The following is a 288,358-nucleotide window of genomic DNA, read 5'->3' on the forward strand; positions in this document are numbered from 1 at the left end:
AAAGAATGTTTGCATGAGGCTGAAGCGTGCAGGAAGTAACTCATACAGTGCTGGTGTTGGTGTTTGAAGCTGACTGGTGGGGTGGGGGATAGCGAGAAAGGATGGGGAGCCACCTGGCTTCTCGAAAGTAGAACATTGACTTGGTTAATCAGTTACTACAATCAAATTCTGTAGGCAAAAATGTCTGGGCCATTTTATGTGTGGCAAAGATTTGTGTAACCAGGATTAATGTGCATCCTTTAGTCATTTAGTGGAAAAGGGTCTCTTTCAAAATCCCCGCAGGTGACACTCCCATAACTGACAAACAGAAATCTAATTCATTTCACGACCCTGTACAGTCATAATGTTCAGGTTACAGGTGGCTTGATAAGAAATGGATTCTTCTTTGTATCTGTTAAGGTAAACACCTAAACATGAGAGTATTTAGTAACTAAATAGTAGTAAATTTATTAAAATATAATAAAGGGACAATTTCCAAATTGTGATCTGATATACTTATAAATTTGACTGCAATTTTTCCACGTATATTGAGCAAATAATTAACTGTAAACCAGTAAAGCTGAATTTATATCACATAGTTATTCTCCTATATTGTTCTTAGCGCTTGGATTTACTTAAGTAACTGGATACAGTTGAAACAAACTAGATGGGACAAATGGCTGATACAGATAGTTTTTATTGTCCTCTACTGCAATGCACAGAGGAAATAGAGGAGCTCTTCAGAGCTTAAATTGTCAATGTTATAAGTGATAAAGCAGCTCCAGAAACATTATAGAAACATAAAATAAGTAATTTGTAGTTGTAAATTTTAACATCTCAAAATTGCTGTTTGGTGGAGTTTTAAGTGATTAAAGCAGGTTGTGTTAAAAATTTTTTTTACAGCCACCACCAAAACAGGATAACTAAGGATGGATTTATAATGAGTTTGTTGGCAAGTGATTGAAACTCAGTCTGGTTTCTGAATGGAAAGAAACAGTCACCACAAGTTGACAAGCTTTGAGTTTACACTGCCATAGCTTGGCAGTATACAGCCCTAGATTCCAAAAAGCTGGGACACTGACTGAGTTGCAGATTTGATAAATTTTCTATTCACAAAAGAACATTTTAAAAACACATGAAAAATTAAGCATTTTACTACTTTATTCAAAGTATTCTGTCATTGTCTCTCTTTTCTAGTATCATTAGTTGCTCAACAGTCAAGGGTCTTATCATGTATGCAGTTTAACATTGTCTTGCTTAAATATGCAAGAAGAAATTGTTTGGATGGGAGCGTTTGTTGCTCTAAGACCTTGATGTTGCCGTTCCAGATATGCAAGTTGCCTTTTTCATATAATGTCCCTTCATACCATCAGAGATGCAAGTTTTTGAGCTGAACCCTAATAGAAGCTGGATGATCTTCTGCTATTAGTTCAGAAGACAAGGCATATGACAAGGATGCAACCTGCATTTATAGAAGTGAACAGTGTTCACAGACAGTGATTTCCTCAAGTATTTCTGAGTCCATGCAGTGATATCAAAGACAGAATCATACCTGTTTTTACCTGCTTTACCGTCTGCACCCAAAGATTACAGCAATCCAACAATGATTCCGAGTCATGCCATATTCTCACAGGGATGCCAGATTCTCATATTTAAATGAATCTGATTCTCTTTTGATTATCTCACTGTTTATAATGGGGTATTGAAGGCTTTCACAAATGTATGTTGAGGAAATGTATTCTGAAAATGTTCCACAATGTAGACTTTTGATGGATTTGGTAGATGTATTTTTTCGCAGATTGCCAAATCTATACCTATCTTTTCAAGTTTTGGAGTGTTTTGTAACACACACACACCCACACACACACACACACACACATACACACACAGACAAAAAAAAATGTGAATGTAATCTTTTCATTTTTTATTACACTGACAGCTGATATCTGATGAATCTCAGTTCCATCATTGATCCTTGCTCTGCTCTTACAGCTTGACTGGAATCTATCTGTACCTTAAAAACATTTTTGGACACATTTAACAATCACATCTGTTTTTATTTCACAGCTGATGGTGCATATAAGTGTGATGATGAGAAAATAGTCCAGAAAATTGGCAAGACAAGATCGTGTCAAAAACATTTCTGCAGCACTTCAAGCAAAGAAGATTCCAAAGAGGGAAAAAAACAAAACAAAAAAAAAACATTTCGATCTGACTTATCAATTACTAAAGTAAAACATTTTAGGAGTCTGGTCTTCATCTAATTGCTAACCAATATGCCAGTAGTCACTATAAGTGTCCTGTGCCTTTGTGGAGATCATAGGACCTTACAGAAGAGAAAAACATAAGCAGGACACCAATCAGGCCTTTACGGTAGAGTGGCCAGACAGAGACCATCAGTCAGTAAAAGGCACATGACAGCCTGCTGGGAATTTGCTAAAAGGCACCTGAATGACTCTTGGATCACAAGAAGCATCATCCTTTGGGTTCAGTGGTTCAAAGTCTCGTGTGGATCTGAATTATATAATGGAAATCCCATGTTTTGTTATCCAGGATCAAGTCATCAGTTTTACTTTTGTGCCAGTTTGTTGAAGCAGCATTGAACCGAGTCATCCTGATCCAGATGCAAAATTTTCAAGATTCGTAAACCAAAAAAGTTAACTTGGACTCTAACCATAGTGTATACTTTAAATCCAGGCCTCTTTAAGTCTTTATTGTTTGCTTTTTAATAGAATAAAAAGTTACTGCCAAAAAGAAAAATGTTGCCTTCTAATGTTTTTTTCTTTTAACACTCAGGTGCCTTATCTTATTTTTTTATTATTATTATAAACAGCTATTTGGGGGATTATTTTACAAAAATATAATCTTACTTTACTTAATGTCATCTAAATCTGCTTTATTACTACAACTGTCTAACACAATGAAAAGAAAATGTAAATAAATATGGCTTACTGTGGTATTTGAATATTATAACATTATTGTTTTATTCTTATTTTTCTTTCTTTGTTTAATCCCAGGTATCTCAATCCTGATAAAAAGTTTTGAACATACTCAAAGTTTGATCTCTATTAAGACAAAGACTGGATTATGAAATGCAATCAGAGTTCACAATATTATTTATTTTGTCTCTTTTTTTATTTTGTTTTGTTTAAACAACCTATTTTCACGATTTGATCCCCTTCAGATTATTTCAGACCAGCTAGTCTGTTGGAAGAATGACTAAACTGTGTTGCCACAACTTCCACCATTACGTGCAGAGAATCTGATGTATTGAACATCATTAATTAATTCCTGCAGTCAAACACAGTGATGGCAGCATCATTCTTTGGGAAAGATCTGTGATAGGAGCTGGAAAACCATTTATAATGGAGAAATCAGTGCAGAAATATACAGAACATAATGAGTGCTCAGGGTCACATGACCCAGTAGAAACTTGGAAGAATATTGATTTCTTCCATCCAGTCGGGTTTAGCTTCAATGTTCCTGCCAAAGAAGATTGAGACTCTTCCAAGCTTGGAGCTTAGAGTGTCATTCCCAAACATACTTGAGGTTGAGATTTTTGTCAAAGGTGCTTTAGAAAAACAACAGGAAGATTGAATATTTGGAGATTTTTTGTATTTCCTTTGTTATGGATAACAGAATATAATGGGCTTTCTTTTCATTATACAGTTGCAAGTACAATAAAATTGTGGATAGTCATGTATATATTAAGAAGGAAATAATACGCGCAAAGTCACAAAAACTGAGGCAAAAAAATAATCACAACTTCAAAGTTTTTAAAAACTTCTATATAAACATTTCTTTAATGCAATCCTTTGCGGTCTAAATTATCTCCAGCTTGATTAAAAGTCCAAATATTTCATTTGAAATTCATCAAAAAGGCTGTAAAAAGGGGAAATTTGAAGATTAAAATCATTTCAAATGAATATGTCAGGCTGTCATCATTTACTTTCCTGACATATTAAATAAGAGTAAGTTACCCGTCTGAATTATTCTCTTCTGTAGGCAGCATTTACATAAAATACGAATGTCATGTCGCTGAAGATGTATTGCATGATTTTCTTTTTCTGAATAGGGGATTTTACATGAGTCACACAAGAATATAAAAGACATGTTAACCCACATGCTGGGTTACTACTCAACGGAAGAGAGAAAAAGAGAAATGCAGAGGGTGGAGAGAAGACTAACGAGTGAAGCGCTGAGCAAAGTGAGCACTTGTAAGAGGAAGTGTTGTCGATGTGGAGACAGGTCAGTAGCCACATATCTACCATTATTATAAACACATTCACACCCAGACTTCCTGACCATATATGTCGGCTTAGATTTGTATCTTGATTCTATAAACCAGAGTTGACATGGCAGCACCTGTTACATCCTGTTATTGCTCACTTTGTTTCTGATGAGATGTGAATTTTTAAGATGGTTCTGGCTTCCACTCACCTAAACCTTTTTTTAGTCTTTTTTATCTTGTCCAGGTGAATAGTCTAATTTCTCTTGCTATGTACAATTTAGAGGGTAACAAATTAGTCAGGCTAACAGTAAACTTTCTGCTTAGACCAAACAAAGTTACGGCAGATGTTGGACTGAAAAGCAGGCACAAGGATGGTATCTTGTTTAAAAGAAAACATCAGTAAGAGTCAAATTTCACAGTCAGATTGCCCAGACTGTATATTTGTTTCCTAATTATTGATTAAATTGTGTTGAAAATTTAGATTTTTATCAGAAATGATTGAATTGTCAGCATGGATTTTGCCTTTCCCAAAGCTTTCTTTTAAATCTAGATTTAAGCAGAGTTAAAAATCTCCTTTTGCACACCTATGTTGTAAATCTTCAGTCAAAAAGAAAAAAAAAGTTCACAAACAAAATTTAGTATCTGATCAAACTTAAAAAGAATATTTTTAAGAAAATGAAAGGTTATTTTCTTTACAATCCATCCTCTTAAAAATTTGCTTAGTTTAAATTTTGATTATCACAATGTCTCAGCAATGAACAGCCCTGCTGTTTCTAAAATGAATGAATGAATGAATGAATGAATGAAGTACAGACATACAAATGATCTCAAAGCAAACCACTGATGTGTGCTTCTGTCACCCCCTGCAGGACAACCTCAATACCATCAGTGATGGAGCTGAAGCAGCCTTCCAGTACAGTCCTAGGTTGAAGTTAATGCTAATCGTGATAGGGGTTGCTTCATATCTGACACCTAACATGTTAGCATTAGCTTTGATTTGGGAGATCTCACATTAAAATGAGCTGGAGACCACAGGTACCACTAATATCAACACAGGCAAGAAGGAGTCATAGTGCAACTGAGGGATGTGACGTGTGGCTGTTAATTAATGAGATTAATCATGTGATTAATTTCTAATGAGTGAAACTCACATTTCAACTCACTTCCCATTCTGCAGCTTCATTCCACTATATTCTGGTCTTTAAAGGAGTGCTGTCTTGTTGATTTTTTCTGGTTTTAGATTGAAAACTATTTACATGAGTGCACACTTGATTTTAGAGCAATTTTTTTTTAGATATTTCACAGAGAGCACTGAGTGCAATCATCCTGGAGGAGAATGAAACCATTTTCCCCAAAGCTGTGGCCTCTTTTTGTTTGGCCTTTTCTAAAACTTGTTAACAGTGTTGGTTCACAGTTGCTTCATCTGGATGCCACTTCCCTATAATTACATAATTAATGCTAAAGAAAACAAACAACATCGCTTCATAGTTGGGCTTGCTTTCATTGGATTGATGCCCTCCATCAATCAAGGGATTGTTAATTGATTTTTGCATATGAGGTCCCCAGTGTTCATCATCATTGTTTCTCAAGTCTTACAAAATCTCTTGTGTGACTAATAGACAAGACATGAATTCCTGTCCATCCAGTTGGTGTTGGATTCAGTTTCCCTCTATCTCAATATTTTATCTGACCCTTTTTATAACATGTAGGACACCAAATGTTTACAACACACCTTCTTCAAACAATGCATTGAAGTGAAACAGAAGATGTAAGAGGGAAACAAAAAGGTTTGTTTCTGCTAACTGACTGCTCTATTATTCCTGCTCACTCATGTGTGCTCTGGTTCGATTTACATAAGCAGAGTCTTGTTATTTAATAGCCACATTGTGTGTATCATAATCTGCCTATTGGAGATAAAATAACTAAAACAGAGATCACTGTATCACTGCAGCAATTGGGGCCTAAAAAGATAAAAGACAACTAAATCCAACTTTAACTTTACCCAGTCTGTTGTGGATCAAACTAAAACATATAAAGGAGATTTGTTGGATTTTTCTGTTTTATTTTGTATTGTTTTAACTTGCTGAGAAATGGCTCAAAAAGATTAGGTCAGATTGTTTTTCTGCTGTTACCTGAACATATCTTCTGTTTGGGATGTAGTGGAACAAATTGCATGAAAGAAAATAAAATCAATCAAACTTATCTGGAGCTTTTGTATCTGAAGTTTGTTTTAAGAGAGCCAGTCACTTCAGCATCTGCGTCTTCTGTGCAGTGCATGTCGAGATCTAAATGAATTATTGATATGTGAGACAGTGCCACCGCTTTGAACACATGCAAGCCAGTCTTTCCAGGACAGAAACGCAGACATTTCTGTGCTGTTCACCCATTATTTGTGCTGCTTTAGTCTTGTGACAGAAGTCCTACGTAATCTTTTAAACCACTGTGTCATTAGTTCAGACTCACAGAAAATTAAAGGATTACAGCCTTGACTACTTACATGGAGAATAAACTGAACTTTAAAGAAAATCCACCCATCCCAACCTATTTATACAACAACGACTTCATGCATTCATCATAGTGAAATAAAATCCATAATAAAACCTCAAGCTCAAAATTTCTTTGCCAGCTTTTGGAAATGTATTGACATTTACATGCACTAATCTGAGAAAGTGTGTGTATTCCAAATAAAGTCAGTGCATTAACAGAGATAATCAGTGGTGGAATGCTACACAAGAAGGCCTATTCTTTTGGGTAAGAACAAATACAAGGGAATTTTAGTATAATTAATGTACTGCTGCATCTATATCATACTTAGTCCTTCATTATATTGATTCGACACTTTTGTTCTTGGTTCCTTTTGCCTTTCAAATTCTTTAACTTTAGGTATTTTCAGTAATAAACTGAATAATGTGGTATTATTTTATGGATGCATAACAGTCTTGAGCTTTCAAGATATATGACACTACAGCTAAATAAACTGGAAACTACTCTCTTTTGAACATATGGAAAGATGTTGTTTGTTGCAGACAACATTATAATGTCTTAATCTTTTATAATTAGATGCATTACTGTAGCTTACCAGAATAGTACAAAAAAAAAAAAAAAAAAAAGCAACCAACACATCATTGCAACACTAAAATCAGTGAAATAGAAAACCCATCATTTTTTCATTTTTAATAGTAAAACACTAAAAGGAAACATTTTCTTGCAGAATGCACTCTTTAACCTTTGATATCTTGGTAAATTTTCCTGATACTTATATTAAGTATTGATATTATTATACATGTTGTAATTTCTGTCTTTTTGTTTGCAATTACCTCAAACTACACAATGCAGCAGCCATATTTGTTCACAATAAAAATAATAAAAGTGTTCTAAGAATGAATCTGATAAGATTTACAGTATTTCTTTGTTTCTGTAAACCCCAACCAAACATATAAGCTTGGGTAGAAGGCAAACATTAAAATTAACTGCAGTTCTGATAAAATAATGATGAGAAATAATCATTTATAGGTGTGAAGGTTTGAAGGAGGACAAAAAAAATTCTTCCTCACATAAAACAACTTATGCTTTTTGTCAGGTCTATTTTATTTATGTATGATTTCACAGTTTATCCTTAAAACTTTTGGCTAAAATGACATGTTAACAAGATTAAAGCATATTATACAAACTGAGTTTGGCATTTTGTATTCAAAGTTTAAGGAGGTTTCAAACAGCTGTGATGAAAAATAAGTCACAGACTTTGCGAGGATAAGACTATTGTGTCAGTTTTCCTAAATACATACAAGAGGCTTCTTGATTTTATTATGTTAATTGCAAGAAACTGACCAACAGATGTGCCCACCCACTCTCCCACGCATGAGCCTGTATATAGGCGGACCGGTCAGTCAGCTGATGACTACAACACTCCACACAACATCTCCTCGGTACCAGGGTTTCGTCACACGAATGATTTTCTAACCCACTACCCGCAATGTGGAAAATTTCATCCAACTGCAGGAGGAGGACTCGCAACTTGGTGGAATTTCTCCCAGGAATGTGTCCTCCGCGCGCACCTGGAGCCACCGGAGACATGCAGAGGCAACAGATTTCACACATTTCCCCCTCTCTTGCATGATAGTCAGCCGCGGTGTACCTGCGATTTTATTCCTGTGATGGGGAGAAGCGCACTGAGCTGCGCTGCCGTGATCCTGCTGGCCGTCGTTTGCTCGTGTCGTGCCGCCACGCTGGAGTCCATCCACTGGAGCAGCTCCAATGCAAAGTAAGGAGACATCCGAGATGATGGGACCTTTGTGCGTTAACTGTCACCTAACCCAGATAGTAAAAGAGAAACAATTACTTGTTGCAAACCAAGAAGTAAAGTTTTGATGTATAAATCTGAAACCCTGTAGTTTAATAACAGCTTTGATAAAGGTTTGATCATGTAAGTTTATAACATTCAGTAGCTGCATCCTCTTGACTGCAGATTTACTGCCCTTTTTAAGTCATTTAAAATTTAGCAGTTAATCAATATTTTATTTGATCTATATGTTGGAAAATAGTAATTGCAAAGCCCCGAGGCCCAGTTCCATCTACAAATTGGTTGTTTGACAGTGGGTTTATAGTACTGGTGGAATTCTGGTGGGATTTTTGCTCAAAAATGGCTCATGACAAACTTGTTACTCCTCCTGAAAACGTAAATGATTTCTTTTTAAGCGCTGCTCTAATCAACATGCAATTTTATCCATAAAGAAACTCCCTTTGGGTTTGGATCTATAAAGAATATTTAAATAAAATTTTTGACTTCTAAAAATTGATTTTCCTAGTAATATGTGAAGATTTAAAGGCCTTCTGCTGTTGATGTTGCTAATTAAAATACTGACACTGTGTTATTTATTAGTTCAAGCAAAGAGCTGTGTGATGATGCTTCAGTGTATTTTAAAGGCAATTTATTCCGTAAAATGATTGTCTCCTATCGCTTTCTTACACATAGATTTACTCCTGGTCAGGGTTTAGTGCTCTACCCTCAGATAGGGGACAAGATGGACATTGTGTGTCCTCGAGCTGATGCCTCCACCAGTGGGACAGAGGAGTTCTACAAAGTCTACCTGGTCTCCCGAAGTCAGTTGGAGAGCTGCACCGTAGACAAGATGGACACACCTTTGCTGAACTGTGACAAGCCTTACCAAGACGTAAAGTTCACATTCAAGTTTCAGGAGTTCAGCCCTAACCTCTGGGGTTTGGAGTTCCTCAAGGGGAGGGATTATTATATCACCAGTAAGTTACCTGCACAGAAGAATCTGCATGTCTTGGTGCATATGACATGCACAGCTGTAAAAAAATCTACATTTACACCTGTGCAACACTAAAATTGCATGCTACTCATTTCTACAGGTGGAATGAGTTTAAATCAGTGCAAGTAACAGTTTCCTCTGCATTTCCTTAAAAAAAAATCTGGGAAAAGTGGAAGCCATCATTGCCAGCTCCCTCTCAATTTGTCAGTTTAGATCAGAATCAAAAAAATGTGGCCTCGTTATTGGACCGCTGTCGGTTAAACCAGCATCTTAGTGGCAAGTGATGCATGAGATAGAGAGCAAGTCTGACCATGTAGCCTCGCCCACCTCACCACGGTCTGACAGCACACTTCGCTCTAGCAGGCCAGTGTGATTCCAAGGGCTTACATGCCCCAAATCACACAAGGCTTTTACAGCATCAGGCAGATTTGATGGGAGCTTTCAATGCAACGTGGCTTGTGGCTTGTACCCTGTGAAATGTTATCTGACCTAAATGCTGCTAACAAGTCCGCATGTGTATGAGTGACAGGGGTGAATCAGAGTTCCTGGGGAGGGGGTGGGGTGGGGAGTGTTGAATGTAAAACTGGGTTTTCGAATGTAAGTTTAGTTTCTGTTATGAGTCGTTTCTTAAAAAGGCTGACATATGTTTTATTTATTTAATTTTGAATTGCCAAGGTTGGACGTAGAGCTGAAAATCATTTTCTAGTTCATTAGTTAATCGATTCAATGAGACTGTTGTCTCAGATTAAAAGATGCAACCTGCTGAAAGTGATGCAGTCTAATATAAGAGATTTGCAAAAAATCTCATCTTCATGGAGGCTGCTATATGTGTTACTGAATGTGTTGGATATTATTTTAGACATCTTGGGGGGGTTGCATTAATTGTTGCAACCAAGTGTAGAAACAGTAACAAAATCATAACAAAACAATACATTGCTTTATAATGCTTATGTCATAATAGTGATTTGTCTCCTCTGTCTGTTTATCAGCCACATCCACAGGCTCTTTGAAAGGTCTGGATAACACCAGTGGAGGGACATGTAGGACCAAATCCATGAAGCTGGTGCTGAGAGTTGGCCAGAGTAAGCAAATAGTCTTTCTATTTGAGGATCAAGCCAGTGGATGAAAGATGATGCATGGACACAGCTTGCCAAAAACACGTTAAAATTGCAATAAATAAATAAATAAATAAATAAACAAATAAAAATTTATGTGTAATGCAATGATATCTCATCTCTTTGAATTAAGTGGTCAGATAATCTCATCATCCAGTCATTTTGCCCATGAGAGATTGCCATCATGAATTACTATTTCTCAAATCCCTGATTCAAACCACCAGCAGCTTAATGCCACCAGTATTATCCTGCATTTGATCATTAGAAATGGCAGTCAATGCTCTTTTTTCCCCCTTCATATTAACATCAGAATGGCCAATAGTGCAGTTTTATCATTTTGCACGTCTATCAGATATTTGAAATTTTAATAAACCGTGCATACATATTCCTTCTTACTTTAAATGCCTTAAGCTAAACCATTGTAATGTAATATTCATGCACGAACATATGTTTGCATTTCTTATTTCAATCAAAAGTTTACAAAATTGGATAATAATTGATCACAGATGCAACCTTATATGTAAAAAAAAATGTATTAGCATATTCATATGGTTCATTAGTATGCAATTAGTTCTACATAGTTAGATAAAAAAAGAACAGATGCAGCATTTCTGTATGTGTTTCTATCTAAGGCCTGAAATGTAGTTTTTTAACCTCAAACTGTGAAGTGTTATTTCTATAAATTATTCATTTATTGAGCGTTAAGCACGTCTGAGTACTTAATGCTAGAGATGAAAAATCAGCATTTTGTGTGTTTCTAAGGCTGATCATAACAAAAAATATGGAGCTGTTTTCCTGTCATGTTTACAAACATTACAGGCATAAACAAATCTCCTAAGGCAAAAGAAAATGTGGATAAGTTTGATTTGGTTAAAATCTTGTTTTAATCTCTACATATATTAAAGTCATGTCAATCTGGAAGTCATTGCTGTTATAACAGATTTTTTTTAAAGTCCATTCATGCAAAATGTGTGCTAAGGAAATTTATATTGAGGCCAGTGGTAAATTAATGATAACGCTCTGAACTGAAGCAAATCTTAAGACTCCAGTGTAAAATGAGCAAATAGGATGGCTACCACTGAAATGTTGATTAATGTGTGCTGTCCATGAATCAATAATTTAAATTACAGGAGAACATTTCATTTTGTTTTTTTGCTGTCTGTTGAAATGTCATAATATAGATTTTTGCTTGTATTTGGTTATGTAGATGCTTAGCACCACATACTGGGGCAAACATCCAATCACACTCACTAGAGTAACCAGTTAACCTAACATGCATGTCTTTGGATGGTGGAAGCAAGCCGGAGTACCCACACGTACTCGGCGAGAACATGCAAACTTCACACACAAAGGCCACTGTCTGACCAACCCCAAAAAATAAATGAATAAAAAATAAATAAATAAATAATTAAAAAAAAAAAAAAAGCAACTCAAAGCAAACCAAAGATTGGTATCTTATAGTATTGTAAGATATCACAAGTGTCCATCCAAGTTTAAGGAAAAGTCCAAGACTCTTTGATTAACTCTCAGATGTAAGTCAGTTTGGATAAAAGCGTCTGCCAAATGACTGTAGAATAGAATAAAATAGAATTTTATTACTGGTCAAAAAAATCCACTAATGTCTACTGTTGTCTGGCCTATGAGTGCAGTCCTGTATCAAATTACTCTGCACTGTTTGAGGGTATTTAATGGGTACTTATTGGCGACTGCTAGTTTTTACTGAGGATGCTGTATTTGAGGCTACAAGAGTGTGAACACTTCACTTTTTCTTTACACAAATGGAGGTTTATTTACTTAAGTTTTTACAATTAGGACCTTAAACTGATTCTTATAAATTGCTGATAAAAAGAGACAAATGTGGACTGCAGTGTGGACTGAGTTTCACAGTCCAGTCAAAAGTAATAAACTAAAAAGTCATGCTTTTGAGAAAGTTTAGTCCAACTTAGCAAGATACAGTGTGATGTCATCCTTTCATGTTGTTGTAGTTACAGGCTTGTTTCTAAACTAGTTCTGAATACACAGCTGTTCCCAGAGCAGTCAGGGTAACTCACTAGAAGTGGCAATAGAAAAATTACTTGTTTTAGCAGGTGCATTCATTCTTCGAAAGCTAGTTTTCGCTACATTTGGTGTAACTACTGGAGCTCGTTTTAACTTGATCCTACCAACATAACCAGCGGACCTCAAATGACTTACTTTTTGTTACAATTGTGCTTTATTCTATTACCGTGGCAAGTTTTTTCCCAATGATTTACCTTATGTAATTCTTTTCTGTTTCTGTTTTAATTAGAGCTTTTAGAAATACCAGTGTATCTGAGTCTTCAGGGAGTCCAGCCAAAAACTTCTTTTTCTGCCCATACATTTTGAGTAGATTGAACAATGAGGTCATGTTTGCATCAGTTGCAGTAACAGTGGCTTCACAAAATATGCAACCTAAGTTAATACTTGCTATGGCGATTGTTTCATCCTACTGTTTCATTATCTAGTCATTACTGCTGGCCTGCCAGAATATCAGGCAAAATGAGAGTTTCATAACATTTTGAGCCTTTAATTAATTATTTTCTGAGGCAGGTTGCACCGAGTTACTTTGGAAAACAGCTGATTCTCATAAGAATCCACCTGGCTAGGCTCTGAAACTACATGTATATGGCTGAAACACAAAAACTTGAAAAAAATCAGAATCATATTCTGGCATCTACTAATGGGTTTTAGTGACTGCTGTTTGCTGACTGGTTTTACGTGATCCCCCTTGGTTAATCTGAGTGATGACTTTGATAGACAGGTGGTTTATCCAATCGCCCGCAAAGTATTTTTAAGCACATGCTTTATCCAGATTTTCCAAGATAGACAGTCTCTGTGGATTGTTTCTGTGGAGTAGAAGTTTAAAGTGCCATGAAAAGGAAAATACTGATGTAACGCAGGAGTACTCCAGCATACAGTAAGTTACATCCCAGCACTTTTTGCTTTCCTTCATCATTACATTGCCCTCAGAATCAAAGCAGCCTCTAGACGCTCTCATATGTTGTAATTATGTTAGACTTGATGATGCTCCTGCTGCACTACTATGGAAAATATGTAAAAATGGTGGTGTGTATGTCTGAAAATTCCCTTTGGAGAAACCCCAGGGAAAACACAGCAATTTGGTGCATTCAGTTACATGTTGTGCTTGAGTAGGTGGCGACAACAAATGTATTTTCCAGTTAAGAAAAATGAAAGCCATGGTTGTGGTTGAAACAAGAAGTTTTTGCATTAAAGAAAAAAAAAGTTTCCTCTGGTTCTTCTCTGATGATACATTTTTACCTGAATGACTGTTGATGTAAAATGAATTCTACAGAAAGTGGTTCTTTTGTTTTCATTCTGAGGGACTGAAGCGAAACTAACTATGTTTAATGAGTCATATTATGACATAAGTCCACCTACATAAATAAATTGAGGAGTTGCGTGCTGGTACTAATAATCATATGTTGTATTTTATATTCCAGATGCTTCAGATGCACCTTCAACACTTCAAGAGTCTCCGACCAGATTCCCACCCACACCACCAAAGTCCAAGGCCAAGGACGCCTCCACAAAAGAAAGAAATATAAAAAGTAAACCTGGCACAAAGACAAAAATATGGAGAGATTGAGAGATTGTATTTTACAAGTGGAGCAAATTTGGGATCTTTAGAACTGAATTACAATAATTTAACTTTTGCCTATTTACTTGTCAACATTTATGTTCAGTCCAGTCAGGTAAAGAGATTTCCTTTAAATTAATTGTATTTTCTTCAGAAGTAGTAGGCAGTTTTTATTGAACAGAAAAAAACAAAACATGGAAGATTTGACAGATTTAGTTTGTAGAGGCGTACGATTTTATATTAAACTAACAAGTTTTTCCATCACATTTATGACTGAGGTCAGGCTAAACATGAGAAACGCCTTCAGTATTTGATGTCATGAAAAAAACCTTTAGAATAATATTTGATATCAGTTATACTGACTTTTTTATTGTTCTACAAAAAAGTTACAACATGTAAAATTAAATGAAAATTTCCGTCCTTCCTTGAAATATTGAAAGGAATTTGTTTATGATTACATTTGAAAAAAAAAATCTTTAACCAGGTTGTTTTAATATCTCTGTACTATAAACAGCTTCCTATGAGAAAAACTGTATCCAGATAAATTAGTTTGACTGGACAATTCTATACGTGGACACTTAAGTTAAGGGCTCAACATCTGGCATGTTCGAATCTTCTGTCATTTGTTTTCTGACACTGAAGGAAAAGAATTAAACAATAAAAACACATTTTCAATGTGCATTAAAAATTATACAAAAAGTATGTTTAAGTTGAATTAATCTGGTGAAAGTATTGTAAGTAAATTGTAATATATTACTTTAAAAAATATATTTGTTGATTTCAGCTCATGCATGATAATGTTTGTGAACATGTTGCATCTAACTACCATTTTTTTGTCATTTAATGAATCTGCAAACAGAATTAAAATTATGGGCAAAAATTTAAGTACAAAATCTACCCAAACTTACATTGATATTGAATTAAGAAAATACTCAAACTTCCAGTTATCAGATACCAGAGGAAGGCCTTAGACTGATTATCCAGATGCGTTTTCTTTCCATTTTTACCTATACTGTGTTTTTTTTTTTAATCTCTATGTGACATATCTCAGCATGCTTCTTCATCTGAGATTCTCTCTTGTTTTTTCCCATCTCTCCTCATCATGACAGACGTGGGCTCTGACACTGGACAAACAAACCCCAGCAGCAGCTCTCAACCAGGACTCTTCGTGTGGGTCATCACTGGTTGTGCGATCCTCCTTCTGGTAATCATAATTCTGGCGGCAGTGCTGTGGAGGTGCCATCAGCGCCGCTGTGTCCCTGACAGGCAACAGCAGTCTGCCTCCATGTCCCTCAACACTTTGGCTGTCTCGAAGCGGGACAGCATAAGCAGCGACAACAACGGCTCAGACCGCAGCGATGTCTTACCTCTGCGGGCCTCTGACAGCATGATCTGCCGTCACTATGAGCGCGTGAGCGGCGAATATGGGCCCCCTGTGTACATAGTTCAGGAGATAATGCCTCAGAGCCCTACCAACATCTACTACAAAGTCTAATGCTTGCTGCTTTACTGAACTGGTGGCAATCATTAATTCCAACTGCTGAGGAAAAACTCTTAAGCCTACAAGTCAAAATGAAGTCAAAGCTTCCACGGCTGCACCTGTCAACACCTGTGAAGAAATGTTAGAAGCTATGTTGCACTGTCCCTGAACTTTGAACAGACAGACGCCTGTCTTGTTGTGTAGTCACACTGCAGAAAGTGGATAAAATGTTGTTGAAGCGTTTCGTTTTCTTGAGTGAAGAGACAATCTGAGAGGAAGCTGATGTCGTATCAGATCACTCAGTAGATGTGCTCAGTTTGTTTCGTAAGATATTCTTGGGAGAGGGCAAAACATTTATTTTGAAGAAAATCTGTTTCTTGCTGTTGCCATATGTGTGTACAACAATTTGGATTTTGTTTAACATGTTGATGAATAGGGGGAGAAAAGGATAATCTTGCATCCCAATGCACTAAATTTACAAGTGTGCCACCGGTGGATTGTGGAAACTTTGTCTCAAAAGCTATGAAGTTAAATGAAAATCATGATAAGCTGGCTTTTATTGCAGTAAAACAGTGCTGAGGGATCCACAAACAGCTTCTCCAATCCATTCACCTCCTACTTTAAAAACTAATTAAGAACAGTGATAAGTAACCAGATGAATAACAGTGTTTCAGTTGTTTCAATTTATTGGAAATCATTGTCTTCTCCTTCTGCATTGCAAAAACCAAGATGTGTAACAGGAGGAAACATGAGGGACAGACAGAAAATGAATGAAAGTTAATGCAGAAATGAAAGTTTGAATCATAAATTAAAGGACATGCCCTCGATGTTCCTTGTGGTTGCAAAATTAATAAGCAGCACAGTGCATGATGAATTCAAGGAATCATAGGGTACAGCAGCACAACATACTAATCTTTTATGAGACCATCATCTGGTTCTGCTAAGCAATTACAACCACTGCACAGTATTGAAAAGATATTTTAGATCTTTGTTTTGTTGTGTATGTTAGCTGTAGCTCATGCTAAAGTAATTCTAAACTCAAGCCACTTCTCTGAATGTTGCTTTTAGAGGGTTAAATTAAATACTTCAAATTACTCTGGTTTATTTTCCCCACACCTCTAATTGTGCCTAATTGTTGGCAGGTTTATGTTATGCTGCAGTAAATAAATAAACACACAAACAAATAAATAAATGGGACTACTGTGTTCCTTAGACCAAAACCAGACTTTTAAAATACATGTAAATATTTTGTCAGATAATGCGATTGGACGATTGAATCACTCCTGTATGTATACACCCAGCTAGACTCAAATACGTCTTGGTGCTTCACACATTCATTCAAAGTTCTATCTTTTTGCATCTTTTGACAAAAACAGTAAAGCATATGTCTGCATTACAGACCCCCAACAGCTGGACTCATTAATATTTTCTGGTTCTTTTGTCAGACTGCTAAATGCGCTGGAGATTGAGATTGAGAAACAACCCATTAAGGCTACAGGTTTTGATTCTAGCATAGCCTCATCTGGCAAAATCACACTCTCAAGTAGCTTAAAGACAACATCTGTGCAGTGAATTTGGTTATGCTTGCATGTACGACGATCTCCCACAGAGCAAGTTAAAAGCAACTGAATATTTTGAACATTTTCACACACAGTGCAACTTCAGACATACTTTGATGAATAACTCTACTTTCCTCCCATGCATGTATGGATGGACAAGGACAGTGGTCCAATTAAATGGCCAGGGCAATCCAGGTCTAACCACAGCTGATCTATGCATGTGACCACATGTGAGGAAAGCGACTGTCATTTTGCTGTCAGGTGCTTCAAGCTATTTTGAATGGACAGAACTTATTAACAAAAACTATGGTGAATGTAGTATATTTAAAAATAAAAGTTACCTGGAATAACTTCTATCTCTCTAAACAGTGTTAAAGGCACTAAACAAATACTAGCATGATATGCAGAGAAGCTGAGCAAACAAACAAACAGAAAAAACCTCTTCTACTCTCTTACTGAAGACTTGCAGTTTTTCCTTGGCAAGTAAACACATTTGTGCAGTCTACCTACAAGCTCTCAAACTATCAAGAAAGGTAACAAAAATCTATTTAAAAAAGAAAAATCTCAACATTTAATTATCTCTGAGTCTCTCCTGTGGTGCCTTGTGAGGCACCCATGGGTGAACATGTTTCATGCTCTTTCAGCCACATCATGCTGCACATTTTCAACCTGTCAACTTCCATGAGCTTCCTCTCCACCAGGGACACTGTTGCCTCTGACAGCAAGATGCCAGACGAGGGGGGTCTTCAGCACATGTGCTGTGTGCTGAAGATTTCACAACCGCTCTCCAAAAAACTAAAGTTGACTTGCTTTTTTAAATGAAATGTTTGGTGATGGTTTCTTTTTTACAACTTTTGCAGTAAAACATGGGTTAGATGATGTTCACCACATTGCACTTCTCTTTTTTTTTGAGGGGGGCCCGAGAGATACACTGTAATAAAGAGTTGCCACTGAAAGGCATGAGCAGCCTCATTCTTATCCTGCAGCAAATGTAATTTCCCCTCTGGCAAGAGATGTATTAAATGAATAGAAAATGTGTCATAGATAACTTCATTACTACTTTCTATAATTGACTTCTTTATTAGACCCATGGTGTTGCAGGCCATCTAAACCACTTATACAGTTTTCAACTTATTCTTTCCTGACTATACAATAAACTGCCCTCGATCGCATACTTTTAAGCTTGTCATACATTCTGTCTATCTACAATAAGAAAAAAACAGCATAACACAAATTGGCTTCTGACTCTGAATGCCTGCAGAGTGTGTTAGTTGTCTGTGTGCATGTGTGTGTTGTTCCACCCCCTCGCTTGAAGTGATATGAGCTCTTCTGAGAAGTTTTTGTCCTATGTGAAGCCTCACATCTGAATGGGCTGTGGCCGGGCGAGGTGAGTTCAGTTGACCTGGGGGTCATGCTGAGACAATGGTTCACAGGCTTCTATAGGAAGAACAAAACAGAGACCCCTGGGCTCATGGCCCCTTATGAGGGTGGGGCCTAGATGTGGTGGGTCATTTTAGGAAAAAAAGGGACAGAAGTGGTGTTGCATCAGTGGGGATATTTTGGATATCAAGTACAGGCTTGAATAGTCCAAGTGTTGCCAGCATGGTGTGTTGGGTAGTCTGTTTAATCAGAGGTCTCTGCTTTGTGTTATAGTGAAGAAATATAGAATAGTCTCATGTCTATACATGCTACTGCTGGTCTGTGTGAGAAATTTTCTTGCCCCTGTATCCAAATTAACATAAAGTATCATGAAAAGTGTCTTGAAATGCTTTTGAATTTGATACCTGCTTTGCTGAATGAGTCTTTTACATCACTTTTACAGAGAGCTTGAAGCAGAGGGGGAGGTCGAAGAAGGAGAGCTGTAAGCTTTTATCTGACCCCATGGGACGATGTGAAGTCTACAACCTCCCTGTGTCCACCCACCCCCCACCTCACTTCCATATGCAGAGGAACTACTGGCTTTATGTGGGGGGTTGGGGGTCATGACTGAGTGCTCCCACTCCCACAGTGTGCCCAGAAGAGTGAAGAAGAGCAGCTATTCTGGTGTCAGGGGGAGATGTTGTCCAGTTATTGGTCAGTCGGACGAGGGAAGATTAAAGCAGAGATATAACAAGCGCCTCTTGATTAATTAGACTGAAAATCTCTCTCTGTAAAAACTGTCTGACCAAATGCGGCTCACAAAACATCAGAATGCATGAAGTAAGTGGAAATGTTCAGCCTATCATAGGCCGCTATGCCTGACCTCTTCCATCTAATTTCTTCAATGTTTGCATCTGCAAAATAAGCCAATTTCAAACAACAGAAGCACCAACAATGGGGAAGTGAGTGCTTCCTCTTACAGTTGAAAATCATTGTGCCATTACAGTACAGTATTTAGTTTGCTAGTTCCCTCTGCTGGCCAGCTCATATACTGTATCACACTCAGATGTTTGCAATAGTTTGCATAATTCAACACATTTGAGCAGAGAAAACCTGGAGCTGCAGATGGCGTATTCTTCAGCATTTCTGCACCAGAACTATTCTAAATATGAGTGGGATGCTAAATAACAATGAGCTGCTTTACTCACTTTGCATTTGGGTAAAAGCCTGCCAATGCATTTCATCAGACTTCCATTATATTCTCCACTTCCCTGTGGTTCAGTCTAAAGAGGGACAAGTGGAATGAATTTGGATTCATGTGGAAGGGATCATCCTTGGTTTCTTTGTTATTAAACTACATTGTAACCAGTGTACATGAAAAGCACTTCTTTTGTCATTTATTTGACTGTGTTTACACATTTATGTTACGAACAAAGAAAACATTGAAGAGGGTTTTTTTTAAAACTTATTCTTAAAGCTTCAGGAGGGTCTCATTTTGAGCTTGTCTTGATAGAAGAAGGAATCAAGCAGGTAGGCCAACTCTGAAAATAAATATAAGTAATAACAATAAAAAGATATAAAAAGCAAAGGGAAGTTTAACTCTTTGGGTCTTGAGACTTTTTAAATTGAAAGCAAAAGAAGGCTTAGAGGGGAATTTTCTCTTTGGTGGACTTTCTGATAATTCACAGACATTTAAAATGTAATTAGAGATGCAAAATGCATTTTTTTCATGCAACAACAGGAATAAGGAAATATAGTGTTTAACAAAATACTGAAAAAATATTTAAGTATATAATTTTAGTCATTTCACATAAAGATTGTCCACCATTCACCACCAAAGTTAGAGACTTTCTTGCATTTTGAGCTCAGAATTGCTGGAAAGTAAATATAACTGAGCTGTAGGACTTAAAGTGCTTGTATTATTCTCAAATAAATAAATAAAAAAATATAAATAATATTAACAGGTAAAATCATCCCTAAAATGTAATCTGTTGTTGCAGTAAAACTAAACTTTTACTCATCTCTATCATAAACATGTAAGAAAAGAGAAATAGAAAAGACTAAGAAAAAAAACAAGGCTAGTAGCTCATTTAAAACACATTCAACACTAACTTAATTTCTGTAAATGAAGCGAAAGGAGAACAATTTTCTATAAAACAATTTATAAAGATCACAGATGCCGTTAATAAAAAATGTGACGTGTGAAATGTGAAAAGCTGTGGAGTGTTGAGGCTTGATGCTACATCCTGTCTGAGGGCTCAGAATATGTTGCATTAATCGACTGCTTCTGTTGTGGTTTAATTGTTAAATCTCTAAAACATCCAGCTGGTTCGTTTTAAATCTGAGAACAAAGGAAAACCAGAGAATGAGCACATTGTACATTCAGCACAGACATTTTATGAACCCAAACTTTAAATTGGGGATTTTAAAAAAAAGAGAAATAAAAATGCACAAAAAAGACATTTGTTGTTTTCATTTAGTGAGCTTTACTTTGATCTGTTTTTAAGGTTAAACTCAAAAATATTAGGTCTACAGACAACATGCCAACTGCTTCTTAACTTAGTATAAAACAAACAAAAACAACAACAAAAAAAACTACCCCCCCCTCCAAAACGAAAACAAAACAACCCAGTTTTGATCAGCTCTAAATAATTTATCTGTACTATTTTTAATGTTTAGCTATAAAAAACTCAATTAAGATTACAAATGAGATTTTCAGCTGGTTTCAAGAATTTATTTAATTTATATATATATATATAAAATAGTATATACAGAACTTTGATTTGAAAATAATTATACTTATAATTTATATGCAAACCTGCTTCTTGTTGTGTCATTATAAATAGTTTTATAGTAAAAAGTAATCAGTTTTCCCCAGTGAAGTAAACTTAAGTAAAGTTAAGTAAACTGCTTTTATATCCATAATAATCCATTTTACCATAACAAAGATGTAGAAGAAATTGTTTTTCATCATTTTCTCTAAACCAATTTTGTAATAAATAACTGTTACTTTTTATCATTTGATTTGTTTTCATGTGCTTAAAGTATTATTTTAGTTAGAATTGTACCATCAGTTTATCGGCTGAAGATATTAACACAGAAAAATACAAATAATTAGGATGGAATAATTCACTGATTCTTCTGAGCTGAATAAAATGTATGTAACTATAAACATCTTTTATTTCAGGAAAAATGGAGAAAACATATAAGTATAACTTTGAATTATTTTCTTTGTATCAAATTCGACAAATACTGAAGTAATTTATAAGCTGCAGGTAAGTGTGCAAAACTAGCACATTGTGTGCCAATTATAAGTAGTTGTGGAGCAGCAACAGGTTAATTAAATGTTTCTTTTCCTAATCACACAGGAAGCAGCTAAAAGAATAAAATGCTATTTTTAGTTTCATCATTCGGCGTCATTTACTTCGCTCGGAGTAAGTAATCTGTCCACATTATAAATCTTTCCGTTCTCCTATTAAACTTAAACCATAGAATTGAATGTGCGGTTTGCTTTCTGTCATGCGGGCATGTAATTTTCTAATAAAGGATGTGACTACCCGTGTCCCTCTCCCTCCTCCAGAGAAGGTGGAGGCTCTTTGGTTGGAAATGTGGGTCGGAAGTCCCGTAGTTTATGTATGCTAATAGGGTAGTTGGGGGTTGTAGCTAGATATTTACGTTCGGTGGGAGCCGCCCTTCATTCACCCACATGGTTACCAACTGGTCGCCTTCGCGCCACTTTCTTAACGCTGTAATCATTTTTAAGAAGCATCTCTGGGCTACAAATGGTCTCAATACCGACTCGGGGTTCACTTTATGTTTTGTTTTTGCCTGCCGGGATAAAAGTTTTCGGTTGGGTTACGTATTTATTGGTCTTTTTTGTCGGTGTGAGACTACACGGCAGCCCAAGCAAGTGAGCGAAGATGGTGGATTTCGGCTGGTGAGTGTCTACCGAGCGCATGTTTATCGGCAAGGAAGTCGGAATCGGGCTGATGTTTTACTCTTTGTTTAGATAAGTTACATCCCTTGTTTTGTGTATTATGTTCGTCTCTATGCGTATCGTCGTGCTGCTTGCGATTTCTAAACATTACAACATAAATGATATGTTGGCGATGAAAACAGTGTAACGTGAGGCGCATGGCAGCCCCCTCAGCTCCACCATTGAGGGAATGAGGGAGATTTGAAATGCTGTACGGAGCTTTCTCCGCTGCGCTCCAGCATGTAGTTCCACATAATCTGGCCTCGTTGGAACTGATTGTGTCCACGCACGATACTCTTAATATTTGTTAAATAAGTTTGAAAATTTAGCCAGTTTGATGCTCGGTGTCGAGTGCAGTGGTGTGTGAGTTAAAGTGCCCCCCAGAACAAAGCAGCAGCACATGGGGCAGCTGTAGGCCCCGCGCTTTAGATCAGCTAGCTTAGCTTAGCCACACAAACTTTAGACATCGGTATTAAAACCGAAAATCACGCAATTTAAGTGTACTTTGAGGAAAAAAATATGATCAATCTAGCAGGGCGCACGTGCTCTTTATGCTTTAAACGTGTGCTTGCTAGTTGCTGGCTAATGGCTAATCGATGGCGAACTTAATTTCAGTTTTATTACTGTTTGTAAGATGTAAAGAAATAAGTATTTTGTCTTTACTGATGACCCCTTCACTTACATGCACAATTTCCAATGGTAAACAGGACAACTGTGATAACGTGGTCTACCATGTTTTCATAAAGTCGATACTAGCTAGCAGCAGGTAGGCTACCTACTCAATCAGCACAGCACACCGCTGCTGTTTGCTGTTAGCCACTGCTGCTCACACACTGGTGGTAGCCTTGTTTGCTAAGACGTCCGAATCTGCGACCCGTTGATCTCCCTATATAAAAACTACAGAAAGTTAATTTTCACGATGTTTGACTACATTCGAGTTGGGATTGACTTGCTTTGAGTAGTTTCTGCTAAGGGTTGGCGCACTTCGAGGCGCCATGTTAAAAGAGGTGGGGGAGGGGTAAACAACACCGTTCCGTGCGCAAGCGCTGCCGTGCTGCAGCGAACGCGGGCCGCAGGTTGTGCTCATTCATGTTTTCAGTGACCTCGTGCGCCTATGGCACACCACAACGTCGTAAAAAACGTTATCTCACACGGTTAATTGTTGATGAAAAAACTGTGGGAATGCAAAGGGTTGAAGGTGGAAAATATTAGATCTGCGCATTGAAACTATTCACAAGAAATCCCGTAACACGTGCGCGCATCAGCCTGCACATTTTTTACTTGTTGCATTTTTGAAGAAAGTGGTGTGTAATGGTTTTACTGACCCCTCAATTATCTTCTGTTTTTCAGATCCACCAAGAGGTGCAGGTTCCCAGGATAAAAGTCTCAAATCGTGGAGCAGTGGGACCATCTTCCTTGTGGTGTTAGAAGGCTATGATGCCATTATCGGTCTGTGTATTGTCAAAGTGCTTACAGTGCAGGTAGTACTGTGTAATACCTACTGCAGTGGAGGCACTTACAGCAATATCCTGACAATGATGAGCTGACGCTTTGATGTTACATGTCATTTGAAGTACTGTCTTTGTGCTAAGGTGCATCTAGTGCAGATAGTGAAATAGACTAGCACCTACTGCCCTAAGTGCTCCTTCTGGCATAAGGGGCTGTGATATGCACCACCAGACCATTCTTAATTTCTAATTGGGCTCAAACATCTCGCAGTTCTCTGCTAGTTTTGCATAGTTGCACTACAAGAATACATGAGTTGTGCAAATCTATGCAAAACTGATGGTGGCCTGCTTGCTCTCCACCTGTTTAGATTTCTTTGGTTTTGGGGGTGTTGCATCAAACAACTTTATTTGAATAATACACCATAAACATGGCTTTAAAAAAAGTGGAAAACATGAAAAAAAAACAAAAAACAAAAAAAAATAGCATTTGCCAGTTCCCATGAGCGAAACTGAGTTCAGTAGTACTAAAGTGCTTATAGTGCAGGTAGTGTTTTTCCTATCTACTGCAATGTGAGCACTTGAAGTACTTCTAACTGTGTCTCCTGCAGGCAGAGTTGAACAGTCAAAGACAAATCTGTTATTCGTGGCCTGTTTAGTTTTGCTGGTTTGCATTCAGCTTTAACAGGTGTTCGCTGTGCAAATCCATGCAAAACTGACTAGGTTTACGAGTTGTGTTCTGCCAAGGAGAACCGCTTTTCATCATGTGAAGGGACGTCTGGAGGTGTCCTGTCCTGTGCAGGTGGGGATTAGTAGCAATGCTGTACCATTGGAGGTATTGCACTTGTCCCGGCCTGTAAAGATGCAGGAGATGAAGCTAATTGGAATCTTCTGAATGTTAAAAATCTGTTTACACAACTGTTTTTCTCTTTTCCCTGTGCTGCTTTGGTCTATTTAAACGCAGTGTGATATTACTGTTTTGTAAGATTTTTTTTTTTAAAAAATAAAAAATTGAAAATATTCTCCTGTGTGATTTTATTATATGCAGTTGTATTATTGTATGTTTAATATTTCCAATTAAACATGAGATTAAATCGATTCAGATCAGATTGGTGTATGTCATATTAAAATGCTTAAATGTGTAAAAATGGTCTGTAATGCATAATGTACAATTTATGCAAAAAATTGGTGCTGCGAATTGAGTTGCAGTATATTAAAGCCTACGTGGGTAGTTTGTGGCCAAATCACACCAAGTGATATATTTTTGTCCAAGTTGGCTGTAAGAGAGGGTTTTTAAAAATTTTGTATGGCGCGCTTTGTGCCACATCCTTGCATCATCTGAAATATGTAAAATGGTGAAGTTGGTGAAGTCATGCATGTCAATATTTAGCTACAGAATAAGATTTTATCGTTAACTTGCGGTATGAACCCCCCCCCCCCCCCCTATGTATTTTTTGCCAGGAAGTGGACACACCAGAATAATTTCTTTTATTAGGGTTTTATATTCAGCTACACATAATTGAAGTGAAATTTAGAATTATTTTGGTTCACTGAATAACAAGTATTTGCCAGAAGAAAAAAAAAACAGTATAGATTTTTGTACACCACTTGGAAGTAATAGATCTGGAGGTACGGATGAATTTGCAGCACACGATGATCTCTGAAGTTTAGGTCTGTCCGCTAGATGGCGCTGGTCGGCTGCCCTCCTGAAGAGGATCCAGCCGCCTACTGCAGGTAACATCACGGTACCGCCTTTGCTGTCGGTCCAGCCAACTTGGGACAGCATGAGGCATTCATACAAAGGAGTCACACCGCTGCAACTTTGTATTTGCTCCAGGATTTAAAGGTTTATCCGGACAGAAACACAAACTCCACATGAACCACGCCGGTTTCTGAAACCTGAAATGTGGACTCATCCGATACTTGCTGTCGCCTAGAAGGACGAGCCCCCAACTTCTAAGAAGGCTTCATATTATCAATTTCTTTCTTAGGATCATTGTACCGGGATTTAATTAAAATGCACGTGCTATGGACGGGCTGCGTTGTCCTACTTGTTTTTGGCGGATCTGGACTCGGGAACCCAAACAAATGCGACGAAGCGCGCAAAGTTTTTCAACTCAGGCAAATCGGACCAAATCATTTATTGCCTATAAGTCCCAGACCAGGTATGTGGAGCAGATATATCTGCACAGAAGCGGACAGGTGTGCATGTTTTTTCGTCATTTAACTTTCAGTGCAATGCAGATTGACAGAACTTCAGCAAATATCCTTTATCAACTGCAATGTGACGCTTTTCCAGTCTTTTTAAGTACTAATTATAAAACAATTATATTAGAGAAAAATCACTTAAACTTTTAAGGGCATTTTTGGGTTCATATCCAACTTGGAGCAATATGTCTATACTGTATGCTGTTGAACAGTCTGTATGGGATTAATTACATGATTAACGGCGCATAGGTCACTGTGAGTCATGCTGTTTTAACCCCATGACACCTTGATCTACAGCTGCTGGGATTACTTGTTGATTGAGAGGAAAAAGAAATTCTCCTCCCTCCATTGGGTGTTTACTGAGGATAAGTGGCTTGTATGGGATAAACAGGAATTACTTTGTGTGAAGTTAGGTAAACTAGGTCTTACTTAACTTTCTGAACCCCACCCCTGGCAATTCAGTGCAAGATCTGAGGGGAATTAAGGGTGTGGATATTTATGCGGGCTGTCAGTGATAGTCTGGGTTGCTGCTGCTTCTCCTATTGGAAGTTTAATGGTGTCCTGCCACAAACTATAGCCTATAAACGCTCAGTAACCCTCTTCACCATCATTGCTGATGAATTCAATTGACAGAAAACCCTCAAATACCTCCTAAACCTCCAACTAACCCCCATAACACCATCACTCCTCTTGCCACTTACGTGAGCCTGCGTGTGGCTGTGCAGTTTTAAGTATGAGAGTTGTTTCATGACAGCAATATGAAATTTCTGTGATGAACTGTGGAAAGTGTGTTTGTGTGTCGGGGTGGGGTGGGTCTCCTGTGGTTAAAGAGTTGATAAGTTCCTGTAAAAATACTTGCATCTGTCTAAATGTTCACCACCAGTCATCTTTCTGGCAACCTTACAGCTAAAACTTTAGATTTATCTGGATATCAGGAAGATATAAATAATTTCCTTAATGGATTCAGATTAATATGCTGTAGCACATGTGAAATGGGAGATAGTGGGAGGTGAGGATGATGTTGAGTGTGATCTTTGCTTGTCTATGATTGCTGTGTGAAAACTAGCCCCCAGTAATTCCAGGAGCTGCAGAGATGTTTCCATTTTTTACACTGCCAGTCTGATAAGGAGTATCAAACAACCTTCAGTGTGGGTCAAAACACAGCAAGACAGGGATGTATTGCCTAAACCCAAACTGCTCCTGTCTGCAGTGTGGGACGTGGAAATAGGTCTGGGTTGAGTTTGGGTTAAAAAAAGCAAGACCTGGGGCACTTTCATGTTTTGTTATCTGGAAGACTTTGAATTCCAACATGTGTGCCATTGCCTGCTCGGCTCTTTGCTCACTCTTAAACCTCGCCGGGAGCTGATAGCGTCTCTGGCAGCAGTCTGCACACTCTGCCTGGGCATGTCCGAGAGGCTCCTGCAGAGTCTTGGGTCTCCTTTAAGATGTTTTTTATTGTCCCATATGCAGATCACTTACATGTGCTTGTAGGGGACAATTCAAGTCTGATCGAGACGATAACTCTTTGATTCAACATCTTCCTTCAGATTCCAGATGCTTTGATTTTCTTGCTCCACTTGTGCGTTGCTAGGCAAACAGCAGTGGTGTTTGTCCTTACCTGGTGTTTTTGTAAATGTCTTCAATGAATATGGCTGTGAGACTTTTCATATAACATAATTAACTGATGATGCTTAATACAGATTTCCTGATTACAGCTAATCATTTTAGCTATTTATGTACTGTTTACTCAGCTGTGCCTCTGTGATGACCCACTGAGATAGCAACTGAAACATTTGTATGATGTATTTGACGTCACTAATATTGATGTCAGTGGCTTTAATTGAATTGTCTCAATACTTATTTTGTTTTTTCAGACATTTATATATCCTACAAGACTGATTGTAATCCCCTTTCAGCTTGTTTATTTGGTATAGACCTGCAAAATTCAATGTTATTCTTTTATTACCTCTTACCTCTCATGACTGCTGTTGTGATTCCTCGTTTTTTCACACCCCTGGCTAGTTGCTGTTGGCTGCTGGCAGATTTATTTGTGTTTTAAAGGTGAAAGTGGATAACCTCTAAAACAGCATGCCTAATCTCAGTGTGTGACTTTCATGTTTTAGCATTAGATAAAAGACACAGAGTTAAGTGTTTGTTTAAGAACATACTTTTTATGGGAGTATTTTGAAAGTACAAAATAAATTTTAAGTTCCCAACATTTAATCTGTGGCTCTTAGGTTCAGACCTTCAGGTGTGCACATCCAGGAACCTGACGTGCTGCACCAAAAAGATGGAGGAGAGGTACCAGGTGGCAGCCCGGAGAGACATCCAGAACCTCTTACAGATGTCCAGTTCCAGCCTCAAGTTTCTCATATCACGCAACGTGGCTGCTTTTCAAGGTAATTGCATAGCATGTGATTAGTCACTGCTGCTGTAACTTTATAAACATGACTGAGTGCAAATATTTATCCTGTTGATGAGTAGCGTATGTGCAGATGTTTGTGTGTAATTCCAAGCTTGAGTGTCCATCAAGTAGTTGGGGTTTGTGTGGGTGTTGTTATAACGGTGGATGAGTCAGTATGTGTGAGTTTCTGTGTGTGTAAACCTTGACATTAGAGAAAACAGAGCTGTGTCTGTGTGAGTAGATCTCCTACCTTCTGATCATCAGATTAGATATGCTAGCTGTTCCTGTTGGAGGAACAGCAGTTAGATGATCTCCCTTTCTGTGTAAGGTGTCCCTCTATACTGTATTATAAAATGTCTATAATTCTCATATTTAGAAATGTGGAAAGCATTGACACGTTTTAAACTCACTGAAGTGGACATCCTTGCTTGTGTTAGTATTGTTTTCCATTCCTCACCATCCTTTCACTCAGCAATGACTTGCAGGTAGTGACTTGCCTCTGTCTGTGTGTTCTACCTGCACAGCGTGAGCTGTTTCTTTCACTCTAGCTGATAACTGTCATATGATGGCTGAAATGGGTGGGCAACAGATACAGAGGTTATGACTTGAACGTGCAGTCTCAGACGTGTCATTAAGCCAATTCACTTTAACGATGGCTCTCAGTTTAAAAACGGGCTCTTATCCTCCCCCGAAACTCAAATGATTTATAAGAGAGTCTTGCATGATCACAGTGTTTCAGTTGCGGTTTGCAGGGGTAATGCCCTGTTTTTTGTCTTCAGATGTTTCATTTGCCTGTTTAGGCGTTGAACTTGAAAAAATGTACCTACCGTTTTACCATTTCTGAAGTTTATGATGCATGACACGTCTAAAATGCTGGTAAAACTTAGTCCGAAACATTTCCGATACTATAAAAATGTCAGGCTGGTGTTATTTTTATCAAGATCTTTACTCAGTCTGTGACACTTATCTCCAAGCCTAAGCTTTTTTTAAGGATAGGACTAAAAATGAGTGGGAAAATGTCCAAAGAAATACTTTAAAAGACATTAAAAATACCTGGAGAACTATTGTTCAAGACCAGTTGTAAAGATTAGAACAAAGTCTGGCTTCTTGGATGAAAAATATAAAGAAATGAAGGATGGCTCAAGACTTTTTTCTCATTACTGTAACAGTTTTTGGTAATGAAGGTTTTGATCAAACATGGCAGTAAGTCAAACTTGGCTGCAGGAGCTGGTAGCTGTTTGAAAACACACTCGATGAGCAGTGCTCACATGGTTTCTTCTGTGGAACGACAGCCAGTACTCACTCCTGCCAAACCAAACAGAGTTCCCTGTCAACATCAGCCCCCGTCAGTCAACAAATACAGGGGGCCGTTTCCAAAATCCAGCATACATGATACAAGTAGCAACAGACCGTCAGTTATTTGGAGTCACAGCTGCAGCATCACTGCTCTGAATATTACATTTATTAAACTGCAATGTTATGCTATTAAGCTGATTTCTTCATTTCTTTGTAAAGGCAAATGATACAAAGCTGTGTGATCATTGCTGTTGGTCTGTTTGCTTGTCTTGATTTCTTATCTCCAACCTCCCCTACACCGTGTCCGTTCATCCTAGAAGCAGCTCAGTTGGCTGAATGAAACGTTGCCATTGTAGATTTCAGCAGACCACAGATATGTATAATCTAAATGTTTCTCTTAAGAGCCTAGTCAGGACCCTTTTGCCTCACACGGCAACACACAGGATGTCTTGTTTATGCATTCTTTTCAATGTGCAGGATGGTGAGGCTCCGTATTTTAAGTCAATCTGTAATTTTTCTAAACCTCACTAGGTTGTTTTAATTCCTAAACCTAACAAAGCTAAAGCAATGGTTCAGGTAAGCAGGAATAACAACAATGAACACTGTACAGAAATAGTGGAGGAACTATAAAAATGTCTTGATATTGAGGGAAAAAAAAACAAACAATAAAAAAAACATTAAAATAAACGTCCAAAACAGGATATTTAATCACTCCAGGCTACAAAAAAATTAAGAAAGAGGCAAACGCATCATATGAACTCCATAACAAATGTTTGTTTGCATGTGTGATGCATAGAAAATGGAGCCTGATCCATAACATAACCGATGGTCAGAAACTTATTAAAAACTTTTAATGACTCAAATCTTATTTTATAGATATAAATAAAGGAGCTGATAATCATAGTTGGAAAATTCCAACTATCAGGTACAGAAGTTGATATTTCAATTGAACTGCAGAAAGTGACAATTTCTCTCTTCCTGCTGAACACTGGTTTCTTTCTGTTGAGGGAAATTTGTACTGATGGAAGTTGATACTTGTTCAAATGTTTAGTCAGACCCATTGGCTTGCATTAACAAATGTCTGTCACACACACACACCCCCACACACATCCATGCCACCCACGTGGCATTGTTCTGTTTGGCAGTAGATGCTTTAAGAGCCTTTGTCACATGGAGAAAACTCACTGTGGCACAATATGTATGGGAAGCACGGAGGGACGGAAATGTCTGGGAAGTTCTTAGATCCTAACACAGTGGAAAAGGGAGCGTTTTTGTCTGTCATGTGCAGACAAAAGAATCAATCAAGAATCAAGCCGAGCATTTAATCGGTTGTTCAAATCTTGGGAGTGTTCAATGATGCTGAACTGATATGAGTGAAGTGTTTCTTATTCACCTTGTGTGACAGATTCTATTAGGAGATTTTAGCAGAGGAAGACAAGGACCATGAACCTTTACATGAAATAAAATACAGTTTAATTTCCTCAACAATTGAAGCATCACTGTTACTTGTTTACAAAGTCTTTTCTGGTGTAAAGGGGTAAAACAAACAGGAAATGTTGGCCTTTTACTGGATGGGTGTGGGGTATTCCAGAAATACAAGTCCCATAGATTTAGTCTTGTAATGATTGGCAGCCCGCACTGTAATTTGAGAGACATCAGAAAACAAGTAGAACGTTATAATGCATTACAACCACAGAAAGGAGGAAGAATGAGTTAAGAGAGGGGTCGGCTAATGCGATCATTTGTCTTGTGCAAAGCCTTCAATTAGGCCTCTTTATATGATGCAACTGATGGGGGGCGGGGAATTAGAAGAATGTAGCAGGATATCGATCTTAAACTCTCAGGAGACATAAAAAATAAAATTAACCCATTAAAAGCTTTTGAAATGTTTCTTTTCTCAGGAGACGTGGCACTCATATTTTTAAGGGGTCCCAGTTAAAATCTTTAATAGTGACTTTTACTTAAGAAAGCGCATGATACTTTAACAAAGTGAGTGTTTTATATTGTGAAAACGGGCCCTTGCTTATGAGCTTTTCTTGAAATCAGAAATGGTTCATTACATTTTCCCATTTTTCTGAAATGTGTGCTGTAGCATATCAGTGTCTCATCCTTAAATGAACCTGACTGCCGATTTTCAGGTCATTTCACTACCAAAGGATAACTAGGCAACTGGAATAGAAAAAGTAGATAAAAACTAAGTCGATCACGTACTGTCAGCAGACATTCTTTGATCTTTCTAGCACATTGCTTTTTTCCCTCCAGCTCCTGGTCTGTCAGGAAGTCTCTCAGGACTTCTTGTTTTCATTCAGCAGTTGTGAGGTTCCTGCACTTTGTCCACACAACGCACAAATATGCAGCCTGCTGAGCAGGGCTTCAGGGGAGAACTTTTTATAAAAAAAAAAAAAAAAAAAAAAAAACGGGCAGGTTTGTCTCACATCCATGGCAACCAACCTGTGCGATCCCAGCGCCCCGTCGGGCAGGAGTCAAATAAAAGTCAAACAGAATGCACTATGAATCAGTTGTTGGGATGCCTGAGAGAAATGTCTGAGGGCGGCAGCTCAAATCAGAGCTCAACGCTCTCTGAGAAGGGCAGATTAAAGTAATGCCCTCCTCTGGGAGCAGTGTTGATTTGAACAACAGTTTTTTTTGGGTTGAGAAAAGCCAGTATTGGCATTAATTGTTTTATCAACACACAAAAGGCAGAATGGAAAAATTTATATCCTGTACCTGTTTAATTCATGTCTGAAGTTTCCTCAGATGATGAGAGCCAATATGTACAGGTATGTTTAATAATTTAAATCTCCAGATACAAAATGTTAATTTGTTCTTTTAGGTGCTGATTATAGGATCTGAGTCAGATTAGCTAAGTTAATGATTTGGATTCACACATATGTAAACATCAGAGTGGTGTCGACCACATCCAAAGGCTTATCCATGGTAGCATGTGGTATCAGTATGCATCCATTTCACCCCATGCAAGAGTGAAGGATTTTGGTTATCCCTCAGAGAGGATGAATGCTGATTGGTTGAAAGTTATCTTGATCTGGAAGGGGCCAACAACAACAGATTTTTATCACAAAGAGGATAAAGCACCAAAAAGAATAAGAGAGAAGAAATAAAGGTGGTAGTTTTCTTTTTAAAAATATTAGTTTCAATCTCAGTTTCAATCTCACAAAGCAGATCTTTGTCCACAATGACTTTTGCATTTTTTTTACAGCAGAACAAAGCTAAAGGACCCACCACAGCATACCAATACACAACAGTAGCTCACACCTCAGATTGCCTTACATATTTCTGAGACCTCCCCCAAGCAGCAGCAACATACTAAGCTTGCATTAGTGAACACCGAGCAGTAGCATAGCGGTGGACTTGCTCTATCTTTTAATAAAAACAGTGTCAATATCTAAATTATTACAAGTGAATGAAAAAAAAAAACACATGTTGCCTGATTGTACACTTACAGTATTTAATATGGAAAAAAGCAGAAGTTTTTGCAAATAAAAACACAACAACTGATGTGTTAACATCTCTTAATTCACCTTGAAGCTTCCCCCTCTGTAGCAAATGACTTCTTCAGGAACAGGTTGAGACTGGCTATTATAAATACTGTTGCTTGAATGTCTCTGGCATGGAGCTGTTGTAACCATTAACACTCTGTGGCTTGTGGTCTTCCTTCCAGTCAGTGTGTCATTTTGGTTTTGAAACTGGGAAGAAAAAAGTTAAAGCCATCATGAGACACAGAAATCCAGCAAACACAGGCAGTAAGTGTTGGCTTTTTAAAATGGCATTTCTTCTAATTGCAAGCTTCTGTTTTGCCAGGAGCTCAAGTGGTGCAGATAAATGCAAGATTAAACAGGCTGGGCTGACTGCTGGCATCACTCAAGTGGAAACCTGTTGTTCTCAGAATTTGCTATTTACACTCTTAAATGCTAACTGTGTTTCTGTTTACCAGCTTTTAAATTATCCACTGCACATCTTTTACTCTTTGCATTGTGAAAAGAACATAATGGAGGTGGTCTCACAGTTCAAGTGAGAGAACAGTCTTTTTTTCAGATTGGTGCTCAACAAAGGGGGATGCAAAGTCTTTTTAAATGCTGCTGGCGAGACAAATAATGTAATTATTTAGGGCAGAGTTTCTGTTTTAGTGGATAAATTTAGTTTAAATTCAGTTAAGTCAGTACTTGGTTGGCTAACTCACATGTAAACCACAACATACTAGTTTTGAGGCCAGAGAAAAGCTATTTACAATGTGGTTGAACAGATAAAATGAATCATGCAACAGTGATTTCAACATAACCTTTTCCTCCTATTGTGCTAGCCTCTAAGACAGTTCCAACACTGAAACAATTATTCTTTTAATCTGTAAGAAAAACTGGAACTCGTTGGTATTGTGTAACAGAGAAATATTCAATTGTACAATACATACTATTGTATTTAATATATTTGAAGGAAATATGGAGAGACAGTGTAATTTTGGATTGCTTTCTTAGGACAATCACATCCATGGATCAGCCCCAACATGTGTGGGAATAAATTGTACTGATCACCCTTTGGCAAGACAATGCTTTCTTATGAAACCTTTGGTCCTGATGCACAATAAGCTCAAGCCCTGATCCTAACCCCATACACAGAGGACAGAGAGGATCTACCACACAGGACCATCTCATGTGAAAGCCCTACAGCAACTATGATCTGCTTCAGATGCAGTCCTACTCTGTCATGCTTTCTTATTCTATCCCTGATCATTTCCATATTTTCATTTTCTTTTTCCATCAGATTTTAGCTGTACTGTCAGAGCATATTTCAGTTAAAAACTTGATCTCCTCCTAATGAGCTTCTGCTGTTCATTTTCCTTGTTGATCCTGACGACAGCTAAACATAAATTTATGTGGCTTGCCTGAACATTGAAATCATCCCAAAAAATATATTTTCATCCCAGAAATTACCAGAACCATGGACTTAGGCCACCTCCTCCCATCAGATCAGGGTTGGACTGTTGAGTCTCAAGCTGAAATGTATGAAGCAAGTGCAGTACAAAATATCTCTTACACATTTGCCTTTAGTTTGTAAAAGACTTGTAAAAGTCATTCATGTCACTATCAAATCTGTGCAATTCTCTTGCAGTTAGGGTCTTCAACCTCTCCTGGTATACTTTAGAGGCAAGTTAGAAAGCAACCCTTGGGTGCTTCAGTCTTCCTTTAGATATCTATTTCGGAAAACAACTTTTCATTATTAATAAAGGGCCATTTTAAGAATAAAAGTAATTCCTTATAGCCTCATTTTACTAATTTATTGTTGCCTTAGAGATGAAATGTTTGAATGAGATATTGCCTCATTGCAAATATGACTGTCTTCTTTTTTAATGATGGAAATCAAGACTACTTGAGTTAGATTATTAAGAAACATATCTATTACATCCTTTTGGCTGAGGAGATTTCCATTGTGTTTAACTGAAGACATAAGCAAGTTTACTTTAAATGCTGTTGTACTTTAAAATGCTTCTGTGTTAAATATGCAAAATACACATTTTTGTCTAAAGCTGAGTAGTTACTTCAGACACAATATTTTTCCTCTTTTTTAATCTTTACTATTCTTATGTGAATATCAGGGTGCTCTGTATGGCATATTGTTCAAAGAAGTGCTTTAAAGGCAGTGTTAAAGCAGACGTTAGCCTTAACTAACTACGCCTTTGCAATCTACATTTCTCCAGGAGTTTCGGGTTCTAAACAGTCATTTCTAACCAAAGACAGAGATTGTGCTGTGACCAGCCCTGAGCAGCTGTGGATTACTGACTTCAACATAGTGTTCAGTTCCAGTAAAATTTCTATGTTGGTCACAAATTGGCTGCTTTCCTCACTCAGGGAAAATATGCAGCTTTTTATAGGACTCTGCATTTTAGGATCCTTTGTCTTGGAATGTGTTATGAAAGAATTCTTAATGCTGCTGTAAAGAAAATAAAGACATCAGCTTTATATTTCTGGTCTGCACAGCGATGGTAGTGCACCTAAATATCATGACAGTTATATGTAGGTCCTCTTTATTCTTTTTTCCCATGTTCTAGGGACAAATTTGCAAGGGCTGTAAAGTTTCGGTGTCAGTTGGCTTTTTGTTGAGATTTTTCTGTGACCTGACTTGTGAACTTTAACTCATCCTGTAAAATAACTCAGTATCTGCTGGATTTGTGCACATGGTTCTGATTCCTAGATAGTATGCAACTGTTTTTATGTCCTGACGTTTTCTTTTAGTGCCACCAGAAGGTTTACATTTTTGATGATGTGTGAAGTGTCTCCGCACACAGAGGGATGAGTTGCTGGGAAACAAGGTGCCCAAAATTCCCGCCTCGATTATCCTTTAGCTTTTTATGTCAAGGTGAAACTGTACTCCACACAGGCAAACTACTCCTTTTTGTCAATAATTGAAAAGCTATGAATGCATCATCCATCCATCCATCCATCCATCCATCCATCCATCCATCCATCCATCCATCCATCCATCCATCCATCCATCCATCCATCCATCCATCCATCCATCCATCCATCCATCCATCCCCATTTATTCCAATGCAGGGTTGTAGTCAATGTACCTAAAACTGATTCCAGTTGCGACTTACCTTGCAACATGGATGCCTGATGAATACTTACAGGAGTAGTGTTCTGATTTTTTTCTTCTTCTTAAAGATTTCTTTAGCAAATTCTCACAGCTGGCCTTCAGATCTGTTTTGACCTGTTCTCTGCTCCATTGTGTGGGACCTTTCATTTAGCAAACTCTTTATTTGCCAGGTCTACAACCGTCTCTTCTTTGTCAGTCCTACCAGAGAAGCTTTTGTGTGTGTGTGTGTGCATGTTAGCCATTGCAGGGGCCTCTCTTCTCGATTCCCACAGAATTTGAGCTTGGCTTTGTGATTTAGGGCTGGACAGTTGATCCAGGGGAGGACAGAGGGTGAAAAAGAATGTGAAGAAGAATGACCAACTGAAGGAGAGAAAGTTGGGAGGATGCCAGTTTCTATTGAAAGTCTTTGCACAGTGTTTGAAGTCAGAAGATGAGGATTTAGAGGAAGGCAGGATTATTCAGAGTCAATACCCTTCAACAGTTAAGGCGTTGGGCCACTGCAAAGACACAATGTCAGACTAGTTGTGGCTGTTTTTCCCTCTGTCATCTGTTGCAGCTCCTGTGTCAGACATGCTAGTTAGCTAATCCTCTTACTACTCTCGCTACCTACAAAAAGTGTTGGACACTTAAGGAAATGCACTTGTGGGCTTTCTGGCTGAGCTTGATGATGAAAAAGGCTTAAGACTGGAAAGAGAATGGGGAAAATGAGAAGATGAAACCAGTCTTAAATCTGACAGTTAAATGTGGAGTGACATGCAGCTAAACCTGAAGATCTGGAAACTGTAAAATGGCCTAACGGTCTCTGAGGATAACTAAATCTGCCAACCAGAATCTGTAATGCTCAATAATTGCTAACAATTCTTCTTGTTTGGTTAATCCAGTCAAAGCGAGTGTAAGTCTTTGACATGATGTGATGGATTTTTTGGTCTGTAAAGCGCAACTTTCTGGAGTTTTAGCTACTAAAAATGGCATTGACCTCCTTGAAAACTACACTTTTCTTTTCTTTTCTTTTCTTTTCTTTTCTTTTCTTTTCTTTTCTTTTCTTTTCTTTCTCAATGGATATGATTTAAGATAAATGGATACTCTAGCTGTTTGAGCCTGTTGCTGGTTGCCTAATAGCTTTACATGTGACTAATAGTTATGAAAGTAACAGCCCCTCATGGTACTCTTAACTAAAAAGACAGTAACTGAATTATAGATGTGCACCATGTGAACATAAGTTTGCGTTAAATTTTGTTTTGTTCCAAGATTTTGACCTATATGGTCCTTTTCTTTCTAGAGGTGGACAAATTAACAACTGGGGTTAGCATAGGACCCGATAATTACTATTTTTTTTGGATGATCAAGATTTCTTTTTTTGAACTCATTCATGATAAAATAATTTAAAAATGTGTTTTTTTTAGTTCTCATGCAGCTGCCTAACGGTGGTCCAAACTCATCCCCTTTTTCGGCCCTATCTTTGTCCCACCCTCAGACATTGCTGAGGATTAGAATTAGGATGTAAAAACACAGAAGGTTATTTAGTGTACCGACTGACAAGACAATGAGAAGAGTTAGTGGAGCTTTGAATTATGGTCAGGCATCTTCACTCTGTTCTCGTGTCCAAATGACATTTCTCCACAAGTGCTGTGGTTTGTTCAGGCAAACTTAAGCTGTGATTCTGTGTTTTTTTTAAAAGATTATCATTTTTTCCTGCCAATCCTTCCAGATAAGCTATACTTATTCAGTCTTTTCTAGTTGTATTATGGACTTTAATATGTGCTAACTGAGGCCTGTCAAATCTGAGATGTAGCTCTTATTTATTTATTTATTTATTTTTTTTTTCAGATTTTCCCAAGCATTTGATAGTTTGACCTTGGATTTATCTTGCTGGAATGTCTACTCCTGGGAAAATTTGGAATGTTTTTGAAAGTTTTCTTGTTCTCAACAATCTTTCTTGCCTTAGTATAATAGACTCCAAATTGTTTGGAAATTAACTTAAAACCCTTCCCAGAGATGAACAGCAACAATGGCTTGTCGTTAACATTTTGTTGACACACACCTGAATACTTCAGACCGCGGTATTGACAGCAGTTCTGCTTTTATAGAGGTGCTCATGCCTGGACATGATCAATAAACAGAATGCAATTGATTAGCAGCACCTGGTTCTTTCTTAGCAGCTATAAAAGCAGCAAGTTTGTGTCACACACACTGCTTCTGCATTGCAGCTTATTTTCAGTTAAATAAATGGTGACATAGTGTAATATACCATGGGTAGTTGTTTATCCAAGGTTGTGTTTAGCAAATTTGAAGACTTTGTAAGATGATTTTTTATTATGCTTTGATAAGTCAAACTATAAAATTGGAAGTAGGTATACACTTTTTTTTTGCATGTTTACACCGGTCAACCCCTTGATTCTTCTGCTTTGTATTGTTGGTTTAGTTGCAGACATTTAAACCACAGAAAGTAAAAGCATGAAAATAAACTGCTGTCTGACATTGTCTTTTTTCATAAATAACTTTATAATCTGCATCCTCTGACATCCCACAGAAATCCTCGTACACTGTTGGAAACTTATTCCTGATTCTCTCTCACTGTCTGTGTGTGTTCAGTATACACCTGCTCAGGATATCCATTTCATTTGACACACTTTCTTTAATCCTGGACTATTAATACATCCTGTAAGTGGACATCAGCGGGCACACACGCTTGCCAGCACGACACACGCTGACTGTCTCCGTCTCACATTTTTGTCTGTGTCCATTTAAACACACCCATGTTTTCATCACGCACTGCACTGCAGCCACTCGCTGCATAGAGATGAACCCTAAAAATACACACACTTGTCAGTACTTTACAGTGTCTCCTGTGTGCCTGTTTGAAATGGAGATTTATGGCTGCTGGCTGTTGTCTTAAGGCCATTTTCAAGATTAGATGGTTTGGCTCTCTGCTCAACAGGAAGTCTGTGACAGATTTGCACCATTTTTTAATATAGATTTACATGGTGTTGAACAGTGTGAAGACCAGCACAGTAATATTTCAGTTGGATGTTTATAAGAGAACTGACTGTACAGCTAAAAAACAGTGTAGTGTACAGCAAAGGCTGAGCAGATTCTCAGAATTTTCCACCCATGTTACTTTAATTTGGTGATATGTTAAGTGAAGTGTTTGGGCTCCTTTTCTGGAAGCAGCCCTCAAGTTAAACCAGGAATCTTTCAATAACCTGGATATCCAGTTTAAGGCTAAGCCTGGCATGAATTAGTACTGTACTCAGAATAATAGCTGAGATGTCAGCACAAAAAGCTGCAGTTTAAATCAAAACTTTGTGATATTTTTCCTTTTTCTTTTAGTTGCAGCTCTAGGATTGGCTTCTTTGCATTGTGATTTTCTGTTTCACTGTTGTTGCATAGACAAATCACTTCTGTCAGTCAGCTGGAAGGAAGTAGTTCTAAGTAAGGAAGGAGTCTCCAGGGATTAGGCTGTAGTCGTCTGGGCGATGAAATCCTAAACACAGCAACACACCAAGCCTACTGTCTGCTCCCACTCTCTTCCTCCCATCCTGTCCTTTTCTGCCATATGGGAGATATAATGGCATAATTGGTATGCTTATCATTAGTACTCTGGCATGAGTGACAAATGAATGTTGTTTTTCTGCTGGAAGTCAGTGTCTGATGGCCTGTTCAGCCGATAAAACTGATTAATTAATCTATTTCAGTTACGATTACTTCCTTGGAGATATTGCTTTGCTCCACGCCTAAAAGAAAAAAAAAAACAAACTAAAAAAAACCCCTCACATTTTTCATTAAATGATAGTTTTTGCACATGGATTTGCAACAGTGTACGGCTAAGCCCATAAACATTTAACAACAAAGTCAGGTGAGTCATGTCTGATGATTTTCGTGGTTGTTGGAAAATAGCTTGCAAGGTAGGCTGTTTGACATATTTAGCACGCAACAGTAGATTATATGTGACTGTTTTGCTGACACTTCATCAGACATAGTCTGTGTAGTTTGCCTTAAGTGACAGAAACATCAGTGTCCAAGTCCAAGTTATCAAACCATCTTGCAGGGTAATGTCTGGGTGGGTCGTTGCCGAAGCCCAGGAAAAGGTCGATGATGCAGTAGCACAATGACTCTTAACTTCAAAGTAACTCCGCTACAGAATGACTTCAAAGATAAAGCATTTTTGCTGCGGTCCATTTACAGCCCTGAAAAATATCTCAGAAGACATGATCTGGAATGATCTCAGGAGATCAGCACAGACATGATGAGAGTTGTCATGGTTCATGGTAGGGCTGGGCGATATGGCCTAAAAATAAAATCTCTGATTTTTTTCATAACCAAATCTGATTTCCGATTTTAATCGATTTTTTTTCTTTTCTTTTACAAAACATAAATAAACTTATTAAAAACATTTATTTGTTTATATAGACGAATGCCAGCAAAAATAAAGCATACAATGTCATAGCTTTTCCACCATATAAACGACTTCATATCTTACATAGAAGTATGCGACACAATGCATCCGTGATCTCTTTCCATCTGGATCCTTATCATACAGGATCCACTGCAGAAATAATTCCCTTGATGAAGGTTGTAATTTAACTAGGGTTTGCAGCATTTCTCCCTGCAGCTATACACACAGCTAAATCCCAGGCGTGAGTGAAGGGTCACTTCACTGAAAATCTGTCAGATAAACACTGTTCTGGTGTGAAGGGAGGGCTAAGTGGAAAATTCAATTTATCGATTTTATCGATTAATTGCCCAGCCCTAGTTCACGGTCTTATTTCTTGTGTGTTGGGCTTTGGTCTGTTTCTTGGTTTGTGTTCTTGGTTTTGATCTGGGTTTATAGTTTGTTGTTTTCAGGTTTTATTTCTGGTGATCATGGTTTATGGTTTTGGTTTGTCATGTTCTGTTTTGATCTTGGTTTCTAGTTTTGGTTTTTGTGTCTAGTTTTCTGTTAGGATCATCGTTTGTGTCATGTTTTAGTTTTTGTCTTGAGTTTTGGTTTATAGTTCTGGGGTCTGTCACGTTTAGTTCAGTTTTCTTGTTTTCCCTCTTGTGTTACTGTGGTTTCTGTTTCTGGCTTGTTAGTTCACCTGGTCTAATTACTCATTCACTTCACCTGTTCCTTGTTACTCTCTGTGCATATATATCCCATGGTTTTCAGTTTACCTTTGTCAGGTCCTTGTATGGTTTATCTCTGTTGTGTTTGGTTAACGCTCTTTCATGTGTGGTTCCTTGTCCTAGATTTTGGAAATAAACCCTTTTACCGGCACCGATTCTGACTCTTGCCTGATTCTGCCTGCATTTGCATCCTCACCTCTGCCGCCATTCTTGACAGAGAATATAGCTGAGCTGACGCAGCTCTGTGCAAGAAACCAAAGTCACTTCTGACTCCTGTGCAGATTGAAACTGCCTTGAAATTTTTGTTCACAGTGGAGATCTGACTAATTATTAAATGAAAGATTCACTTTAACTCCATGCACTTAAAAGATGGTCGGCTGTTTTCTGCACCACTTTGTTTCATAAGTGTTGGTGTTTTGTTTGCTCCAGTATAATAGGAAGCACATGCTAGAAAGCTGAAATCTTTTAGATTTAATTAATACAAAACAGTTTGCAATGCTGAGACCACATCGTTTAGAATAAATGCAAGAAGAATTCAATATGAAAATCACAAGCAGGAGGCAGCACAGCCCAAGTGCCTCTTGGTGATTTCCCCCCACAGTTGTTATTCATTTACAGTGGTCATAGCAATCCAGTTCTGTAGATGTTTTTGTCCAAAAATGAGTTTTTTTGGAAATATTCCTACAGATTGGTGTAGCATCATGCAGCCAGCAGCTGTGATTTAATTCTGGTGTGGTTGTAAACGTCTTTGACATGTTAAGTTAACAATAAAATCTGAAGTGTTGGTTTTTGATTGACAACTTACATAAGCTTGTTGCAGCCTCTTGTGTTTTCCAAAAGCTTGAAAAGCACCATAACATTTTCTGTTTTTGGGAAATCCTGTATAAGAAAAATGCATAATTTGTGCTATCCTTATCAAATTTTACATAGGACTGGGTAAGACATCAAGCTGTAGAGAGATTGCATTTCCAACTGAGCTACACCTACTACAATTTGTATGCATCTTTTTTAGTGTGTGCACACATCTGCAACCTGGTCCCAGTTATATTTAGAGTGTTACCTTTCAAATGAGACCAAAATTAAGCCTTTACTGCATGTGGTTTTACTGCAGCTCTGAATGCCTTAAATTGACATTTTAGGCAAGTTTTCCCCATATGTGAAGGTGTTAATAGCTGTGTAAAAACACAAAATACTTCAATTGTTTTATGTGACAGAGTTTAACATTGTTAGCTGAAGATCAGATCCCATTTTAATACCATTTTACTGCAGAAAATCAGGTAGTTCCATCTATTTTATTGCTTGTATGAAGTGAAGTTAAGAGTGACGTGACTTTGCTTTTGCAGTTAGTGAGGTGAAATTACAGGGCTTCATAGAGCTTTCAACCTACTGTTCCTTATTGTCTCTTAATACATTTAATGTAATTATCCAGTTCAATAGAGTAATCCTGTTGGCTCTTTCACTGGCATCTAACAGCTCCCTGAGGCCAGCCACAGAAAACCCTCAGCAGCCTCACACAGAGCCACCTTTGAAGCTAATAAAAGCTTTCTTATGATATAATTATTTTCACTAGCTTTTTAACTGTGGCTGCTTGCCCCCTGTCTGTGTGCACACTGAAAAAACATCTTTACAAGTCAACATGTGTTAAACCCTCTACGTGTTGGGCGTGTATGAAGGGATGTTTGACCTCTACACACCACACACTTACATAGCCACACAGTCATGTTTTCATCAGTTTACTGTGTCTTACATTCATTTTCTCAAAACATAGCCTAATAATAACTGCAGACAGGTCCACAATGTGACTGAGTAAAGATTCATGGCCTCATAGCTTGAGAAGTAAAAGCACACATACATAGATACACACACTTCCCTAGGAGAAGCACTTGTGCCCCGTTTTATTGACCCTCTCTGCGTCTTTTCCTGAACGGCATATTAAAGGCTATGTTCACAGCAGAGCTTCGTGCTCTTTGAAGTGTTCAAAAGCTGCAACAGATCTTCAAATATTGACTTTTAAGCCTTTTGGAGGAAAGAGAGAGTGGAGAAGGAGAGAGCGGAGAGAGAGAGAGAGAGATGGGGAAGAATGAGGCTCATACAGAGACAGACACAGAGAGAAATCACTGTTTCAGGTGGGCGTTGTCAGATTTATGAAATGAGGGCTGAGTTTTCTTTGGCTGCATTTGTGTTTGTTAAATGCTAATGTATGAAGCGAGAAGCATGTTTATTGATGCAGAGGAGGAAGAACATAGAGATAAGGGTTGATGGCAAGCTGAGTCTGACTCCATGCAATCAAAATAGATCCAGTCTTTTCCTTTCCTTTCCTCTTACACAGACTATAACCAAAGAAATCAAAGCACCATACCCCTAATTTTGATCCCTTCTGAGAAACCCTGAGCCAGAGCAAACCTCTGTAACACCTCTGAGTAGGGGACTATGTTCAGCATTAAACAATGCCTCCATTATTTAAACCAAAGACAGAAAGAAAAAGAAAACATCGGAAGACATTTTTTTTCCTCATTGTTTTTTATTCCATCTGCCGGTCAGAGTGGTCAGTCTTGCCAAAATGTAAAGGTGGCAGAAGATTGAAACTTATATAGGGAATAATTTTGATTTAAGATAACAGATTGGACTTCTTTTCCTCTTGTCCCACACTCCTGGTGCATGCTTTTGCACGTCCCAACGCATACAAACACATGTAATGTGAAAGTCCCAGTTTTCCCTCTGTGCTTTGTAAATCAGAGCAGGCAGGTACGCTGAGCTCACACACGTACACCAAGTAACACTTCATGCTTCAGCTTAATCTCCTGCAAAATCAGGGCGGTCTTCCAGGAAATGCATGTGTTTTTATGTATTTTGGTACAATCTAATTCATTTGCGTTATCTAGTTTCTTGTTTTTCTTCTGTTTTTCTATGTTTGTTTGCTTTCTGAGCAGTCAGCCTGGTCCTCTGCTGCACATATTATGACACTTTCTCTTGCTAAAACCTGTAAAGATCTGTGTGGAACTGTTATCATGTAGCTCCCTTCCAGTCACCTCAAACTATCATGCTTGTGTAAAAATGTGTCAAGTCCATGCCAGAAAAGCAAAATTTAAAACTCTTATCAAAACACTGGCAGTCCTGCCCCAAGTACATTTTTGGCATATAAGTGCTGAAAGTTGTAAAATTGTAACTGCTTTTTGCAGGGATTACAGGCAGTTTTATATCCAGCAGCTCCCCCCCCGCCTTTCTTTCTTTTTAAAAGGGTAACTCATTTAGAACAGACCAGCCTTCAGTCTACAGCCTGAGAGGATGGGAACTCGTGCTGCAAGATAGACAGACATAATTTATTCCGAGTTAAATCTAAAGCAAGTTTGCACACATGTTCAGGCTGAAGCACATGTGGCAACACTTTCTTTAATAAGCCGATCATTTCTGATTTATTACATAGATTTATTTGATTCCAACTTTTGATTAATGTTCTAGCTTAGAGTAACCTTAAGTCTTACAGTCAGGGTACAGCAGGTCAGATGAACATGCAAAAAGCACACGCTTCAGTTTATGCACCAATTTGGTGATACAGGCCCCTCCTTGTGTTACTGGAACTGCTCTGACTAGCAGAGGCCTGGACATCTGAAGACCTCTTACAGTGTCCTGTGGTATCAGGCGCTGAGGCCTTAGCATATGATACTTTAAGTCCTTTAAGCTTCTTTTCATTGCCTGCAGATTGTTAGTTTTAAATCACTGTTTTTTGTTCTGCGAAACCACTTTTGAATAATTTTTGTGTTGTGACTGCTGAAAGGCCACAACATTGAGGGAAAGCCGTTGTCAGGAAGTGGCAATTGTGGTCTGTAACAATGTTCAGAGACATGGGTGTGTCTGACCATTCACATGAATGCCAGAATGTAAGAACATGGCCCAGATCATCACTCTGACTCAGCTGGCTTCTCTTCTTTTTATGTTGCGTTCTGCTGCCAGCTTGTTTCCAGATAACCGTCACACCTGTGCACCCAACCACGCACATGAAGGTAAATAAAAACAAGATCAGACAACTTTTTTCCATTTCATTATGGTACAGGTTAGACATGTTTATTCAAAAGAAGTTTTGTGGTTATCCAAGGTTATCATAACTGCTCTGACTAGTCTGTGGGTGTGTGTAGGGATAAGACAAGATGTTATTGATATCAGTGTAATTAATTCTGCCTATTGTACTAGTTCTTTATAGATTCCCTTATCAATTCTTGACTTAATTTTGCTATGAGGAAACAAGTCAAGGAATATCTGGTTCCTGAATGCATCCTCATAACAGTGTTTACCCTACAGTTATATTAGGGCGGCTTCCTACCTGTCTGTAGACCTTTCCTTTAGCACAGGTTGATACTTTATCATTTTATTAAACAACTAAACAGTATTATGATATTCCTCTTATTTACAAGATTGTATGTCATTTCTCCTGCACTGCTCTGTATTGCGCATAACTGTTTCAACACTTCATTCAGAATAGATTTTATTAACAATGTGCCTGACTATAGCCTCCTGAAGTCTCCATGAAGCACATATATACATTTGTGGTCACAGGTAGGCTAATTGCTAAATTAATGGGTGGCTAAAAGAGAAAGAATAGATTTCACCTGCATATCAGAGACCTCCAGCGAGCAATCTGCTCATGTAAGGAGCATGCATCAGAGTAGCCATTACACACATAGAGTTGTTTGCCCATTCAGAGCCACCATAGTAAAAATGATAGCACAAATATGGCAGTTGGCATGTATGTGGACCGACGGGTAGTAGATATAAATAGTTCATTCTAAGTGAATAAAAACATAGCAGTTATTTTAGTAAAATAATTACATACCAGTAGAAACACAATTTTTAATGATGTATTACACTTTTCTGTCATTGACCTTTGACTGTGTTTCATGCTGCACTGTTAAGGTTTTCAGCGCTTTCTGTTTGGGTGGGTTGGATGCCCGAGCCAGACTTTGCTTGCTGTGTTTGGTTGTCCATAACCTTGCTGTCCTTGTTCGGTAGTAACCACTAGATACAAAGTTAATCAGATCCTTATACTAACCCAGTTTGCTGCTTCCTTGTCTCCTGACTGTTCACATGGTCTAATGTTTCCCACCCCTTGATTTATTCCAACATGACAGCTGGTTTTAATGTTGTGGCTGGTTAGTGTATTTGGGAGATATATAAATTGGTTCAACTCAAGCTGTTCTTTCCTATAAATTTTAAGTGACTTGCACCTTTCTTCAAATATCCCCTCTGTTAATCTCATCTGGAGAAAAGTTTAGTGAGGAATTTGAAGCTAAGACATGTCTTGAATGTAAGAGAAAAGATAGTTTAGTCAGTCAGTGTTTGACCTTTTCTATCTTTAGCCACCACAAACATGTCTGCTGAAACCTTGTCATCAGACTTCATCCTGGAACAATAAAAAAGTGTGGGTGTATTAACACACCACAAAGACTACGTAGTTTCCAGTTTACCAAAGTGACTTCGCCACTCTGGAAGTCATTGACTTTCATTGTGTGTTTTTTTGCTTTCGGATGAGCTGAACCCACAGCGTCACTGAGTCATCCTCTCTAGACGGAGAATGGCCTTTTCTGCAGCCTATCAGATGTCACTGGGCTCCTCTGTTGTGGACACAGCCATTCACAGAGGATGAATCACATTAATAAAAGCCATCTTTGCGTTGCTCAGCAGCTTGGCAGAGGTCAGCTGGTGGCATTTGAGAGCTTGAAACCTGAAAGCACGGCTAGCTTCAAACAAAGTAGCTCACGTTGATGTGTTCCCTTCACGCATTATAGTTCACTTTTATAGATGCATCTCAGCAAAGTGCATTTACCATGTCATCCATGCCTCTGCTTATTTTGAGTGAGTGTGAAATAGCAGAAGCTTTAGGTCTTTTGTCTGTATTCGAAGTGTCTTAAACTACAAAGGCTTGTCTTATTTCTCATCCTGCTGACTGATTCTTTTCTTCAGTGACATGTCTATGAATACAAAAATACACATGCACATTGCCAGCACAAATGCCTGTTAAGCCCTTTTGTAGCAGTGCTTTGGGGTTTTGCAGATACAGCACAACTAGTGTTATATGGAATGCAGAAAAAGTCACAGGATAAATCATTCCCACTGTCAGCATAGACAGGTGATTCTGTGCTACCACACATCTTGACCTTGACATAAAAATATTATATTTCCCTGAATGGACTGTATTTGAAGTCATATTCAGGGATTTGTAGGTTACATCTAACCTACAAAGGTTACATCCACCACAGATAATCAGGAAAATCTAAAAAGAAAAGAACAAGATTAGAGTTTTTGGTGAAACCAGTTTGCAACTTCAGATTTTAAGAATAACTTTGTCGTTGGTTCCAGTCTGTTTACACTTGTTGAAAATGTCGCCCTCTTGTGGTCAAAGCAACACACAGCACTCTTAAAACTGGCTGAAAAAGCAATCACATTTTTTCATCCATGCCTCTGCAGTTCATGCTTTGTGCTGTTTTCGTGTATTTCACATTAGTGAAAAGTAAACATTCTACATCTGCATATTTTTGTCACTCTTTTACTTTGCGTCAAAATATCACTGTCATTCAGACACATGGAGAGAGATGGAGAATATTTTTTTCTACTTTAAAGCCGACTGCCAGATACTCTGATCTCAAGTGTAACTCGTCACTCTGTTAACTGCTCCTGTCACAGTTAACTAAATCATCCTACATTAAAGGAAATGAGGAGTGCTGCAATTATAAGAGAAAGGAAGAAAATGGGATCAAATTTAGAAGCCTTTTAGACATGGAGAGGAGCCCATCTATGCTGGAATTGACTTGAAGGGGCTTTGTGACTGGTGAATAATAGCCAATATGTGGAACTGTTTATATATTAAAATTTCTTTAGGATGTTAGTAGATTAGTAGTGTGATGGTTTGCATACTTTGACTTCTTATAATGCACAGGATCATGAAAGCTACTTGTTTTCTTTCATTTCTTCAGCTCTAATTAGAATGGCTCTTCAATCAAATTATATAATTTTAAATAAGATTCTGATAAAATATGATAAAACACCTGAAAACAACAGAAATACTCTTCTGTATACTTCTTTCATTCTCTTTTTGTTTTTCTTAATGCCATTTTTGCATTGATGGTTTCTTTCTGTTTTATTGTAGTTATTATTAGGGTCCGAGCCATACAAAGTATGGCGGGGCCCTATTGTTCCTGAAATGTTTATTATTCTCCTTCTCCTCCTCCTCCTCCTCCTAAGCATTTCCACGCCAAATTTCACCCCCTAAACACCCATGAAAAGTTGTGAAACTTGGCACACACGTCAAGCCCGGCGAAAATCGGATATTATAAGGTCCGCATACTATTCAATGCAAAATTGGCTCAACAGCGCCACCTAGAGTCACCAAAAATCACCACATGAATGGGAACCAGGACGTCTACTTCAACGTAGGAAGACGAAACTCGGCACACACGTGTACCACCCCGTGTTGACCAAAAAACTCAATGTAACACCTGTCGCCATGGCAACAGGGCGCCCGCCATCTTGGCGTGTGCGGCCATTTTTTTGCCATTTTTTCCACTTTACACACATCGTATTTGAACTAACTAGTCTGAGGGGATTCGTGCGACTGACTCCAAACTTGGTGGGAAGCTTCCTGACAAGTTGGGGACCAAACGCTCCTCAAATCTTTCTAATAGCAGAAAGCATGTTACCGTGGCAACAGACGGAAAAACGCCTTCTCGCCATGAAACACGGTTTGCTCATATCTCCACAGAAATACATGGGATCTCCACCAAACTTCACAGTATTCATACGTGTGACACCCCAAGTCCAGCAAAGAAGTCAATCAAACACCTGTTGCCATGGCAACGGGGTGGCCGCCATCTTGGATCTCATTGCCATTTGAACGAACTAGTCTGAGGGGAATGGTCCGACCGACTCCAAACTCGGTGGGGACCTTCCTGACAAGTTGGGGACCAAACGCTCCTCACATCTTTCTAATAGCAGAAAGCGTGTTACCGTGGCAACCGACGGAAAATGACCTCGCCAAGAAACACGGTTTGCTCATATCTCCATAGAAAGAGATGGGATCTGCACCAAAGTTCACAGTATTCATACGTGTGACACCCCAAGTCCAGCAAAGTAGTCAATCAAACACCTGTTGCCATGGCAACTGGGTGCCCGCCATCTTGGATTTCACTGCCATTTCAACGAACTAGTCTGAGGGGATTCGTGCGACAGACTCCAAACTTGGTGGGAACGTTACTGACAAGTTGGGGAACAAACGCTATTCTAATCTTTCTCATAGGAAAAAGCCTGTAACCGTGGCAACCGACAGAAAAAGCCTCCTCGCCATGAAACACGGTTTGCTCATATCTCCACAGGAATCAATGGTAACTGCACCAAACTTGAAAGGATTCATACACGTTCCATCCTTCACGCATTACACCACCTGTTGTCATGGCAACATAGCATGTTAGCTAGCAAATTAGCATGCTAGCAAAAAATGATAACTTGGTATTTCAACGTTTCAGATTCTCAGCTGCATGTTTTACCATGTCACCTACCATGTTACCAGGCTACCTACCATGCTAGGAAGACGTGTATGAGACAGGTGGCGGGGTCCAGGCCGCTCGGACCCGATGGATGCCGCTTGCGGCTTTAATTTTTTATTATTATTGTTATTCATGTAATTTCACACCAAATGATAGGGAAAAGTTCAATGGTATTTCATGTTTCATGTTCTCCGTGTAGATGGAAATTCCCTTTGTACTGCTATCTGAACTTCCATCTTATGCTGTGTAATGTAATTTTAAATCTCTCACTTTTGTGCACAAATAAATTTAAACTTAAAGTTACTAGATCTTGTTTGCAGCTTAAAATTGACATGATGGCAGTAAAAGCTTTTGCCCTTGGCCCAAATATATTTCCAGGTACATTTTAACAGCATATTAAATCCCATTTTGAAGCATCTTATATAAGAATTAAACATGTTTTCTGACAATCAAAACATGCAGTCCTACTGGATCCAAATTAAATTCTGAATCTAAAGCAGTTTAACTGTGGCGTCTCTGGCAATTTAAATGGTTGTTCTTTAAAAGTGTAACAAACGGAGTGTTTTTCATCAAGCTGGCTCAGCCTCCTTCTCTCACCAGAATGACAGATATGCTCACTCTCTTATCAGCCAGGTCATTGACACTGAAACTACACAAAAGCTAAACAGGGAACACTGGTGCAGCCACATCTGATTTTAAAAGACAGAAACACGTCCAGATACTATTTAAAATCTATTAAATGTAAGAACTGTAAGACGAGAATCTTTTAGGTCATTCAATAATTCAAGTAGTCATTAGACCTCGAGGTGTAAGATATATAAAATCATATAATCGTCCTCCATGCTTTTCATTTCCATTATAAATCTTCTACATAATTTTAAATTTTTTTATTTTTACCTTTCTTCGTGGTATTTCTATCCTCAGGCTTACCCAGAGGCCTTGCTGCTGGTCAAGGCCTTCAAGTAAGAGCTGCTGCTTCGCTTCATCTTTGTTTAAAGATAACATGAGTAATGCAGTTTGGGAATTTTTTTGTGTTGGGACACTATTCGCTTCATATTTAAAGTCTCTTTAACATTTTATTAGTTGTTTATTGTTTTTGTTTCCCTTTTAATTTCCTAATACTTCACAGATTAAAAAAAAAATCTTGCTATACATCCATTTATGGAGGAATAACTACTAAGTGACTTGATGTTTTCAGAAGCATATTAAGAAAATAATGACAGATAAACCTTTGGTTTACTGCACAGATATTTGTTATGAGTTTTGACAGATGGGATTTGATGATCTGTTGTGGTACCACACCTGGAACACACGGTAATCCCTGAGGGACCCTTCATATTGCTCCCTGCTCTGCTACATATCCCAGAGGGCCATAATAATAATAATAATCTTAAACTGTATTCCTCTGATTCTCTGCTCAACTGTATGGTTGTATTCTTTTTTATCACCACATACGGACACACTTTCACAGCTGCTCCTCTGATCTGTGCAGCTCTTTATGCATTCCCTCTCTGGTGTTCGCTCTGTTCTCTGACCACAGAGCTTTTTTGTGTAGGAGGTGCAGCTTTCTTTTCTTCATTCGCACATAAACACGCTTCTTTTAGTCTCAGATCTTGTTAGACATAACACATCCACACAAGATCACAGAGAACCTGAGATAAGATTCAGTTCCTGGCACCTCAGGGTTCAATGCTCCCACTTGAGACATTTTGCCTGCAGGCATGCCATACCCCTCTGTGTTCCCCCTCACAGCCGCCCTCAACGGGGAGCTTTCGGTCAATCTTTCCACATGGGTGCATATTATACAGCATTGGACTGTCTAAGCCCTCATCACATTGGCTGCCCCCTCTCAGACTCTCAGCCCCCTGGGCAGCTCCAAGCGTTCACCCTGACTATTTCCCCACAACTCATGATAAGCACATGATGTGAGAACTGCCATGGCTCAGGTATTAGCTGAGACAAACACTGAAAAAAGAGAGACAAAGGGATAAAGGCGAGCTTGTTGTGCAAGTTGTGCTAGGATTATTCCTTCATGTCTGACTAAATAAGTAGACCTAGCTAATCTTGTTTTCTCATATCATGCTCATAGAAGTTCTGCAAAAAATCTTTTGTGAGATGTTCAGTAGTTAAAAATTATTATTGTAAATCTTTCAGGCATTCATACATTTCAATAATACACTTAAATACTGTTTTTGGCCCTCCAAAAATATTTATTGACTAATATATTTTATATTTTTCAGCAACTGTCACGAGCTGTCTGTGAAGGGTCTTCCTGTAGCACAGCAGCCATGGCTTCTTAAATGCTGAAATGCTTCTCAAAGGGGTGTATTGTCTTCCCTCAGAGTAAAACTTGCATGTGGAATAATGCAGTCAGGTCAGGAAGAGGAAATTCCGTAAATGCGTCATCTTTGATAAATGTGGTGCTTAGCCAATGAAGTGCTTGCGAAAAGAACGATGGAGCACCGCCCCAACCCATCATCCACAGTACCCAAAAACAGTACCCATCATCCACCCTGCTGGAACTTAACTTGGGTTTTTTTTAGTGATCCAGCATAGAAAATGGCTTCCTGGTGGCTTCATGCTAACATTCTTATAAACTTTTCAAATACTGAAATAATGACAAAATAAAAAATATTTGCCAAATAAGTGTGTAATCAATTTGTTGGACAATATCCTGATTTCTTTTTTAAACCTCAATTTACAATCTTCTCATCATTCGGCAACATCTTCTTTCTCCCTTAACATTTATTCTCCCTTATTAAAGTCTCTTAACCTCTGCCTCTGGACGTTAATGTCATTTAGCTTTGATGTATGTGGTTCATTCACACTGCACACACTGTAGCTCTGGTAATATTTTATCACAGCTGTCTCTACTCTAATTTAACCTCCTTTCTTGTTACTTTTCTTTGTCAGCACAACTTTTGATTAGAGAACAAATTGCTTCACTGCATGAAGTCTCCTCTCTTCCTGGAAAGACACAGGGAGCTACAGCTCCTGCTGGGAAGCCTGGGGTTCTCTTCTCTTCTCTTCTCTTCTCTTCTCTTCTCTTCTCTTCTCTTCTCTTCTCTTCTCTTCTCTTCTCTTCTCTTCTCTTCTCTGCATTTTTCATCTTTTTTTATTTTACTTTTCCTCATTCTCAGGTTCTCATTAGACAGCAAAGTCAACCTGATGCTGAAAATGATGATGTTTTGAAATAACGTGCAGCCCCTCTCTAATCCTTTGTCTCTGTCTTGATTTCTGTCTTCCTGCAGAGACCTTTGAGGTGCTGTTGAGGCAGGCTGAGAATCACACTAATGCCATCCTCCAGCTGTCTTACCAGAACCTGGCTGATCAGGCTACAGGCTCAGTGAGGGAACTCTTTACCGACTTCGGTCTCTTCCTGCTGGGCTCTGAACTCAATGTTGATGAGTTTGTGCAGCGGTTCTTTGACTCCCTCTTCCCAGTGGTCTACAATCACCTTATAAACCCAGGTCTCGGCGACATATCAGTGGGCTATGCTGAGTGTGTGAGGTCGTTACGTCGTGACGTCAGACCTTTTGGTGTGGTGCCAGGCCTCCTCAGTGATCAGATTGCCCGCTCTGGGGTCACTGGGAAGCTTCTACTTCAGGCGCTGCACCTCGGCATTGAGGTCATCAATACCACAGACCACTTACAGCTCAGCCGTGAGTGCAGACGGGCCCTACTCAAGATGCAGTACTGTCCTCATTGCCAGGTATGGATGCATTTTCCTAAGTGTGTGTATTGATCAGAATTAATGAAATGTTTTACTGGCAGCACTGACCCCACAGTCATTCTCTCCACAGGGATTGACCCATTCCAAGCCCTGCATGGGTTACTGCCTCAACGTAATGCGGGGGTGTTTGGCGAGCATGGCGGAGATTGACCCCCACTGGAGGGAGTTTGTTAGCTCACTGGAGGGCCTGTCGGCGAGGATGCACGGAGCACAGGATTTGGAGCAAGTGCTACAGGGAGTTCACATGCTGCTTCATGATGCTGTCGGACATGCTCAGAAAAATGGACCTCGCCTCTCTGCACAGGTTTAGACGTATTGTTTCAGATGATAGATTTTCAACTATCATGTGGCTCTATAGGAGGTGAAATCCAGGTCACCTGTACATCTGATTTATTAAAATTTTTTTTTGTTTATTTGACAGGGAAGTTGTACATTAAAAGACACTACTGTAAATGTACTTGAGTTATCCAAATGGCTATTTTACATCTGCAGTCCCTGAACTGTAGTGTAAATAAAGGAAAAAGCATTGCAATAGTAGTCCTGGGGCAATTTTTAGTCTCAACTATGCTACTACAGCTGTTTGCTCCATGTCAGAGAGGTATGCAGTGTAAAAATAATTATACATTTCTTGAAATGTTGTATGTTTAACACAAAAATAGATGAGTCAGACCAGAGAGGGGCCTAACCTGCCCAGAAAATCGTCCATGTGGGCTGCAGTAAAGAATTCACAGAGTATTTAAACCTCCAGACCATATACAGAGCAAACAACTACTTCTGAACCTATTTATTTTTTATAGGAGGTCTGTATCCATCATCATCATCCATAAAGGTTCAACCGTAAAATTTTATTCTCTCATGTGAATGTCCCAGGATATTTGCTGAGCTACACTGACTTTGTTTTTCTAAATGAGGCACTACAGCTCCATCTAGTGGATGAGTTGAGAATTTGCTCTGTTATGGACTGCATGTGGAGTACAGTCAGGAACTGGAGATGATAGGCTTGGCTGACTTTAGAATAAACATCTGCCACTCAGCCCTCTGAAACAAGGACTGTTTGTCAGGCACCAGTAAAGATTTGCAAGTTCTTAAAATGCATGTTCCTCTTTCAGTGTTTAGACTTCAATTTGTGTCTTTCTTATTGGATATTAGGTTCACGAGCTGTGTGGCCAACCAAGCAGGAAGCCTGTCAGCATCCAGCACAGCAACAGAGAATCCATCCCGCTTAAAGCTCCCATCAGACTGTCAGGAGACTCACTCGCTATCAGGAGAAAGTAAGTCGGAGAAAGATGTACACTTGGAGAGAACTGTTTTTTTTCTGATTTTTTTTTTTTTTTTTCTTTTTTTTGGTTGTTAGACGTATAATTAATACACAACATGCTTCATTGAGCTACTAATGAAGTGTGTTCCTGCATGTGGCTCTTCAGGGACTTTATGGACAGTCTGCGTCTCCACCGCACATTCTACGGTGGCCTGGCGGATCAGTTGTGTGTGAGTGAGCTTGCATCGGGTGACGGTCTGTCCTGCTGGAATGGGACCAACACTGTAAAAAGGTTTGTTTTAAATCCCTTCCTGTGGATGTAGTTTTCCTAAAATACCTTTCTTTGGCCTACCCATTGTGGAATGAAAGCTGCTCTGGAACAATATGGACTAAAAATCTTGATTTTTATCTCTTTTAAAAGCCATTGTAACATTATAAACTTCAAATTTTTTAAATCTAGTCTTTTAGCGGAAAAAAATTTAATAATATGGATGAATGGCAAATCAAATACAAACAACGTCAAGGAGCCACTGCTTAAAAAGCTTTTTAAAGCCTTTAAAACTCTAGACTTATTCTCCTGTTTTGTATGCAGAAATCCACATATGCTAAGGATTATTCCCTTTTTTAACATCAGCTGAATGTTTTCTGAGGTCTTATTAAAATGTCTGTGACATGCTTTGACAAAAATACTCAGTCAGAAATTCCTGTGTCTTCCAATAATATACATTTCTATTCAGAGTGACTCCACCCTTTTCTTCATCAGGATCTCCCTCTTTTGAGCTCTGTTCCCTCACAGTTTCCTTGTGGAGCATAGAGCTGGCGGGATACTTACCAATGGTGCATTCAATAACAAATTGGAAATCAGAGTTTTGAACTTCCAGCTGGTAAAAAAAAAATAAAATAAAGAATGTCAATTAGAAGTCAGATTTTCTTTTCAGCATTTAAAACATAAAATAAAATACTATTGGAGCATTATTAGCTTATTTATTATTAACATTTAAGTGAATCGAATATATAACTAATGGTGAGATTTTGAGGTTAATAACAAAGCAAAAAACAAGGCAAGGCAAGGCAGTTTATTTGTATAGCACATTTCATGTACAGGACAATTCAAAGTGCTTTACATAAAACCAAGATATTACAGATATTTAGAATAGTAAAAGGCATCAACACATAATCAACACATAATCACAATAAAATAATAAATTACATTAAAATGATTAAAAGCAAGATAAGTTAAAAAAAGTTACCGTGCAGATTTCATGCATAGGCACATGAGAAAAGAAATGTTTTTAACCTGGATTTAAAAGTGTCTACATTTGGGGAAAGTTTAATCTCCACTGGCAGTTTGTTCCATTTGTTTGCAGCATAACAGCTAAATGCTGCTTCTCCATGTTTAGTCTGGACTCTGGCCTGGACTAGTTGACCAGAGTCTTTGGACCTAAGAGCTCTGCTAGGTTTATATTCTCTGAACATATCACAGATGTATTCTGGGTCTAAACCATTCTGGGATTTGTAAACAAGCAGAAGGGTTTTAAAATCTATTCTGTGACTGACTGGAAGCCAGTGTAAAGATTTCAAAACTGGTGTGATGTGTTCAGATCTCTTAGTCCTGGTTAAAACTCTAGCAGCAGCGTTCTGGATGAGCTGCAGATGTTTAATGCTCTTTTTAGGAAGTACTGCTAAAAGACCATTACAGTAATCCAGCCTACTGGAGATGAATGCATGGATGAGTTTCTCTTGGTCTTTCTGGGAAACTAAACTTTTAATTCTGTTGATGTTTCTGAGCTGGTAAAAAGCTGTCTTAGTGACAGCTTTGATGTGGCTGCTGAAAGTCAGGTCTGAGTCTATCAACACTCCCAGGTTACGAACTTGGTTGGTGATTTTAAGAGCCCGAGTCTCCAGGTGTTTGCCAATGCTGACCCTCTTCTCTTTGCTACCAAACAGAATAATCTCAGTTTTGTCTTCATTTAATTGTAGAAAATTCTCCCTCATCCAGGTGTTTATTTGCTCCAGACACTGACACATTAAGTCTATTGGACTGCAGTCATCTGGTGACAGAGACACAAAGTTGTGTATCATCTGCGTAACTTTGATAACTAATGCTATAGTTCTGTAATATTTTACCCAAAGGGAGCATATACAAGTTGAACAGAAGAGGTCCAAGGACTGACCCCTGGGGGACTCCACAAGTCATGGCCACTCGCTCGGATTCATAGCTGCCGATCGTAACAAAATAACTCTGGCTTTCTAAATAGGACCTGAACCAGTTAAGGACCGCTCCAGAAAGTCCAACCCAGTTTTCCAGCCTATGCAACAGGATTCTGTGATCTACAGTATCAAACGCAGCACTGAGATCCAACAGAACCAGGACTGATACTCGACCAGAATCGGTATTCAACCTAATGTCATTTAACACTTTGACCAGAGCTGTTTCAGTGCTGTGATGAGGTCGGAAGCCGGACTGAAATTTATCAAGATTTCCACTTTCATTTAAAAAGTCATGAAGCTGGTGAAATACAACTTTTTCAATAATCTTGGAAATAAAAGAGAGGTTAGAGACAGGTCTATCATTGTCCATTATAGAGGCATCTAGAGTCCTTTTCTTTAGGAGTGGCTTAATAGCAGCTATCTTTAGTGACTTGGGAAAAATGCCTGATGCCAGTGAGCTGTTAACTATCAGTAGGAGATCACTTTCTACTGAGGTAAAAACTGTTTTTAAAAAGTCGGATGGTATCATGTCCAGAGTGCATGTTGTTGATTTCAAATGCCAAACTGTTTCTTGTAGAACTTTTAAATTCACCATTTTAAATTGCGACATGACATCAGAATTATTTCCGGGTTTTAGGCACAGACTAATTTTCTTGTTTGACTGTGTGGAATTAATATTTTGCCTAATTGCTTTAATTTTTTGGCTAAAAAAGTTTGCAAATTGGTTGCATTTCTCAGTGGAAAGGAGCTCAGGGCTTATCTGTTTAGGAGGATTTGTAAGTTTTTCAATCATAGCAAACAGAGTGCGAGAATTGTTGACATTCCTGTTAATCATTTCAGATAAATGCAGCTCTCTGGCCTTGTACAGCTCATTGTTATAGTTACGCAGGCTTTGTTTGTACAACTCATAGTGAATTTGAAGTTTATTTTTCCGCCATTTCCGCTCAGTTTTTCTGCATTCTCTTTTTAGGCTGGTAACCACAGTGGTGTTTCGCCATGGTGTTTTCTGTTTGCTCAAGTTGCTCTTGATTCTTATCGGTGCAACAGCATCCATTACATTCAAGAATGATCCAGGAGTCCATCAACTGACTCTGCACTGGTTGTTGGTAACATAGCTATGGCCTCCACAAACTTAGCACTTGTTCTTTCATTAATGTACCTCTTCCTAACGGAGAAGCAGGTTGGTTGAACATTCTGAGTGATCAGTAAATCAAACAAAATACAAAAATGGTCAGACAAGGCCAAGTCAGTGACCGCTACAGAAAAAATTTCCACACCCTTTGAAATAACCAGGTCCAGAATGTGACCTCGAATGTGGGTCGGTTCTTTTACATGTTGCCACAAACCAAACATGTCCAATATGGAACAAAATTCCTTGACATTACCATCCGTCATGTTATCTATGTGAATGTTAAAATCCCCAGTTAAGATGAAATGGTTAAAATCAGTAGAGATAACCGACAATAATTCAGAAAATTCATCAATAAAATTTGCACAATGTCCTGGACGTCTGTAGATGATTAGAAATAGGATTTTAGGAATGCCCCTTAAAATAAAACTAAGATATTCAAAAGAAGTAAAATCACCAAATGAAATTTCTTTACACTGGAATGAATCTTTAAATAAGGCAGCTTCTCCTCCCCCTTTCCTTCCGTTTCGACATTTATTCATAAAACTAAAATGAGGGGGTGCTGTTTCATTAAGAACTGTAGCACTTGTGTCTTCTGTTAACCATGTTTCTGTCAGAAAAAGAAAATCTAAACTGTGAGAAATGATGAAGTCATTAACTAACAGTGACTTGTTGGACAGAGATCTAACATTTAGTACAGCTAGTTTTATGAAGTTTACACTGGTCTCTGTTGTATTCTGAGTTATACAAGGTACAGTTAACAGATTAGATCGATTCACCCCACAAACTGACCGTGTTCGATTCCTTATTTTACTAACTAACACAGGAACCCTACTGGGTCCAGGCTTGATCTCAGAACAGCTGTCAGTAGTAGCAAAACTACAGCAAGGACCCTGAACGCATCATGGCATGTTATCTTTGTTGTGAATTCTGCTGCTCTGTGAACCTCCTACACATCCTCCCGTGCCCTGATCTGCCAGGACAGATGATCTAAGAGGAGGATGAGGAGGGGGAGTGGGGGGAGCCCTGTATTTCTTGGTAGATGGTGGTCGCTGGGGTTCAGACCTGGATAGAGACATCCTTTTAAGACCTTGGGTGATGTGGAGAAGAGGGAGAGAGAGAGATAGAGAACAAGACCCTTTAAGCTTTCCACTTTCAAGGATCAGCCAGTTCAGCGAGATCTGAAGTTTAGGCAGAGGTGGCAAGAAAAGAGCCTGGATAACTTGTGAAGTAACTTTATCCAGAGAATCTGAAAGACTCAGTGAATGACACATTTTCAGATCTAAGGAGCCTAAAACAAAATACCGGGGTTGTGTTTTTTTCTTTGAGGTTTTGCATTGGTGGGGATTTCAGAAACCCTCTCAAGCACAGAAAGGAGTCTTTTTTCCCTCCTCCATAACATGGGCGGCTGTAGCTCAGAAGGAAGAGCAGTTATCTTTCAACGGGAAAGTCGCTGGATTGATTCCAGGCTTTTCCTGACTACATGTCGAAGTCTCCTTGGGCAGTTGCCTCCCGATGTGCCTATCGGGGTATGAGTGTGCATGTGAATGGGTGGTAGTGTAAAGTGCTTTGAGTGGTCAAGCTGACTGGAAAAGTGCTATATAAGTACAAGTCCATTTACCATTTAACATGTCCCCTTTAAACCTCTGACAAGCATGTTGTCTTAATTCTTCACTGATAACTTCTGGCAATATGCAGATGTCCCAGAAATCTTAATTCAGAGACAGACCTAGCTTACATTAGCCACGAACTTGCTTCAGTAAAGCACCTATTGAAATCACTTGTAAATAAGTAAAGAAAAACATTTGACTACAAAACTCTCCTAGATAAGGATTATTTTTGTATTTTAACTATACTGGAAGCCAATTTAACCATTATAACTTTGCTGTTAAGATGTGGATTCAAGTCACAGTGACTGTATAGTTACTGTTCAAAAAAAGTAACTATATGATTTGTCTTTTGAAGTTTCTAGACTGACCTCATCGCCCACATTTTTCCAAACTTCCCTGTATTCTGCATTAAAAACATTAGGACTAATATTAAGGCAGAGGTAACACCAATTGCCCTTTTCTTCAAAAAACTCTCACTGTGCTCTCCTGACACAAATTGACCATTTATATACCATTGGATGCTAGTAAATGCACCCACTAACACATACAAACACACAGCCTCCACAAACAAGATGACACTGATGCAGAATTCATGTATCAGCGATTAGTGCCCATAGACATAGATCTTGGATATTGATGGTTGTGAACTGGAGCAGACGCACTCTGGCCTCTTTCACGGTATCAGTCAGCGGCCTTGTCTCCATTACATCACAGCTCTCGATCTTACACATGCTGTCATCACTCAAGGACCCCTTCATATATCCTCAGTCTGTGGTTGTTCCTCTTAACTGTCAGCTGCTGTCAGCACAGCAGAGACAGCATGTGAACCGTTGAGGTTGAAGTTGACAGCTCAGGTTAGACGGTCCATTGTAAAGGATGACAGCCGTGTTGAGATTGTTTCACAGCGGTGTGTGAAGGTTGGAAAGATGAGTGTTGAGAGGAAGTCCTTTCACAGCTTTTTTAGCAACTGGACAGATTCTCTGATTTCTTAAGAACATGTGGATGATGTTACTCACCAAAAATGTATACAGGCTATCAAAGTTAAGTTCATTTCTGGCACTGACAATTTACTCTTTTTCCCTCTTGCTATTTCCTACTGTAGGTCTTACATTTCTATGACAAAGGAGGCAGCTATCTCAGAGAAAAGAGATGTTTCTTTTGGTGCTGGAGAAAGAAGCAGGGCAGCAGGCTGTCTATCATCTCTGGCAGCAGCCTCAGGGAAATATTTATGGTCTGTGGGCATCTCTCAGCTGTTTAAGCTTCCTGTCTCTATTCCACATTCACACTTATTGATAGGGGATCTTTCACCTCAGAGCCACTTAAAATCATTTCAATTCAATCATTACTGGATATGTAGAGGATATCACAGAGAAATTAAGCGATATTAAGAAACATGACTCAGACTGAAAAAGCTGTACGCCTGAAGCTTCTTGCAGGCTTCTTGGAAATCTGCAATCCTGTACTGCTTTCTATTAGCCTAGAACTATAGATGAGCAGCTGGAAGGCAACACAGACCGGGACAAAAGCAATAAATAACCTCCTGCCTGAGGGTCATAACCCAACATCCACCAGGAGAGGGGGGAATAAAACTCACTGTTGGATGGTGGCTGATTTACCGAAGCTTACTGAGGCCTCAGAGACCTTAAACGATTGCTTCAGTTGATGTGTGGTCGGGTGTGTGAGAAACTGTACACTGGAGCGTGCACATGCACCTTTTATATCAGCTCTTTGTTCTGGGCTTGCACAGATTGTTTTATGGTTTTAAAGAAGCAGTGAGTTGTACCAGAGCTTTGTCTTTTTTATTAATAATAAAAAAGGGCAAGCAGAAAAAACATGATGCAGGATCCTCAGATTTAAGGGAGATTTAATGTATGTCCTCATCCGGGTGCCTGGTAAACAAAAAGATAAGGAACAATCAGATAAGATCATAGAGTAAGAACACAAGCGGCTTTCATTTCAATCTCTCTGTGAATGTGGATGATGGGGCCTCCCTTTAGGGGAGAACTGTTAAACATATTTTTTCCTCTCTCGTCTGGGTTTTCCTTGCTTACACACTCATATTGGGAGGAAAAAAGATTGGACAAGAAATATTATCATTTGTATTATGAGACAATTAATTAGTCCTGAAATGATCCTCCATTGAGTCTTTGCATGGAGCTGAGACAATGTGCATGTTTGTGAGATGGTATTTTAGCCACAGTGAGAATGCAAAATAATGCCAAGAAACACAATAAATATATACATTTTACAATTCGCACATAGCAAACAGTCTCAGATATTTTGCTTGCTTTGCTCCAGGATACAATCAAATATTTTTAAGAAGTTGGTCTGTTTGCCGAATGTTGCTTTGAAAGCGTTAGGAAGATTTGCTGTGTTGTTTAGCTGTTATTTTACACAACATTCATTATAGACAAGTTAAACTTGGCGGTTGTGGGAGTTGTGCTTTAGCATCATGTTTTATTCCTTTTTCACTTTATTTTTCATCCTTCTTTTTTGTTCTTTCTTTTTGAGATATTTCCATTTTTTTTTTATCCCAAATATGTATTGTTCAATATATTTATTATTTCTGCTGGGTTGGATGGCTGTATGAAGATTACGGTGGTTTATTGTTGTGTTTTGTATTGATATTATTAAGGCAGCTATTCTAACAGCACTGGAGTCTAAGAGAAATTTTCCTATGGGGACAATAAAGTGTATCATATCCTATTATATCGTAAATAAAATGGAACTTATTGTAAATTGATGCTAGGAGGCAGAATTCCTCAGCTTATTGGATTTAGACAGCAATGCAGGCTTTAAGACTTTGTGAATTTAAACTTAAAAATCCTTTATTCATTTTGAGGCATTTTCAGGGGAATGGAAATGAGTTGTTAACACAACATAATGAACTATTACCTTTTAAAGGCCTAGTCTAGTGACAGCTAGTGGCAAAATTGCAGGTAACAACGATGTAAAGGACATATTTTGTTTGTTCTTTCAGAGCTCCTGTAGTAGCATGGCAGTAAAATGTGATGAAAGACAAATAAAATTAAATGCAATCCTTCATTTTTTTTTTTAGTTTTTAATATTACATTGTGATCCACTGGAACTAATGCTAATAGGTGTGTTATTTAGGCAAGGCAAGTTTATTTGTATAGTAAATATCATGCAAAAATCAACTCAAACTCATTTAGACATACTACTAATAATAAACAGAATAAAAACACATTTATCATAGAATCATCATTTATCATCATGTTTTTGCTTCACTTGCTCTCAAATGTAAGTCGCTTTGGATAAAAGCGTCTGCTAAATGACTGTAGAATAGAATAGAATAGAACTACTGATTCTCTTTAAACTCTGGCCCTTTTCCAGGTTTTCTCAAATCCTGATGGTACTATCTAGCTCTATAGATATCCCACCATGTTTATCAGCTTGTTGCCAACGTCATATCTCTGCTGGGTAGGTGGTGTTTGTGAAAATTTAAATCTTTTTTTGCTCGAACCAGCTGCAGGCCATGAAACCAATTAGCTGAGAGCTGATAAAAACTCACTGGAGCTGAAGGTGAAATGTAGTGCTAGATGGTATTTTTGCAGGGTTATCACCACGAGTGACCTCATTTACACATAAGCAGTCATGTTATTCTCTGTTGAAAAATTGCTGCTTCAAATATGAAATATATTGTGTATAAACATTCTTTTTTTTTTTTTTTTTTTTTTTAAATAATCTGAAAAACTGTATTCTGGACTGTGGCAATCCAGTATGTTGGGATGGGGGCTTGGAGGAGATTGGCTTAAAGAGAGATCAGGGAATTCTTTAGATTTATAACACTGAACAGCATGGGATAAAATAAATAAATGAATAAAACATCCATCATATAGTTAAGAGACACTGTCCTCAACTGGGCACAAAGGTTAACACATTCCTATATATACACTACTGTTCAAAAGTTTGGGGTCACTTCCCTATTGAATTCCATGGCAAAGTGACCCCAAACTTTTGAACAGTAGTGTATATACTATATATGGCTGGTTACCACGAGCTACCAGCTCTTCATAAGCACACAAACACACACACATGCACAGAGTTGTGGTAGCACTTACCAGTCACTACCTATTGTAGGAAATGCATAACAAAGGCAAACAGGAAATTTGAAAAGTTATTGCAAACTTGAACAAGGTAGCAAATCTACTTTAGAAAGAATTTTGTTGTAAAAATGTCTTTTATGTTCTTTCCACCAGTGGATAAAACAACCATGTTTTCAGAAGTGATGCAAAAACAGCCACAGTTTCAATAAGTTACAGTGTGATAGTTTATTCATGATTACCTCGTCTGATGAAGGCTCACTTTAATTCCTCTCCACATGGAGCCTGTCTCACGGTTGCTAACACACACCAAAAGTGCAGGATGTTTTCAAAGTTATTTTTAATGGGAGTACAACCATTTTCCTTTTAGAATTTTAATGATAAAAAGGCAACTGACCTTGCATGCTGTTGTAATTTACCACGCAGTGATGAATACGTAGAAATGAATGCCCACAGTAGATATCAAAAGGATGCTTGAGGACAGGCGGGCAGATTTGAGCGTGGCCTTTTTGTTTAATAGGCCACCCTTTATGCTCGAGGAACTGTCTAAGTGCTGACCTTCGACCTTTCTCGTGTCTCTGGTGCTCTGGTTAATCCTTTGGAGGTTAATCACATGGTAATAAGAGCCCTGGAGTTGTACAGCAGGCCTCCACTCAGTGTGTGGTCAGTTAATACAGGAACCAGTTGATTCTGTAAATGTATGTCTATGCATCTCTGTTCATTTCTGTTTCCTTTGGTTTTTCCCTCTTCATCAACCAGCATAACTCTTTACTCCATATTTTGTTATTTGGCTTATTTTTACTCCTAGTCATTAGATGTGAAGCTCGGGGGGTTTGCCCTGGCTTAACTGAAGTGACAGTATTTAAGCTCTGTTAAAAGGAATCAACTGAGGAAGCATCAAGAGCTTAGGTTTGCCCAGCCTGCTCAGGAAACACACATCCTCATTTTATGAAAAATTCACATGGTATTCACATCAAAAGACTTGCTGAATGATGAAATATGACAAGGTCAATATACAACCTTTCACTGTGTTACCATAGACTGAGTATAAAAGGTGGCCATAGACTCTAGGTCCAATGAATAAAGACTCTTTAAAACCTGCATTAACCAGCAGAAGGTGTTCCCTGTGGTTGCAAAAGCTTCTAAAAAAAAACACATCTTCCTTTTTAGTCTTATGGTCTTAGTAAAAAAAAATTTAAGTCTTCTTCAAAACAGTACAATCATTTGGTTTTAATTATGCTCCCACTTGGGGCTCATTGTCAGAAATCACCTCTCACATACTCCCATGTATCCTTTACGTTGTCATCATTGTAAGTCAATACATCTATGAGGGGGCAGTTCATTTCTGAGTTCCGATGTCTGTTTAAATGGCAAACATGGTGATGATCAGTGAGATAATAATAATGCACATTCTGAGAAAGAGATGTAAAAAGAGGCAGTGCAATAGTTGATGGTGGTCTGTGTGCTTATTAAATATATTGTGGACCCTGCTTCTTTGTTCCTTTTGCTGGTTGCATGTGAGCTATGCTGCCTGAGGAATTGCTCTGTTTGCTCTATTGGGGTATGCATTACAAAGGTTCTCACAAAATACTTTAAAATACACACAAAATGAACGCAGAAGACAGATAGAAGGCACCATCCGTATATTGAGCATAAATTAGCCTTTAGAATAAACAATAAAGTAGGTTTTGCTTTGGGGTGAGATTACCTTGTGACTGAATAGTCTAGTCTAGGGATTAAATTCTCAGAAATAACCTCCTATTGACTTTAACTGAGAATTTTTAATGTCTTTTAAAAATGCCTTGAGGTTAAGGAAAGATGGAAAGAACAATTTGTAAGGACTAGACATCCATACTGCAATGAGACTCCGACCATACTTACACAATGCTTTTAGATGTGCTCCACACAAAACTCTAGAAGTACTCCATCTGGTGCCATTTTACAAAACTGTTTCTCAATGCCTGGTTTACAAATGTATATTAGCTTATTAATACAGATTATTAAATATTGCTGTAATAATTAGGGTTATAATAAATGTTAAAAAAACAAAACAAACGTGAATATTTTGTAACAACTACTCACAGTCACCTGTATGAATGATTCCTCGTGCTTCCTGTTAGATCAGTCTTTTGGTTTTTATGTGTGGTGTAGAACAACTGAAATGATGCTCCATGCAAGGCTTCAAAAGAAAAAGCAGTACGTCTGAGCAGCTACTTCCTCCTTCTATAAACAAAATTCAGATTCTAGCTAAATATTCCAGCACATTCATGTTCTTGTTAATCTAATTTCTGTTGAGCATGAATTAGTGACCCTTACAGCTGCACAACCCATAAATTTAATCACTGAACTATAGCATGTATGCTAAAGTTACATTTTGTAGCTCTCTTAACACTTCCCATCACCCTGATGGTCCATGATCTCTTAATTTTGTTTTAGCATGATTTGGACCAGAAATCCACTTCACAAAACATGCAAAAAGACAAATATGCCCCCTTTTTTTTTCTTTTTTTGCATTGAAACTTTATAACAATTTTTTAAAATATCTACACATTTGTTGTCAAGTATTAACAAATATAGTAAAAAATGGGATGTTTTTCTTGTGTAGTGCTTTATGTTTGTTAGTTTTTTATTTACTTTATTAATCTAGTTTGTAATCTAATATGTAGAAAAGGAAAGGGTTACAACTTCATCTGTTTCCATACACTGAGTCTCATGAGGTCATAGGAAGAAAAACTAAATGTTTCTAGTTCAGAAAAAAACCTGGCATTTCATATCAGTTTTGACCTAAATTAGCAGCTCTATGAAGCGTTTCAACAAACGTTTAAAGCCTCATGTTAAACTCGTACTACATGTCCATAGAATAAATAGCTAGATGTACAGCCTCAGATAATCAAAATATCACAGCTGGTTATGTTTGTTCAGTGCAGATAAAATGCCTACTTTTCATCCATTAATAAATAAACCTGCTGGCAAAGCTGTGGTTTCACATTCAGTAAAATGACTGTGGTCATTACAGTCATAAATCCTAACAGTTGGGCTACAGGCATTCTCATGAGATGTTGTATTTTTGTTTGACCAGTAGGTGGAGCTCTGCACTTTGGATTACAAACGAAGAACAGAAATATGCCAGATTGCTGATTACTCCACGGCTCACCTGCATCAGTTTTGATGATGTATGCCGTGCAGCGGAGGCTCTTATCCATGTTGTTTCTGACAGTGACAGAAAACAAAATTTGAATGATAAACAGACACACTGGTACACACCAGGTCTCGCTGCCTCCTTCCCCATTTCTTTGTAGTGATGAACTGACCCAGTTTTGAACGGCAGGAATAACCCTTTCAACATGCAACCTGAAATATATTATGCATAACTCACATGCAAGAAAATAAGAATCTGTGAAAAAATAGAAAACTATACAAAAAACAAAACAATAACTTAACAGTATTAAACATGGTTAATAGTCCTCACTACCTCACACACTACCAGCAATTTGTAAAGGTGTATTGCAAACAGAAGAATAAAAAACACAAAACCGTTCTTCAACAAATTTACACATCCTGAAATGAAACAAAAGACAGAAGGATGGAGATGGGTGGGCTAATTGAACAGTTCTGATTGAGAGGGAAGGGAGAAAGATGAGAGGCAGAGGAAGAGGAGAGCGGACGTTCTTGAAAAGCTTTGTATTGCGACAGCTGGCTACTGCAGATAACCACAAAACCACTGGAGCACTTGAGGTCTGGGTGCTGCATGGCTAGAGTTCCACTCCAACATGACCTTATATCCTGCCTGGGTTTAGACGCAGGGGTTCGGTCAGAGTGCCACATCCTGACGATTATCCCAAGTGACAGAATCAAGAACTCTGTCTGGCTGACTAAATTGAGTTCATAAGTCCCTCTTGTATCAGCGCGTGGATGTGTGAGTGTGTGCATGGGCATGTGCGTTTGCCTGCTTTAGCCCCCCGTTCTCGAATTATGCATGATTGCTCTGAACAGATAAATTTTCAATCTTGCTCGCTGCACAAGAGAGATTTCATTTATTTGTGCTCAGATATTATCCTTGATGTTGCTACAGTAACTGCCAGTGAGACTGCTGTGCAGAAGAGGCAGTGAATTCAGAGCTTGCTGGTGGCAGGTGGTGCATTTATATCTGTGCCCGTCTGTCTAGTCCCATTCATTTTTCAGAGTCCACTCCCTTTTGCTTCTTGAGCACTGATTTTTTTTTTTCCCCTCTCCTCTGTCACCTGAAGTTGGACGTCTGCCTCCAGCATCTGGAGCAGATTGTGACACTGCAGTGTGCCAGGTAGCAGGACATTAACAGCCGAGGCCTTGTTGTCCACTGATGAGCTGTCACAGAAGCACACACCCTCACCCGTGATTGTGATACCAGCCTGCTTCTGTCTGAGCACACAGGCTGGGTCCCCTCGGAGCACTCCTCCTTTGTAGCTCGGGCATAAATCAGTGGCCAATGAAAAACAAGGACTAAGGAATTGGAAGAAAATGTGAAGTTAATGCCCATGAAGGGAGATTAAGTATCATGCCTACGGTAAGAGAACCCTCCATATGAGCTGGATCTATTTGTTCTGTTGGAAAAGACAGTTTAAAAATTAAAGAGGCTGGAAAAAAAGGGGAAGCTTGTGATTTTAATGGCAAGGACACAGCTATATTGGCTTGATGGCAAAAGCTGTTTCTTACAGCTTTTATCGAGAATAATTTCAGCTCTACAAATCAGTTAACAACAAACAAAGCAATTTAAGTTGCAGACCTGTACAATCAAACTCCTGAAATTTCTTTTATTGGATTTTTTTGTGTACATGGTTGCCATAGTGCAAATTTTTCTCTGTTACTGGGACATTTTAACACTGGGATGGATAAAGAATGAAAGCTAAAGCCTAATGTTGAAATCAGCACTTACCCCCTGTAGCTATTAGTGCGTCTGCACATGGGTTAGACTCATGTGCTGTCTTATCAGTTGCTTCTTAATTTTGACATGGACTTTATGACTACACATTGCTCATGTCTGTGTTGAGTGATGCCCTAGAAGAGACTTAATTTCTCTCTTAAAGGAGTGTGACTGGAAAGAGAGACTCTGATATCTGTGTATCATTGTCTTGGTTTATCTCACGGCTGCAGGCTTTTGACAGTGCATGTGGTACCTTCTGTTCCTTTGATTTTTTTCTCCCCCCCTCATTTGTTAACTAAACATGCTTCCATTTACTGCCACAAAGTGAAAAATGTAGTAGTCATTAAGTATTAATTACCTGTGCAATTTGTTACTGTGCTTCTTTATGCACTTTTAGCCTGAAGAACTTTCTGAATGCAAAGGTAGCTCTCATTTGAAATATTGAAAGTTTCAGAAGGCAGCTTTTCTCCTCTTTAGTATTTGATTATTTATTACTTCACTACAAAGTTACAATCACTGAATCTTACCCTGATCATTCATACATTTTTGTAACAGGATACTCAACAGTATTATTTCCTTTTCAAGGAAGAAGCATGGCAGTTATTATAGGTCTTTCCTGCCTTTTATCAGGGAATTTGTACCCACAGAAGAATCAGCACCTCTTTAAAAGTGAAAACTTCCTTTTAACTCCCAACCTAAGCTGAAAGCTATGTGTGAATATGTTCTCATTAATCTCACCTCCTACAGTAAAAGGTTTGAGTCTGGTGGCTCCTAGAAAATTAATCTAAATAGCTCTTTCATTTCTTTGACATAGACACAAGTGTCTCCAACAACAATGTGGCACACCACGGGATGCCCTGAGACCACACTTTGCTCTCTTATCAGTGTCCCTGTAATGTTGTCCTGCAGTTTCTAGGGAAACCAAGCTGGCCTTATTTAAAAAAAAAAAAAAAAAAGTTTCACCTTCTCTGAGTCTGCCCTTTACCTGACAGCCAAGATAAACGAGCCAAGTCCTGGGAGGAAGGCAACACAAACATGCATCTCTGCTCAGTGGCCCGTGCTCATTGGCTCTCTGCTGGAAGCCCTTATTTACCTTAATGTTGGGGGGAGGTGAGAATGGGGGAGGCTTGAGGTGGAGTAGCTGGTGGAAGGCGTGTGTGACTGTGGGAGGAGAAAGATGTTGTGATTACTCACAATATCTCCCATAAACAACCTTGAACCATGCTGCAATAAAAAGAAGAAAAAGAAGCAACCAACTCTTTCTGGCCCCCATAATGTACATGGGCCAGATGATGTCATATGTCACCTTCAGCTAATGAAGGTGATGATGACATGCATGAGAGCCGCATACGTTCACCATCTGCTCGGCTCTGCTCAATGCTGCAAAGAGCAGTCGAGGCACGTCTGTGGCACGGTACGAGCATCCCGTGATGCGGGTGAGAGACCGCCGCCTGCATCCAGATGACTGACTGTGAATTTAATCATACCCTCACACCCCAAAGCTACTCAAGTGACAAGTCTCTGAGGTCACATTTTTTTCTATTACCTGTACAATCAGGATGGGTTGACTGATATCTTTACCTCAAGTGGAAAAATCACATTGAAATGTTGGCAAACATCACCTGTTAGGTGCTCAACATGTGCTGATGTTGATTTAATCAGGGATGCAGGAATTATCCTGCATGGCTGTATTTGCATATGTTGTTTCCCTGTAATTTCTTGCTTGTTTGAATAAGATTAGTGGTGCAGTAGGACACAGTAAATAAGGAAACTTATGATCCACCAGAAATGAATCACTTATCCTTAAAAGCATAAAATGACTACAAGTTTTCCAACATGTATATATTTTGGTTAATTCCCGCTGTGGTATAAGTTGTGGCAGTAACTGCACTCCTTACATCTCAATAATTTATGCTGTGAGATGTTTAAAGAAATATTAGTCTCAATCGAGGAAGAAAACCAGCACATTTGAAGAAGGGAAGTTTGGAATTATTATTATTCTTTTTTTTTGTTTGTTTGTTTGAAAAAAGTACCTGCTTATAATGTTTAAAAGGACTCGAGTGGGTGGCTAATAACAGCAAAACTCTGAATGCAGCTGATCAGCCAAGTTACTAAATATCTTTTTAAGACAGTAACTTTTACTCAGTTTTCAGTATTGTCATTTTACGATCCAACAGATGTGCTTCTTCTCTTAACTTCTGTAAAGTTTGTCATTTTAAATATGTAAGACATTAAATTAAAAGTTTTTTGAAAGATTCTCATTTTAAATTGCCAGTAGCAATAAACAGAAGCTTTGCAGAGTTTATGACTGGGTTATCTTTCTTAAATCTGTTTCTCTTCATCACCTTAGTTTGCATCAGTGAACATTAATTCTTTCTTTATTTTCTTGCTAATTTTGGTGGAGTTAGAATTGTTTTTTGGATTGATTACATAGGGAAGGCAAAGCCTCTCTGTTGTGCCTGCAGGTTATGAAGTTTTGATTGACAGGTGCTTGACTCCAGCTGTTGAGCAGAGTGTAAAAAAAAGGCGAACGTTGGTGACTGGAGATGATCTTTAGATAACATCAGATGGCCTTTGAGAGCAGCTGAAATTAGTCTCCATGGGGCTACTCTCCTCCCCTTGTCATGTCTTGACACTTTTCTTCTTCTCTCCTCCTTCTCTGTCTCCTTTCTTTTTTTCTGCGTCTGCTGAGTGGAGTTTCTGCGAGTTGGCAGCCTGTATCTGATCCTGAGGTAATTTACTGGCAGCGATAAGGAAGTGGTGCGCAGTCTTTCGATATAGTCCTTTCTGACAAGGCAATCTGAAGCCCAGAGAGGCCAAATTGGAGGAAAATGTTTGTTGTGGAAAGAACAGGACATGTGTGGTTTTTATTGTTACATATGAAAAAGGACTACTGCTTTAATTTTGTTATGTATGTATTCATTTAATTCTTCTATTGTGGAAATAACAGCAGATTTATAGTTGCAGCAGAAAATGAAGGGTAGTGTGGTCTATTTTCTGGTTTGTTAATGATTTTGCAGGCCTCGGGTATTGAATCAATTGAAAGCTTATTTGCATATTGTTGGTTTTCCATTTAATCCTGCCTTATAATTTTGCTGTTGACTTGTGAGAAAGACAGACTTTGATTTGTTTGCCTTTGACCAAACAAATTTGCTTCAGCTTACATGTGCGTTTCATATACGACAGTGTGCGTGGAGGGCAAGAACAATGTATTGAGCCTAGTTTTGCCCATCTCTCCTCCCACCCCCTCCTCTTTCTGTCATGCAGACAGGCCAGGCAGACCAGGGTCATTGCCTCAGGGGTGTCTTAGAGAAATGCTCCTCTGCTGTGGGCGAGTAGAAATATGAAAGAGACCCTAAATCAAGACACAGAGCCCCATGAATCATGTCAGCTGCAGAGCTGAAGAAGAAGGATGGGACCATCTGTAGCAGCATATGAATGGCTAACTGACTCACAGTGCTGTTGACACAAGCTGAAGAAGTGTGAAGAGGTTGTGAAGATTAGCACTGGCTCTTGCTGCATAGCCTGCTTCAGTCAAAAATGAGCAAACCCAAATATGCCGCATGCTCCATTCGTCACTCTGACGTTTTTACAGAATTGCACTGGGGAGCATTTTTGTGTGTTATAAAATAAGATGAATTCTCATTACAACACATCCATAACACCTGAACTTAAGTCATGTGAAACACTTGCTGGCTTCTTCTTGTGTGCTTGTGTGTTTGTGTGTTTTTTGCCACTCTGCTAAAGGGTTTTTCATTGTGTTGAGTGAGATGCATAAGATGCTCTGCAAAATGATGTAGAGAGCCCCCCTAACAACACCACTGTTACACTTCTAAATGCTTGTTTTATGAGAGATGGGTTGCATTTCTGGGCTGGTTCAAAACTGGAATATTGAGCAATCAGGCAATTAGTTAACCAAAAGGAGACTGCTTTCAGCTTTTCAGATGTGCAAACTTGCTGCTTGAAATTGTCATATTGACAACAGAAGATTTTTGGTTTTATACACAAACTATTTGATCAGTTTACATTCAGGGAGGTCCAGTTAATTACATGAAGAACTAATCAGCAGCTAAATCAAAATTGTAAATATAAATTATCTGCTGTTGCAGTTTTTTGTGTTTTATTGTGAAGCAATTTGTGATTTGGTGCTATATTCTTACTTTACTTACATATTATATAGACACAACTAACAGCAACTTTGTAAGCTTTTACTAACATGGCACATCTAGAACTACTCTGGATTTAGTTTGTTGTACTTTTCTGACAAATTTAGACATGTGATTGCAGATTCTGTTTCATTAACTATAGTATCACTGGCTCCTCACTTTGATGCTATTATTTACTCACCATAGATGTCAAAATGTCTCAAATTTTTAATATAAGATTTGTTGAGTTTCAGCTTATAATTAAGCTCAAAGATTCAATTTAGCATTAAAAATTTGTGACATAAAGACCCCCACCCCCCAATCTAAATGTATTTAATTTGTTTACTGTCAAAGACATGTCATGCAATGCTTTTCTATCTTCACTCTCACTTTAAAAATGTAAATAACATTAATTTGATGCAACGAAGTCAGCACAAAATTAGAAATAAAATGATTTTTCTGTGCTATTTAATATCAAAGTATTGAATTTCAGTAATTATTCTAGCATGTAATATAATCATAATGAAACATAAAAGAGCAGTTTTATTTTCAGGACTTTAAATTATGTTATAACAACATAACTAAGCATTATATTGACTTTGGATTTATGTCTGAGAAATCAAACTGCACAGACCATAAAAATCACAAACATTTAAGTGTTACTTTACAGCTTTTTATGACGTGAATTGAATTAGACCAGTGGTTCTTAAACTTTTTATGTCACATACCACCTCTGAAGATATTAGGCTCTCTAAGTACCACCTTTATGACTGACAATAAAATACAGTAGAAAAGACCTGCCCTTTTCCATCAGGCACACTTCAGACAGAGCTAGGTTAGTTGCACACAGAAAAATTATTTATTAATGAGTGGAAGCAGCTATCATTATAGAAGGCGTTTATCATCAGAATTGGCAGTAAAACTTTAACACACAACTCAAGGGTAATACTTCATCAAAGTTCTTATAACCCTGAGGGCTTTGAGGCCATGTTGGTGGTTTGAATACTTTTGATTTTGCCTTTAAATACCACATTAAATATGTTTAGCACACTATGTTTGCCATCTTGTATTCAGTACAACTATTTTTTCACTTTAACATGTATTAACACCACATTTTCTGCTTCGAAAATGACTAAAAATGATGAATGTATCAAAAATACAAAAGCAACATCTGTACATCATCTATCAGTGTCAAAAAAACTTAACATTTTTAAATCTGCACTTTCAAGTGAGGTTGACAGCATTGCTGACCTAGATATTTTTGCTATGGCAATGTGAAATTGTTACATAATCTAATCATGCTGGTATGAGCATGGACCTCTGAAGGATAATGTCTCCGCCTACTTACACAAAGTATCTCCCATCTATTATTCAAGTTGGACCACATGGTGTTTTTTTATTTAATGTATACATTCTAGTGCAGAGACATTATATGTTCTACAAAGATCTAACATGGATAATATGTTATAGGTGAAATCCTACAGGCGTGTTATAATAACGTTAGATATTTGAAGCTTTACTAATGTAAGCAATTTATTTAATCACTGATTATAAAAAAAAAAAAAAACTAAATATAATGCAAATTGTGCAACAGAAAACCGTGTGAAATTCTTAAACTGCAAAAGCTGTAGATTTATGTTTGTGAGATGCTGCACAGTACTATAACTTTTTCTGTACTTGTTTTGAGAAATCTTTTTTAAGTGTAAGCCTGAATATTGTCTTTGTTTTCTCAGAACGTTAATTAGACAATATTTAGACTATTTACTATAAGACTCCTTACAATAAGAAAAGATTAAAAAGACTGTCCAGTAAATTGCCATATTTGAAAATATCTTATTCAATCTTTTAAGGCGTATTTTTTGAAGCTGTTAGTAATATTTTCATGGTTTCTGTTGCATCACCCATAGTCTAAGTTTCCACTTAATAGTCACCTGATTCCTAGTAGCTTATTTATCTTTAAATAAATTTCCAGTGACTTTCTAAGATCCTCAAATGTCTTTGATTATAATTTGAGCCTTTATAGCACTGTCTTTTGTATGTCTTCTGTAACCCCTATGATTTTTGCCTCCTATGTTATTTAGCGTTGAGCATGGGTTTACACACCAGTTAGTCCTCTGGTAATTAATAAGGTATCTAATCAAATCTTACAGCATAGAAGAGTGAGATAGGTTTCCCTATTAACTTAAACTAATTACTTAATTTAAAGGCAAAATGCTGTTGAAATTAAATTATTGTTCAGGGTCCAGCTTGCAACATGAGAATTAATTGTGTTTGTATAGCAAATTGTTTCGCCCTTCATTGTAAAGGCAAACTTGAGGTGTTCTTTAGGTATTTAAACTGCACTGACACTAAGCTGTCAGAAAATAACCCTGTTGCAAGCAGTGATAAGTTGGTGTTTGAGAAAGGTCTGAATCTTAAATACACAGCAGTTAGGATGTTTTGTTAAAGAATAGTAAAACCACAGATCATCACAAAATGTAAAAGTTTGTTATTTAAAACATCCACAAAACTAGAGGAAAAAAAATGTCCATGCTGATGCCATAAAATTGTATTTGTAGATGTGGGATTTAAGCTCATGAACAGGAAGTGTTGTTATGTGTTTCTTGTGCTTTAACTAAAAGGTTGTGGTGGTGGATAAATTATTGGTGATCCTCAGAGAGTGCACAGTAGCCTATTAGTTCAAGGCAGCATATCATTGCTTGTGCTAATAAGGATCAGCCTTATTTGTGTTCTCCAACTGAATAAACATGTAACTTTAATCTTTCTCACTAAATGACTAAAACTGTGAAAACACATCATCCAAAACCACTTGGGGTGTTTGAATGTTTTGTTTGTGCACAAAGCCGTGCACAAACTTTTTTTTGCAGTTATGCTTGTTTTCTTTGGTGTTCAGGCTCATCACTCCTCTTCCATCTTAAAATGAACAAATGTGTTGTTTAAATCTGTTTCTCTAAACAATGAAAGCACTGCAGCTGTGAGCTGCAGGCTGGTTTGTTGAATATTTGCCTAATTAAAAAAGAACTGAGTCCCGTTGACTGATTTAGCATTAAACGGACTTAGCTTGAGTGATGGGTGTAATTGTGATGGACCTTGGGGCAGTCGTTTTAAGCGGGGTAAGAAGTGGTATTAGTTGAATTATTCTCCTTTGATTGGGTGCACAGAGACAAGTGTTAGGTGATCCTGTGTGGAATAAACTTAGATAAGCCCATTAGAGGATGAAGACAGAATCTTTGTCTGATCAGTCACCTATAAAAAATGGACTGTCTAAAGAAAGATTGTTTCGTGAAATGATTTGTAATGTAAGAAATGCTACATGTTATCTAATCTCATTCTCAGCTCTGGACATTTTTCTGTCTAGCCAGATAGCACCAAATCTATCAGTTTCCATTTTATTAACTACATCAGGCTAAACCTAATGCAGTTTGAAACTATAAATCCTTTTTAATTAAGCTTATAAATCAGAGGTGTTGCGGTAAATAAAAGGCTGGGTAAACCATACCTCACCAGACTTACTCTGGTTTCAGTCATGAGGAACGTGACAAATGGAAATCGAGCTTTCGGTCTAAGTCTAAAAGGCAATCTCTAATCAAATGCATCATGTGTGGTCTTATAGGTTGCTGTTTGAAATGTAGTAAAACAGCAAATAACATAATATTAACTGAAGAGTTTGACTTGCATTCATGGGAAAAATGTGTAAAAGCTTGAATATTTTTGGATGTATTTTGACAAACATTTGATCCTCTTATTTTAAACAGTGTCTGCTGACAGATGATAAACTCAAATGAAAGATAACATAGTCATGACTCACACCTTCAAATCCACCAAGGTGCTAATGATCAGAAGCTACTTTGGGACTGACACATTTCCTATTAAAATATTTTCTTTCATATGGGAGAAATCTTGATGTGGCAATGTGTTTGTAAACTGTTTTGTGTTGATTTTCCACATAAATTTGCAGTAATTGCAGTGCATTCGTATAAAGTATCTACTGCCCTATATGCTATTTTATTACTATCTGAGCATAAACCATGTATCTTAAGTCTCATCTTCACAATGTTCTTTTCACTCCCATCCTACCCAGTAACGGATGAACTAACCATGCCATTTGTACTTGATCCTGCGGTGTCTTGCATGCAGGATGGTGGACAAATTTAGTACTCCAGCCCTCCTCCTCCTTACAGGTGGGGAATCGAGAGTGTGAAACATTTGATTATAATGCAGTGACCAATTATAGTGGAACTTCATCACTTATTAACATGTAAAAGAGTTATGGACACACTCTCTGCCCCTGTATGACTAAAACATTTGAAGTGCCATGGCTGTATTTAAAGATGCAAATGAGTGAAGGAAAGCAGTCACTTAACTTTTTTTTTAACTTTTGTAAAATCATAGTGTTTTACATTGTGGATAACATAACTATTTGTTATGTTCTGAGACCTTTGAACTATTTTAGATGTAACATTTTAATTGTAGTATTGTAGATTTTAAGCACCTGCTTGCAACCGGAAAAAAAGCCAGTCCATGTTAGAGTTTGCCAGTAAACGGGCTCATTAGAAGAACCTCATACAAACAGTGAGACTGTGATGTGGAAATGGCATGGTTTGCTGCATCTTCTACATTAAGAATGTGTTGTTTTTTTTAAATTAATTGATTTTTTTTAGCTTTGTCCTTGAGTCTACATGCTTTGCTCATGCTTTGTTGCACCTGTGCTGTGAACATAGAAGATAGAATTCCGATGTCAGAGTTGTTGTGATTTTCTGTCCTTTAGATTGGGTCAGATAACTCTGTTCTCCTTATCAATGTGTAAAATGTGTTCTGCAGAAGAATTCTTGTCCTTCCGTAACATAGACAGCTTATGGCTCTGTATAGATGGAATGAATTCCTGTCAAGGAAAAAAAGAACAATAAAATGCAGCTATTATTTGGTACTCCAGATCTCTTCTCACCAAGGGATTGAGGAGTTTGCTTTTTTATTTTAACATTAATTCTGCATAATATCAAAGAATGCTTATGAACTATGGAAGGTCATCTGTTCAAAAGATTTAACTAAACTTCAATGGGATTTTTTTCATTTGAATAACACACTGACAAAATCAAAGAATGGCTAAAAAACATGAATGGGATGGCCAAGTCACAGCCCAGATTTGAATCCTATTTAAATATTGTGAGGGAATGTGAGATGGAAAATAATTTTTAGGGATTTGCATTTTAATTTGACCATTTGCTACTACTCTATACTTCTAGTCCAAAGAAATTCAGAGGCAAAAGTTGCACATTTTACTCTACTTTATATGTTTAACCAGTTTTAGTTACTAGTTTAAAGATTTAGTTTAGCAATGCGAAACAGAATCATTAAAGGACTCATATGTTTCAGATTTACAGAATATTTAATTCAGTTTTCAGTGTTAACTGAGAGAATATTGCTATTGTTAATATTAGCTCTCATACTAGCTGGTTAGCTTTAGACTTACTGGACAGGAATATGGGGAGTAAGGAAAGGGTAAATGCTGTTAACATGTGGCCACATTTGCTTTTTGAACAGGTTTCAACATTTTCAGTAGGTTCGGATACAAAGGGCCTACTCCATAGTTTGTAGTCTTCTATAGTACAAATTAATAAGCGTACATAAAAACTAGTTTTCTGTAATCACATGTTAATCTTCCATTCAGTATGAAATTTATTCACATTGTTTTATGGAGCTGACACAGACACTAAGTTTGTCCTGTTTGGGATTTTGGTTCATTAGCAGTCATGTTTTTCTGAAAATCTGTCATTCCTTGTAGAAAATTGGGTCAAGAATGGATAAGGGAATTGAAAAAAAACTCAACAAGCAACATTGTTAATTGGCATCAATAAAGTCCTATCAATTCCTATCTTTATTAATGAGGCTATTGTGCATCTTATTGGTTAACTTAACAAGTCACACAAATTGACATGAAGCCAGAGCACATCATCAGGGGCATTTTTTTTTTTTTTTCTTTTTTTACATTAGACCAGGATGTGAAGACATTCACTGATGTTGATGTTTGGGCCTCCTTTAAAATATTCCTAGATCCAGGCTGTGATCCGGATCACCCCCAAAATTTAATCACTTGTTCCTCTTTCCATTTCGGAAATTTCCTGAGAATTTCACCAAAACCTGTCATTACGTTTTGAGTTATGTTTCTAACAGACAGACAGACGCTGCTGAAAACATAACTTCTGCCTTGGTGGAGGTAAAAGTGCAGTAAAAGAATAAAATCAGATTAAAAAAAAGTTAAAGATTAATTAGCTTTTTAAAACTTATTTTAATCTAATAATTAGTTTTTTTTATGCATGCAGTTTAAGAAACAATGAATGAATCTTGAATCTTGACTCTTATACTAACGTTAAAAGTTGTTCATCAACCAATAATAAAGAATCTTAGTACAGATTGGACACCATTATTGTCACAGTTAAAATGTGTATTATCTACATGTTAACATCACTTGCAAATCTAAATTTCTGTAGTTGCAGTCTATTTGGTTTTGTAGTAGAGTGAGTGAGATCTTATTTATTTAGCATTCTTTGTTAATGTGCAGAAGCAACAGCTGTCTTGGTGAAAACATGAATATTTAGTTTCCAAGAAGAGAGAAAATGAGTACGCAGAGAATTTAGGAATGAAATTGTGATGGGGAGCCTGGTCTCATTGCATTAACAGGTGCGCTGTAATGTGATATATAACAGTGAGAGTGTTAATGTTCACTGAGAGCTTAAAAAAAGCTGTATCAGAAGATGAGAGGTGATTTAACAGCCATTACATGCATTTACCTGTTTATGAGCTCATGCTATGCTTTCCACTCACACTCTCCATCTCGTCTACTAAGGCTGCAGTTCTTTGCTTTCCAAGGACTGTCATTCTTGTAAATTTGTTGACGTACAGGCTTTTTTAATCTGAAGAAGCCCTGAACACAACTCAAATCATTCTGACGAGCATTTTGCAGCAGCCCTTCTCCTTGAAGCTTTTGAGGGCTGTTGAAGGTTTAAGAGCTGCTTTGCCATCAGCAGCAGTTTTTCCTTCAGCCCTTTTGCCCGCTATTACATCCAGTAAAAAGAAAAATGGGACAGAGAGCAAATACCCACAGACATTTGGTGATTAGCTTGTTGGTATTTTGGTCGTCTTTGCCAGAGTGTTGTTTACTGCTGCAGATCTGCAGTGTTTTCTCAGCGGTGTAGTGGCACTGTGGTGAATCCACCTGTCTGTAGACGGGGAGACAGCAGATGTGACTACTTGTTTCTGCCAGCTGTTTTAAAGCAATCCGATTTAAGTAGAAAAGCCTTGAAACAAAGTGGAATTTGGAGTTTTAATCTGGGCCTCTGTCTGTGTGGGAGTCGAGCATCATGAAGAGTTAAAGCGCTGCAATTTTCTGCAGATTTGGCTGGTATTTCTCTGCCCATTTATTTTATTAAGTCTCACATTTTAACATAGGTTCACACATGACAGCTTATTAGAGAAATATCAAATGCAGCAACATTATGAGGTAAAAGCTTTTTGGAGGCATTTTCAGGCAAACACCTGACTTCAGATATTGTCCCTTTTTTCTAATGAGTCGGACAAATTAGGTCTTTCATGACAGGATGAATGAACAGAGTAGCCAGTAATTCTGATCAAGTGCGTGGCATCACAGCGAGATGAATCTCAAAACACCTGAGACTGATTCCTTAAGAATTTGTTGTCATCCCTCCCAAGATTTCTTCAGGTATTTGTTTCTTATAGTCATTATACCATTTTAGGTTTTGTTTTTGTCTGCTGGCAGTTTCGCTGATGTCTTTAAGGGTTTTATGTGATCGTACTTGATGTGACCTCAATTTCTGATTGACATGATTAGTTACAGAATTTGGTTTATTGAGGGGTGTCAGATTTCTCCTTTCTGTTTCACAAAAGTAACATTAAAGGAATGGATCAAACATAATAAAACAGATTTAATTCTTCTTACTCTCAGTTGCAGAGTTTCTTAGTTTACAGCACAGAGCAACATCATGAAGGTTTCGTTTGTCTAATACTGATATCTCTGATACTGATATAATCTCTGGGTTTGTTTCTTTAGTTGCAGTGAGCAGAAGGTTTTCAGGGCTGATGGCTTTGATAGATGTGCGCTGCTTTAGGGGAGAAGACATCTGAGGCTAGCTTTAGCTTCAGCTGCTTAATGTTTAACAACAAGATTCTACCATCACTGTCAGCTTATAGAAGAAAACATGAGCAGAAGTCAGGCTGACCAGTCACCTGGGGCCAGGAGCATAAAACAATGCGTACACACAAAAACATTTATACACCTGTTCTTGCGCACAAATAGATTTTTTTTATAAAGAGATTTTGTGGTGGGAATTTATAAAACTGCACTACCCGTTTTTGATTTTTTGCACTTTGTGTAGTGACTGCATCCCTCAATGGTTTAAAAATGGTTGTGGAAATCTCATTCATGCAAATAGTTTAATAATGATTGAGAGTTGTAAAACGAGGGGGTACATGCACATGGCTTTATAAATTTGGAGAAAAGAATGTATCTTCACATTTTTGCCTTTGTGCATACACATATTGTCTTAAACTGGCCTCAGGTGTGTTTAGCTACTGTAGCTCTGATGCACAGCTTTTAGAAAGTCTTGTTTTGAATAATAAACTTGTAAATATGTCATATTTTAATTTTTACTGTGCCTCCCCTCAGTAGTTGCTAATTGTTTTAAATATTAGGAGTGTTCATACAAGTTTATATCATTAGCTTTCAAGATGTACTGATGTCACCAAATGCGACAGATGAGTGTGTAATGCTTGCAGAGGGTTAATTAGTGTTGTAAGGATCTGTCAGGTGCCATGAAACTGTATTTAAAAGTGTTACTGTGCTATTACACATTGTCTTGTGTCATCTAACGTTTCAGTTTTAACATTCTGCACATTTATTTTAACCACAACCATGTTAGTTTTCATGTAATGCCATAGAAATGACACTTGAAAGGTGCTCGATGACCAGGTGACTAAACTTATAGTTTTGCACTGAAGCCAAAGCTTTTATATTATGTTGTTACTACGTTCACTTAAATGAGCTACTTACCTGATCATCAGAACGTGTAACCACGTCCATAAAACCAAATGTTTAGGCAGTTTGATGGTCTGGAGAATTCAGGTGTGTGTTAACACACTGTCAGGATAGACATTAGCATCTTAGTGAACAAACTGTTGCTGCCCATCAGTCAGGTAAGGGAAATAAGGACATTTCCAAACCACTTGGTATCCATCATTCCACAGTTAGAAAACATTTAAAACAGTTGCCAATATTCCTAGGAATTAATGTTCCAGCGTGTTCACCCCAAGGTCAAGTATTTCAGTTTGCTCAGAGAAACTACAGAAAGTGCAACAGGTGCATCTCAGACTCCACAGGGCCCAGTTAGGATGCTAAATATCAAAGCTCAGTCCAGTCCAGTTAGAGGACTAAATAACCAAGGCTTTTTTTGGAAGGTTGCCCCGGAAAATCCCCCCTTTTCAAACAAGAACATGATAATGTGACTTAGAAGTGTGAAGTTGTATCTGAACAAAACCACATGATTTCTGAAATAAAGGTCTTTGAAGAGATGAGATCAAAGTGAAGATATTTGACCATCATGCACAGCTTGACAAAAATAAATAAATAAAATAAGAAAACAAAAACACACAAACACAACATATCAGCACAAATGCCTCGTTCCACCTGTCAAACGTGGCAGTGGACAGGTTTGGGTTGTCACTCAACCAACTTGCAGTTGATGGATTCACCATGAACTTGTCTTTAAAGCAAATTATTCTACTGTTAAATGTGAGTCCATCTATCTGACGGCTTATTCTTGTTAAAAGGTGTTGGTCAATAGGTTGTAAAGAAGAATGGACCTAAGTTTTTCCCACAATAATAACTAGGTACAGAAAACAATGATGAAACTATTGAATATGTCACGTTCTGATATTCAAGACCTGGTAAGGACCAAATTAATATTTTTTTATTATTAAAATGTCTTAAAATATAAATCTTACTATTGAAAGATTGTGTACTTTCAATTATAACAACACAGTGAAACATTTTAATGGTGCCAAATAAATACCTATAAAACTCTAAGTTTTATTATAAATAACTTCATTAATGCTTTCACTGCTGCCCACACAGTTACACATATAAATACATAAATAAAATTCAGACAACTTGAGACTTAAAAATGAAAGAAATGCTGGAGCTCATTTTAATGTATTTTTAATAGATGCAGGAACTATTGTATTTGCTTCCTGCTGCTTTAAAGCACTGATCATTTATAGAAGATGAGAGATGTATCGTTGCTGTGCATAGCAATCAGATATTACATGTTAATACCCTGCTTAAATATCTCGACACAAGAGAGCTGCAACAGGCTTCTTCAAGCCTTCATACTGTTTTTCTTTTTCTTTTTTTTGTGTTCCTTTGGCTCCAGTACTCAGCCGGATTATGAAACAGAGCCTCTGTGAGAGGAACTCCAATCACTGCTCGAGTGTTTACTTTAAACCTGACATTCTCGCCGCCTTGGCTGTTTGATAGGCTGGGAATAAGGGTGTTGCTCCAGGCTTGTTGATTTATTTTTGCATGTTTACAAATCTCTTCATAAATTCACAATAATCCCGTCATTGTTTTTCTTCAACATCTTTATGAGGCAGGTGTTTGAATGTGGACAAGCTCGGTCAGTGGAAGAAGTTGGCAAAGATGACTGAGCCTCTTAAAACTTGTGCCAGACAGGAGAAAATCTTTTTCATCAGAGTGATGATTTGGATAATCTGCAGTGGATTGAGACCAAAAATATCAGTACATCAAGTTCTGCAGAATATTTATTTGTCTCCGATGCTAAAATCAAGCATTCAGACAAATAGAAAACATTCCATTTTCCTGTAAAGTAATACCACTGAACTTTATGTTGGAGGTAAGCATGTTGATTGCTGACATAAAAGCTGTGATGAGCCGAGTCTTTTATTCTCCGCCCTGCTCTTATGACATCTGCTTAATCCTGAACATTACTGCCCTTATGGGGCATTAACGTCCTTAAAATTTCCCTCTTTTGGTGACCATCTGCTTTTATGAGGCCGTTGTGCCTCCTAGATTGCCAAGTGCAATTGTCCTTATTACCTTCCATAAAAATCAAATATTTAAGAGCTGTTGTAAAAGTTCCATTGCTGTTTGAGTACTTTTGATATCTCTTTGGCATTAACAGAGTGCATGATGCAGTTTCTCATGCAATTACAGAGCTGTTTAGCTTTACAGGGATAGTATTACTGCAATATAACACGTTATTTACAACTCCAGTAATGGGTTTCTTTGAATGTGAGGTTGATGTCATTTTGTACTCTGCAAGCTGGCACTCATCTCTTAGTATATCTTATAAATAAATACTGGAAGAATATTCTGAATGCATATTTTTCGCTGGATGTTTACAAACAGGTTTAATTTAAGCATCAAGGTGAGGCATGCCGCACTGGTGTTAAAAATAAGGCTGTAAAACAAAACAGGCAGCTGTCTTTTTTTCATTCAGCTTTGTTTTCCCACCTATTTAAGATGCAGTTGCTTCACTTTGATTTTGTTGTCTGTTAACACCAAATTGTACTGGAAGGGGAGTGTTGCTTAGAGAAACCTTGGTAAATAAATAAATTCATGTATTGACTTGACCCCTGCAGTTTTGGCAAACTGTCTGTGCTCCTCTTGTGCAGGGATCTTGGGGCTCTGTGCCATTTAAAGAGCTGGTGTCATAATATCCCCAAGCAGTATGCGTTTTAAAATCATAAATGGATAAATATTCAAACACCAAGTGCCTTTTCAAAGCTTTCCCCGGAAACCAGCTGGGCGCAGATACCTTAAGGCATACGGATTAGGTGTGATCAATATAGTGAGGTGCCAATTTTTCCACATCTCCTGATCAAGATACATCAATAGCTCAGCAGATATCGGAGTCTTGTACACACTAATTGTCTAAGTCAAAATATTTGAATACATTTTGAAAAGTGCATAATTGCTGTCTGAATTATACTCACTGGCAACATTCCTCCTGCTGCAGGAAGTTTCATGATATTTTTATTTTTCTTCCCACGTAAAATTTCACTTTGGCGTCTGTGTGACTTTTTTCAAAATGAATATAGCAAACAGCACAAATGGCACATTTGGTTTATCTCTGAAGTCAGAAATTTGTGAGTTGACCACATTCCAATAAAAGTTGGCAAGATTTAGGATTTCATGATGCTACAGTACTTGGAAATGCTGTTTTTTTCATCATTTGTTTACTATGTGTGCTGATATCTACTTTAATAACAGCTTCGGTTTGTTTCCTGGGGATTTCTGTTATTTTGGTTATGAAACAACTGAAAAATACATGATAAATATTTCAATCTGTCAAACACTTACCTGTAACGGTGGCTCCAGAGGGAAATGTGCGCAAATGTTCCTTATTTTCAAATAACAAATAAATAAATAAACATGTAAATAAATGAATATGTCATTTTTATAACTAAAAATGGTAAAACCATGAACACTAATGTACGAATAATGCATAGAACAAACCAGTTCTATACAGTTCCTTATAAAATGGCATTTCTGTCACAATACCTTTGAAGAGTCACCTCTAACCTAAACTTCTCCTTTTATAAAATTAGTAGAAAATATTGAAGGGATAACATTTGGGAGAAGCAAGTCTGGGCTTCTCTGCTTAGGCTACTGCCCACCCAACCCAGCCCTGAATAAGCCATGGTAAATAGATGGGTGGATAATATTTGGTTTGAGAGAGATACTGCAATTTAATAGGGTGGGGGGGAATACACACATCTGAGCCTTGTATTATGTCAAGTTCAACATTTCTGTCTGGGGAAAATGTCTTGTCTAAAAGCATAGAAGTGTTTTTAAAATGGAAGAAAAAACATGAGCTTTAACAAGCTGTTAACCAAATTGCAGTGCATCAGGATGGTGTTAATGGAAGTCTAAATCAGTGTGTTGTTATTATCATAAGTTTCCATTATTTACTTCTCTTTGTTTTTTTTATATTGCCATCCTTTCCTCGCTCTTTTCATGTTCATGGTGTTTGTTTCACTGCCATTAGAGTGGACTAACTATAGCAAAATATCCTTTGTATAGATCTGTAATTAATATGTTTCTTCATATGAGCAATTCCCAAAACCTCAGCACCAATGTGCTTCTGATTCCCATTGCCCTCCAACCCACTGGCAGACCACAATAATTACAGCTACCACATTGCCCGGACAGCTCTGTCTGGCTAATTTCATGTCTCTCACTGGCACAAGTCAATACAACTTTAAGGCTCAGAGCTTCCTAGTAATTGGAACAAACATGGCAGTAGTGATGTTTGGAACTAAATCTTTGCCAGAGGCACAGCTGACTGCTGTCATATTATCCTCTTTGTCACAGCGTTCAGTAAAGGCACAGAGTTCTCAGTGCACATACCAGCAAACCTTGTAAGCCTGATTATAATAATCCTTTATGAAAATACCTTATTACAACCTGTCTGTGATAGTTTTGGCAATAAATTTATCTGAGTCAGTCATAAATAAAACATACTCTCAGAAAAAGTCTTGGCTTATATTAATTTTTATGGAACATAAAGTTTCTTATTTACTATAGGAAGTATTGATGTATTTTTTATTAGTTATGTCCATACACTAACTATTGCTGTCTTTTCACCATATTAGCTTGCATTTATTATACCAAACAGATGTTTTTTAAACGTGGTTTTCCTATTGGTTTTGTAAATTTAATTGCATATCTTTCATAGTCTTGCCTTGGGTAGTTTCTGTCCTATTGAGCGTAATTGAACAGGCTCCCTGGAGGTCATGGGTTCTGCTATTTTCCCATTTTTGCTGTGCTCTGCAATGAGCCAGAAAGACTTTTGTTCCCTCACTGTAAGGCAGGTATTTCATACTAACTGCAGGCCGGCTTTGTTTCTCACTCAGTCATCCATGAACAGTGTCTATAGTCTACCGCCTTCATCTCCCAAGTTGCTAAACTCCTCCAAAACATTTTGATGGAAGTGGTCTCAAAAGAAATAGATTTCAAACAGGCAGCTTTGATTCTGTCTTTTTATTGCTGAAATTGTGATAAGAAGCTGGGTCGAGATCTGGAAAATTTATCTCAGTTTGAGATTTTAAGGCCTTGAAGTGACATAATAGACACACATAAGTATTTATACCATGGTCTGGGTGAATACTCGATTCTGATTGGCTGAAGGGTGTCCATTAAAAAGTGATAATGGACACCTATGAAAGAAATTTCGGTCAAATAGCCTTGTTGTTGTAAATTATTGCGCTGACTAAATGGTAGTTGGTAACAGTGGCAACAGAAGGTCAGATGCCAGGCTGCAGACACGCCAGATCATGTCTGTGATGGCGCATTGCTGTGAAAGCAGGTGCAGGCTTATTGGGCTCCATCAGTCCAGGAGAGACGAGAATGGAGCAACATTTTGTCGTCCCTCAATGTTCCAACCAGCAGTGGTCAGGGTCCACAAATGTTAAATCTCTGTCCTTCAAACGCCACTATGGATATGCCAGTATCTTTATGAAATGTCACGATCAACGGCAGTGTTGCATTTAATTTTAAATAGGTTGTCACCTGTCTTTCTGTCTTGATTACCTTACTAACATACTTGATACAGAGTGAATGGTGGATAACATTATAAAAACAATTTAGGATGGACTTGCTTGCTTGATACACATTTAATGATCAGAGTGAATGGTGAACAATATTTCTTGCAATAAAAACGATTTAGAAACTCTCTGTAGACTTTGATTGTTTGAAACAAAATGTTGCATCATCCTCTGGACACACACAAGCTGTAACAGCTGCACCCGCTCTCTGAAATGATATTTGTGTCATGTAACATATCGTCAAGCAATCATCTCCCTTCCCTCCACTGATCAGGTCTAATACAACAACTGCGGCCGATTGAGCTGCAGGTTCTATGTCAGAGCCAGTTAAGAGCTGCCGCTGGAGACACGCCAGATCACGTCTGTGACAGGGTGTCGCTATGAAAGCAGCCTGCAGGCTTATTGAACGATGTAGGAAACTATCTGTGGACCTTGACAGTTTGAAACTAAATGTCGCATCATCCTCTGGACACACATGCTGTAATAGCTGCACCCGCCCTCTGAAACGTTGGTACCTTGGCAAACAATGAAATAGTCCACTCAGCTGCTTCTCGTGAAAAACATATGATTTTAATGTTAAAACAGCAACATTAACGCATCAATAATTTATTTACTGTTTTTTTCTTTCGTAAGTGACCATAGTAAAAGCGGGATAATGCCCTTCGAGGTGTTGGTTCACGCCTGTGCATCGTCCATTAATTTATGATAATGGACACCTTGTTGGACATTCTCCCTTACATGTCTGTCTGTCTGTCTGTCTGTCTATCAGTCTATCTGTATATGTATATATGTATATATACATAAAAAGTGCTGGGCAGCGATTAAAATTTTTGATCGCATGGCATGATGCATCGCGATTAATCACATTGTTACGCGTAAAATGTCTCTTTCCTTTAAAAGAAGGCATACGAAGGCAGTAAATTTTGGTTTGCAAACACAAAATCAGGGGTCTCCAACCTGAGACTCTGGAGCTGCAAGTGGCGCTCTGGACCTTCCACAATGCCTCTAAATACGTGGCTAAAATATTTTTTTAAATCTATCTTTCCTGTCTTTAGGTTAGAAACCAGGGACTTTTTTTTTTTTTTTTTTTTTTTTTACTTTATATAATTTTCCACAAATATCCACATCCTTTAAAAGAAAGTCTGTCTAACCTTTTTTTTTTTTTTTAAATAAAGGTTTTATGTTTTTCTTTATTTTAAAACCTAAAAGTGAAAAAAAAAAGTGGTTCTTCAAAAATAACAAATATCCTATGGTGGCTCTTCATTAAAAAAATATCTATTAAGTTGCCTTTTTGAAAAGTCTCGAAACATTTGCAGCTTTAAAGGAGTTTTATTTAGCTGGCTGAGGGAAAAATGGCTCTTTGGATTGGAAAGGCTGCAGACCCCTGCACTAAACACATAAACAGGTTTAGCGGCAGTTTTCTCTTTAAACACCAACAGTTAAAATATTTCTTCATACATATTTATAAAATCAAATATTTATGAGAAAGAAGGATGAAATGTTCAGGATTTACTAACTAAAAGGTAAAAAGTCAGCAGGATGAATTTAAAGCTGTGAAGCTGCTTCCTTCTAAACACAGAAGGAACAATATGTGATAAATATCAGCATCAGGTGAACAGACAGAAAGCAGGATTAGAATCTCACAGCTTCTAGATGGTGAGGAGAGAGAAATATTCCCAATATGCACAATAACTTCCATCCATGCACCTTTACTGGTTCATTATCCAGATTTCTTGCCTAGAAATTCTCTAATACTGTAATAATATAATACTAAAAAAGAAATACTTTCTTCTATGCGATGGATTTGTGGAAAATTACGTTTAAAAAAAAAAAAAAAAAAAAAAAGAAAACGCCCATAGTTTTCATCCTAATGACAAGAAAAATCGATCAAAAAAATTATTACTGGTACTTTTAGTGTCATGTTGTGGAAATTCAAAGCAATATTTCATGGAAAAAAAGCGAAAAAATTTATATGAAAAGAGTGTTTCATATAAATGTAAAGTTGCTTTGTCGTTGGTAAATCAAAGTTGTACTTTTGTTTTGTAAATGTAAATATAGTTTATATGATGTAAATATGCATCGTGACAATGTAAGTGTTGCAGTAGATGCAAATGTATATCGCAAAAATGTGTTTCACGCGATGTAATATCGTTTTGCACTTCCCAGCCATCGTAATTTGCAGTGCCATGGAATGAAAAAAATGTTTTCTTCAAAATATAATAAATACAGATTAACTATTTTCTCACTCGGTATTCATCCACATTAAAATGATACACCACTGACCAAATTATTAGATGAGAATGGGTGTGCACAGCCTTGGATGCATGTACAACTGCATTAATTGAGAACTGAGCTGGCATCAAAGCAACTCTAGGAGCTTATGTCTGTGTTTTAAGCATGACTTTACTATTACACTACACTGTTTTGGTTATGTGTGGGGATGGTCATGTTGCCTGTGTGCTGCAATCAGAGTAAATTACTTTCACATAGTAATCTTACCTTGCCCTGACGTCAAGAAAGAAGCCAAGAAAGGTCTCAGATTTCTTTGTTACTGTTATTACAGTATAGTAATAAGTATCCCTGAGTCAGACAGGGATAAGACCCAAGGAATAAATGATTGGAATTTTCAATCTAGGGCTGAATGGTAGGGATGAGATGCAAACCAAGCATCCCTTTGGGGAGAATAGTATGGATTATATGATACTGTTGCTGGTCTTCAGAGACCTAGGCAATCACTCAGCTGCTTTATATCCTCTTGTAGGTGGTGCTTGATGCCACTGTGTGCTTTTTACTCACCTTGAAGAATAAGATGACTGTGATCAGTGTTTTTCATCTCTGACAACTTTTAAAAACCTTATCCTCATTTTCTGGTGTTGCAACCCACTGAGAATCTTTGTGTTTCATTGCCAGCCCTGCAGCATATTAGAGGTCATTGTATGCATTTCATGATATAGATCCAAGTGCCATTACTGAATGCAAGATGAGTTTTCTTGTGTGTGTGTGTGTGTGATATATTTTATACATTCTTCTAGACTAAGCTGCATTGAAATTCATGCAAGCATTTTCAGCAGTTTTGAAGCGGTTTTAGTGATAGCATGCATGTTTTCTTACAGATCTGTGCTCGTACATATTTTCATTTGGTGTAACTGGGTGCAGATGTCTCTGATGTAATCTCAATATGCTGAAATTTGAACTGTGCAGAAAGAAGGAAAATACTGCACTAAAGAGGTGGATTTCATAAGATTATCATACTAAAAGTGCATGTGGACCAAGTAATCTTTCTTTAAGATTGATTTTTTTTTTTTTTTTTTGACTCAACAATTTATTGCAGTGTCAGACCCCGCAATGTTGTTTCCAGTTCTTAGACAAAATCACAATCTCTGTGGGTGTGCCCAGGGATTAAAGAAAGCTGGAGGCAGGTGGATCATGGCTCCAGCATACATGGTTCAGGTGCAGGTTATCCCAACATATCAAGTTTTACCCGCAGGCACATGTGGCATCAAGCAAACCAAGCCTTGACTTTCACACTTATGTTCTGGTTTCTCAGAATGTTAAGCTGCACACAAGAAGCCAGGGTATTAGATAAAAAAAAGTTTAACCTGTTTAAAACCAAAATGCAGTTAATGAATCCAGAAATGTCTCTAAATGAAATTTTCTTCTTTTCTTTTACACAGAGCTTTTCTTTTATATATGAGAAATGTTTTTAATACATTTTGTTTTAAGGTCAATCCATTAGATATTATTACTTAAAACAGAATGCCATGTTTCTATGGAGGAAGTACCCGAAGGCTGATCTTCAGGCAAACAAAAGGGTTTATTAAACAAAAGCGTGGTTTGTTCATCTCACTGATTCAAAGTTGTTGCTGTGCACCATGGCAACAGCCATCATGTCTATCGCAGCACTTTGCATTGCTGGATACAGTTTGCAAGTTAAACTGGTTCAATGCTTGTTGGACATTATGCATTAACTGTTGTCGCATTAGGTGGTATATAAAAATTTTCACCTTACATAATGACATTTTTGTATGTGGAATAACCTGATTGTTTAAAATTGTATTTCATAAACAGTAAATTAGTCCCAAAATTTGAACTCACGTTTGAAAACAAACTATTTGCACCTGAATTACCAAAGCACTTCTACCTCAGACTCTTATATCTTTAATCAGACTTGCTTTTAATATAGAGTTCAGTTCATTTCATGCTATACATCTCCGCTAGCAGAGGACAGAGGCCACAGAAAGAGAAGAAAGCCTATAAAAAAAAGAAATGATGAAATCAGACTACCCTCTTATTAAAAAAAAATAATAAAAAAACATTGAATGACAGCTGTATTTTTCTAAAACTAATCACATTTCACGGCTCTGAATTGCAGGAAATTAACATCAAAATTACATCTCAAGAACCCAGACAGCCGGAATACATTTGAATTCAGCCCCCCACCTTTTATTTTATATAAATTAGCCTCCTGTGTGCTTCATTTAGTTTATTCACACTTTCTTTTTCTTTCTGGCTTTGTGCTGCCTAATAATCACAGGCATTTTGAAGCTGACAAAAACCATTAAATTTTCATTGCAGATTGTGCTCTATTTTAAATTTTTAAGTGAGATATTCAAATAGAAAGACCAAGACCTTGTTGGTTTCCTCCAGCTGTGCTTTGTCAGATCTGGTGTGAACACATGTGCACAGTATGCACAAAAGCGCACAGATATTCCAGCAATGAGTAACTTTACCTTGATCCTCTAGTTTGATTAAATGATATGGTGGAGATTGAGATGTGAGTGAATTGTGTTCAGTCACCTGCCGCCATGGTCACAGCCATTTTCTCTGACAGATGGTACAGATGTTAAAGAGTGACGAGTCCTTGAGTTGAACTGAAACCTATTACCAAGCTATAACAACAATGAATAGTTGTGTAGTGTATACTGTACTCAATGTCATTTATTAGTTTCATTTTGGAAGAAGTATCACACAAGCTTGATGTATGGTTTTCATAAACCATACATGAGATAGCAGCCATTGCACCGCAGCAGACACACACATGTGCAGTCACTCATGTTTTCCCCTCATCACAGATCCCACTTTAACCCCTGGGTATGCCTACAAATGAATTATGCTATCACCTTTGTGTGTGTTCAGAATATTTATCATCTTTTGATAGTGCTTCCCCACAAGAAGAGGAGATAATAGATTTGATTTAATTCAGTGTGAGTGTTTTGAGCTTGCCTTTCAGACACATTGCCAGTTCACTTCTCAGTGGAGGGAATAATAATTCAGCTTCTTTACTTTGAGTGAAACTTCCAGTGCTGTAATGCATTAAATACTCCTTTACAAGAAACAATATTGAAGTTGAAAAATCGTCAAATGATATAGATGGGAAATATTTAACAAAATTATTAAACAGCACTAATGACCCTTTCTGTTGGAAATGAAAAACTTTTTTCTGATGTTAGATCAGTGTGTAAGCAGGTTCAACACTGTTGTGTCCAGTGAGTTTGAAGCTGGGGTTCTAGCCCCTCAACAGGATCGTATTATGACTAATCATCCTTAGGATGTGCCATTTTGACCAAGACTAATCAAAAGATGACCAATTACAGGTATGACAACCCCACGCTTTTATTGAAGTCTTATTAAAAATGAATCTGGTTTTATGATGACATGCTTTTATAGGCAGACTTGAGTTGTGGTGGCTCTGTAGCTGTGAGGTAATTGGGGGAACAAAACCCCCAGTTTAGGTAGAATTGTAAATGTGTTTTAAATAGGAGAGATATCTGTTTCATGCTTTGTTTTCATTTATCTGTAAAGTGAAAACAATCTCTTAATAAAAACTGAGTGGGTTGTTTGGGCTAGCAGACAGTGGACCGAACCATTATGGGGAATAAAGGGTTTTTAATTTTTCAATATTTTTAAGGAATTTGAGTTCCAGCACCTAAATTCACCCAGTTTGAAAGTAAAAAAACATTGTGTTCCACACTTCACGATAGACTCAGTACCGCTTTTTTTTTCTTTAATAGTAGAGAATACTAGAGTTAGTCTGTCCAACATCATGTACAGTGTAGCACTAAGTGTGTTGATGTTGATTCAACATACTGAAGCTATAATTGTGACTTCCATTTCTCTACGTTCCTCTACAGTTTAATGATTGTACATACTCTACAAGATTATTTAATATGACTGATTGATATATGGTTAAATATAACAAGACTTTTGCCCTCTTTTCTTCACAGTTACACACTCCGTGTAGTTGGCAATGGAATCCGAGCTCAAAGTGCTAACCCGGAAGTCAAAGTAAAGGAAGCAGACCCTGTCATAAACCAGATCATTGACAAACTCAAACACATCAATCAGGTGAGAAACCCTCCCATCCTAATAGTCATTCTATAGAAGATTGAATGATCTCAAGGTTTATAATATCTCTAACTTCCTATTTTCACTGCTCATTCACCCACCAACTGCCTCAGGCAATTTACTAATTCCCGGTGCCTCTTTGTTAGTTTGTAGAACATGTAATGCCCTTTTTCTAGCTGCTCAAAAATCCAATTCTCTTCACTTTCCACCTTTCAATCTCAACAAAATGATTCATTTATATCATCTTTCACATTACCGGTAAGTATCGCTTATATAAAAATGGTCTCAAATGCAGAATTATTTCTAGGCAATGAATAAAAGAAAATCGATCATTACGCATTTAGAAATCCATTTGATCTGGTTTTTGTGTCTTCATATTTACACATTTTTTCTGCCTTTTGTCAAAATCAATGTAGCTTTTCTATCTCTCAGCCTACTTTTATTCATGACTGTGCTGCCGCGGCTCCTCTCAGTGCTGTTTATCTCTCAGGATGATGAGATTAGAGCAGTTTACGGGAGCACTTTCTTTTCTGTAGCCTCAATAACAGCTGCTGTGGCAGCCTTTGGGTTGTTGCACTGCAGTTGCAGCTTCACAAGTCTGTTGCTTTGGTTTCCCAAGTGGCAGGCTGAAGGCCAGGTCATCTCTCTTGACCTCATGCTGGCACCCCCTCCTTCACTAATTCTCACCATCTGTGGGGTGTCAGAACACATAAATCTATATCATAACAGTTTGAGAGCCACTGATTTACCTAATGGACATTCACTGCGTATGATGCTTTTTGGTAAGTGCCTCTTTGCATCTAAAATGTGTTTCCTCATGTGTCCTTGTGCCTCTGTCAATTTTTAGTTACAGGAAAAAAAAGATTGTTTTATAATCTTGAATACTCAGAAATGGTTTATCTGCTGCATGTGATTTACTGTAAGTACTATGAAACAGATTATGATTATGAGCTCAGCCCAGATTATGTTACCATCCACAATCTGCTGAGACCAAATACTTCAGCAAGTGTAACTTTAAAACCAACATTTTCCTTTTCCTCTATATTTTGCACAGTCATCTATTTTAGATCAAAGTTTTACCATAGCTGCTGTTCTGATAATTGTATATTTTATTGATCAATAGTTTTCATCGGTGTCATTAGTTTAAAACTTGATTCTTGAGTCTTTCTTTAAAATTTTTTTTTTATTTATTTTTTGTGCAACCTAATTATGAACTAATAGTAACTGATAGTGAAAAACTCAGTCACCACACAATCTCCATCATTTATAATAAACTTGAAAAGCCTCCTGTGTGTTTCATGGAAATCTACTGTATATATCACATGTGTCAAACTTTAATATTTTAAGCTGTTGTAGTTGGCAAACTGTGGCTCATTTACAGTTCTAGCCTGAACCACCTCAAGAATCCCAAAAATGAAAATAAACTTTTTAACTTTGATTAAAGTTTTGGACCTAAAAAAGCTGAGGCAGCTTGTTGGCATTCAACCCCAGAGGAATGTTTAGTAAAAGAAGCTTTTCCTTTGGTTTATTATTTCTGATAATGAGGCTTTACAGGTGTTTGGGGTTTAATTTTCGAAATAATTTTGCAGAGGTGGGTCACGGTTCTTGAAAGTGATTAACTTTTAATTATCATCTGGATCTGGGATTTTTTTTGGTGGCCTTGGTGAAGGTGTCCAGTATCAGACTACCTTGTTCACATTTTTAGATAAAAACATTGGTAACTTATACCTGTAAGGCAGCAAAATATTTACAAATTTATATAAGATTATATGAAGAGACAGTGAAATATCCGGCAATCTCTTAGGAGAAAAGTTAATACATTTTTCAGATGATTCCAAAATGAAAACTAATGTGAATGTTATGATCATTTAATCTAGTGGCTTTAGATGTTGGTTTGACAAAATCCCTGTCCTGACTTTAAGCGCTGCGATTACAACTGTTTTTCCACTTTTTAATTGAAAGACAGAAGGGTTGTAAATAGACAAGTTGGAATACCTGTGGGAATTGTAGCGCCACCTGTCAAGGCTCGACCAACCTCCACTGCTGCAGAACGGCTTTAAGTTGTCAATCCATTTCTTATTTCCTGAAACGGGTCCTTCAGTATAACTCTGAAATGTACAATAATTTTCACTTTTGGGCAACCTTACTTTTTTTTCACCTCTGGTAGTTCAGCATTAACTTTTGTACCATTACAGGTCTTGAACTGTTTAAATTTCAATAAAAAGACACATAAATTGAGGTGTTAGAAAACTTTTAACCGGTAGTGCATTTTTAGCATTTTTATAGAAAACACACACACACACACACACACACACACACACACACACACACACACACACACACACACACACACACACACACACACACACACACACATACACACAAAAGCAAGCAAAAAACAACAACAAAGCCAAAACAGTTAATTGGACTAAAAAAAGCTTAATCCTTGATTAAAATGATCGTTTGCATCCTGATTAAATCATAATTTGGCTTCTTTTGCATAGTTTATAGTGTAAAATACTTCTTTCTTATTAGTATGTTTGTATTAAACTGATGTTGTGATATTATTTATTTTATTAAGCTATACTTAAAATCTTCTCTTTTTCACACTCAGTGGTATGAAGAACTTGTGGATTATTTATATTCTGTAATAATAACCTTTATCTAAATGAGAAATGACCAGCATTTTAATGGTACTATTGTTTTAGTGTTGTTGACCACGCAAAACATTTTACACTACTAGCCAATCACACACACACATATAGCTCTTCTTGGTGTATAATGTGTTTTTTTTTCTCTTTGCACACATTCACATGGCTGAATGCGTCTGAGGCAAATTGACGTTCTGTGTCTTGTGACATGTGCACAGAGGAAGCCAGAGATCACACTGACATTCAACTTGGCAGATGACTGCATTTCTTCCTGACACAAAAACAAAGTGCCAGTGTTCCGATTTTTTTTCCCTACATCTACCTAAAATAAATTCACACAATACTTTCTCAACAACTAACAAAATGAGACTTAAAACTGTAAGAGAGTGGAGAATAACCTTGCATTGCTGACAAACCCACTGATTGCCATAGTCACGATGAAGTAATCTGTCTGACAATCTTTACACAATTACACATAAATACACTTTTTTGTCTATATTTTTCAGTCTTTTTTTTAAAGACACAAAAGAGTGAAATAAGCAGTTAACACCTTGGTGAGCATTTGGACTGACAGTCTGAAGAGCACTGATTCAGATGGGTAGGGTGCAAAATGTGACAAAAACAAGGAACCAGTGGGTGAGTCACAGTGAATGTTTGGAATGGGTTTTTATCTAATATTAGCCATACATTAATAACTGTTTCATACCATAGGCGTGCTATTTATTACCACTGCATTTTTAAACCATGGAGAAGTACATAGAGTACATCACCATTCTGTTAGATCATATTGTTGCCAGCCTTGTACCTGTTTTTCATCTTCTTGTTATTCTGAGGCTAAGACACCATTGTGTATAGCAGAGTAGTTTTACAGTGTTGGAGCAGCGTTAAAGGTGTGTTGTGGAGATAGCAGCAGGGACCAATTTGCATATTCATAAAGCTGCACATAAATGAGCAAAGGTTTAGAGTAAGATGTGAACCATTTGAAAACATGAAGTTTTTTTTATATATTTAAAAAAAATTATAACATTTACACATAACACATAATTTTATACACAAAAAATTATAACATTTATATAACCTGTTTCTGTGAATCTACCACAAGATACAGGTGCCCTAATAGTATACATACTGTAGGAATTTGTGATTTAAATAATGTTAATATAAAAGCAGCATACAGGTGCTGCCATGTTTAACACAAAGGTGCCTGCTATCCTTCCCACTTTGGCTGATAGTTAGAATATGAGTCCTTTCAGACACATAGGCTCATTTTTACTAAAGTGGGGAACTTAGCATGTAGTCATTAATCATAAATCATGCTGCTGAGAGTGCCCAGTTCTGTGACTTATAAACACAGACGGTAACAGAGATATCAGTAATGATCAAAGCGGTCTATCAGGAGCCCAAGAGTCCCAAACCAGCACATCTGTTGAAAATCAGATGTAATTGACCCTTGACAACATTTTATTGTATGAGCCAAACAAGCAAGAAGCTACTTACACGAGCAGTTAAAATATTAATGATGTGCTATCTGGTTCAGAGAATATTTATCTAGTCTTCTTTGACAAAAAAAAAAAAAAAACTTAACATATGAATTATATATATTATATATGAATAAAAAAAAAAAATAAATAAAAAAATTAAGAATGTATATCTGTCAGTTTATTCAGCCACACATTATGCAGCTCACGATATATATTATCAAAACAGTTAAAACAAAGAATAAAACTGTCTATTCATAATCTTTAGAGTTTTTTAGAGATGTGAAATTGGAAAATGGAAACATTTTCTGTATGGATGCAGTTTAGTCTTTGTCCAGAAATGTTCGTACTGTCTTCTGGTTCAATTATCAGAAACAACTTTGTTTTGGTAAAGCAGCTTATTTTTGTTTAGAGTCAATGGCAGCATTACATCTTTCTAAATAATTTAGGCACCTAAATAATACCACATACATTTCTCATCAATATGACACGTTTTGGAATTTAACTAAGCAAATTAAGCTCTCTTAACCTAATGTGATGCCCACAGCAAAGGTGATGCAAGTTTTTTACCCATAGTTAGAAACATGCACATCCCTAAAATATACACAGAAAAAGCGCAAACCAAACATAGAGCTCATTAGTTTCAGGGGATATAAATAATTCCCAAATACAATGTCAGAGATTGACAGTGTTTCTGTTAATTAAAAGAATAAAACAGACGAGCCATTTTTGGCATAAGTGCAAATTTAGGTGTTGGAGGAGAAAATATTTCAATAGTAATTAAAATATAAAATGAAACTGCTATGGAAGTTATTTATTTTTTTTCTTTTTTGACAATATCCAAATAAAAAAAAAAGTAAAATTAAACATAATAAAAATGCCCAAAAATTGTACAAAGAAACAAAATATATTATTCATTAAATAATAAAACATTTCATATTTGATATAATAGATAAAGATTAATCTTTAATGATAATATCTAATGACAGATACTAGGTAGGTGCAAAATTATGTTTCTTTACATCAAACCACAATTGAAACATTTGCGACATTGCTAACCAGATTACAGCTGCATTCCAGGTTTAGTATTTGCTGAATTTCTTTACATTTTCTTTTTCCAGTGGGACGAATGTAAAATTGACCAATTTACGTTTATGTCCGAACATGATAGCTGGATGTGATGGCTGTCCTAAAAGCTGTTTTTGTGGAACAGAGAGCCCTCAGATGTGTTATTGTGTAGTTAAAACCTGTTTGTATGGAAATAACACATTTGCCCTCATACACAAGAGCTGTTTGCCAGATCTTCATGTTTTGTGCCAGCTTTGCCTCTAGCACATGCAGACAAAAAAAGAATAAAAATACCGCAGGCTAAATGGTGACCCTTCCATATTTCATATGTAGTCAAGATTGTAACCTTACAGATCTGTGTTCAGTAAGCTGTACCTTGCTACAAGCTATTCTGATATTCTGTTTATAATTTTTGGAGGAAAAAAATAATCAAGTTTAAAACAGCTAAATATCTCAAGCTCCATTGCTGGGCCAAACTGATGCTCAAAGGAAAAATCTTTGTTGTGCTAGCTGAAAGCCTCATATGAGTTAATAATGCACTGACTTAACAAATAATTAATTACCAACTATGTTTGCTTCATATTGCTACTCCACATTAGAAACATAAAGAATTACAAAACTGTGCAGAAAATCTCCTCAAAAGGTATGGCATAACTGAGATTTACAACCATGATTTTATAATTCATTAATTTAAAGTATGCTATATTCAGTAGCAGAGGCAGAATGTGTGTGATGTTGTTGTAGTACTGTGAAGGCTTCTAGTAGTATCAGCGTTTGATGCAGCTTCTCTGTAAATGAGCTGTTTGCTAGTTTGTTAGCAAGACTTCTAAACACACATAGTTTCTTAGGATAAAATCACAGCTGGATGTATTGCATGATGCAAAGAAAAAAAATAAAACTCTTCAAAAACATTGCAAAAATAACTTCATATTGATCTGGGAATTTGAATCAGATAATTAGAGACTGATGACCACCAGAGAGCAGTAGAGGGTGGTCACCCTGATCATGAGGGTTATTTTTTATAATAAACCTTTGACGAGCATACGGTTCCTCAATTTATAATTATTTGAAATGTGTTGCAAAATAAGCTGATACTTTTGGGGAGCTAGAAGCATTGTCAGGGTTGCAGGATACCCAACTGCTAAAAGAAAATATAGTCATATAAAATTAGCCCAAAAAAAGACAAAAAAGACCATTATTTTATCACAACAAGCAGAATGAGTCATATTTGTATCATGTTAAAAGCTTCCCTGTAAATTTAAGACAATATATTTGGTGGAGAAACACAGCAATCTAACTTGAAAGGTAAAATAGCTTAAAAATGATCTAGGAAAATAAACAGAGAAAACACTGTATTTTTTAGAAGACTTTCAAACTGCTGTATTCACCCAACCCCATTGTTTTCCACTATTAAAAAAATATGACTTCAGCTGCCTGATCTTCCTTATGAACTTTTTCCACTGGCATTTAGAATTAAATTATCTAAACTGTGCATCTTTTTTAATTAGATATTTTTAAATGCAAAAGTAAATCTCCAAATCAACCCAGTAAACAACACAATGAAAGCTTGATTTCCAGCAGGTTTTTTAAAGCATTTAACAAATCAATGTAATGCAAGTATTGAGTGTTTGTGCATGTATTCAATATGCAATGGTTATTAATATTGACAGAACTAATGAAATTAGTGAACGCTTTTTATATGTGATTTTAATTTATTTGTATTAGTGTTATGTCCTGTATTAAATCATGTATGGCTGTCATAGTTTTTTAAATTTACTGTGAGAACTTACTGAAATGGACTGTCATTTGCATTTCAATTTCCACAAAAACAACTTGTTAGGGCCTCTGCTGAGGAAACCCTGCTGTTTCTGCAGTAGCTCCTTTAAAGATTTGGAGTAAGGGCTTTCTGAAGCAGTGAGAGCACAAATGAGTTAACAGCGTATCTGAAATGTATGTGGTTATACCTTAGAGTCACAAAATTATGGAAAATGCTCATGTTTTCATACCAAATGCCAATAGAGGAAGGTAAAATCTTACAAATGATGCTGTGAATAAGAATTGCAAATGTTTTGTATTATACATCAGACACAAGTCATGTGGCAGCTTGTGTGTTCACAGTCCTTGAGCCTAGTTTGCATTATCATCTCACTGGGACTTGATTTGCAAATACTCCTGATTGGCATCTCATTAACTGCTGAAGTACAGCACAAGTGTCAGCCTGTGTGTCTGACCTGAATTGCCATTTGTCATCAACATTAAACTTATTCCTCTGCTGTTTAAAAGGTCTTGATCACATGTGTCACGAGGAGTTCTGCATAACTTTAAACAACAGTGTCACAAAAGCATTACATGTTGAATTCATTGACAGTGTGGCTGTTCAAGGTGGACAGTAAGGTTTGAGAAGGACATAATTGTCATAATATAAAATGCAGCCAGTGCTGAAGTGACTGATATCTGAGACTGTTGAATTTATCTGTGGTAGACTGAATACTTAATGCAAGGGATGCATTGAGTGTGTGTGTGTGTGTGTGGGGGGGGGGGGGGGGGGGGGGGGGGGGGGGGGGGGCATGTGGTTAATGGCAGCTCAGTTTATTACCTGCAAAAACATCAATTACATGTACCAGTGCCCACACTGATTCTGTTGTACACATGAATGACTGAATGCACATCTTGTACATTACACAGCACATTAATCTAGTAAGTCTCTATAACATTGGTGCAACTTATTAATATTATGGAGTACGCCTTAAAGTACATGTGCATTTGCACATGACTTCCGAGTTGCTTGTGTGAATGGCTTGACAGAAACGGGTCAAAGTAGACTGAAATATGAGTAAAAGACCCCACTGTTGGGCATTTTTGTTCGGATAAAAATTATGCATCCATACAAATGCTGATATTCAGTGTTTGTCATCTACTTTTTACTTCTTCCATCCATTTGCCCCTGACCTTGGCTAAGTGCAGCAACTGCTCCTAGTTTCCCTAGGACCGAATGGAAATGCATCATTACTATTCCACAGCCGAGACTGCAGGAAAACACAAAACAGCAATGCAGCTATTGACAAATCCATCATGAAATCTGAGCTAACAAACTTGGGATTTCATCATCTTGCTCATCAGCAGCTCTTTCCTATGAATTATTTGTTGGCTCCTCTCCTCTTTGCCTGTCCTCTCCTCTTGATGTGGTAAAACCCATCAAGAATCTATAAGTAGGCCCTGTCCCTGTGTCTCTCAATCAAAATCAGGGGAAAGCAGCTCCTCACCCAGTCTGCTGGCTGAATTATTTACCACTCATTGATGTGGTGGTTGACCAGCAGTTTTGCTTGTGAATTATTCATATCCCCTCTCCTCTTAGTCCGAAGGATTAACACTGAGAATGTATTCACATTTTATTTGCTGTGCTTCTAAATTTGCATACCTCAATATAACGTTTGAATAATGTTTAAAAAAGGCCAGCAGGGGAACACAAACAATCTTATTTATAAGCATCATCCAGTTCTTCAGATGTATGGCTATTTTTCTCTGTTTTTTTAATATGATTGATTGTGACTTACAAATGCAGTTTGTTCGATTAATACCTGTTTGGTACAGAGCAAAATGTCAGGAGTGTGTCAGGTAGTCTTATGGGAGATGAATCCCAAAACCTGCAGCGACAAGGCTGCATTAAATTCCCACATTACGATGCATTAACAAAGCATAACGATCTGCTTGTTTGTTTAACCCATGTCCATGATGACAGAATTATACCTGCAAGATAAGTAAAAAAAACATTAAAGGGGAAATCCTGCAAAATTGCATACATGCAGATAACTATCAGATGAGAGTATCTGCTGACTATATCGTCCTGTTAGTGTAATAGGCCAGCAATTGACATTACAGTTTTACACTGAAGCAACATTTAAACATTTAAATGTATATATATATATATATATATATGTATATGAGTTCCAGTGCCTCGGTTCAGACTTGCACTTTTTAGTTGGCAGCCGAAGAACCATTTAACTGTTTAATTGTGTTCTTTTATTACTAAATGATTTTCTTACTACTCAGGGAGCTCCTCCATCCTCTTTTGCTCCTGCGCTCGAAGAGCTCTGGCTTTAGGCTGTACTGTGGTTAAATTTAAGGGCTCAAATTAATACAGCCTGAAACCACCATGTCCTCTACCACACTATCTGCTTCAGGGGATTCTGGAAGGGAAAAATTCTCTTCTCTGAAAGAATTCTCTAGAGTATAGTGTTTTACCTTTCAATGTTTCCCTTTTTCTTCAGCTGTGGCACTCAGCGACTCCTGCCTCAAGATCTCTCTATTTGAGACGTTCTCTTAAAACAGAGTTTGTCTTCCTTGATACTGCCAAATTCCATAATACATAGCTTTCGTATTTACTAAATTAGATGACTTGTGATGACTCTGTTTGGACTTCTTAGTTTATCTTCGTGGTGAAAATGAAGACAATGTCTTTGGGTTTAGCTATAACTATTCAATAAGCAAGTAGAAAATGGATGTATTCACCTGCATTCATTGACTGTTGCTATGTTTTATACAGCTGCTGCCTGTTTGGTGCACTTATATGAATCATTATGGTGGTATGACATATAAAAACTGAGACTGTGTTTTTTACAGACTTGTCTCAATGAAATCATGAGCAACATTCACAAAAAATAACCACTGTCCTAATATTTAATGCTATTGCATTGACAGACTGATGAGGCATGTAATGTTGTGCATTACTGTAACTGTAACTCTTAACAGGTCAATAAAGTATACTTCAATAATTTCAGCCAAATTTAGCTTTTTGAAAGTTCTACTCAGTGATAAAATTCACATTGCTGTAGCCTGTTTTCAACCAAACAGAGATATTTATACAGCACGCCAACAGTGTAAGTTTGCTGTAATGAACAACCACTCTGTGCAAAGCTGTGCCTCAGGATGTGTTTGTTGTTCAAAGCTACACTATAGGAGACTTCTTGCTCCAGTAGCATTGCACATTGTTGTTTTTTCTCTTTTTAACATAGATATAAGATGTCCGCATAATTCATTAACAGTTTTTAATTATTTATTTTTTTATGAATGCTAAAATGGACAGCTAAATTAAAAACAAAACAAAGCATTGTATAATAATTTGCACTCACACGTCTCTCTCCCTGACCTGCTGTCTCCATGCTGCTGCTGCTACAACTACTGCTTCTGGATAAACACACTGTCAGTGCTACTGCTGCAGAGAGGGAGATGGCAAGTGACAGTGTGTGTCTTGGGAGCCGACACATATCCTGACACTTTTTTCCTCTGACTGGCAAATATGATCATTGTACGATCTCTCCTCCGCCCTCTATTTACAGATAGCAGAACGGGTTCAAAGAGAATACTAATGAGCTTAAAATTCCAGTCACAGCATGATTCATCTCTTGGATCTCAGAAGGTGTGATTCATTTTGCCACATGACACCCTGCACCTCTTTAGGAAATGTACCCTCTGCAAAATCAACAGTCTGACAGTAAATGGGTGCTTTAACGTGTCACTCCTAGTTGATCTGAATCTTTGAATTCTTTGCAGTACTTTTGGGACCAGATCTGCTTTTGCCTGCAGGATAAATATAGCGATACTGCCCTTACATTTACGAGACACCCTAACTTGTCAGTCATCTTGTTCCATCACTGTAGACACAGTTAAAATACATATCGTAATGGTGTGAAGCCGCAAATTGTAGTTGACAGCAGACTGAAAAGTTAAAGCATTAGATGGCAGCAAGTGACACTTTCTCTTCTCTGCATACAGAATACAGAAACAAAATTTAGACAAAAGCTTCATGGCCAAAAATCCATGTAAGTACTTTCATTGTTTTAGTTCTACCAGCTTCAGTTTGCTATAACTCCTGCACCTGATGCCAGTGCCTGCTTTAATAAAAGTGTTGCTCTGTGGCGCTTGCAACAGTGAACAAGAAACACAACAAGACAGCAGACTGTATTATGAAGTGATACTTCAGAAAATACACAATAAAACAACTGTTTTCTTTGGAGGCACATAGTTGGTGTGTGTGTGAGTGTATGTGTGTGCATATCTGTATGTTAATATTCATTATACTGGCTACCTGTGGGGAGAGGCTGTCTCTGAAATGGCTGGTGCATGATTTAATGCTCCGGTAGCGTTTTCCAGATGGCAGGAGCAAGAAAAGTGTGTGTGGGCTGGATGACTGGTGTCCTTGATTATGCTCTGGGCTTTCCTTATGCAGCGGGTAATGAAGATATCATACAGCCACAGTAGGTCTGCGCCAATAAATTTTTGATGGAGGCTTTACTGTGTTTTGCTGCAGTTTTTCAGTCCCATGCAGTCCGCTGTACTAACCCATATACTGTGGTGCAGGCTGTCAGAATATACCCGTTATGGTGCAGTGATGAAAGTTAAGCCAAGCCTCGGTTCTCATGCCAGAGCTTTTGAGATGCCTCACAAACTGCTGTCTTTGTTCTGATTTTCTAAACTGTTGGTGGAAGCAGCTGATATTATGAGAAGACTGTGATGTGTACAGCAGTCACTGTAGAAGTTTATAAATATATCATGTGGCCAGGCGTGTTAGGGTTTAAGCTTAACAAAGGCAGGGAAGGCTCAAATATACAGTATGTAGACAGCAAAGTCAAATATTTAATATGAAATACATATGGACTGTATAATTCTATTTCAACTATATAACTCCCTAAAAATGGTCTTCTATGTATGTATCCTTTAGATAATTCTTTTGTCCTCCCCTTTAGTTTTTACTATGGAAATAATGGGCTAAATTCTACGGAAGCCGAGAGTGACCGTGCTCGCCTATTCTTCTTTTTCAGAGAATAATTATCTCAAGATAATGAGTTAATTTTCTTGTTATATCGAGATATGATTAAGGTGGGTTCAAAAGTAAGTAGTTACTGTGTTATACCTGATTTCATGGCTCAAAATAGATCCCATGTCAGCTGGGGAGGGTCTACTGTCATTCTGTACTTGTGTAATTCTGTGAATGATTGATGGAAAAACTTCATAGTCAGACATTTCAGTTTTTGTCGGATATACTGATCAGGGATGGATGTTTCTTGATCTGACTTCAGCTTGCTTCTGTTTCTGGCTGTACTAAGTGATCCCAGTACAGAGCAGCTCTGCACTGGGATACCCCTTGGACCCACCAGTTGAGGTGTTGGGAGTGACACTAATAAGCTAACCTCCCCACTGCCCCACACCCCTCCCGGGCACTGACAGCCCTGCAGAACTCCTTCATAGACAGGCTGCTGCACCCAAAGCTTGAAAGAGCTATTGCATGTCCTTGATTCCTGCAGCATTTAGACTGGAAATAAGAACTGCTCCAAGTAAACCACAAACACACTCAATAAAATCCAATATAATTTACATTCTTACATTTTCTTATTTTTAAAATTCTTATATATTAACAATAATTAGGTTTCTGAATGGGGAACATTTGTGGAGTTTATACGTTCTATGTATATATGTATACATGAGCTCTCTCCCAACTTCTTCCCACAGTTAGATTTGAGTCTCTAAGTTCTTGCCGGGAGTGAGTGTGAATGTTATTGAATGTTTGTCCCTCTGTGTTGGTTCTCTGATGGACTAGGAACAGCTGCAGACCTCTCGCAGCCCTCCATTTGAATAATCCAGAAAACGTTTTGTTGAGTGTTAATATCAGGGGAAATATCAGGAATCCCACAGGGATCAGTTGTAGGACCACTGCTCTTTAGTCTATATATTAACATCTTTCGTTATTCATGTCAGTGGGCAGGTCTTCAAGTTTATGCAGTTGACATAGTTATATAAGTTTTTAGGAAAACAACACTAAAAACACTAAAAAAAAAACACAAAGCCTTTTTCTGAACACATGCCATAAAAAAGACAGTTTGAATAAGTTTTTCTTCTGGTAAAAACTGCATCAACTGAACTACAGCAGATATTAAATTAATGGACCAGAGCATTAGTCAAGTTTCTAGGTCAGATATCTAGGTTAGGCATTGGACTTTAAATTGGAAATTTAATTTGTACACATTCAGAAACATCAGAGAGACATTAATTGTTTTGTAAAATTTCACATGAAAAAGCATACATTCTAATATACCGAGGATTCAGAATGTGATAATCACACTTTGCTGTTTCAAGCTTTCTGCCCTTTTCTGATATTTCCTGCCAGGCTTCAGTTTTTCACTTTTTCTTCCTGAAGTCCTGGGGGATCACAAGGAGCAGTTACTTTATGCCATGCGTTGGAAAAAAAGAACCTTTCATTGGCCATTTTGCTTGACAGTTAAATTGTTGCCACTGTAACTTCTGCCTCTTATCAATGACAGCATCCCATTAGATGCAGTCCGTCTGGCTGTAGCTATCTCCATTTGAAATAATGGCTTTTTCTGTGCATTGTTCAATTTGTGTTTATGGCATGAAAGTCCTGGATGGCAACCATTTGTCCAATTAACCAGTTACATGAAAGCAATACAGTGTTGCTATAAAGGGTGCGTCAGTACCGGGAGATGGCAACCACTGGGCAAAAATGGGAGTGGGGGGGTGGGGTGGATGGGCAGCTAAGAAAAACTTGATTTTGATTAGTCCAGCATGTTCCTATCTTTGCTTAACTTGTCTTTTTTTTATTTTTTGAATGCTTAAACAGTAAGCTCACTTGTCTTTTATTAGTACTTTATTACTTCCAATTCAAAGTGCTTTAATGAAATAGATTGACAAAAGTGTTTGACTGTTCATTAACAGTGAAGAGCCAAAGCCAGTAAAATGAGAAAATTCATAAAGCAGGCACTGACCTTCATCTTTCAGTCAAATGTCCACTTCTTTTCTTGGCTCAGGCTAAAACAGCTGTACGTACATTCTGCTTTTCACATTTGGAAGAAAGCCTTAAAATATCTCAAGAACTGAAATACTTTACAAGGCAGAGCCAATGAAAAGACCTTAAAGGAGCAATATTGTGCCCTCTTTTAAAAAGCTGAATCACATACTTCATTCAACACAGAAATATGGCACAGCACTTTGATTTTACTGTTACTCCACTCACGTCTTTCTTGAGTTTTATAATACCATGGAAATTAGAAAGACACAAATTACACTCAGTGTTTCAAGGTTATTACTATACATTAAGCACATAGATTACCTATCCTAAGAGTTGACAAAACAAGCTGAGCTCAAACTACCACACACAGAATTGACAGAAAAATACTTGTCTGGGTGGCCATCATTCATGTCTTAAAAGGGGCCAGCTTGATGAAACGCAGCAACAGAGACAGGAAGACTGCAGTCTGATACAAACTGGCTGTCAACAAATTTTCCCTTTTAATTTCTGTCACATTATATTAGCTCAATAAACCCTGAGCTGACATTCGGCCCATTTTCTGTGTTTTAAGTGTTTACAGGTATTATGTTAAGAAATGTTCAGTAAATGGGCCGATTTTAACTACAATTTGAATTTGTAATGGTAAGTGGTGCATTCCATGACAAATTGGTGATTGGAATTTCCAACTGGGGGAGAAAAAAACTAATAAATGCCAATATGAAGTTAGTGTCTGAATATAAAACATTAAATAAACTATTGGTAGACCATCATAAGCTATAGTTTTTCTTTAGAACAATGTAACTGCTGATGAGAATTTGTTTATAAAAGTAGAAAAATAGTTGTCTTCCTATTTACTGGGTGCAGGGTAATGATAATTATGGGAAGGCTGGATTTTTCTCCTAGTAATTTAAGTTTGACCTGAAAATTCACTTAAAATCTGAAACACTCAATGACTCGCATAGGTTCACACCTATGAGGCCCTATGAGGTTTGTTTTGTTTTTGTTTTTTTTTTTATTTGACTTGCAACTAAGTAAATGCTTTCAAGGGCAAAAAGTTATGTTTTTATATTACTTTTTTAATTACTAGCAGTAATACACAAAGTAATTTTTCAACAGCTTTCTTTTAGCTATACTGTCTTTCAAATGCTCTAAACAATTCTGTGGGTGCCTAAACTTTGTGTTTCATTTTTTTTCAACCTGTTAATTAGAAAAAAAGGTTATTTAATTTTTCATTTCATTTTATAAAAGATAAAATGTATGACTGAACTGATTTGCAGAAAAGGGGTTCATAATTATCTGAACTAGTGTTTGCCCAGAATCTGAGTTGTACTTTCAAACGGGAAGAATCAGCAATCAGCAGAGGATCATGCAAGGTGTGTAGCAGTGGTATAATCTAGTAGTATTGTTAATATTTAGTCATTACTCACTCTCCACATTCTCCAATAATAGCCAGAGGCTTACCTGGGAGGGGGGGAATGGGGTGAGGGGTGAGGTTTGTTCCAGAGCTGGAACAAATCAAAGCACCTGTCTCCCAGCCCGTGTTAGACAAAACCCTCTGCCACTCATGGAGAAGAGGCTAATAACACAGTTAGGCAATTCAGACTTGCTTCATAGTGTGTCAGTAAGAGTGGTGTGGCTGTTCAATATAATCAAACACTGAGCAGTTACTCCCCTGGCAAGCTAAAGAATCAAGCAGTCTGCTGAGTGACAGGCTCGGTCAAATGTGATGAATCTTTTCAACAAATAAGCTGAACAAATAAGCTGACTGTGAAAGATAATTATAGTTTATGAGACTTGATTAATTAATTACTACTGTTTGATGCAAATCAGCAGTTCTGGTAATGGCCACAATGAAAGCAACACAGAAGTGTGGGTCAATCTGTTCATTGTCTTTGGATTTCTGTATTCAATAACTTAGAGCTAAAATTTGCAAATGTATTTTTATACCAAAATTAGGGTTTGACCTCAAAATGGAGTAACTTTTTGTGTTCATGTATTTGTATAAATCACATTTGAGTCATCTCATTGTCTAACAGTTAAATCTCATCTAACAACAATGAAGGCTGAGAATTTTACCAACAAATCCCATGAAAATACCAAAAGCTATTAATATTTTAGTCTGTTCATTTTTATTTTCTATTTACATATCATGATGAAATGATTTGTGCTTTTGAGGGGTGTAAAAGTAACATCGAACAACAGACAGCAGCTCAAATCGAAGCAGCGGCAACTTACAACAGCACTTCCTGCAGCTGCCACAACCGGCCGTGAATCTTTACAGCTTTCCAGAGCTGCTGGAGCTGCTGACAGGCTGGTATGGTTCAGGACCACCTTGTTCTTGTGTAGCTGAGGAGATTCAGGAGGGGAGAAGTCTTCCACCTCAAAGACTGCTCTGTGGCTTAGGTGCTTTGAATCTCGCTTTCCATCTATCTAGTGGCCGCTGAGCTGCTGTCTGTCAATCATTTCTGTCTGTGTATCCCGATCTGCCCACTCTCTGCTCCCTGATCACCCCACACCTCACACCCCAACCCTTGCACTTTTAGGCATTTTTCTAATTTGATAGTGGGTGGAGTTATGCAAAAACTAGTAAGTGTAGTTACACTTTAAGCATTTTTGGATATTCGTATAATAAAGGATGCTATGCACTAAGGTGATTTAAACTTTAAAATAAGTGTGCGTAATATTGAGAATCTTCATTATTATCAGTAAAATCAGTCAAAAATAAAATAAAAAAAGTTACCTTAATGACAAAAACTGCTCTATTCCTTTCAGACAAATTTAACACTTTTTTTTGTGTTTGAGGTTTGAATACCAGGCAATCAAAGTTTCATTGTGAGGTGACACCAGGGTTGTAAAAAATGTGAAGGGGAAATCAGGTGCTGATTAACTGCAAAAACTAAATTAATCAGGAAGCTATAGCACCCTTCATCCAGTGCCACGATTTGTTATAAGACAAAACTGACTTCAATCATCCGAAGTGCAAAATGTGGCCAAGTTGAAAAAGGCTAAAACAACACCACCTCTGATGAAGATTCACATGTACAATCATCAGGTTTGTGCCAAGAAATGCCTGGGTACAGATTTTTTGTTTAATGTTTTTTATACATGGATAAAATGAGTGGCACTTGATGGTGCAGATGGATGGAACCAAGCTGGATCACTAACAGACACCAAACATCACTTTGAACCATGGTCCAGCAGGGTGGAGGAAGAGCACTGTGTAGGCTGCTGTCTTTTAAAATGAGCTAGTTAAACTTCCTGAGGTTTAAAACAGTCTTAAAATCAACTTCTAAACCTGCTGCCAGCTTCTGGAAGGCATTTTGTTCAAATAGTATTTTACGAAGAAGTATACAAGCATAACCATACATGAGGGCCACAAAATGTATGCAGGCTCTCAGACAATGTCCCACTCCATTGCCTTGCTACCAGCAAAGGCTAAAGGGATGACTGAGTAATTACTCTTCCTCAATTGACTTTTTAGGTCTTTTGAACCCTTCTAAAACATGGAATTTACTGTACAGTAAAGAAAAATAGTCTGCTTCTTCTCAGAGTATTTTGGAGGCTGTCATTACAGCTTGAACTTTATAAAGCTGCAAACATTTTGCTAGTTACTTAAGTAATCGCATTAAAAACATGTAGACATGAAGTGGGAACAGAAAATCTGTATTTGATCAAGTGAATATGTAGATGATCATTTTCACGTACACAAAACTAAGGTCAAGTCAACTCTAAATTAATTGTCCTCCATCTAAGTTTCAAAAGTAAAGCAAAACGTTGCAACTTCACATTTAACTGAAGATCATGTGATGGAGTTCATTTGTGAATGTGTCAAAGAGGCAGATTTTTCCCACTTATTAATGGAGAAATACAGTAGAGCTCCACCTTTTTGCTCAGTGCAAATGATAAATAGATGAAACTTACAGCTCAGATGCTCATTGTTTCCCATGTGCAAACTAATGATCACCAGACACAGTTTCCTTTAAAGATGGCTTCAGAGTTGACAGCCTTTGAACTCTACATACAAAGCCCTCGAGCAGTGCTCTCAGTGCTCTACCTCCTATGAAACACAGTAAAAATTCAGTCAACCCCCAAACCAGGCAACACTCTGACACTGCAGAAACCCATTATTCTCCATAATATGTTGAACATTTGGTCATATTTCTGCAGTAATTGGAAGGGAAATCATGCTAATTACACGCAAAGAGGGAAAGCTGAGAGAGCCCAAACTCTTCATCATCTAACCTGTCACTGTTTAGCAGCAGAGACAGCAGACTGGCTCAGATATGTCCCAGCAACCCTGACACCATCTCTTCCCTGCTTGCTCTGAACCACAGCAGTTGCTAATTACCATAGACACTACCTTTCTGATCAACACAAAGCATTCTCTCTTGTTTCCAATGACGCACCATGAATTTAAATGAGCCAATTAGTGGGTGCATTTCCCTTGGTGTCGAGTTCACAGAGTCTTTGAATTAGATTCTGCGGCACAGCATTACAGCAGAAAGTTGAACTGCCCTGTAAGAAGAAGGACTGCTATGAAACTCGTGTTATAGATTCAGTTATAGGCATAGGTGGAAGTGATCAGGATACTCATACTAAGTGTTGGTTCATCAGTGCATGGTTTGTGTATGTTTAAGGCTTATATCTTTAGCTTTTAGTTTCTAATAAATTACCTTTTAGAAAATCACAAATTGCAGCAGACTACAAGGCAGAAATGCTTATTTTCTTTTTTATAATGCTAGTTTTGTGCAGATTCATTGCTTCTTATTACAAGAGCCTTGTGGCTGATTGGCATAATATGCAGCTCATGTATTTTTTGTCTATTTTCCTCTTTATATACTGGATATAATAATGAATAAAGAAAACATATTTCAAATTGCCATTGCCATGAGAGGACCTTGTGCATTTTATCCTGTAGTGAATATAGAATGAAAATATTATACACATACTGTATAATGCAAATGTAATAAAACTGTCACCATGGGCACATAAACACAGACACAGACACACACTAGTTTATTCAAACCCATTTACTTAAGATAAAAAATATGAACTTCTTCCTATAACTGTATTTTTGCTTTGTCTCTCTTCACAACCAGCTGCTGCAAGGAAAATCCATCCCAAAACTGGGATCACTGGACCAGATTGAAACAGGAAGTGGAGATGTCGAGGGACGTTACAGCGGAGACTGCGACGATGAGGATGGTTGTTCTGGTTCAGGTGGTGGCGAGGTTAAGAGGAAAGTTTCTAAAGTCTCAAAATGTAAGTTAAACTCTTTTCTACTTTTAAATAACAGCCAACTGACTGGTTTCTGTGGCTTCAGACAAATAAGAAATGATGTAAACAGGTTTCCAAACACAACACACAAACTAGATGCTACCGAGGAGAACAATATTCTTGAAGCATATCAGACTGAAAAATCAAATATGGCCTACCATAGCAACTAATATGTTTTTTCATGTGCTATTTAATTTACCTTGTTAAATTTTTGCTCTTACAATCTATTATTTTAAAGTTGTGAGATTTAAAAAAGAAAGCCAGTTTTTGATCAGTGAAGTCAATATAAGGAGGAGTTGCGTAAAGACTTGGTGCAGTCTCCACTTTATGACAGCAGTAATAATAGTCATTAAAGATAATAGTTGCTATGGGGACATTATTGCAATCAAGGCCTGTAAGTTGAAAAATTATTGCTCCTCAGTGGTTCAGTAACCCTCCATGAATCACAGTAGCAGAGCTCTCCTCTTCATTTTGTTACCTTTTGCCCTCTCAGCACATGGATTCCTCCTCTCCTCTCTCTACTCTCCGTCAAACATGCTAACAACCTGATTAATCACCCTCCCTCGTTTTGCCTATGGCAACTGCAGTGAAGTGGGGGTCATCCAAACACGCCATTCTATCTGAGAAAATGTTTCCTCTGCTTGTCAGTCTTACTGGAGGCTTCAGCAGCTCAAGCAAGCCACATAACAATCGCTCATCTGAGGCTGTTGGGAGGCTCTGACATTTATCAGCCATTACAGCCAAGCCGCCCTTTCCTTGTCATAGGCCAGATCAGCCTGTCTCCTGTATTCATGACCCACTGTGTGTTGTGACCTCTTCTGAACATCTGTCCCTTGCTGCCTGACCCTCACACAAACAGAGGAATTCCTTCAGGAATGGACCATAAGACCATTATGGTCCATTCCTGAAGGAATGAGGTAAATATGTTTGGTAAATATATTTATTTAAGGTATTTTTCATTTAGAATTCATAGGTATGTAGAATAAAATGAGTCAATGAATGTTATAAGCCAATGATATAACAGAAAAAAAGTTTGACAAGGGAGATTTAATTAAAAGTAACTTTCTAACTTGTAAAATGCATAATAAAAAAGGAAATTGTTCATTGACCCAATCTGAATAAACACCGTCTGGAGCTACAGCAGCTACTCCCCCTGCAGTAGCTGAATAAATGTGGTAAGATAATTCATTTTTAAAGATGTTAATTAAAACTATGGCTGACAGTAGCTGAAGTTAAAGTGATATATATACTAGTGGTTTAATTGAAAACTAATGATAAGCGTACTGTCACTGGGAATGTCCATTTCTTCAAGATTCCCTTTAATAATTTTTGAGTTGCTACAAAAATATCCATATTCTTCCCTTTTAAAAGCTCATTGTAGCTGTTAATACTAAGAGTGTAATAAAGTAGCCTATATTTTTTAAACAATGTTGCTTTCTGAAATGCTTGTTGCCCCTTCAGTACCTAATCCTGCAAACCCAAAAATGTTGTTATCCAGTTTTTGTTGGTAGCTTTCTAGTTATCATTAAACCCTGCATTTCTTCTAAAAATACTGCCAGACCACTGTCAAGGCTGCCAGATCATGTCAAGTTGACCCCTTTTTTCTAATCTGTTCACACCCACACTGGTGGTACACATCCAGTTAGTTACAAATGCAAGTTAATATTTTACATGCAACCTTTACTTGGATAATACTACTTTTAAAAAGGCAATGCCCAACATCAGAAAAGCTCTGCTGAATGAACAGAAGTTTTCCTCGACTTAAGATTTAATTAGATGAAATATTACAGTTTGGTTGACTTGTTGCTGCTCTAAATTTACTTGAAATGATAAAACCATTTTCTTCCTACCTTCAAGATCAGCCAAATAATCTTAGCTTTAATGAAACTAAATTAAATGGAAAATAATACATTATTAATTCCATGTGATAAGTATGAACATACAATGTTTAACATTGAGGGTCACCACTTTCTGAGTATATGTGTCTAATCTCTCAGCAAAGTCACCTCTATTCACGGCTGACATGGTGTTATACTGAAAATGTTTTGGAGTCCTGGCAAATGTTAAGCTTGTCTTTTAGCTTTGTTTTGGTTTATTTACTCTGTCTCAATAGTTTCTAAATGCTCCATTAAAGCCTCTTTTTCTGTGGATAAAACATCGTGATGAGACATGACCAATATATCCTCAGCAGTATGCTAAATATAGGCAGAGTTAATCGATCAGCACCCACCATTTCTCTCGATGTCTCGAGTCTTGACAGAGAGAACACAAATGTTCTGTCTGCGTGTGTGTGAATCGGCCTTGTGCTTAGGGATTTTGATGGGTGGTGGACATCTTTTCAAATGATACACAACTGCATGACAAAAAAAGCAGTCATGCAGTGGTGTATCATTTGAAAAGATGTCCACCACCCATCAAAATCTACACTCAGTTCCTAATGTTTTTCTTAAATACCAGCAATTAAAATAAGAATGCAACTTTGGAAATAACCAAGTGAATTAGCAGCTATGTGCAGGGGTTAGCACTCCTGCACAGATATTAGTGATGGTGTAGGACATCATTCTGTTTATAATTCTCTCTATTGAATCAGTGATCAGCAGTGTTTCACAATAGGTGGTAGTGATAGACTCCAGTTTCTAAATACTAAAAACCGCAGGATAGAGTTAAACCCATTTAATCTGTATTATGTTGTGGAGGATCTCTTACTGCGTCCATATGCCGCTTGGTGCTGAGCTGTTGGCATACTGTTGATGCTGTGAGTGAGAGGTGACCATAGCGGTGATTCCACTGATAGTTTTCTCTAAGCTCATTAGTAAGAATCACCCTATTCTCACTGCATATATTTTTAAATGACACAATTATTTTATATACAGAAATATTTCAGTTTGACTGCTGTCTGAATTCGGTGGAGTTACACAACTTCCTTTAGAAACAGAGTTCATAAATTGGCTACCATGAGGTTAAACCACTGTGGTGTTGATACAGTTTTAATGAATGCTGTTAGGTTTTGCAGTACATGTGCAGAAACTTCAAAACAGGAGGCTGGAGACAAAACTGTAATATTAAATACAAGAACCACAAACAAGCTCAGCTATAGAAATAGTTAGAAAACTGCATGCAGTGGAGATCAAAACGTGTTACCAAATACAGGACCAACAAGGAAAAATCTGAACAAATACGGTTATCTAGGAGTAAATTAAATCACAAAAAAATGGGGCAAAAAGTATCTGATGAGGTGCTTTGTTTTTTGTGCTTTTTCTTCAGTGTTTGTACAGTTCAGTCTAAATTTTATAGATGTAAGACTGTATATTTGTATTTCCAGCTGTCATTTTATTGCAAGAGTGCCAGTCAATCAAAGTAGATTAAATGCAGCGATTTTACAGTCACACAATCAGATAAAGAGCTTAAAGGCCGTGTATAATTTAATTTGATTTCTTTCTTTATATATGCATAATCCTTCTCTTTTGTGTCTGATATTTATCTGCAGAACATGCTGATGATAGATCAGTGTGATAAAGAAATCAAATGGGATGAGCTCAATATAGACAATGCAGCCTTGATTGAAGGGATTATCCTCATTATGCAAAATTACCATTGTGTGGAAATGTCATGTATGTGACAAGATGTAGCAATATGAGCCATGCACACTTAAGAAATTTCAAGGAATTTTAAAAATATTTAATAATATGCATTTACTGGCAACAAGTGGAGGGATAATTTTTATCAGGTTTAACATTGGGGTAATACTAAAACAGAAAACTCACAATTCCAAAATATTGTAGGTAAAGGATGCATCCAGGGTCATTCATGCATTTTTTTCCTGCCACATAAATCTCCATTTTGACAGTTATACACCTGGCAGTTGGTTCAGCAAACATGCTCATTTGACTTCTCTTTAATTAAATTAAACAAACATTTAACCCTGATGAGAACTTCAATGTCAAAACAATTATAAGATCACAGTGTTGTGTATAGCATCTGGTTACAGAGTAGGTAAAACACCATAACTAGCATTTTAATTACTGATTATAACACACATAATTGGACTTCTCATTAACAAAATCTATAATATTTCCAGTTTCTGTGCAGCTGTGTGGGCTAAGGCTCAGGCTGTAGCAGTGATTCTACATATTTACATCCCTGAATAACAATTAGAAAAGTAATTTTACCTTTGACATTCACACCTTGAGGTCTCTAATATTATTTATTAATGCATTGTTTGTCTTTTGATTGTGTTACTGCTGGCTGAATTCTGTGAACATAAATCATTGATCCTTAGCTGAGTGGTTTCAAGTAAATGGGATAAGTCATTGCTACAGCAATTTTTGAATAATTGAGACTAATAAGATGGTTATGCACTTTGTTAAATAACAATTGTTGGAATATTTCTCTTAGTCATCTCCTTAATCTACATTTATTATTCACTAAACACATAATATGGAAAGGGTGATGAAATTTTATTTAATTCTTAAGGTTTTTAGTTGTAAATGAAAGTGTCATGTCTAAAGATTTAACATTTTGATTGGTGTAAATGTTTGAACTGCCATGAAAATTGACTCAAAGTCATTTTTAATTTTTTTTATTGTTCTTAAGCTTAGATGCAGACTGTCTATATGCACTGAAAACACCAGGTCTATTTAACATGATTTTCTTTACAAACTAATTTGATAACATGAATGTGATTTTGAGCCTCATTCTGTATTTCTAAAAGGGTTAGTGATGTCTCAGGGGTTACAGCAGCTGTCCACCAGTTGTAAGGTTTATAACTCGATCAGTTTATACATGTGTTGAGTAACTTCTTAATTGCTGTCTGATCTGTGAGCAAGTATATTTCCATGACATTAAGGACATAGAAAAAGAAAAAAAAAGCTTGTCCTTTGTCTTTACACCACTGTGTCAGACTTTATCTGAAGAAATATTCTACTGGATATTGTTTATTTAGTCTTAATAAGCCCAGTCATGTCCTACTCACCTGCATCAGTAGAAGTGGCAGACACTCACCTGCTGCCAAAACATTTAATGTTGTGTTAATTTGATGTGGATGATGTCCCATCTGCCTCTAAGTCTAGCCATGGGAAGGGCTTCTCTTACCACAATAGGATTTGGATCAGTGCCACTTCAAACACTGAATTTGCCCCTTTTGGTTTTATTTACTATCCTATTCAAATCCTCCTTGCCCAAGAAAAGTTTCATTTTATAATAAAATGGTCCTCAGTGTGGCATGTTTTGCTGAAGCATATGAACTACAAATGATTTATTAAGAAAAAAAATATTGAAATGAAACTAGAGATACATGTTGAGATGCTTAACTAAACAATGAAAAACCTACTAAATAAACTTACTACTATATTTTCAGTGCTAAAAAAATGCACGCTATTTGTAAAAACAGTATCAGCTTATCTGAATATTGAATTGAAAAAAGTGGTTTACAGAATTCTAAAACAGAAATATTTTTTTGCTTTTTGAAACACATTTAGCCATTCAGCAGCATGATTTGTATGTTTTTACCAAAACACCGGAGAGGTTGAATGATCTAAAACTGAAAAAAAGGTGAAAAATGTACAATTAATTTGGTTATTTGTCAAGAGGTCTGAACACAATTTGGTTAAAACAGAGCATCCCAGAGACTGTGAGCTTCACAAATTAAGATAGAACAGGATGTTTTGGATAACATCTAAGTTTTTCTTAAATTGAGACATTGCATTTTATCACCTACTGAGAGACTTTGGAGTATGAAATAAAATAAAATTAAAATAATTAATTTTTTTCATTATTAAATGACAAACTGAAAAAGGAGACTATAGATTCAAGATTTTCTGATTTTGTCAAGCAGCAATTGTTGTAACTAGTTTCAAAATGCATTCAGAGCAAAAAAGAAGGCCAGTTGCATTTGTTGAGTTGACTTTGTTAACTGACTTCATGCACTTTGAGTTAATTACAGAGTTTAATTTTTTCAAATAATTGTATTCTGTTCTTCTCTGCATCACAGTGTGTTTACAGTGGGGTTTGTAGATGGAAAGTCCATCTCATCTGAAGTGGTGGATCAACAGTCTGACATTTCCATCCTAAGTCGTCTCCAGTTACTTGTTGATTTTCAACATGTTCGCTTTAGAAGAGGAAAATCAAGATTTTTCCATGCCTCTTGTTACCAAATACTAACCATAGCTTTCTATGACCTGTCAACAATGGCTGTAGAGGAGAACATCTAAGAGGTTTTTCATGCTCCAAACCCAACAGGCAGCTAGAGGCCTCTTATCTGGCCTGCCATCGTTTAGCTGCAGACACTGTGACTGCTTGCACCCTGAGTGCTGCACGGCAAAAAGACATCTGTCAGACACAGTGGCAGCAGCAGAGTCACAAATCGATTTCTAGCAAGTAAGGACAATGAGAGAAAGGGAGGAAGCTCTTTCATGCCTCTTATTAACAAATAGTGCCTCAGCAGAAGGGTTTTAAATGTTATCTGAGCCTCTATCACACTGACCAGTAATGATCTGTGAATATAGCTTATGAAACTCCTACTCTCTGATTTTGTATAATTGAAGCTATAACAGCATTCAATAGGGGATTCAATAAAAATATTTTACAGTGTAAAATATACTCCATCTGTAAATGAGAGATATGAGAGATGAGTAGTACGATCATGACCATTTTGTTAGCTATATACAGTAATAGGGCCATCACTGAAACATCGCTAGAACTTCTCCTACCATGCATTGGAGCATTTTCCTGTGCCCATTGGAAAGCTCTTTATTCTCGTTACAGTTTTAGACCAAATCAGGTCACCCGCTGTGGCTTCTGCCCTCTTCTGTGCCAGTAATAATGGGATCAAAATAATTTACAGTGATGTCTCATTAACTTTTGATCAAGTAGCTTTTAATATGTAGACCTCTACGTTGACTTTCATTACTAGATTAGCGAAACCTGCTATAGTAATCAAAAAGGAAGCAATTCAAGTCAGAAACTGCCTCTCCTTTCTTCAGGCAAATTGGACTGAGTTATTTATCCAAATATAGTTTTGTGGTCACCTGAAATGTCTAATGGCTATTTAACAGTGAAGTAGGTGTAGCATCATTTTCTATTGTGTTATCCATTGTGTCTTAAGTGTCAATGAAACCATGCTGCGATTGGTCTGGCTTATAAATGAGTTAAATGAGTATATTGTACATCCAGCTGTCTGAATGTGACTGATACTGAGGAGCTGTAATGCAATTACATTTAGGAATTGAATCTTCATGAATTGCAAGACAATCAGAGCACCTTAGAGAATTAACCAGTCACCATTACAGCAGTAAAGAGATGCCAAGAGGATCTGCACCTACTGGTTGAATGATCTGAGTAACGTTACATCAAAGCTATGCTGCACAAATAAATCGAGTAAAAGTGGAGTCCCAGCCACACTGCCAAGCACAAGGGAGGCCAATAGTGATCATAAAAGATTCTGACAAGGGAATAAAACCATCTAAATACTGTTCAACATGTAAACTCCTGTCAGGCATCAGAGTCTTGAAACTGAAGAGACATGTGTGTCAATACATGAGCATAGCTCAGCGGGGGATTGCAAACAACACCAGAGGCCCAGGGCACCAGCTGCTGAAGACAGAGCCGTCACTGGAACAAATGAACCTGAACGCTGGCTAGATTAGACAGCTTTTGAAGGAAGTACTCAGATCATACAACCCTGTACTGGGAAAATACTTGATAACAAGCAAAAGCCCTGAAAGGAAAATATTTTAAATAAAATTGTGAGATAAAAAAAAAAAAATATTGCCAGTATGTCAACAGTAAAAGTACAAATTTTTGCAAGAAAGGGAACCCAGCCCATTGTCTTATAGACTTCTTCTAAATCTATTACACTTGTTTTAAAATACTTTATGTTGGAATTAACATTTGCTGTCCTAATTGATGAAGTTGAAGTACATATATATATATGCAAGGCAGTTTATTTGTATAGCACATTTCATGTACAGGACAATTCAAAGTTCTTTACATAAAACAGGCATTACAGATATTTAGAAATAGTAAAGGGCATCAACACATAATCACAATAAAATAATAAATTACATTAAAATGATTAAAAGCAAGATAAGTTAAAAAAGTTAAGATGTAGATTTCATGCATAGGTGCATGAGAAAAGAAATATTTTTAACCTGGATTTAAAAATGTCTACATTTGGTGAAAGTTTAATCTCTACTGGCAGTTTGTTCCACTTGTTTGCAGCATAACAGCTAAATGCTGCTTCTCCATGTTTAGTCTGGACTCTGGTCTGGACTAGTTGATCTGAGACTCTGGATCTAAGAGCTCTGCTAGGTTTATATTCTCTGAACATATCATAGATGTATTCTGGGCCTAAACCATTCTGGGATTTGTAAACAATCAGAAGGGTTTTAAAATCTATTCTCTGACTGACTGGAAGCCAGTGTAAAGATTTCAAAACTGGTGTGATGTGTTCAGATCTCTTAGTCCTGGTTAAAACTCTAGCAGCAGCATTTTGTATGAGCTGCAGATGTTTAATGCTCTTTTTAGGAAGTCCTGTTAAAAGACCATTACAGTAATCCAGTCTACTGGAGATGAATGCATGGATAAGTTTCTCTTGGTCTTCCTGGGAGACTAAACTTTTAATTCTGCTGATGTTTCTGAGCTGGTAAAAAGCTGTCTTAGTGACAGCTTTGATGTGGCTGCTGAAAGTCAGGTTTGAGTCTATCAACACTCCAAGGTTACAAACTTGGTCGGTGATTTTAAGAGCCCGAGTCTCCAGGTGTTTGCCAATGCTGACCCTCTTCTCTTTGCTACCAAACAGAATAATATCAGTTTTGTCTTCATTTAATTGTAGAAAATTCTCCCTCATCCAGGTGTTTATTTGCTCCAGACACTAACACAATAAGTCTATTGGACTGCAGTCATCTGGTGACAGAGACACATAAAGTTGTGTATCATCAGCGTAACTTTGATAATTAATGCTATAGTTCTGTAATATTTGACCCAAAGGGAGCATATGCAAGTTGAACAGAAGAGGTCCAAGGACTGAACCCTGGGGGACTCCACAAGTCATGGCCACTCGCTCGGATTTATTGCTGCCGATCGTAACAAAATAACTCCGGCTTTCGAAATAGGACCTGAACCAGTTAAGGACCGCTGCAAAAAGTCCAACCCAGTTTTCCAGCCTGTGCAACAGGATTCTGTGATCTACAGTATCAAACTCAGCACTGAGATCCAACAGAATCAGGACTGATACTTGACCAGAATCAGTATTCAACCTAATGTCATTTAACACTTTGACCAGAGCTGTTTCAGTGCTGTGATGAGGTCGGAAGCCGGACTGAAATTTATCAAGATTTCCACTTTTATTTACAAAGTCATTAAGCTGGTGAAATACAACTTTCTCAATAATCTTGGAAATAAAAGAGAGGTTAGAGACAGGTCTATAGTTGTTCATTATAGAGGCATCTAGAGTCCTTTTCTTTAGGAGTGGATTAATAGTAGCTATTAGTGACTTGGGAAAAATGCCTGATGCCAGTGAGCTGTTAACTATCAGTAGGAGATCACTTTCTAATGAGGTAAAAACTGTTTTTAAAAAGTTGGATAGTATCATGTCCAGAGTGCATGTTGTTGATTTCAAATGCCAAACTGTTTCTTGTAGGATTTTTAAATCAACCATTTTAAATTGCAACATGACATCAGAATTATTTCCGGGTTTTATACACAGACTAGTTTTCTTGTGTGACTTTGTGGAATTAATATTTTGCCTAATTGTTTTAATTTTTTGACTAAAAAAGTTGGCAAATTGGTTGCATTTCTCAGTGGAAAGGAGCTCTGAGCTTATCTGTATAGGAGGATTTGTAAGTTTTTCAATCATAGCAAACAGAGTGCGAAAATTGTTGACATTCCTGTTAATCATTTCAGATAAATGCAGCTGTCTGGCCTTGTACAGCTCATTGTTATAGTTACGCAGGCTTTGTTTGTACAGCTCATAGTAAATTTGAAGTTTATTTTTCTGCCTTTTCCGCTCAGTTTTTCTGCATTCTCTTTTTAGGCTGGTAACCACAGTGGTGCTTCTCTATGGTGTTTTCTCTTTGCTCAAGTTGCTCTTGATTCTTATTGGTGCAACAGCATCCATTACATTCAAGAATGATCCAGGAGTCCATCAACTGACTCTGCACTGGTTGTTGGTAGTATAGCTATGGCCTCCACAAACTTAGCACTTGTTCTTTCATTAATGTACCTCTTCCTAACGGAGAAGCAGGTTGTTTGGACATTCAGAGTGGTCAGTAAATCAAACAAAATACAAAAATGGTCAGACAAGGCCAAGTCAGTGACCTCAACAGAAGAAATATCAACACCCTTTGAAATAACCAGGTCCAGAATGTGACCTTGAATGTGGGTCGGTTCTTTTACATGTTGCCACAAACCAAACATGTCCAATATGGAAGAAAATTCCTTGATTTATATATGTATATGTATCTATATGTGTGTGTATATATATATATATATATATATATATATATATATATATATGTGTGTGTGTGTGTGTGTGTGTGTGTGTGTGTGTGTGTGTGTGTGTGTGTGTGTGTATAATCAAGTCAAGACACCTTCATTGTGTTAAAGTGGGTTAAATAACTTGTTGCCAGATGAAACAAATGAGCAAATTGCTCAACTTTTCTTATGGAAAAAGCAAATAGCTGTTAAATCGAAGTGGTTTTAGTCCAATAGCGTACTACTTTATCATTATTTTCTTGGCAAACTGTGTAGTATAATACTTAAAGTATACGTATCGCAGATTTTTATTTAGGCAATGCACTTAAAGCTATGTAATTATGAAATGGATGAAAGACACTTCCCACATTTGAGATTAGAATACTAATCCTTTTAAATAAAATGTAAAACTAATTGAATCAAGATTTCCCCAGTATACTCAGGCTGATTAATTAAATTTATCATGGGATAAATATTAACTAATTTGCCAGATTTTTATGTAACAGTAAGCTAATTACTGTGTAGACTAGCACAACAGTTTTAACAGATTAATAATTAAATAATTTTAATCTGAGAAATGTTTAGTGGAAGGAAAGGGCTTTCATGTACTGAGATACAAAAAGTTACACTAAAGAAAAAAGGTTTAATAAAATCACGAGGTGTGCTCTTGGAATGTCAAGTACAGGGGTGTATTAACTGTGCTTTGAGTATGTGTTTCAGTCAGAGGCACAGGGGACACTTTGGTGGTTGATGAAGGAATGAATTCGATTAAACTTATTAAAAAATTTAATTAATCAAAATAAAGTCTAAAGTTGAAATGATGATAGCGGCTCTAACTTGCAGAGAAAAACTATAGCAGCTCACAAAGCTGATTAGCAGGAAAAGAGCAGGAAAATATGAACACATTACTCCTGTGTTGACCTCTCTTCATTCGCTGCCCTGTCAAGTTTGAGCTGATTTCAAGGTGCTGCTGCTCACTTATAAAGATTTAAATGGCACTGCAGCATCTCATTTTGTTGACCTTATAATGTTCCTTCTTGTGCTCTTTGCTCTCAGGGAACTGGTCTTTTAAGGCTTCCCAAGACCACTGAAATAAAAAAATTAATAAACACCATCAGTGAGCGTGCTTTTTCTTTCAGTATGCCAATGCTATCAAATAGTCATCCTCAAGATATTAGGCAGACATCCACTTGTTCACTTTGTTGAGTCTTAATTTGTCTGTACTTAACTGTTTTAATCTTGGTATATGCGTTTTTTAATTGCCATGTACAGCACTTTGATTAAAAATGCGTTATAAAGTTTTTATTATTATTTTTTTTATATTATTATTATTATATAGATATATATTTGTGTTTTCTAAGTTGTTTACATTATGTGACCAGCATTTGTGGCTCTTTGACAACATAATGCTCAATATCAAAATGCTGTTCCATGGAGGCTAAAACCAGTTCGAGTCAGATCCCCATGAAGCACTCATACGGGTTCATACGAAGGAGACTTCTATCAGTTATATAACATACAGCTGGCAGCAAAATTAATAATTACATGGAGTTCCTTGGACAGTGGTGGTTGAGTATTTTTCTTCCAGCTGTACATGCAACCAATCAAAACTGAATAATAAGAGAAAGAAATGAAAAAAACATGTGGTAGTGAAAGCAAACTGGGAGGAGAACTGGAGGACAATGAAAAGTTCACATGGTGGGCTGTAGGTAGGTAAGATGGCTGCAAGAACCTGAGAAATAAAAAATCAAAATAATAAATAAATAAATAATTATATAAAAAAAAGCCGTTATTTGTCTACTATAGATGTATGTATATGTCTTAGAAAACCGAAAACTCTTAGATTTTATGGATGTTTCTGCCTAAGGTTTATCATTCATTTCTTTGCAACTGGAGACAGTTGAGGTGAGCGTCAAGGACATTTAATGACAGACAAAGCATTCATGAGTACATTAGTAAAATGGTTCCTGTCATCAGCAGACAGATGAGGTGGCTGCCAGAGATTGCTGAAGAAAGACACCATCTGCCATTTGGGAGGCTTATTCAGCAAATGACATGATTACGATTATATATTCTCAATTCAGCACTTCTGAAAAGTTTATGTGTCTCATGCACACTAATTTTAATTATATTTTTTAAAAGTTCATCTAAAAAGGTGAATGAACTTCTTTTAAAAATTTAATTTAAAAACCAACATTTTATCATGTTGTTAATTAACTTTAGGGCTAAATGACATCACAGTCAGTAGCACCACTCCTGTTTGGAGTTTACATGTTTTCGCTGTGCTTATGTGGGTTTTCTTTTACTATAAAACATGTATGCTGTATTTATTGGTGATTTGGTTGGATTGCATTAGTCTATGTGACTGGTGAACTGTCCAGGATGTACTGTGCCTTTTGTCTAGTAGCTGCTGGGATAGGCTCCAGACCCTCTTGCAAATCTGCATTGGAATAAGCAGCTATAGACGATGGATGGATGGATGGATGGATGGATGGATGGATGGATGTGACTATGCATGGTTTCCTCTGGGGTGGCCCTGTAATGAACAAACCTATCCAAGGCACATGTTGCTTCTTTCTCGCTCCAGCCTTTATCTAGAATAAAATGGTATATGGCTAATTTAATTAATCACTGTGACCATAATAAACTTGTAATGAAAAACAAACTCTTAACTCTTGTCCAACAATAAGCATGAACTAGCAAATTCCAGAAATAATTCTTGGCTCCTACAATTTCAGTGTTAGAAAAATCCCAGCAGGCTCAAAGGAAATCTACTGATAAGTCATTTATAAAAATAGAAAAGATGCTCCATATGCTCAATGCTTCATTGGTTATGAAGCATTGAGCATATGGAGCATCAGTTCTATTCTTATAAATAACTTGCCACTGATTTTCCTTAAAGTCCTTTCTGGAACAAAACTAGCAAGCTGACTTCAAATTTTTAAATGCCCTGTCCTTATTGTCTGAAGGTAATCTAATCTAATACTATGGAAAACAAAATCTAATTCACTCCCATATTGCTGTTTTGGTTTTGCAAAACTCTAGTAGCAGAAATAAACATAAAATTAGGAAAAATATTTTATTCTAGACCTCAGAGATCACTGATTGTTGTTATACACACACATACCCCTAACCCCTACACCTGGTTGTTTTTTTGTAACATTGCTGCTTATGTGATGGTGGAGACGTCTGAGACCAATCCAAAAGTAGTTGCTCAAAGACATAGTGTCCGTGGTAGTACATTTCAACACAAACAGGCCTTATTCCCTAATAGCTATACAACATATGTTGACATATGAAATAACATAGCTTATATCCTGTAACATTACTGAAATAATTAGATTGATCCTGCACTTAATTTGATTTAGGCTGAGAATATACTTGCCATTAATGACGTGTTCAAGTATTTATGCTGTTGAGTCACATAGCTTGTGTTTGTTCGAAGTGCATGTTGTGCACACCCTCTGAAATTAAAATTACACATATGCAAGATTAAATATAGAGGTGACTAGTACAGGCACTGAGAGGGCAAATGAGACCACATATTCAACATTTTTTATTTAAAAATCTTGAATACCATCTGGGATATCACAGCTGTTCTTTTTCCTGCTGTAGTCTTAACAAGCCAAATACTAACCCCCTCTTTGGCAACATGTTAATTGTTTGCTTTTTAAAAATCCTATTTTCAGGTTCTGATTTTTTTTTTGCCACTCTGCTAGTGAAATCCTCTGCTTCTTTATAAATAATAATTTTAAATGTTATAACGTTTTACAACCCTAATTCCAAAAAGTTGGGATGCTGTGTAAAATGTAATGAAAACAGTGCAATGATCCACAAATCTCATAAACCCATATTTTATTCCCAATAGAACATAAACAACATATCAGACGTAGAAAGTGAGACATTTTACCATGTCATGCAAAATATTAGCTCATTTTGAATTTGTTGGCAGCAACACATTTAAAAAAAAAAAGTTTCAACAGGGACAGCAAAAGGCAGGAAAAGTAATTGGCTCAAAACACACACACACACACACACACAAACAACAACAACTGGAGGGGCATTTAACAACTAATTAGGTTACTTGGCAACAGGTTAGTATTGGGACTATATATAAAAGGAGCATTTTAAAGAGCCAGAGCCTCTCAGATGTAAAGATGAGATTAAACTATGGGTTCATAATATTTGCAGATCATTGCATTCTGATTTTAATTAAATTTTACATGGCATTCGTATTTTTTGGAATTGTGGTTGTATGTGTTGCTTTCTCTGATGATTCTAGGTTGCGTTCACATGCTCAAGATTACTAAACTGTCTCAAACAACATATTAACCCCACTGCCTCCTACTCATCCAGAGATTTTTCAAGGTTTTAGCTTTAATGTGGGATTAGCTTATGTAATCATTCTCATGTGACTCATCGTGAATCCCTCCTCCATTTTCTGTGGGCTTATCTTCCTCATGTGGATAATTGTGCACCTTTTTTCAACTCAGTCTACTTTTTCAGCTGTCGGAAATGATAGACGTGTGCCTTATCAGGGTAGTTGTTATAAGCAAGAACTACTGAGTGTGAAGCTGTGCATGCAGACATCTTCTAACATTTCAGCATTGAGTGGTTGCTTGTCTCTCCGCATTGGCCTTGTGATGGACTGGTGTGCTGGCAGCAGCTGGGATAGACTCCATCCCCCCATTACCCTGATGAAACATGAGATATTGTAAGTCATAACTTATAAAGCTGTTGGATAGTTTGTTCATATTATTCTATGATATTGAAGTATTGCCTTAATGAAAGAAGACCATGTGAGCCTAGAAAAGTCTTGATCTATGAAAACACTTTTTCAACATGAAACATTGATGTACACACAAAAGCCATATGTGCACACTACCTTCATATTTCTAATAGTCAAAGGACTTTTTCTTTGTTTCATGTTCTTCAAGTACACTGAAAAAATACCTTTTACTTGCTTAAGAATAAAAAAAAAGCCTCACATCACTGAGCTCCAAAGCAGTCAGATGAAAGCGTTCAGATTAATATCTGCTGTGTATTAACATATGGTCACAGCTCAGATTGGGTTGTGTTTCTGATGAAATACACACTGCATGTGGGTGCTTTTGACGTCATTGCCTGCTCTAACATGGCTGGATGAAAATGAAATGCAATTGCTTTTTGATTTGCCACAGTAAACATAATGACATTTTTATTGGAAGATAATAGAAACCTTGCATTTTCTTTATCATTTCCCTTCCAGGTGTTTATGTCTTTTGAAGCATAGCTTTTTAACCACAGTAAGTTGTCATTATCTACAATGGCACATTCCTGTTTTTCAATCATTTTCTCACACTATGCATGATTTAATGGCTCGCTTAATGAGCTGCGGCTTGAATGTGGAAGGACATCTCATTGTGTTAATGAACCATGAAAAGGGCAAGCACACATCATGGTGTGAACTGTTTTAATAATCAGCTTGGTGTCAGTTACACAGCCCATCTACCAAAAGTCTGCTCTGTCAGTAAGCCAAAATGCTGAATGTTTCATTTAGTCAACGTATTCTCTGATAGCTCGGCAATCAACTCCCAACGTCTTCTTGTCTCTCTCCTATTTGTCTCTCCAGCTCTCCCTCACTGTCAAGGTAAATACTGTATTTTCAACTCTGTACTGACTATCTGTCACAAGTTTAAATGGGATCTTGAAATTGTTCAATAGCTTTCTCATAGCGATAAAATATCAAATGAAAATCTTATTTTATTGGCCTCTATCACTGTGAGCGTGATGTTGACAGTTGAAATGGTCACAGTTATTCATTTTCCCTCTTTCATCACTGACTGATTTGTCTTTTTTACATAGTGGACTCCATTTCAAGTTTTCATTTCTTATCTCCTTTTATCATTTCATCTTTTTTTAAGTTGTCTTTATCTCAAAACTGAGAAAGATTTGAACCTGTAATATATAAACAAGAGTCAACCGCATAGGAGGTAAATGAATAAAAGTGCATTTAAACTTAGCACAGTTAAAGATGAGATCCTTTACTTTTGCCTTGTCTATGAATGCAACTTGCAGTTGGTTTTTGAGTGTTTAAGCACCTTAAGACCCACAATTATGCTAAAATGCAGCAGACTAAGAGTGCCACTACCAGTTTACTCGGAACTACTAAGGTGTAATGAAACTCTAGGCCCTAGGGTTATATTTGTAAAAGCCACAAATGAATGAGCTCAGCCAGCGTCAGTTAGTTTTAACTTCAGGAGACAATGATGAAACATTCTAATTTATTATTGTAGAACCATTGTACCTTGATTTTCATACCCATGCACCAGTCTGGAAGGGAGATTTATCTGTGCAAAAACAACAGCAGCAATTCTTTTGTTCTTACAAACAATGCAGCTGCTGCATTACAGATGTGACGATAAATCCCTGTGTTCAACAGTGTGCTTGCACCTCCAGAGTCAGTGCAGACAACGGTAATTGCACAAAGTGCTGTACACCTTTTGGAAGTAACTTTTGGCTATTTCAAGTCAAACTTCTCATATCAGCAGGAAGTTGAACTTTCCTCTGCCCACCTTCTAGTTTGTTTTGCATTGCTCCAGCTACGTTATGCTAACAGCCCAGAGCACTACACAGCACAGGGAGGCTGAGCTATCACAGTATCAGATTATCAATGCATGATACAAACGAACAATAGCAGTTTAGAGGTGAAGAGCTTTGGTCATTATAAAAAATGTTTAAGAAATGTGGTAAATGTAGTTAGAGGCCTGTGTGACAACTATTCCAAGACATACAGGTTTAACTGGTTTTAATTTAAAAGTGACAAAGGTAACAAATAATTTTTGCTGTAATGTAAGCAGTTAATCACAGTTTATATAATGTTATTACCATACCTACCTTTAAACTGTATTTTCAGCAGGTTTTGCAGGTGGCAGTAGAGAAAAAGGTATCAGGATGCTTCCTCTGGAGACCATAGTTAAAATTTCATTGCATCCTTTCAACCAGACTGTTATACTAATTGCCCAATTAAAACATATTACCACCAGATCACATTTAGCATGATGAGAAAAATGATTTATGTTTTACTCAGAGATAGAATAAAGGGGAAAAAATGTACATGGTGACCTGTGTCTAAAACTAAGCTACAGTTGAAGTACAATCTATTAAATGGCCAGCAGGAGGGCAATTTATGTGGCTGCAAAAAAGTGTTTGTATAGAAGTCTTTAGAGAAAGACTTCACTACTTGCTTGACTTGTAACCAGTGTTAACATTTTTTCAATGAGCATATGAGCATACCCCTCCTGCTGGGATAGGTTCCCATGGCCTTGCATTGAAAAAAGCAGGTACTGTACAATAGATGGATAGATAGTGTTTATCATATTAAATGCTAGATTCACATTATATTCAGTTAGTTATAAAGATTATTTTTGTGAGTTATGTTCACAGTTAGAAGACAGATGATAAAGGTAGGTAAGTCTTAGACCAATACTCAGTTATGACTGAAAAAATGCAATGTAAGCAGTTTCTGGTTCCCAGTCCTATTGACTGCTGGCTCGTAGCGTCCTGTTTCAAACAGCCAAAATTTCAGTTGTTGAAATGGCTTCAGTTACTTATTTTACATCCATTAATGCTGTTTATTTTATTTATTTAGTGTTATTATTATTATTATTATTATTATTATTATTATTATTTATTTTGATTATTTTATTTTTACCAAGTTATAATTTATATTCTTTTCTTATCCATCTTATAATCTTACCATCTGCTAAAATGGTGCTGTCCAAACTGCTGAACTCAAGCCTTTAATATGAAAGTCATGACATTTCTGGAGTGGGTAAAGTGTCAGTAATTGCAGAAATTCTGCACTACCTTGTAATACCAGCTTATGTTTGACAGTGGCTAGAAGTGATTCTGTTTTCTAGTTTTGTTCACATACAATACCTTCAATCATCATTTACTGTTGAGCCATTTTTGTTTGTATATCTAAGGGGAAAGCATGTGGAGTAACCCCCCCCCACAGAAAAGTGTAAAGCCTCTTATAAGAACTTGAAAGTGGACTTCCATGATTCACACTACTTGTCAGTATGGTGACATATGACAGGCAGGTTTTGTCTTCTTCCTTTTCAAGTCCTCTTAAAATTTCACTCAGCCTTCATCTTTGGACCTCCAAGGTCATCCTTAGATGTGCATCAGTAGCCCTGGCAGACCCACACACTCCTCTCCCATCATGCCTCCTCTGTGTCTGACTGCCCTGCCAGGCAGAAAAAAACAGACACTGTGCTGCAAGAACTCTCAGCTCACCCTCGCTTTCAAAAGTCTGCACACACCACAGCCACATCTATACACTGGGCTGCAGTGATGAACACGCACATATGCCCACACACTCTCACATACAGCCGTGTACAGGGACATGTCAGGTGAAGCAGCAAAAATCCAAGTCACCCAACATGAACAAGGTGTTTGAATCTTCTTGTACTGGTTTTCTGTGTTGACCTTCAGTGATAATGGATGAGAAATAATGGAAAAGCCTGATATGAAGGGCGGAAACATTGCAGAAGTAGGTTGCTGTTGGGCACAGTCATGGATAAAGTGGAAAAGTTTGATGTCATATTGCGTTTAAATTGTAGTTGCCATTTAGATTGCCTTGTTTTTTTTTTTTTTTACTGCATCAGTTCACTGGAATAAGAAAAAAAAAATTCATAAACCTCTCTCAGCTTCACTTTCTTTCATGCCTGCTGGCTTTTTCACATAAGCAGCAGTACTGGTCAAACCAGTTTGTTGTGACTACACTAACTATAAAAACATACAAAACCAAATCAAATAAAAAAACCTTTTAATATTTTATTATTATTGTTATTATCATTATTATTATAGATTATTTGGCTTCTAATGTCATATAGACTGACATAATTAAGAGGTAACAGTAAAGTGGAAACAGAAGCTGTGTGGTAAATATTTGCAGTATTAGCACGACTACTGGCCTGCTGTAGCCTCAATCAGTGTACATGGAACAAACACTATTTCGCTTAAGTGATAGGTGTGCTAGTGTTTTCAGTTTTTTCTTTTTTTTTTATATGTTTCACAATTATGATAATTAGCTGTCTTTTTGGAGCAGATTTACGTGTAGCACATTTTTATTAATCAGTACCTTCAGTAGACATCAGTCACAGCGCTCTCAAATTGAAGGGTCAGTAATGAATCCTGACAACTGAGTACAAGCTAAAAGCTAACCATATAAAACAAGTCAAACCCTCAAAAATTCCATAATAACTTGTCCCAAGTACAGGTAAGATGTAAGATGAATGCCGAATCAGTCGTCGTCAGGGGGTGCATCGCTGAGAAAATCTACCAAAGTTCTGTAGTACTTCTTTAAGATGGTGAAAAACAACATCTCTTCTGGTGAACACCTCTGAATAAATTTAGTTTCAATATTGAAAATCATCTGTTTGTGTAAGGAAGAGTGTTCTGATTGCTCTCTGCTCTGAGAAAAAAAAAAGGAAAACGAACTGGTAATTAAATTTATCCTTAACATGATGTCTAAAACCCTGTTAGAATGAGATCTTCTAATGATCCTCACAAAAGTGAAAACATTTAGAAAATTAAATATTTTAATATGCTATAATTAGCAATGTACTTTTTTTTATTTTGACAACATGTGAACATGAAGTGTTAAGTATATTATGTGTTCCATTACCATGAGTTAGACATGGATTTTAGCTTTCATTATTTCTTTGTTCTTTAGAGGAAAACATCTCTTTCAAGGTATGGATTCTGAAATAGTTTCGGTAAGGATTCTAGGTTATTGTTCATTTGATTGTGCCACTTAGTTTTTGAAACCATTTATTTGTGTTTCAAATTTGTCATTGCAACTTATTTGTTGACTGGAGAGAAGACTGAAGTGGAATGTTTTTTAACGTTTGTTTTCCTGCTGGATGTATCCTTTAGAAAAAGGTTAGACTTCACTATGAAGGGATGTTTCTGGTTAGCAGCTGAGAATGGTGTAGCATTTAAATTATGCTCAACTGGCACGAAGTGGACTTGTGTGTGCCAAGATTCACCTCTTGAGTGAGACGGCATCTTATGTTTCCTTTCCTTTAACACCAAGATGTTACTGATTTGATAGGTTAGTTTTTAACTAATTTGCATCCTATACCAACATGTTTCACACATATCAAAAGTTTTATATATGTTTTCCTCTGCTCCGTCATCTAAGCCTGGTGAACACACGACCTCTGTGGCCTCATTTCCCTCCTAACTAGACAGCAGGGAAACCTTGTAGAGTCTTTGGTGCTCTGACATGTACATTTTCAAGGTTCAGCAAGACATGTCACTGAATGCTACCCTTTACCTTGCTGTTGTACAGCACTTTTATTCATTAACTCACAACATTTCTGCTAACCCAAACAAGTCTTCCTTTGACCTTGCTTATCGGCAGTTTTAGCCAGTGAGTTGCCGCTGACATAATTTTGCCTTTAACCATTTCAGCTTCCTTAAACTGTAGACATTTTGGAGAACATCTCAAGAGAGAAGAAACCAGATTTATCACCATGCATTGTTCTTTTTTTCTGATTTATTATGCACTGCTGACCTCTGGAGTCTTACATATTGAGCTGAAACCACCGAGTTTGTTACCATGTTTGTGCACATTTTAAACCTCTGTGACAGACACATAACATAATCTGGTTTGATAAAAAAGAAACAAAACAAAACAAAAACTGGAGGCACTAAGTGCAGGACCAACCATTTGACAGTGATAACCATCTAGAACAGGAAGTGTACCAGTGTCAGCAGCATTGCAACCACACCATCCTATCAGTCAGATATCAGAGAACAGATATGTGTTAGTGATCTGTGATCCCCCTGTGGGAATCGTGGCTTTTTTTTTTTCTTTTTCAGAGTTCGCCTCTCGACCCGCAATGACTTATTTTCCACATCAGAGTAATTGAATGTCACAACACTGTTTGCAGTGCTAAGAGGCCGAACTGTCTCACTTCTCACAAATCACATCACTTAATTGGCAAGATGTACAGAGCACACACACAAAGTTGTAAGTGATAAGGCACATTCGCTAGCGAGTATAGTTCTTGGCCTTCTCCGAATGAGTTTGCTTACTAATAACATAGTCCTGCCCATAAGCATAAACTGCTTTAACATTTGCTGTGCTTTAAAGTAAACGATCATTCAGATAATGGACATGTGCTTTCTTAAATAAATGTTTTATAATATAAATTAGTGCTGGGCAACAATTAGAATTTTTAATCGCGATTAATCGCAGAATGTCATGCGATTGTTACACACAAAATATTTTTTTCTTTTACTTTACATCATTTTCCACAAATATCTACATCCCTTAAAAGAAAGTCTGTTTATCCTCTTTTTATAAAAGTTTTATGTTCTTCTTTATTTTAAAATCTAAAAATGGAAATAGAAATGTGGTTCTTCAAAAATAACAAATATGATATGGTGGCTCCTCCTTAAAAATATATCTATAAAGTTGCCTTTTTGAAAAGTCTCGTAACATTTGCAGCTCTAACAGAGTTTTATTAAGCTGGCTGAGGAAAAAAAGGCTCTTTGGATTGGAAAGGCTGCAGACCCCTGCACTAAACACATAAACAGATTTAGCAGCAGTTTTCTATTTAAACACCCAACAGTTAAAATATTTCTTCATATATATTTATAAAATCAAATATTTATGAGAAAGAAGGATGAAATGTTCAGGATTAACTAACTAAAAGGTAAAAAGTGAGCAGGATGGATTTAAAGCTGTGAAGCTGCTTCCTTCTAAACACAGAAGGAACAATATGTGATGAATATCAGCATCAGGTGAACAGACAGAAAGCAGGATTAGACTCTCACAGCTTCTAGATGGTGAGGAGAGAGAAATACTCACAATATGCACAATAACTTCCATCCATGCACCTTTAGTGTTTCATTATCCATATTTTTGGCCAAGAAATTCTCTAAACTTTAATTTTTAGCTTCACTACACCTGCACCCTCCACTACCGGGAGTTAAGGGGTTAACATCTCGTTTCCGGGTGTAGCGTCAGATGTATAAATGTAACTATAAACATGTGTGGTATCCACAGAAAGTCCAGAATCTCAGCTACCAGCTCAGCAAAACCATTTCTATGAACAGCACACAGTTAAGACGACAAATAATTCAAAGACCAGGTACAGAAAGTCCGAAAAATATATAAACACAGATGATGTCCACCCGACGGCATGAACACGGACAAACGACTCCTCTACTGAAAGCTCACATCTCACAGATTTCACAGCTGGAAGTTTCATCTCGCTATGACCAAGATTCACCGAATCAGAGACAGAAGAAGTCCTGATTTATGCTTCACGTTTGTAAAAGTCAGAAAACATGTCTTACCTTTGCTGTCTTGCATAAATTAAAACCGCATTTATTAAAAAAAAAATTTAAAGTCTCTCATTGTCTTTTGGGAGCAGTTTTCCGTCCAAAAATCACGATGTTCTGCCATCTGCATGGGTTTAGACAAAGAGAAACATCCGTTCTTCTTCTTTCTTAAGTTCCAGAAAGAAAACATGTCTTCATTTTAATAAACCCGCTTTCTCCTGATTACATCAGACGCACCGTTACAGCAGGGAAGGGAGACATGGACGGCATGTTTCTGTCATCAAAGCCAGCGCCATTAAAAAAATTAACGGCGTTCATAAAGCGCTGCGTTAACGCGCGATTAACACGTTACTGTGCCCAGCACTAATATATATGTAAAACTTGTCATGAAGAAGTTCATGGATCAAGTGAGAACATTAATCTTCTAATAAATGTCTACATGAAAACTCAGTGGATTATGTCCATCTTTTCATCTAATGTATGAATAAAACTCATCCATGCAGATCCATTCAAAGATATATATTTGCAAAGATCTCAGCCTTCACAGATAGACGGATGTAGAGTTCTGCAAAAATCCCAAATACCTAACAATTAAGAGACCTTAGAGCAAATACGATGGATTGATAGAATGTTGACTGGCTAAATTCTGGTTGGAACCAGAACCTTATCAACATTTTTACAAAAATTTTCCAAAGTCAAAAAAGCATTGCCTATAACGACTTTTTCTAGCATCAATCCATACTTTTACTCGGTTTACATTTACTTGGTTTTACAATGTGTTCTTTCTCCACAAAATTAAATGAGCTTTTTCTTGTGTCAGAGCAAAAACCAGCACAGAAAAAAATAAATCAAGAGGCATCTATGTTTTAAGTTGTTCCATATTTTGAGCACTGCCCCCCCATGTTAGAAGCTGTATGCAGCAGTGTGTCTGGCTTCTAAGACACAGTGCACCTGATGTGTGTACATATCCCCTATCTGCAGACTAATAAATACATGCAAGTGAGAAGTGTTATATGGCTGTGAAATTTCAGCTTCAAGTAACAGTGACATTAGGACAAAGATGGGTGACATAATCATCATTACCATTTAAACTTCTTAAATTAATTGAATATTAGGCTATAATAATCTGGCTGACAGAACTTTAAATAATCCAAGAGAAGAAATGCTGGTGAGAGAGGAAAAATGGCTTATTTAGCAGGTCACCTCGGTACCCCAAATTAATTAAAAATTACCCCAAAGTGACAACAAACAAAAACAATAATAAAAGATTAAATTGTATTTGTGTGCAATGATAATTTAGCAATCTACAGCAATTCATTACAACATTAAACATGTTATCTTTGTAACTCAAAATGACAAAACTTTCCATATCAAGCTTGATTTACCAAAAAAGACAACTGATTTAAGACTGGATTTAAGAAATACAGGACAAACACTGGTGTAGCATGAGACTGGGGATGGATGCAACACTGTGCTCAGCATCAGGGATGTTTGCGACTCATGCACAGTTTAGACCAAGCTAGTTTTCATGAGTTCATGAGTGTTTTTGTTGCTGTTGTTTGCATTCCTTAAGACATACATTTATGACAAAATTGTTATTTTAGTATTATTTGACCTGGTGAGTTTCATCAAGAACAAAACAAAAATAAATAAAACCCCAAAAACTAACAAAAAAAAACATTAAAAAAATGTAATTGGTTTAACTAATCCAATAAAAGCATTTACCTAAAAGCCTAATAGGAGCAAGAACCAATAAAATATGAAGAGGTAAAATGGTGTTCTCTTCTCATGCAATATGAAACGAGTGAATGGTGTTCAACACTAGCCATAACTGTGTAAAGCAGTAGTTTACCAGCCTAGGGTCTGGGACCCCACCAAGGCTGTCATCCAAAGGGCATAGGGGCTCCCTAAGTCTTTGAACATTCAGAGTCATTGTGATTAAAAGTTAGGACCATGTCCACACAGAGATGAGTTGGAGTGTATCCAGCCAAGTTTTTTTTAATGATCTGGGCATTTCTTACATATGGAACTGGCGTTTTGGGAAAAGTAAGGCTACATGTTGTCTAACTTTGGATCAATTGAAGAACAGGTCTCAGCCAGAATACAACATTTATTGTGAGAATCTTGCTAATGAAAGCATAAAACCAAACATGATTTCTATATGGGTTGGGGCAGGGGGTTCATGGCTTTTTAGTATTTGCAGAAGGGGGTCTGCAAAGAAAATAGGTTGGAAAACCACTGTTGTAAAAGACTTATCCCTCCAGTACACAATTACAACAATAATAACAATTGCTACAACACATTTTCTGTTTTACAAAAAATAGGTAAACATTCTTGCAGATGTTGGTAAAACTGGAACTAATGCCCAGTAAAATATTGTAAATTTAATTTAATTGCAAGTGTAGATGTGGGAGAAAGCATCATGTCAACCTTTGGCTGATCTTCTTTCTCCATCTCTCAACCTTCAGAGGAAATTTATCCCAGTTGGACTAGGCACCTGATAAAGTGAAATAATTTTAAAGAATATGTATTTGTAAAGCAAGAGGCGTTGTGTTATTAAATATTGTTCATAACAAGCTAATATTTCATTCAGAGCATGTTTTGTTGACTCACTGAATTCAGAGTGGAGTCTGGTCCTGATAGTAAGCAACTAGTCTTTAAAATCAGCTAGAGTTGTAAATGGGTCGGTGGTAGGGGCTTTGATGAAGGATAATTGAAGGATAATTGTAGGTTTCAGTATTAATAGAACAACATATTGACACCTGCACCATGCAAAGTAAACATCAAGTAAACATTAGACCTGGAGCTGAGAAGCCCTGTGGAGTAGGAGTTTGATTATTGCAAACAACCTAAGTGGTTTTTGTGTTTCCTCTTGAGTGGAAGAATGTGTTTTCCATTTTAGGCCAAAATTTCCATTTGATTGCTGTCGATGATTGAATGTCTGCACAGTAAAAGGCACCCTTCCTATTAGCCTGTGTATACTGTATTGCCGAAATCTAAAAGGGAGAAATGCATAATAATAAATGCAATAAGTCCTGACCCTTAATAAAGTCAAAATTTCCTGTTTAATTGCTTTAGCTGTCAAATAATGGTGACCCCTTACTTTCTTCTAATTATTTAGTCAAACGTGGTGGGAAATATTTGACTTAAGCAAAGTTTTAGATGGAATATATATATTTATAATAATTAAGGTTAAAATTATAACTTTTGGATCAGTTTTCAAAGAAATAGCAGAAATACTTGACTGGTGGGATGGTATATCAATTGTTTGTTCTTCACCTTGAAGTCCAAAATGCCTGTAGAAGAATTAAAGCAGTGCCTGAATGACCTTATCATTTGTCTTCCGACTGATTTAATTGCGATTCACCATCATTGGAAAGCGAAAGTGAAGTTGAGACAAGGATAATGTGGTGGGCAGGTGGTGGTAAGCAATTTAACTCCTCTTTAATACTCACTCTCTATTTAATATTCAATTGCCTTTTGTAAAAAATTGACTTGACATTGTACTTATAACAGTATATTGCTACAACATCACTACTTGGTGAGGTGCTTGGTGCTACTTCAGTTTCATTTCATCATTTGGATGGTAAACTGAAACAGGACGTCTTTGTATCCTGCAATACTTGATAAGAAAAAAGCTAAAAAAATAGCATTCATATTTAAAGAGAAAACAATTGTCTACATGAATACCTGTTTAAGTGTGCAATATTTGCATTGTAAGCTTTAAAAAAAAGCACGTGATGATGTGATCTTCGGAGTTATGGTGTTTTTTTTCTTGGGTTTAATGAATATAAATCAGTTTATCTTAGATCTTTAAAAGTTATGTTGATTTAACCTAGTTAAATTGTCTATGCAGTGTTTTGATGTGTAACAGCAACATAAAATTCACTGTTATTTGAGATGTTTTTCCAGGGTCTTGAAATTAAAGATGACTGCTTGTGCCATTATTGTATACACAAACAAAAGGAAAAAGAAGAGAGAGAGATTAAAGACGCATTATGTAACTTTCCAACCTTAAAACTCCACGTTCCTGTTTCGTTTGATGGCACAGTAACATCTATTATGTGCATTTCTCATGTCTGAGGATGAAAAACTAAACTAAACTACTTTTTCATCCAGGATGCTGCATGACATTGCAGCCAAATTTTGCTTTTCGCACCGTGGCACATGCTAAAAAACGGATATAAACACACCAGCTGTTTTAAACATGGACCATGGTTGATTCATTAGTGATGCAAAAAGACATTATCAGAGGAAGAGAGGAAAAGAAAGAAAGAGACAGAACAAGAGCGAACACCACAGGTAGGATGCAAGATGGATGCCATATTAGCTGTCGATAGGGGGCAGTAACCCCCTATCGTTGTTGGGTAGTAACGCGTTACTGTAATGACGTTACTTTTGTCAGTAACTAATACATTTAATGCATTATTTTTTAAATAAAGTAATTCAGTTACCTTTACCCCATGGTGCATTTATCTGTTATTAGCTACATTTTGGTTAGCAGCTGTGAGCTTCTCCCTGTTTACAACAATGATGGAGCATGACATGGGTAGTGTTGCAAGGTTCGCTGGTTGGGCTTAATTTTCTGTGAGCAGGATGAATTTAAAGCTGTGAAGCTGTTTCCTTCTGAACACAGAACGAATAGCTGATAAATATCAGCTGTCAGGTGAACAGACAGAAAGCAGGATTAAAATCTCAGATTTCTTGCATATAAATTCTTTAACTTTGCATTTTTAGCTTGACTGTTTAGCTTAACCTCTTGCACCTGCACCCTCCTCTACCAGGAATAAGGGGTTAACATCCAGTTTTACTGGTGTAACATCATGTCTGTAAATGTAACAATAAATGTGTGGTATCCAAAGAAAGTTCAGAATCTTAGCTAACAGCTCAGTAAAACCATCTCTATGACCACCAAACACAGTTAAGACAACAATCAATTAAAAGACAAGGTACACAAAGTCCAAAGAAATATGTAAACACAAATTGTGGCTTTGTGGCTTGCTGTGTTAACCCAACATAAATATATATATATATATATATATATATATATATATATATATATATATATATATATATACTACCGTTTGGGTCATGGCGAAGTGACCCCAAACCTTTGAACGGTAGTGTACATATATATATATATATATATATATATGTGTGTGTGTGTGTGTAATAATTTTTTTTAAATCATCTGCTGGTCTGACTTCAATAAATTAGTGGTGAAAAATTACTTTGTGTCTGAGTTTGTTTTGTCGTTCATAAAACACTGTAATTAAGTTATAAGGATAGTAATGAGAGCATTTTTAAAAATGTTTTACTTTAAACAGTAACACATTACTTTTTGGTGTAAGTAACTAACAAACGGAGTTACCTTTTGAACAAAGTAATATCACTGACAAAATTGCAACAGTTATGTAGTGTGTCTTAAAAAAAAGAGATAAAAAAACATTAAATGTTGTGCTTTTAATTATTGATCATTATTATCTTAAGAAAACACAATACAAATATTTTTACTTAATAAAACAGTTTTTGTTAACAAACTGAATGACAGAACTGAGAAATTTAAAGGTAAGGTTTTCTTTGTTAGTAAAGTAAATATAATATAATATAATATAAGACGGTCAGGCTAAAATGTTTAAATGTGAATAATATTATAAAGTAATGATAAACAAAGGTTGAAGTGAATATGCTACTGTTTTGTAAGGATATTTTTGTGCTTTAAAAAGCACGAGTCCACATGTGTTACAGCACAGAAACGCTGCTGATCAAGGTTGATTTTGTTTCTCAAAAAGAGCTTTGAAGATAGAAAAAGCAATGTCTTGTAACAAGTAGAAGTCTGTTTTTTGAGGATTATTGGCAGAACATGATGTGAAAGGGCTTCACAACATGCAATGTCAGAGTCAGATCTTCCTCTGGGTTTAAGTAGGCTGCTGTAATTTCCATGTTAGCCTATAGTACCACTGTAGATTTAAAATATATTTTCAGCTGGATTGGAAGAAGTGAAATTGAGATGTCAGTCTGTCCTCTTTCAGGATAATCTGTACTGACCTCCTGTCACTTCAACCTCAAAATATGAGTCAGCCTCAACTCTATTGCCAGGAGAAGCAACAAGAGTGCTGAATTCATAGAAATGTAAAAAAATGTTTGTCTTTTTCATGATTAAAGGAATTACTTTGACATTTTTGACAGATGACATTTATTTTGTCATATTTTTCTTTAAAGTCAGCTCTAAGAAAAAAAATGGTTAAATTTTTCCTAAATGTTGAGAAACAGTAGTTGTGGTTGCATCTTTTTTTACCTTTGGAGCAACATATCCCTGTAATAGCAGAATCTGAGAGGATGGACATCCATTATCTCCGGTGCTGTGGAGGTAGAGAGAGGATTATCTGACTCCTGCCGGTTTAGCTGGCGTCCTACAGTTTGCAGACATCAAGATCCATCTCCCAACTGTCGATCTGAGTCTGGCGGGTGTCTCCATTAGCACCTTGTGGCAGATGTTTTCTATCTACTATCTGTTCCTTAGTGTCACACATCCTTAATTGGGCATGGTAATTATCCAATCGCACAATATTAAGTGTCTTATTCGTGGAAATGCGGTTGCTGAAAATGAATAGTTATTGATTGGTAACACTGACATTCAACATACTCTTTTCGCACATTAGCCTAGCATTGATTGCTGGCAGCACTTCCTGTGTACGATACTGAGAATCGACCTGATTCCTAATGTGCGGTCCAGGCTTGACCATTAGAACCATCCATTATCACGCTTGACATCCACAGGCTTGTCACTAAGGCCTGGTGGGAAATTGGCAAGCAGACACAATTGTGACTGTGAGGCAGAAGCAGATTTAGGTTCTCTGGTTTCTGTCAGCAGGCTATTGCATAATTAATTGTTCATAGTCTGTACTGTATGGGATTGTCTCAGTTTTAGACTTGCATTTTAGACATTTTTTTTATGTTTATCTTGTGTAATGGTCTTCACCTAGGTTTATCTATTTATTATTTTCCCCCAAATTGTGGGGTGTGAAATAATCTGAGAAGTGATCTCTCACTAAAATAAATATGTATATGTGTCATGCTGAGGGTTCCTATGGCCACGGCCAAATTAACATGTCAGGAGGACAAAGGGTAAACATTTATTTAGGCTTCAGTTTAACCCACACCCACTTCATGCTTGTACAGAAATAACAAGTGTGAGCTATGTTTATTTATGTTATTATTTATTTTATTTTGTACTGGAAGTTTTTATCGAACTTGTAAAAATTTCAAAGATTTAACAGCTCTTTTATTTAGCAGAACATGTTACTCACTGGCTGTAATATGAAGTGCCTTCCTTCTCACATCTTCCCTAACCAGAAACTGCAGAATATCAGGTACAAAACAGAAGAGCATCTGGGTTATTAATTCACTTCTTTCTGAGGTCAGTAATTATTTTCCTTTAAAAGTTTGGTTTGCATTTTTTTTATGTAGATTATACATTACTAATATTAAACTGTACATTCTTCCCAACATGCCACTCTGAGTCCTTGAACTACTGTCTGCTTACCTTTCCATCTGTCCAATTGCCCTCTGTCAAAATACAAAGCCACTCAGCCGTGTGCAGCCTTATTTCATTGCTTTTACCGGTTGTCTGCACAAGCAATCTCTCTATGTTCTGCATTTATAGGTAACCTGTGGTTGCTTATGGTCCAAAGTTTTGGGGGAGATCTATCATTGTAACACAGGTAGGCAGTTTAATAACGATGCTGTGGGCTCCTGAGAAAAGCCAGGCATTTATTTAATGTAACATGGCCAATGTAAGTGGGCTGACAGATGGCCCAGGCAGGAAAATGATAATTTATTGGACAGAAGCCTGGTAAAGAATGTGTTGCCTTTAACCCTAAAATGTATATGTAAATTAGGACTTTATTTCTTTATTTTCAACTTTTGAAACACAGGAGTATAAACTGTCTAAATCTCACCACTCACAGCCTTTTTCACTTAAAAAAGCTTACATTACTACATGTGGAATACTTAGAACAACCTCTGTTGATCTCAAGAATATGTTTTAATTTTCTGTTTCCTCCAGAATCTATACCACTAACAAGCTTTCCCAGATGGACATCCGATGGGTAGCTGGGCAGCATGTATAAATTAGATTTACTGCTAAGATTTAGTCTGATCCATGAAGAGTGAAATTGTTTCACCACTTTATAGGACGGAGGTCAGAGTCTATCTATCTATCTATCTATCTATCTATCTATCTATCTATCTATCTATCTGTCTATCTGTCTGTCTGTCTGTCTGTCTGTCTGTCTGTCTGTCTATCTAGCTATCTATCTAGCTATCTATCTAGCTATCTATCTAGCTATCTATCTATCTCTATCTCTCGCCTGCCCGTCCAAAAAAAACCAAAAAACATTAATCATTCAGTTTAACCCGGCCTGATCTGCAATACTTGTATTTTATTTTAAATCCAGTGTTGCTAATTCTATAAGGCCATGTTATTTAGTTATTTCAACTTTGTAACAGTTGTCTCTTAGTTCGGTCGTAGCGATTGCTGCCAGCAGCCAGGACGGAAATCTGGAGCCATCCTGGTGATTGTGCAAGCGTTTGAAAAATGGAGAGTGACAAAGAGGAAAGAAATGGAAGTGGGTGGACTAATAATCACAGCCAAATGAACTCATGGCATTTTAGTGGTATAAATAACTTTGTGAGGGTGCTGCTGTTTCCACTTTTAAACCCAACCATCCCAAACTCATGATAATTACAATTAAAACACCATCATCATTATAAAAACTGATAGCAAAAATATTCATGATTGTTTTCTTCATTTAGCTCTCTATTAATGGTCGACATAATTTAACCTGGCAACACATGAGTAGTGATTTGATCAAAAGGAAAGGCATGAAAATTTCTGTTGTCATAAAAGCCTCAAGCACATTGTGTGTCATAATCTTAGTAAGTCTTATTTTAGAATCTTTAATAAGTATTTTTTAGATACATATTTCTTTTTACATTTGAAATTTTTCTTATTTCATATGTTAATATAGTTAAACTGTTGTTTAATTGTCCTACCTTTTCACAAATTTTTGTCTTTACCTCCTGGTCCTCAGCCTTACTCTTATCTGCAACTTGTGTGTAGGCGTTCCTGGAAAAGATGTCATCTTGAAGGCAGCATATAGTGCTTTAGAAGCTTCATGACCTTCCTTGCCATTAAGCTGCCATCACTTTAGTGTAAATAAGCTTTGTTAAAAGCAGTGATTCAACCTAAAACCATCACAGAGACTAACTTCTAGACTTGTTGCTGCCGAATAGCATTTATCTTTTGATTGGCGCACATAGGGCCAGATCTACTAAAGGTCTGAGTGTGTAAAAACTAGGGGTGGGATTTCAACACGTTAGTTACGTTTAATTAATCCCCCAAAAATGAACACATTAAGAAACAAATTTAATCACAGTTTGAAAGCGGAACGTTTTGGTGCTATTTTTAATGCGAGTTTTAAGACCCCTCTAGCGACTTTATTTAATAGAAATTCACTAGCGACAAAACTAGCAGCTTTTTCTGGTGTTTTGGGGACTTTTGGAGGCTCAATAAGCTACAGGTGCTGCTGCAGGACCCTCCTCTATCCAAAAGCCCTCACAGCTGCAGTCAGAGCAGCAGATGATCACCTCTGCTAGCATGAATTGAAGACAGAAAATAAAATGCTCAAAGCTAAGACTGACTGATCCTGACCTAGCTTGCATATGAATGAATTTTAACATTTATTTTTTTACACATTTGAATTTTTTTACATTTTAAAGTTAAACATACTGTAACATGTTCTAGACTCTCAATCAGAGAACAGTTAAAGTACTAAAGTATTCAAAATGACACTGACTTTAGGACTGTTCAATTTGGGGATATTTTCTATTTCTTTTTCTACTGTTTTGAATTGACATGCAATACAAAGCCTCCAATAAATAAATTTTATTAATAATTTGTTTCAATTAAGTCCCATCCTTAGTAAAAACACATGCAAAAACATATTGCATTTGATTTACTAAATGGGCACACCGTTGATGTAAATACAATATAGGCGTTTCAATTAGAATGTGCAACATATTGTCACAATGGGATTTACCAAACACGAAACTGATTGCACTGGATAATTTTCCATCTATATTTAGCACATCTGAAAGGCAGGTGCAAACTGGCACAACTTGACGCAGAAATGGCTGCATTTATTGTTGCAAGGACGAGGCTACACACCTTCAAAGACGACTTTGAAGGTGTGTACTTCAAAGATGTGGAGACTACATATTTTCAGATTGTGTAAATATTCTTGGAATGACAGCAAAAATTATGGAAACATATTGCTGTGTTGCTGTATTGAATATTTATGTTATGCACGATGGGCTGTTGCTACTGGCACTGAGAGCCCTCACCACTGCCTGTACCCCATCTTCGATCTCCCTCTTAAGGGCATTAATGACCATCGTCAACCCAGACACAGCACTGACCAACCGCAGTGTGCATACTGCGGTGAACCTGTATTAGTGCACACGGCGCGTACCTCTTGCGTAACGAAAGGTGCCACAGGAGGCACATGCATTTGATCAATATGTTTTGGGCTGAAAGTTGTAATTCGTCAATGAAAACCATGGTTTTGTAACATATCTTGCACTAAAATCAGCTCTAATGCATCATACCCAGTATTCCAGTCATCTGCTCCTCACAATAAGTCAGCTGCACCAGTTGCTAAATATTGGTCAGAGGTCTCTCCTGTGCTGGTCCCCCACCTGTCTTAATAGCTAAGGTTTTATTATAGGAAATTTGTTTTGGAACTTAGTCTTATAGAAAATCCTAATGGAATTGATGTATATAATAATAAAAAAGAAAAAAAAAACGTGCTAAGGCAAAAAAAATGTTGTCAGCGGCCATATGCAATTGTCCATTCATTATAGTGTTAGTAGTTGAATTAATCAATTACACACAGATTGATCACGCTGTCTAACAAAAGGAAGTTTATAACATTTAATTTTAGGCCAGACATCTCTGAATGCATCTTTATAAATCACATTCATTAATAAATCAGAAGTTTTTAAAAACAAAAAAGTGTCCTCTGCAACTTGGTGCTTCCCCAAACAGCAAAGCTGTGTATGCTGTTAAGGATTATAAATATTTTAAATTAAATTACAAAGTCATTAAAACATAAATCGTCATCATAATATGACTGTGTAAACAGAGTTCAAGCACTCTGTGCTTTTGGTTGCTCTTGCGTTTGAATAATATGGATTTAAACATTCTGCCTGGTGGAATAGTTCACATACCATTTATCAAGATTTAGGTAATGTTTCTGGACAATATTTGCTTGCTCTGTATGCTGACTGTGTACGTCACCTCACATTGATGCACCCTATTGCGTGGAAAGTTTGCTGTGGCAAGAAGCCCGCTTGTAAATCATGCATATTGGATGAGACATGCAGCAGATGAGCCTGGGCCCTCCAGTCAGGCCTAACATTAATTAAATATCAATTGGCCCTGCTTCCGTACCTCATTTCATGCCACATTCACACCTTTTCTAGGCTTGTTGAGGGAAAGTTGAAATGAAATTTGTGACCTTGCAGCTTCACACAATTCACAGCGTTGCTTTATTCAAGTGTTGTTCTCCCAGAAATTCTGACTTGATTTCTAAAGGGAGTGGAAGAAATCTCAACACAGTGGTGTTTTTACTAAAGGGAAGGAAAACTAAACTTAAACAATTGTTTAAAGGAATTAACCTGTAAAAAGAAAAATCACTTGACTAAACATTATGTACAACATAACATTGAAGGCTGTTTTTAGAGAAGGACTTAAAGAAACTGCTCAGAAAAAGCTGTGTAAAATGTGTGATGTAAATTGAAATTTAACAATCAAATTGAATCCAGGTATATAGTGAACTAAAATGAATGTTTAATTTGGAACTTCCCTAACATAGCCTTTAAAGTGCATTTTGAAAATTGTGTATATATCATTTGGACATCCACTCAGGTTTCAGACTGGAACATTTATGCTTTTACCTTTTGTGTAATAATTACTTGTAGATACTAATATTAGGTTGAAGCAGAAATAGACTAAAGGGCTGCAGCTATATGAGATGTTTCATTCCATGAAAGCTGGAAAAAAAGGTCCCTGGTTTCCAACCTAAAGACAAGAAAGATAGATTTAAAAAAATATTTTAGCCATGTATATAGAGGCATTGTGGAAGGTCCAGAGAGCCACTTGCGGCTCCAGAGTTGCAGGTTGGAGACCCCTGATGTAGTGTTTGTAAACTTTATATAGCAGTAGGCCTTCTTTTAAAGGAAACAGACATTTTACGCATAACGATGCGAATAATCGCAGCATGTCATGCGATTAATCGTTGTCCAGCACTAATATATATATATATATATATGAGTTATCTGTTTCAGTTTGGCTTGACTTTTCTCTTTTTAGGGAATGAAATAGGGCAATAGTTGACAATTATGACAGACAGTCTAAGGGATGGTAAAATATGTAAAGAAAAGTGATATTTTCTGTAGTATTTTCCACAATGGTAGGATATCATAATATCCCTTAAGCAATGTATTATTGCCATCCTAATACATTATATTGCCTTAGATTTAAGAGTAGTAAGCAGACTGGCTGCCCTATTCACAGACAATTGAACAGAAAGTAAGCAGCACTTTTCATCTTGGAGCCCTTTGGATGATGTCTAAGGGATTCTCCTAATCCGTTGAGGGTAGGGTTGAGGGCACTTTCGTCCTGCTGAGGGGATGAAGCCACTTAATGGATCACAAAGTTAATCAACCACAGGGAGACTGACTGAACTGAAGAGGTGGAACCATTAGACTAGAGTCCTTTGGGGCTCTACTCACACTCATGACCACACAATCATATGGCAAACATGTCAGAAAGTACAAGCAGAGAAGCAAAAAATGACATTTAATATATATATATATATATATATATTAAACATATTAATTTTGAACTTTTCATATCAAAATTATAATGTATAATATAATGTAGCTACACAAGAACATCCTCCAGATTGATTCAGTTAAGTCAACACTCTAAAAATCATTGCTTTTCTTGCACATAATAAACTGACTGCTGAGTTTTCTCGAAGATGAAGCTTTACAGAAAATGGCGCAGTCTCTATGATTATATAATATTATCATCAATGTTTGTCAAAACCAAAAAGTTCACAAGAAATAAAGTGAAACAGGACCAGAATAGGGATGAGAAAAGGCATGCAATATAAAACGCACTGTTAAGGGTCAATGGTTGGCTTAAGAGTGTAAATTAGCAGCAGACAGTGTTAGTGAAACTTACCGTGTCCTTACAGTTGCACATATCCTCTGGATAAACTGGGCTGCAAGAACCTGCAGGTGCTGCAGGCAAATTGATCTTTTCGAGATTAAGCACCTGCTGGGAGTTAATTGTGAAAGTGGTCATTCCTATGGGTTAAAAAATGTGGAAAGTTGAGTAAAACTCATTTGTATTCTGATCTACACCAGTTGTGTATAACTGCCACAATAGTAGGCTAAATACACATTAACCTGTTCTATCAGGCATATTTTTACTCATCAAAAGAAATCACAGAACAAACACAGCGCTGTTCTTTGTTGTAATTAATTAATTAATTTACTTTTGTGCATACTTAAATAATAAACATCTTAGCTCTCTTTTTTTTATATGATCTCTTTTCTGCTTAGCAGTTATTTTGTACATGATATTTCCTCATTTGCAATCTTCATACATGAAACTTGACATTTGTTGTATGCTCTTCTGTGTCTTGTCTGTCTGTTGTCAGCACTGCACACAGCACTGAGTTTACAGCTTTTTTCCACATCTACTATGTGAGCATTGAAAAGCTCACAGTGCATGGTGTGCATGTAAAAGCTTAGGGAGCTGTTTTTGCAGATAAAGGCTAAATTCACCAGATGTACATGGGCAAACCAACAACTCATCTTTGCTGTTGAAGATTTTTTTTGTGTGAAAATTCTTCTGATACCACATAGGTCTAAATTTTATGTCTCTTCAAAGTGTTTGTTCTTCAAAGGTTGGAAGTGACTCTGTGCATCCATTCAGTCATGGTTCTCCTGAACTGTGATTGTTTTCTGTCCTCTTGTCTGCAGGAGCAATGGGGTTCAGTGCAATAAAGCCCTTTTCAGACATGGGAAATGTAGTTTAATATTACATATCCCATTTCTGAAAAGGGCTTTATTGCACTTCCTTAGCATGTTAAAGCATGTTAAAGTGAGACATCAAGTCATAACTTACTTTCATGTTAATTTTCTTCATGGCTTCATTTGAAAAAAATAATCAATAGAGATGGCAAGAACCATGGTCAGCACAAGATGTTTACCTTTCATGTATGAGTGGACTGTACATCATGTCAAGAATAATGGATGCAGTATGACTTTCCTTCCTGCAAGATGTTATGTTGCCATAACAATCTACATTAGCCTAACAGGTGCACTGTGGTTGAGTAAAACATACTGGCATTAGATGGGAACATTTGAAAATATGGCAGTTTGAACTTTTCGCACAGTTGGTGTAATAAATTATCCTTCTTGTCTTCCTGCTTGTCAATGATTTTATTTCTGTTGTCATTGCCAACTCTAGTAAAATGTCAGTTTTCACATTATTTGGATTTACTGGTTTAATCGTTGTTCCTCTTTGCTATTAGCTGTATTTTTATTAATAAAAAGGATGTAAATGGGGTTTATAAAAGTTTGGAGTTATTCCTCTTAACTGACTAGGTACTGTAAAAGGTCTTTGGTAGAGAGCCCAATATTACGTTCACACTGCAGGTCTTAAAGTTCAATTCAATTCTTTTTTGCTGAGATCCAACTTTTTTTCACATATTTTAGTGTGACCACCAACAGACTCCAGTATGAACGTTATATGGCCCTGAAGTGACCTGCATGTGCAGAGAAAGATGTGGCATCACATGTGGCATGTTGTGTTGTTTATGCAGGTAAATGTGGATGCTACACCAGATGGTCAGTGTATGAGTTTCAAAATTGTTAAGAATAAGAGGAAACTTTGAATATCAGCTCAAATTCTCTGTAGATTAAAAGGAAATAAATAAATACAATCACAGTGGCTTCACACTATAACTGATGCATTAGAAATTTAAAAGTAGTTTTGATTGACTTCATAAATATTAATATAAATAATAAATATGTAGATTTTGTATGACGCAGCACAACAAAACAGCAGCCACTTGTTACCTTACCCCCCAAATGATGTAGCAGAAGCAACACAACAGCTAGTCAAAATCTGGTGTTCAACATCATCTGACTGCCTGCTTTGGCACAGTCAGCTCCAGCAGGACCTTTGCCAGAAACTGATTAAAATGAAATCAGTGACAAAATAAAAAGACTCATATGGAAAGGCCATAGGCTCATTAACTTTAGGAACTCTTACTGAAACTAGGGAGTGATAGTTGTTAAAAAAATCAATGTTTATTTAAAATTATTTCCATTATGATTTAAAAGAAAGTAACTATCCAAAAGGGCAATGGAGTGGTAGCTTAGTTTGCATTTAGTTTGGGAAATATGTTCTTTGTATCATAGCTGTTGTTAGCATCATTGATATATCACAATTGGTAACCATCTTGTTAATGTTTCAACATTTTAAGATATTTTAAAAATCATTACTTTTAGTTATTGTGAGTTTTTCCTGTTTCTGTTGATTTGTTTAAAATGAATTAAACATATTTTTTCCCCTCACTGAATTCTGTTGAATCTTAATGTAAAAAAGCTTATTTTTTATCATTTTGTTTTTGGTAGAAATCTTTTTGCTATCTTTATTTGCTTTAGTTTTAAATAAACAAATCTATCACTTGGCTTTTGATGTCTGCTCTATCACATGGCAAAATGTTTTTTTTTTTTTTTTTTTAGAAAAGAGTTCTTTTTCACAGCAGCTCAAATAATTGCTTTATTCCAGTGATACATTTTAGAAAGATAAAAGCAAAGCTTTGGCATGAAGTTAACTCTTGTCACCATCATTGTTTCATGTTTTGTATTATGTACCACAGATGATGAGTTTAAATTGCATGTATGGAAGGCATGCAGGCTTGAACAAAGCTCCAGATGTTTTGCCATCTCTTTGCTCTTGAGCAGTTTCTGTGAGATCTTCATCTTCACTGAAGCGAGCAGCTATCAGTGGCCTAATCACCCATGAGCAATTTCACAGCTGGCCTGATGAATTTTGGCCAAAGCTTTTGGTTTGTGATCCTTGGGAATAATGCTCAGAGCTGTCTATGTTTATCTAAAGGTTAATGGAAGGTTAATAAGAGAGGGAGCAGCACAAATTCAAAAACCTTATTATGCAAATTGTGTTTTCTAAAAGAGTAATATGAGCTTGTGTGGAGGTGCTAATTAGCAGATCGTCCTAACACTGGCTTAAACAGAGCCCCCTCTGAGGTATAATTTGTAGTAAAAATATCATTATTTATTGAACTTACATGACTGCTGACACTCTGAAATAGGTCTTGATTAAGGTGTTATTAAAACTTGTTCAACTGACAGTGAGCTGCTTAGCCCTGCAATATTTTTTTAATAAACTCTGCATCAATTTTCTGACTGTGTGCAGGTCTTATTATGTACACAATCAAAACTGAGGCCACTGTGTTCCAATTGGTTGCTGATGCAGTTAACACCATGCTGAGCACAGCATCTAACCTGAGCATAATGCTGGCGAGACTGAAAGAGAGAGCAATGGATCCCTGTCATTCTTATTTGCAGTCAACAGATAGTCCTTACAAATACAGCCACCTGGGAAAAGATACAGAAGCAAACTATTTATTCTTCTTTATCAAATCATCCCCATGGCAACTGATAGATACTTTAAAAAAATATTTTTTCATTATATGGGAATGCATTTTTTAAGCAAGACTGAGTTTATTGAGGCTTCTTTTAACAACTTTAATATATCATGAACAGTCCTTTCTGCATCTACAATCACCAATACATATTTGTTAATTAAGCAGTTGTATGTAGAGGACTCTACAGTGGACTTATCTTAATGAAAGACACTAATTAGCCCATTTTATATGCTGAATGACAAGACTGATGTACAATTTAATAATGCACCAAGCCAGTACCGGTATGCATTTTTGTGTTGTAGGCATACTATGTAAATTTTAACTTCCCACATAAATAAATACATAATGTCTGGAGCGGTTTGTATTGTTTTCCTGCTCCGTTCACATTAATCATATTAAATTTAACATTATTTTTGCGACGGGTCACATGCATCGTCTTCTATCTGCAGTTAAAATGAAAAACAAACTAATAAATCTGTTTCATGCAAGGGCCTTTGTATTCTATAGTACATTTAAAAAATATTAACTTATACTTTATATTGCTACGAAACTAAAGAAAATAAACCTGAAACCCCTTCGAAATGTAAACAGAAAGCTTCTATTGATTCAACAGGTTTCTGCTGCTAAATAAAAAACTTAATAGGATTTTTTTTCTATACCTCAGTTCATTTTAGCATATGTTTGCAAGACTAGTCACCAGTAATTACACACTACTTTTCAAGTGCATTGAGAATGCATGTAGAGTTTATACAGTCTCATTATATGTCACCATAAAATGGCAAACTCATTACGTAGCCCACTATGTGGTAAGAACTGATTTCAGTCACAGTACCATTCCCTAGTTAAAAATATGCACCATACACCATATTACCCATCTGTAAACTTTAGATATGTTCGATGCGTTCCATAGAGAACATCAATCCTATTAAAATCAAACATGATTTTGTAGCTATAAGTGCATGTGTTTAACCCATCTACCACACCAGTCACCATTTCAATATGTCCCACTTTGTCTGCTAATAACTTTGCACTTGTGTGAAAAAAATATGTAAACGAGTGACATAATAAAATGTAGATACTTCTGTGAATACTTCGGTAGGTACTTTTGGTTTCAAAAAATATAAAATACATATTTTTCTGACAATTGAAAAACAGGATTCTGGACTCTTCACTCACTTAACATATGCCATCAGTCTCCTGCTATTCATTTATAAAATAACAAAAAACAAAGGCCTTGGTAATGACATGGAATTCTGTTAATGTACAGGAGATTAAAAATTCCTTTCAAGCCTTTCATGTCTTCATTTATAGTTGAATACATTTCTGAATATAGACATAAAATAGCTGGTTGACCTTGTACTGTTGTGAGGCAGCAGAGTAAGTTAGTTTTATGTTGCATGAAGCTGATTTTAGAGGAGATTATTTCAGAGGACGTGAGCTGATGTTTGCAAAGAAAAAAAAAGGAAAAGATTGAGCAGGATGAGTTTTAGAGACCTTTACCAGAATGTCAGTTTGATCAGGCCCATATGTTCTGTTTTCTTTCTGAAAGAAAAAAAAATCTGCACATGAAAAATTGAAAGCATCCCCTCCTTTTCTTAACACTTTCTGACTTCATCTGATACAATATTAACAGGGTTGTTCACTCATCATTCTTCATGGATTCTTATTCATGCATTTACTTTTTCTTCTTTTTACCTGTTAAACTATTCCCATCTGATGTAGGTGATAAAACATTTTGTGGCATATTAATGCAAACCATCAGTTCATCATTCTTAGCATTATACCCATGCAAAGTAAAAAACTAAAAATAATAATAATAATAGAAAGCTATTTTTTATATGTTTTGCAGTTGATAACTCATGAAAATAATTGCAGATTTTTACATCAGTTAATTTAATGATTAATGAATTGCTTGTTTAAGCTCTACCTTCATCTTTTGCATGGTTTGTATTTAGGCTAAGCGACTGTTGCAAATCATTCTTTAAGATGTTGCTTGTTCCAAATTTATGTAAATGTTAGGTTACCCCAAATTTGACTTGTCTATGATACTAAGCACATGTACAGCCATTTTTTTCTGTCTTATTTCTATTATTGGATTACTCTGCTGTTTGGCACACAAGTTGTGGAAACATGCCAGACCAAAAAGCATCCAGAGTGGATGCAAGGCTTGGAGTTTTCCAAGCTGATTTGTATTCTGCCTGTGTGTGCTACATGAGAGTGACTGACTGGCGGTCAGAGCTCAGTATTGACTGCTCTGAGGATGTAATAGAGGCTGGGGTGATGGGATCCTGGACATGAACACTCTCTCTGTGGCATGTGCAGCGCAGCCATACAGGATATAACCAAGGCACTTGATCATTTTGCTGGCTCCATGCAGAGATGTACTGGGCCATGTGTTGTGGAATAATGCTTCTACTTTAAATTAGATTCCATTGATCCTACTTTTCTCTATAATTGCACAAACAGGATGGATGCTGGTTTTATTGGAGGTCAAATTCAGACATTTGAAGTACTTTGGCTTAAAGCACTGAAGGTATATTAAATTGGACAAAATGCAGGTTGACCAAATTTAGGGTGATTTGTCATGGTCTGCGGGTTTTGGGTTAAATTGCAGCATCTAATTTTTTTTTGCGTTTTGTCATTTTTGAGTTCTGTCTTGTTTTCTGTTTTATTTGGAAAAGTTTTTTTTCTCGTGTGTATTTTGTTTGTCACACCTGCTTCCTGTTTAGTAATCAGCACCTTTGTATGCTCCAGGTTTCCCTTTATTCATTCCACTTTTATTATTATGGAGGACCTGAGGTTTCAATGGATTTGGAAAAGGGAATTTAATTTCAAATGTATGAAATGGTAAGGTAATTTATAAATTGTGTTATTTATTTCTACTTTTAGAAATAGCAGTTGAAAACACATTTACAAGTAACTGTATTTAATAATGACTTATTTATAAATGTAAATCTTCTTTAATATTTCCATTTAAAAAGCATAATTACAAAACACTTTGAAATTAGATTTCTTTTTGTATGAATAAATTATTGAATTTGAAATGATTTATTTCACAGTTAATTAATCTTCATCTAAATGCTGTATTGCTATTTCAAAGATCCCCCTGGTCCTCCATACGCATGTTAGTTGTGTTGTCTAGTCTGCAGTTGTCTCTTTTGTTTAATTAAACCTTCATACCTTCATGGGTCCCACCTCCACATCTCCAGCTTCCACGTTCCTTGACATGATTGGGCTATTAAGGAAACAACTGTTATACAATTATAGTGGAGAAAATTGCTGTCTGTTTTGACTTTATTGAGAATGTTGATGTGGAAGCTTATGTTAATGATTTTACAGCCTACAGACATGAGATACATGTTTGGTAAACACTGTGTTTCTGTTGGGCTACAAGAAATTCAACAAAAATGTATCATTAAACAATTCAACGGTCTTCACAGAAACTGATAAAAATCTTATTTCTTTATCTTATTTCTCTACAAGATGGTAGTTGATAGTGGACTGGTCCTATGAGCCAGGAATCTTCAGTAGTAAAATCCAGATGTAACTTGTTTCTGTAGAGCTGCCATGTTGAACAAAAGGGATCTGCAGTGTTACTTTGGGTCAAGTTTCATTATGGCAAACTTGAAAACTGTATGCTACCCATCTTTTACAGAAAGTTTCAAACACCTCTTTAACAAAATATTTTTAAGACACTTTATAGCATCCTTTTCTTACAGAAAAGGTGTTTTCTAAAAGCTACTATCATTATAATTATTTAATTACAAAAAGCAAAACTATTACTAAATAAGTAATCTTGTAAGACTGAATTAAAAATATCAGTTAGATACTAAATAATTCAGTCAAAAGAGAAGCTTTACTCTTTATTATGACCAGCACATGACTTCTGGACACAAAAAGTAAGAGATGTTTTTAGGGGTGTGTTTACACAGATATATACTGTTAGATTCAAAAGTTTTTGACAAATCTAACAATTAATTTTGAATGAGTACATGCGCCTGAATGTATGAGCATATGCCAAATTCTTAAAAAAACCCCAAAACAAAACAAGTGAATAACCTGTTAACTGACTGAGGCAACTATCAAGAATGCACAATAAATACTAAAATGACTTGTGTTTGGAACAATTGTGTTTCATTCGGCTCTTTACCCGTCTTCTTACCTGTCTGAGGCCTGTCTGCTGGCACTTGAGCAGCCACCACTGTTAGACTCCAGGCTTCAAAATAAGCATCCAAATCAGAATCTGCATAAAACTGCAGTTAACTCCACTTCAAAAAGGCAATCCATAAACCAGTCCTTGACATTTATGAAGGTTACAAGAACACAGCATGAATTGGAAAAAAAAAAGAAATAAAAAAGAAAATCTAGGGATCATCCTTTAATCATATAGCATAAACAGTGGATTTCTATGACTCTTCATGGTTACAGTAAATAGCCAATACTGTAAATCTGTGCATTGCATATTTAGTTTAGTTGTGCATGATGTGTGATCCCTAGTTTGGATTTTATTCTGCTTCATGAATTTATTGGCACCAACTGAGGTGATGTGTGCTAATGTGGTACAGCTTATACAATAGAGACATGACAGCTGAAGAATTTAGACTTGACACATCTTGATTGTGTCAGCATTCAGAAAGAGATGAGAAAAGGACCCAAGAAGCATTCGCAGTGGATCAGTTATCATAAACTGTCTATTCATTAAACGCTGTAATTATACAGACAATGCAAATAAATTAAATTTTGCAAAATGATGCTATTAATGTGAATATGAGCGAATTGGTTCTGTTTTCTGTGGGTGTGTGGATCTAATTGAAAGGGGATGCTGTCTCCAGTACAGTGCTTTATTGAATTGTTCTATTTGAGCATGGAAGCACTGAGCCTTCTCTCCAAGAGGTCTCAGGTGGTTTCTTTTCGTTTAGCGTCTCTCTGTTGATCTCATTCTTATGTAAACCAAACAACTCTGGGGGAAAACAACTGGGACATATGTGTCTTATGTTTACATCGCCTGCTTGTTTTGCTCTATACGTCATGCAGATTCAGCTTTACACTGATCTTTGATCTTTATTTTAAGTAGCTTGACTGTACATTTCACTACTGTGCATATGCATATATGAAAATACGCCTTCATGTGGATTTGACAATGTGACAGTAAGCTTCCTGTTAAGCATGCACAGTAAGTTAAGCGAAGAGTTTGTAGCTGTTGGTAGGGGGAAATCTGTCAACACACCCGTTGCAAAGCAAGATATAAACATCCTCATTGGCAGTATGATGACAGCATACATTCTTATCATACTGTCTGCTGTGATAGACCAGACAGGTGACAAAAATATCTGTTTTGACACACCATTTTTTCTTAGTTTGTGTCAAATAATAGACATGGATTCCTATTATTTGGAGCTTTTACTGACAAGATTAACGGGTCATCAAGGAGGAAGGCAACAGAGAAGAGTTGTGGGAGGTAAACTCTCTACAAAATGGGCCACTTTCAGTTGAAAGAAGCACTATATGTCATACACCAAAACCTTGTTAACCTCTATTTAACTTTATGAGCCATGACATGACAGTTCAAAAGCAGACACAATGAGTAAAAAAAAGGGGAAATGAGGGAAATCTTTTTTTTTATGTAGTGTACACATAAATAGAGCTATTTTAACACATTAAGAAACAATTATATTTGTACAAGTTTTCTGTTAATTAAATTATTTATAGTTTATATATATATATATATATATATATATATATAAATGTTTTAAATTTATAATAAAAGAGCCTCTGCTTCAAACAGAAGCTACAATGTACTGTGGTAATAGAGTTCTTTAGGTTTAAAATGTAATCTGAAATCTCCTTTGAGTTTTCTTGTTTGACTATTATTTACTCATCCTTTCCATCAAATTATATGGCAACATTTGAAGCAAAAAACATTAGAAATCTGGGCCTATGGCTTTTAATTTTTCTTCTCTGTGATAAAATGCTGCTCTAATATCTGCTCCTTTGTTTGTTGACAGTAGACTGGAAATAAACAGGTTTATTCCTGACAGCTGGAGAGTAATAACACTGTCAAGTGACACGTGGATCAACGTGGTTAATTGAATGTGAAGCTCGCAACCAAGATCAGAGTGTCTTTCACAATGTGATTGGATATCTTTGAAAACCTCAATAACCTTAAAACCTCAATAACAGCTAAAGCTTATTGAAGCTTGTAAAACCAAGAATTTTATCAGGATGTAAATTTTAATGATAACCAAGATCCTGAATGTCAAAATCTGCAAACATGCCCAATAACAAGAACTGAGGATTATTATGATCTTATGAAGTAATTTCCATTAACTGGCTACAGGTAACCTGTGACATTCATAAGAATGCTTGTAAGAGGTGCATTAAAAACAGTCAGTATTACTCTGATCATTACTACCACAAAGGTACTGTCAGATCTTACCTGAAAAGCAGTGTCAACTGACAAATGATACACAAGCCAGTCAACATAATAGACAAGACTGGAGTGAAAGTAAAAGTGTTGTTCAGTCAGAGGCTTCTTCAACTGTGAGACAACAAAGAAATGTTCTGAAGGTCATTCCTGCAACAGTTATACTCTGTGCCTGTATATAATGATTACTTATGTTGTGTATGCATAGTGTAACAATGTAATTACACTTAAGAGAACAATAAATCTTTTTTCAATTTAAATTCAGTTAACAGAGATCTAAATTGTATCCACTAGTTTTTGGGGGGTCTGGGAGTCTTTTTCTACCATCCTAACCTCTTTGCTGATTATTTTTTAATACATGTCATCATGGTAGCATGGTAACATGCATTAAATGGTTTGTTTTCTGAAATTAGTATCTCTTCTTTAGTTGTAATGCAAATCCTTCAATTGGATGTTATTTAGTCTTTTTCCACGTCATAAAATAACAGACAATTCTTAGAAGACCCACACCTTTGTGCATGCTCCTTTTACAGGTGTTGCCACTACTGTGCAGGGCTTCATGCTGGTTGGTTAAACTCATACCACAGTGGCTTCTTGTAGACATGCTTGAAGTGAACAAGACCTCTTTCACACTGAATCATGCATTAATGGCATGTAATATTAGAGCATAAGCAAGATAGAGAACGGCAGACATATTCCTTTGCAGAAAATGCCATTCTCGATGCAGTCCTTTTCATATATGCTGACACCAGGAAGAAGCCACATGTAATCTGTGTCACCAACATTTTTATCTTTGTTTTGACCTTACAGATACAGTTACATTTATATGTTGTGCTGTTTTGTTGTGCTTAGTGTTAATGCCGCAGATGAAATTGTTACAGATTATAACAATGCTGTGTGATTTGAGTGGATGCACCATCACAGTGGAAACAGAAAAGTTGACAGACCTAAGCACGGGCTGTTCCTTTTAATGTTTACTCCACCTCTTGCCTGTCACAAATGCTGCTAATGTTGCTGGACCGTCTAGACTTAGTAAATACATTTTAAATTAATTTCAAATAACTGATCTTTGTAATGACTTTTAGCTATTGTATGGATATTTTACTTTTTAAATATCTATCAGTTGCATCAATATATCACTGAAAATCTAACCTATTGATTCTAAAGTAGGAGACAACAGTGGTTCATACTCCCACCTAACATGATGCTTACACAGCTATGTCAGTTTGATTTGTCATCAACCTTATAATTTAATAGACTGTTTTTAGCACCTAGCTGAAGTTGGTGAAAGAGAAATAATGAGCTGACAGCCTCCATGCAGGATAGCTTTCCTCTGTAATAAAGCTGCTAGTCTAAAGAAATGGAGGTTGTAATGAAATTTAGAAAAACAAACCATTTATAACGACCCTGTTACACAAACAGACCAGCCGAAGATGTGGGCTGCAGTTCTTAGAGTCATGCAAAAGATATTTTCTGTCACTGCGGATGTGAGGTATTTCTCCCAGTGCAGTTAGTGTGCTATTGATCACTGTTGGTCCAAGTCCTCTGAAATCAACTGGTATTGATTTCTCTTCAGCTGTAAGCTTCTCTGTATGACCCATGTTCTCTTCAGCCCAAACACCTTTTTTAATACCCTAACCTCTCATCTAAGGGTTTACTAAAACTTGTCATTTTACAAGAAAATATCTAAAATCATCTGAATCAAAGTGCCAAAAAAAAGGAAGACGATCATCGATCTTGTAAGCTAAAGTAGACTAAGTTCACTGTAGCCTGAATCACTTTGAAACATTTATCCTCTGTTAAGTTGTTATACGAGGTTGCAGTTGGGCTTTTAGAGGGGCAATATGCCGCTTTGCCTGGACCTTCATTATCATTCATAAAACAACCCACTTATTGCCAGAAGACTCAGCAGTGGTGATGGTGTGTATTAATAGCCGCAGTGGAGTCATACTCAGTACTGTGTGTATATGTGAGCTGTTAAATAACAGGCATGTGTTGATAATCAAGTATGTGCCTAACAAATGAGGATACTTCTATTACTCATATTTTATTTTTAGTATTTTTTTAAGTTTTGAAGATGATTTTAATGCACAGCAGGGTGCTACACTTGATTTTTAACAGATATTAATATATCATTAAATGTAGAATACATCTGATTTTAGTAACTTGTCCATGCTTAGTTTTTATTGTCAGATGAATGAATGTCAAATGAAACCTGATAGTGTCTAAAAATTACAATTGTCTCTCATGCAGTTTTCTTTACAACATTTTATAATATTGTTCAGTTTTTGTTGACATTGTCTTTGGTAATATTTTAGTGACATAATTGGCACTAGTGTACAAAGTTCCTTTGAGTCTTATTTCTTTTATGAATATAAATAGGGATGACGTACTAAATGACTTACAGCAATGTGCGTGAAAAATGCAGAATGCAGAGCTTATGTTTCTGGCGGCTTTGGTCTGTCTGTCTGTCCGTTAGCAACATAACTCAAAAAGTTAGAATGTATATCCCATTAGAGCCCGATCTGACATATTTGTTATATACAGTTTCTGAGACGTTTTGCTTCAATTAATGGTATAAACTTTGCTTAAAATCCGGTTGAACACAATCTGATACTTGTCTTCTGTCCCCTAATACAGTGATTCCCAACCCTGGTCCTGAAGGCACACTATCCTGCAGGTCTTAGATGTCTCCCTGCCATGACACACCTGATTCAAATCCATGGCTCATTAGCAGACTTATACAGAACTTGTCAAGAGATCCATTTAATGTGAATCAGGTGTGTTGCAGCAGGGAGACATCTAAGACCTGCAGGACAGTGTGCCTTGAGGAACAGGGTTGGGAATCACTGCCCTAATAGATACCCAGGAGCAGAACACCTCATTATAATATTTTTAAACTATCACATGGTAGATTACACCCCTCCCATATGTAAATTTTTTTGTTACATTTTGTTAAAGGCCAAATAAAGACCTCATAAAAAAAAACAAAAAACAAAATTGGACTTCTCTTTTAATTTTTCATGTGTTAGGCCGAGAGGGTTAAACAGTATGTATTAGATGTGTATATATATATATATATATATATATATATATATATATATATATATATATATATATATATGTGTATATGTATGTAGATCCCTAAAATTGGTTTAACATTTTGAATATTTTTCTTTATTCTATACCTGAATCTTTTTAATACCCTGTTTAAGACAAAACTATAGTTTGATAGAAAGCTTAATTGCTTTCTGATGGTTCCTTGCGGTCATTTGTCATACCCATTTGTTTCATGAGTTATCCAGTGTGTCCCTCAAAACAAGAATAATTTCTCTGCCCTGCAAAGTTTATTTATTAGAGGAACATTGTTTCATTCTATCTGCAGCTTGTTGCTGCATTAGAAACCTTGAAGCTTCCGTAAGAGGAATTGATTGAGGTGCTGAAGTTTAGTACTCCTGGGTACAAAGACTGTCTGTGAGCTGTATACCTTTAAATAGTTGTCCTGGGAACACTGTGGTAGTGAATCAATAAGCAGTTACCTTCACAATAACATCATATGCTTTTACTATAGCTAACAAATGTACCTTTATATGTTGAACAAGCAGCCTGAGCAATCATACCTTTAAAAACACTATGTGGAAATTAGGTGGAATTCTTATGCTTAAATTTTGACTAATATTAATTTTAGAAGAAACAGTTTAAACAACTTATATTTTTAAGTTGAATTTAGATTTAAACTGAGGTATGAAATTATGCCTACAGACTAAAGCAGTTGTTCTAGCTCCTTATGAGGAAAGGAATTACAGTCTATTTTTGCTTCACCATAAAAAGTGGAATTAAATCCACAGAGTACAAATGGCCTCTGCAGCGGGTCTTATTTTTCTCCTAGTAAGATAAACTTTGATAGCAGAGCCTTTGTAGACTTTGAAAGGGTGCAAGTGAGACTAATCCTGCCTGTGACAGACTTATGACCCTCGGGCTTTAGTGAGAAACTCAAAAGTCCTGGAGCAGCTGGTCATCTATTTGGGTTCAACTTCACTTCTTCCCTGTGGGGATGAACCGGGATGGAGTCTGAGGCTCCATCAGCAGGGTTAAAAAGGATGCTCTATTTCACTTGGCAAGGGACAGAATTTCCCCCTCAACACTTCAACCCTCCAAAGACATGTAAACAACAAGATGGATGTTGACTGCTGGTGTGGAGCACTTGTCTGAATGAATATCTTTTAAGGTGTAATTTCAAAGATGTAAACACATGGGGGTGTTTGAGTTTATGTCTAGGTGATGTAGAAGATATACTGTGGAAGAATGGTGGGGTTGTTGCTCTAAGCTTTAAATAATTATCCCATACACTTATTATTTACTTTCTTTATTTGTTATTTATTTATTTATTTACTTGATGGACTGACATCAGTTATTTATTATGAATATGGTCTGATGGTATTCAGTAAAACCAGTTAAATAATGAGAAGAACCAGAGGGTCCCTAGAAGATTTATAACAAATTTTTACTTGTTATCGCATGTACGGCTCTAAAGAACAACATATTTAAATGTTGGCAGTATGTCCAAGTTCAATACTTGTGCACAGTTTGGCGGCAGTGCCATCAACAGGAATTATTATTCCAGCAGCTGGGTGATTATAATGATGGGACAGACATTAACAAAACAGACACTGACAGCATTTTTTTTTTTTTTAAACAATGCAGTGTTGGCAAATTAGAGTGAGTTATAAATTTTGAAGAATATATACACTTGAGATGTTAAAAGAACACTAACAACAACAAAACTCATATAAATCTTGTACAATACTTTGATTTTAAACAAAATATGTTAATGTATATAAAACTAATCTCCCAACTGGGCTTTGTCAGCTCAATCACCTGATGTTTGTGGTTCTTATAATTAAATCTAAATAAATTATATTAAAACTAGTAAGGATATCTTAAGTTTGTACCCAGTCTGGCCCCATAGGTGCAGGCCCAGGCGCTTGCAATCGAGCTTCAGCCCCAGGCTTGGTTCCAGAAGGGGGCAATGTGAATACCCCATCCCATGGGCTCACCACACATGGGCCAAGGAGGTTGGATGCAGTGGGTGGGTGGTGACCAAAGTCAGTGACCTTGGTGGTCCGACCCTCAGCTACAGAAGCAGGCTTTAGGGATATGGAATGGTACCTGTGCGGTAGGGAAGGAACCTGAGCTGGTGCATTAAATCAAGAGGTTATGGCTATATGTAGTTAGCCCTACCTCACTTTGCAGACTTGGATAAGACGTTCAACCATGTCCCTTAGGGAGTTCCGTGTGCATCAGGAGTATGGCGTAGTATTGCATCAAGAGTAACCAGATCAAGTTGCTCCTGAATGCCTCCCTGGTGGGGTTTTCTGGTCATGTCCCACTGGGAGGAGTGCCTGTAGAAGACTAGGGAAACACTGGAGGGACTCTGTCTCTTAGGTGACTGAGAATGCCTTGGGATTCCCCTTTGATGAGCTGGAAGAGGTGACCAGGAAAAGGGAAGTCTGGGTTTCACCACATAAACTGCTGCCCCTGACAAGTCAACCATGGATAACCAGCAGATGAATGGATAGTTAGGATCATAAGGTGTAACACAGATATAAAGCAGCATAACATCTAGAGATGCTAGTGATGTGGGTTATCAAAGAAAAAAGCAAGCTGAGACCCAGAAATTATCTGTCAGCGAACCTATTTTAAAATAATAACAATTTTTGCCACCAAGTGGGTCGCTTGAAACCTGGTTAAAACATACATTATGTCAGTATTATGAATGCACAATATAGAATTTTTTCTAACTATTCTATTCTATTCTATTCTATTCTATTCTAGTCTATTCTGTTCTATTCTATTCTGCAGTCAGAGTGACTTACATCTGGGAGAAAGAGCAACACAAGCAAGAAATCAAACAGTAGGGGACATCATAATTAAATGGTAGTCAGACTGCTCTGAGTCCAGTTGGACACATGTGCTGTCATTTAGAGTTAGAGGCAATACTCCTTTGTTTAAATAAAACATCACGATTTCATGACATAATATCATCTTGGCCGTAAGTGCACGCTGCTTATTCAGTACTGAACTGAGCCAAAGAGCTGGACAAATCTTTCTAACTCATTCCGATGGGTAGAGAGTTAAGCTAAGTGCAGAAATGCTAGCACTAGGCGTCTTTCGCTGGCAGAGCGTAACTGTCGACAGGGAGTGTAGCTCAGGATTAAGGAGTGAAGGCACATAGGAGCCGTTTGGGTTGTCTAATTGCTGATGCCATTACAGATGTATGATCATAAAATTTTCTTCTGTAGTGGGGCTGAAACATCGGAGCCACTCAACACTAGGGGCACGACAAACACCAAAAATAAACAATAACGTTGCATTTAAAACATGCATACGCATATATTGTTTTAACATTTCTTTAAGCAAAACTGTAAACATCATTCTATTTCAAGAAGACTGGATGATCTACTCCCAGTGACAATACTGAAATTAGTCATAAACAGTTTCATCTGATCTGCACATCATGGCTGATGCCAATGTTTAATTTTAAAGTGTTTCTCAGCCAATATTATATAGTATATATATATATATATATATATATATATATATATACTCTTTCACCTGTATCTTCTCTTGGACTGTGGAATGTAAGCTAAATATTATAGAACTGAATAGATGCTTCAATGTGTGTACCACCACTGTATTGAGCAGATTTTGAGACTTCATCTCAGTTATGAAACAATTGTACAGGTAAATATCTGTACTGTTCAATGTCAGAGATTCCTAAATGTGAATTACACAGAAGAAAAGAGAGAGAAAAAAAACAAAACAAACAAAAAAACAAGCAAACACAAAACAGCGGGCCATCTTAGTGGATTTACAAAATGTTTAATAATTAAAAAATTAGAAGAAAGAAACTGTATTGGTCTATTTTCAAAGTTATGCAGTAGTCTGCAAAGCTAATGTATGACCTCAGTTTTAACACCTTGGCATAACCACTCTGTGTGGGTGTTGACACAAAGACACACCCAAGATGCTTTCTGCAGCATCTCTGGGGAGGAGATTGAGGGTGAAGGTGCCCTGTGGTTGCATCCGCTCACTATAAATAGGGTAGGGGGAAATTAACAGAATGGTTTAATGGTTTGACAGGGTCACTAATGTACTGCAGCTGTAAAAAATGTATGAGGCTTTATGGTTGCATTTGTATTCCATAGGAAAAGGAAAACATTTGAGTGAGTGCTAAAAGAGTTGCTTATGCAACATCCATCAGTTCATAACCTTGACATGTAATGCTTTTATACTAAACTCAGACCTTCAGACTTTACAGTCTCATCCAGACTAAAGTTACAGGTGTGAAACATTGCCAGGACCAAACTGCTGAACCTTAGTCTGAAAAAAGAGGCAGTCTCAGTTCATATAATATTAAACTAGGGCTTAGTTCATTTTTAATTCTTATTTTTAACTGATTTTAGGTCAGTCAATTTTTAATACTTTTGAACTAGTCACCAGTACCCACGGTGGTCTGTTGCTATAACTGAAGAAATTGAGCCAATGCTGAAGACTGTTTTTTTTTGTTGTCAGAACCTGAGTTTGTGCTTGTGTACTTGTCGTACTTGTCCGCTGTCTCTTGATTTGATCTCAATTGATACTGCACTTCATTTATGTCAGGGTTTTCTACTGTACTGAAACTCGAGTGTTATTCCTCAGTAGGATGTCCCTTTGGAAAATGCATATGCTAAAATTACAAAATGTGAAAAGAGATTTGCATTGTCTGCTTGCACTATTTGGCTTTTTAGCTGTTAGGTAATTTAGCACATTTAAACTACCTGGATATATGTGCTTAAGCTGGCTACCTGCCAGCATGCCACACAGAATGTGTTATGGCAGTTACGGCATGTCAAGCTGTTTGGTGGCTTACACAAGGTGCAGCGCTCAACCTCTGACTACTGTTGACTTTGATGAGATTTTGTGTGAACATCACTAAGATTTCTTTTTTTTATCTTACATTGTTTGTCATGAGTCTTTTTTTTTTCTTTGCATATAATTAAAAGCATAAAAAAAAAGATTTGAAAACATGAACTCAGAGAGATACTGGAGAAATATCTGTTTACTGCTCATGCAACAACCACAGACTTATCATCTCTCTTTGACTTTAGTCTTTAAAACTGCCGAGCACTAAAATTAAGGTGAGATTTAGTTTGTTTATTAACATAACAGTAGTTTACTATGTAGAGTTTTATTGCTGATCCAAAATACTCCTGCACCATATTGTACCTATCCTAGTACCATATTGTCCCAAGAGAACACTCCCCTTTCAAGCAGCAGGCCAGCTTTTGGTTCCTCGTGTTTCTAGTAGAGCCAGAACCTTCAACTATCAGGCTCTTTTCCTCTGGAACTAACTCACAATCAGTGTTGAAATGCAGACTCTGTCTCTACTTTTAAGATTGGACTTAAAATCTTTCTTGTTAAACAATTCTGTACACTTAGCTTGGGTCAGAGTTTACCCTGTATTGTTTACTGCATTTTGCACCCAGTTAGCTTTAGTCTTTGTTCTCGTTTTGCTTTTTAAATATGATTTTAAATTAATTATATAGTTTTACTCTGTTTACTGTTACAAACTTCTGTTGTATTATTAATTTGTAGTCATTATGCTGATTGTTATATGACTTATTCTAATGTTTAATTGCATTTTTAAAACTGTTTTTCTTTTGTGTGAACTATTTTAAGTTGCAGTTGTAACTGAAAGGTGCTAAAGAAAAAAAAAGATACCTCAAAGAATTTTGGCTATAAGCAGGAATAATAGGAAAAAGTAATACCTAAACACATAGCAGCTTTGTCTGTCTTGTTTTTAGCTATCTATTGTAGAAGAGCAGTTCTTGATGTGCATACAGGTTGGTTGCCATAACAAGTGCATGTCATGGCATTCGTTTATAAAAAGAAAAATGAAAAATAAACCACATTGTCCTTTTTACATGTTGGCAACATGTCTGTCACACTCACCCATGTTGTTGTTTTGATAATGAGCATACTTCTGACTGGCATTTTCATTTCTGCTCTCTCCACAGTGAGGCCAGATGTGACCAGTGATCACAGACATCATCATTATCATCATCCACCTGCCAAAGATTCAGAAATAGATGGCAGATCTAACAGCATCAGACTGATTGGAGCCATCTGGATCCTGGTACTACCTTGTTTACATATGCTCCTGGCCTTGTAACAGCTGCCTTTTTTGCAGCATCAAACTTTGAGACTTGATTTCAAACTTATTTATCCAGAAAGAGAGAGCCAATGGGAGTTACAAGAAGCAGTATATTGAGGAGCTCCACTTCCGCACATTGCCAGGACAAAGGAGGAACGCTGGCAAACATGGGGAAATTACAAGATTGTAGATTTTGTGAGAGGGTATGGGGGTATGGGGTATATGGGGGCTTTACCAATATCTCTTTTTTAATCAGTTTCCTTATATTCATCAACACTAACAATAACGTATTTATGACAGTGTCAAAATGACTATGGTGTAAAAATTGGGTATTAAATGAACTGTATTTCTGCACATTCAGTAAATAATCTTTAGATATGTAAGCATCAATTTACTACGTAGCACCTTACATTACAGATAGCGATTTTTTTTCTTTTTTCTTTTTGTAATAACTCTTCTTGAAGCTAAACAAAAATGCCTGTTGTTCTTATGCTGTTCTAGGATCTGTTTTATGTATAAATCAAGACAGATATTTCTCTCTTTTTTTTTTTTTCTTTTTTTTTTTCCCAAGTGCTTCTGACTGTATTTTAAATCACTGATAAACCCTAGAGGCATGTACTGTATGTTAAATATCCTGATGGTACAAAGGAAAGAAAGAAAACTTAAGATATTAGCCTCTTTTAAGTTGTAATAGATGCATTGGTGTCCAAACTCTGTTTAATGGGTGTATTTCATTTGTACCATTGACCTATAATGGTACAGTAGGGAGAAGTGCTGAAAAGAGAGGGATGGACAGGTGGAGATGGGGGTGCAAAAGAATTCATCCTCCTTTCTTCTTTAGAAATAGATTAGTTTTATCTGGAGTCTATTATCATCTTTCAAACTCAATCCTCCTCTGCCTTCATAGAGCTGGATAGGGCCTGAAAGCTCCAGGAGCCACTGGTGAGGAAGAATCCAATTACTTTTACCTGCTATCTGACTGCATAATGCAGGTGTGTTGCTGACAGGATTCAATGCAGATAAATGTAAAATGATTTGTTTCACATGTGTCTTGCATGTCTGGTCAGTAACTGAGAGGGCAAAGCACTCGGTAATGAAAACAGGTTCTTTGTCTAACAAATGTCTCATCCCTTTTCTGGCCAAAGTGGCTCCAGTACAAATTCAATTCTAAGTTGGTTCTATAAAGAAAAAAAAAAATCAGCTACAAACTGCTTTAATTTTCTACAGTCAGGGAGCTGCCACAGAGCCACAGTTATTTAGCTTTAAATGTCTCTTCCAGGACATATTTGAAACTTCATCATTCCAGTTTCTACACTCAGTCCAATGCAGGGGGGCGGGTTCTTTTTTTATTTGTCTCTTCAAGCCACCTGAAAAACACAAAGACGAGGACCCACGCTTTTTGCTACTGTAACAATCGCGAGGTCGTATATTACGTGCTGGCTCAGTCAGGTTACCTGTGATTCACCAAGAGCCTATTCAGTCCCCAGCTGAATAAAATTCCAGACACAAGGACACATGCTGCAACATTATTTGAAAAGATGATACCTTTATAAAATAAATAAACAAGACAAATAACTAAAAAAACAAACAAACAACGGGATTTACTTCACCCAGAAATCCAGTGCAATCCGAACTAGATATTCCTGGCTAAAACACTGCAGCTCTTATTCACAACAGCCTTGTTGTAAGTTCAAGTTGTATGGACGTTGTTATGAGTGAAAATGGATAGTTTGGTTACACGACCAAAAAACCCTCATGAGCACAAGAGAAACGTCTTCTAACTAAGAAACCACTGGAGAAAATTCAAGTAGCAAGGCAGCACCTGCTGCTGATTTTGCCTCTGATAAGGTTAAATGCAAATGAAAAAAGACCCCAAAACAACCAGATAATCATCTGAAGTTTGAATTTACCTTCAAGGAGACAGATGGTATTGAATTACCAATGTGTGTCAAATGTATTGCACTAAGTGGCTGGTTTAAAAAGTAAAATAATTTTACTAGTAAAGAATGTAGATCCACAAGTGATTTACCACACAGGGAGTCACTTATTGCTTCAAGACTTTGTCTTGAAAGTAGTCAGTTTAGTCAGGAAGAGTGTTTTGTAGCACTCTCTAATTGTCTCTAATCTCTGTGGTGCTGAGGGAGAAGAACACACTGTGATACTGTACCAAGCTAGCTGCACTCTTTAGTAAAAATGTCCGGGTCAAAAAACTTGCAGATCCTAATGACACTGAGCTAAACAATATTTGCCAGGTCACAATAAACATACCATTCAGCTATATGATGGGCCCTCCTTCATCACTGTATTCGTTTAGGGGTCCCCTGCTCTAGTGTATTCTGATTTTCTATACAGCCCGTGAGAATACAGTTTATGTATTCTGATCATAGCGTTAGTCTCCTTTAAACTTAATTTATCCTCCATTTAGGTATGTAAATAGGTCAATGTAAAATGACACTGCTCACAAACTTCACATTCTCAGAAAAAGAGACATAAAAAATGCCGGGGGTCGTGTAGTGTGTAGTGTATCATATGTGGCATCATGACAGTATGGATACATAGAAATGTGTCCACATTCAAGGCAACTACAATATGGTCAAGGGTTTAATTCACTTTTAAGAATATTGTGCCCCATGGGCCACTTTACTTTGCACTGATCTTTGACATTTCCTACTGAATTTATATTGTCTACATAAAACAACTTTTTCTATTTTGCCAAAGATTAAATAAAGTGTAGTCCTAAATGTGTGGGAAAAATACTGTGGCATTCAGTCCACCTTCAGTATAGTGGAGAAGATACATTTTGTCTTTCTATTTAGTGTTTGTCCCTTTATAAATCAGTAACATAATAAATATATATACAAACATACTAAAAAAAACTAGCAATGCATCACCACCAAGCTCAAATGGGGATTTTTTTTCTGTAGTTAATCTGTGAATTTACATTTTCGTACCTGCATTTACTAGCTTTACTAGATATGGGACACTCAGATCTAAAACAGCTTCCTTCCCAAGAGTTAAACTCTTCCGTCAAAAACGTAAACCTTGTCTACAGGTTGTCTTATTAACGTGTTTGTGCAAAACTGTAGAGAAAGTGAGGGAGCTGAATCATCTCACCAGGAAATGTTTGAATGGCTTCGCTTCCCCCACAAGAGAAGGGAGAGTCATGTACACTTTCTCTGCAGCTTTTTACAAACACTTGTTCCAACACAGTTATTCCAACCTGTCTGGCTCCCTCCTCATCTCCTCCCTCTCCTGTAGCTCATTGTCTCAGTGGACAACAACAGTAATAAGCGAGTGTGGGCAGTGAAACAACTCATTTCCAATGTAAATATATTTGAGGCTGAGATAGAGCAAATTCCCAGACTACTATAAAATTCCAGCCGGACACATTTTTAGATCCCAAAAAGAAGACATGTCTGGGTAAAAGAGGACATTTGGTCACCCTAGCATGACCAAATATTGAGCAGTAAAACTTGGGTAAACATGGACTCATGTCCTTACACTGCAGGTTCAACATCACATCTGTGTGGAAAATCCTGGCTTAACAGATTTCTCTCTGATTAAGCAAACAAGACTTTGTCAGCTCTGGAATTTTAAATAAAGCAGTCACAACATATTACTTGGTGGATCTCCATATCACTGCCCTCAGCTCAGACATACGCAGTACAGTTTTCTTTAGCCAAATAAAGAGTTGGTGTTTCTCAGGTTTTGAGTCAGAGTTTTGGGATCTAAACAGAAAAAAAAAACTTTTTATCAAAACTATTGTTTTTTTTGTTTTTTTGTTTTTAATAGATATGCAAAATTCTACTATTTTTCAGCATTGTGGTACTGAAAACAAATAAATTACAGCCAGTTATTTACATTTACTTTAGCAAAATACTGCATTACTGAAAAGTTTGGAAAAAAGGGAAATAATCTGAAAATGTCTTTGTAGAGCTGAGAAATCACAATTTGATCCTTTTTTCGCTTGATAAAGTTTTGTAAACAAATGTTTTTAAAATTATTTTATTACATCTATACACGTGCTACAGAACTAAACAAGTGAAACATTAAAGGTGCTGCTGTAACAGATCAGGGTAAACATTCCCCTAATGCATACTAAGTGTACAGAACAATGTGTACCTGATTATACTCTAATTGTAATAAACTGTAACAGTGTAAATATTATTTCTAAGATGATGCAACCATAATATATAATGGTATAATTAATTTGTCCAACCATTTAATGTTCTGCTTAACTTAATCTGGAACTGAGTGCTGTTGTGTTCAAGCAGAATTAAATTTTTAGCATCAGCTAAATTTAATTTTTCATTTTTCATTAACATTATTCTTTTTTTATTCTCCAGTTTAAACAGTTATTTCTTGAGGTACTTTGTTTGATCATATTTTAAAAGCCTCAAATCTAAATGAAACTTAAGCCATGCGCTGTTGTCATCAGTCATTTTCACCTTCAATACCGCAGGCTAGACTTGTGTCATGATGTGTTGTGATATGCAGTTAAAATTGTTTAAAGTTCTTGGAGTTCTTTCAGTTACAATCTCAATGTTAATAAAAATATGATTTACTGTGTTTTTATACACTTAATTTATGGCTTTTCGTTTTTAGGTAAGATTCCTAAACAGCAATATTCATCTGTTAGAAATTTAAAGTAACTGTGTAACTTCTGAACAATTCACAGCTTCTGCCCAAAATTCATAATTTCACAGGTTGCCACCCTCACAGTTATTATCTTTAAACCAGTGTATTAATGACATCTCTAAAGAATAGGGTTAAGTCTTAAATTACATGCTGCAGATGCCGACACAAAGGTGCTTTAAGGCTAAACATAGAAGCCATATTATGGTGGTTCTCCTGTACATAAAGGAATGAGTCACGTTTGAGTCCTTGTGTGATTATCATTGTTGCACGATGGTAAAGTTATCAGAGGCTGGATCATGGTGGTGGTACCATGTCACAACCTGTTAGGTGTGTCCTCCTAACACCTTTCCTCCTAACATTCCTGTTATCCTAAATTAGGTTTTAATCTGTTTTTATTGAATTGATTGTGAAGATGTTGTAATGCAGCAACAATTGGTTCAATACTGCTTCCAAAACAGGTAGATAAATAAAATATTGTTCATGGGAGGAGCTGAATTTCAGCAGTGACTTGATTATCCAAGTCGACCACAACTTGCCATAGTTTTGCATATCATTCATTTTATTTTGCAATTATTATGATTAACTTGAGCTTTTACCTGCTGGATTAAAAGTTGCCAGCTTTATTCTACAGCCTGTTTAATTTTTTTCTGCAGATTTTTCTTTGTTATTTCTTTGGAGCTGATTGTAATTTCCAGACTTCCCAATTATTTACGTATGTGTGTACAGTATATGAGTGGTTTTACTCCAGCAAGCATGCATGAGTTAGTTTGTATTCTATAAAATAACTTAACATGAAGCTTGTTTTCCAGCTGCAGCCGCAGGCTTCCAGCTGATGGCTGTGCAGTTTGTTCTGATCCTAGTTAGTCCCACAGTAGCTTAAACTGGAACAAAGATTAGCTCATCAGTCTTTTTACTGAGAAGCATCCATTAACTTTGTCTTGGAGATTCACAATCTCATGAATCCAGGGTTTTGTGTTCTCACGTGATCATAATGTGATGGTGTTTTTCTTGGACTTTCTAAGCTCTCATATTTATAGAACACATTTGAATATATAACACAAAGGTTTAAATGATTAATCACATTTCTGTTCTGGTTAATTTTTTATGGATATCAAATCACATGTTAATATTCTTTAATAAAATATTTAAAGTAAAGATCATGGAACATTTTCTGATCATGTTTTATCAACATTTGCTGGGACATAAGGCAGCTTCTATTTCCACTGTGAGGTTTTCTTTCCATTATGTCTGGAGTTTGATCACAATGTGAAGGCTCCTCACTCTCCAGCACTGTGCCCTCATGTTGACACTTGAATCTGTGATCTCGCGCTTTGGTGAACAGTCATGACCACAGGCGAGAGTTTGAACAAGGATTGAGCACAAAATTGAGATCCTTGAATAACAGCTCAGCTCTGACCTTGCAGTTCATTTATAGCCAATGTCCACATCTTGATTTTAGCCCCGTGTTGTGCAGTCAATGATGAATAAGACAAAGGCAGGCCTGCAGTGGCAGGTCCGAAGTCCTTAACTGCTGCGGTACCTTTCCTACCGAAATGTAGCTAATTCTGTGTTCATAAGGGGAACAGATTAATATGAAATTATCAACATAGTTAAATAGTTTAAAGGTAAGAAATCAGTGAACTAAGATGTAATTAACAGCATAGTAGAACATGTGGCAGTGCCATTTACCTACATTTATAATTTATCTGTAAAAACTGGTATATTCCCCAACAAAATGAAAACAGCAAAGAACCATTTTCTAAGGTGGGAGCTAAGCACATACTTAGAAATTACAGACCAATGTCATTACTCCCACGTGTTCTTAGATACTTGAAAATATATTCCACAACAAAGTATATAAGTTTATCATAAAGAATAATGTACTAAATAAACAGCAATATGGGTTTAGACCTAAAAGAACTACAACCCATGTACTAATTGAATTAGTTGACATCATTTTAGCAGTACACCCTGGACAGGTTACCAGTCCATTGCAGGGCCAACACAGAGAGACAAACAACCATTCATGCACACACTCCTAGGGAGAATTTTAGAGTGACCAATTAGCCTAACATGCATGTCTTTGGCCGGTGGGAGGAAGCCGGAGTAGCTGGAGAGAATCCATGCATACATGGGGAGAACATGCAAACTCCACAGTCCTCGGCCATTCGAACCTCCCCCAGCCAAGGATCAAACCAGTGACCTTCTTGCTGTGAGGAATTGAAGGGGTTGCATTATCATGACTGAAAAGTTGCCTTGAAATAGAAACCAGTTTGTACATATAAATAATACTAATTCACAATTAAAAACTGTTACCTGTGAAGTTCCCCAGGGATCTATCTTAGGACCTTTACTCTTCATATTGTAAATCAATCACCGCTGTACAATTTCCACCACAATGAAGACAATATTATATGCCGATGACATTAACTTACTGTGCTGTGGTAATAACCTGGAACAGCTAGAAAATAAAAACTTTGTTTGATCATAACAAATTAACACTAATTTCAAGTAAGACTAATTACATAATAATTTGATAATCGTTCAACCTTAGTAATCAATAAGAAATGCATTATAAACAACAACTGAAATGATATTTCTTGGAGTGATTCTGCATAATAAAGTGTTGGAAGCCACATATTAATTATATAAAAAATAAATGATCAAAATGAGTTGCAATTTTATATAATGTTAAATACTCATACATAATACGTAAAGCAAAAATCCCTCTTCATTGTATTGTTCCTTTGCACTTCCATATTTAACATGCTGTGTGGGGAAACATCTACAGAACAAACACTCATTCAATATATACATTATATTGCAAAAAAGAGCAAAAAGGATTATGAACAAAATCTCTTACATCCAAGCAACCCATTATCAAATGAAAAAGACAAAAATTTAAGGATTTGGTCTCTAATGTTGATATAAGGCAGTAGGTTGCGATTCTTCCTACTCCCTTTTCAAATACGAAAACTCTACTCAAATCATCTTGAAATAGCAGTTTTTCTCACAGTAATTTATTCAATATTCATATATTCATTCTCTGTACCGCTTAGTCCATTACGGGTCACGGGTGAGCTGGAGCCTATCCCAGCATTAACAGGCGAGAGGCAGAGTACACCATGGACAGGTCACCAGTCCATCGCAGGGCCAACACATAGGGGACAAACAACCATTCACACTCACACTCATTCCTAGGGAGAATTGAGATTAACCTAACATGCATGTCTTTGGCATGTCTTTATTCAACATTTCTTGTTTTAATATTCAATTTTTTATTTTATTTTTGTTTGCTTGAAATTTATTTGTTACAAATAAAGTATAACATACAAAAAAAAAAAAAAAAAACTATTTAAAAAAGCTAAAAAGAGTGACAAAAAATTAAATTGATTTTTTGTTAAATAAAAGGGAGCATTGTCAAACTATTACATAGTTTAACTGAGTTTTAGGCTTGTATAATTTTTCTATTTTTGAGTCCTTGTCTCTTTTCCCCAGCAGCCTGTGACCCTGAAATCAATCTCAGCAAACATTGTGAAGGATGTCTTAGTTCTTAAAATGCACTCAAAGGAGAGATGAGCAAAGAGAGAATTGAGGAGGATGCACAAGTGTATTCTTTGAAAAAGTCTTTTTGGTGTCAGTGATATATAAAAGAGAAATGACGCATTAATCCAGTATTCAAAATCAAGGTGTCAAAACCATCTATAATACTCATCTGACCAACATGATAGTTGAAAAAAAATAAAAAATCTGTATCTGTAAATGAGTTAAGCAGTGCCCTGGAACATTTATACTGATTTTTTTTTTTAAAGAATTGAATGTTTAATTCAGTGACAGGTACTCAAAGTGCAAGTATTCTTTGGAGAAACTCTGCCTTTGGCATTTTTCATTACTGGTAAATGGGTTTTGGAAATATGTTAACAGTTCACATCCTACATAGAAACTAAGAAATAAATGATAGAAATCTTAACAGAAATTAAGCATTTTAGAAGTGATTGAAACAAGAATGTTTTTTTAAAGCAACTCTTACCATAGTTGTTTCTCTGTGCTGCAGTGAAACTTTTTTGTCTCTAAATTTCCTCAGAGTTAAATCCTCATAGTTGTGATCGGTTAGTCTTTTATCTTTGCATACTGAAGAAGGGCTTATGGGACCTTCTAAGGAGAATAGTGCTGAGCAGTGCTTAAATGTATACAGAGATTAATTTCATATTCCCGTTGAGGTTTCTGTTTTACTAAAAATGATTACTGTGACCTTGACAATGGCTAACGTTTAGCCTCAACTAAGACAGGAGCTTTAATCATCACAGTGCAGACGCAGGCAACATTCAGTTTCATTCTTCACGCTGTTCACTGTAAAGAGAGTGTTTTCAGAAGCTTAGCTCTGAAAACAGGACGTGCCTCTGAATGAGTCAAGGAGATAAGTTGTAAAATTTGAGTGAGGTCATTTTCAAACCTGGAATTAACAGTACATTGAACATTTTAAATGGACCTGACAGGAATTTCCATTGTCCAGTGCAAATAGTAAGTTGAAAAATTATCTTTAGATTGACAGCACTCCTATGATTTTATTATCTTCATGATCACAAATGTGCCACATGGGCTGATCTCTGGTATAAGTTCAGTCCATTTGAATCCAGCATCAACATATAAAAGAAAGCTAATTTCAGCTTTGCAACATGGCGTTTTTGTCTTATTGAAAGTAGCCATTAATAAGAAAGATACACTGTGCCAATGCTGCATTTGATTGCCCTGTAACTTCATTTGAAATGAACTCCACAAGGTATGCCATGATGAGTGATATTCCAAGTAAGACCCCGAAACAAGCAGTTAAAGGAAATGTAAACGTGCAAAGAATGGAACAACAGCATGATTACCTAGAAGTCATTATGTCTCACTTCAGTTCAATATAAAAAGGAAATAGCAAAAAGCTTGCAAAAGAATTTGAATATATATATCATTGTTATCAATTCTCTTATTGTTAGGGTAGGTTGAGGTGATAAATCTACAAATTCAGGATTAAGACCAATGACCCACCTCTCTATGTAAGTGTTTATAATTGCTTGTGCCCACATAAACAATGGTGAATGTGTACATTGTCATGTAGTGAGGCATAAATTGCTTCTGTGTGGGGAAATAATTATAAAGTCATTATAGAAATTCTAAGTCTTTATACAGTGAAGTTGCAATGTTGTGTGAAGTGGACCAACACAGCTATTATTTGCTGATTTTTTGCTTTATCAGATTTGAATTGTCTATGTTTGCTTCCACTTTTCACACATTTTTCACATTTCCTTTGTCATAGTCAAAAATCATAACTGGACTGCAGACACGCAGCCTTGTTCTATTTCATATCGTCTAAATATCTGCATCCGCTCATAATGTGTCTTAATGATTTGGGAAAAAAAGTACATTAGAACTATTTAGACTTCATTTCCCAGCATTGCCCTACAGATCTGTTGTGTGCAGTTGTGTCGATTATTTTTGCATATCCTTTTTAAATTAACCTTACATTCCTGCCTATCTTGTGTGCAAGCGAGTACATGGAGAAATAATTACTGTTACAAAGTGAAGCATGGAACTGATACTGACGGGTGGAGCTCAGGTCAAGTGCTGCTGTTGACCTGCACTGTGTAAAATTACAAAGACATTACAGATGATAACAGGTTTATTTAGCGAAACGTTCACAGCTCAGATCCAACAGTAAGGTTAGGAACATGCATTTATTCATGACCGTGCCTCATTTCTATTATTAATTTATTTCATTTTTCACCTACAGACAGAAAGAGAGCAGCCTGCATCAACGAGCACAAAACAGACTCACCCTACTGCCCCACTGGTACACTTTACATTTCTTGGTGCATTTTCTAGGTATTTATGACAGCTGAAGACCCATTTGATGGACAGTATCTGATCTCCTCGACTCCACAGCATATGCCTTTTCACTGTTTTGCTTCCCGGGTTTCTAGGCTTTTTGACAATGGTGTAAACAGTCTCATTAATATAGTGTTTTCTGCTGTCTTCCCTCCCACTGCACTCAAATAATAAGACAAGACTGGAGTTATTCATTTTCACCCCTCCATCTTTCCTCTTCCTCACTCTGAATCTCCTCAGTACTCTTCACCAACTTAGTTGTAAATTAAATTTAGTTTCAATGTAATGTTTTTTAATCTTTCTCAAACATTTAAATTGGGCAATACAATATAGAAGAACTATGATATGGAAGCTAGATATAAAAACTAGTTGACCAAAGAAAAGCTAATACATTGTGTATCAGTTAAATCTATCTGAGTTATCACAGTATCAATCATCCTTTATGGTTCGGTTAGATGTGCAGTTACAATTTTACTCACCTGAGTGCTGGATTTATCCCCTGTGATCTGATATCTAGCTTCATATGTGAGGGTAAAGTATCATAAATAAGCTAGAAATATGTATGCAAAATTATATTTGATGTGCTGCTGAGGTGCCAAATGATCCTGCTGTCTGGTAAGAAAAAGGGGATAGTAAAAGGCTTATAGAAAAAAAAAACATGCTTTTACTGGACTGAAAACACCATAAATAATCATTTTAAAGTGATATAGGCTGTAAACTGTGAGATTATTTATATGTGAAAAAATTAAAACAATTGCAATTTTCACCTTGTATAATTAAGACTTAAGCAGCAACATAATACCTTTTAAAATGGATTTTTCTCTCTGACCTGGAAAAGGAGGTTGTCCGCTTAGCCTTTAATATGTCTATCCTCAAGTCTCCTCTTGAAATGTTTGTTTACAACAACACTGTAATACTGCAAAAGGTGCAGCACACAGCAAAGTGCCAATGTTAAACAGACTGAGAGAAAATGTCACTAATCCTTCAAAATCCAAAAAGATCCCATGTGGAAAAGCAGCACTTTACAAAGACAAAAACATTTGACATGCCTTCTTCTTATTTGAACTGTTCAACTAAAACCACATAAACAGCAACAAATGATTTGCTATGCTAAATATTGCTGCATTGCTTTGCTTAAATAAGTCCTGCTTAGTGATTTTGTTTTTATAAGCCATGCAATATCTATTTTACATTGCCACCATGATGTTTTAGTAGATTCTATTCTATTTACTGACCTATATATGGCTCATATAAACATGGCTGCCACAACGAAGACCATCCCCACCTCTCCTCATGAGCACTGACCCATTTGCAGCAGAGAATCAAACCTTCAAAATTTCAAATTTTCATATAAAAAAATTCATGCTTATATCTCCTCACTTATATTTCTTCTCTGCTAATATCTCCCCTGCTCCAATTCCTTGCTACCCCTCCCCCCATAGTACAGTGCAAGGTGGGTGTCCTGCTTAACATGACTGCTGACTGAGGTCTGACACATCCTCTGTCTGCATCCAAGGCAGATGTACTGCCAGTTCCATTTATGACACAAGCCAATATATAATTCATGCCTCTTAATTAGATACTGAAACAGCAGCTTACACGAATGAGACATTTAGTAGATCACAGTCATGGATGGCACTTTCAGCACGGCTTTACCGCTGCATATAAAAGCAAGCGTGATAAGAAATGGCACTGCCACAAAGGTTGGAAAGAAGATAATATTTAAGCTGCAAATGTAATTATGATTTTTGGAAAGGTACAAAGGAGAACAGGATGTTCATGAAAAAGAATGACTCATAGAATATGTTGATTATTAATTAGGACAAAAAGAACACACAAAACACCTGAAGATAAATGGGTAACAATAACTAAGCTAATGTTTGCTCTTTATAGGACCAAGCCTAGAAATGATAAGATTTTATTTATTCATATTTTGTATTACATTAAGAAAAGATAAGCGATTCATTTAAAGAGGAGGAAGTGGCTGCAAACACCACTGACTAATAGAATTTGGCTTATCTAAACACAACTGAATAAAAATGTTAAAAAGTGGTATAATAGTTACTTAGAGATGTTTTTCCTTTACTCGCTACTGTTTTCATACCTGAGATGCTTTTGCGAAACTTGTGGTCAGGACTTTCTTTGCTGTTGCTATTCACACCAGCACTTCACAGCTGGAAATTCTCAACTGGAGAACACAAGGTACCTTTCTGCAAAATAATTAAGCCTGGGAGAAATTTACTAACTTAGCCTGCAATAATCACATATATGTACATTTGTAGGTCCCCTGAGACTCTCCAGATATGCCTTTTATCCCCATGTCTTTACAGAGTTGTCCAACAAAGACAATGAATAAGACAACATTTCATATCATATATTTTATTAACTGATTATATAGTTTTGGGGATTTATTTATTTATTTATTTTTCAACAATAGAGGAAATATTATTGAGCATGCACTATATGCATGGTTTGCTGCACTATCAAACAGAGAGAGGAAGACTACTTCTTAACATTTAGCAAGACTGACCAAAGTTGGATATGTAGTACCAGTTAACTGCTGATCAGTTCACACAGTGACAGATCAACGCCTGATTTACCTGTGAGTAACCTTAACAGGTTAAATCTTTCAGCTAAAACTGTAAAAATAATTGAAAATAATAAACACTAAATATGGAAGAAATTTGGTAAACGTGACACATGAGCTGATATTTTTTCAGCGTTTCATAATGATCATTTATTAGCAAGTTCAACAATCATTTCTAGGAATGCGTGTATTTAAATGGGTTTCCTTTATTTGTGATAATCAGACAGAGGATACACTGGCTGGTTGTGTTGTTACAGTGGCTATACAACACCTGACATCTTTCTTTTTATTCTTTCGTTCTTTGATGAAATGAAATGAAGACACCATCCTGAAGTAAAGCTCTGAAGTGCTATAAGGGAGTGTCTATGTGCAGTTTCCAACCTTCTCTTCCTCCTTTTTCTGGTGTAACAGTTGCTTTATTTCCATTGCCGTTTTTCTCAAAATAAAAGCTATATTTCTAAAATTTTGACAAAATGCAGTTGCGATTTACAGATGTTTCCATTAAATGGTGTTTAGCGCATTAGCAGTTATTCAGGATGGAGATTTCTAATTCTTTGTAAAACAGTCCATGTCATTATCAAGGATGGCAGTTAGATTTTTTTCTTTGAATATTTGTGAAAAGATTTCCGTCTCTTCTTGCTTCTACTCATGCTGCGCCATCTGAACTTGAAACAAACTAGTCACATGACCCCCTATGTCACGTCCGGGGACGTGTAAATGTGAAAAAGTGTTTCCATTACTCTTTCGCAATATACTTTTATATCAACACGTCTGAAAACCCACCTTGTGAGAGTGTAAAAGCTTTTTAGCGATATTTGAGAGGTTTTTCGAAATTTGTTTCCATTACCTGTTTTTTATTGCGATATTTAGGTTTTGTGTAATTCTAGGGGTCATGGAAACGTATTTACTGACAAAGTTGGACAATTGTCAGACACCCCAGTTGAATGGAATTGCTCACTGTTACCAGGACCAACATAACATCCCTCTTGTTCGTGCAGACATAATAAATTAAGTATGTACATGGTATGTTATGCGAATATTTACAGTGATTTACAGATGCAGCAAAAGCAGCAAGTGCAGATATAAGAAATTAAATATAATTTACAGGATGAAATATGCAGATGATAAATTATGCTATACAAAGCTGCAGGTGGAATGACATGAAATATTGCAATAATACAGGCACTACCTAGGATTGCTAAAAACTAGTGATATGCGTGAGTGCAGGATAATCAAGTGGTACGGTGGTGGCGGAGTACAGTTTATGGTCCAAGGAGGAATGGGGGGTGGGCAGTGAAGTTGTGTGTCAGGGTCAGCAAGAATTCAGTAGGGACACAGTTCTGGGGAAGAAGCTATTCCTCAGTCTGCAGGTCCTTGTCCGGAAGCTCCTGAAGTGCTTGCCCGAGGGCAGTAGGGAAAACAGTCTATGGGCAGGGTGTGAAGAGTCCTTAAGAATGCTGCAGGCTCGTTTCAGACTGTGACACAGTTTGTTAGGATACTTTCGATCACACAGCGGTAAAAGTTCACCGGGACTTCAGTGACCTCATGAAGAACCGGCGCTGGTGAGCTTTTTTGACCAGACTGGAGGTGTTGGTGGTCCAGGGCAGGTCCTCCTAGATGTGGGTCCCCAGGAACTTGAAGCTGGAGACACGCTCTACGGCCTTCCCGTTGATCCAGATGGGGTCGTGTGTGCCTCTTTTCTCCTTCCTGAAGTCTACAATGAGCTCCTTGGTCTTGCTGGTGTTGAGGAGCAGGTTATTTGCAGTGCACCATGTGACCAGGTGCTGCACCTCTTCCCTGTAGGCGGTCTCATTGTTGTTCCTGATGAGACCAATCACCATGGTGTCGTCCGCAAACTTGATGATGGAGTTGGATCCATGCACAGGTCTGCAGTCGTGGGTGAAGAGAGAGAAGAGGAATGGGCTCAGCACACAGCCCTGTGGCACCCCAGTGTTGAGGGTGATGGTGGTGGAGCAGGTTATTAATTGTTATTAACACAATATGAAACAAGACTCTTAAACTCAACATTGTATAACTGCAGATGCACTCAGAAGTTATTTAGTTGTTTGTAATAAAGCAATGTTGCAAAATTTTTTTCTTTCTTTCTTTCTTTCTTTCTTTCTTTCTTTCTTTCTTTCTTTCTTTCTTTCTTTCTTTCTTTCTTTCTTTTGTATTTTGTTCAAGGTGGATCAACCTACACGGTGACAGGCTTAACATCCATTGCACTGGCTCTCTTGATTGCTCTCTTTCTTGAGTAAAGTGATAGGTCAAAGAGGATAAAACCGTTTTCTTCCACTTCTCTGATGCATACTAATGCACAATCTGTCAGTACGGAGGTGGCAAAGCCCTCAGGGAGGGTTTGCACTGAACTACTTCTTGTCTGTAAAAAGATCAGGAAGGGTAATCTCTGTCTCCGCCATCCAGGACTGTTCTACTGTGTAATTCAGGCTTTATCCTAAATCCAGGGAGAGAAAGACGCCAGAGAGACAGAGAGAAAAGCGTAGGGAGGGACAATTTATGTGAGAATCCCAAATGCATGAAAGAAAAAGAAAAAAGCTGAAGTCTTTTGGGCTTTTGACTGTAAAGTACTTTCACTGTCACTGAGAAGCTTTTAATTTTTAGATGAATTTAGACAAAGAGACAGTCACACAAAGAAGAAATAGTTATGTAACATGCACAAAACTATGCATCCATCTATATCTATCTATCTATCTATCTATCTATCTATCTATCTATCTATCTATCTATCTATCTATCTATCTGAAAAGCTTCAAGAGAAACTATGATATTCATTTTGAAATTTATTTATGTCTTATTATAACATACTGGGTTAAATCTGTTTAATTGCTCAATTCTTGTGGGAGTGAAAATTGAAAAGAAAGGTTTAATTTCATAGGTCTCTATTTCCAAGGGATTTTTTCACTGTCTCTAAAGCCCTCACACTATTACTTGTCATGTAAAAAGCAATTACAATCTGTGCCAGTATGAAATGTGTCATCAGAGAATCCATTAACAATGTCCTCAGACCTTAATATTTACAGTCAGCACCCTACTTTCAGAAGCGTCACTGTGTTTCATAAGTTGTGAAGGACAGTTAGAAGGCAGTGGTCTCATTGTTAGATGTTGTTAGTTTATTTGAAGCAATCTAAAATGTGTTTTTTTTCCCTTCAGGAACAGTACATGTGATCCTGCTGTTTGCCTTTATGTTGTATTCAGAAAAAGCATTTTGGTCATACATTGTGTTGAATTAAACATGTTTTCCCAACAATAACTGTGTAACAATTAAGATATTTCAGCATCAATGACAAAAATTTTATTTCAGATATTTCTTTTTAAAGGCACTATAGATCATTATGTCAAACTAAGTAATAAATTAGGCACACTTTGAAAAAATTTTTTCTTTCTTTCTTTTTTTTTTTTTTTTTTAATTCCGCATGATAAATATTAAGCCAGGTAATTTTACTATAAGCAGAGCAAAAAACCCCACTGCCCCACTTGTAAAAGATATTTGAGCTGTTAAAAGGAAGAAAAGCACAGATATGATAAATAACATTAACAACATGCATCCTGTTTGTATGCAGTGTTTTGAAGAATTTATCATCAGCGCTATTCTGGTTTAGCTGATAACATACATGGGCTCTATAAAAGGACTGTTCTCGTGATACTTAATGTATAGAAGATTAGCTTTATCAGTCCTTATTTGCAAGTATCAGCTGTACACACATACAGCAGTGCATTACTTTAATAGAAAAGAAAATTTAAAAATGTTTTGAAATTTTAGGTCTACTAGGCTATTATTTGTATTTAGGATAATTGGATTTTTAAAGCTGTAAACATCTAAGGAAAATCCAAACTGAAGGTCACGATAGAAATATAATAATAAGATTGAATTTTTACTGTACAGATATCTTCAATTTAAAAGGGATCTGCCACATTATGAGAGACAGACACACGATATTTTAACATTGACTGTGATCCAGCTTAATGATGTTTGCATCATTTGTTTGCTAACACTTAACAGTTAGCTGACTTATTGTAAAATTATATGGCATTTATCAGCTTTTTTTTCTCTTGTATATTTGCATCTTATACAATGATCAGATGTGACTCTTTAGATGGTTCTCAGATGTGAACCGAAGATGTGTAACATGTGATAGATGCTGCAGGAGAGACCCTTTTATCCCATGATTCTTGCTTTCCTAATCTTAACCAAGCAGTTGTCTGTACCTACACATTTGCATTTCTAACCTAACTTAGCAATTTAGATGTTTAGACCCAAACAATTGGCAAGTGAAGTTGATGTAGCCCAGAAGAAAACAGGGTTTTTAAAACTAAATTATTTGTGGGGGTAGCTGGGTCAGACAAAAGTCTGGACAATTAGATACAGCCATGGTGAATCCACCACCTAGCCCTCTAATTATATGATTTAGTTTTTAAGTAAAGTTTCACATGAGTTTCATATTATTTCAGCGATTGTGTAGGACTTTATCTTTTAAAGTGATGTGATTCCTATTTAAATCTTTTGTATTATGAAAGTTTCCATTGTCTTATTTAGTTCAAACAAATGCTAACAACAGCATAGGAGTTTGTTTATAAATTCAATTCACACATATGATATGAGTGGATTTCACATAGTTTTCAATGCAAACTGGGTTTAGCCTCTGAAAAGCCCATGTATAGTAACTTAAACTTTCTAGTTGTGTGAGTAAATGTGCAGATAAAATAAAACCCTATGCCAGTGGATCAGGTGTTTTGGCTGCATTACTCATGTTCAGCACTACAGTGAAGCACAACTAGGGGTTTTAATGAAAGCGATCCAAAAACAAGTCGATCCCAGAGAAAACTCATTTCTGTCTTTGACATTCATCAACTTTGAGTATTTCATCCTGAGTTTGGCCCTTTCACACAGCTTTATCCATAATTAAAACCCATAAATAATTGTACAGAAGGAAAGCAAGATTATGATGAATAATTTGGGTTCACATGTGAAGACATTGATACTGTCATCTGCAGTTTCCTTTTTGTTTGCCCCCCACCCCCTTGCAACAAAATGTGACACCGAGCTAAGTTTAGCCTCTTACAGTTTACAAGAATCAGTTAATCTTAAAAGAGCTCAGTTGTACCTGTTTCTTTGCTGTTTCTCTTTTTCTGTCACTTAACATGTTGGTGGTAGTGGGAAATCTTGGAGATACTGTAAATGTACTGTAAAAAATATTTTTGACGGACTGGAGAATAAACTGATCCAGATGCCTCCTTGCTGAGAAGTAATAGTGCTTAATAATGCACCACTATGCTGTCAAGAATATTGCTTGTTATTCATGAAACTCCACTTACATGGAAAATGTATTACTCCCAAAGAACACTTGTTAAATATTGTTCTTGAAATATTCTAACCCTTTCAGGCATGCTAAAAAAAACTGATGAATCCAACATATATGTGTTTTTTAATTCACAAGCCTGATAACACTAATAAACATAAAGACAAGGTAAATAAATTACAATAAAGGCTAATGGTTTAACATCTCAAATGGTTTTTATTTGGTTTTTATATGGTTTATAAGGTTTTTATATTTTTATTTTGGAGGACTAGGGGTATTAGTTTTAAGTTTTAAGTTCCAGAAAACCATGAAGCTTTAAAAGATCAAGAAGGACAATAATAATAATAATTTTTTGGGGGGGTTCATACTGGGTTAAATAATGAATTGATGTCTTAATCTCTACAGTTAAGCACATAACTAAATGGTTCATCCTCTATGCAGTCTTTCTAAAATGCTTTAGCCTCCAGTGCAATACCCCCTTTCTAATCTTTTGTTGTAGTTTTAGAGAATGACACAGAAATTTGGGGTCTTGCATGATGGTTCCTCCACAAATTATTCAAATATAGTCACACAAATCCTGGGTATCAGTTTGCTACAGCATTTTACAGTACATCTGTCACCAAGCAGCTGTGAATAAGATGCAATGCACACCAGATTTATTTTTTCCTCTCTATTTAACATTTAAATATACAAGCTACGAAATGTGCTGAATGTGTTTGACAGGCTTATTAAAACACCAGCCAAATCTCTGACAACATTAAAATATTATATAATCATTTCAACAACAGGTGGGTTATTTAGTGTTTGGAAGTAATTAACCAAGTCCCCCACACTGTTCCTTTCACTACAGAATATATCAAGGCAATTATTTCAGCTTTAAAACATCCAAATTATTATAATTTGGTCAAAGCAGCTTTATAATGAAACCCTTTTACAATAATATTAACTCATATTTTTTCCACAGAGTCGTTTTAAAATGTCACAGCAGGAAAATTGCAGGTATAAAAAATTCATTTTATTGAAGATGTTTTAGTAATATTCAGACTTTCTAGTTCAGGTAGTTCTCACTTCCAACTCATAATACTTACTCAGGTTTTCGTTGCATTTGAGCAGAGGTTTCTCCCAAAGTATCTCTTTGTGACGTGGACGTTGTCCCAAGCTGGCAACTTACAGGGCTACAGGATTTCAACACAATGTAGAGACCAGTCCATCATTAAAATAATAATATATATATAAAAAAGAAAATAATAAATATAAAAAATATAAAAATACACAAACAAACCATAACACAACACAAGATCAAGGTGTTGTAATGGTCAAAACCAGAATAAGTAGGTCAAACAGAGAGTAATGCTATTGTAATCCTGTTCATTTAGCATTTTTTGCAACATTTTTTCTAAGTAACTGTAATTTCAGCTAAAATACAGCAGTAAAAATAGTGTTTGTGATTGTTTTAAACTCTTTGTTAAGCCTTGACAATACATTTTTACCACAGATAATCTCAGGCTAGAAAAACAAACATGATCTCATGATAGTACACCCATTTTTGTCACTTTTTGTCTGACATTTATAAACAGTTTACGCTTTTGGCAGGTAATTTTACATTGGAAAAATAAAATGTTAAATATTTAAGGGTTTGGGCTCAAATCAGCATGTCATTCTCTCTCAGTACATGGTGTAAAATATCATTCAAAACTACACAGTCGTAGTAATAATACCGGCATGCCTGCATATAATAACTACTTTCTTTCACGATAACAAACCTCTAAAAAGGTACAATAATTTATTATCTTTATAATTTCATTTAATTTGTCTGTATTTGCCAAATTAATAAAAATCTTTTGGGGAATTTTGTGCCAATCACAATGATTGAAAAAAAAAGGTAAAAGATAGATAGTCCAGTTGAATGTTTGAATTTGTGCATGGAAAGCTTGAGCAGATCAAGTTGCATGTCTAAGATATTAAGATGTCCTTGAGGTTAAACTTGTGAGAATTAAACGGGATTATTCAGTTAGATCTGAATACATTAAAAACTCTTCCACAGTACAGATGCTATTCAGGGAGGTTAAAACTTTAGACAGTATTACAAAAGGTAGAGGTCTAAAGCCATTTTTGAACTTTTTAAAATCTGATCAATATAGCTGTTTGGTGTTCATATTTATACGGTAAAAAATGGATTTACATACACACAAACACAAACACGCGCGCGCGTTCACACACACGCATGCGCACACACACACACACACACACACACACACACACACACACACACACACACACACACACACACACACACAGAAAAGAAAAAAAACAGCAAAAAGTATTTTTTCTAATAAAATGTTTATTATACCATTGTATTATTTTCTGTATACAAGAATGTGTAACAAAAGCCAAATAAGCAATCCATTTTAGTCTTTTAAAAAATGGTAAGGCATGTCTGCTTGTATAACCATCAACTTCAGTTTCCCCCAAACACTTTAAAACAGCGTGCACTGACAGCTCCACATATCTTAATGTGCTCCTTAGTTATCCGATTTTGCAAATCACAACAGTACCAGACTCACAGCATATGTTTTAGCAATAGTGCAGCCAACAATTCACATCAAAATGGAGAAGACTTTGCATAACACACGTTTTGTTCTAAACATTCAGTAAAAAAAACTCTGCCAACCATGATTTTTCTCTTTTTTTTAGTTTTTCAAATGCCAAATAGATTTAACAAGATAAATAATAAAAGTAAATATGGCAAAATAAGCCCAGCACTGAATCATCTCAAATAGTGAGTCTATGTCTGATTGGTGTAATATAGCTTGTCCGGAGAGAGAACAATACACACAGCAGAGGAGAATGGCAAACGTTTCTCGCATCATAATGAGAAAAGACTGCTGTTACTAGATAAAAGCTCTTTGGAAAAAAACTGGACCAACCCCTGAAAAAGTCTCATTTAATTCACTTTGTTTGTTCTGTTTCAGCAACAGTGGTAAAGCCCTGTCTTATCCTTACTCACACACAGCTCATCGGCAATCACACACCTTGTGGAGGCTCTAATGGGTGCATTCGACCTTTGAATGGCTGCAGATGCTTACTGAGTTTTTACACTGTGAGAAAGCATAGTTGTTAAGCTGCACTGAGAAGGGAGCAGTACCTAAGCCTAAATAACAACAGTACATGATGCCACATGTCTGACTTCCTGCCTTATTACCAAGCACAACCTACACAGATTGTTCCAACCTTCCAACCAAACCTGACCCTGAAACACCCGCCTCCAGTATGATTTTACTGTAAAACTTAATTATGTAGCTGCGTTTAACTTTGACAAAATACAACCCACTTCTAATCAACTTTATTTGACCTTTTTGCTGTAGTTTAATCATTTAATTGGCAAATTATTAAGTTATTAACATTTTAAAACAAAAGTGCTGAAAATATGTATCATTCTTCTTTAAGTTTGATGATCTGTGAATTAAGTATAGATATATTATCAGAGAAATGTAAACATCAAGAGCTGAAACTAAACAATCAGTTTGCACCTCATCAGCCCAACAGCTTCATGTAACTGATCATAATTCGTACATGAAACCTCCCTCACTCGTGTCTGCATTCCTCCTCAGGAAACACTCCTCTGCACATTGGGGCTGACAGCTTTACTCAACGTTCACCGTGTTATAAATAGTTTCAGGTGGATGTTCCTGTATCTTTCTCATCTCTGATCAACTGAAACAGCACCATTTGATGCTCTTGCTGATGAAGGGCGTTCAGATTTGTTTATTCCCACCTTGAGTTGTGGGATGTCTTCCCTAAAGTAAAGCTAGCTTGATCTGACAGGGAAGTCAGAAGAAAAGTGCAATGGAGTGGAACTTCTGTTCCTAACTTCTGCATAAACACTTTTAGCTTTTGAAAGGTGGGTCAGCTGGGTTTGTGTGTTAAGCCCCTAGGCTTTGACATTGAAAGGGCTCAACAGCTTGCTAAGTCACCCTTGCAGTATGGATTGAAATTTACATTTACTTTTTCACCCAATCAAAAAAAAAGAAAAAGAAAAAGAAAAATCTTTAGTGCAGTGATTTTATAAGAGCAACAGAATCGATGAGTGGAAGATGGCCTCTTCTACTTCTTGTTCCAATATGAGTTGGATATTAAGTGTGGATGGATCTCACATATGACATCCATTCACACTTTGTTAGAGGCTTTTTAAGCCCTCAAGTGATGACATAACCTTTAATTAGGAGGTCTCCAAATCTTCCTCTCCTAATGCTGCAGCCTGGAATTACTTACATCTGTGTAGGCTATCAAATCAATGGTTCCAAACAGTAACCTCAAGGGCAGAAAACAGATGGCAGCCGGACTTTCTTTCTTTTTTTTTTTTTTTACTTATACTTACTAATTACAATAATTTCTATCCTCCCTCTCTGGGCACAGTAACATTTTAAGTTGAAGAAAACATTCAGAAGAAAATGTCAATTAATTCCCATTTTCACCCACTACTGGTGTGAATATTAGAAGCTGAAAAACACATGACAGTGCTCAAACTCCAGTGGCATGCCAGTCCTCAGAATGTTTGGAAACCACGTAGAATTCACAGACAAATATGTCATTTATCAAATTCATTATATAAAAGAGGGATATTACCTCAAGGTCTGAAAAGAAAAGCCAAAGCACAGGTGACACAAACCTGTACCTGTAGGGGGCAACACTTCAATCCAGTTCAGTGAAACAAGTTTACTTTAGGTCAGTGTAAGCTTAATTGTGTAAAATTATGGTCCCGTTTAAAGTTTAAATGATCATAAAACTGATTATGTTTGGGGCACGGTAAGCATGGCATTGACACAAGCCGCAGCTAAATGGATGTGCATAGTTTCAGCAGCTCTTAGTCACATTATTCGAAGATGGGGATGATTTAGCTATTTTCTGGCATCTTAGTCAGGTTATCTTGTATGTTTGTCTTGTGCAATTTGAAAATCCACATAAACAGAATCTACACAGTGGAATTTCTCTCTGTTCTTGTATTATTTTTTTTAACTGAACAATCTGACATTGGGAGGAACTTCTGTTAATCACTTTAGCATTGTCTTTCCTCAGGCCTTTGCCTGTTGCATACTACAATTAATGTTTATGCATCAGTGATTTTGTCCTGACATGCTGGTTGTGTTGGGAAGCTGCTGTTCAGTCAACTTCTCCTAAAGCGATTTCTGTAAAGAGTGAGGTGATAGAGGTCAACTGTTGTGCAGCGGGAGCGTCCCGTGGTGCTCAGAGTCTCCATTGTGAGTCATATAAGCACACAGAGGACAGCTTTCCCTTCTGGTGCTCTGTGTGAAGACAACCGTGATGCTGGCACTAACTCTGTGCTTCATGCTTTTTTCGCTTTCAGCTCCTGCTGCTTGTAGGTGACAGTGAGAGGGGAAACTCTTCCATCCCATGCTTGCCTTCGCATGCAGTGGGAAACAAAACCAGCTCTTTGAAAAGCTCAGAGCAGCTGTTAATTTGTTACAGCAATGCATTTGGGGAAGGTCCCTGTTGTGATAAGAGACATTTATACTGTTGAAACATTTCAGGCGCTCACGAGTTGGTTGGTTTGGATCCTGCAGGCACACACAGCATGACGGTGAGTGCCTCAAAAGCTCTCTTTCATGTAACATTTTTGAACATTTGTTCTGGTGTTAATTTCAACAGTATGCCTGCAACATTTCTGGAAGCCACCTTTTCACTGTGACAAGGGGTCACAGCCGTTGGGTTGTATTGGTAAAGTGAAAATTATTGATTTGCACCCTACGCCTCCACAGCTTGTTAAAGGTCGAAGCCTGCAGGGGAATGTTGTAAAATTATGAACAGTAACCCTATTTCAAGGGGTAGTTAGGGCTCTTTAACCTTGGCATCCACCAACTTTTGCAAGAGTAATTGTATATGACCACTGATACCTGTTAGCTTGTAGGTCTGCTCTTAATGGTCAAACAAGATCAGATTTAGGGACAGAATCACAGAATTTAAGTAGGTAACATGCAGAGCTAGTTAGTGAGGCCAGAGGACTAAGGTAATGTTACATGTATAAAGAAAAAAATATACAAAATGAGTTGTAATAAGTTGTAAGCATGGAGACCTGTAAAATCCACAAAATTAAATTTCAATTAGCATGTATTATTAGAGAATATTTCTCCTCTCTCAGACCTTAGAAAATAAAAAAAGAACTGTGTAAGTGCATGTTGACTACTTAAACAGAAGAGAATAAATCAGGTAACTAAACATTGCTAGCAAGCAATTGTAGTATAATGGCTTAGGATTGTTGCTGAAATATTTTCTTAACAAACAATAAAAAAAGACAAATAAAGCCTTTATTAAAAAATGTACCTATTACTTAAACCAGTAAAATTACATTACAGTACTTTCCAGTGGACTATATACTGTAACTGCTTATAAGTACAAGACAATCAGTTAAATGCTCTGAAAATATAGATCTTTTTCTCTATGTAGTAGATGTTTCCTGTAGCTTTATAAACACATTAAGCCGACAAAAACAATCTGTGCAAAGTAGTTCTCTAAGTGCAGTACATTAGCACTTTCGTAGAGATAATTAAATGTGCAACAATAAGGTGGCTGTAAGAATGCTGCTTCCAGAAGCCACACTGATATGAAAAAACACGGGAAACCAGGTAAACTGCTAGCGCTGTACAATCCTGTGCCAACCAATCCCAAACTGTGTAGCCTGCTTAAAACAAACAAATAATAATAATAATAAAAACAAAAAACAAAAAAAATGTTTTCTCTGGTAACATCATATCCATGCATGCACACAGTGAAACTTTCTTTTAGTCTGAGGGGGAGAAAACTGATAGGATAAAATAGGTGTTATTTTGTTTTCACTTCATCATATAAAAGGTTCCCCTTCATCTGAAAAATCAATGACAGTTTCCTAAAAGAGAAGCATTTTTTCAAAGCTCACAGAATAATGAGAAAACACCAAATTTTCTTTTTTTTTTTTTCATTTTCTTTCAGAGATGTGAAAGCTGGTTCACTCATGGCACCAAGCATTCTTTGGGGGACAAGCAGGATGCAGCACTGCACACGCTTCCAATCCTACGAAACCACACAGTCAGCCATTCTCAATATGTTTCCAGGAGGTTGTAGATGTCCAGTGAGGGAACAGCAGTATAACTTGCTGTAAAGCATACTGTTACATAACAGCATAAAAGTCAGAGATCAAGCCACACTGTATTATCTCCACTCAGTCTGCATAGCCCAAAGTGGGAGTGTGAGGGACGCCATCACCAGCAGTGTGGAGGGTCCGCAGGAAAGTGACTTCCCAGCGGCTGCGGCTGCGGCATGTTCATCACTTCTGTCAGCTCTGATCACAGGAGCTTCTGTTTCGACATACACTAACTCTGTGGTACAGCCGTCAGAGCAGCCGCTGCCACTGCCGGAGCTGCTCCCCTCGTCACCTGCAGCAAGAAAATCACAAAGATTAAATTATACATGCAAACCATATCAGATGAAGCTTGATCGGTTGTTTGACTCAAAGCAAAGCGTAAAAAGAAAATATACAGTCATGATCTCCCCCTATAGAAAATCAGCTTTTGTTTCAAATACAGCCAAAAACACTGCACATTTACAGTTTGATGCTTACATAATAAATGGTCAGTGAACTGTCATCATGCTATGGACTTTTGCATTGACCGGTTTAGCTTGTTCAGCTCAGTTTTGTACAAATCCTTGACCTGAGTTGTCATGGTTTATTTACTGAGATCGCCCACCTTCATGCCTTTCAGTTACTTTTATTTTCACTATATATTTTAGTCCCTGCAGGCTGCATACTTATTTCAATCAGCAATCATTCAACACATTTTACAGAGCACTGTAATGTTTGCCTCCTGCTATTTCTCACTCACATGTTGTCTTTGCACTCTTGTAATTCAACATACCAGACAAGCCAGGAGAGATTTTGCTTTAGTAGTGTCCTCAGTTAGACTACTGCAGCCAGATATTATAAATAATGTGTCGGAACAAAATTTCTCCACAAATAAACTAGTATTTTAAAAAATGAGTGTATATAGCTCAAAATAACTTTGACACTTTTTCCCCAGAGCAAATCAGCATTAGAATAATTTTGAATAAAAAAAAAAAAAAAAAAGTTTTTTTTGAAAAATTAATTAACTTGTCAGGCAATTTTTTCCCCTAAACCTCCTAAGTGATCATCTATGTTATTTTTTCTCCACTTAGCAGTTTTATTTCTCTTTGTGATCTTACAACAAAATTCACAAAGCTTTGCACTTGTGCATGATACCATTTAAACAAGTGGACCATGTCCATGCAGGAGTTTTATAAATCCAGTGAAAAAAGATGTTTGTTTGTGCACACAGCCTTGGTAGTAATTTCACAAAGCCCTTTATGCATCATCAATTGTCAGTCTGCTCTTTTTCGCTCCGCTCACCGCCTATATATTTAAATTTAATTACAGGATTTTTATCTGTCTCAAATGGAAAAAATCTTTACACCAGCAGTTTGTGATGTATCACATCACAATTGTGTCTGTGACTTTTCTATTTGTTTAGAAGTAAGTTAAATATTCTATTTTAAAACAGGAGCAACCTTTACATACGTACATAAATGGATTCTTAATTGAGGTTTCTAAAGTTTTATTTAGTCACTTCTTTGCTGCAAAACACAAAGAGAGCCCTTTGTTGAAATTAATTAATTTATTCTGCAAACAAAAGATCAAAATAAAGCAACACATTAGATTCTTCTCAGGGAAGGTGCCAGAGAATAAAAACCTTCCACCTCTGTCTAATCCCTAGAATACACAACAGACCTTCAATTTGTAGCTGAAATAATATAACACAATGGTAAAACCCTCACTGTGAAACCCTCACACAATAATTACAACATTCTGTGAAAAGTGGCTTAAATCTTTAACCTGCTTATCATATTTGTATCACAATATAGACACTTGTTTGACGACTGAGTCCAGAGCATCCTTTCTTTCTGGAGAACTTTGACAGCATGTCAGTAAAACGTGCATGTGATAACAAAGATAATTAACTACGACACCCTTCTCTGTTTTGGATTAAAACACTTTTTTCAGTGGTGAAAATGTGCATATTAAAGATGGCCACAGACCCCCAAACAAAAGAAGCATCAATTTACTTAGCCCTCATGGCCAGCATAGCTTTTCAGAGCAGTTTAATTAAAGCAAATTCAGGCAGACAACTCGAGCTGCTGTGCTGCAGCGATCTGCCTCAAACATTTATGCTACGTATCAAACGTACCCATCCAACCAAGCTGCACACTTCCTCCCTTGCTCTTTGCTCTTTTTCGATTCATGCTCGCTGCTACTACTGCTGCTACTACTGCTGCCATATTGCCTGCTTTTGTTGTTGCCCCTCTGCCACCCAAGCATCCACCTGTAGGCCCCAAAAGAGATTGTTCAGCATTCACTCCAATATTTAATTCATTAAAAAAACATGAGAGAGCACAATGAGTGATGGAATTGGAGCGGAATCGCCCAACAACAAAGATTGATAATCTTCAGGGGGATAGACCAGCATGGAACAATAAAACAGTTTTGATTGAAATGATCACAATTATGTTTGGAAGCAGGAGTGCTTACAGGAGGTTGATGTGTGACCAACAAATTGTGCCATATCATTTATATGTTTTATTAACCCAACCTGTTCCTGCAAGACAACAACATAATCAGCGATTTAAGTTGCTCACACTGAATGTTGGAGCTCAAGAAATAGTAGAATTACGAACAGTAGTATTGCAACCATGCATTTTATTTGTGGCTCAGGGTATTCTTCCCTTCTTGTCAGCTCAAAGAGATCAAAAGCGTCAGAAATGATTGTTTCTGTCATGGCAGCATTTGAGATGTACATCTTCCTAAACATAGGTTTGGTTGTTTGTCATTGTTTGTGTCGCCACACCTAGAGCTATTTATTCTTCCAATGTCAGTCATGCTTCAGCGTCATGCTGAACATGCTGTTGTGACATTTTCTAACAGGGATAAAAACTGAGATCCTGTCTCTGTAGTTTTGTCTATCTGTGGGGATTTTGATTATTACGTTAGAAAAAAACAACTTTTCTTTCTGCACACCACTTGCACATCCAAACAGCTGCAAGGTTGGAAAACTTACTGGAGTCCTGGAAGTAGATATCATTTCCATTGTAAGCGTTCTTTAGTTTGTTGGTCATGACACGAAGAGCCATGATCTGTTGCCGAATCAGTGTGTCAGGTCTGGTGATATCCACATCCACCTCTGGGTTGTTCACCTGGTTGGTCAGACCCTCCTTCACTACTTCAGGGAAATATCTGGAAAGAGAGACAATCCAAAAATTTTCTGTCACAAAATATGACTTTGCTGTAATCTTGGAAGCGCTATGAATAGAGCTAAAAAAGGCAAAATCTTTTAGGAATAACTGTAAGAAATAAAGTAAAACTGTGTATACATTTAAATGAGTCTATGAGGTGATGCTGAATCAGAATAAGTCTTGTGTGGTGGTTGACAACACTCAGACCTCACTGGCAGTTCACAATGATATGATAGTATGTAGATCCATGCCAAATATCTGCAGAGAAAATGTTGAATATGGTTCCAACGTTTATTTACAGTGTATTTTTTATATTCTGGGTATGTGCTGTCAAGGCTGTGAGGATGTTGCCTTCATAGTGTTCACCATTGTTGTCTCTCCCCACAGAAATCTGCTTCTATTACAGAGGTTAACAGCTAATACAGTAGCTGTCATTTATCTCTATGTAGCTGAATCAGCCTCTTGTTAAGCTGATTTATTTTACTTAGAAAGTACAGTTTGATAAGCGGGAGCAGAAAGGGTCATATAGCCAGACTTTGGTCAAGCTGTTTCAACAAAAACAACCTGACCAGAGATCATGAATATCATGACTCTGGTGATGTACTGTCTTTGTTGATCCAGGTTTTCTTTTTTTAGGCTCTGTGGAATAATCCATGAACGGGGTGTTTGATGAGTGATTTGAATGTTTTTCTGCTTAGAATAGACTGATTCTGTGTTTATTTTACTCAGTCAAGGACTAATAGGTTGTTAATAAATGTTTAAACTTGTGGCAAAAAGCAACACTGATGCTACAAACAAAAGGGAAGGAAGACATGCTGGAAAAAAATGTTAAATGGTAAGTTAATATTTTATTTTATTACATAATACAGTCTAAATGTGGTTGTTTGTTTGACTCTAAAAAAAATGAAGGCCGTTTCCACAAAAGTCTGCTTCCTGCAGGACCAAGGTTCATGTTTTGTAACAATGCATCAATTTGATTCAGAAGGTTTTGGTTGCATAGTGCTCTTTATGCAAGCAAGGAACAGCTTCAAAGGACATGTATCACATCGCCTACATGATCTGCATCACTTAAACTTTACATTAATGAGTTTATAGGCAAGTCTATGTCTGCTTTGTTGTGCTGGTGGGTGGCCTGCCACTGAATGGACTGAGAAAAATCTAAGAAAAGGCTCATTTCATTGCCAATCTCTTAACATTATGATAGCATAGCCCTTTGCAGCACCAAGTTTTTGGCAAAACAATTGATAGTTTGAAACAGCCAAATAAATACACTCATTAAAAGCAACTGATTCTGTCACTTTAACCAAAGACAGTGGTTTATTTAGTGGAGGAATTTCTCTAAACTAACACACTTCAAACTGCATGGGTGACGTTTATAAGTGCTAATTCCTCACCTCCTCAGGTACTGATGCAGTCTGTTTCATAATATATTCACTGTGGGGCACCAGTGGCTCAGGTGGTACAGCAGGTCATCCTAAACCTGGAAGTTTGGCAGTTCAAATCTCGCTTTCTCCACCATTTGTCATTGTGTCCTTGGGCAAGACTCCAGTGTCTGAATGAATGTTCAGTGGTGGTCAGAGAAGCTGTTGGTGAGGACTGGCTGCCACATTTTCAACAGTCTACCCCACGGCAGCTGTGGCTACCCATGAAGCTCACTAGTGTGTGAATGAACACTAGATTCAGTGTAAAATAATTTGGGAAACTTGAAAAATGCTATATAGAAGTAATAATGTATTATTATTAATTATTTGGTGTTTACACTGAGAAAATAAGGTACCTAATTGTACCTTTAGGGGTTCAAAGGATTGTCATGGTACTGTTGTGCCCTCAACAGTGCACTTTACTTGTTAAATACTAGACTGACCCCAGTGGTACAGTATTATAAGGTATGATTTTTACCCCTAAAGGTGCAATTTGGTACTTTATTTTCTGAGAGTGTCGGCTTTTTAGTACGTTAAGCTTGGCCACTTCTCTTCTGCAGTCAAACTCACCTTTTTCCTGAATTCTTTTGTCTCAGTTTTGGTCCAATGGTCTTCTTGCCTGCTACTTTTTGAGCCAATCAGTCTGATCCTGGTTTTCTGTTATTTCTTTCATTCAACCTGCCTCCTCCTAATCGCCATCTCTTGTAAAGAGGAGCCACACCAGAAGTAATTGCTACATTCTGTCTGTAATTTCCAATCCCCACTTACTTTAGGAGTGTGCTAGTAATCTATAATGCTCAGAGAAAATTAGTAGGAAAACAACTGACAAAGGATTGTGAATTGGGAAATATCTCGTGATCTTGGTTATCATACTGATAAGTCACAAGTAGACCAATTGAAATCTGACAAGATAAAAAGTTGTCCTTTCCAATCATGAAAAATTAAATCAGAGAAAACTTAAATGTATAATTAACCTAAATTTATTCATGCTAGAAGCAACTTCAGGCAAAACAGTCTTCAACATGCTTGACGCCAATAAAGGCCAAGATTTCACCTTTTAAAATCTTATAAATCTAGAATAATAATTGCATTAAATGAAATAGTTCAGATAGACGAGGGTGTGGTTTGTGCTTCACTAACAGAAAAATGTGATGTTTAATGACACACTCTAACTCATGTTAAATAATTAATTTACCTACCAGATTTAGAGGGGTGCTTAAAAATGTTTCTGGCACAAGCGCATATCTTTTATTGGACCATCTGGTGATTTTGTTACTTGGAGAGGACCAAAGCAATAGAGTGATATATGTTCTCTGCCAGGATCTCCGGCTCACTGTCAGAGAAAACAACTCTCTGACCAATTTAGTGTGTTGCTCTACAAGCTGCACTAGTGACAAGTGGTGCTGAAAACTCCACAGTCCTCTGAGTTTCGCCTCAGAGCTTAAATACTGCAGAAGTTTTCATATCAGCTCTAGCCATTGTACTTACAGAAAGAGTGTTAATCTGGGAACAGAGTGTGGTTATTTTAATCCGTGGCAGGCAAAATGTGATAACAGGAGAGCAGCGAGACTTTTGCTGTGGTTATCAAGGCCTCACCTGCCCTTCGTGTGGCTGTTCCAGCACTGCTCCTCATCAGACTCTGTGAGTTTGCCCTCAGCACAGATGTCATCTGGCAATTTGGACCAAAACCTCTTGGACTCCTTCAACTTCTCTTTGATGTCAATCACCTGCCATTGGCCAAAACAGTGGACAGACAGATATTAGAGATATTGAATTCTGTAAAAAGGCCAAGAGATAAACATGAGAAATAGGTCAATTCTTAGACTTAACTACAACAACCTAAGTTCTCAGAATACAAGTTCTATTTATTTTTATTACTTTGAGTTAAAATTATTTATTTGAAATTTAACTGTTGACAAAAAAAAAAAAGGTGACAACAACAGTAGATGGTTCTGTAGAAACTGCAAGCAAATGATAAAACAAACATGACTACAGACAGTGTGACACATTGTGACTTTGAGCACTCATGTGGCAGCAAGTTTGTGTAGTTGCTCAAGTCCTTCTGTTCATTTATTCCATCAGGAGAGAAATGCTGTTGGACCACACATAGTTCTTTTTCTTTTTGCCGACTCCCATCCATATTCTGTTCATCTCTGATTCATACCAGACAGACTTGAGGCTTCAAATCTGATATTTGGCATAAATGGTTACCCCTGACTGATTCCATCTGGACTCAGCAAGTTTGAACGGGTGATCAGCAAATGGTAGGGAGAAAATAAACTGGGGAGGAGGAGGAAGGGGTGTGCGCTTGTCATGCACACAAGTGCATTGTGTTGTTTTTCTTGTAATGTCTATTTAGTTGTTAACTGTCATAAAGCAGAATACAAAAGCTGTGTTATTCTGAATAAATGAGGTAGGATATTTGTTAATAGTGTTGCATGAATTTAAAATTATCATGCAACTTATATAAAAACATTGGATAAACCTTTTAATACTTAATGGCCAAATAACATTAAATATAAATAAAAGTATATATTTGATAATTTTAGGTTTTTATGCTCTTTAAAGGTACCAAATCATGATGTGGGATTAGTCAGCTGCTTTTGAGTTTGCAATGTTCACTTTTATTGAAGGTACAGTTTCCAAAAGTCCCAGCATTAGATAGGTCCAGGTGTTCATTTGCCCTCTGTTGCTCATATAAGATCACAGCAAATCAAATGAAATCAGTCAAACCAAATTTAATTTATAAAGCACTTTTCATACATGAGTAGCACAAAGTGCTTCATATAATAAAATGTGCATAAAAACGTTTGCAAATTGAAAATATTATAAAATAACAATTAAAAACAAACACCTACTCTTTTTCTCTCTCTCTCACACACAAACCCGACCCGAAGCAAACCCCCCACCCCATTACCCCCATTTCTGGCAGCATTCCTGGCATTAAATTTGTGTCTGAATTGAGTCCTGTGAGGAAGAAGCTTAAAATGTTCCTGAATGTTGTGCTTGTCTGATCTGTGGTGACTGGAAATACTTGCTTTTAAGTATATTGATTAGTTATTTAGTTCTGGGTTGGGAATAATAAATGTGTGCTCAAAAGAGACAAATTGTAATTGATTATATGAATACATTAAGCCCACTGTGTTTGTCTGTGACTTAGAGGAAGTTAAAGTTTGTGACTATTTAGTGCAAAAAGCCGGCCAATTCCATTTTTCATGTCCCTTTGTCCTGCATTCATAAAAGTAAAACCACAACCTAAGGTCTTGGCGTTAGACATGTGATGTATTCATCCTGAGAGTTTGTGTTGGTGTGTATGTGTGTTACATATTTTGGCAAGTAAACCTATAATAGATTGGCCACAACCTTTCTGTGAAATTCTATTGCTTTCAAAAGTGCTGCAATTCTTTCCGTAAATTGTTTTGGACTCAATCCAGCTGAATAGTTCAAAGCTCTGAAATGCATAGACTACAATATATCTGTGGTATACAATTTAAATCAATATATTTTATCTAAGAAAGAGAGAAAAACAAACAAAAAACCCAAACATCTGATTAAATTCAATACCCAAATCCTCTTTTTGGATTACTTAAGTTAACAAACTTATACATTTATGTTTAATTGTGATATTATTTGTTAAAGCCTTTAAACCACATGGTTAAGGATGCTATTAATACAGTTTAGTCTCTCTGGATTTGAAACTAGACACTGGCAGAATTGCAGAACTTGCTCCTGTTTATTTCAACGCCATTAATTAACCAGTGAGCAGTGACTGACATGGACTAATGACTTTTATCTCACATCCTTCAGCTGGTTAAAAGTCTTCGTGAACAGATGGAGCTTGCACATGTGACATGAAGATGAATCTGCTGACACCCAAGCTCAGTAATGAACCAACACAAACCAAAAGGTGAAAGCCTCAAAATTAGATAATGAGCAGGCTGGCTTCCTTTTAAAGTCTCCAGGAAATCAAATTCAGTGTTTTACATTATACGTTTTGTGCAATACATATTTTGCCATTTCTTGGAATACAGGCAAGTATACCCACACTGGGGGTGAACACTAATACTATGTACAATATATAAAAGTTTCTAGAATTACATTATAATACAACGTGGGTGATTTGTGAGCAAACCCCAGCAGACTTGGCATTCCCAGCATTCTCAAGGAATTTTATAGTCAAAATTATCCCCCCAGTTCTGACTTTCTTATTTCTTTAAATATAGTTATTTTTTTCTCTTTTATTTACTCTGATTTATATATTTATTTTTGTATTCTTTCTTTATTCATGATTTAGCTTTATTTATAAATTAATTTATTATATAATAAAAAACAATTATTTGATATCTAATTTTTTATATAGATTTATATATATATATATATGTATATATACACATAAGTGCTGGGCACGTTAACGCGTTAATTGTGTGTTAATGCAACGCTTTATTTAATTTTTAATTAATTAATTTTTTTTAATCGTGCGTTAAGGTTTTTTTCTTTCTTTTTTTTTCTTTTGCTGGCCGCTGGCTTTGTTGACAGAAACATGGCGTCCATGTCTCCCTTACCTGCTGCAGCGGTGCATCTGATGTAATCAGGAGAGAGCGGGTTTATTAGAATGAAGAGACATTTTCTGTCTGGAACTTAAGAAAGAAGAAGAAGAACCAATGTTTCGCTTTTTCTAAAACCAGAACATCGTGATTTTTGGACGGGAAACTGCTCCCAAAAGACAATGAGACACTTTTAATTTATTATTATTTTTTTTTAATAAATGCGGTTTTAATTTATGCAAGTCAGCAAAGGCAAGACATGTTTTCTGACTTTTACAAACGTAAAGCTTAAATCAGGCCTTCTTCTGCCTCTGGTTCGGTGAATATTGGTCATAGCGAGATGAAACTTCTAGCTGTGGAATCTGTGAGATGTGAGCTTTCAGTAGAGGAGTCGCTTGTCCATGTTCATGCCATCGGGTGGACATCATCTGTGTTTATATTTTTTTCGGACTTTATGTACCTGGTCTTTGAATTATTTGTCGTCTAAACTGTATGTTGTTCGTAGAAATGGTTTTGCTGAGCTGGTAGCTGAGATTCTGGACTTTCTGTGGATACCACACGTTTAGTTGCACATCTGAAGCTACACCCGGAAACGAGATGTTAACCTCCTAACTCCCGGTAGCGGAGGCTGCAGGTGCAGTCAAGCTAAAAATGAAAGTTTAGAGAATTTATAGGTCAAAAATCTGGATAATGAAGCAATAAAGGTGCATGGATGGAAGTTATTGCGTGTATTGTGAATATTTATTTCTCCTCACTATCTAGAAGCTGTGAGATTCAAATCCTTCTTTCTGTCTGTTCACCTGATGCTGATATTTATCACATATTGTTCCTTCTGTGTTTAGAAGGATGTAGTGTTTGTAAACCAAAATTTACTGCATTTTCTTTAAATAACCGTAGGCCTTCTTTTAAAGGAAAGAGACATTTTGCACGTAACAATGCGATTAATCGTGATTAATCTTGATAAAAATGTATGTATATATATATATATATATATATATATATATATAATAGTAACAATACTGTATGGATAAAAGTGATTTAAATCAGATTGATCTACATTATAATTAAGCAAAATCCATTTGCTCATTGAGATCAGATGACAAAACCTGAAAAGATTGATATCCTTTTCAGTTACAGGTGTTTTGTTAAACTTTCTTGTGCTGAAATCTTCAAATTCACTTGACATTTGATACTCATCTTTTTACAGGAACATGAAAGTGTGTCCAGTTCATTCTAAGATTGATTTTAAGAATTTATGATGATGCTCTTAAAGACTTGACTTAAAGACTTATTTTTATTCATTTTTAATTGATTTTTTAACTAGCAAGGCCAGTTCTCATTTACAATGATGACCTGAGCCAGAGGCAACCATAACATATACACTGGAACGTACATGCAATGACATAAATTTATATACAGTGTTCACAATTTCATTAAAAGTAGAACATTATATAAAAATAATACAGATGTTAACCCAAACAAATATAAAAACAAAGTATGTCTTTGCAGTAAATAACCTGGTCAAAAACCTAAAAACTTCAATGTGTGCCATAATTACTTATGCAGCTGTTAATCAAAGGTTAATTGATGTTTTAATAAAGTGAAGAACTAAAAAAAAAAACAAAAAAACCAAACAAACAAAACAAAACAAAAGAAAAAAATTATACAAGGTTAAAGTGGCATCAGTAATTAAATCTGACAACCCCGGATCAACACACACTCTGTGAGTCAGCGACCTGCAATAAACACTGTGGTTAGCGGTTAGCTCAGGATATGGAACTGACTGATTTACTGTTTGAGGCTGGTGGAGAGAGTGATGAGAGGAAGCAGCAGAGATCAGGTTATCTCTTCTAAGCCTGAGGTAATAACCCACTGAGCAGCAACATTTCTTTATCTTGGCTCAGGCTACAGGCCACCATAGCCTGCACTTTATTCAGTGAAGCTGTAGTTGAGAAGGCTAAATGCCTTCTACAGTTTGACTCAGATTTTCCTGAGGTAGCATAGAACTTGATAAGAAATAGATCTAATTCTAAATATGCTAATATTTCTGTGTATATTGAACAAAATCTGGATGTCCCAGTTGATTCCTCTTTGAGATAAAAACAAAATAATATTTTTTAAGAAAATATCAAGAAATGGTGAGACTGGTGGTTAATTAGAAACACTTGCACTTCTAGAAAGAATCAAACAACCCTTCACCTAACCTCACCCTTAATTCCTGATAAAAACAATGAGTCGTGTGAACTGACTTTTAAATTACACCTCTGGGTTAATATTTTTGGATCCATGTCTTTGTATCCATTTCTTAACTTGCTCTACATTTTCTACATTAGTCTTGGATCCATTATAATCCTATTGTACAGTTATAATCCCATTGCAGCACTTTGGATTTTTGCTAACTGTTACAACTTTCTGTTCATATACTGCAATTACTAATTTACCACCTACAGCTCAGACTAAACTCCCTTTTCTTGTGTCCCACAGGGTTTTGAGGAGAGATTTTCTTTCCTGATTTAATAAAGAGTTTGAGGTGAATTGGGATGCTATAGCTGTTGTGAAAAAATCTATTGATATTGGACTAAACTGTCAGGTCTCTGCTTAAGAAGACTCCTGAAATGTAAGACCAGTTGACATTTTGTCACATTTAATTTGTTCAGTCAGACACTGTGTTCAAATTTCAAGGTTGGTTATTTGTTTTGTTTTGCAGTAAATAGTCAGTGGTGAGTAATGAGTAATGAAACTAGTGCCATTTGAGTCAGTGCAGAATGCCGCTGCAGTTGTTGACACTATTCACAGCAATAAAAGGAAAAATCTCTGTAAAAGAGCGCATAATATAATATGGGGTAAAGTTACTATCAAATAAGTCAAACTGACTTTAGATGCATGCACACTTTATGGAATCCATTTATCTTCTACTTTATGCACACATGTCCATTTCTTTAAAAAAAAAGCCATTTTTTATGTATGTTAATTTCAAATTAAATAAATTCAGTCAAAACTAATTTGTATATTAACAACATTTGTATGAAAGTTCTGATTGTCCAGATCTTCAGCAGCCACAACAATGTGATTGTAAGGATTAGAAAAAAAAAATAAATAAAAAATCCCCTCAACAACATCTTATTTGATCATGTGGACATTAACAATGTCCAAAAGAAAGACAGACTCCTGAAGATGTAAATACACATTTACAAATGGACGCAAGTGAGTACATGTGCATTCATGTAAAGAGACACACAGAACCATCATCATGTCCTAGTTACACTGGGGATTTGGGAGAGAGCATACAGAGAAGCCTCAGGTCTTAACAGGACATGAAAGGACCTGTAATAACAGGATGCCACTGCAGGAGACTGCCCTCACATTTGATGTGGTAATCCTGTCATGGAGACACCAAAGCTGGTTAGGTTTAACACACAGTGGTGTGGCTCTGACTCACTGTGGCCAACAGCAACCTGGCTGACAACATCAAATGGATCAGACACGATTCATGGTTATTTCTCTCAAACTTCAGAATTTTAACACAGAAATGTTTTATTGATGCACTTGATGTCAGCAAGCAGGAATATTCAGGTCAAACTTCAGGTTGAAAATAAAATTATATATAAACAGGTAGATATATCTATTCATGATGCATGTTGGAACGCATTCCCATAAAAACATTACCCTGCAACACGCCCCATCTGTACGACATAATGTATAGTCTGTCATACATAAATAATGTTCAGAAATTAGAATATGCACAGCCTTTTTAACTGCACAAACACAGCAGTAAACAAACATTTTTTCATAAAGAAAAGCAAAGATGCAAGCACACACACACCATACCAAGAGTTATTTGTGAAGTCAAATATCCACGCATGAGTCTCTACATGAATGCCCGTGGCAGTGAATCTGTGAGACACTTACATCTTTCACTACATCTGTGTTGCTGCAGGAACAAATGCAGTTAAACCTTCTCTCTGTTTCAATGGAAACACAGGGTTCACTGCTCTGCTGCATTGTTGAAATCTTTAAATATCGATTAGTAGAAGAGGTTAGTTTCAGAATCAGTGTACTTTCAATACCAATCTTTTTTCCAAGTTACAGTTTAATATTAGACACACCCAGTTGTGCACTGGTTCTAGAAAAAAACAAACAAAAACAAAACAAAAAAACAAAGAAGGAAAAACAACAAAATCCTAAGGAAATAAATATATAATAATAATAATAATAATAATAATAATAATAATAATAATAGTAATTTGTTTTGTTCATTTGAGTTTCAGATAGAGACTGTAGTTTCTGTTGTTGAACTAACTGTGTTAAGTTATATGAGAGTCTTTCGTCTATATTAACTGATATAACATAAAAACGCGTTTAGATCAGAGCTGAATGACAGTCTGGGGGCTGAAATGTTGATCTAATTGCAATAACCCTTTCTTTTTATTTTTTCAATCTGTTTTGGTATTAAATGATGATCAACACCTCACTCCAACCCATTTTCATGCAATGTTTGTATTTTATAGCTTTGCATTTACTGTCATCCTGTGCAGAAAAAAAAGTGGTAATACTTAATTTACAACAATGATAGAACTTCCAGTCATTTTCACATCTGTGGGGTTGTGACTTCAGCTACAGCTGAATGAAGTCAGACTATTTCAATCTTCAAAACATATTTCATTGGGGAATGTCTTCAGTTAACATGTTATAGTCTGCTGAGGCCAAAGGTCTTTGTTTTTTTTTTGCATTATGCATTTTAGCTACATCCTGACATACAAAAAGCAGAATAATCCTAACTTTTTGTGACTACTGTATAATTACATGTATCAAGAGGCTTGTTGGTCATCCTCTGACTTCAAGCCCATTTTCAAAAATATCTACTCCTCTGCATGAGAAGTCGACTGACAAGAGAAACTTTTAACCTTTCCTGATACATCAAAAAAAGAAAAGAATCTACATGAAAGATGATACTCTCTTAACTTATCCGTTCATTATTTTATTTAGTTCATACTTTTATATTGACGAGCCATGCTGGTAAAAAGATTACATAATTTGGGTGATTTAAGGTACCCATTTAAAACCCATCGGGCTAACTAACTTTGGACAATTTAAGATATTAGCTACAACTCATTAAAATTTAATGATGTGAGTTCCATATGCCAAATAAGTGTCTTACAACATAAAACCATAATAAGCCCGAGTGCAGTTTTATTGTTCCAACCCATGTTCCCATTTCCTTTTTGTGTGCTTCCCAAATGGACGTTTTTATTCAGCGAAAGCTTTGTTGTAATCTGCCTCGTCCCGGGTGTGCTAATTCTTGGAACTGGAGTCAAGTGGTTGATGAGCATTCAGAGCATGCAGCAAGTAGGGCAAACTCCAGCAATGCATGTTAATGCTGGTCCAGTAATCCTAATTAGGACTTTCACAGGTCAGACCCACCTGCTACAGCTATATAGTTGATGCAAGATGACAGTGATCTAACTGTTTAGACAAAAAGAAAGGTTGTTTTTTTATGACTGTTTTCTGTGTTAAGCTTTTGTCTAAGCTCATCATAAGTTAACTGCTGAGTAATGATCAGTATTATAAGTAAATGCTCAGTGGTGCCCTGCTGTCAACATGAGGAGCTGAATGCAAAGTAGAAGCATAGCTGTAACTCTCTGAGGCAAAGAGTAAATGTTCTGATTGGCCTTTGCTCACGTCTCCTAACAAGAATGATTCTGTCTAAGGACACACATGGACCATTAACAAGGCCTATCTTGATCGATTTCACAGAAACAATGTGCCTCATGATGACTCGCTGTGTTTAAGAGGAAGGCATTAATCTCAACCAAAGCACATGCCACCAGCTTGTCAGTCCTTTCAAATGACTCATAAACATTATAGTATAAAAAAGAACACCACCCAAATTCAAACACCAGAGGCTACAACAGTGAAATGAAAGTAACCTCTGCTCAAAGAAATGACACAAGGGCACAACATTGCTCAACATCTATGAACCCAAACAGATAAAACACAGTGCCCTCTGATCTGATTTCACACACATGTGATTTTATGGTGAACTCATGCTGAATTAAAATCTCCAGAACATGGTTTGAATACTACTGATGTAATCAAAACCAATATAGATTTTCAGAGGAAGCCAGAGTCCGAAGGCTAAAATGGAGATAATGTGTTTCCACATTGTAGATGCAGCGTGAAATTTGGCTGCAGCCTTTTTCAGTTACAATATGGAAAAATTAAAACCTTAAAACAACCAGACAGAAACAATAATCAAAGACAGCTGATTCATCATTTAGATATGAAAAGAATTAAGAAATCGCTATATGAAAATCTAGAGGTGTTATTTCATATCGAGTATGGCATGACGTCACACTGTCTCTCTGTGTTGATCTCCAGTCTGTTGTTTACATGTGAATCGCCCCCTTCTCCCTTAAGGAGCCCTCAGCCCTCCCTCCCTATAAAAGGCCACATTAGTGCATATTTTTGAAGCAAAATGGCGAAGAGCGGAACGAAACGTTCACCTGAAGTTGACCAGAATCCGACATTACCTCAAAAGAAACAATGGTTGTTGGCGAAGAAGTTTTCGGAAAAAGAAAGGGACATAATCCGCATTAATATTGGCTTTGTATTTCCAAAGTAGGGAGTACTGCGAGAGCTAAAGGGGTTACAATTTGACTCGAAGTGAGCTCTTCTCCTGGACAGTAAGTAACAACATAAACATTATAAGTTACTTACATCCTTATTCAACATGTTCCACAAAAGAAGGAGTGTTATGTTTACGTTCCCTGTTCCACATCCAGGAGTTGGACAGCTGTGAGATAATCATAAGGGCTTCACAAACGGAGCATAGAAAGCCCAAGTAAGTCCAAATGCCTGTGACTGACGATATTTATAAATAACTTCACAAATAAAATAAGCCCAACAAGCTGCACATATCATGCTGCATCACTGCTGTAAACAGGAAAAAGCTCACAGCTGCTGTGTAAATGCATTAATACAGCTAGTAATGGACAAACACACCATAGTGTTATGGTAACTAAGTTACTGTATATAAAGAGTAATGCATTAGAGCAGGCTGTTAGTTACGGACAAAAGTAACAGTGTTGCTACCCAACACTGCTCGACGCACTTTATTTTGGTCTACAGGCAGTGCAAAACAGCGATTTTTCTTTTCCCCTTTAAATTCCAAGAAAGTGCAAATTCTCAACCAGCCAAAAATGTTTTTTTAAGATACATTTTACACATTGATAAAGTGCTCACTCTTTTAAAACTGCACAGCCAAGTTAAAATAAATAAATAAATGGCATACCACCAGTCACATTTTTGGGATTTTAATGAAAGTTTGACAGTTTCCTGGCTCATATTGCCAGACTGCTGTTACGCAAATCTAATTTATTGTGTATATACATATATATATATATATATATATATATATATATATGTATATACAGCTTCCCCGCGTCCCTTCATTGGACAAAGCGGTATAGATAATGGATGGATGGATGGATGGGATGGATGAATGGATGGATGGACGTATATATGTATACACATATATAGATTTTAAGCACACTAAATTATAAAACATCATTTACAAAATACTTCAGGCTTATGAGCTTAGGTTAAAGGCAATTTTAAATCCTTGCCAACAGCCCCACATTAAGCCTAATTAATAATGCATTTCATTAAGTACATAAGGCATGCCAAATTGAATATAACAATCAAAGTGCAGTGTTGGAATATCTAGTTTCTAATAGTTTTATTAGCATGCTAATCTGTGTACTCTGGCTCCTCTTGCAAAAGACTGGTAATTAGTAGCTGAGCCTGAGGCACTGGAAGGCCAGTGAACTCTAACATCACTAGTGGATGTGGAAGTGAAAACACGCTGTGTGTAACATTAATAGAGTTTGGGATATAGAGTGTAAGTCATCATTCAGAAACTATAAATCATAAATAAAAACAATTATAAATGTCAGTAATTATCAGTGAAGACAGCACATGTGGAAAACAGCTGCATGTAGTAACCTCAGCTGAAATTTATTACAGCGTTAGAAGCTCAGACCACCATTATTCCCATTAGGACGATTGCATTTTTTATATTCTAACATTAAAAATCAAAGATTGTTGTGTATGAGTTCGGATTTTTTTTTTTACTGAGTGGATTGAAATGTTTCCAGTTGTAGAATCACTGATAATCACAAGTGAATGCTGAATGGGGAGTGGGGCTTGAATATGGAAAACAGTTTGGTCCTAATCATGGTGCTTAGAGGCAGAATTTTCTAACTGGTTCATGCTATGGCAAGCACACAGAGGGTGAAAGTAATAACTGCACAGGGGATGTCAAAAAGCTCAAGAGCCTCAAACCCTCTGACCATGACATCAAGAATATTAAATGTTTTGCAGATGGATTTTCCGAGGTAAAAGGGGAAAGAAAGAACAGTCCAGCCCTCCTGCTGCTGGGCTGTGGCAGGACCAAGAATCTGGTGTGCTCAGTGCTGGGCACTTTAATTTTATTTTTAGGAAAAGTGGTTACCACAAACAGATGTTGAGTTGTGTGACATATATATATATATATATATATATATATATATATATATTTTATTGGTATCTTACTGGTACCAAACCAAGTATGTAGAAGGTTTGCCATTGGATTGTTCATCATGTATAAATGTTCCAGGAGCAAAGTAGTGGTTATTTGCACAGTAAAAGTCCAACTTATTATTACTGACTCCCACAAATGTGAACTGGTTAATGCAATATTTCAGTACTTTTGCAAATCATGTATGCAGTTAATTACACAATTAGTGGAGGTTGTGTAATGATAATGAAATGCTCCCAACATTTGTTAATGCCAGCAACAGACAGCACGTATACTTAACATGCAGTTCACAACTCATCCCCATGACAACAGCTTTGTCCAAATAACCTTCATGATTTTTACACCACTCTGTGTTTGTGTGTTTATGTACTTGTTAACTGTATAAACATTTTGCCATAATTGTATATATATTATAAATATAGCTGGAAATTTTTTTAGATTTCCAATGTTCAAGAAAACATGCAATATGTTTCTTTTCAAACTTGACTTTCAGCTGCATGCTGATTTTAAGTGTTCCTCTAAACTGTCACATTTAATAACATTACAATTATAAATAAATCTTTGCGGTTTCCAAGAATTTATTAAAGTGATTACTTACAAACCACTGTTATGCAGTAAACATCTTACAAGAATTTCATTATTAAGTCTGTCAGGATGACATTCAACAATCTTTTGTCCTTAAGGGTATTCACAGTTTGATATTGGACAAAGCTTAATTCATGTTGCTTTATAGGGACAAACTGGACCTCATGATACAGACACTGAGCAGTTTTTAGTTCACAGCACGTTCACAATAAACAAACCGTGACCTGACTAATGTAAGCACAGATGGAAGTTTCATATACAGCTGGTTTTGTGTCCTGTCCCAAAGGTAAACATAGCATTTGGGAGAAGAAAAAAATCCATAAACAGATGCTCTCCTAAGAGATAAAGTTACTAAAACAACTTTAAGGAATAAAGTAGTTTAATGCAGTGTTTAGGTGATTTTAGGTGATCTTTTGAGTAAAGCAACTTGTAATGATTGCTAAGATTTTAGGTAAAAGCTCCATTTATCAGTGTACTAAGCTTCAATAGTTCACTTCAACAGTAACAAACAAGAAGGAAAATCATTTAGAATTTACTTGCCAATAGCATTAATTGATCTTTCGCTTAGATATTGGCACCACAAGAACAGAACCCAGTGTTTTTTTTTCCTTTGGATTTCTTTTCAAGTCTACTGTAGTTGACATTGCACAGAAAAAAGAAAAGAAAAGAAAAAAAAAAAACAAAACTGTACCAAATTAGAGCACAGAATCCAAATTTTAAAAAGAGAGACAGAGTAAACCAAAACACGGCTCAAACACCAGTAATTAAAATGATAAACTTGTATTGTAAAGCAAGCTTTAACTACTAAATTTATGGAACAAAGCAGACACATCACAAATATAGAAGCAGCTATAGCACTGTGTGAAAGAGTGGCTTTATTGACCAGTTGCTACGATAAATTTGTTATATAACCTTTATAAATATCAAAGTATAGACCGTGGGATCATTTAAAGCCCTGCAGTTTCTAGGACACATAGGCAGAACCCACAAACCAGCTAATGGTATCACAGATTGAACCAGTCTTTCTACACTGGGGATTTAAATTATATAAAGCGAAGCTAAGATAGGTTTTTAAAAAGCAGCAAAATCTCCAAAGTGAAGCAACACGAATGGTCACTTCCTTATTATGCTTACAGCAATTGGGTTAGCTCACTTCAGACACAATGAACCTGCATTTTGTGATTCACTGCTTTGAATAAAGCGCTAAATAGGATTTACTTGGACACATTGTGGTCTATTTCAGCTTGTTTGCCTACCTATGCAGATGAGTTCAGCTCTCAACGTTCTGCAGCGATAAATCAAAGCAAACACCTTTTACCTTAAGGCGCTGTGATAACCAAGCCACGTCAAGGGAAAAGTAGTGGGCTAAACAGCCTGACTGTGAACACAGAGGCTGAAGCTGAGGCAGATTCCAGTCCATGCTGTGTCTTTTTGGCAACACCTACAGTCAAGCTGCTCAGAGGTAAAGCAACCAGGTTTAATGGACTGGTTTGGGTCCGAATGCAGCTTGGGTTGAGAAATTATTCTTACTCACAATGAGTCAAAGTGAATATGATCTTTGCAAATAGTAAAATAAAGACTAGTGTGAGTCAGGAAGAGTTGCGTCTTGTAAAACATTGAGGGGAATAAAGGATCTAAATGTGAAACCACATGGAACCTTGAACTCACTGTGACATGATAGGATCTGATATTCAGTTAATTAGTCAGACTGGCCCCAGACTAGCCTGCTAAAGGAGCTGCTGTGAAATGCTGCTACTGACCACTACTGTTATTAAGATGAATCATGATGGTAGTTTAACTTTTCCTCCATATAGTTTACATTTATATTTATAATTAAGATACAATAAATTATATAAGAAATTAATTATTGATCACAGTACTGAGTTTAAAAGGAATTCTGTGGTAGTGCATCTTCATTAAATATCTGTGTAAAAATCAGAGGTAGTGCAAGAGGAAGTCACAGCCACCTGCAAACAGTCCACAAATAACATTGCCTTTCATCATAGTGGTGAGACTTTATATTAAACAATGTGAGAAAAACACTTTTTACAGCTTTAGGTTCACATGTCTCAATCGAAATTTGAAACAAATTGCACATATTTGATTGTCTACAAGTGAGAAGTTGACATTCGTTGCAACTGAGTGGGCGAGATGGGAAATGTGACAAAAACGCGTTGTGGCATCTCAGTCTATGCACTTTGAAAATGGACTATTTCTCAGTATAAAATCATGCAGTGCTCTTGCACTTAAGTGTAAGTGATCCCAGAACAGGGAAAACCAAAAGCATTCAAGAGCTTAAACAGAAACCAGGCAGAGGAGCTTCAAACTATAGACATTACCATGGTTTTGTTTAGCGGCATATCTCCCTGCAGCATGCACCATGCTGTGCACATTTCTCCAACCAGCTGTCCACCACAACAGGTGTCTATCCCTTTTTTTTCTCTAGCAAACAGGCCCACTAACACAAACCACTGCCTTGCCATCTTTTTAAGCTTCATTTTTGCCCACTTATATGTTTTTGGGAGAGAATGGAGAAATAAAATCCACAGCAGCCACATCTATGCACAGCATTTTCCTGCTTAATACATTGTCTGTGATGCATCACTTAGTCTGCCCCCTATTAACTTAGTAAAGCATGAAAGTACAGGAGAGCAGATGGTATAATGTAAAGAGCAGAGGCATCTTTAGGCTACTGTGTTGGGTTTAATTTAAGAAATAGACCACTGAGTGAAAACAGCAGTGGATCAAAGCAAAAAGCATATAAAATAATTAATCTCATATTATCTGTGAAGAACTTCAGTTGGTGGAAGAAGGCATAGATTTAATGATAAATAAAGAAGCTGCAATTAAGCACAAAGGATGGGTGGTTGCCATCTTGCTCCACTGTTTCTGTCCTCAAACATTAATCTAAATTCATTCACAGACAGGTTTCTGTTGAATGAACATGGCTAATTACACATCAGTCACTGTCATAAATTTATCTCTTTTGACATACAGAATTACCTCTGAATAGAGCAATTCACTGCCCAGTGGAGATTAACAATCCAATTTCTATAAACCTATTTCTGAAAGGCAACAAATGAAGATTTGAAATGGCCCTGTGAGATGGTAGTATGGTAACAGGTTCTCAAGCCCATTTTTTTTAGTTTTTTTTAACTGCTATGTGAATCTCCAACTGTCCTAGTGTAAATCCCATAAAGCCACATTCACACACAGATTTTAAGCCTGCTTTTCACATCACAGACTAATAGCCCAGAACTGAGGTGACTCAGCATCCAACTGGTTTTCACCAGTAATCATGTATCACTGCTTCAAAGACATGATTTGTGAGACTTGGGGACATGTCCAAGACTCCAACCAAATTTCGATCTTGCTTGAAATTTTGAAGAATGCCATAGATGGAGGAAATCATGAGTGAGCCATCAAGGAAGCGCTCCAGCCAATGAGAGCAAATTTTTGTGTAACGTTAATGACTAAAGAGAAACTTTTATACATAACTGGGACAGCTTAATACAAATCATTAAGATGAATTGTGGGCTGAATCTGACAGAACAGCTTATAGTGTAGGACCCCCAACACCAAACAGCCATGTAGTGTGATCCTACTCTAAAAATCCTGATCACAACACAAGAATGTTGGGTAGTGTGCACAACAGAACAAATAACACTAAATATGATGCAGTCTAATCTTTGCTAAAGTTCTTGCTATCTATGTTAGATACAGCTGTGAACAGTTTCACCTCTAAAAATCTGATGTAATGTCCAATTTCATTTTCTCTCTTGGTTCTACTTCATTCATATGAGGTAAAGGTGCCTTTTTGTCTTTTACTCAACCATCAAATTGGCTACCAATGACCCTGATGAAGAGAAAGATGACCACTACTCATTGATGCACAGAAGAAAAGTGGGACTGCAATAAAGAGAAGGCATTGTGTTTTAAACTGAATATACAATGTCTGTTATTAAATGGATTAGCTGCAGTCACAGTAAGGTTTAAAATAATTTCTGTGATGATCTTTTTCAGCATAATTTAAAAGAAAGTGTGGAAGGCCCAGCAGCATGATTGTTACTGGTGCTACAACATCAGCTTTGCATGCCAAGTATACTGAATTAGCATGCCAGTGTGATTAACTGGTCTTAACAGTTGTTCGTTATTTGCCTGCTGATACACACAGGTTAATAGAGAGGGGAAAAAAATCGCTGTGTCATTTGTCAGAATTCCTTTAAAGTTGTAACTGGATCTATTTTCTGGTATGACTCAATCAGCTTGGCTGTGCTGCCACTGATCATCATTGGCAGTTTTGTTTGCAAGTGTAACAAGAGTGATTTCTCTATGACTTATTACTCTGGCCAGAAATAAAAGTTTTATGTGGGAACAATGGTCAACAATCTTTCAGAGGCCAAAGGACGTTCAGTAAACACATAAATTTACTGTGCTTTCTCTTTAGTCCTCTTAGTTTTATGCAGCCACAGTAACAAATCTTTACTTAAGTGGGCTATACATAGGTGGTGCCGATCAACAGCAAATTACTGTAGATGATTGAAGACACTGATCATTTACTTAACAGTTTTCTTTTTTTCCCCTCCCTGAGAAAAATGTTTTCTGCCAGATCATTTCCTGGCCCCGGTCCCCTGCTAAAACAAAGTTAAATGGAGCATGGAGAAAGGCCTGGCCACTGCTAATGACTGATTTGCTTTCTTTCCAACTGCATCCCCATTTCAACCACGCTCAACAACAAACAACCCATTAAGGAGGTTCAAAATATTTAGAAAATGGTCAAACAAATCAATGACTGAATCCCCTCAGAACATCCATCACACTTCTTCTGCAAGCAGTTGTGTAATGGAAAATGTCGCAGTTTCCTGTCAGCAAAATTAGCACGAGCAACATAGGACAAAGTTATTTCTGTCACACTTCTCCCAACACACATCTCATTATCAGCAATATAAATGAAGTGGAAAAACATAAAAACACAGTTGTTGATGCAATAAACATCTTCTCAAGCTCCTCAAATCATGTAAACATGGAACACGTGGTGGTGCATATGCTACGTTTCTACTGCTTTAAACTAAGGATTTAGCTGCTTTCAGCTGCATTTTACTAGGAGTCCAGGTCTGCAGCTGGTTCTTTTACGAAATTAAATCTTAACTTTATTTCTTTATCTGAGATTTTCTTTCCGTTTTTACGTAATTAATTTTATCTTTTGTAATCTTTGTTTTTCTAATACACTTGTATTTTTTTCTTGCTCTAATGTTTTTATGTTTTGTGTAAAGCACTTTGAATTGTCTTGTAGATGACATGTGCTATACAAATAAATTTGCCTCGTCTTGCCTTTAAACAAGGATTTATCTCAACAAGGAATAAGGAGAAAAGTTAGTTATTTTTCTGTAAATGCAAAATATTTTGGAAATAGCCAACAACAAACAAAAATTCTAAATTATTGGAGTTACTTTTTACACAAAGATTAGGACAATAAAATCAGGTTATCCACCACAGTGCCATTACTAGTTTACTGTTAACTACATTTAACATTTCTGGCTGTTTTTTATTTATGTGTCCATGTTCTTTCTTTTTAATTGCCATCAACTCATTTTCTGTCCAACTGTTGGGCTTGACATCCTTGTCCAGTCAAGAGCAGTGGGCTAACTGGCTGATAGGATCAGTATGATTTCAGTTCCTTATGTTGTCATAGTGACATTCCTCTCCTTCCAGAGATAGAGGTACACTAGACTGGTAAGTTTCATCACAGAATACTGATGATAAACCCTCTAATACACACAAAAGTAAGGTTTTAACTGGCTTGTTGTAACAGGAGTACCAGCAAAAAATGAAAATAAATAAATAAATAAAAAGACATACATCATTAAAAAACAAACACACAAACAAAAACTATGTATATTTAACTACCATTTTTAGTTTAAGTAAAAAAAGAAAACATCTATCTGAGTAAAATACTTGGAGCACATGTTGAAAGTCCCTGTTTTTAATTAAACACTAAAGTTTCATTGGGGCGACAGTAATCTAATATTTTTTTAATAATATACCAGCAGGCAACATTACAGTATACACAGGAAACAGTCAGGCTGCATGGAAAATCATTTTTGCATGCAACCCAGAGTATAGGCAATGCAGTACAGAGAAAGAGTGGAAGAGTGTTGTAAGCACTTCATTGGCATGCCATTAATATGCAACATATCATTTTAATTTGGAAGTCTCGCTTAAAATAACATTCAAACTGCATTTTTGAGTCATTTTTTTCAGTCAGTGTTTTTAATATGGAGTAATTTCTATTCAAAGGAAACCTTTTCATTGGTCACACTTCTACCCAATTCAGAATTAATTAAGAATGTGAACATTTTAATCAAATATAAGCCTGTTTTTAGTTTTCTAACTATCCTTTGTTTATGATGTGCTTCAGTCTCACTTTGTGTAAGCAACAATCTACTAAAACTTTAAGTAGAAGTACCAATCTAATAAATTCATTAACCCTTGCATTTTTTTACCTTCAAAGGTCCAGCTAAAAAAATGACCCAAACCATACCAAAAATTCCCTCATTGTAAGAGTCTGTATCAAATTATACACTACAGATCTATTTAGAATGCATAAATAGCTTTTGCCACATCAATAAATGCATGCTTAGGCCATTTATAAACATTTTGGAGAACAGAAGAGTTTGTTTTTTAGGTTTTACAACACAGATTTTTGGAGAAAACCATCTAGTATTACACACTATCATTTACTATTTGCAGTATCACAATATCCTGTTTTACAAAAACCATCAAAGCCATAATAATTCAGATATATCTGGCTGAATTTAAAAATGGGATGAACTTTCTGAAACTGTAAAAATATACAATATAACCAAATGTAGCCACTTCTACCACTGAACACTTTCTTCATTGTGATATTATAAAAATGAATGATAATCTTTTTGATTAATGTTATTGTATTGGCTTGACGGTCTTTATTTTCCAGTTAGAATAGAGAAAGGGTGTCAGAGCGGGTTAGACATGCAGCAAAGGGCCCCAGGTTGGCCCGTGCACCTTGATGAAAATGTGTAGCTTCTGTTTGAATGTGTCTGCTCAACCACTTGAGCTAAACAGCACCCTGTAATAATCAACGTTAATTCAACATTTATTGCTTAGAACACAAACCATTAAATAATAAAATGCTTGTAATAAACTAGTCTCTGATGTTTTTCAGTCCTTTGAAGGTATGGAGTTACACCTCCTTCTCTTCTGTCCCTTGGTGTTGGTTTATTGTGTGAAGACCAACAGAAACTACTTAGTAGTTTTTGTTTTATTAATTTTTTTTTACATAAACATCTGCTTTGCTGCCTACCCCTCATCATAAGTCAACTTTATCAGTTTTCTTCCACATTGTCTCCCTACTTTGACACATCCTCCAAATAACCTTTAACTTTCTTAAAGATCAGATCAGGGCCATGTTGTACATTTTTTCTTATTACCATGATGTCAATCACTGAAATGGCAGCTCATGTAGCTTTATAATGTTGCGAACCCCTCCACCATCAGTCAACCCCTCCCAACTCAGTCTGATTTGTATTTCTTCATTTGTAGATTATTTGATTGATTTGTGGGAACATATATGTAACAGCCTCCTGTGACCTCTGAATGACTTCTCTTCCCTTTTCCACCATATGATCACTTCTATGTTGCTGTCTCCTATTTTACAGTTTCCAGTTTCTCCCCTTGCTAAAAAACTTGTAGCACCTATACAGAATAACATTTTTAAATATTTTTATTTTTGTGTATTTTGGGTCGCTTTAGGAAAAGTCATCAAATTTCAGGTGAAAAAAAATGATGTTTATGGTATTTTCACTGCTCTCAAGTGTCAAAACAGGTCAAATTAAGTGTTATACAATCTGCATGTCTGTTCCAAATACAAGTTTGAATATTTATTAGTAGCAACAAATATAAAAAAATCACAAATATTTCTTAATGCCATCACCTTCCAGAAAGGATTATATTGACAACATACAGATAGATCAGGGCAACCCATGCATGGAACAAAAATTAAGCAAACCAGGTGGTAGCATGTGGATGTTGTGTAACTGTTTTTGTTCTGTGCATGAGTTGTGCTAATCTGGCTATATGGTTTGGACGTAGTCCTTTATGGAAAATGGTGGTATAAAGGATCTTGCCAATTCATCAATTGTGATGCTTGATCCCGCAATTAATTGTGATATCGTTACGTCCCTAAAGTATATGCAAAACTTCATGCATACAACAAGGAGGAATAGTCTGTCTCTTTTGTAGCTACAGCTGGAGGACAAGTTTATCTCAGGAAGCACTGAGAGAAAAGTCGAGGAAGCACTTTGGATTCTGGGCTATGCCATCAAAAGGTTAACACTCCAAATTATACTGATCACACTTACAGTACAGGCTCCAAAAAACCTGAGCAGGTTTTTCCTAAATGGTGTGAAAACCTGAAGCAAAAACCAAATACTAAATTTAAGAGAGATATTCTAAATCTATACGACACTTTGCTGCTGTGGGGGCATGCTCCAACCACAGAACCACCAAGCTACCAATCAAAATTGCTTTAGAGAAAAGACACAGATGGAATTCTAAACATCTAAATGTAACAATGTAAATAAACAGCCATGACCAACACAAGCAATCAATAGCAATGCTGAATAATGTCAGGGAGTGAAGTGCAATGGGCAGGCTGATTAAAACACCACAACACAGAAGACTTAGTGAAAGCAAGAGGAATGGAATGCTTACACTGTGTTGCATTGTCCTCCAGACAACCCTCTGGGAGCAGCAGAGAAATGAAGAAGAAAGAGATTTAATTGGACATTGAAGAAATAAGAGAGTGAGAGAGAAAAAAAGGAGCAAAAGAAGGTCTATTAGTGAGGCAAAAAGTTAAATGATAAATGATGCTGGTGAAATATTCCATTCACCAGCCTATGAGACTTAGAACCTCAAACCGTTTGATTCACAATGAACTGCGATGAAGCGTTGTGATATCCGTTAAAAATCTGCTTCCATCAAATCTGATCGATGCATTAATCGAAACCCACATGCAAGGCAGAGGATGGTGTGGCGAAGTCGTCTGAAATGGTCTAATGGCAGCATTTATCAGATCCAGCTCAATCAAATGAGCTGAACAAAACATAAAAATGATATTGATAGTTGGATTTCTGCCTCCGATGCTGTGCATTTCAGTGTTTACACCAAGAAATGCTACATACAAAAGAAATGTTAAGTGTAAAGCTTTAACAAGCAGTAGGCCTGAGTGCATGTAATCATAAATTAGTAAAGAAATAGAGACACTGGTAGAATTTCCCACCTAATTCATGATGTTTATGTTATGAAAAAATAAGAGGATTTGGTGAGATCTCTCAAATGTTTTCCTTTTTTGAAAAGATATGGTTAATTCCAGAAATTTTTTAAAAGCCTTTCAATGTTTCACATAACCACTATAGTGTACACGGTATAGTTATTTCCCCACAATTACAGCTTAAGAGTATAGTATACTTTAAAAAACAGTCACAGTGCATTCTGCAGCATATAATCGCCTCTCTACTCCTGCATACTTTTCATTTTAATCCTTTGGAACAACTTATGTAGCACAAGATTATCAGTGGTACCATTTATTCAAAAGGATAATAACATGTTTAATAAATGGATTTGCCAGTTGGACGAGGGATTACCTAAAGAAACATTCTTTAAATCGACCAGAGGACAGAGGAATTCATGGCATAAAAAGACACAGCTTACTAAAACCCGGCCCATGTTCTCACTCACTGCAGTTGTTGCTCATTGAAATGTCGCACAGTAGAATTTATTCAAGGCATTAATGGTTGAATAACGTAATACATCCATTAAACATAACATTTTATAAAGATGTTAAAACACCATGATACCATTTTTAACGTAATTCTAATCTCCTTTCTGCAAACAGAAATGGGTACAAATAGAATCAAATACAAACTGTAATATTTATTGTGCACTTGCATAAGAGTAGAATATACTTTTGTAAAAAAAGCTAAAAAGATTAGATTAGATTAGCTGGAGCTTTAATTATCCCTCACTGGAGAAAATCAGTGTTGCGGACAGCTATATATGGTACACACAGCATACACAGACCAAGATAAAAACACACCCATCTGTATATACATATATACTGTAAATACAAATAAACAAAAAATAACAGTGCAAAAAAGAAAAAAGAAGTAGCTCTATATACTGTAAAAGAAAGCCAATGCAAAGTGACAGTGATGAACAGTCATGGGTTGAAAAGCCTGGTTTAACGTTCTGTTATTTGCTTTATTCTAAACCCAGACACTGACAGCCTCCTACACAATGTGTTTCAGGAGCATGGGCTGGTGCAGACCCTTTACGAGCTTCAATTAGTGTCTTGGGACATGCTGTTTTATTATTATCTTGATGTTTGGTGGGAGGATGTTGAATCTCTTGCAGCATCTTCAATCATCAACAGAAATGAAGAGGCTGCATTTAACTTTAAACACATTTTATAATCTGTTATCTGTTCTAAACTATCCAGCATTCATACACACTTTGAAGAAAGCGTATTGAAAAGCATGTTATGCTGAAAGTCTTGCACTTTTGTGAGTTGTCTGACTGCTGAAAATGAGTGGATAAAATGGAAATATTCTAACATGGACTACGAAGGAGGTGGAAGTCACACAGCACCTGGAGGCCATATGGACTACTTGAACACACCTTTTTCTTTTTTTTTTTCTTTCCCTGGCCTTTAGACTTACACCCCAGTAAGTCGACCTAAAACACAGCTTGCCTCTGCCAAGTCTGCCTCTACCAATGATATATCAAAACTCCCTTCTGTACAATTCTGAAAATCAGTGGACATGTTAAAATATGTGGAAAAGTATGAATGTCCAGCATAGCTTTCAGCTGCAAATCTGGCTTCTTTGATTAAAAGAAAACATTGTGCATTAAATACTTTTAATTTTCATCAAAATTAGTGGTGAAATAAAGCACTGTAAAGAAAAGAAATTAAATTTACATCTTTTAATAGGATGTTGGTCCTTGTGAAACATTAGCTCTGCTTTGGGATGCATCTGCCTTTAAACGCAAACTTTTTCTATTTCTTATTTAAGATCATACAATTAACTGTAATCGTTCTGTCACTAATTTTCATTCATGCATGTGTGAATCACTTTTAATGATACTAGAACGGAAATCTTGACTATGTTCATACCAGTCTATCCAGGCTTGTTCCAGCTGCTGTCGTTGGTCTTTGTTCAGGGGTGTAGGGCCTGAAGCGAGCACTGAACACATCAGAGATCCCCCGTGCAGACCTTCCTATTCCCAAAGGCTTCGGCTGACCACAACCTTGAAACACCTTAAACAAAACAAAGGGAGTTACAGTTACAACAAAGAAAAAGTCAGTCGCTGTGGAAAAGAGAACACAGGGTTGTCATGGTCTTGTTTTGCTTCATTAATCCAACATGTCTTCATAATAATGAAATGTGAAGATTTTTTTCTCACTACACTGCTACACAAGTACTGTAGGTTTTCAGCAAGTTGCATGAACTCTCACTGAGCCAGGAACATTTCTCAGAAGCATACAAGCCCTTTTTTTTATCCCACAAAACTGTAGCATGCCCACAGCACAATTTTCCCTTGAAAAAGACCGTCTGTTTTCTGCCAGCACAATTTGTGGTCTGTGACTTGGGACAGAACACTATAAAGCCTGAAACTAATGCTGTCTGTGCCCAAAGTCTCCTTTTACAGGGACAAGTGTCATATTGGTGGAGAATAACAAAAAATTAACCCTACATTTCCACTGCTTTTGTAAAGAAAACCAATATTACAGAATATTAAGGTTAAAATCAAACTGTAAAATAAATAAATAAATTTAACATTTTATTGGCATTTTGATGTCAAAACCTTCTTTTTCAGCCAAAATAAGATTTCAGTTGGTGTAAGTTATTCATAAATAAAACAGATAAAAGTGACAGATTCAAGAAATGCTGTTTTGCAAAGAGGACAAATTTGGCTCGGGAATATATATGAAATATTTATTTTTACACAACTCAGAGATGCACAGAAAACATCTGTTCTATCAGAACACGGGATTTTGAAAAGATGATTTTTCTAGACCTGCCACAAAAAAAAAAAACAAAAAAAAAACCTAAAACTTCAGGGCTTTTAAACAAAAAAGTAATAAATCTGTTACTACCTGAACCTTACATCAATCAACATGTAGCTCATACAAAATTTACTGTGATAACAGATTGTTTGCAGGCAGCTTAGTCTCTACAGGTTTAAAGAGCCTAGCCCCCCCAGCCCCCCTGGCTCTGTCTGTGATGGAGCACTATAATGTGCCTCGTGGCTGTCATGACACGAGGATGTCTTTTCTCTAATATTTATCGATTCTTCACCATAATTACATTTCCAGCACATGAGCAAAGTGATTTTAAACTGGTCCATGCAGCAGTAGAGAAGTAACAGTAAAATGTGGTCTGACATATTGCACCAAACTTGGGGAAAGGCTGCATATGGGAAAAATGCGAATGTGAAGAAAATTGCAATCTCCCACCAATCTGTCACCCAAGTGCATCCTCGCAAGACTGAGGCATCAAGGGCACAGACAATGTGTTAAGGTGCACTGTGATGCCCTGTTGATACAGAAAAAAGGATTGGCCATCTAATTCACACTGACCTCTGTAGCAGCTGCTTGAAGTTAGGATTGAATGCATCAAAAGATCAGAATAAAAACCTGAAGAGAAACACATGACTGTGGTTTTGTTTCTTTCCAAAGACTAGGTTTCTTGCATGTTGAGTTGGTTTGTATTGCCACTATATACTCCTCCACAACCCTGGAATTAAGGTCTTTCATAGAAATAACTGAACACTGACAATATGCTTAATATGAAAATTTTTTGGGGGAATTTTTGACAAATATATTCTATTAATTTCTTAGATGTGATAAAGCTGAGTGGTATTATTTAAATTCAAGACATTTGCTGCATATAAGTGTCATGTTTTAGGGCTCAGAGTTGTGTGTTACAACAATGAGCTTTTCAAAATGTACAAAGTACATTACAAGTATTTAGTGTGGGATTTGTTATATAACTGCTGACCTCAACTGTTACCTATCTTAGTCAGGATACTATTGGACGAGATTTTAAATCTCAAAAGGGTTTTTTTTCTTTTCTGGTCAAATAAAGGTTAAATTTCCTCTAATTAAAAGTGGAATTCACTTAAAACTAGGACTCTTATAATAACAGACACATATAACGAGCCGACTTCCAATACAGGTCAAAATTAAATTAAATTAAAAAAATGCATTAGTCAGAGTGGTACATTATATAGATCAATGGTGTCATTTGAGTAATTTACTCTTCACAACTAACATCAGATTGATCTGCAGTTGCATATAGTTGCACGCACATTTTACAGTAACTTAAGTGTTAAATAGTGAAATAAATAATCTCATCTCCCCCTTTGCATGGACCTCTTTGAAAAACATCATGGGGATAAGTAAACATATTAATAATTTGGTAAAGGACAACTGGGTGAAATGAGAATCTGAGCACACAAGCACTGAGCTGTGATGTGATTCTGCAACAGTGAAAATGGAGATTTTCAATAAATATTCTACGAAAAGTGCTTTGGATATTTTATCTAAAGTAATCTTATCACATTTTCATATGTTACCATAAAAGTATTTACAAGCTAATAATACAAAATATTACATCATTATTCAGTTTTATAATTAAAAGGAACAAAATAACAGGAATGTGAAAGAGATTGCTGTCAGAGGATACTCAAACTCAACCACCTATTGTGATATTTATTCACACAAATCCCAGTTAGTACAAATGGAAAATAAAGTCAGTTGTGGCCTCTAGGAATTGCAATAGAATTGATCTCATTTCTATGATAAAGTATGCAAGTTCATATTTCTCATGAACTAGTTCAAAGTTCAGTTCTCACACGATAAAATTAAACGTTTAGCTCTTAGTTCACCATTTCCATTTTGAACTACTTTAAAATTCAATTGTTTAAAATGTTTTTCAATTAAAAGTGAGAGTGAAGGACTGGACTTGTGTCTTACAATGAAACCAATTATACTAGACCTTCAATTTTATCACACAAATTAGATATGCATGTGGAACATTTGTGTGGACAAAGGACAAAAATAATCTCTTTCAGTGTAAGAGAAGTTTATCTTTTCTTAGCTTACCTCTATCAAAAAAAGAAAAAATGCTGCAAAAGGTAGAAATATTATAAGATATCTCCTTGCACTAGACACATGCTTCAATTCCACATCTCTTCAAATTACAAGTTAACAAGGCTGATGATCTAACTTGTTTTTCAAACACAGGCAGACATAATTTCAGTCAAATGAACCACAATACATACGTTCAGTTTTCATTTTAGTTGAACGATGGCTGGATAATTTCAATTATAATGTTTTCACTTGAATGTGTTCAATCAGTACATTTATTGTCATTCAGTTAGTACAATTTTACTCATGTATACAGTCAGATGTTAAGTTACGTGTTACCTTTAAATTATCACTAATTAACTAAATTGAGACTTTTATAATCAAAATAATTAGTTTAAAAATATGTTTATTCATGCCTTGTTTTCAGTGCAAAGACTTATGAGAAACCAATTGCTGGGCTACTTCAGGTGCAGTACCTTTGCTGACACTTGCATGCTGTTGTCTTGCATGGCCATGATCGCCTCAGAGATCTTGATGTCAATTGGCTCTATAACTGCTTCGATGTTGAAGGGCCCCTCCAGTCTGTCAGCCACCAGCAGCATGGCATCTGTCACAGTACAGAGGACACATGTCAGGTCAGAGATGTTAAAGACTCAGGTCAAAAAGTTACTTTTTGTGCACACATTTCAATATAAGAATAACCAATATTCATAAGAAATAATACACTTAAAAATAACTGCATGGCATGTGGCTGCTTTATCATTATTCTGCTGTAACCTGGAGTTAAATTGGGCCAGTGCTGCATTATGTGATCTTAAGCAACAAACATTTGTCATGATTTTTGTCATTAAAACGTTTGTAACAATTAAAAAATTAACTTCCTGTGGTTCGGTTTCTTAGTGTCTATCAGAGCACTGATTAGAACTCTGTGTATTGTAGCGTGCTTCCGTCACTTTGTTTTTTTTTTTCTTTTTAAACAGGTCCATAACTCTGACTGAGTTACAGGGATGACAGGATCAGATCTGTTGAGAATTTCTTTTAGGTTTTTGTTAAGTTAACTTCGATCACTTAGAGTGGGACAGGGGAGGTGAACAGCATTGTTGTTTTTTAATATCAGTTGGACAAGGTATTGTCATTGAAAAACATCATGGCAAAAATTTCAAGAATAATTTACATCTTTACATGGTCCTTTTCATTTTTTACCCCAACCAAATGTGCCAGAAGGTGAATACAGGAAAGGGCAACAAATAAACAAACAAATAAATGAACAACAAGAAACTAGATAAATACATGAAATTAATTAAAAAAGAGAAAAAGGTCTTTTTCTCCCTCCATGAATATCATAGTTCAGAAAAAAAGTCTTCTCAATTAGGCATGTCCCTATTCCTCTGCTTGTACAGGATACACCAGTGTTCATGCTAATACTCTTTCACCCAAATACAATCCATTGTATTTAGCTTTCTTTCTCTTCTATCTACCATTCTTAGAAGTATCAAATAAATACATTCAAACTCAACCTGGACTAATACTCGCGCGGCAGCTGCATAAGGTTGTTGTATCAGCGTAGGCCCACGGAGGCTTGACGCGCACCTCCCCAAGACCTGATGTGCATCTGTGCTTGCAGTGCAGTTACTCGGAAGTAGTTCTTTATAATCGGTCAGATTGTGATTACATGTTTCCAGATTTCTGAAACTTCTTGTTGAATTTGTGCAGTTACAGCGGAAGAGAAACTACAACACGACGCAGTAACTACGCTAAGAGTGTGTGAGCACATTTCACCGGCGCCAGCTACACCGGTCCTACCGTAAGCGGACGCCATGCACGGATAAAGCCAGCTTGAGGAGGATTACTTATATCATATGAATTCTGCTCGAATTGGGGTAAAAATTCAATCCACTTGTCCAAAATCTTGGTAAAATTTAACCTTTGGGATTCCTAAAAATGGATCAGCTTTTCCTATTTCAATATTTCCAAAGTTATCCTGTGCCAATTATTTATTGTAGGTAATGATGAATTTAATTACTTCCTAGTAATGCATTTTTTACTTGAAGCAGCTTTACACCCATCCTTAGCTTCAGACACTGAACGCAACCCAAATATAGGTTTTCAAAATCCAGGGTTATTTTAGTTTTAAACACTTTATGTTGTGAATGTTGCACCAGTACAGATTAAATTTGGGGCACCCTCAGATTATATGATAGTGGTTTGCCCACATGGTCTCCAACACTCTGAGTTTGAGTCCTTATAATTTTCTTGATGTGGAGTCTAAAAGTATCTTATTATATGCTTCCGACAATCTACTCTCAATTTTAAGGAGTTAAAGAATGACATCGTCCTTTTAACTGTGGACCGCAACCATTACTGACAAAGGGAATCTGCCAGCTTCTAAATTTATTTCTCTTAACACGGTATATGCAACAGATAAGATGACTGAGGAAGCCGGGGTTTTGTAAAAAAGATATACAACATCAAGTATGAAATTCAATTTCACTGCACTGCTTCTACAAAGAGCCTTTACAGAAAACAATTTCTTGATCTGAATAGATGTTAATGAGCCCAGCTACACAGATTATTTTAACACTAATGTATTCATTCTGCATATTTGCAGTTGTAATGCAAATGTGAAACAATAATAATGAATCAATATGCTTTGGTAGTAATTGATTTACAATTATAACTCAGACACTTAATAATTAAGAAATTACCAGTGTATGTATATATATATATATATATATGTGTGTGTGTGTGTGTGTGTGTGTGTGTGTGTGTGTGTGTGTATTGCTTTAACTGAAAATCCATATTGGAACATAATAGCAAATCTGGTTATAGTAAGATCAAAGGTTGGTAAAGAAATAGTTTCTAGATTTTGCAAAGGCTGTAAGTTTTGTTCGATATTTAACATAGTTTTTTTAAACATAGCTTAGAATAGAATAGAATGCCTTTTATTGTCATTATACACATGTACAACGAGATTAAGCCATCCCCAATGTCAGTGCAGAGAGAGCAGTATAGAAATAAATAATAAATAAAAGATCTAAGGTATAAAATATTTACAGAAATAAAACAGATGTGCACACTCTATTTATTTGCAGATATAAGTATGATGTCTATGTCTGAAAAAAAAATATATTGCACGTTCAAAGTATTATTGCACGGATCATGATATGTTGTACATGTCATGTGACAGAATGTATTGCACATATGTTGTTAGTGTCCAGCGTATTTCAGATTTGAAGTCCTACAGGAGTTCAGGGCAGTTATTGCTTTTGGAAAGAAACTGTTTTTGAGTCTGTTTGTTTTAGTCCTGATGCACCTGTAGCGCCTCCCAGAAGGCAGCAGGGCAAACAGATCAGAGCCAGGGTGGGAGCTGTCATTTATGATGTTTCTGGCTCTGCTGAGGCAGCGGGAGGTGTAAATGTCCGTCAGGGAGGGGAGAGGGCAGCCAATGATCTTCTGTGCTGTCTTTACCACTCTCTGTAGCCTCTCCTTGTCTGCTACAGTGCAGCTGCCGTACCATACTGTGATGCAGTATGTCAGCAGGCTCTCAATGGATGAGCGGTAGAAGGTCAGCAGCAGGTTGGAGTTCAGTTGGTGCCTCCTGAGGACTCTCAGGAAGTGTAGCCGCTGCTGAGCCTTCTTGGTGATTGACGTGATGTTCTCTGACCAGGAGATGTCGGCCGAGATGATGACGCCAAGAAACCTGATGGTGTGGACCCTCTCCACACACTCGCCATTTATGTAGAGGGGGGCTGGGTCTGTGCTGAACCTCCTGAAGTCGATGATGATCTCCCTGGTTTTCTTGGTGTTGAGAGCGAGGTTGTTCTCAGAACACCAAGCAGCCAGCTTCAGGATCTCCTCCCTGTAGGCAGCCTCATCACCCCCGGAGATGAGTCCGACCACTGTAGTGTCGTCAGCGAACTTGACGATGAGGTTGTCATTGTGGGCCGGCCTGCAGTCATGGGTGTAGAGGCAGTACAGGAGGGGACTCAGCACACAGCCCTGTGGGGAGCCGATGCTCAGCGTGCTGGTGGAGGAGAGGTGGGGACCTAGTCTCACAGTCTGGGGTCGGTCTGTTAGGAAGTCCTTTATCCAGGCACATGTGAGAGGGGGGAGGCCAACAGTGTCCAGTTTTGTGCATAATCTGTCCGGGATTATTGTGTTGAACGCAGAACTGTAATCCACAAAGAGCATCCGGACATATTGCAGGACATCACTCTTTGCTATCTGTTTGTGTTACCGATTTTTTTAAGGATTTTTATTTTAAACAAAGGAAAAACAAATCATATTTCAGTACAGAAGGAATTTATTCATGTTAAAACAGGTGTGTCAAAGTTGAAGTGAAAAAATAAAAAAAAAAACAACTGGGACATTTACTTCTAAATAATCTAGGCCTGCTAATGCACTTGTGGCTCTGAGTTTTAGCCCATCACAGGACTAAAATTAAAGGAAGGATTCCTAAAGTACATACTTGGGATAGCTGCAGTTATACCCTGAAGGCATTGCATTCTTCCTCAAAATGGCCTGGTATTCAAAATAATCCATGAGGGCACACACAAGGTCAGGTTTACCATTTCCTGCAGCAATACAACACCCAAACAACATCACAGAACCACCTCCATGCTTGACCTTTGGAACAATGCTCTTGTCATACAGTCCTTTCCCTTTTCATACCTGCCCTACCACAGATTCACGAATCCAAACTGTCATATTGTATCATCATGCCATTAAACACACTTCCAGAACTCTGTAGGACTGTTGTTTTCTTTCATCTTTTTTAAACTTTTATGTTCATTAAGTCAAAAACTATCAGCACAAAAGTCTGCATGACATTTCACAAACCTGTTTTAATTCAGCATATTTCATTGTGAAGGCAGTCTCCCAGACCTGGGAAATGTTCAGTGTTTTGCTCAACTATACGATTTTTTAGCTTGGCCTCCATTACTACAGTTTACAGCATTTGTAGCAGGTTTTATGCTCCATGACTTTGCATTTTATTCTAAAGGAAAGGTTCCAGCAGCAAGTCCTTAACATTTTAGAATAAAAGGGGTCTGATCATAACGTCATCCAAACACTATATACAAATATTAGCAAATATTACTCAGTGAATAACAAATCAGTGTGCAGGAAAGTAAAAAAAAAACAAACAAAAAACAACAACAACAACAACAAAAACATTCATCCATTTTCTGCCGCTTATCCGGAGTTGGGTTGCGGGGGCAGCTGCCTAAGCAGGGAAACCCTGACTTCCCTCTCCCCGGCCACATTCACCAGCTCATCCGGAGGGATCCCGAGGCGTTCCCGGGCCATCCGAGAGATGTAGTCCGTCCAGCGCGTCCTAGGTCTTCCCCGGGGCCTCTTTCCGGTGGGACGTGCCTGGAACACCTCACCAGGGAGGCATCCAGGAGGCATCCTAACCAGATGCCCGAGCCACCTCATCTGGCTCCTCTCAATGTGGAGGAGCAGCGGCTCTACTCTGAGCCCCTCCTGGATCACCGAGTTTCTCACCCTATCTCTAAGGGAGAGCCCGTCCACCCTGCGGAGAAAACTCATTTCGGCCGCTTGTACTCGCGATCTTGTTCTTTCGGTCACTACCCACAGCTCATGACCATAGGGGAGGGTAGGAACGTAGATCGACCGGTAAATCGAGAGCTTTGCCTTTTGGCTCAGCTCCGTCTTTACCACGACAGACCGATGCAGAGTCCGCATCACTGCAGACGCCGCACCGATCTGCCTGTCAATCTCCCACTCCATCCTTCCCTCACTCATGAACAAGACCCCGAGATACGTGAACTCCTCCACTTGGGGCAGGACCCTATTGCAGACCCGGAGAGAGCACTCCACCATTTTCCGGCTGAGAACCATGGTCTCGGACTTGGAGGTGCTGATTCCCATCCCAGCTGTTTCACACTTGGCTGCGAATTGCTCCAGTGAGAGCTGAAGATCACGGCCTGATGAAGCCAACAGAACTACATCATCTGCAAAGAGCAGTGACCCAATCCTGAGGCCACCAAACCGGATCCCCTCAACACCTCGGCTGCGCCTAGAAATTCTGTCCATAAAGGTTATGAACAGAATCGGTGACAAAGGGCAGCCTTGGCGGAGTCCAACTCGCACTGGAAACAATTCTGATTTACTGCCGGCAATGCGGACCAAGCTCTACTCCTGGAGTACCCCCCACAGGAGTCCCCGGGGGACATGGTCAAATGCCTTCTCCAAGTCCACAAAGCACATGTAGATTGGTTGGGCAAACTCCCATGCCCCCGTTAAGACCCTGAAGAGGGTGTAGAGCTGGTCCACTGTTCCACGACCGGGGCGAAAACCACACTGCTCCTCCTCAATCCGAGGTTCGACTATCCGACGGACCCTCTTCTCAAGCACCCCTGAATAGACCTTACAGGGGAGGCTGAGGAGTGTGATCCCCCTGTAGTTGGAGTACACTCTCCGGTCCCCCTTTTTGAAGAGGGTGACCACCACCCCAGTCTGCCAATCCAGGGGAACTGTCCCCAAAGTCCACGCAATGCTGCAGACGCGTGTCAGCCAAGACAGCCCTACAGCATCCAGAGCCTTAAGGAACTCTGGGCGGACCTCATCCACCCCCGGGGACTTGCCACCGAGGAGCTTTTTAACCACCTCAGAGACCTCAGCCCCAGAGATAGGAGAGCCAGCACCAGCTACCCCAGACTCTGCTTCCTCATTGGAAGCCGTGTTGGTGGGATTGAGAAGGTCTTTGAAGTATTCCTTCCACCGCCTCACAACGTCCCGAGTCGAAGTCAGCAGCCCCCCATCCCGACTGTACACAGTGTTGACGGAGCACTGCTTTCCCCTCCTGAGCCGCCGGATGGTGGACTAGAATCTCCTCGAAGCCATCCAGAAGTCATTCTCCATGGCCTCTCCAAACTCCTCCCATGCCCGAGTTTTTGCCTTAGCGACCGCCAAAGCTGCACTCCGCTTAGCCCGCCGATACCCATCAGCTGCCTCTGGAGTCCCACAGGCCCAAAAGGCCAGATAGGACTTGACGGCATCCCTTACTGCCGGTGTCCACCAACGAGTTCGGGGGTTACTGCCACTACACGTGAGCATTGAAAAAAAAAAACATAAAATAAAATATCTGTATGAAAAAAAATATAAAAAGCCAATTTCTTGTGTGCTCAACAGGTACAAAGCAAGTATTAAATAAATAAATGCAAACATACATAGATAAAAATTGGGACCATGACCTTGGAACTCTGAATCAATACTTTAAACAGATTACCCACCAAACTGACACTTTTTCATTTTTATTAAGACAGTTTGATATTGATATGTTCATTCAGAAGGATGATACTATTGATTGTGGCAGACTGAGAATTGTCTACAGTGAAAATAAAGTATTAGACATTTTCATTAGAGTCTATCCTGTCTCTCAAAAAGTAATTAAAAGTCTACCATGTTGTGTTTGAACAGGTTAAGTGGGAGGGCTGTGATATCGACAAGAGTTATATCTCTGTGCACTGACATTTGCAGGAGTGTGGGGCAATCAAGAGAAGCCTATTTAGCCCAAAGGTCTGCAAAAACACTGTTCTTTATCCACTAAGATGATAACAGCTAAATGAATGTGGAAATCTTAAAAGACCAGACCAACACAAGGGTTTTTACATAAGATGAGAGGTAGCAGCTAAATTTATAGCTTGTGGTACCAAGACCTCTGAAAACATAGAACCATGCCATCCATTACAGAAAGAACAAAAAGATTGGATTGTCCTAACTTATTTACCAGAAAAAACATGGATTACCATCATAATTGTTTCCTGTTATTAATCCAGAATAGTTTTATTTCATGTCTTTATAAAGGGCTTTTTGTATAAGCTGATGTAATGCACTAGTAAGTATTCAAAGTGACAGGACAACATACTCTATGTTGTATGTTTGGGTTTTTAGATCAGGAGACTACAGCATGTTAAGGATTTCTTAGATAAGAATCTCATTCATTTTAGTGGTTATACAGTTGTGAGCAAGTGTCATAAAGTACTCCACAATTTTTTCTATTTTGTTCCCAAAGAGACATTGTTGTAATATTTTAAAGCGGTCTTGAGCAACATTGCATATCTTAAAAATGTTTCTTAGGAAAGTGGTTGCTCATTGAACTTAAGAAAGCTTGATTAAGAGGGTCCAGACTATGTTGAAAATTAAATATGGTTATATTTACATTTAAACACATCATGATTGTACAAGCTCTTGTTTTGCTTCATATATTTCATGTATTTCCATTTATGTCTGAACTTGTCAGTAAACCGCTGCACATATTATCTTTTTAACTGAGAGGTGGTTAAAGACTTTTGCACAGCATTGTTATTATTTTTCAGTTTTGTTTTTTTATGTTTTCTGGTAGCAACACATCAGCCAGTGAAACATGTTTAATCACTTCAATCCACTCAGGACACAATAACCTCCTGCCTGGATGCCAAAACAGGTTATTTGTCATAATAATATTTGGGTATGTTTCTGGGTATTTTTTAATGATATAATATTTAATAATATCTTTCCTGTGGTCCAGCTTTGATTGTTTTTAAGCATCACAAATCACTTGCTTACTATTCCAGTAAAAATGTTATTATTATATATTTTAAGCAAACATCCGACCTTGAGCTGATTATCTGATCAACTGAAACCTTTGTGCTGCAGTCATCAGCCCATTGGCTAGGAGAAAAATGATGATGATTTAGGGAAACCAAAATTACATATCATTTGAACACTATTCATCAAGAAGAGTCCAGTGTGTCTGAAATCCTTGACTGTTCGGAACATGCAGGTTATATCAGTTGTACATTTAATGCAATATCATGTTGTTTTTTACCCTTTCTGTGTTTTTCTTTTAAACGGTTACTTGATATTAAATTTTCTACATTTTAACAAAGGTCTTTGGTGTTCATCTAGATACAAAAGTCAACACTACTGAGTGAAACTACTGAGTGCCAACCCATTAAAAAAAACAAACAAAAAAAAACCATCCCCACCCCTGTCCCTGTCCCCCTGCGAAGCTCACTTATTTTAGAAACAATAATATACATCGAGGCTGAGTCCTGGCCACAGTGGCTGGGCTTTGACTCGCCTTTTGTTACACGTTATCCCTGCTCTTTCCCTATTCCCTATCTCTCTCCTCTTTCAAAAATAATAAAAAATAAAGGCTGCTATAGAGAAAAAAATATCTTTGAGACTATCCTGACCAGCATTTGGTGAATGTGTTAAGCTCCTGCCCTCAGGCCAGTTTTTTAGAGTGGCTGTCAGGAGAGACCAAGGAAATAAAGTCTCTTTCCTCTCGGTTGCAATTGACAGGGAAGGATATTAAACTCACTAGCTTGAGTAAGTACAGAAGAGAAATCTCAATGAAAAGAATTTAAGTGGTCAAATTTGTACATAAGATTATTCCATAGACAAGACTGAATAAATTAAGTTGTGTGGGTTCTTGTTGTCTACTACACCCCAGCCTCACTAATAAAAGAAACAAACATATACACAAAATAATGGAAATATCATGTAGACACACAAAGTAGATGTGTGTCTACATGTTGCACAAAATTAATAAAACTATTGTCAGTGAAAGATCTAAGACTTTTCCAAGAGCAATGCTGTGTCCAAACTTAACTGGTACCGCACATTTCCAACTTTCATACACATCCTGAAACCTTAGTGAATTGACAAGATGGTGAGTGTGCTTGCTGGTTTTTCTCTGTCATGCTGTCATCCAAAGGCAGAAGTCTAAAGTTTATTTAAACAGTTTATTACTGCAGCTTTCACCATTTTGAAAACTGTTTCTGTCTGGCTCAAACCTCCTATGTCTCCTTCATAAATCAGTACTATTGGTCACCCTTTATGTCTGTCTGTAGTTTTACAAATATTTAACCAAAGATATATGATGTAAAACACAATACCAAGTTTGATGACATTATGTCCAATTATAGCAAAAGTTTCAATGGGCTGCTTTAATAGTTTGATAAGGTTTGATCTATGATTTGAAGCCTAATCAAATCAAACAAGAGCTGTTTCTCTAAGGGTTTCTAAGTAATAGGATAATAGAATTACCATGACACCTTTTCAAAAGTCAGTAAGTCATAAAGCACAAAAGTCACGGTCATTAATTATGTGAAGTAATTCTGAGCTCTCAATGTTTTTTTTTATGTTAAATGTTACAGAGCAAACATAAGCAGCTAAAAACATCTGCAAAAGATATGTTTCATCTTAACATTCTTTCTTAATTTACATTTAAGTTGACAGTTGCATTAGCATTCTAAGCAAGAATCCTTGGCTGTACTTGGTAATTGTGTTCATGCTGTGCAATAACCCTCTGCAAATACTCCATTTGGTCCAACTCTTTCATCTTATGTTGAAATCAAAATGCAGATTTTAATTTGATGTTGTGTTAATTATTGGCTATTTTTGTGTTGACAGCTTAGATGCGCTTCAAGAGCAGAAATTAGACTAATGGGTGATTTGTGCAGGTCATGTGCAGTATATGTGACACCACAGATCAGATATTTAACAAATTGGAGGAATTACACACTTTATACAGTATTTATTATACTTCATTATTTAGTTGTTCCAATTAGGATGCTAAAGTCACTGCATTAAAGTCAGCTTTACATACCTGTGGAATACAGTTCATTTCCATTTTGATTGCAATCTCATTAATTCAGTTTTGTACAGTAAATATAATTGTAAGAAATGCAATAAGAAAACCTTCCCCAGCTGTAATCACCAACTGACCCTCCCTGAAGCTGTAATGTTTAATCAAAGACATATACAAAATATTTTATTTATCTATTTTGAGCCCCATAAACATGTCTATGTGCCAGGTTGTGTATGTCAGGCTTACATTTTCAAAGTATTCTGATCGAAAAGAGCCACGGAGAGACTCTCTTATTTGGTCCATCTGTGCCTTTGAAGAGCGCTCCTGTTTGTTTACTCCTGACTCTCAAATGGAGCATGATGCTTGGTTAGATTTCCATCAGAAGCTGGCTGGAGGTCATTGCAGGGGGCCAACCCGAGTCCTGTGAGGTCTTCAGCTGCCTATGTTTAGCAGAGTATGGCTCTAAAGCTCTTGCAATAAAAGCCACAGTGGAATTCAATGAGAGTGGAGGGGAAATTGGCAGCAATTCTGTTACTCATTCCATAAAAGACTCAAAGACCTAAATGATATCCTCAGTGGGGTTCTGACAACCTATTTTTTATATAGCTTAATGAATATTTGATGGATTGTGAGTATGAGTCAGCCATGTGAATTGATATGAGGGAGGGTTATGTCTACATGCTTAATAACTTTTGAAAAATGTCACAGGAAAAAAAAAAAAAAAATTCATGGACTGGTGACAAAAAGCATCTTAACCATGACCTGTTCTAATCATTGATCATTTGAAGGCCAACCTTACATGTTTCAATTTTGCACTTTATCTTTAGCTTTTAACTCATACAGAGATGCAGTTCAGGACAGCAAAAAAAGAAAAAAAAATACTGTCATGAAGTCAGACATTTTTATCTGTGACATTTATGGTAACATACTGACACAGTGAGTTAAATAAATAGTGGTGCCCAATAGTCAATATTGTGACAATCTATAGGCCTCTATTAACCTCTCATTCATGCCAGGCTTAGAATTCAGTGAAAAAAGCAAACAAAAAAAAAAAAAAAAAAAAAAAACAAACAATAAATGTTGGAGTTTGACAACTTCCAGTAAGCATTATAAGAAGAATCTTTGCTTCTTTTCTGTGTGATATGACCAAAAGCTCAAATTAACCAAAAGGTACAGTAAATCAGACAAGGTTAATTTATTTGTATAGCACATTTCATTTACAAGTCAATTCAAAGTGCTTTACATGAAACATAAAAACATTACAGCAAGGTGCAGGGGAAGAAAAAAAAATACAAGTGCATTAGAAAACAAGATTAAAAAAGATAAAATTGATTATATAAAAGCTCAGATAAAGAAATGAAGTGAAGATTTCAGCGTAAAAGAACCAAATGCAGATCTGGACTTCTAATGAAATGCAGCAGAGAACAGGTGGGTCTTCAACCTTGATTTAAATAAACTGAGTGTTTCAGCTGATTTGAGGCCTTCTGGGAGTTTGTTCCAGCATAGAAGCTGAATGCAGCTTCTCCATGTCTGGTTTTGACTCTGGGGACTGATAGGAAACTGGATCCAGATGACCTGAGGGTTCTGGTAGGTTCATACTGGGTCAAGAGGTCACTGATGTATGTTGGTTCTAAACCATTCAGAGCTTTATAGACCAGCAGCAGAACTTTAAAGTCTATTCTTTGATGAACAGGCAACCAGTGTAAAGACCTCAGAGCTGGACTGATGTGGTCCACTTTCTTGGTCTTAGTGAGGACCTGAGCAGCAGAGTTCTGAATCAGCTGCAGGTGCCTAACTGATTTTTTAGGTAGAACCTGTGAAGACACTGTTACAATAATCAAGCCGACTAAAGATGAAAGCATGAACTAGTATTTCCAAGTCTTACTGTGACATGAGATCTTTTACCCTTGATGTATTCTTAAGCTGATAGTAGGCTGATTTTGTAATTCCCTTAATGTGTTTCTCAAAGTTAAGGTCTGAGTCCGGTCAACTGAAACATTTCTTCTGCAGCTCCATTCAGTCTAGCTAGTTCCATAATAAAATATACATCATGTTGTGTGTGATATCCATTTGTGGAACAACATGATTTTTATCACATCTTTTTTATCAGTGATAGGCAAAGTCAGTCCTCAAGGGCCCAGTGTTGCAGGTTTTAGATGTTCCCTGCTAAGGCAGACCTCAATAAACATACTTGGGCAAGACTTGACAACAAACTGTTGAGGAGAGCCATTTAATTTTTAACCAGGTGTGCTGCAGTAAGCAAACATCTAAAACTTGCAGGAGTGTTGCCCCTCAAGGACCCCACTCAGTCTTGGCTTGAGCTTGAGTAAAATAAAGAGGTTCTCAGTAACACACAGCTAAAACACTTGTTGGTTATCATGTTCAACTTTCATCAGCTAAAACACTTCTTTCATTTCAGTCCAGGCTCTAGGCAATATGTCATGTGATAAAATAAATTTATTTTAATTTTGCTGACTGTATGTTTAGACCATTGCAAAAGGCACTGCAAAAGATAAAGATTAAAAATGCACTGTTGTGATGCTGCAGCTCAAGCAATACACACAAAACACATTCGCCAAATATGAAGCCAGTATGCGATAAAGTTTGCTAAAAACCTATAACAAAAAAAAAAAAAAAAAAAACATCTGACCATATATTGTGTTGCTTATGTCAGCCAGCAATTAAAATGTGCTCAAACAGTTAAAATGAAGATGATGCTTATTGTTTTGAAGACCTAGCTTTTCAGCAGAGGAACGAGGATAATGCAGCTGAAAACTTTTTAATTGTTTTTCATGTTACTGTGAAAAGCTTTTATCTAACATGACATTTACACCACAGTAGAGTCTTTGATTTTTCAACAATGTGATAGGTGTAATAGCAGAGATTTCTGTGGTTTTCTCGCAACAGCCTGGCTGGAAATAATCTGGATGCACTGCAGGAAAATACCAGCTCATGCGTCAAAGACTCTGCTCTGTACACCATTATTTTAAATAAAGCCCTCCTTGTGTCTTTGTGATAGCATTATCCAGACAGAAAATCATCAGAAATACTGGTTACAGAGTGAATAATTACATTCTTGCTATGTCACACACCAGTTTCAGTAAAATCAGACCTGGCAGAGTTATTTGATTTATTTAGATTACACAGGACTATTTTTTTCTTTTATCTTTAGTTATAAATAAACATTTAAACATGCATTTTAAGTTATAGGAATGAAAGTATCTTGGGCCACTGCCCACCGAGTGGCTGCAAAATTACTTTGAACACAAACTTATTTCTAGTTTATCCTTTTGCATGTTTTGATAAAATGTTCTACAATATGAAGAAAATTAACACATTATTTATATTAATAAATAGCTTTATGAATGCTTTTCTATCATTGCCTTTGCCTGATATTGATGTAGAAGCATCAGCAATGTGCTATGATTAAAACTAATTGTTTCTTTGTGTATTAACAAATTAAATATAGATTTGTAGGACCATTCCATTTGTCTGGCCATGACCAATGGGGCTATATTGGCATAGTTGTTTATTATTGATTGCATGCTGCCTAACCATTTTCTTTTTCAAAAAGGTATTTATTAGTATTCAGTCTACTTTTTATTTATTTAGTTTTTTTATTTAGACTGCATAGCTTTTATTTTCTATTGAAAATTTGAAATTATTAGTTTTTCCTCTTCTACAGGGATATGAAGAAGAACCAGCAAACTACCTGCAGAGTACTCTGCAGCAAACAGCAGTCATCCATCTGTAAATAAGTGACAAATCAATAACTTCAATGCAAAACATGTTAGGAAAGAGTTAAATGATAGTCCGAATTATTAAGATAATTTCTACGGGTTCCTTATTTCACAGGTGAAATACAACCAATTACTTTTGGTCAGTTCACCTTGATATCAGATATGGCGAGTGATACAGGAAAGATCAATAAATATGACCACGATAACATCAGTCTCAGACTGATGCTTACCTTAGTCAATTTAATAACTAACTGCAAAGAAACATTACATTTTAAAATGCAGTCAAGAATATCAAAGGAAAAGTCTTTCTGTGTCGCTCATCACTTCACTTGATTTGTCATTTTATTGGCACATTACTGAGTTATGTGATCTACTGTCAAGAAAAAAAAAGTTATTATACTTAGATTTATCTACAGGCCATCTGATTTTGTCTATCCACTGACTAGGAAATGCATATACTGAGTTGGAGTGGTCTAAGAAGGTTTATTTTTCCAGTAGACTGGGAGTCACTGGCATCATTCTCAGATGTCATTGGTGTAAAATATCTGATTGGTTCACACCACATAAGCCAGACTAGCCCAAGGAAAGAAAAAACAGAACACACACCCACACAAATAAATGAATAAATGGGCCATGCATGACTGCACTGGAGTCAAAGTGAAGACGAAAGTGTCAAATCAAATGTGTAAACTTAGTATAGAAGTGGTCCAATCAAGCTTAAAGGGTGTTCACATTTTTGTGTGACCTTGCCACTGCTGTATGTTTCGTTTACCATTTGTTATCAGCTTGGCATTGCAGCAGGAATAATTCTGCCACAAGGAATATAAGAACGACAATACAAACAAAATTGAAACCCAGTGCCCATTAATATAAGTCTGCCCAAAGATTCAGAGTGATGCAAATGGAATAATAACTTTCACCATCAATGCAAATCTAACAAAACTGTCTCTATTCAGACTGCTTGTGACTGCTTCTGTTGTTTGCCACTGTTTGTGTATCCAACAACAGAAGCTGATGACACCTTTCACAGTTGCCAGAGACAGTTGAATACTCTGAAGATTACACTTTTTTGCTCCATATGCTAAAAAATTGCATTTCTATAATGAAGCCAACATACAAAAATCTGCAGTGTTCTACGCTAATAGTTGCAGCAACTTTATCTGCAGTTCAGTCGTAAAACTAACATTAACAGCTCAAAACACTGGGATGTGTTGTTTAAAGGAAACACTAAAAGTGCTTTCATTCATTCATTTTCTATAGCTAATCCAATTTAGGATCACTGGAAGCTCAAGACTATCCCAGCAATCAGCAGGTGAGAGGTAGGATACATCCAGGACAGGTCTCCAGGACAGAGAGACAAACAATCATTCACACTCACTCCTAAGCAGAAATTAGAGAGACTAATTAATCCAACATGCATGTCTTTGGATGGTGGGAGGAAGATGGAGTACTTGGAGAGAACCCATGTAAACTCCACACTGAAAGGCCCGTGTTCAAACACCTTCTTGTTGTGAAGCCGCAGCGCTAACCACCACACCACCGTGCAGCCTGCACTTTTTAAATGTGCTTATATAGGATTCTCTCTATTCAAAACAAAGTCAATTCAAAGCTTCTGTACAGATAGTCTATTTCAGTACAAAGAAGTTGGTTTATGAAGACACTAAAAATAATTTATTTTGAACAATTAAAAATGAAAAGGAATGAGAAAAATTACATTAAGTTTGGCTCCACTAATTAGAAAAAAAAAACAACCTCACAACTTTTCAAGAAATTAAGATGTAAAGGTAATGAAAGATGTAAAAACATTTGTGGAAAACAGTGAAATAAATATAATTCATTAAGTAATCTCCATGAGAAACAAAAATAGACTCAGCAATTTTCTGACCTTTCATCTTTTTGCTGCACAATTAGCGATGCAAAATAGTCAAGTTAGGCACAGAGCAATGTTTACCACAGTAACGTCTTTCTTTACAATGCACTTTGGTCATCAGCGGGTTGTTAGAAAAAAAGAGTTATATATATAAAAAAAAGGATTACTATCATTTTTATTACCACAGTATTATAGCTCACTATAGTGACCAGTCAACATAACATTTGGAATGAGCCGGACTGGTGACCTGTCCAGGGTGTACCCTGCGTCTTAACTGAATGAATGAATGGATGAATGAATGAATGGAGGAAGGAAGGAAGGAAGGAAGGAAGGAAGGAAGGAAGGAAGGAAGGAAGGAAGGAATATTTTAAGCCAGGTTAAATGGATTCACCCTTGTAACATTAAAAACATCCAAATCAAACACTCTGATTCTGGTCTCTACACAGTGTACACTTGTGGGATCAGCGCATGGACAGAAAGCTGAGGAAATCTTCATAGCTTTATGTTGCTTATACTGGTTCCAATTTGAACTCCTCAATAATATGAGTTCAATCCAAACCACAGATTAGGTTAGTTAGGTTTGACCCCAAATCAGATCACTGTTTTCTGAGTGGCTTACTAAGCCAGTGAAAACTGGCTTTACGAGAAAAAGGAAAAACAGCTCTGTTAAATTTAGCTCCAATCTGGAAAGTTCCAACATGTCAGGAAGGCATCATCGTGTCACCACATATGCTCTGGGACTTAGTTCCTTGTCTGTTTCCTTGTTATTTTGACAAGCTTAGGGGAAAAAACTAAACTGGCTCTGCTGAAGTACAACAGTTTGGCTTTTTGATGTGTTGTTTGCCACTGCTGTCACTTTTCATTTCTTTTGCTTTGTCTGTCATAGGATGTAAGGGCTCCTCAGCAGCTGCTAAGAATTCATAAGTGTGAAAGTGCTTGCAAAAATATAAGCATCTGTCATATGTTATGAATTCCTATCTCTCTTTTTTTTAAAGTTCAGCTGTATCAGAGGGTGAGGTATGTCTTGTATGATCAACAAGAACAAGGAAAACTGCAGATGATTATTAAGCATCCCCGTTACCCTATGAGAACCCCTTAGAGACTAAAAGGGATAAAGTTATGGATTAATTTTTGTCCCAACAGTCCACAGAGCTCGCTGACCTTTAATTGAAGGGCTCAGTGGATGGAAACACACAGGCATGTAATGCAGGATTACAAACACATTTTCCTCTGCAATAGTAATGTTGAGTACTTTTACATATTTGTGCAAAGATGGGTTTTCCAATATTCAGCAATTGAATAAAAGTCTGTCTTTTTTTTCTCTCTTTTTCTTATTAGTGGGGATGTCACAAAAAATGCTATTTAATCTGATTTACCTTTGTCCTTTTGGAGGTTGGTCATAAAGTTCTACAGTGCAGATATGAAATAAATTACAATTTTGAAATCAGGTGGGAGCAGCCTTTCCATATTTCATGAATTGGGTGCAGTGGTAGATCCAGTCCTACAAATTGCCTCTTGCTAGTGATTGTGCTCTCCTTTTGCATTTTGGCAATATTTGCCCCGAGTGGACATGTAGAGTTTGGTCTTACAAGAAAATCCATAAAGAGGGCCTTAGGACAAACAGTTGGTGGCAGAAACTCTCCTCCCAAGTGCTATTTAACCATTGCAGAAATAGGGTTGAAATGAATATTAAATATTAAAAGAGCAACAGTAAAACTCTAATGGTGGAAAACACTGAGGAAATAGTCAAGGAAGCAAATTTAATTTATTATCCCAGTTAAACTGAGAAAATGATGCAGATTATGCCATTTAACTCCAGTCAGCTCAAATAATTACGATCAGGCAATTATGAACTATCCTGACACACCTAGTCAATAATCTGTTATCAGATATGGAACTAACAATCAAGAAAAAAACTGAATAAAGTCTTCACCTCGTTAATCTTCTTTAAATACATCCAAAGTAAAGCTTGGTCTGAAAAGAATAATATATTCTGAAATGAATAAAAAATTATAAGAGAAAAAATTAAAAATAAATACATATAGAAATAAATTTTAGAATGGTTCAACATCTAAAGAAAAAATGTTATTTTTTTAAATTAAGCAACAATCAGCTAGTTGAGCTTGGCATGATTAACAGAAACAAGGAAATGTGTAAAATAACTCTAAGTGTTTGAATAAAATATATATATATATATATATATGTGTGTGTGTGTGTGTGTATGTGTGTGTGTGTGTGTGTGTGTGTGTGTGTGTGTGTGTGTGTGTGTGTGTGTGTGTGTTGGTTTTAAGCTTTAGGAATGCTTCAGCAGGTCTCTTTGGACAGTCAGCCTAGTTTATTCATTTTTAATCAATAGCTGACAATAACAAACTGCAAATAGTTCCTTACTTTCTGTACAGCAATTTACTTTAAATCATCTCATTTCTTGCTCAAACAAATAATTTTATTATGTGCAACTTGATTTGGCTTAAGCATCCAAAATAATACATTATATGTTTAATTCTGTAACATTCTTGCCAAATATATAGGAGAGCAGGAAGAATATAATATAATTTTATAGGTTCAGTGTAAAGGAAAACACAAAACTATTCTGGTACTTGGTGGTGATGATGATGAGGATATGGAGATCGCTTCCACTTGGCTAAATGACTCACCCAGTCTTTAGTTTTCTGACTGTCAGAAATCCACTAGCTAGCATGTTTGTTTCTGATATGTCTGTTACTGAGACCATCACGCTCGATACTGAGTCCCTGTGTGCAGGTCTTTTGTTTGCCTCAGGTTAAACATTAAGATGCATATCTGCTGAAAATTCATATTCAGTTAAACTGAATGTGACTGTTGAGCATGAGTTCTTGAAACTGAAATTAAAACAGGAAATAAATGTATTCATGCCAAAAACAAAGGAAAGAGAAATATAATTTCTTCAAGGTTAAAAAAAAAACAAAAAAACATATGAACTTGGGGTTTGAGGGGAGGTTCAGTTACATGAGAACTCAATCCATGCAATTAAAAAGAAATGAACAAATAAAATCAATGAGGATCACTTACACTGTGGTGTCAAAAGACTCACAGGACAACAACTCAAGCCTATATCCTAATTAGCAGAAATGGTGCGTTCACAGCCATTCAGTGGGAGAATACAGTACAATTTAAAATTATACAGCTTAACACTTCGTTCAATTTAACATTTGCAGGTTGAGAAATATTTACTGCGTGTGCTGAGTGTTATGTTTTATAACTTTAGCTCAGATTTTTAGCAAATTGATGTAGATCACCAAGTAAAAAAAAAAAAAAAAAAAAAAAACAATTCTCTGTCTGTACTACTATAGAATACTCCATATACTTTGCTATATATCATAAGAAGTGATGGTTCATTAATCACAGCCGAGAGATTCTTTCTCGGCATTTAACCTTTCCTAGTTACACTAGGAGCAGTGGGCAGCAATATAATGGTACCAGAAAGATACTGGAGGTTAAGAACATTGCCCAAGGGCCCAGAGTAGTTAACCTTGGTTGCCACTTGAACCAACAACAACAACAACAACAACAATAATAATAATAATAATAATAATAATAATAATAATAATAATAAATAAAACAAAACAAGCATTCCTCCAACTACTGGCTCCTGTGCTACTAAAGGAAAAATTTAAAACCTCAACAAGCTTTCCTCACCTAGTTGCAAAAATTGGAAGATCACTGTTTGGGAAAGGGTTTATTATGTAGTAAGTTAACATCTGCCATTCACTTTGGCAAAGTGTCGTGAAAATGACTATGTTCCACTGATGTCACCTGCTTGTCAAATGTGGTGTTGATCATGATGTAAGCCTGAAAACCTACATTAATGTTTGAATAACACCATGAGTCCCCTCTCTCCATCTCTCTGAGGGCATTTTAACAAGGTGCCGAAAAGAGAAATGATAATGACGTGTCTGTCATGAAGCAGAGCTAGGTTAATCTGTCATGATGGCAGGTGACTGATGGTCCAGTATCATCCAGTGGTCAAAGCATGAATTCTTTCCCTGAATATTTCAACATATACACACATATATATATATATATATATATATATATATATATATATATATATACACACACACAAACACACAAGCAGTTTAAAGTCAGGGTGGCTAGAATCACTCCGAACCAGTTTGGGGAGGTTAAAACACCTTTCCTCAGGTTTATCCTCATTGTTCAATGACAGTCTGTCTTTTTTCAGCCTGGAAGGCATAAAGTCATTACAGTAACCTTTACACAGTGGGAACTACCACACTGTGACTGTAACTTTAAATGTGTGGCATGATCACTCTTCTTCATATGCGTAGCTCAAAGTAGGCTACATCAAAGGTCATAATTACTTCAATGTTATCCAGATTTCAGGAATAAGCACGACAATGGCACATTACTGGTCTTTTTCCAAATGTTCATCAGTCTAGTGAATGCTTGTTAAAGCCACACTGTGATTCTGTCACCTTTATATCCAAAGTCCATGTTTAAACTAAAGCGGCCATCAGCTGGATTGTCTTCTCACAGCCCTCTTGGTTCATACAGTATTTTGTTTCAGTGAGGTTCAATAATTCTCATGGCTCTGCTGTATTAATGTACAAAGATACTTGATAATTTGCTAAGCCTTTAAATGAATTTTAATTATTTACAGGAGAAGTGTGTCAGAGTGATATCTAGCAAAGATGGTACAGTTTTCAACAGTCTGAGTACTCCTGTGTCCTACACTCACCTTCCAAGTGTTGTCTAAAATACGGTGGGTGACTAAAATGTAAGTAATGTGGAAGGTCCCCTGTAGGATCAGGTTTTGGTTTGTGTATTCTGACTTATCATATTGTAAAGCTAGACAAGCTTGAATGATTGTGGCTATACAAAAATCTTATGGCTAATATACAGCTCTGTTTTTTATAGATCCCCTCAATATGCTGCATAATGAAATATTAAAGGTGAAAAAAGTGGGTTGTGCTGGGATGATATGCTTAATTAAAAAAAAAAAAAAAAAAAAAAAAAGAACAGAACATTATGTTGCACTCTTATTCATTTTCATCCTCTGCTGCCATTTATTTTCGGTTAATTAAAAGTCATAGCAATTATGTGATAAAGCTATAAATTAAGATATGTTTACACATAATTAAACATATAGATGTAATTTTAATGTGAATAATGAGATTACAAAATCTATTATCTGTGGCATTTTAAAGAAAAATGTACAATATTATAAGTTCACTTATTATGAGCTGACTTTATTTTTATTAATACTGGTTAAACATTGTCAAATATATCACATACACATGACACATATTTGCATTGTCAGTTTTCTTTTACTGTTATTCACAAATTATTATTAATTTTAAAAGGGCACACTATCACAACAGTACATATTGTAAATTGGTTTTTACAGGAGACAACCAAATATTCTGAATGTGCTGCCTAATTTCTAAAAAGTCAATATCATTTGGGAAGTACTGAGATCATTTTAATAAGTATTCAAGAGCATGTAGGATAAGTGACACAAAGTTGAGTACAGTGTTATTCTATCTTTATTCAACACTACTTAAATATTTAAATCTATTGTTCAACTTTGTTTTTAGTACTGAGAAATACACAGAAATCTCTTTCTAGATAAGTTAAGGTTTATCTGAAAACCACTAACCAGACCAGAAATTTGGGTGTATTGATGGACTCATACCTTAACTTTGAAAAACACATTAAGGGAATCACAAAGTCAGCCTACTATCAGTTTAAGAATATCAAGCGTAAAAGATCTGATGTCCCAACAGGACCTGAAAAAACTAGTCCATGCTTTCATCTTTAGTCGGCTAGATTATTGTAACAGTGTTTTTACAGGTTCTACCTAAAAAATCAATTGCACAGCTGCAGCTGATTCAGAGCTCTGCTGCTCGAGTCCTCACTAAGATCAAGAGAGTGGACCACATCAGTCCAGCTCTGAGGTCTTTACACTGGCTGCCTGTCTGCCAGAGAATAAACTTTAAAGTTCTGCTGCTGGTCTATAAAGCTCTGAATGGTTTAGGACCAAAATACATCAGTGACCTCCTGACCCAGTATGAACCTGCCAGAACCCTCAGGTCATCTGGATCCAGTATTTCATCAGTTCCCAGACATGGAGAAGCTGCATTCAGCTTCTATGCTCCACACTTCCAGCCTCAGATCAGCTGTCGTTTTTCATTTTAAATTATGCTTCTTATTTTCTGATGTTTCAGTGTTATGTAAAGCACTTAGAATCACCCTGTTGTTAAATTGTGCTATACAAATAAACTTGCCTTGCCTCACAAAATATATGGTGACACGTTATTTAACTTGAAAGCGTCATCCTGAAAATGGACCTTGACTGAGATGGGCTGGAAATGAACCAAGGACTCAGCATGTACACATGAGTTTGGCCTGGATAAGCTTCTACTTTCTTGCTTTAGAGTGGCTTATCTCATGGGGGAGCCATGTGCAAGCTGGGAGGGGGGGACAGGAGTGAGCACAAGGGTTCGGGCAAAGCTACGTGCACAGGGGGGAGATTATCCCTTTATTTTCTTTAAATGTTTAGATATCTTTCTTTTTATTTATAAGTAGTTTACTTAGTCCTTTTGTTAATTCGTTTGAGGAATATTAAATTAATTGCTTTGTTCTGTTTATTTTGTTGTTAATTTATTTGTTAGAATGTGTTATCCCTCATGTGTTGAAGACTGGTCTGATCAGTTAGTATTTAAGTTCCCGTTTGTTTCCTGTTTGTGAGAACAGTTTGGTTTCCTTTAGCCTCGTTTCCACCAACAGGTTTGGGTCGGTGCAGGACAGGTAGGTTCAGATACGGTCTGTAAACTGCATTCTCGTTGCGTTCCCACAGCCAACCATAACCTTACATGTGATGCGGAGTATCAACTGGATAGTGATAGATGCCTCAGCTACATAAAAGCATAACACCATTGCAGCGCTGCGCCTTCCTTAAAGTAAAACCAAACCACAAAATGTATCCTGACCCGCCCCAGCCTGCACCTGTCAGTGGAAACTGGGTTTTTGTATCTAGTAACTTGCTGTTTGAACAGTTAGTTTGAAATTACTTTAAATTACCATTATCAGATTAGCTTGACCTCTTTTTAAGGGACCTGATGTTTTGTTTGAGCATGTTTTTCTCTTCTTTAAATACCAAATTTTAAGAAAAAAAGTATTTGACTTAAAGTCAGAATTAACATTTTATTATTCTATTACCTTACAAAGGGATTACGTTTTCTTTTTGTATACTTCACAAAAACTTACTTTTACTACATTTCATTTAAGAAATAAAAAAACAAGTTAGGTTTTGTTACAGTGATGAAATGATAGTGAAGAGGTTTGAATAAATGTTGCTATAGCATCTGTTATCATATATCAATTTTAATATGACAGAAAGAAAACCAAAGCCCTACAGTAAAGGCTTTTCTCAAATAAAAATATCTTTTTGTATTTAGGACTGGCTTCAGAAAAAGCTTAACTCTCCAAGAAGCCCACTTTAGCCCTTATTGATCTGTTGGAATGGACTTGGATGGTTCTAAGTGCCAAACGACCATATATATATAAGGTCAGTCATCTGGCAGAAATGTTTAAGAATTTAATGCATTTTATAGAAATCTACTTCAGATATCAAATCATTTATTTGAATGTTTTTGATTGTCTTAATGTAAATGTATCCAAACACTAAGGTAGGTAAATTTTTGACATTTAATTTTAAATAAAAACAGTGGGGTAAATCTTTATGTTGAGCATAAATGCTGTAGTTTAGTTAGATATAAACAGCCTGGTCTATATTTTATCCCTTTCTGTGGAATTTGAATAAAAAAATAAAGCCATTCTCCTCCAACCTAACCAATCATTACCAATGATAATATTAAAGATGAAACAAAGTCCTTTGGTAAAATGTCATTGGAGGTTCCTAAAATGTGAGGGCCACGTCTATCACCAAAGTTTATCTAATATGTGATGATATAAGAGGTGACAATGACAGACTGCATGCAAGTTCAATCCATAAATTCCTACATTGCAAAGATCTGCTTCAGTGGTGAGAACTGACCTGTGATACATTTCGAAGTTGTCTCTGAAAAGGAAATCAATATTTCCTGTGAGCTGCATAGTAAGCCAATCGAAGTTTTTAGGAACAGATAATGAATGTCAGCTGACATACGAATAAAAGAAACAAGCCTCGAAAGATGAAATAAACATTCCAGTTCCACATTTCAAATTATAACACCCTTAACGACACTATATTTTCCAGTAAAGGAAAAACAGAATTATCTGCACAAAAACATTATTCAGAATTAAAAATCCATTTTTTTTCCTTTTTACACCTCAAGGGTATTTTGATTTTACTAGGTTCATTATTCTAGTTCAATACCAGTTTTTCCCATTATTGTCAAACACATTGTCCCTTTGTGGCAGTAGATTTGCTTCTTCACAACTAAACAAGGCACTAACTTTTTAACACATGTCATAAAGCTGAGACATCTCATTCAGTGCATAAGGGCCCATGTTGATCTGAGACTTCAGGCGTGCCATAGGAGAGAACAAACGGTACGTCTTCTGACGGTATCTCAGGTGACAGGCCTGTCACCAAACAGCCAAAAGATTAGAAGTGTAGTTCACTTGACACATGGTCTACAGGGAAGTGTCTTAAAAACCTTGTCCCATTTAAAAAATATATATATATATATATAAAAAATCTTTTAGTGTGGGTGGTAGGATGAGATTGGGGTACATAACAAATAAAGCACTGGCCTACAAAAGATCTAGAGGGAGCACTCTATGTGCATCCTTGGTATCCATTTAACAGGAGGGCTTACAGAAGCCAGCTACTTAACAGCTGAACTGAAGTGCTATATTACTCACCAAGCTCAGCTGGAAACACTATAGAAAATGTGTTTGCCTAGGATCTGCTCTCCTTTATCAATCCCAAACAGCAGGGGCCAGAGCTTTAAGCAGTATGCCAGAGCTCCAGCAATAGCAAACAACATTTTAGACAGGAAAAAAAGGAGAAATGGTTGCACAAATAAGATTTCAGCTTTGTCTTTGTAAATCCTTTAAAGCTGAATCTAACACAGCACATCCTACTGAATTCCCATCGAGACTATTCAGACACTGCTTTGGAAAATACACATGCAGACTTTGAAATGCAAGCTGAAGTTTGCAAACAGACAGGAAAACCTACAAGGAAAAAAAAAAAAAAAAAAGAGAAACAGGTATCAGGATACTCAGTTTGAATCTTACCGATGAAAAGGTTCCATTCAGCATCGAGGTCTGCTTGGTTTGCTAAACAGCCTCTCATAACGTTGTGACAGTAGTTGGGACAAGGCTTCAGGCCAGGCATGCTCCGGCAGTACGGGCAGTACAGCATCTTGGTCAGGGCTCTGACACATGCTGGAACTACGTTCACCTACAAAGCAAAGAAATGCTCATTAGTTTTGTGAAGTTTTAATAAACTGGGTTGTTGTTTTAGGACATGTAGTATGATACATGTTGACAAAATTTATAATACTGCACAACACAAATGACATTTGAAACTTAAGGAGGCACATGAGTCAAATGCCTTTCAGTTCTTGACAAACATCCCTGCACTGCTGGATTCTCCAAGGCTTGAAATGTGACAACCCACAAGATAAACTGTATGTTGATACAAGGTTTACAACTCTGTCCATCTCAATTCTTTGTGAAAACTGTGCCTTTTGTTGTTGGTTCACGTCATTGTATTAGCTAGAGTGAAAGTGACAGGATTCTCACGTCTGCTTTCCTTCAGAGGTGTAGATGCAGAACGGAGAGTATATCTGATAATTGGCCTGTCAGCCTCTGTATTCATGCTTGACTTTAGATTTTGTCTGGCATACATTCTCAAGAGTGCTGCTGTATGTGTGTGCATGCAGGGGAGGATGCATATCGGACAGTGAAGAACCATAAAGTTGTCTTCTATAAATAGAGGGATTCATATCTTACAGAGAAGCCAATCTATCAAGCACACTTAATGTTAAAAATAAAAATAAATAAATAAATAAATATCTGAGTAGTATAGTGCAATGTCCATATAACTAGCTCTGTTAGATGGATATTGCACTATCTACTCAGAAAATTAATTCAGCTATATATGTAGTTTAAAATAAATAAAAATAAATCACAACTTAATGTTTGCTATTTGCTCAACCTCTGCATTTTTCTTACAGTTTCTTTGTTTTGCTTTTTGAGCCTTTGTTAATATATGTTGGAACAAAGAAAAACCAAAACAAAGACTGTACTAAGCCTAGTGGTAAAAATACAGCATGGATTAAAGCAGAAGAAAAGAAACATAAAGGAAGCTGAAATAAAGAAAGCCACATTAGTGCACTTTGGTAGCTCCATGGCAACATCAGAGGCTCTGGTGACACTACATCCAACCTCACTCTTCTATTCAGCCTGTGTTTAACATGTTATTACCACCGTGGGGTCATGTTTCCTGTGGCGTTGGTTTATCTGTCTGTCTGTTAGCAAAATATCTCAAAAAGTTATAGATAGATTTTAATGAAATTTTCAGGAAATTTCAGAAATAGAATAATGAACAAATGATTAGATTATGGGGTTGATCCAAATCAGCATCTGGATCTAGGAATTTTTTAAAGGATTCTTTGCTATGGGGAGAATTTTGCCATTAGCGCTGAAACGACCTAAACAGGATGAACTACTAGATTTTAAAAGGCTACTTTGGTTTCTTTGAAATTAGGTTGTGCAAAGGACTTATGGGTAAGCAGTTACTTCTCTGCAATGTTCAGTTTGGAGAATCAAATGCCTTCCTGCTACGAGAGCTCAAGGTTACTCAAAATGGAGCCAGCAGAAAAACACATTTTTCACCAGGAAACTCAACTCAAAACCTCAACCATTCATAGTGTAATCAAGCAAATTTAATATATTTTTACACCACTTCACCTTCATTTCAGAAAGTTGCATGGACTGGGTCTTTGTGTTTGTGTTGTTTTAAACTGTGAAATTTCTGCTCTTCTGTTGGTTCTGTTGTAGCTTTCAGCTTTAGCTCGCTCTTCAGGAAACCTTTTTCCTCTCCAAAACATTGTTCTGCCTTTAGCTGGTAAGACACTGCTCATATTTCACACAAACCCACCTTTAAAAAAAAATGTTGTAGTTTATAGCAGAAATCAGCTACTTAAATATAATTGTATGTTTCTGTTATAAATGTCTGCTAATGGCTTTCTTCAGCTCTTTACTATCACATGACACATTAAGATTTAAATTTTATATTTCCTAAATCCCAGGTTGAAGGTAGGCAAAAAAAAGAAAAGAAATGAGATCAAACAGAGAGAGTGGTAGACTGTACAAGAAGCCAAAGTCACTGCCAACAATGCAGAGAAGCAAGAAGACAGAGAGACAGATACAGATGAAACAGACGGAGAGAAAACTGGACAAGACAAACAGAGGGAACTGGCAGGTGCTGTCACCACATTTGGACAGAGAAACAGAACCAGCCACATGCCAAGCACTGTGTTTGCTTTAGAGAGAAGAAGCTTTCATTCCTCAAGGAGCTTTCACTTTTAAATGTACACGTTTGGGTTTATCACAATCATACTTATCATTATGCTGGTAAAAGCAATAAATGCTTAAAATACTCACTCGGAACTTTTGCAGCAGTTTTCACTAATAGTTCACTTATCGTTAGATCTTAGTTTGTGCCTCTATTGGGCTTTATTCTTTAAAAATTACCACTGTACATATAAATTCACAAGGTTTGTCTGCTATATGCAATTTAGCTATCTGCAATAAGACAGGGACTAGACAGTTTTAAGATTACACTTCCATTCCTGCCGCTACCTAATGCATTTCCAGCAATCTCTCAGTAGCCCATTCCATGTCAATAACTCAACTCCCAAAGATCAAATATAACATTTTCCTATACAGACACTTGAATCATTTGATTTCACTGGCTAATTTGCATAGAAATATGTTCCTCACAGTGACAGAAGAAAAAGAAGCAAGATATTCCCATTGGTTTTCTCAGCTTGTTCAGACTGGTCCAGTCACTGTACATGTGCAAGGACATTAAATGTAAAACACCATCAATTATAAAAAATAAATAAAAAAAAAGTTGACATTTTAATTTTGCAACATTCTTAAAGTATTTATTCAAGACACAGTTACAGTACTAGAAATAATTGCAACAATGCAGAGGAAAGCAATGAAAATATGGTATACTGCTTTAATCCATTTATCATCTGCAAGCTGTCATACAGTACAATTTAACTCACACATACCATTTAAAACACAGTTAATTGTTTGCTTTCTTATGACACATAATAAAGTACAGTCTTTACTCATTTGGGGGATTGAAAAATATAAAACATTTCTTAGATTATAATGGCATTTCAATTAGACTTGGCCTACTTTCAAGACACCCAATTTAAGATACTGAGAAAACACTAGTTATTTTTTTTTCAACTAAATACCAGTTCCAAACTCACTCGTTATAATCCATGCAGTGTTTTACTGGGAACACCAGAAATGTATTTTGTACTGTAAATGGGTGAAATGTTTCAGTCTGCCCTTCAGCTTTGTGAGACTTTGGAAATTTTGCATTAAAATTGAGCCTCCTAACATAATTATCTTACAGAGATTTCTTTTCTTCAGTGCAGTTACTGTGCCCAGCAGTCATTGGTAACCCTGGATAAAGGGTAATCTGATAATCTTGTTAGGACTTATTTACAGTTGAGCAGTGGAATATTTCACAGCAGGCTGACGGAAAAGCTCACGAGTGAGATGCTTCAGATCCAGAGTAAGATTAAATCACTAATCTACTCATCTGATGTTTAAGTGCTATGATGACACTGCAGGGGGAATGTGTATGAATGGAAGTTTTTAAGTGGTGAAGAAAATATTAAGATCTTATATGTGCAAGAACCAATATTCAAATATAAATTATCCAGCAAAAAGATGAAAGTCCTTCAATGAAAAATGTTCTGGTAAAGTGTCTGGATATTGTTGGAAAAATGTACTTAAATGTTGAAGATTTAACCCTTACATACTGTTCATAATTGGTGCCTTCATAGTATGGTCAGGGTCAACTTTGACCTGGACCAAGAATTGCCTCATAATGGGTGTCTATTAAACTTTAAATTCCATCTATTTAGTATGTCTAAATAGCTTTTCTCACAGTTATGAATGCATAAGCTATCCTTTTTAAAGGGCAGCGGAGTTTATGTCTTAGTTTTTATAACACCCGTTTTTGTAAAAAAAAAAAAATCTTTTACTACACAGTATCATGTATTACATAATACAAAAAAAAAACAAAAAAACAAAACAAAACATAAAAGTCATATTTTAGATATATTATATTGTTACGGCCCTGCTTGTCATAGACAGCTGTGGCCGTTTATATTGTGATTAGGGGCGGCAGAGCGCTGCCCGGAGTGGCTAAGGCCAGCGCCTTTGTCCCCGCCCCTGTGTGACTGGCACCCCTCTGGACCAGTCAGGCTGCAGCCTACGGAGAAGCTCAGGCTGAAAAGGCTGCAGCCGAGGCAGGTCTGGAGGGCCAGAATGGCTCAGGCCGCTCTCCCCCTCATGTTGTGCACCGGGTGTGTGTGTGTCGCAACCACCTCCTTTTCCACAATGGGTGCTTTAAGTGTTTAGTTGTGTTAAGTTTACTTTGTGGTTGTTTTAGTGCTGGGCTAGGTTAGCGTTTTATTGTGTTGTGACGACGGTTACTTTAGTTTATGGGCCTGCTGCTTTTGTTTGGTTATAGTTTCCTTACCGAGTTGCGGTCGTGTCTTTGTGTGCACTCGGTGAGTGTTTGGTATAGGTTTTGGTTTGTTTCTTTCTGCAGGTCCGCTAACCCCAGCTCATCTTTATTTTGTTTTACAGGTTGTCCATCACTTTGCACGGGAAATGTAAATAAATGCGCTTTTATTTTGAAGTAACATCTGTCCATGTCGTGTGTTTTGTTACGCCCTTCCATACCCCTGAGTCGGGTCGTAACATATATCTAATTTAAAAATTAGAATTAGAATTTACAATTTAACCAAGTTTCAACATTGCAACCATTAAACAATGTCTTTATAACTATATCATGAGAAAATGCATCTTTTTTTTTCAAGATTTTCTTGGCTCGAGTGGCCTTTATTACACAGTTAGTGGACAGAAAAGGGGGTCAGAGAGAGATGGTTAGGCATGCAGCAAAAGGCCACCTCGTTCTGTACATGAACTGGTTGTTTAACCAGTTAACTAAACACCAACCAACGATTATCAATATTTATTCAAAACTAATCACTTAGAAGACAAAACAAATAATGAAATGCTTATTATGAACTAGTCTCTGCAGTTTTGCAGGTTTTGACTCTCTTCAGACCCTTGTGTTGATTGTGTGAAGACCAACAGATATTAATGTTTCTTTTACATAAACATTGGCTTTGCTGCCTGTTCCTCATCATTAGTCATCTTCATCAAAGGGGCTGTAATCAAAGTTTTCTTCCATGTTTTCTTCCTACTCATCCAAAATCATTATCAACCTCCTCATCTTGGAAGATCGGACCAATGGTTGTTGCACATTATATCTTGTTGCCATAATATCAGTGACTGAAATAACAGTTCGTGCACCTTTATAATGTTATAAACCTCCCACCACCATCCTCCCAACCCAAAATGATTCAAAACTGTTCATTTTATGATCATATTACATCGCAGGACAGGTGCAGATATTGTGTCTATGTTGCAGCACCGTTTACACTCTGCATGCTTTCTGTTTCCTTAGTGCACCATAAATGATCACTTCTATGCTGTTTAACTATTTTATTTCCAGATAACCACCATGTCTCTCGAAAGACCAGCAGGTTTGTTTCTTGACCTCTGTCACCACTGTTAAAAAAAAAAAAATTAATAATAATAATAATAATAATAATAATGATAATAATAAATATTATTATTATTTTTATAAATACTAAGAAACATGACCTGTGGTGTTTCACAAATTCAAGATTCTCTCAAACTATCATTTTCCTTGATTTGACCCACACTGGCACCTCTCAAATCCATCTAAATAGATATGGGTCAAATATAGCCCAAAACAGTCGCAATGTCCAAAAATTTGTAGCACCTTGTAGCTCTACAAACATAAACACTTTAAGAAAAGTCATCAAATTTCAGGCCAAAAGAATGATATATTAGGTCAATTTTACTGCTGTCAAATGTAAAAATAGGTCACATTTGATCCAAACAACATGTAAGGGTTAAACAAATTTCAGAAGCAATGAAAGATACAGCTCTTCAGAGTGGGTACTTTCTCTATAAGATATAGAAACATTTTACTTTAAATACTTGTTAAAATGTTTTAAATAAACATTTAAATGTCAGACTTTTTGTACACTACTGCATAATTAAATTTCCTTGATGACAGGTGAGTGGGGCATTCAAAGCAGCCTGCTGCTTTGGAAATATTTTATCAAAAAAGCTTTGCTAATAATAGAGCAGCCTAATTGCATCCCATTAAGGCCACAGTGGGGAGCCTTTCCGTTCACCTTAATTCAATATCAGCAATAAAAAGACAAGTCTCAATGTAATAATGGAAGATAACACAAAAAAAATACTCCTAGAAAACATCACCTTTTCTCTCTGACAAGGTGTTGTCATGCGCATATGGTATGAACTCCCTTTAGGCGTAACAGAGTGGGAAGAGCACAGACGATGGGAATTGCTTTGTGCCACCAAGTAATGAAGTTGTGAGAAATGACAATGACTTTTCAAGCTACCAAGGCCAATCAAGGGGAACACTAGTGGGACAGAGATGGTTAAAAAAAAAAGTCTCAATAGTTCTGTCATAATTATTGTGACAGGTTGCATTGCTTTGCACTGATTGGACAAAGATGTAAGACTGCATTGCTACCCTGGCGTCCCCACTCAATTCCACAGCCATTAGTGTCAATGGCAATATGAGTGATCTGTCACTGTGCAAATCAGACTACCATCTGCTGCCAAGAGAAACATGCATTTGGTTTCACAAATCACTGTGTAAAACTTCCAAGGGAAATAGTTGCATAGAGGGAGGCCACCATAAAAGACCTTAATTCAAACGTAAAAGATGTTTATTGTTAACATTGCCAGAATAATGTTATCTTAATGAATTTTTTTTATGTAAAATATGGTATAGCAGCAATTGCTTCATGCACGAATATAATTGTTCTACTGCTGCATATAACAGATACAACAGCCCTCTCTGTGTTTTTTTTTTTTTTTTTTTTGCATTTTCTGTATTTAAATGTTCTACGCACGTAAGAGATGATATTTCTTTTTGTCAGAACTGATGCTAATAAATACTGTATTTGCTCAATGAACTTGTGTTTCATATTAGTAAATTAAAACTGTAATGAATAAATAAACAATGCTTTGATCTGGGGATATTTTAACAGGTTTGCTGATGAATGAGGTCTTATAATGCCTTGCCAAATACTTATTATCAGAAAGGTATTGCATTTCTTTGTGCGTGAAGGTGATCTGACCTTTACCACATTGTATTAGTTGTCTAAACATAGCCACTTCTTAATCAGAAAGGCGCCAGAGCAGAAAAAGCTCATATGGGTCTCTGTGGAAGTTGCAAACAGATGCCCTACATTTTTCCTACGACAAAACAAGAATTAGGGTACACAACAGATATTGCCGGTTTCACTGTTTGTTAGGAAGATGGAGTGAAAATTTGAAAGCTGAAATACATTAAACTTGGAGTATGAATTGAATTTAGGTGTGTAATCAGAAAGCGTTCTGTATAATTATGAAATACGGCATTGGCTTTGATTGTGGATGCTTGTGGAAACAGTCTGTACTGGTTCGTAAAAAAACAAAAAGTATCTTAAAGATGTTGCATTGGTTCATAAATAGATAAAATAAAATAAAAAGGTTTTGTTTTGTTTTTGGATATCTGGAAATCAGCACAATGTTTTGGTCCAGAAGAACTGTCTTTGAGCATTCTTTATTAAAACAGTATACTAGCACACAGAAAATCCCAAATAACCACACAAGTAGAGTTCTCCAATTTATCATTATGATAATCAATTGCATTTGAAAAAATTATCAAGAAAGAAATAAAACCTGCTTATCAAATTTTTGGCAATGAGATGGAGCATGGGTATATAAAGACATCATTCAAATTTTGGTGTAAATCTGAATTGATTTTGTGTAAATAATGAAAAACAACATTGGCCTTTGTGCAAGATGCTCAGAGTGCTCTTATTGCTACTGTAAAGCACACACACTCCAAATAAGAGATACCTTTAGAGACCAAAAGAGTAAATTAAATAAAACTTGGGATGAATATTAAAAACATCCACAGACTGGGGACCATATATGCACCAAAGTTGTCAGTGTAAATAAAACAGCCTGTAGCACTTTGTACTTTTACTTATTACACCTCCTTTTTTTGCTTCTCTCTGAACTTTAGACACCCCACCCCCACCCCACCCCACCCAGCTTGGATGGAGTAAAGAGAATTCCGGAGAGGCCACACTAAAATGTGTTGATGTCACATCAATGAATGTCTGAGACTGACAGATTAATCCACATATGAGCATCTGGGCCTCGGTGAAACAACACAGTGGCACTTGGTAGGCCCCTGTGACCCCTACAAGTCAGCTCAAGAGTCTGTCTTTGTCATGGCACCAGGCTTGCCCGTTGATCTGCCCTGACTTGCTCCATGTTACTTGCATGTCTGGAGCAGGAGTCGAGGCTGTTTCTTTAATTCACCACGACAAGTGCAAACACGTTAAAAGCCAAGCACTGTATGATGACTATGCACAGTGCACCATGAGCCAGCCATAATCTCTGGTGAGTACAAGACTTTACAACATTGTTATCCAACTGCAGTGGTGCCTCCCAAATAAAAGTGTAGCATTCACTCTCTGTCCGTCAGACTCTAAAGGTCTGCAGCCCAGCCTGAATGTCAGGGGCAAACACGTCTCTGGTGGCTGCCAAGAAACCTCTGGACAAATGTCACAACACTAGGGCTGACAACTTTCTCTAAGTGCTTGTTAAATAAAGATGTGGTGCCATACACTTTAAATCAAGGTGCAAAAAAGGAGTCATAAGAGTGAAATAAGCAGCTACGATTTGATGATGTGACATATTTTCACTTGTGGTTAAGGCAGATGGAGCAGAAGTACTTTCATGTTAAAACTTGATGGATAGTTTCCTCAATATCTCACAATTTTCCATTCTTTATTTATTTATCTTTTTTTCAGAATGTCCTCCCACTCACTATCAGGCTGCCTGAGTCAGAACCTTTTAGAATTTCCAGCACAAAATGGAAGGCAGCAATTTTTAGTATAAAGTATACAGTACATTTCTTTATTATCTTTCATATAATTTTCTTGTATTCCAAACCACATGCTGTCTTTCATTCCCCCCGCCCCCCAACATTCAGCAGTTCACCGCAGATCAAAATCTTTTAATTAAAAAGGACATCTTTGGTGCAGCACATTTCCCAATGACGTGCCAACCTTTTTGAGCCAGTTGCCATCTGCCATCACAGCACTGTGGCTGAGGCCTTATCCCCTGCAAGCTGTCTGAGCTGTGAGCCAGCGAGAGGGTAGGAAACAGTCAGAAAGAAAGAGGAGCCAGGGAGAGAGAGAAGTTTGTCTGATGCATCTGTATCAGTGGGCATCAGCGAACAAACATGGATGGACCAAGTTCTCTTATTGAAGCAGTCCCTTAATCTGCCCTGGAGGAAAATCTTGCCAGAGCTTGCTTGGTAGTACATGAGAATCTGGCCTCTATTACATTAAGGTATTTTGTCAGAAGTATCCCTTCTTTAATCCATCTGAATTTAAATATGCCAAGTTGCTCTGTTCAACCAGCATTTATTAAATTTACATAACCTGCTTTTGTTTATTGCAAAGCAAAATTGTTTTAGATGACAAAACCTTGTTTTTTCATCATCACTATTTTATTTCTTAAAATAAATATTTGGAAGAAATCTTGTTGCATAGAAAAAAAATTTGCATTACCATTTAATTTATAGATAACTAAATAAATGCCCCTATGAAATAAATATATGATATATTCCTATTAAATAAGTGAACTGTTACACAGATAAATCTGTATTGTTCAATAAATATTTGATTTGTATTTATTTTCAAAGGACTCTTGAAACTTATTTCTGATAATTTTGGTTTTGATTGCTATATTTATTTTACATCTCTTTTGTCTCTAATATCTCTTATATTCATTTGTTGTCATTATTCAGTGCGAACCATTGTAGGTCAATTCTGATTACATTATTTTGCCTGTTAATACATTTAAAAAAATCTATATATTGACACATTTGGTTTTGCCTATTTTATTAATTTTATTTAAAAGGAATGCATTTTCAAATCATAATCATCTTAAACTACTCTTAGTTATGTAATTAGTAAGGGTAAGAGTAATTTAATTTACTTATTTGAGTTCGACCAAAATGGTATTCCACAGAGCTGAGCACTATTCAAAACTTTATTCATTTTATCCCCATGAAATCAAAAGCACAAATGAACCAAAGCACACCCGCAGTTTTCTTTAATATAGGTAAAGTGTGCATTTCAAAAATGTCCTTGTCCTTGTTCAAATAGTGACATTTTTAAAACAACTTGATTTGGTGAAATGCTTTGTATGGTAGCAAAGTCCCAAAAAAGCCAATAAAAGATCTGTTCACAGCTCAAGTAAAATTTTAAAAATCACAGGTGGTGGGAAGTCATCTAAAGGAAGGAGAAATAATTCAATGTTGGGACAAAAAAAAAAACCAAACAAAAGTGACAAGCAGACTGCACAAATGACTTTTACTTATTTGGATTTGATTATGCTTAAAGTTAAAATCTCTTCATGGTTCAATCAGTCTTAACCAATTTTATACCTTTTATGCAATTAAAGTACCAACTCTAATATTTTTGCTTCACCAGTAAAAAAGTTAAGAATATATATATATATATATATAAAACTAAAGAGTGACATCAAGGAACCATGGAACCACAAGGAACTTCTCATGTCAATTTGAGGTAAATGTTCTCGACTCAAAATAAGTATATAATGAGATCACCGTAAGCCATCAGGAAAAACAAGTCCCTCTGTGCAAAATATCCCACTTACGTCCGTCATCATGACTAAATATGCACAAAGGCCTTGGCTGGTTTGCCATGTGCATGCAGAGTGAGTGATGAGAGCTCTAAATGCCTGAACTTTAAAGCATTCAAAAAGTCCAAATCCCTGCAATCTTCTCTGAGCAGGTCCTAATGTGGCTGGACTGTGTTTTAAGTACATCCAGGATAAAACTCTTAATGGTCATCATAAACTGTAAGCCAGAGAGCTTGTCCTCTTAATCTAGGATATAGGCCCAGGAAACTGTTCAGTGCAAGGCGAGTGAATCCCATTTAATGGCGTGATATCTCTCCTGTTCTGGCTTTGCCGCATGCAGAGCTGTCTGTTAGCAGTAATTATGTATGGCTCATCATTGTCGGTGCATCATCCTGTGCTAAAGTAATGTGGAGAATTGAAACGACAGATGGTTAAAAAGAAGCCATTTTATGGAACAGGGAGATTTTGTCATTTTAAATCCATTGGCTCGGAGAATTAAACAATTAATGTGGTGTTCTGAGTTAAAATCATAACCGATCTCTTGCTAGATTCACTCACCAGAAGCTGTGTGCAGACATCTGGCAGAAGTCACAAGTCTTAATAATACTCTGACTGCAGTGGTATCAGTTATATCTTCAAAGTTAATAAAGAAAAGAAATTCCAGTGTTTAAAGTAGGACTTTAGTTTAGCATATTTAAGGCAGCTATTGTTCACTGATCCTGGGCTGGATAGAAATTTAATTTCACGTTGAATTATTTAAGGGAAGAAGTCAATAAATGTAGAAATGTGGCAGTTTATCAATGCTAGTACTATTGGATTATCAAAAATACCATTGAACCTGAAAAATTAATCCGTACATCCTAAAAGACCAACAAGCTTCTCAGGAGGTGTTAACAGCACCAGCACCTTCCCTTAAAGGCCTTACATCATGTAACAGTAACCACATACAATGAGTAAAAATTATGAAGCCTAGAATAAAGTATAGATTTCCAAACCTAAACGTGTTTTTTGAACATTTAAACCGAGCACCTAAAGCATGTATAGAAGGAAGCAGAAAATTAAAAATGAATAATGAAAGGACAAGTTATTAGTTGAACCAGTAATTTGAAACAGTGAAATTTACCAAGACCGAGCGCCCTCATAAAATCATCTCTCTAGATGATTAACTGGTTTGACAGGTCCCTTTCCACTGATGTCCATATCAACACTGTGCTTTTAAGAGTTAAAACTAGGATTATTTTCTTTTACCGTAATGAATCATCTTTCACTCAGTCTGCAAATCACTTGCTGGTTAAAATGTTTATCCTTCCAATATTTGATTATTGTGACATAATCTATAGAACTGTCTACTGAATAAATTGAATTTCACCATGCTGTCATCTGCTTTGTCACCAGCACTCCCTTCAACACCCATCATCTCTGTTCTTTTGTCAGCTAGCATCACTTTATTCATGCAGACTGAACCATTCATTTCAGTTTATTGGCAAAACCTGTTTACTTCAGTTCTTTACTCATTATCTATTACAGCGACAATAAATTCCAGCAACTACCTAAACTTATTCAACCTGAAAGTCCTTACATCCTTTAGCCATTTCTTATTTCAGTTAGCTTCTCTTAATAACTGGAAACCAGTTACAACACAATCTAAAACTCAGCTTGTACATTCTATTTTCATCCTTTACAACTTTGTTGAAAAAACAACTGTTTGTGATCACAAATACTGTCATTATATTTACATATAAATGTATGTTTTACTGAGTACTGGTTATCATTTGACTTACCTGGATGAATAAAGGCTAAGTAAATAAAATAAATATATTGATAAATGTATTAATATATTAAGATTCAACACTTTATGGCTTTAAGTGGTTTAAGTGAAAATGTCCTAAATAGCATGACAAAGCTTTGGTACCTTAAACTAACCAGCTGATCGGCTGATTTAATTAGCTAATTTAGGGAAAACATGTATTTTCATTTCAACTTATGGAATTTGTTATCAGAAAAGTTAAAGATATGGAAACTCATAACTATGCTTTAGAGGAATTTTGATGGGTTCTGATTTTTATTTTTATTTTACCTGTATTGTGGACCTCAACTGTATTGATAAAAAATATTAACGCCCTAATCCCCCTTTTTAATGATAGTAATATAACATTACCCCAGCCTGAAGACAGCCATGTTTGTCACATCTTTTTACTATGTAAGATAAAGTGTAAATAAGCTTGGCAGGTGATGAGATAGTGGTGGATTGCAATTGAGGGGCATTAATTTAATACTAATTGTGGTGGTGCAGCACAGGAAAGTAAATATAACATCCCAGTCCTGTACTATCGAATAAAACAAAATTTTCTCTAACAAATTAAGAACTTTTCAATATGTTTGTGGCTTGTAAGTCTAACAAAATAGTTCTACTCCATCATCCTTATACTACTGCAACTGAAACTAGGACATTTTTCTACTATGGCAAAGCTGCTTATCAACTTTCCACTGACATTAACACACTTCAACCAGCACATTATGAACAATCAACACATACTTATAGAAGTTCAGCTAAAATCAACACTTCTATGAAGAGTATAGTTCCTGCAACCACAAACTTAACAGAATAAGAAGCAGCGTAAACAACATATTTAATTTCTATGACAGAGGATATGTTTCACAGCAACCAAGTTTTTACAGTATTTCTGAACACTATTTGTTCAAAATGGCTCAGACTTCGTTTTCTTGCATTAAGAATAAACAAATTTCAGTTGCTTGTGGATATGGGTTTGTGCAGTACCTGAAATTGTGCTCTACTGTGCTGTAAGGACACAAGAGTAAGTATTCTGAAAGTGTAGAAGCTGGTTCTAAAGTCAAGGTGATTTGTCATGTCAAGCGACCTTTTCACCTCGAGCTCACTGGTTGTTTGCCAGCCTGACAGCCTACACCAATGCCACACAGCTTCCTGGCACCACTTCATAATTGATGGGGGCACACAGATTATGGGATTTGATCCAGAATGGTGGTGCCTTTTAGGCCGAGGACAGCTTGTATGGAGATGCTTATTTGAACTCATTTAGCTAATTTCATATGAAGGGGCTGTGTCTCTGAAGACCGGTGGAAAGCTAAATATGTTGTTAGATAAGAAGAATGATAGATATTAAAGATGATTGACTACTAAGACATAGTTTATGGCAGGGGCAGAGCACTTGGCATAGGCCATATAGGCAAAACAGACATAAAAATAAATCAGAGACAGCCGAGTGTAACGCTAAAACTGAGTAGAATGAACGTCTCAGGCCTCATACACAAAGCATGTTGGAGGATAAAGTAGTTTTTCGTGGATTCTGTTCACTATAATCTTGCCTAGGGCACCAAAGTGGCTAGGGCTGGCTCTGGGCATGGGTATGGTGGGATTAGTTAGCTCATTAATATGCACAATCACAGTCTCTCAATCTTGCAAATGCAAGTCCTGACAGGCTGGAGGGGGCAAAGGAGGAATATGATGATACTTAACAGTGACAGTTTTGTCACATTGGAATGAAACCTCAAAATAAGTTGACAATGATTTAAATATAGCTTCTTTTGTATTTTGAATTTGATGGTTGCTATCACAAATATTAGACACAACATGTACTATGTACTTTTACATAAATTAAGGGAAAAGAAATAATAATTTTAAAAAGTTGTCACAGCATTACCTATATATGTACGTACTTTAACATTTGTATATAATTAAGAATATAATATAATTTCATTGAGTTTATCATTTTATCATTATGACATTTACATTAGAATTATTATATAATCTACTGTGTATTTTATATAATAATTAGAATTTACCCCGGAATTAAAAAAGTATTTTTCATTTCATGTCATTAGTTTTATTATTTTAACAAGAAGTGATTTTTCTTTTTTTTTCCAAACAGCTCTTTATTTATATAGCTAAGCTCCCACATAGTTTAATGTATTCAGTTCTATGATCTGTCTTTACTTAATATGGAAAGTTTAGGCTCCAACATAAAAATGATTAAACTTTTCTATCAAACTGTGAACATATAATTTATTTTTATCCCCTCTTACTTGCTCCTACGTCTTTATTCTTTGCTCTTCTGGAAATTTGTCTCCCTGTTGAATTCAAATGAAGACTGAGACTTCAAGCTAAGGAGCCGCTGCAATGAATCTTATCGCTCACAAAAGTTTTTTTAAAAAACCTCAATGTTTGAACTGGAGAAAACCCACATTTATATAAAATGGAATAATTGCATATGTGGAATAAATTCAAAAGAAGCTTATATGACACTTCAAGACTCATCAGTTGTAAAAAAAAAATTAATGTGTGGTTTAAATAACCAATTTCAGCCTCTATTTTAAATATTTGGCTGGTAAGTTTAAAGAAATAAAGATGCTATTTTTTTCATTTTATACTTGCTCTTTTATTCTCAAGAATATCTCTGCTGGTTTGAAATTATGTTAAATAAGTGTGAAAAACAAATTATATTATAAAACTAACTTCTATGCTTTACTATAAACATTTAACAAACATTTCCAATGTTTGAGATTTCAAGAAACCCACTTCTCATTAAATGCAAACAAAAACAAAATGATAGCATTTGTATGTAAATGCCTCTGGTTATATCATTAATGTCTGCTTTACTTCTTTTCCACACAGCAGAAGTTTTCAACAGGGTCTGTTCCAGAGACTTAAATGCACCATCTGCAAACAGATGTGGTTACATAATTGTTCATTTCAGATGTCCATTAAAATCTGTTGCATAACTTTGTGTGTTCAACATGGAATTATAAAACTTATCCGATAAGCTTCGAAAAACGCCTATGTAATATTTACTGTTTGAAAACACTGACAACATATTTATTCTTCAGAATCTAATCAACCAGAAAATCCAAATCTAAAAGTAAACACTTACACTTTTATCTGCTGGAAGCAATGGATATGTTGCCTTTTTCTTTTTTTTTTTTTTTTTTACAAAAACTGACAACATTACAACAGCAAAGTAAAACATTAAAAGAAAAGACACAAAACCCTGACAGAAAACTCAGAAGGACGTGCACTTTAATCTTCTCTTTTACAAAGCTTTTCTCTTCGTGGGTGATTCCAATGAAATGTTGAGCAAACAGTGTGTGCATCCTGCATCATATAACTTGCCTTTCACTGGGCCACCCACACCTTTAAAAAAGCATACCAAAATATCATCACGAGAAAATAAAGAGTTTGTTTTTCATTTTTATGTGCAATAGATCATTTAGATGAAATGTAATTTTAACAGAGTATGATGTCAAGATCACAGAAGAGCTTTTAAAAAAACAGTATGACCACTGCAGGCCAGTTGTAAAAAACAAAACAGCACAATATGAAGGTCTCAATGTTTTTTTTATAACCATGTATCTGTGTGTGTGTAAACATACTAACTCAAAAGATCCCCACCAACAGGTCACATACTAAAGCTTGATTAGAAGGTCTTTGGCATCATGTTTTAAGAGTTTAGTCGCCACTTAGTTTTTAAGGCATACTGTAAATCAGAAATAATGTTGAATATACACTAGAGTTTATGATTACTATAAAATTACTCCTTTAATTTAATATTGTGGCATCACAAGTTGGCATCTATATATATATATATGGCATGTTAGTGCTAATTCTTTTTAACAGCTCTATTTTTTCTTTTATTGTGAGATTAACACACACACACACACATACGTGTAGTTTCAGGAAGTGATGCAGAAATAATGTTGTGGTTTTGAAGCAGAAATGGATCTTTAACACACTCTTTAGCTTTAAAGCTCTGCAAGATGGTTGTCTGGACAAGACTAAGGTCATTTTTATGTTTTGTCGATTTGAACCGTAGTAAGTCTCATCTCAAACCACTTGCTGGGCAGCACACAGCTGATTCAGAGAGCCCTCCGCCTCCTCTAAAGATGGTCTGTGATGGATAGCTTCCACCGGAGACATCCTGATAATTCTACAAGCAGCAATCTTTCAACAATTGATCTAGATAAACTAAAGATGTAGGAACCAGTGGTAGAGCACTGCGGGCAATTTACTCCTGTTTGTTTCTAGATGAAGGTGAGGCTTTCGAAAGTGGTATGAGTGAGAGTTTGTGTAAAAGAGTGTGTGTGTGTGTTCGTATGTGTGTGCATGGATGTGCGTGTCAAGTCATTCAACTAAAGTGTCTTATTCTATAACTTGTGGTGCATACTGCTTACAGGAGTAATAAAAACATGAATATTCTGTTATGGTACATTTAGAAACTGATAAAAAAAAAAAGAAAAAAATATGTTGATAGTTGTTAACAATCAATCAAAACCACGTCTGATTGTTCACAGCTGATTTGCATGCCTGCCATCTAGTGGTGAAAAGAGGTAAAAGGTTTAAGCTGAGACATGACATTGTGCTTGTCTTGTAATTTTATGACTTAGGTGATTGGATGGTTAATTTTAGCACATTGTTTTGAGTTAGAGGTTGAGGATTTAATGGATAAAATAAATAATAAAGGATAAAATGTCTTATTCCATGGAATGGAAGAAAAAAGTACTGAACTTTCAACATTTCTTTACTTGAGTTTGCGTTCTGTGTTGCAGCGTTAAGCTGGATTTCTACTCGCGCAGAGTCTGCGTACGGTAGGGCCGGCAATGCTGACGCTGGTGAAATGTGCTCTTGTACTTGAGCGTAGGGTTACAGTTGTGTTGCACTTTCTCTTTACAGTTGCTACATAAATTCAGCGAGTATTTCCAAAAACAAATGCTTAAACACGTAATCATAAACCGACCAATCACAATGGAGAAGTACTTTCATCATAGTCCTGTCATGCCTGCCAGTTTTCATCTCAGCCCTCTTTCTTTTCAGTTATTAAGTTCTTTAGATTGCCGGTCATGGCAGCACTTTTTTAGTATTTTTTTAAAATAAATTCTTGATTTTTGACAACTGTTTACCTCCTGCTTGTTAGGCTTGCATTTGGGTCACCATTTCTTTGGTTATCACATTGACAAGACCAATGCCAGCATCAGACATTTAGGTATATTTGAATGCAGATGTTGAGGGATTTCTACTGAAACTTGTCAGTTAACCCTGCATGTTTATGAGTACCCAGTGCCTTGAGATTTGATCCCTAGAAGTTGGCTTGTGAGATGACTTCCATGTGTGTGTGGGAACAGATAATACAAAGTGGAATAATTCAAAGTTTTTGTGAAAACAATCCAGTATTACAGGGGATTGCAGGCAGTTAAAATATAGTTGTAATACTAACTGTTGCATCTTTAAAAACTCACCAGCACACACTCACATGAAGGCAGGGGACAAAAGTCTCAGCCAGAGCATGACAAGAAAAAATAAACTCACCTTAGCGACTCTGTTAGCCACCTCCCGGCCCACCATTAGCCCTTGGACAAACGTCCGTGCGGCGATGAAGGCCCTGGTGACCTGGGCTTTGAGTTTCCTGGGCACATCTCCAAAGGGCTTCAGCTGATCTGCGTATTTACTAACACACTCCAGGTAGTCGTCTGTGAAGTGGTACTGGGAATTGAGTAACTGGAACATGCGCTCCAGCAGCCTGGACCAGAAGTCGTTTAGCATCTCCTCCAAGTTGACGTTGCCTCCTGTGTAGTAGCGCTTCAGCTCGGTGAACAGGTCCTGGAACACCTCAGAGTTCTGCATGAACAGCTTCCCGTATGTCTTTATGAACATACTGTTGAGGGATTTCTCAGAGTTGTCCAGCAGCTCCAAGAAAAACTCTATATAGATGTTTTGGGTAGAGGAGAAAGAGATGAAAAAGACAAGATGTTGAGTTATCATGTCGATATTTATGTTTAACATTACACTTTAAAATTCAAAGTCTCATTTCTCTTCGTAAAATATGAACCAAAGAAAAAGCTTCAAAGTAGGAGAATATGTATAATCTACTCAAATTACTCTTGTTTTACATACTGTAATGACTTATTTTATGGTTTTGTTTGCATATACCACATGAATGTACAGCAGCTGACTATAGGCCTTTCATTATGTGAAGAACGTCAGTGCAGAGCATTAATAATTTAAGAGCAGGAATAATGGGCCACAAGGACCATGAATGATTAATGTAAAGGTTCTGATTGCATACTGTAACAAAATATTCATAAGTTTGAGACCCAGACAGTAGTATACATTATCATCACAGACACATTGAAACTATTTATTTGTTCACTGAGGCAGCTGGTCTGTGAGTCTATAATTGAATACTGAGCTACTGGAAATTCATTCACTTTGAATTATCTCAAGAGTACGTTGGAATATTTCTTTGTAAAATGAGAATTTCTTTCACTGTATTTACCCTTGAATCAGGGAGGAATTAAAATTACAGAAATATCTATTGCAACGTGAACTTTTCACTCGAAGTGATATGTGAAATTATTTTGCACTTTATTCAATTGCAGCATCCTTCAGTCAGTTAAGAATGTGCTCCATGTCATAGAATAGGGACTGAAGTAGAGCTGAAACATCCCAGTGTGGTGTCTGCACAACAACTGGATATGTAACCTGACAAGAAGTTGTGAATCATAGCATAGACTGGTGAAGGAAGTTCTAGAGGGAGTGATCAAATCCCAGTTGGGACAAGGAAAAGCAAAATGCTGGTCCACAGGCTGAATAACTTTACAATGCATCTGCCCATGCACACAATGTACGTGCTAAATAGCTGTTTATAAACGAGTTAAAAAAATAGAAACAATTTATCTTTATATTTTAGTTATTGTGCATGCAATACATAATAAATTCACAGGCAATAATTTCATCTCAATCAAGAGTATCAGGTTGCAGGTTGTACTGATTCACTGCAAGCATCAAAATGCACAATAGCAACAAAAGAATTCATATTTAACTTTCATGGCAATTAAATTATTGTCTCCTTGTCATCTGCCCAAGTTGCTTTCTTCCATGTGAGCACCTGCTCTCTTGAGTATTAAATCAGTCAACAAAGAGAAAAACAGAAAGAAAAAGCAGAATTAGCAGGGGAGTCTCACTGAAGCCTAACTAATAGGATCCCATGTTCCTGAGCACACAGGCGTAAATGTTGGGAAGATCATAACACATCTCTCCAAGCACAAATGTCAAATATTCCTCCACCCTCGTTTGTAAACAAACACGCTGCAGACATTTCACGTGTCATGTTTGCTAATAAACCGTCCAAGAGCTCTTCTCCTGACAGGCTGGATGACATTTCTTAGAATTGGTCATGATAGCAGCTTCACCCTGACATTGTGGTCATGTCTGGTACTAATGGGGTTCCCTTCTTTGATAATGACTAAATTACAAGAATAATTTTACATTGAGCTTATTTAATATACACTAAACCAGGACTGTGTTGTAAAAATTAAGGATGGGCATTTTAGGTGAAGTGGACTAGTAAGGCCTTTCAGAACCGATTAGTCTATTAGTAGTGACGTCATCAATAATGGAATGGAAAAAATGCTAAATGGTAAAACATGTATGAGATGTTATGTGTGTTCTTTAGTGTATTTTACATTGTTATATTTTATAACATTTTATGGGCTCTAGTGTCCTTTATTGTGAAGCAGGTGGATGAGAAAGTGGGTCAGGGAGACGTCAGGATTGAACCTGGGCTGGCTGAGTATATAGAGCCACTGCTATGCTAGGTGAACTAACCACAGCGTCCACAGGAGTGCTCAGAAACAGCAAAACCACTTGTTTTCCTTGTCTTTCTGTCTTTTTGCTCCTGAAGTGCAACATTTCTTTGACAGATTAGTACCCGTGCTGCTCTGGTCTCTTGCCAACACTATCTGCAGAAACTTAGACATAAACATATGCTAAACTTTCCTCCTTCCACCTCCAAACCGAGCTCTGAAGGCAGAGGCAAAGTGATTACTTCTAAAGCTGCAGTTAGCTTCAGGGTTACCTCCCTTCATTTTACCCAGCAGTGGTAAAGGAACATGGGACTCTGCTTGAACTAAAAGAACCGTGTGGCATTTTGTTGCTAAAGCTTGTAATAAAAAAGTATTCACTGCTAAACAGGCGGTTTCTCACAGCTAGAGACAGCGCCATGTCTCTGCACAATTACACATAACTCTCGTCCGAACTAAAAGTCTTGTAACTAAATATTGCAACTTTAAAAAAAGCCGTCAACTTTATGCACCATTTTGACCAATTGAACAGTCGTGCACATCCCTAGTGAGAATTCAAGGTAAACAAAAACATTATGATTGACAGTATAAGCCCAGTTAATTACTTGACATAACCAGTAACAAAATATAGAGTACTTAAGCATGCATTGTACAATAAAGTAAAGATACATAAACCCATCCATTTTCTTTACCGCTTAGTGCAATTCAGGCTGGAGCCTAGCCCAGCAATTAGCAGGTGAGATGCAGGTACACCCTGGACAGGATGCCAGTCTATCACAGGGCCAACACAGAGAAGCAAACAACCACTCACTCACTCCTAAGGACAATTTAGAGTCACCAAATCGCCCTACTTACATGTCTTTGGACTGTTAAAATATTTTTGTGTAACAGATTTTGCTGACCCCCAGTTATTCACTTTGGGACCTGGTTCCCAAAGCTTTTCATGTGCACAAAATGTATAAATAAAAAAAAAAAAAAAAAGCAAAACAAAAACAACAACAACAAAAGTTAAGTGGATACACCTCAATTCATCTCAGTGTGAATGTGGCCTTAATTTTAATCATACTGGCTCGAAGCAGTCAAAGCTTCGGGGACCCCTGTGCTCGCGGGGCCCACTTGGGAGGTCAGGAATCCCACATAGGGAACCCACTCTATTGGATTGTGTCAACTTAAAGTTGACCATACATAGGGGTATGAGGGCAGTAATGTTTGACAACATTTCAAACTGACACCTAAAGTGAGCATAGACGCTGCATACTTTTTGGGGCCACAGGAACAAAATAACCCACTCAGCTTGGTTATTACCAAGCCCACCTCCCCTGCAGTAATTCCTGTCCTGTTGTGGATGAAACTATTCGTGGAGTATGAATTGACCCGGCTTCAAAAACAACAACAACTTTCCTGCTTCTCATGCAGTATGTAACAAGCTTAAATGAGCCTTTACAAGTATCTTCAGATTGTTTTAGTAAAAGGCAATATTTTCATTAACCTCTGACCCTGTCAAAACAAACAATAGAAACACTTCCTGTGTTGCTTTGTTGGGGAGTCAGAGAAAACCAGAAAAACATACCATAATATCTCCCTGCCTCTCTTCTGTCTAAATGATAAAACTTTTGAGGGACTTGCTTTCACACCTCATCTAACACCGTGAGGGTGGTATAGTCCATCTATACATGTGCCTTTTGAACAGATTTTGTATTTGTCACATTTTCTTCAAGCCTGTTTTCTTTCTTCTTAAATGGCAAAGCATGTCTACATGTAAAAGAGCGTGAAAACCAATCCCAAGACACTCACTCTACTTTCTTTGCAGCTGAATGACCTGCCATTACACCAACATTTGTTTAAATATTAAGAGCCTGTAGGGCCTTTTCCATTCCATTTTTTTTCCAATTTGATCTAAATCAAGGACATGTATGCCCCTGTGTATTGAACCAGCTATAATAAGTGTTACTATTTAATGTGCTCTCAAGCTGGAAAGTGAATATGGCAACTCAAAAGCAACACCCATGTTGTTTAAATGAACTGCATTTATATTAGTAGTGTTTACAATTACTTATTCGATTTAATTGTGTTCTAAAACATAATTTATATGTCTACTTGTTGACAATGTAAAACAATGACAGGACATAGCAGGGACAGTGAAACTATCATCACATGATCATTTTCTTTTGAAAATTTAGCACTGAAAGACAGCAAATCCTCTTCTGTGTTTTGATGAATTAATTAATTTTTCAGCTTACTCCACTATATCCTGAAGTCTGACTCTTATAACAATAATGCCCCTTTGTCGCAGAAGAGACTGAACAAAAAAAATGCGTGGAGGGCAGCAGAAATATAAAAAAGGTAATCAGGAAAGAAAAAAGTTAAACTGTGTTGGAAAAAAAAAGAAAAAAGAAAAACAGTTACTAGAGTCCACCAGGCTGTGGTGGTTCCCAATCAGTCCCTCAAAATAACAAAAACCCAGAAACCCATTACACATACAGAAAGGCATTCATACATCAACAAAATGGACCTCTACAAAAATGTTGGACATCACCTTTAACAGCTGTCTGTTTTGAGTGCCAAGAACAGGGGAGCTGAAGTCTAATAAAGGCAGTGCTGGATGATTGATCCTGCTGGGTGGAAGGTGCAGCACCTGCTCTTAATGCCACTAGAAGGACTTTTTAAACAGTCTCCTTCATTTAATTGACTGTATTTAAGTCCTTGCCCTTAGATTCAACCATGTACAGTCCAATTTCATGTCTTCTCTTTTCAATTTAAGCAACCACACAACATATAAAGTTAGAATTCTTTTTACATAAACAATGTTTATAAAATTATAAAAAAAAGTTCTAGCAAATAGCAAGTGTTAAAAGTTATAAAACCTACATCAATAGTTCTTTAACTGCTGTGTACACTAAGCACACAGAGGTAATCACAAGCCTTTTCTTTGCATAACTGTCAAGTTTTTTGTTTGATTTCAAGGCCTGTTACCTGGAAAACTGACTTCATAGAGAATTTCAAATAGCAGCTACAGCTTGCCAACTCATGAAGACTGAATTGCTCTCAGCTGGCCAAAGTACATATTTTGCCAGGGAATTATCATTGAGAGTTATTGACCTTGGACAACATCCGGCTGCCTGGCCTTCCGTGTGTTAATCTTTGGATACATATCAATAGATGTGTGTGTGTGTGTGTGTGTGTATGCTAACTGCTATACATTTAGGTATCATCATCCTTACAAATCTCTTGAGTAATGAAGGCCGTATAAATCAAAGGATGTTAAAAATGATATAGATGTTGCAAGACTAGAAAGAAAAAAAGCTAGGGAGCTTTAATTTCAAAGTTTAACTTACTCTGAAACAGACAAGCAAAATGTTATCATTTCAAGTAACTGAACTACTTCCCAGGTCAGCAAACTCATCTCATCCTGAAAAGCAGAGATGACAAAAAACCAAAAGACATATCGTTTTTATGCACATAATCAATTAAAAAAAACTAAACTACTGTATACATCATATGCATATATTTTGAAGAAACCAAGTCCAATTAAACGTAAATAAAATTGTTATAATGTATACATATTTCACTGAAAAGGGAAAAGCGTACGATTAAAAAACATTAAATCAAGTTGAACTAGATAAATTAAGGACATTAAATCATTACTAATACCTTTCACTCCTGTAAACTGCACAGAAAGGTTTATCATGTTAAGTATTACAAATACCAAAACTATCACTATTAATTTCTTGTCATCCTCAAGTTATTGCTCACCTGCAAACGCAGATTAAAATAACTCTTTGTGTATGTTGTGGTAATAAATGAGGATAGACTTTGTGATTGTCCTACTATATACAAATTCTGTAAAATGCAATCATTTCATACCGTAGAAATTAATCTAAGTGTGAAAAATCAATGTTTTCTGAAGAGAGTGCAAAGTGCTCCTTTGATATCTGCTCTAATTACTGTAAATAATTATTATGATTAATAAAGGTGACCTTTTTCTAGCTCTGATAATAGCACTTTATCCACAAAAGAAAACATGAACTCACCCATTAATTTTTCTTCATGCTCTTTGAAAACTCAGTCGCTCATTTTTTTATTGCCTCGAGCAGTGGAATCTCTCATTCTGACTATGGTTAATTAAGAGCAAATTTCAATTAATGGTCCAAGAGTCTTGAATGGCCAGAGGGCAGTTTTTATACAAAGCAAATATTATTACATTTTATATATTTTAATCCCAATGATGTTATTCACTTTGAAAAGAGTCAGACAGATCTCAAACTGTCAGTATAATGACAACAAATAACAATGACAATGAATAATTCACGCAAATGTATTTTTGAATCCCCCTTAAGATATTAACTCCATGTCACACTTTACGACACAACATCTGAGGATTTTAAAAACAAAGACATGTTTATGTTTGATATTGAACAGGACTTGTCAATCTTTCTGACAGTAAGTTTGCTTTTTCTCAAAAACAATTTATTTTTAAAATTTTAATGGGGCAGCTTTTTATTTTCAACCCAAATGAAGCACCTCCACTGCAACCTAACAGTGTTGAGTATGGGCCTAATCTGCCTCTAATGTGTGACGCATTAGACTGTAGGACAAGTATGCTTTCAAACTGCTGTAAACAGTACTGTGTCGCTTGATTTTCTCTGCCAGAACTTGAAGTAACTGGTATGTGTTTGAAACTGGAAACTACCAGCATTCTGTCCCGTTAAAGTCAAGCGTTTTGTCATTACATCCATCCACCCAAATTCTAATTTGTGCAAACCTTGTGACTCCAGCAATTCCATTGTACCTGCTTACTGCTTCCTTTACCCCCATCGACTACAAGCTGATGTGAAAATGAAAAGTAACCAAAGGCAAATTCTTGCTTATCAAGGCAACATGGTATTGGTTTAATTGGTTTAATCATGTCCTGTGTGAAAAGAAAAAAGGAGGAATAGAGGGCCAAAGCTGGTTCACCACCGATGCCCATCTGAGTCACCAACCATACATTCAGTTCAGTTCAGTTCAACTTTATTCCATAATTCAGTTCACTGTGATCCAACAAAAAAAAATGTGCAATTGTCCAATTTACATTTAGAGTGTTCATACAAGCCAGTTCATGAAAAATAATTGTTTAGATAAGGAAATGGAAATAATATTGACATGTTATTTTTCCAGAATGCATAACTTTAACTTGTCAACCACCAATTGGTTGTTATGTCCCATTAACCTTTCTTTAATCATTAGTGCAATGCAAGAAGATGAAAAAGTAATTGAAGGTATTTAGTTTTTTAGGGAACTCTCCAGCCTCCACAATCTCTGTTAGAACCACCCCCACCAACACATTTTGGTCCTAATGCAGGTAGTTTTGCACAGCAGAGTAAAGTTCACAGCAGAGTTCTGTAGACCAATCACTCTTTGTGAATTCAGTGTAAATGTCAGAACAGTTTTTGAAATTTAAAAGCAAAGGTCACACAAACTTGTCCAACTTTGTAAAGCTGCACAGCTTAAAAGAGCTTTTCTATGAAGTAAAACATCATTCTAATAAAGGGTTTTGGAGGACTTATCTTGTTCAATGAGATGATTGAGTCAGATGATAGATTACTGATATAATCTAATGTGGGCCAATGTATGACTCTTTAATGTCCACTTAAAATGTCATACACATATAATACTGCAAACTCATGCTTATTCAAAGCTAACTAGTAAATTGTGCTGGACTAGCATATAACCACATTGCTGATCTTGTCAGTGTCTTTGATGTAGATGTCCTCACAGATGTGGTAAGTGTTCAATATTACTGGTTAAAGCAAAAGGCGTCAAATTTCATCAAATGTTTCGTGTCACTCTACTATAACCGTACACTGGTTATTTTACTGGTTGTGAAGATATCCTTTAAAATATTAAAAGCAATGCTTAATAATGGAACAAAAGATGCTTTGTTTCTAGCAGTGTTTGCTTTTTATGAGGTTTTATGTGTAGGTGGAGTGCAGTAAAGTGGCTGTGGTTTCCGATACTGAAACAGAACATGTCTTTTAGCAGTAAAACTGAAATCTACAAACGTCCTCCCTCTTTGATGCTGAGCCACCAACCCCTTTCTTTACCTTTGATTTCTAAGACTGCAAACATCACACATCACACAGCATGGAGGAACATATGCCATACAGGATATATGTAATATTATGTTATGTACAACATACATACATGCATATATGTGACATGTATGATACGTAAATGTGTGGTTATGTTTTTTTTTTTTTTGTTGTTTTTTATTACCATGTTCTCATTTTTACCCTCTTTGTGTTGCCACTTCTTACTGTCATCTATGTTTTCATTCATTTTGATGGAATATTTCAGTGGCTAAAAGACAAAACAATTACTACAGAGAAATAGAAAAACTGTCTCTTTAAACATGTTAGATTTCAATGGAAGATTAGATTTATATAAAAACAGATGCTTGTAATGACTGCAGTATCATTTAGTTCTCCAATATTTATTACCACTGCAGACATAACTGACTCTGCACAGTATATGGTGTGTGCATAAGCACATCTGCAGCCAATTAAAATAATATTGTTTTCTGCCCTGACTGTTAGCCTGGACAGCCTGCGGGATTAGACAAACAACTCTTATGGATGGCTTGGTTCTAACTTTCCTTTATCAGGACAAATCAAGTAATGATCAAAACAGCGAGGCAGAATTTTGATTTTATCCCAAAAGCAGCTTTCTGCAGCAATTTTGTTCAACATAAATATGCAGGAGCCTAACTCGTATTCGGAGTAAGATTGGTCATTGCAGATCTAAATAATATTCTATACGGCAACGGCCCTCTGCTGCTAGGATTGTGCTCCTTAAAAGAAGAAATGCCTGATGGGAATGATTACTTATTATTTCAAAGTACTTACTGAGATTTTCTTGCCTGAAACACAAATTTCACTTTTACCAATGCTTTTAATATTTAGCCAATATGTCTATGGAAACAGCTAAATAATATAGTTTTTGAGTCAGTAAGACTCGGAGCTGCATTCTCAAATGAATGTAACAGCAGCAAGTAAAAGTGACATAATGTAAAAAACATTTAATGAGGTGAATTAAGTCTTCCAAGAACTTAAGATACCGCAGTAATAAAGAGTTTAATTTGTGTAATGCTTATGATTTTCTGTGCATTAATATTGTGACTAATATTCTTGCCTGATTCACTAAATATTCAGAAACATCTGGTTTCATTCGTGTCTCCGCTGATGTTGATGATTCGCAATCGTTCATTAAACTGAGATGTGACAGCAGGGCCCTAATTATGACATGAATTAACATATCCTAATGAGACTGGATGAGGAAGAAAGTATTAGTCAGTGGAGAACACCCATATTTATAATTGAAAGGACCATTTAGGCATTGATGAAAGAAACAAATAATAAGCAAAAATAGGTGCCTAAATGCAGACAATCAAGCAGCAGTGGAGGGATTCCTGCATCACAAATAAGCAACTGATAAGAGATCACATAGGTGGTAAACAGGCATTTTAATATTAATAAAAACAAGCATGAACTTTGTTTTTTAATTCATCAAGAAACAACAATGAAGACAGATGTTAGAAGCCAAAGAGACCAACGTCTTCTCTATTCATATTACTCTACAAGGTACATCTAGTTTGCAGCTGCCTCAAATGTTACATAAAAAAGATGTACTTATAAGTTATAAAACAAGCTTAAATGCTTTAGTGGAAATATGAATCTCTGAAAATGTACTTGGATTTCAGAATATCCCGCAAAAACACTAAAGCCATTGTTTTACAGAGAGTGATAATGCATGACAGTTTAGGCAAAAGATCCTGGTGTGATGTCAGTAATGTGTTGCCTTCTAAGTTTTTCAGTGTCTTCATAAATGTTTAGTGCAGCTGAGTTCATGTTGGAAAAGAGTTCATGACTGTCAGCACTCTTTGGTCCTCTCTGGTCTTCACATAGTTCACTCGGAGCTTTGAGGTTTGTTTGGGCTCATTATCCTGCTGTAGAGTCTCTCCTTCCGCACAGTTGAGGATGTTGCACGTCTTTGCAAACATCTGAGTGCGACTTCTTATTGAACATAGTGTAGTCGAATTATTGCAGGTGTTCAACTTCAGAGTGGTAAAACAGCCCAGACTTTAATAGACAAACCACTGCACCATCCTTTCTCCTCTTTGTCTCCTTAGACACAGCCTACAGTTGCTACTAAAAATCTAGAAGATTTATGACGTTAAAGAAGAACTGCAAATTGTTTATAGATCATCCCCTGAACCAGACCGTTTTCTTTTGATTGTACCTCTTCTGACAACAGTCTTATACTCTTAATTCAAAATTTTATGTATCTGATGTGCATCTATGTTTCTTTTACCCATTCAAAAATGAGTGACAGAAACTAATGTCTCATGTTTGTTTTCTTTTAGGTTTAAAGTTTTTTTTCTACTTCCTTTACCTCATTGAAGTTTATCTCTAGAGATGTATGATGTGTTTTTCTTTAGTTTTGTTTTTCTTTTGTCTGTATTTATTTATGTTTTTATTTATTTATTTATTTTTTTAATTGAAACAGCCGTTTAGGGGGTGGGAGACTGACTAAGGTGGGTTGAGAACGAGCATTGAGAAGTACTGTTTTTAATACTTTTTATTGTCCCTGTTTATTTTGCTTTGCAATCGCTAAAGCAATATGCACTATATTCATTTTATATACATAAAAGGTGCTTTACAATTGACATGTATTTCTCAGTGCAGCTCTAGTCCTATGGATATAAGAGTAGCTTCATATACCCATAGGACTTAAAGCAGAACTTCACTATTAGTTCTGTGGGATGGCCTACAGGGTGGCCAGATGGAAGTGAATGGTGGCCAAGGCCAACCCTGGCCACCCTTTGGCTCTACCTTTCCAACTTTGAAATGTACAAACTCCCCAAATATTTCTGGAGATGACTTATACCTTTTTATGGCATTATTATTCTTTTTTAATAGCGGCCTCTGCAGAAACACTGAAAAAAAAAAAAAAAAAAAAAAAAATCATTATTAGTTTGAGGAACCATGGTTTAAGTATAAGGTGTTGACCTGGCCAAAACATTCTCCATGTGTGAATCAGAGCAAGCATCTCTGGGGTGGAAAATCAAGTTTAATGCATTAAGATCTCATCTTGCATCTTACAGGACATAAAAGATTTGTTGCTCATGTCTCAGATCAGGACACCTTTAGCAGTCTTATAAAGTCCATGCCTCAGTGGGTCAAAGCATGAAGTGGGCACTTATAATATTAGGCAACAGTGTTTTTGGCAGATTAATATGAGCCTGTTGGAATTCAGTTTCTACCTCAGATGCTCCCACACCCATGACCTCATGAAATGTTGTTTACATCCTGCAAAGTAAATTTGTCTCACATGGCATGTCAGAACTTCAAGCTTAGGCCAGTAGAGTACAACTCTAAAACAGCTTTTAACATATTCTGGGTGTTCCTGTATTGGCAAAATAAAACTGTCAAAATGAATTTTCAGGGTACACAAATTTGTTTCAATGTGAACATATTTTTTCTTAAGATAACCAGGGACTTGAGAATTAATTATTTGCATCTACCCTCACCGGACAAAGGGTATATATTGAATAAATGGTGGGTCAGTTCTTGCATGATTGCTCATCAATCATAATCAAAATCACTTTATACTATGAATGAGAACAAACAGATGAGTGAATAAATGAATACCAAAGGCTTTGATCCCTAGGCAATATTGCTCCACATTGATGACAATGCATTTTCACTGATATTGCATGCAGAAAGACTGTAAAGAGCTGACTGCCAGGTGGCAAACTATTTTCCCTCCACATACATGATGCATATCACACTAGAGCTGACAGCATCAATAAAATAGGCTCGCAATTAAAGCCCGCTGTTGTAAGATATAGAGGAGCGGGAGGCCAGCCTCACACAGAACATCAATCTCACTGTGGCAGCTCATTTAAAACATCTTTAAAATTAAAGTTGCACCAGCCACTGCCTTTTACAAAGAGCAATTGTTTTCTGACAGCTAAGTGAATCTCTGCTGAAATCTCTACGAGAAAGGTTGAGAGCAGAATTCTTTAATGCAGAGAGCTGACGGACTGAATTGAGAAGAAGCCTGTTTTTTATCCTCAAAGAAATAACTCTGGCTGTTCATGATGCTCTCTGATAGCAGCATAGAGAGGCAAAATTTGCAAATATTTGCCTTGAATAATGGAATTTAAAGAGCCCAAGGCATGTTATTCCATGTTTTTTGGCTTACCTGCAGGTGCATCATCACCCAAAGAATTACCAAAAATTCATAAAATGAGATATTTGGTTGTTTTTGTATTTTTATGCAGAAGGAACTCGAATTTTCTAGGAGCCTCAGATTATCAATGGTGAGACTGTTTGCTTTAGTAACTTCAACACTATTATGGCATCTTGTATGTTCAAATTGTATGAAGAAGCATGTATGTTCTCCCAATGTATGTGTGGGTTCTCTCCAGGTACCCCGGCTTCCTCCCACTGTCCAAAGATATGCATAGGTTAATTGATTACTCTAAAATTGTCCCTAGGAGGGAGAGTGAGCATGACTGGTTTTTTTGTCTCTCTATGTTGGCCCTGTGAAAGCCTAGTGACCTGTCCAGGGTGGACCTTGCTTCTCGCCTGCTAATTGCTGGGATAGACTCCAGCTTACCCCCAATCCTGAATTGGAATTACCGGTATAGAAAATGTTGCACAACTATATTAAAGAAAGATGTTTATATCTAAACACTTTTTTTCATTGGGTTGTGTACCTTCATATCCTAGATCTGATTCTGTCTTGTATATGTACGGCTGGATTGGTGTGATGTCAAGGTTGACAAAAGCATGTTTATCGAAAGTATTCCAATGTTTACAATCTATGCTAACTTTCTAGACTGGATGTGAGTGTTTACAAGTCACCAATAACCCTTTGCCCACCTCTCAGTAAGCCTCTTGGACTTCCCCAAGACACTAAGATATTTCCCCTTAAATCCTATTGTTTTTAGGAGGATGCCCTGCCCAGAAGAAAGCTTTCCCCCCCACTTCCCCCACGTGCAACTTATATGGAGTTATGAAGGGATCAAAGCTAATGTAGAGGTACCCAAGATTAGGAATTAAATGCATGGAAAATGTAATGCCAGGTCCACTTAAAGACACAAAGGTGCACAACCACCTGGCCAAAACAGAGCTGTTGTAATTCAGCATGTGCTACATTAAAAGATGGTATCCAAATAAACTGTCTGGCTCTGTGAATACATGAATCGATGTCCATGCCAGTTCCTCCTACAGATTAGCAATTAAGTTGAAAAAGAATTTGTAATCATTAAACCAGAAAGTGAAAACGTTATTAAATCCTTTCTTTTTATTTTTCAAAATACTGTACGAAAAGAGAAGAAACTTCTAGTATTAGGTGAAATCAGCAAAGGAGCCATCCCATTCTTCCATGGTGCAGTGTATTTACAGCTGAGACAGTTTCCTAAATTACATCCATCAAACACTATAAACATCCAAATTTCTATGCAATGTGTTCAAACCATAACAAACTAGACAGAAATTTGAATAAAATTCAGTATTCCTCTTAGAAGTGGAAAATTCCTTTGTTCACTGAAGAGCACATTGTTGAAGAGGAAAAAATTCACATTGAGGTGTAATCATGGAGAAGTCACACACAGGCATTGTCATGAAGAACCGCTGTCATTAAAGGTTGATGCCTCATACACTGGATAAAAAATCTACTCTGCCATATAAAGCCCTCAAAAGAAGGAAGAAAGACTTTTTCCTTCTTTTGAGGGCTGGCAGAAACACTAAGGACAAATCACTGAACTGTATCAATAAGAAGTATTTCATTTTGGAGTATTGTATCGTTGCCACAGATGCAGATAAGCTGTGATAGAAATAACTGCTAACGTATGTTAAAAAGACTCCCGGAAGGCAGGTAATGATTGGCAATTCCACTGTGACACTGCTGCCACAAGCCATATATTTTGCTTCCCTTCACTTCTGTTCCTTGCTTTAACTTGGTTCAGAACATGCATTAATTCACTAAACATAAGGTTTATTTTTATTCAGGTCACATATTCAGTACCACTTATACAGTACTGCTAATAAATAGCAGATTACAGGAATGGCCACCTTTTTTCAGTCAGCGATTTTAGCTAGCTCATTATTATAAATACGCATGGCTGATAATGGTGTTGATGTGTTTTAGCTGCTATATAATATAGTCAGATTACTGGTTTGGATTCTCAAGACAAAAATTCAAAGCACATATCTTTTCACATATTTTTATTGAAAGTAATCAATATATTTATATATTTATGTAGACGGGGTTAATTCTTTCACACCGACTATAAATTATGATATTGACCTCAGGAATTGGAACAACATGCATAAAACAGTCATGTGACAAATTCTATACTAGAATATATCCATACATTAAACAAAGAGAGTGGTTTTAACCTCAGATTAGCAGAAACTCATGGATTATTTTTCAGTGTCAGTGTTCACTAGACCAACATGCAGAAGCAGCTTGTGAGCCCATTCCATAATTTAGTAGCTCTTAGAACCACCTCTAGCAGCAATGGCTTGAAATGATTCTCACATTATCAGTCCCTCAAGCCAATATTTTACTACAAATCTTCTTGTTTGTTTTTTTTTTTTTGTTGTTTATTTATTTTTTTTTTACAACTAAAAAAGCTTTGCAGTACACTGTTTATGCACAGCTGTCTCAAAACCCCACCAAAGCATTTTTAATCAACATGACCATTACAGTACATTGATTCTTTTCTTTTTCAACCATTTTGTTGTACATTTTCTGTTGCTCCTGCCATATCGCTTCTGTCTTTTTTAATTGCATTGTTTTCGTTCCTGCAATATGTCTGAATATCGGTCTGACCTTAAGACAAACATGTAGTCCACTCATCTGAGGATCTGGCCACCTTCTTAAACATTTTCCACTTGTGAATAATTATTCATGGTGGAAATAGTGATTCAAAATTATACGGAAATGTCTTTATAACCCTTTCCAGAGTGATGGACAGCAACAATTCTCTCTTGAAAACCATTAATTGTGTTTCTCCTCCTTGGCATTGTGTAACTATGCTACTGAATGCTGCAGACCAGTAAACTGCCTAAACTCCTGCTTTTATAGAGGTGCTCATTCTTTCTAATGATCAGTTAATAAAGAAAACTAGATGAGAAATAGACGGCTACTTCTCACCCTAGTATTTATTAAATTAATAAAGAAAAGATAATATATTATATGCTTGCTCATTTTGTGATGGTTTCATCCAGTCTTGACCTGGTAAGGACAGATGAAATTTTACAACTGAGAGAGGGTATACATACGACTGTTTTAACATTTAGATTCTCATGAATGTACATGCTGACAGAGAAGTAACAAAGTACACACCTCCATCCACCCCTTCCCTTTTCTGCAGGTGAAACGCTCATCCATGCTTTTGTCACATTTAGACTTGACCACTAAAATAGCATCCTGTACAAATCATCAAATAAAGTTTTAAACAAGCTTCAATACATTCAGAACTCTTCTGCTCGACTCCTCATTCACACCTCTTCCTGGAGCCACATCTCCCCTGTTCTCCAGCGACTTCACTAGCTTCCCGACCCACAACAAATTCAATTCAAAATCATCCTTTAAACATTCAAAGCCCTCAATAAAATGACTCCTTCCTATCTGGTGGATAGGAGGAAGCCATGTTCATCACCTTATACTGTCCCGTGATCTCTGCTCTTCTCACACCAACCTTCTTTCTATTCCCTTCATTAACAAGCACAGAACCTGGGGGACCGAGATTTCTCAATTTCGGCACCCTGCATTATGGAACATACTTCCCAAAGACATCTGTGCATGCTGTGATCTAACATTGTTTAAAAAACTGACCAAAACACATCTTTTCAAAGCTGCGTTTAATAATTTTAATAATTTAAATAATTTAGGAGGTATCCTTTTTAATGTTTTGATTTTGCTAACTGATGTTTTAAAAGTATTGTATTTTCATTGTTATATTCTTGCTGTAAAGTGTAATGAAAAGTGCTCTAGAAATCAAATGTATTATTATTATTATTATTATTATTATTATTATTATTACATCTAATAGGAATATATTTCTTATCCGCTGGTTTTAATCTTGAATATTGAGCTTTATAACTGAAATCAGCGGCAGGTTTAGGGACTGGCACCAGTGCAACTTCTCACTTGTCTGAAATGTAGAAAGTCTTGTTACATCAGAAAATCTTACCATGCAATTTTTCCTCATATTAAGACACCTCATTTTTGAAGTGAAGGTTTTCTTAATGGTTGTAGGAGTTTGAAATTGCTTGTAACTATGGTGTCGTTTTGGTGTCAGTATATGAAGCAGCAGGCAGAATAAAACAGCAACTACATCAAATAAAGGTGATTTGTGGTAGCCTCCAGTGTAGATAAGACAGGGCACAGATAATTTAAGGCTTGCTGAATGATGGTGTGAACAACGAGGGAGTTGCTTTTTAAATAAATGATGGGGGTAAATTATAAGAGAGGACTGAGCCAAAAGGCATGGCTTAGTCATAATAATGAAAGAAGACACAGAGTAAGAAGAAGGAGGACGTCTTACTGGCAGAGCTTTCATTAAGCGCTACGACAGGCCGACATTCCTCTTTTCCAGCCGCTTTGACTTAGAATGTAGATTTATGTGAATTTCAATGTGAAGTTTCTACTTTTAAACTTTACTATGAGGCAGGACAATACATAAATGCCCAATAAACTTGACAAAACGTTATTCTGTATGCATTTTTAAAATTACATTTATAATTGCATTTCAGCAGTCTTTTATGTTTCGGCTCTGTTTATGTTCAATTTCCAAGGATCTGCTAACAAAATGTCTGAACCAAGCCATGAGACAGAACATCATTAAAAAAGAGGAGCCCAGTATATCAAGAAAGCCTTAGAAATGCTGTTCAAACAATGGAAAGTACTAACAAGGTTGCACAGAATTATAAAAGTGATGGTTGTGGAGGCTGGCCTTATGGTGCATTTCTCTGAATCTGTCCCTGATCTGTGCCCAAATGAAAACATCTAATTTCTTCCAGCATGAAATTTCGTTTTAAAAGAAAAACAATCGGCTCTCACATTCATCACTCCTGCCACGTGTCAGCAGATTGTGTGGCAGGTCTGGAACAAACTGAAAGGATACTGCATGCGCTTTTCATTCTGAGTTACAAGAGATTCACTATCTGTGGACATGAAGGCCAACTCTTAGCACCATTGTTGTTGATTTTTTCTTTTGTTTTTCTTCTTCTTTTTATTTGCTCACATTAAAGAAACTAAACAAAATAACATTAAGTGTGTTTGCATTGTTTAAAAATTGTGTACTAATGCCTTTGATGACGTTGCAATAATATAGTGACCTTTTAGCTAATTTACAATTTATATATGTAACAAGAAGCTTAGGTTTTTTAACAGCAACTTCATGCAGCAATATTAAAACAGCCAGCTACAGTATAAGTAATGTAAAAGGTCTTTTTCAGAACCTTCCACACATCTTTTATTACTGTTAAATAAGAGATCAAATGAGCATCTCCTGAACTGCCACTAGTAAAATCAAGCTGAATAATGTCCATCCATCCATCCATCTATGATGTCCTTTAACATTCCCACTATTAGCCAACAAGAGGCCCTGGTGAGAA

The 288,358-nt window shown here is 36.8% G+C and overlaps 3 protein-coding genes and 3 long non-coding RNA genes across 9 annotated transcripts in view; 4 read left to right on the top strand and 2 right to left on the bottom strand.

Annotated features, from left to right (window-relative positions):
* Positions 1-8,136: 8,136 nt before the first annotated feature.
* On the top strand, positions 8,137-16,853 carry LOC121639945 (ephrin-B2a-like). The gene is made up of 5 exons (XM_041985536.1): positions 8,137-8,471; positions 9,183-9,466; positions 10,473-10,565; positions 14,078-14,185; positions 15,324-16,853. Exons 1-5 carry the CDS (start codon positions 8,365-8,367, stop codon positions 15,707-15,709), a joined length of 978 nt encoding a protein of 325 aa, XP_041841470.1. The 5' UTR covers positions 8,137-8,364; the 3' UTR covers positions 15,710-16,853.
* LOC121639957 lies at positions 11,856-33,253 on the bottom strand. Its single transcript, XR_006010291.1, has 3 exons — positions 33,243-33,253; positions 30,800-30,805; positions 11,856-11,958 (listed from the first exon to the last, which is right to left on the bottom strand). It is a non-coding gene; the product is annotated as an uncharacterized LOC121639957 (long non-coding RNA).
* On the top strand, positions 22,295-25,053 carry LOC121639954. Its single transcript, XR_006010290.1, has 2 exons — positions 22,295-22,549; positions 23,939-25,053. It is a non-coding gene; the product is annotated as an uncharacterized LOC121639954 (long non-coding RNA).
* On the top strand, positions 25,780-174,544 carry gpc5a (glypican 5a). Of its 3 annotated transcripts, XM_041985523.1 has the most exons (10): positions 25,782-25,879; positions 26,025-26,198; positions 28,479-28,640; positions 53,439-53,899; positions 53,991-54,224; positions 55,070-55,191; positions 55,345-55,470; positions 94,099-94,219; positions 113,316-113,478; positions 168,612-174,544. In XM_041985523.1, the coding sequence occupies exons 2-10, from the start codon at positions 26,051-26,053 to the stop codon at positions 168,764-168,766; spliced, it is 1,692 nt and encodes a 563-aa protein (XP_041841457.1). In that variant the 5' UTR covers positions 25,782-25,879; positions 26,025-26,050; the 3' UTR covers positions 168,767-174,544. The 3 variants fall into 3 exon arrangements, with proteins under 3 accessions (XP_041841463.1, XP_041841457.1, XP_041841456.1); XM_041985529.1 differs by lacking the exon at positions 26,025-26,198 and having other exon boundaries at positions 25,780-25,879; XM_041985522.1 differs by having other exon boundaries at positions 25,782-26,198.
* On the top strand, positions 28,989-50,240 carry LOC121639963. Its single transcript, XR_006010292.1, has 3 exons — positions 28,989-29,000; positions 29,385-29,389; positions 50,167-50,240. It is a non-coding gene; the product is annotated as an uncharacterized LOC121639963 (long non-coding RNA).
* Positions 174,545-189,868: 15,324 nt separating the features above from the next.
* gpc6a (glypican 6a) overlaps positions 189,869-288,358 on the bottom strand; it is a 161,204-nt gene continuing 62,714 nt past the window's right edge. The window contains exons 3-10 of one of the 2 annotated variants that reach the window (XM_041993342.1): positions 270,409-270,800; positions 252,234-252,399; positions 227,251-227,381; positions 223,796-223,939; positions 221,335-221,364; positions 200,473-200,603; positions 197,281-197,456; positions 189,869-194,589 (exon numbers count right to left, since the gene is read on the bottom strand). In XM_041993342.1, the coding sequence (XP_041849276.1) occupies positions 194,366-194,589; positions 197,281-197,456; positions 200,473-200,603; positions 221,335-221,364; positions 223,796-223,939; positions 227,251-227,381; positions 252,234-252,399; positions 270,409-270,800 (1,394 nt within the window). In that variant the 3' untranslated portion in view covers positions 189,869-194,365. The remainder of the gene's footprint in view (positions 194,590-197,280; positions 197,457-200,472; positions 200,604-221,334; positions 221,365-223,795; positions 223,940-227,250; positions 227,382-252,233; positions 252,400-270,408; positions 270,801-288,358) is intronic. The other variant, XM_041993349.1, reaches the window with a different exon arrangement.

Source organism: Melanotaenia boesemani, chromosome 1 (assembly GCF_017639745.1).
Source record: "Melanotaenia boesemani isolate fMelBoe1 chromosome 1, fMelBoe1.pri, whole genome shotgun sequence".
Classification (NCBI taxonomy): Eukaryota; Metazoa; Chordata; class Actinopteri; order Atheriniformes; family Melanotaeniidae; genus Melanotaenia; species Melanotaenia boesemani.

Bases quoted from the DNA above. Each gene is read 5' to 3' on its own strand.
- LOC121639945 (XM_041985536.1), top strand. From the start codon at position 8,365: ATGGGGAGAAGCGCACTGAGCTGCGCTGCCGTGATCCTGCTGGCCGTC. The intron at 9,467-10,472 runs GTAAGTTACCTG...TCTGTTTATCAG, and splicing joins GAGGGATTATTATATCACCA to CCACATCCACAGGCTCTTTG. The intron at 10,566-14,077 runs GTAAGCAAATAG...TTTATATTCCAG, and splicing joins GGTGCTGAGAGTTGGCCAGA to ATGCTTCAGATGCACCTTCA.
- gpc5a (XM_041985522.1), top strand. From the start codon at position 26,051: ATGCACGTGCTATGGACGGGCTGCGTTGTCCTACTTGTTTTTGGCGGA. The intron at 26,199-28,478 runs GTATGTGGAGCA...TGTGGCTCTTAG, and splicing joins GCCTATAAGTCCCAGACCAG to GTTCAGACCTTCAGGTGTGC. The intron at 55,471-94,098 runs GTTTGTTTTAAA...TTTTCTTCACAG, and splicing joins GGGACCAACACTGTAAAAAG to TTACACACTCCGTGTAGTTG.